This window comes from Lissotriton vulgaris, chromosome 2_1, assembly GCF_964263255.1.
Source record: "Lissotriton vulgaris chromosome 2_1, aLisVul1.2, whole genome shotgun sequence".
NCBI lineage: Eukaryota > Metazoa > Chordata > Amphibia > Caudata > Salamandridae > Lissotriton > Lissotriton vulgaris.
The window spans coordinates 1,528,493,596-1,528,781,953 of NC_141687.1; positions in this window are offsets into that span (position 1 = coordinate 1,528,493,596).

A 288,358-nucleotide genomic window follows, 5' to 3' on the forward strand; every position below is an offset into this window, starting at 1 on the left:
AAATCAAACGTGCTGAGGAACCGGGCAGCCCCTAGCCGATCAATGAGCTCATCAGCTCTGGGGATGGGGTGCGCGTCAGTCTTCGTGACTGAATTGAGTCCTCTGTAGTCCACACAGAACCGGAGTTCGGGTGTGGCTCCCGGCGCAGCAGCCTTTGGGACCAAGACCACGGGGCTGGACCAAGGACTGCTGGAAGACTCAACCACCCCCAGGGCAAGCATCTTGGAGACCTCCTCCTTAATGCAGGCCCGGACCCTGTCAGTCACTCTGTAAGCCTTATGCTTCACAGGTAAGCTGTCTCCAGTGTCCACATCATGGACGCACCAATCTGTGACACTCGGAACCAGGGAGAACAGATCTGGAAACTGCCCCAGCAACTGGCGGCAGTCTTCCTGTTGTTCGGGGGTCAGGGTGGGTGAGAGGTTAACTCCATCCACTGACCCATCTTTCTCACAGGCCACTAAGAGGTCAGGGAGAGGCTCCGACTCCTCCTCCATTCCATCATCAGTTGCCAACAACATGCCCACTTCGGACCTTCTCAAGTGGGGCTTGAGGCGGTTGACATGTAGGACCCTCAAAGGGTTCCTGGGCGTCTTCATGTCCACCAAGTATGTCACTGGGCTCTTGCGCTCCACAACCTCAAATGGACCTGTCCAATTATCCTGAAGGGCACAGGGCTCCACTGGGGCCAGGACATACACCTCTTGTCCAGGCTGAAGCTCGACCAGAGTGGCATTCTGGTCGTACCACCGCTTCATCTCCTCCTGGCTTGCTTCCAGATTTGTCTCGGCAAGTTGTCTGAAGCGCTTGGTTTGGTTTCTGAAGGCCAGCATGTAGCTATATACATTCTGGGGAGGTTTCCTGGGAGATTGCTCCCAGCCTTCCTTTACCAAACTCAGTGGTCCTCTCACGGGGTGACCGTACAGCAGTTCAAAGGGGCTGAACCCTAGGGACTTCTGTGGTACCTCGCGATACGCAAAGAGCAGGCATGGTAAGAGGACGTCCCACTTATGCCTCATCGGACCTTCTAGGCCCATGATCATGCCTTTCAGGGTTCGGTTGAATCTCTCAACCAACCCGTTACCTTGGGGATGGTAAGGCGTGGTGAACTTGTAAGTTACACCACACTCTTGCCAAAGGGACTTCCTATACTTGGATATGAAGTTGGTCCCCCTGTCGCTCACCACCTCTAGAGGGAATCCTACTCGTGAGAAAATTCCCATCAGTGCACGTCCCACCACGGGGGCCGTCACTGTCCTCAGAGGGATGGCTTCAGGGTACCGGGTGGCATGGTCCACCAAGACCAGGATGAACCTGTTGCCCATGGCTGTCTTGGGGTCCAGAGGCCCAACAATATCAATACCCACTCGCTGGAATGGCGTACCGACCACAGGGAAGGTTTGGAGGGGAGCCTTGTTCCTTCCTCCGCTCTTCCCACTTGCCTGGCAAGTCGGACAGGTTCTACAATGAGCGTCTGAGCTCTTGTGCATTTGGGGCCAGTAAAAGTGGGTGACAAGCCTGTCATAGGTCTTGTCCATCCCCAAATGTCCTGCTAAAGGCACATCGTGAGCCAGACCCAGTAGGAAATCTCTGAACTTCTGGGGTACCACCAGCACACGGGCTGACCCAGGTTCAGCAGCCTTAGGCTCTGAATACAGGAGGTCGTTCTCCCAGTACACATAATGTGTTTTGGCCTGAACACCATTGGCCTGGTCTGCAGCCTGCTGCCGCATACCCACGAGAGAAGGGCATTCTTTCTGCTCCTTGCAGAATTCCTCCCTGGAGGGTCCTCCTTCTTGCTGCCAATGGGTCAGCTCAGGCAGGTCCCCCAGTTCGGCAATCTGTTCCCCGGTAGGCTCCAGGGCATCCCCCTCAAGGTCTGCTTCCTCCTGGACCGTGGGAACTTCAGGGGACGGTTTCCCGCGCCCCCTGCGCCTTCTCCCTAAAGCCGGTTCCTGGGCCTCTCCTTCAGGCCCCAGGACCTCTTGATCACCCCTACTGGCTGCCATTGACCGGGTGGTCACGCACGCCCAGTCAGGCAGACCCACCATCCGCAGGTGAGTCGTCTTCTCCACCTTTTCCCAAGGGGAGTGCTCCAAGTCATTCCCTAGCAAACAGTCAACAGGCATGGTTTTCCTCACACAGACCTGCAGAGTACCAGAGACCCCCCCCACTCGAAGGAAACTTGAGCCATCGGACACTGACTCTCTGAATTATCAGCATTGATAACCCTACAGTAGGCATGGGGTACAACCTGCTCTTGAGACACCAGGTGCTGCCTCACTGCAGTCACACTGGCTCCTGTGTCTCGAAGAGCCTCAGCTTCCTTACCATTGATGACCACCACCTGCCCATATTTCTTAGTGTTAGAGGGCAGGTAGTTTGTAGGGATCATCTCACTGTCTCCTAGTGAGACTAGGGTCATGTGAACGGGATCTCCACCCCCCGGGACCATCACTTCTTCTCCTAAGTGAACACTAGTCACTTGACGGGGCGGAGCACCAGTGGGTGCGGGTTTTCCAAACAGGCTACACTTGGGGTCACTGGATATGTGCCCAGGCTCGCCGCATTTGAAACAATTGAAGGGCCCCTTTGGAACAGGTTTACCTGTCGGGGCCCCATTCTGCTTTGGGGGTGGGGGAGGCTGAGAACCTTTCTGCTGGTCCCCTGGGGGATTACTTTGGGGGCCTTTTTGGAACCCTTTCTGTTTTCCCTTGTCCCCCCCACTCTTCTGCTGGGGACCCTGCCCACTCTTGGCGGAGTCTCCCACTGGACCCTTGTGGACCCTGGTGCTGAGCCAGCGGTCCGCCAACTCAGCAAGCTTCCTCGGGTTGGACAGCTTGCTATCGATCAGGTGTTGGCGTAACTCAGGAAAACAGTGATCAGACAAGTGCTCCCATGCAATTAAATCAAAGAGACCTTGAAAATCATTCACTTTGCTACCCTTCACCCAACCATCCAGTGCTCTGCAAAAGTAAGTCACATACTCCACATACGTATTCCCAAGCCGCTTAGTACATCCCCTAAACCTCTGTCTATACATTTCAGGGGTAAGCCCGTACCTGTTCATTAAAGCTTCTTTTATGTGGGAATAGGATCTCTGATTTTCTACGGGCAAATATAGCAAGGTATCTCGCCCTTCGCTAAGGAACCTTCCCCACAACCCCGCTCCCCAATCCTTGTCAGGGACCCGGTGGGAGGACATGGCTACCTCGTATGCCCTAAACCACTGTCCTATGTCATCCCCCTTAAAGAACTCTTTAACCACGTCTTTAGGAATGTGCACTCTTGACTCTACCTGCACTGGCGATGTGCTGCCACCAGAGGGAGGATGATCCAAGTTTCTCTCCTTTAGACTCATCTCCCTCATTTTCATTTCGTAATCCATTTGGTGCTTTCGCTCTTCCAGCGCCATTCTTTTGGCTTCAAGCTCCAGTTGGATTTTTAATTCCGCCAGTTTTCTTTCATGATCCCTCGTTTCCTTCCTGTCTGCCAGCTCCTCTGGCGACAGGCCTTTACCAAAGCTGTGCACGCTGTCTTGCCTTTCGAGATCCACCAGATCCATAGGTGCATTCTGCTCCTCAGTTGCATCTTGCTCCGCGAGGGCATCTTGATCCTCCGGGGCCTTTCTGGACTCTATCCAGGCTTTCAGGGCCTTGTAGAGCTCTGGCTTGTTCTTGCAACCGGCGTGCGGAACCTTGAGTTTCTTACAGAAAAACTTCAGTTCGCTCTTTGAGTATTTGTCCAGCTTTGCGGCGTCCCACTCCACCTCCAACATCTCGGAGGTCGTGGACTCTGCTCCATCCAGGCTCTTCGTGCCCGGCATGGTTTCTTTGCTAGGGATCTTCTCTCGGCAAAATTACAACAAAACCTGTGGCCAAGTAACTGGACTGAAATCACTGTGCAATGGTCAGAATTTAAGGAGCTGTGCGAGCCTCGGGTTCAGAGGCGGCTCGCGTTGGGAGCAGATAGCGCGGTGCGAGCTCGAGTTGCAGGACGCTCGCACCGTGAGGATACAACACAGTACCTTTCAAATTCTTGTGGAGCGGGCGGCTTCCAGGGGAGCTGTCCCACGTCGCGTTGCTTCTCCGGGGTCGCTGTTCGCTGCGGCTCTCAGCCGGGCAGGTCACGGGTCATCCGGGGGGCGGCGGTGCTCTGTGGCGGCAGGGTCCTTTCCTCGTCGTTCGCTCCGACCCTGGAGGCGGCGGCTGTGTGGTGACGGCCAGTGGCAGTACGGTCCCCAAGTGCAGGACGTACCCAGCCAAAGTACCGGTTGCAGCTGTGCGCTCACAGCTGGGCTGTCGGGCAGGCTACCGACCAGAGGGGGTTATCACAGGGCAGCTGTCCGTCTTCGCAGGTGGATTGACGGCTCGAAGCGCAGTCAATTCGGGAGCTTGGACCGGACGGGTCCTCCTTCACTTTGCTCTCGGGCTCCCGGTGCAGTTGCGGTCGCGGTGCTCGGGCCAGCGGCGGCTGGACCTCACGTTGGTCTCGCTGTTGCTTTGGGCCCCGGTCACGGTGTTCAGGGGGTATGTCGATGCCTTGGTTACGGGGAGCGTGGCAGGCTTGCCCAGCGCTCCCAGACCCCTCTGTCAGTACTGCAGCGATAAGCAGCACACACAGTCGCTTTCTTCAGGATGTAGCGCCCACTGGTCCTGGGGCGCTGGTCAGGGGGCAAGTTCAACAGCAAGCCCTTGGAGATCTCTCAGCAGAGTTTGGCACAAAATTTCTCAAAGCAAAAGTCTTCTTGTAGTCTTTCCTTTTCCTCTCCTTCTGCAGCAAGGCACCAGACACAGGCAAGAGCCAGCACTCTTCCTTGTCCTTCCCGGTCCTTCTCGTCGGGTAGAGTTCCTTCTGTAGCCCAAACAGGATCTAATTTACAAGGAGCAAGGCTCCTTCTTTTATACTGTATTTCTTTTGTTCTCGCAGGCCAGGGGGGCCTTTGCATAGCCACTTTCAGTCCTTGAGTACTCTGGTGGGTGTACTCCGGCTTCTGCTTTCCGTGTGAGGGGCAGGCGCATCAGACGCCCCACAGGAGGTGGAGCCAGCATTGTGCGGACAGGGGCAGCCAGAGTACCTTGTTGATGGGGCTTCGCCCTTCCTGGGCCGGGTGTCGGCTGAGTCATCAGTCGCTCCCCAGGAGGGTGGAGCCAGCATTGTGGTGGCAGAGCACAGCAAGATTCTGAGTCAAGAGCCACTCCTACCTCCCACTAAGGTGTTATCTGCGCATTCACCACCTGTCATTCCCCCAGCCCTGTCACTCACACGTCCAGACAGTCAGATACACATACCAGCAGAGGCGGGCTGAAATGGTTAGGCAAGCAAATGCTAACTTTCTAAAAGTAGCATTTGCAAACACAGGATATTAAAATAAACTTTACTAAAAGAAATATTTTATCATCCTGAGTTCAGGCATACTAAACATGACTCTCTACCATGCTCCTTGGGCCTGCTGGGATTATAGGGTGTAACAATTCCAGCAGCCCATCCTGGCCTAAAGGAAGCAGGTAGCCTTCAATAGTGAAATACGAATTTAGTTGTAAGTCACTACTAGGGCAGGCCACACACATCAGGGCTTGTCCTACCTTACACCTACAATGCACCCTGCCCGCAGGCCTACCATAGGGGTGACTAATATGCAGTCAAGGGAAGGTTCAGGGGCTGGCGAGTGGGTACACTCGCCCAGCCGGCATGACAGTACGAGACTGCACGCGGGTTCTGCGGTGGCAGTCCCCAGACACATCTTGCAGCTGCTTCTGTGGGTGGCGCAACCAGCGCTGCAGGCCCACTAGCAGTATTGGCATCTACAAGCCCTGGCACTCCTAGTGCACGTTACTAGGGACTAACAGTAAATCCAATGAACCAATCATGGATACCAATCACATGTACAATTTACAGTAGGGAGCACTTGCACTGCGGCACGGGTCGGCCGTGGCGCAGTGCCCTGAGTATCGGAAAACCAGCGAAACATCGGAGGCACACCAGCAAAAAGTGGAAGGGAAACTCACGCCAAGGTGCCAGGTCTAACATTCTTTCTGCAGCCCACCCTCACACCCAAGTCCAAGTGTTTCAAAAAGACAAAAGATAGGGGCCCCAAAAAACATGAATGAGCTCCTATTATTTGTCAAGGCCCCCACCCCGGTTAACTGGCAAGCAATGAGGTCATGGCTGGACATTAACAGCCACACAATGCCGGCAAAGAATTATATGAGGGATTTAAGAACAGCTTCAGGATCCCGGCTCAGAGTTGTGTATGTGTGACCTATTGCAGGAACCAGCAGTCATTAAGGGCTAATCCTAACATTGCCAGAAATAAGATTATGAAAGAGAAGAATTTTGGGAGGGTGGCAGGTCCTTTTGATTACATACCTTTGAAGAATTTTGTGTGTTCCCGGGGGAGTACAGTGATACACATCCTGTCAGCATCTAGGGGTCAGTTGGTCAATTAAGCAATCAATAGGACACTGTGCTCAGTTAAGTATCCTTCACTAGATCAGGCAATTGCAATGCTCCAGGAGTTGGGACCTTGGACTTTGCTAGCAGAGGCAGATATGGAATCTGCTTTTCGGCTGCACCCCAATTTCTTTCCTTTATTGGGTTTCCAAATTAAGGGTGTCTTCTGCTTTAATGAATGTATACTCTTGGGCTGTTCAGTTTCCTGTGCTTACTTTGAGAGTTTTAGTACTTTCTTAGAATGGGTATTTAGACAGAGATGAGGACACCATTGGGCTCTGCATTATTTGCATGGCTTCTTACTCCTGGGCATGCCTGGAATGAAGGAGTGTGGGAGGGCTTTAAAATGCTTCAAGGAATTGATGGATATATTTGGGGTACCACTCCCGCAAGCAAAGACCTGTGGACCAGCAACCACAATTGAATTCCTGGGCATATAATTGGATTCCTAGGCAGGTGTATCCAGGCTCCCCCAGCAGAAGGTCAAGGCTTTCACAAAGGTGTTGGAAGAATGCTTTAAAGTTCCCAAAGTGATAATACATCAGTTACAGGTGGTAGTGGGACAGTTGAATATTCCACTCCTTATCACACCCATGGGCTGCCTGTTTTCCAGGTCTACAGCGCAGGCCATATCTGGTTTGAAGTTGAGGCACCATCATACTAGGTTGACAAGAGACGTCCGCAAGGACATGAAAATATGTGAAGGATTTTTGAAGGATTTTAATGGGACAGTGGAATGGCCAAGCCATGCCAAGACCAGTAAGGAGTTGGGTCTCTTTACAGATGCTGCGGGCAGCACAGGCTTTGGAACCATTTTGGGGACATCTTGGTGTGCACAGCAATGGCCAGGAGACTGGGCAGAATATTGTCAGGTGGTGAACATTGGGTTCCTAGAGCTCTTTTCCATTTTGGTAGCCCTCACGATATGGCCAAAATAGTTCTGCAGTCAATCAGTGGTATTCTGGTCAAATAGCATTACAGTGGTGGAATGCATTAATCAACAAGCAGCCAAGTGTAAAATGATCTTGCGATTACTGAAAAGTCATACTGCTGTGCTTGAGACTAGATGTTGACTTTAAATCAGAACATGTGCCTGGTGTATTGAACAATGCAGCAGATGATTTATCTTGTTTTAAGATGCAGGCTTTAAGGTATCGCCACCCAGAATCGTTGGAGTTCCTGTCACCGTTCCCGAAGCAACTATGGTGCCTTGGAGCCCCATTCTACTAGGCCTACTGTTGGCCAGTTTAGCGCCACGGAAGAGGTGTGTCTATGAAGGGGCATATTGCACATATTACAGGTTTCAGGAAGTAAAAGGGGTGGGAGGTTAGTTTTTACCTGAATCAATAATCGCATCCCAGTGTACCTTAGAAGGGGGGGCGACTTATTTACTGTGGCAAGCGACATATGGTGGCAATTTCCTTTTTGCAAATATGTTGGGCTACACAGATAGGACTAAAGCATTCAGGGTGCAAAGGGCACTGAAGGGTTGGCAGCCCTTAGAGGGGTGTAGGCAAGACTTCATGCGCCCCATAGACACATTGAAACTGGCAAATAACATGGCCAGTCGCCTGGGTATGCAGATCACTCGATGAGTTTCAGCTTTTTAGTATAGGGTTCTTCCTGGTATTTTACAAGAATCTTGAATCTTGGAGTAGTGTAGCTCAATGATTAGAGCGGCAGACCCTGATGCAGAGGTCTAGCCCGGGACCAGGGTTCAATTACCCGCCTCGGCGGGTTTAGGGCTCAAAATTCCACGGACCTGATAATTCTCGCCTCGTGCCTATTCCAATCATGGAGCCCCACTCTGCAACTCTGGGCAATAGCTTGCTTAATCTCCACAACGGCCCCCACAACACTAAGGATGCCTGGCCTCCACCTTGGGGGTGCCCAGGAGTGGACGCCTCACAGGGAAAGCCAGGATGGGTTCCACAGCGGTATTCGTACAAGCGCCTTGAGACCCTTGCGGGTGAGTAGTGCGCTATACAAGTATCAATTTACAATTTATCAAGTATCAATTTACAATTTATCAATTTACAATTTACAAGCCTTATGGCCCACTGGGTATGAGGGACTGTAGGCTCCTTTTGGTATGTGAGGATGGGATGCCACTCACAAGGCTTCAATTTGCCTGGGTGCTCACAGGGCTCTGGTGTCGGCAGGTTTAGATCAGGCAGACTATAGTTCTCATTTATTTCAGATTAGTGCAATGACAGCTGCGGCAAGCATGGTATTCGCAGGACAGGCTGTAAAAAGGATAGGCAGATGGAAGTCTGACTGGTACAAGTGCCATGTGAGATTGAACAAGTTGTGAAGGTCACAATCTTCTTGTATGACTTTCCCATTACTTACCATATTCTCCTGTCAACACAGGTGGAGGAGATGCTAAGGTGATGCAGCCTCTGGATACTTCATTGCCTCCGGTCTACGCTGAAGCAAGAGGAATTACAGATGTGCTAATGTTGGGCCCATCCTATGTGAGGCGTGCATATCATTTTTATTCTGCAGGTGGACTGCGCATCACAAGCAAAGAAAGCTGCATATCAGCGGACATTCTACAGACGAGGGGGGTACGCCTACCCCATTGGAGAACTGCATTGAAAAAAATATTGCCCCGGATGCTTACGCTCCCAGGGGTGATAATTGTGCATCTAGAAGGCAATGATTTGACAGAGAAAGAGGGGTCACAGTAAACACACAGAAAGTTATTTACAAAACATCAAGAAAAATTATAAAGATAAACAAGTCAATCTGCTAACACTGTTTTTAATTACAATGAAGCTATGCCTATTAATAGGGCAAACATATTAGACAACACTTACAAATTAGGTGTAGTGCCCTGGAGAGGGGGAGAGGAGGTGTGTAGTGAGTGTAGGAAGGGGTAAGTGACATAAAAAGCCAAAAGGCTACACATTAATGAAAGATACATAAACAATTTGAATAATCAATGACCACAGGTTCAGGTATGATAATACAAATTCACATGCTTCATAGATGTTCTTAATAACCTAATTAATGGGATGAAGCTGAAAACACAAAGAGCAGTCGACGTTTTGACCCCTGTTATGAAGGCAGGCTAGAATTGATCCCTTGCAATGGGGTCTTCATCAGGACGGGAGACAGGGACATAAACCTGTTTATTACAAAAAAGGGGGTTGTTGCCATTAGAAACAAATCCACACTGTTGAAATATTAAAAAGGCTAAGCACATCAAAGTTAGAGAAAACAAGACATACCAGGGATGCTTGTTTTCAAGGGCGAAGGAAGAGCTGTTACTCCTACAAGGCAGGCTTAGTAGAGCCTCTGCTGAGGGGCCAACCTCTGGTAATAAACACAAGTATGGAATGGGTGATTACATTTGAAGAAGAGGCGACTTTCTGAATTGGGAAGAATTAAGGAAATTAAAAACTGGTGCAAGGAGGTATAAGTAGTAACGAGCCGTAGTGAGATAAATGCACTTACAACGAGCACCGCTTGTAATTCCCAAACAGATTTCGACAAGTGGGGAACACCAACCTCCGTGTAATTCAAATTGGACCCACCGGGTTACATCAATATATGAATCGGCAAAAGGAGGTCTCTGAAAAAAGGAAAAAGAGGGGACCATCACTAAACGTGCCACAAACCGGGCGGGCCTTGTTATAAAACACATTGAATGGGGCATACCGGTTAAGGGTTGAAGAAATCACCAAGCTTGTATTGTGCACTCTGCAGGATTCTCGCTGGGGGACGCGTAACAAATTGTTCAAAACGGTACCTGTCGAAGACAGAAACCGGAGGGCACCATTAACATTCATCCAAAGATAGTGGGGCCAGCATGTACGTAACCAAAAATACGATGGAAGGTATACCTGATGCCGACGGAGTCAATCCGAATATCAACAGCGGCCGCTTACCGAAGTTCGCGTAGCGGAGGACGCCAGGGGAATGCAAGCTTAAGTTGTGATCACATGGTGTGGGTCGACATGAAAATAGAAGAGGGCAGAAATATGGTGCCTTGATGAGGAACTGCAAGCGGCCATCATGGAGTGGCTCGTAATATAAATAAAGTGGGCTAAAATCGTTCCGGAACAAAAATGTTGATAATAGTCAGAGTATCAACAACAGCCGCATAGCGGAGTTCGCGTAGCGGATTCCTCCAAAGGATTACAAGCTTGGGTTGAGATCACACGGACAAATGTGTAATGCCTGAGAATGCATCTAGAAGCGTCAGTCATGGAGTGACTAGTAGTATAAACATGCAAAACGGACGGAAAAAATTCAAAAACGAAATTGTGACCCCACAATATTGATAATAAGGAGCAAATGAAAATAGTTGAAAGTGAACATTGTCCATTGGGAACCAAAACGGGGAGGAAACTCGCTACTGGATGGTAGCATGCCCTAATTTAAGCAATAAACATGACAAGTCAATATAGAACACATTAGGTGTACAGTGGGTTATTCCCGGAAACATGTCAATTATCACAATTATAATTACAGATATCAGAAAATTTGGAAGAACCAACAACACATTATGGCGTACCTGTCACACGACGGTATAGGCCAACACAGCATGCTTCTAAGGTCTTAGAATGAAGGAGCATAATCAATTGACATAGAATGTTGTCATACATTAGATATAGAATCGCATCCATCAACCATTGTGAGTATTTCAAAAAAGACGTACCTGTCCCAGGACGGTAAAAGCCAATATAACAATAGTTACTTTATGCTGTTTGTAACAAGCAATTGAATTAAATCAATCAAAAATCAGAAAAATCTTCATTCGGAAGAAATTGCATGCATACAGTCGTACGAAGTCAGAGACATACCTCTCTATTTAAGCAGCGCTAACTGAGAAAAAGAACTATCATGTTCATTGAGGCCATTACTGATAGAATTAAAACAAAACATCCATTTGAGCTCCCTTACATTAAGGATCTCCGCAATGTTCCCGCCTCGGGGGCCCAATGTCACCTGTTCTAAGATGACCCACTTGAGACTCTCTGGAGAATGACTGGCAGATTTAAAATGTTGCACAAGCGGTGCGCCCTGAACTTCACAGCGAATCTTGCTCATATGCTGAAGAATGCGGACCTTGGCTTTTTGTTGGGTCTGTCCAATGTATATCAAGTCACATGGACACAAGATGGCATAAATGATGTTAGTTGAATTATAGTTAGTATGAGATCTCATAGATGTTTTAATGTGCAGATACTCAAACTCCTTTGTCTGTATGGTGCTCTCACAAGCCTTACACTGCCCACACCGGTAGTGACCAACAATTGGTGGTAGATTCCACATGGACAACAGGGAAGGATCTTCCGGACTACGTAAGAAGGAACAAACAACAGAATCACGCACGCTCTTACCCTTTTTGAATGCATGAAGGGGGAGTTCCTTCTGATGTATATCATCGGCCACTAGTGCCCAATGTTGATTGATAGTGTGTTTTATGTCATTGCTCTTTGTGGAAAAAGTGGTTACGCATACAATGAGATCATTGGGGCTCTCAGGTTTGGTCTTGGGGACAAGCAGGTCTTCCCTAGGGTTAAACCAAGTGCGTTTCCTGGCTTGACGAACAAGTCTTTTGGGATAACCTCGTTCTAGAAGACGGTTTGATAAATCCTCAGATTGGGCCATGTAATGATCTTTAAAGGAACAATTTCTTCGGATCCGAAGAAACTGCCCAAAGGGCAGATTATCCCAGAGTGCTCGAGGATGATGGCTTGTATACTGTAACAATGAATTACGTTCAGCGGGTTTACGAAATAAAGTAGTTTTCAATGTTCTCTCATCACCAAAGATGGTAATGTCCAGAAAGTCTATTTTCTGTCGGTCTGAATGGGTGGTAAATTGAAGGTGAGGAGACTGTTCATTCAGCCAGGTATGGAAGGATGTTAATAGGTCAGATGGGCCATTCCACACAAAGTGAATATCGTTGATATATCTCATCCAGAGACCCAAATGGTCTCTGAATGGATTAAGATGATGTAGGACAACATTTTCTTCAAAGGTCGCCATGTAGATAATGGCCACATCAGGGGCAAATGGAGCCCCCATAGCGACCCCCTTAGTCTGAAGGAAGAATTGATTCTTGAAGACAAAGAAATTTCTGGTCATGGCAATCCTGAGTAGGGCTATAATAAACTCTGTGGGAACTGCCGTAGGGGCAGGGCGCTGATTCAAAGATCTGGTCATTACAGCCAATGCTTCATCCTTTGGGATGCAAGTATAGAGCGAAACAACATCGCATGTTACCAATATTTGATTGTTGGCATCAAAGGGGAGATTCTCTACAATGCCGATGGTGTGCATTGTGTCCCTTAGATAGGTACTGGTGGTTTCGGCAATCGGTTTAAGGAAATAATCAATGTATCTACCCAAAGGCTCCAGCATGGACCCACACCCTGAGACGATGGGTCTACCGGGGGGGTCAGACATGCTTTTGTGAATTTTGGGTAGCGTATATAAGGTGGGAAGTCTGGGATTCTTTTGATTAAGATAATTAAATTCATGTTCAGAAAGAAAACCAAGTTCTAATCCTTCCTTCGTTATCTCCACTATTTCGAGTGCCAAAGATGCAGATGGATCGGAACGGAGTCGTTGGTAACTGACTCCGTCATCTAGCTGTCGAAAAATTTCATTTTCATATTTTGCCACGTCTTGAATGACAATGGCCCCGCCTTTGTCGGCGGGCTTAATGACCACTCTATTGTTTGAAGCAAGAGATTGTAGAGCCAATTTTTCGGACCTACTGGTATTGAATTTGACATATGTCCTTTTGTCTAATGTCTGACAGACATCCCTCCATATGACTTCCTCGTAAGCCAAAATTTTGTGGGACATAGCATATGCCGGTGGCACAAAGGAGGAAGGCAACCTGAGCCCAGTTTGAGAGGGTTTTTGTGATGGAGGAGTGTTCCTGAAAAAATATTTGAGTCAAATCAGTTTTGACAGAGAAATTATCAGGTATGTTCGTAGGAACATTAGATATTCCTTTGTTGAGTACTTTTTGCTCATCATCAGTTAGGACGTAAGAGGATATATTGACAACAGGATTAGTTAAGGAGGTTGATTTTACCACTGATAGGTCTTGCGACGTGTTGTCCGTTCCCTGTGTTGTTCGGGTTGAAATTGTACCTGCTTGGTTGGTTGGCCTTGGCCCGCACCCCATGATTGTGCGTTCTGAGATTGACCACGTGTTTGGCCTCTGGGCCAGTTGTTGCCTCTGCCCCGAGGTGGTCACCAAGACCCAGGGCCTTGAGCTAAAAAAGGACTAAATTGATGAGGATAATATCCGAAGTCCTGGAATGAATAAGTGTTATTGGACCCAGGGTATGTGTGGCTAGGGCCTGCTTGGTCCTGCTCTCCCTCTGAACTATACGAAGAGTGGCAGTTTCTTCGGATCCGAAGAAATTGTACCTTTAAAGATCATTACATGGCCCAATCTGAGGATTTATCAAACCGTGTTCTAGAACGAGGTTATCCCAAAAGACTTGTTCGTCAGGCCCAGAAACGCGCTTGGTTTAACCCTAGGGAAGACCTGCTTGTCCCCAAGACCAAACCTGAGAGCCCCAATGATCGCATTGTATGCGTAACCACTTTTTCCACAAAAAGCAATGACATAAAACACACTATCAATCAACATTGGGCACTAGTGGCCGATGATATACATCAGAAGGAACTCCCCCTTCATGCATTCAAAAAGGGTAAGAGCGTGCGTGATTCTGTTGACCGTTCCTTCTTTTTTTTTTTTTTTTTTTTAAAACCTTTATTTATAATAGCACAATACACAGCGTCTGCCTACAACCCCACCGGGCCGGCCGCTATGACATAATCAGGATGATTAAAAAGTACATTGGCAGGCAGAACGGTGTTAAAGCAATCACTTGAGTCCACATTATCGGTCCGAACTTAGCATCATATAGACAGGATGAGAAAGGTTTAATGTTATGTTTTTGTCGAAAAGAACAACAACACACAAACACATGGTATCATTATGGCAAGGGTTGCTGGGGGTGGGGGGGGAGGGTGAACCAGTAAGGAAGGACATATGGCGAGGGGGGGGCGAGCATGAGAGTAGAACAAAGCGTGTGGCGTGGGTTGGAGAAGGAACGTAAATCATGGAGAGGAGGGGAGAGGAACCTCATAGTCCAATGGAGGGGAGCAGATATCCCTACGGTACGAATTCCACTGAGCCCAGACCCTGGACCATTTCCTTGGACGCCCCCGCGCCTCATACACAGTTTTTTCCCTGAACATGCACCAGTCCATGTTCCCTTTCCAGGCACTGAGCAAAGGTAATCGAGGGGAGCCCCAGAGCTGAGCTATATCTCTCTTCGCGACCATGTTGCCCAGGGTAACCCAAAGCGTCTGGGCAGCATTACAATCAGACGGTTCCCACACATTTAACAGACAGCGTCGTGCTTCCGGAAGGAGTGGGATCCCGGTGACACGGCCCATAACATCATGCACTCTAGACCAAAAAGCTGCAATCATCGGGCATTCCCACAGAACATGAAGGAAGGTACCGTCCATTCCACACCCACGCCTACATCGTCCATCCAAAATCAACCCCATTCGCACCAGACGCATCCCAGTCAAATACACACGGTGAAGGATTTTCAGTTGGACAAAGCGAAGTCGAGCCGGAATAGCCACCTCCTTAGGGGAGGAAATAGCCGATTGCCAGTCCTCATCGTCTAGCTCGAGACCGTCGGCCGTCCAGGAAGCGCGAAGTTTCTCAAGCTGGTCAGCCCTGTTGTTGATAAGCTTTTTGTATATCAGGGAGATAGTGCTATCGGGGACGTGGCCGTCTAGAACCCGATCCTCCAAAGGGGAGGACTGCGGTATGTCGGTACCTGATGGAAAGACGGAGGACAAGGCATGCTTCACCTGCATATACCGAAAGTGCTCTCTGTCATCAAGCCGGTATTCCAGTTTCAATAATTCGAAGGATTTGACCGTGCCCCGTGCCCATAGATCCTCCACCGTACTGATCCCAATCATGTCCCATTTATCAAACCCTTTCGTCTTCCACAGATTTCCCAACCGATCCGAATCATACAATGGCGTCATACGCGTGAGCCTACCACCCCAGCCCGTGGCCACAGTGGCGTCCCTCCACGCCCTCACCGCACATTTGGTTGGGCCCGTGAGGAGTCGGAAGGGCGCCTTAGAGTACAGAGCCCTAGTGAAGTTGCCTCCGGGTAGTAGTAGTTTATCCAAGGCAAAGGCAGGAGCGGGTTCCGGGGCGTACGTCGCATGGTTGATGGCGCTCAGGTGGGAGGCCCAGTAGTATCGTCTAATATCAGGCAACGCGATACCACCATCATACCATGGGAGGGTGAGTTTGGACAAAGCGATGCGGGCACGGCCATCCCAGATCAGTTGCCGTTGCAAACTCTCAACCTCACGGAAATAGCGCGCAGGGACAGGGTCAAAGAAATTTTGCAGGGCGTAAAGAAATCGGGGAAGCGACATCATTTTGAAGAGTGCCGCGCGGCCCAGTGGGGATAAGGGCAATTCACGCCATCGTCGGACATCTTGCTTGAGTCTACGGAGTGGAGCATACAGGTTCCGCTCATAGCGGACAGAAGAGGTCATGGAGACATAAACCCCCAAATACTTAAAGCCATCGGTCGCTACCAGTATGGGAAACCTGCGAGGTAGAGGCGGCAGAGTCCCGGCTATGACGTATACACAGGACTTCGTCCAATTAATGACTAGCCCCGAATTCTTTCCGAAGGAAGTGAGGACGTCAAAGAGAACGTTAAGCGACTTTTGGGGGGATGTAAGATAAAGAAGGATATCATCCGCGTATAGGGAGACACGGTCTTCGAGGTCTGGAGACCATCTGATCCCCTTGATGGATGGTTCCCAGCGAAGCCACGCGGCAAGGGGCTCGAGCGCCAACGCGAATAGAAGAGGGGAGAGCGGACAGCCCTGGCGCGTACCACGGCCTAAAGGGAAGGGATCAGAGCATCTGCCATTTACCGCGACCTGAGCCAAAGGCTGTTTATAAAGGAGCTTAACCCATGCGATAAAGTTAGGGCCAAAGCCAAATTTGGCGAGAGCCGCCCAAAGATAAGGCCATTCGATAGTGTCGAAAGCCATCGTGGCGTCCAAGGAGGCGACCACAGCCGGTTCTGCGAGAATTGGAGCTCTCGCGAGAACACTGTGGAGCCTACGCAGGTTAAGGGCAGTGTTCCTGTGTGGGATGAAACCGGATTGATCCGGGTGAATCAAGTCGCATATCACCTTAAGCAGCCGGTTGGCCAGAACCTTAGCGAGGATTTTGGGTTCCGCGTTAAGGAGAGAAATGGGGCGGTATGAGGCGCAGCGGTCGCGAGGCTTGCCATCCTTATGGATGACCACTATGGTAGCAAGGCGTTGCTCGAGGGGGAGACTGCCAGCCTCGACCGCCTCGAGAAACATCTGGCGCAAATGGGCGGCCATTTTATCCGGACGAAGTTTGTAGAGCTCAATAGGCAGTCCATTTGGGCCCATCGCCTTCCCCGAGCGCAGTGATCGGATAGCAAGGGCATTCTCGTCAACGGTGAAAGGGGCCTCCAAGACGAGGCCATCCTCATCGGACACAGTAGGCAGGGCAATGTCTCGCAATAGTAACCTGGAATCGGCCTCATCTCGATCGCTAACGGGCGTGTATATCTTCCGGAAGTGGTCCACAAAACAATCCACAATTTCACCAGGGTCAGAGACACTCTCACCAGACTCGCGAACAATGACAGGCACCACACGACTCGCTTGCTCAGCCTTATCCAGCCACGCCAGGAGCTTGCTGGCCTTGTCGCCCACGTCATACAGTCGGCCCACTTGATTCGATCGCATCAATTTAGCAGCATCCGTAACACATGCTTTATAGTCAGCTTGTTTTAATTCCAAAGTGTGCAACAATGCAGGCGTGTCATTCCCACCCTGCTCACTTTCCAGCGCCGTAATCTCTGTTTCAAGAGCCAACACAGCCTCCCTCTTTACCCTACGCTCCGTGGCAATGAGTGATAGGGCGGAGCCCCTGATAACCGTCTTGAAGGCCTCCCAAAGGACAGTAGGGGAGGTGACCGAGCCCACATTCTCATCGAAGTAGCAATCAATTGCCTTGACCAAATCTGAACGGAGCCGGGGGCTTCGGAAATGCCAGGAGGGAATCGGGGGGACCCTGTCACCACGGAAACCACCAACAGTGATCCTAAGCAGCAAGGGGGAATGGTCCGAGATACCCCGGGGAAGGTGTCGTACCTCACGAACAGTGGACAGAGTGGAGGCTAACATAAAGAAATAATCAATACGGGAGAGGCTACCATGTACACCAGAGTGAAAAGTGTAGTGCTGGAGATCGGGGTGTAGTGAGCGCCAAACATCAACTAAGCCAAAAGTGTCAGCCATCTCACTTAGCCACATCTGGGACGGTAGTAGGACCCTAGGGGGAAGCCAATCACATTCACCAGACATAACAGAATTGAAGTCCCCGCCCAGGACTAACAATCCATCCGGAAGATCAAGGAGAGTCTTGCCGAGATCGGCATAGGTGGTGGCCTGTAGTCCTGGGGGGATATAGACAGCAACCAGCACAATCTGTTTACCCTCCCACCTCCCAGAAACAGCAGCGTATCGCCCACGGTCGTCAAGGACAATCTCATCAATAGCGAAAGCAAGGGAAGACTTCACCATGATACCCACCCCCCGGGACCCAGAAGTGAAACCAGCATGCGCAACCAGGCGGTAGCCCGACGGTCGAGGGCCTTACAAGCATTTCCAATCAAGTGGGTCTCCTGCAAGAACACAACATCAGGGGCGTGGCGCCTCAAGAACTGTAGTACAATGCCCCGCTTGATTCTATCGCCCAACCCGTTAACGTTCCAAGAAAGAACCCGCAGTTCACCCCCCCCCATCACGATAACTATATTCCACCCCTCTCCCCCTCCACAACCCCAAGGTCAGAATGATTGCAAACCGTGATATACCATGGAAACAAATGCAGAACAGACGAAACAAAACACAACCAAATCCCCAAGAACCAACCCCCCAACAGAAACCCGTTACAACACCCCCCTCCCTGCACCCCTGCTGACTAAAAAGCCACCCCCAACTGCAGTGTGCCTGTCGCCCCATCTTATCTACACAAAGAACCCCCCGAGGAGGAAGGGAGAAATCACCCGTTCCCGCACCGCCACGGGCAAAACCATAAAGCACACAGATAATTTACTCAGTACAGTACGTAGTCTCAGTCCGGACCTCCGGGGTCCCACATTATTCCTGGGCCGTTGCACTACCTTCCGCACCACCAGGGCCTCCGCTTCCAAAGTCTTCTGTCGGCAACGAGTCCAACCAGTCGGCCACACGCTCCGGTTGATCAAAAAAGTATGCACGTTCTCTAAATTCAATCCGTAGTCGGGCTGGAAACAACATGGCGTACTTGAGTCCTCTCTCTCTCAGGCGACGCTTCACCCCAAGGAACCCTGATCGTTGTCGCTGCACTTGGGGAGTGAAATCAGGATAGATAGAGACAGAGTTGTTGTCATACTTCAGCGGGCCGTGCTTGCGGGCGGCCTGGAGGATAGCGTCTCTGTCCCGATAGTGAAATAGACGTGCAATGATAGGCCTCGGCGGGCCTCCTGGTTTCACTTGTCCTCCTGGAAAACGATATGCGCGCTCCACGGCAAAGAACTTACTGTGTCCCACCGGAGCAAGTTTGGCAACGATAAGTTCCTCGACCAATAAATCGATCGAGGCAGCACCATCACATTCCGGCACTCCGACTAGGCGTATATTGTTTCGCCTGGCCCTGTTGTCATAGTCCTCCATACGCTTGAGCAGCAGATCGTGCGAGGCACGCAGGTTTCCAATCTCAGACTGTGCCTCCGCCATGTCCGTCACCAGACTCGACGTCTTAAGATCCAATGCCTTCACCCGTTCATTTGTTTTGGCTAAATCGGCCCGAATAAGAGTAACGTCCACAGCCACCGTGTCTATTTTGGACACGATGGCCTCGTATTGCTGACTCATATCGGCCTTGAGTCCAGAAATGGCAGCCAAAAGATCTTGAAGCGATACTTCCGAAGAAGACGGCATATCCGTTTGAGATCCTTCAGCTCCTGCACTTGGAACACCGGGGGAGCCTCGCGGCTGGGTGTAGCGTTCGATCATGTTAGACTGGATCGACCCCCCCCGGGTTGCAGCCTTCCTGCGCTTCTCGGCCTCGGCCTTCGTCGCCATGTCGCCTCTGATGTCGGCCGAGTGGCCAGGTGAAGCTGTGGAACGGAGGAGAAATCCAGCAACTCCGACATGCAGTTCAAGAGGAGGTATCGCGGCCTCCTTGCCAGTCCAATGATGTAAAGTGCGGATCGTGAAGCAGCAGGCGAGGGCAGAGTAGGAGGAGACAAAGACGAGGCAGGAAACCGAAAGCGAAAGCAGTACACCTCCGGTGGACCAGATGCCAGGCAGCCGTTGTTGTTGAGTTACGGGCCGGCCACTGTGGGCAGCCGAGTCCCCGGTCGTGCCCGTGGGCAGGCCAGAAAGTTAAAGACGACACAAAAATGGTCCCCAAGGTCCGATTTCGACCAAAAAAGGATCTCCAGCATCAGGAAGGATAGGACTTCAACAGCCCGTCAATATGATCAGGATAGGTGCAGGATAGACGAGGAAGGGCGGCGCGGGTCTCGGGAGCTCTCTGCTCACGCGACCATCTTGGATGCCGGCGTAGCTCCTCCCGACCGTTCCTTCTTACGTAGTCCGGAAGATCCTTCCCTGTTGTCCATGTGGAATTGTTGGTCACTACCGGTGTGGGCAGTGTAAGGCTTGTGAGAGCACCATACAGACAAAGGAGTTTGAGTATCTGCACATTAAAACATCTATGAGATCTCATACTAACTGTAATTCAACTAACATCATTTATGCCATCTTGTGTCCAATTGACTTGATATACATTGGACAGACCCAACAAAAAGCCAAGGTCCGCATTCTTCAGCATATGAGCAAGATTCGCTGTGAAGTTCAGGGTGCACCGCTTGTGCAACATTTTAAATCTGCCACTCATTCTCCAGAGAGTCTCAAGTGGGTCATCTTAGAACAGGTGACATTAGGCCCCCGAGGCGGGAACATTGCGGAGATCCTTAATGTAAGGGAGCTCAAATGGATGTTTCGTTTTAATTCTGTCAGTAATGGCCTCAATGAACATGATAGTTCTTTTTCTCAGTTAGCGCTGCTTAAATAGGGAGGTATGTCTCCGACTTCTTACGACTGTATGCATGCAATTTCTTCCGAATGATGATTTTTCTAATTTTTGATTGATTTAATTCAATTGCTTGTTACAAACAGCATAAAGTAACTATTGTTATATTGGCTTTTACCGTCCTGGGACAGGTACGCCTTTTTTGAAATACTTACAATGGTTGATGGATGCGATTCTATATCTAATATATGACAACATTCTATGTCAATTGATTATGCTCCTTCATTCTAAGACCTTAGAAGCATGCTGTGTTGGCCTATACCGTCGTGTGACAGGTACGCCACAATGTGTTGTTGGTTCTTCCAAATTTTCTGATATCTGTAATTATAATTGTGATAATTGACATGTTTCCGGGAATAACCCACTGTACACCTAATGTGTTCTATATTGACTTGTCATGTTTATTGCTTAAATTAGGGCATGCTACCATCCAGTAGCGAGTTTCCTCCCCGTTTTGGTTCCCAATGGACAATGTTCACTTTCAACTATTTTCATTTGCTCCTTATTATCAATAATGTGGGATCACAATTTCGTTTTTGAATTTTTTCAGTCCGTTTTGCATGTTTATACTACTAGTCACTCCATGACTGACGCTTCTAGATGCATTCTCAGGCATTACACATTTGTCCGTGTGATCTTAACCCAAGCTTGTAATCCTTTGGAGGAATCCGCTATGCGAACTCCGCTATGCGGCTGTTGTTGATACTCTGACTATTATCAACATTTTTGTTCCGGAACGATTTTAGCCCACTTTATTTATATTACGAGCCACTCCATGATGGCCGCTTGAAGTTCCTCATCAAGGCACCATACTTCTGCCCTCTTCTATTTTCATGTCGACCCACACCATGTGATCACAACTTAAGCTTGCATTCCCCTGGCGTCCTCCGCTACGCGAACTTCGCTACGCGGCCGCTGTTGATATTCGGATTGACTCCGTCGGCATCAGGTATACCTTCCATCGTATTTTTGGTTACGTACATGCTGGCCCCACTATCTTTGAATGAATATTAATGTTGCCCTCTGGTTTCTGTCTTCGACAGGTGCCGTTTTGAACAATTAGTTACGCGTCCCCCAGCGAGAATCCTGCAGAGTGCACAATACAAGCTTGGTGATTTCTTCAACCCTTAACCGGTATGCCCCATTCAATGTGTTTTATAACAAGGCCCGCCCGGTTTGTGGCACGTTTAGTGATGGTCCCCTCCTTTTCCTTTTTTCAGAGACTTCCTTTTGCCGATTCATATATTGATGTAACCCGGTGGGTCCAATTTGAATTACACGGAGGTTGGTGTTCCCCACTTGTCGAAATCTGTTTGGGAATTACAAGCGGTGCTCGTTGTAAGTGCATTTATCTCACTACGGCTGGTTACTACTTATACCTCCTGGCACCAGTTTTTAATTTCCTTCATTCTTCCCAATTCAGAAAGACGCCTCTTCTTCAAATGTAATCACCCATTCCATACTCGTGTTTATTACCAGAGGTTGGCCCCTCAGCAGAGGCTCTACTAAGCCTGCCTTGTATGAGTAACAGCTCTTCCTTCGCCCTTGAAAACAAGCATCCCTGGTATGTCTTGTTTTCTCTAACCTTGATGTGCTTACCCTTTTTAATATTCCAACAGTGTGGATTTGTTCCTAATAGCAACAACCCTCTTTTTTGTACTAAACAGGTTTGTGTCCCTGTCTCCCGTCCTGATGAAGACCCCATTGCAAGGGATCAATTCTAGCCTGCCTTCATAATAGGGGTCGAAACGCCAACTGTTCTTTGTGTTTTCAGCTTCATCCCATTAATTAGGTTATTAAGTACATCTATGAAGCATGTGAATTTGTATTATCATACCTGAACCTGTGGTCATTGATTATTCAAATTGTTTATGTATCTTTCATTAATGTGTAGCCTTTTGGCTTTTTATGTCACTTACCCCTTCCTACACTCACTACACACCTCCTCTCCCCCTCTCCAGGGCACTACACCTAATTTGTAAGTGTTATCTAATATGTTTGCCCTATTAATAGACATAGCTTCATGGTAATTAAAAACAGTGTTAGCAGATTGACTTGTTTGTCTTTATAATTTTTCTTGATGTTTTGTAAATAACTTTCTGTGTGTTTACTGATACCCCTCTTTCTCAGCAATATATCTACCCAGGTCCCAGTGACGACATTGGGTCAACCCCCCTTTTGTAACTTACAATGATTTGACAGAGCTAGGTTAGAAAGACTTGTTTGAATTGATTGTCTCTGGAATGTGTTGGCTCTCAAAGAAGTTCCCGAAGGTCATAATAGATCGGTCCAACATTGTTGCAAGGTTGAGTTGAAGAGGTGGTAAGTCGGTCAGGGCTATCAATGAGTCAGTGAAACTGTTGTTCAAATGGTGGGTAAGTTGTTTAGGACAGCTCGTTTGTCAGCCATACCTCATGGGTGCATCAAGGGGAAGCAATTATTTTTACAGGATGGAGTGCATCTGTCAAAAGAAGGTAATGCAATGTTTCTGGAAGATTTGCAGGCCTGGCCAGGCCAACGTACCTTGTGCGTGGGTGGGAAGGTAGTCAGTGAATTATGCTCGCCAGTGGCAGGTGAGGTCAAGATTTGGGGTGGGGGACAATTCAGGTCCCTCTACGGCATCCTTTTTATACCAATTTAACATCAGCGTCCCTCGACCCTCCAAGGGGTGCTGCCACCAAGTTAAAAGGAGGTGGCAGTGGTGCGGGGAAATCGGGCGGTCGCTGTCACATGTTTTTTCCCTATCAACCACTTGTGGAGGCGCGTTTGGGCACAAGCTAGCATTGGCCCTTGGATAGCGAGGAACCAGGGTTTAGGGGGTGCCTGCAGTAGGCATACTAAGGGTAGCCGATGTAGGAGAGTAGGATCTAATTCTTATGTTTACCACCACTTTTTGCTGATGTCTCACTGTTTTCGACTTAGACTGGCTGGGATCCTGCTATCCAGGACCCCAGCTTAGCTGCTTTCTCCTCTAAATTGATTGCATGTACTTTAGGTACACTGCAGATTGGATACTGGGGTACCCTTATCAGAACCTACTATATGGTACACAATGTACCCAGGGCATAGCTACACCAGAGGCCTCTCAGGGGCTGCAGGATGTATTATGCCACCCCTGAGAGACCATTCAAACTGACACCACAGGTCTGCTACTACAGCCTGTGTAAGGTGGTGTATGCACCCCTTACTTAGATATAGGTTCCCTATATCTATTCTAATCACTGCTCATATAAACCTATCAGTCACCCCTATGGCAGGCCTTATCACTCCTGAAGGCAGGGTACTGGGTTTTGTGTGAGAGGGTGCTCATGCATGAGCAGAGCCCCTCTGCAGCCTTCGGAATCTATTCTCCGGGGTTGTTTGTGATGTCGCCAAACCATGTATACTTAAGTGCATTATAACCTTGCGGTAAATGCAAACTTTAAAACAGCTGCTTAGAAACATGTTTGGTGTCAAACACCATGGTATCATACCTCCACACCAGTAACTGGTGTGGGAGGTATGATTCCTCCCTTGTGGAACCACTAATGTGGGGCACCGGTCTACCCGGTACCAGCTTTCTCGACCTGGGCAGCAAAAAATGGATGCTGCCAGCCACAGACCCGAGTCTGCCCTCCTGCTGCTGAGCTCTGCTCAAGCAGGTGAAGGTTGGACAATAGGTTTCCTATCACAGGGAGGTGTGACCACCTCCCAGATGGGCTTTAGTGTATTGGGGCTGGGTGGGTGCACTTTGAAAGTGCCTGAAGGTCTGCACTGGGGGCACATTTGGTGTCCCCGTGCATAGTCCAGCTCAAACCGGTTGCAGGAGCCGTTTGCTCCTGTTCTGGCATGAAACTGGACAAAGGACATGGGTGTAACCACCCCTCTGCCCTGTCCCTCCCCTAGGAGCGTCCCCAGAGTTTGTCCAACCCCTTCCTTGGGTATAAAGTAGGAACCCTGACTACAGGACTTTACATTTTACCTGGACTAAACTCTGCAAGCAGAAACCAAGTACTTTGATGATCTATACTACGCTAGACGACTGAAGAATCTCCCTTTGAGTAAAGGAGTTACTCCCCTGCACTGCAGACACCTTCAACGCATCTGACCAGTTTTCATCTCCCAAGCTTCTGAGGACTCTGAACATTTCTGCAACAAAGCGTCCATGAAGTTGATCTGACCTCTCAGAAATTCTGAGACCAGTATCCCTATTGGGGACCGTGTAACCTAAACCCCTGTGCACTGTGTACTTTTGCAGCAGTATATACTTTTTGGCAATCCCTTAGGCTGTGCTTTAGGCAACGTGTAGTCCTGACCCCAAGCAGTAATTGCACTGAAGACTTTCGGTCTACACTCCACGAGTGTACCTTGGTCTGGTATTTCGTGATTCAGCTCGAGGTCCATTTGTGATCCATGGTCCGTTGGCCTCTGGGTCCCTGTGAAGGTAACTTTGATTTCTAGTGGGCTTTCCTGGTTGCTCCAGATGTGCCCTAACTCCCCAAAGCTTGGAGAATCTCCAGGATCTTGCTGGTCCACACCGGGCCTGCATTCCTCTGCCCGCATGGGTTGCATTTGCCAAGGCTTGTTGGTGTTCAATCCGGACACTGACCCCTCAGCACTCGACATCCTTTGTGGGACAGCTCACTGCCGGGCGTTGGTCATCGTTGACATCTCCTGGTCCCCGTGGCTGCAGTGTCAAGCACCCCGTCATCTCACATGAAGCACCCAACATCGGTGGGCATTCGTCTACCGAGCCCCTGGTCACCCTGAAGTGACCCAGACTCTGTCCCCTCTGCTTTCAGGTTATTCTTACCTCAAATCGAAGCTTGGATTCCACCAGACATTTTTCATCTTCCCAGCAGCATCACTTCTTTGAGTCATGCCATTGCAAACGACGAAGGTTTCAGATACCACTTGACCCTTATGCACCCGGCTCCTCTGGGAGAGGTAACACAGGTATCTCAGTACTAACAAGGGTGCTGGCCTTAGAACCTTCTATGTTCCAAAGGGTTGGCTTGAAGTCCTCTCCAAAGTGTCCTTAAACTCTAAAATTTCAACCGCTACTTTCCCATAGAGTTGTACAGAGCTCGTGTCTGTGTTCACAGGGGCACCCGTCCTCCGTGGGTCCCCTGTGCCACTACTTTGGGTGGTTTCTTGGGGTCCCAGTGATTCTATTTGCTCTAGGCACTGTGTCTAGTTGTACTATTTATTTAGCATATGGTTCGGTCTCCCCCTGGAGCCCGCTGTGTATTGTGTTGTTAGAAATGGGGGTCTCTAGTTGGCAGTGGCTGGCCACAATCCAAGTAGGGACCCTTCGTCCTAAGTCAGAGTAAGGGGGCTACACCCTTTGTTAACCCCTGCTCAACCCTGCGGTAACGTAGCACGAGCAGTTAGGCTTATCTCAGAGGCAGTGTGTAAAGCATTTATGATCATACACAGTAACACAGTGAAGGACACTACAAAGGGACACCACACAAGTAGTTATAAAAAATAAGTATCTTTATATATAGACTTAACACAAGGCCAATAACGGTAAAAAGCCACAATACTGAAAAAGGGGGTTACTCTTGAAAGGATGGAAAAAGAGTTCAAAGTGTTCAAATAGGGGTTCTGTTCAAAGCAGGGGTCTCTGCGACCCTTTTACTCACAAAGTACCTGAATTTCGTAGCAAAACAAACAAAAGGTCGCAAAGGAGCTGTAGCGATGATTTTCCCCACGCTAGGCCGGTGATGCGTTGAATTCTGGCTGCAAGGGAGGATGATGCGCCGGGCTGCGGGTGCGTGCGGGACAAAGCAACAGGTTTCCTCACGCTAGGCCAGCGATGCGTTGAATCCTTGCTGTGAGGGAGGATGATGCGCTGATCCTGTTGCGTGTGTGATCTCGTTGCGATGAAAGAAAATGGCGCTCCGGGAGGAAGCGACGATCCGGGTGCAATGCAAACAAAATGGCGGACGCACGGCGTCCGCGCTGCGATGATCCGGGGTCAGCGAGCCTTCGAAAAGCCCGCAAACATGCGATGCAATGATTTCTGAGGTTAGCGAGCACTTTGGGGCCCGCAATCGTGCGATGCGATGATCTTTGGTTTGCGAGAGCTCGGTGGCAGCGGCGCGTGTATTTTTCTTACGCTCTTCAGCTGCAGCGGTTCACAAATGGTGTTAGTGACGATTTTCAGCTCTCTTTTCTCTGCAGTAGAACTAGAGGCCCTGGAACTCACAGGGGCCTCACCTGCAGATAGAAATCCTAGCTGGGAGGAATCAGGAGGCTGGTGTGGGAGTCAGATGTGCTTGTGACTCCAGCAGGAGGCTAGCTCTCTTCTAGCCCTTGGGTGATTGCTTTGGCAAAAATAAAAGTCTCTCAAAAGTCCTTTTCCCAAGTCCAAGGGGAATTACTGCAGGCCAATCCAAGAAACAGCACACAAGCACAGGGACAGTCCTCTCCTGCAGATTCCTTCAGTAACACGGACAGAGGTTTCTCTTGACATTCAGGAGCAATACAAATTGTAGGGGTTTGGGCACAGATATTTATACCTCCAAAGTCTTTGTTTTCAGAAGTCTCTAGTCACTGAACCCAGACAGAACCAGTTCTGCTCAGGCCTGGAACACTTTGTTTACCAGGCTGCAGTCTTCCTTTCAGAAAGAGGGGGTCTGCCATCAGACGCACAGTAGGAGGTGGAGCCAGCATTCACCTTGCCAGGCACAGCCCTATTCAGGACAAAGAGCTACCCCTCCCCAGTACTCAATGCAGATCTCTCTATTCAACCCAGGTCTGACTCAGCCTGCCTTGCCCCTCTAAACCCAGACAGCCAATACACATAACAGTAGAGCACACTGGAGGCTTAGGCAAGAAAATACCTCCTTCCTAAAAGTGGTATTTTCAAACACAGAATATTAAAACCAACTGCACTAAAAGATGCATTTTATTATTCTGAGCTCAGGCATACTAAATTCGATTTTCTACCATGTTCCCTGAGTCAGATAGGACTATAGGATGTAATAGCCAGTCTGCCCATTCTAGCCTATGGAGAACAGGAAGCCTTGCAGCAGTGAAAAACAAAATGTAGGGGGATTCACTACCAGGACATGCTACACACATCAATCCATGACCTACCTTATGCACACAATGCACCTACCATAGGGGTGACTGACATGAGGCTAAGGGAAGGGTCAGGGGCTGGGAAGTATGGTCACTTCACAGCCAAGATGGCAGTTCTGGACTGCACGCAGACACTGCAGTGGCAGGCCTGAGGTACACTTTACAAGCTACTTCTGTGGGTGGCGCAAACCAGCGCTGCAGGCCCACCAGCAGCATTTGGGTTACCAGCCCTGGGCACACAGGCCACGCTACTAGGGACTAACAGGTAAACTAAATAAGTCAATCAGGGATATACCAATTCACAAGCATATTTACACAGGGAGCATTTGCGCTGTGGCACTGAATGGCAGTGGCACAGCGCCCAGAGCATCTAATACCAGCAAAAACAGAGGAGACAAATGAAAAAATGGAAGGGAGACTCACGTCAATGGTGCCTGGTCTAACATGTATTATTTACTGTTGTTCTATTGATTAATTGTGTGCCTTGTGCTCTAATCTCTTATAGAGGTTAGTAGAGAGTGTTTAGTAATGAATACATATATTTTATATATCTCTTGTGTGGTTCTCCTTTCATTTGATTATTCAGGATGTTATAGACTGGTAAAATAAGCTGCTTTACAGTCCCTCAAGTCTTAGCCTGAAGGCTGCTCTCCATAGCTGCTACTAGGATAGCTTTCATAAAGGTTATCTTTGACCTAATGATCAATAAGGGTTGTTTGGACTGGTACAGGGTGCCCACTTTAATTAGTGGACAGCATATACCAGGCCAACTTCTCACAGCCGGCCTCCTGCACAAGACCTCCCTGAGGTGGGAGATCTCCCAGTACGGGAGAGGGAATGTGGGGTCCTCCCATAAGGAGGGCCTTCCATCCTTAAAAATGGATGAGGTGTAAGTGGAACGACAACAGAGCCAGTCTTGATCTCATTCGGAACAGTTATGGATTTTTTGTATTGGTTGCAATGGAACAAACTAGTTATGGTTAGGTGCTCCAAAGAAAAAAGGGTTTTTAAGTCTCAGAGTAACAACTGGGCGCTCCTGCCAACAGTGGACGCAACAAGTGTTAGTGCAACAATTAAAAGTGGTGCAACTGGGTGAGTGGAAAAGACCCTCTAACCACTCAAAAGTATGTCAGAGAAGTACTGACATACCTACAAGTAATTATAGGAATACCCTATGCACACACCAGAGAAATCTCATAAAGTGGTGCCCATGTAGACACACAAATACAAATGAACAAAGCCAACAGAAACAAACTGGATTTTCCTGCACAGTATCGTTACAGTTCAGATCTTTAATTCTTTCAGAACCATCCAGCCGACATGTGTTTCATCGCTTTTGGAAAAGTGTTTCCGCGAAGCCTCAGGGCTGGGAAAATACAAAGAATAACACTAGAACATCTAACATGATGTCATAGGCATATTTATAACAATGCATCCACTCATGTCAGGTTCCCCTAAAATAAAAAATAAAACAATGGGGGGGAATCTCCGAGTGAAACGTATGCAGTGTGCGTCGTCTAAAGGTATGTACAGTTGGTGAGAAAAGTTGTGAGGACTCAGTTCAATCAGTGAAATGACACTGGTGTAGATATAAAAGACGTGTGAGAAGACACAGTAAGAAATCCATGTTGTGTCCATGAGTGCTGGTATTGTGCGTTTACGTGTTCGAGAAGTGACGGATGGATCATACATACCGAACGTGTCCTAATCAAACTTGTGTTATGTCCAGTGTGAATATACAGGAAGTGATACCCAAAAAGATCGTACCATAAATTCAAAATGCGTAAAGGAAAGGAGGTCTGAAAAAAAAGGGAAAATGGAAACCAAAAAGGCAACAAAGTTAGGAGCGGGCTCTGTGAGCAAGAGAAAGAGCATATGAGGAAGTAAAATATTAAAAAAAAAATGTTTATATATATTGTTCTAAGGGCTGTGAGCCCGGGAGCGAGGTACTCCTCATTCACTTATAGCGGATAACTCCTTGTAAGTCTTATTATGAAAAGGAAGGAAACGGGCGTGCTAGTCCCATTATCCTTTAAACGAAAGATATATTTTTCTCGTTCCAAGACGAGGAATTGTTGGCGTGATAAACTCCGGGATCTGAACTTACTTCTTAGCAGCGAAAAATATATAGTTATGGTTAGGTGATTCCCATGTACTAGAGTCTCTGTTAAGGCTACGTCTAACTTGTAAACAAAGATGTAAATAAGGTGGTTACTGTGCAAAATGTTATGATAAACATTGTTTTGTGTGAAAAAATAATAAATACGGGCAGGGGTCTTTTGACCCTTAACCCAAAGAAATAAGAAATGTGCTTAGGACATTATCTTTGACATTGATGTTTGTTAGTTAATAGTAAGTACCCATGGGAAATTGGCGACTCCATAGCCATATCCAATCATCTGGGATGGTCACTGAGGAGATGGAGGTTTTCAGGATGGGTGTGAGTATGGCCCTGATGGGTAGAAGTCCCCTGGAGTGGGTGTGATGGGGGCACAGGTCTGATGGGGTCTCTTAGTGGATAGACTTCATAGTGCAGGCAGTTTTGTCAGGGGTGACGATTGGCTATGGGGTTAGAGTTGGCTCTATGCACGAGGTCAGGAATCGATTGGCAACGTCTGTCAGGTCCGGATAAGAATTGAATTTGCTGTAGATGGTTGTGATTTTGTTGCTGAGAAAGAAAGATGGGTGGTTGAGTTGGATGTGGCCAGTGGCAAGATTTCATTGTTTCTGTTGAAGCTGGCATTGATTTGGTCTGCAGGGTGGTGAGCTTTATGGTCCGTATCATTTGGTTGTATCTCTCAGAGCTGATTTGAAAGAGTCCCTATCCTTGCTCAATCTCCACTTGCCTTTCAGTTGTATGCAGGGGCGCTTCATCAGCCTGAGTTCCTGCGTATACAACCTACCTTGGGGTTTGAATCTTGTCATGCCATTATGCTTGAGGCCACCAGGGCGTTGGTGCAGGAGGTGATCTAATTGTTGAATTTCGTGTTGGCTTCATTAAGGCTGCTGCTGTGTTTGGATTGATGGGTGTTGAGAGTGGTGGTGCACTTTCTCTCGAGTATGTTATTCCAGATGCAGCGGGCTATTCTGGCTGTAGTTGATGTGAGTTGGAGCAGGATGGAAATGCTGCATTTGACAAGGATGTGGTCCTTCTAGGTGACAGGTGCTGGTTTCTCACCATGGTGTTAGATTTGAAATGTTATTTCCATAATGCGCAAAGTCGAAATGCTCCCTTTCTTATGTTCAAACTTATTTGGCGCGTTAAGTTAGCATTCATGGCGCCATCTTTATTGACGCCATCTTGTTCTGTAACTAAGATCGAGCTTCTGTCTCATAATGCTTGCCTCAGCAGAAAGGCTGCCCCTGTGCTTCCAGCATGTACTTTTCAAGTTTGAAGCTTCGCTGCACTAAAGAATTTACTATCTAGTGTTGCATACCTTTTCTGTTAGATAGACCCGTTCCCACATCTTAGAATGGTAGACACCGGCCGAATGGCCTTGGAGTCAAGATAGCATGTACAATCTCTCATCCATGTTTGCCTTCTTTGTTCATCATGGCCTGAGCTGGAAAATTCCAGTTTGGGAGGGACTTTAGAGGTGTTGGAAATGCTTATTTTGAGTTACTGTGTAGATGGGGGGCAGTCCCTCAGCAGCTATCCTATGAGGCTGGTCGGACCGGACACCGCTGCAGCACATTTCTAATAAATCTGTTTGATTTGTATTCTCCACTGTCTTCTCGACTCTTCATTTATTGGGAAGGTAAAGAGGTGGTCGAAGTGACCCGGGTGACCCTAATCAGGTCACTTCCTTTATTTGGCACCCGATCAGGGATTCCATTGGGTGTCCCATCCTCGCCCATAACTGGGTGTAGGGGACACGGCCATGTCGGATCGGATGGGCAGATTCGGGATCCCACACAACAAGCTTAGTTCTCGCAGCTGCCCCGCCTGTCTGATCGGGTGGCGCCTCATCTAGTGGTCATCCCGGCTGGGGTCCTGAAAGGCGAAACCCTTGGAATTGGCAGTTTGATCCGAAGAGTCGGCATTGGGAATAACTTTGCTCAACCTGTGTACACCAGGTGAGTTTGTCTTGATTCCTGGTAAATATGGTGCTGATTTGAATAATTTTGGATATGGTCTAGATACCATTTCTTGGTTTGTTTGTGAAATCGATAGGTCTGCAGACTGCTTTGGAGATACAGGGTGTCTGTGGACCCTCTGCCAGGCGACTTGGTAATTTGGCATTCTTTTGACAATTCCTGGGGTTTGACTAGTGTTTAAGACTTGTGATGGGGAGTCTGATTTGAAGATTTGGTACGGTCTGCGGACCGGTTATTGGTCTTAGAGCATTTAGTGCGGTCCGAGGCAGACCTCTGGGGAGAAACTGGTAAGTCACTTGTCGAGTATAAGTAGTGAATTTGCCTTTCTGTATTTCTCAAAGATGCCCTGTTTTAGCAAATTCTGTTGTTTGGGGTGAGAGAAGGCACCCCAAACATCGACATATACGTGAAATATGGCTTTGGTCCTATTATGTTTAGTACATTATGGCACAAATATACGAGGGACAACGCCAAATTGTAGTGTCCTTTGACAGGTACTTTTGATGAACAGAAATTGAGCTTCCTACAGGATAAATTGTTTGCAAAAAGAAGCAGGCATTTCATGTTTGACAATCTCCAAATATGGCAAAAGGAAGCTAAGCAAAGATGGATAAGGGCAGAGAAGGAGGCTCGGAGGGGGAAGATGCAAACAGTAACGCAAAAGGCTATAGCGTACGAGAGAGAGAAGATAGAGAAGGGTATAGAGCGTGCTGACTGGAGGTTTCTGTTGCAATGTGACAAGTCCTATGTTACACGTGAAGACGGTGATCCTTTTGTGGAGGATCTGTTAGATGTGCAGCCACTACCTCCTTATGGCCTGCAAAGGGTTTGTACAGCAACCCCACCTGCCCCCCCATGCATCCGCCTCAGATTCCCCTGCCCCTGACTCAGCCGTTTCAGATGGGGCACCCCTCATTCCCTCCTCTGCTCCATCGGCAGAGCCTGCAGCAATTATAGGCCGATCTGCTGTGCCTATTGCCCCTGGTTCTTCCCTACCTCTCTCACTTACACCTACCACACAGATAATAGTGTCCCCAGTTCCCGTAACATCTACGAGTGTGTCCTCCACTCACCCACTCTCTCGCCCTTGCTGCATGCTGGGACACGGGTGCGGGGATTGGATGATGGGGATCAGGAGGCTGCTAGGGTGAGAATGAGGTGAATGTTGATTCGGTCAGATGTGGGTGATGCAGAGAAGGAGATTATGGCTGACCAGGCCTCTAGGTGGGCTCGAATCTGGTTTACAGCGTGGAGGATGTGTGGAGCGTACTGAAAGATTATGAGCCGTTTGTGCAACAGCATGCTCTCAAGCATATGTCGTCTACTCTGATGGGGCTATGGGAGCAGTGTTTTAATGATATTGCACCCCCCCCCCAAATTATTTATGATATTTGAGACAGTGTGTATGCGGCTGGCATGGTTCCTAATGACATTTTTAGTAATGTTGCCACGTTGATTGGATACAGAGGTAGGTTGATCCAAAGAAGCCCGATTGCGGTGTCTCAGTTCCCGATGCGGGAAGTACATCCCATCTATCACCGCGACTACCAGAGCTTCAAAATGCGCAGGACCAAGTCATCAGGCAGCGAGTAGAGGCCCATTTCCAGGAACAGTGGGTTCATACTCCTTGGAAAAGGAGTGAGGTTTTGTCTCTTAAGACTCAGTTGCCTGACCCTAGACTGCGTATTACAAAGAGTTGACAGAGGCTGCGTCCTCAACAGTGATGACACTGGCCGACATTGAGGTGTTTTTCGGTTTGCTAGTGCCGGTTGATACTTGGCGGCAGGTGCATACACAGGACCATGTACTGGAGTTGAGTGGCACTTGGGATGAGATTAGGGCAAGGAGAGGAAGCCTGGCGAGAAGCTTAAAGCTGAGATACTAGCTTTGCCAGGTCGAATTATCACAAACATGCATTCCTTGATCCCACCTAGAAGAGTAGATTGGGATACGTTAACAGTATGTGATCAGAAGAAAGAAGAAAGTGTATCCGACTTCTTCACTAGGTTTGAAGGGGTGTTTTGGGATTTTAGTGGACAGGATTTGTCAATGGAGGGAGGTATCCGGCTCTTCATTAACAGATCTTTTACAAACCTGATTCCTGAGATTGTGACTCGGTTGCAGGCTTCGGAGAGCACTTGGACCACCTCCTCCCCATTGTTAATATTACGTACAGAGCAGTATTACGAGCACAGAGATAAAGAAGAGAAGGAGAAGGTAGAGAAGAAAAATAAGGAGTTGAAGATGAAGGTGTTGATGCATCGGGTGTCCCAGAGCAACGGTAGAGGATGGAGAATTCGTCTGTCCCGGCAGTTACACCGCACTAGCAGGAACACTACGCCTGTGGGGCCGAACCAGCGCGCATATTGTAAGGATGAGGGACATTGGCGTAGTGAGTGCCCGACGCTGTTGCAAAGGGTTGAGACTCAGCGAGGACGGGGATCATAAGGAAGAGGAGCAGGTGTCTATGGCGGAGGCCGGGGAGGTGAGGAACAGCCAGGACAGTCTGAGCAGAAATATTTTGATGACCGGAGGGATTGACAGTATTACCATGATGATTATGATTTGGACAAAGTGACAGGATTTACCCACGGCTAGGACAGCCAAGGACAGAGTGGGGGATCAGTCCAGATCCCTATGGACCAGCGAGGACCCTATGTCACTGCTGATCTGCAGGGCTCAGTGAAAAATACTTGGTGGACACATTCAATGAATAGCTCTGTTTCTCGTTCACTGGTCCCCGGGGAAGCCCTGTCTGGCCAAAATAATGTTTCAGGAGGCTTCTCAGGTATACTAGTTGTTCGCCCCATCTCTGAGCCACTGGCCCTGACTATCAGTCCTTTAACAGTAAATTTGCTGTTCTTATTGACATCTAACTGTGGAGAGAATTTACTGTGTTTAGACTTGTTGAAGGAGTTGCATGCAACTATTTTGTGCTCACCGGATGGTGTCTATATGACCATAGGACCCAATGTAGTGAATTCCAAGCAATGTTTGTCAAAAGATGAGTCCCTTCCCGCTGAGTTTGAAGAGGTACCGACGACATTATGGGCTACAGGTGATGCGGACGTAGGGCTGTTGCAAATATTTCAGTTTTTCATCAGAGTTGAGGATAATGATGTCCTGCCCGTCTTTCCCAGTACAAGATACCAAAGGCAGGAGAACGGGCGCTGCTGCAGATTATACAGGATTTGATTGTGTCTGGGTTGTTGAGGAAACAAATGCGATTGTGTGCAATAGCCCTATTCTTTCTATCTTGAAAAGGGCATCCTCGGGTTCCACAAATGAGCACCCCGATGTCTACCGTTTTGTGATTGATCTGTGTGAAGTGAATAAAGTTGTAAAAAAATTAAGTTGTTCCCTGTCGCTCCCAACATCACTGCTCTCCTGACCATGATTCCTCCCTCTGCCATATATTTTTCTGTCTTTTATTTGAAGAACACGTTCTTTAGCATTCCCATACACCTAGATAGTAGGTATTTGTTTGTGTTCTCCTTGGCCGGCAGAAGTTTTAGATTCTGTCAAGCTCCTCAGGGCTACACTGAGAGTCCCAGTATCTATAGCCAAGCTTTAAAATGGCAATTTGATTCCCTTGTCCTTCCCTCAGGTAACATCCTATTGCAGTACGTGGACGACCTTTGATAGCCTCGGGTACTGAAAAGGGTGCAACAGTTAAATTATTACCACACTTGGCTGACCATGGACACAAAGTGTCCATCTCTAAATTTGAATACTGTCAACATGAGGTCACCTACTTAGGTCACCTACTGTTGAAGAAGGGAAGGAGACTAATACCTGAGTGGGTTGCTGCTAAAACTAAGACGCAACAAGATGTTCAAACCTTTATAGGCATCACCTCGTATTGCGGCCACTGGATCCCCAACTTTGCTTTACTAACAAAGCCTTTACTGGGCCTAACCACTAAATATGTGTATGAACCCCTGCCCTGGACGCATGATTGTCAGCATACCTTTGAGCAACTAAAAATAGCGCTCTGCTCCACACCTGTGCTTGGCACCCCAGACTAGCAGAAGCCGTTTGTGTTGTATGTACACAAAACGTCTGACTGCACTCTTTCTGTCTTAACACAGGTCTTTGGAGGTAAGCAAAGGCCATGTGCCTACTTCTCTGCTCTGCTTGACAACGTCGCCAGAGCGCTCCTGAGCTGTCTGAGAGCAGTTGCATCAGTGGCCACTTCTATCCGGCAATCAGCGGGACTCGTCCTTGATACCCTTGATACTGATCTCACAGTCATTGTTCTGCAAGCTGTAGATACACTTTTGAACAGAACAAAGACACAGCACCCTACCAGTGCACATCTGACTGGCTACGAGCTGACCATGTTTGCACCACATGTCACCATCACAAGTTGTGCCACTCTAAACTCAGCCACGTTACTACCCCTCACTTCTGAGATTGAGACGACGGACATGCAAGATTGCATCTACCGTACCGAGTAAGAGACGAAGGGACAGGTAGACCTGACCGATGTTCCCCAATCTGAACTCCAAGGGGAGCTATATGTTGATGGCTCCTGTTTCAAATTACCAGCTGGCACAACAACAGCAGCCTATGCTATCACCACCTTATGCACTGTAGTTGAGACATTACAAGTTCTCTACCAATCAGTGCAAGCTGTAGAGTTAGTGGCCCTTCTTGGTGCCTGTGAGTTGAGTGAGGAACTGGCTGTAAATGTATAAATACTATATGTAATGAAAAATGGACTGGTCTATTGAGAATTAATATATGACTTAGAAATGTATGTATCGGGGAACAGAGGCTCGGATATTAAACACAGCCCCGTGGGCACTGGGACCACTGTTAGGTTTTAACCTGTTCACGTATCACTCCACCATCACTGCACTGTCAGCAATATACCAGCTCCACTGTAACACAGGCGTTGAAGCACACCCGGGACACACTCGGTGTCACTGGGTGGGCCCGATGATGAAGCATCGATTTACAAAAGGGGGTGGTGATGAACAGAGTGTCTGAATTGAGCAAACCACTCTTACCCAGTCCAAAGATCAGGGCTTGATCCATCACCGTTATTTATCTCACTGCCCCATCCCAGCTCAGAACCTGGCTATATGCAAATCAGTCTGTCCCTGGCCCAGTGCATCATGGGAACAGGGCAGATTAAACTACCAAGCCAATTCTTTACCAGAAAGGAGACAAGCTACCGGGGACCGGTTTCTGGCATTTCAGCCGTCTTCGGCCCGGCTTGCTTGAATCCTGATGGAGCAGTGAGAAAGGGACTCATGTCTGAGTATACCCTGCCACACCTATAGTGGCCAAAATTGATTTACAAAAGGGGGTGGTGATGAACAGAGTGTCTGAATTGAGCAAACCACTCTTACCCAGTCCAAAGATCAGGGCTTGATCCATCACCGTTATTTATCTCACTGCCCCATCCCAGCTCAGAACCTGGCTATATGCAAATCAGTCTGTCCCTGGCCCAGTGCATCATGGGAACAGGGCAGACTAAACTACCAAGCCAATTCTTTACCAGAAAGGAGACAAGCTACCGGGGACCGGTTTCTGGCATTTCAGCCGTCTTCGGCCCGGCTTGCTTGAATCCTGATGGAGCAGTGAGAAAGGGACTCATGTCTGAGTATACCCTGCCACACCTATAGTGGCCAAAATCGATTTACAAAAGGGGGTTTGGTTTGCCCTGTTCCCATCATGCACTGGGACAGGAACAGACTAATTTGCATACAGCCAGGTTCTGAAACTGGGATGGTGCAGTGAGCTAAAAAACGGTGTTGGATCTAGCCCTGATCTCTTGACTGGGTGAGAGTATTCTGTTTAATTCAGAGACTCTGTCCCTCACCACCCCTTGTTGTAAATATTTTTGTCCACCCTAAGCGTGGAAGGGTATGCTCAGATGTGAGTCCCTTGCTCATTGCACCATCAGGATTCAAGCAAGCCGGGCCGAAGAGGCTGAAATGCCAGAAACCGGTCCCCGGTAGCTTGTTTCCTTCCCAGTGTAAGAATTGGCTTTTGTAGTTTGGTTTGCCCTGTTCCCATCATGCACTGGGACAGGAACAGACTAATTTGCATACAGCCAGGTTCTGAAACTGGGATGGTGCAGTGAGCTAAAAAACGGTGTTGGATCTAGCCCTGATCTCTTGACTGGGTGAGAGTATTCTGTTTAATTCAGAGACTCTGTCCCTCACCACCCCTTGTTGTAAATATTTTTGTCCACCCTAAGCGTGGAAGGGTATGCTCAGATGTGAGTCCCTTGCTCATTGCACCATCAGGATTCAAGCAAGCCGGGCCGAAGAGGCTGAAATGCCAGAAACCGGTCCCCGGTAGCTTGTTTCCTTCCCAGTGTAAGAATTGGCTTTTGTAGTTTGGTTTGCCCTGTTCCCATCATGCACTGGGACAGGAACAGACTAATTTGCATACAGCCAGGTTCTGAAACTGGGATGGTGCAGTGAGCTAAAAAACGGTGTTGGATCTAGCCCTGATCTCTTGACTGGGTGAGAGTATTCTGTTTAATTCAGAGACTCTGTCCCTCACCACCCCTTGTTGTAAATACCGATGATGAAGCATGCCACCAACTAGTTTGGTGGATGAGGGCTTCATGAAAGAACACACTCTGTTCCCCGATACATACATTTCTGAGTCATATATTAATTATCAATAGACCAGTCCATTTTTTATTACATATAATCTCCTTGGGGATATGGACTGACTACCCAGTCCTCTCTCTCTCCTTGATTATCGATTAATGTATATATACTGACAGCCAGTACGCGTTTAGCATGGCTCATAATTTTGGGCAGAGAGGGGGTTCCTTATGTCCCATGGTATGAGAATACAGAATGGCACTCTAATACACAGACTTTTGTCAACCTTGACACTCCCTAAGAGACTAGCAATAGTGAAGTGCAGTGCTCATATGGCAGTAACTGATGATGTTGGGAGAGGTAGTGCACTTGCAGATCAGACAGCAAAGGCGACAGCACGGATTAAGATGAAGAGGATGTTTGTGGCAGCTCTAGCTAGATGGGTGCCTGAAAATGGGATGTTTGATTATGCCCTGGAAAACGTAAAAGAGATCTAGAGTGAGGCAACAATTGAGGAGTTAGCAATATGGCAGGAGAGCATGGCTAATTTGGATGAGGGTGGGTGTTGGACAGACAAATCCGTATGCTACTGAATGTGTATGTCCTCCCTTTGGTTACCATGGCGCTCGGGCCATCACACATTAGTGCGAAGGGGATTTGCAAGCTGTTAGACCCCGTATGGTGAAATGACAACTTTCCCAAAGTCGCAGCTCACCTGGTAAAATACTGCATGGCCTGCTTAATGCACAATCCTAGGAAAGTTACTCCCACTCCTGTTGGCAGTTTTGCACCGCCTTCCTTCCCTTTCGAGGTTCTCCAGATGGATTACATCAAAAGGGAACAAGTAAATAACTTAAAATATGTCATGGTAGTTGTCTGTGCTTTTACCCCACTAAATAGAATATAGCTATGGCGATGGTGAAGATACTCTTGAAAGAGTTCTTCCCGTTTTTTTGTTTGCCCTGTTTGATTTGGAGTGACAACGGCAGCCACTTCAATGCCAAGGTCATCCAGTTGGTGTGCGACGGATTGCATATTAGACAAAAGTTCCATGTGGCAAACTCCCCAATCAGCAGGCCTGGTTGAGAAGTACAATGGTACTCTCAAGCTGAAAATGGACAAGATCAAAGAGAGCACAGGATTGCATTGGCCAGATGCTTTACCCCTAGCATTGATGTCTACACGAGTCACTCTAGGACAGGATTGTCCCCGTATGAGGTTGTTTGGATGCTCAGCAAAGGTCTGGGGCATCCCGCGACCACATAGATTTTCTGAAATAGAATACCCCTTGCGTATAGATTATCTTTATGAGTTAACTAAAAATCTGCGTTCTATTCACCAACAGATCGCTGAGACGTTACAGCAACATCCAGAGGGTCCCGGCCATGAAATCCGGCCCAGAGACTGGTACTGATCCAAAATTTCCAAAGGAGGAGCTGCTTGGAGCCACGCTGGAAGGAACCCCTCCAGGTCCTTTTGGCCAACAAGAACAGCGGTGAAGGTCGACAGTCGTAAGAACTGGATACACAGCATCCATTGCAAGAGGGTGCCCCTTCCACTGCCTTATGATCAATGGGTTGTGGACGGGATTGGGAACTGTGAGACGGAGCAAGTGCCACTGTTCATTCCCTTCTCGGATGCACGGCTCACGTGGGCACCAACGGAGGAGGAGAGGCATGCAGTGCTGACCAAAGCAGTGCCACCTGAAATTAAGGCTCTCCGGGAGCCCCAGCCTGTTGGCCCACCTGTGATTGGGTTACACCCACTTGAGCCCCAATCCACCGATTAGCCTGAGTCTGACCCTTTGCCCCTTTGTTCCGTTGAGCCTGACCCCTTGTTCTCTGACACCGCTGTGCCTGAAGTGTTGAGATACAATTTGCACCCCGTAAGAGGAACAGTGCACCAAAGACAAAGTCAGGTTAGTAAGGATGGACTGCATTGTTGAAGAATAGGGTGCATGTACCCTGCCTGTGGTACTAACGATAGTACAGGGACAGGGGGATTGGTGCGTTATTCGGACAGTCACCGAACAGGCCAAGTGAACTGTGTTTCCGAGGCGAAGGTGCTTTGCCCTGCAACGTGAGATCTGGATCCGAGCTAGAGGAACAGCTCCACCGCTGGTGCTCAAAAGCGCCTACTTCTAATAAACAATATTTTGTCTAAATTTCTAGCTTTATTCCAGCTTGACTCCAAGTGTATGTCTTTTCCACTGTCTTGCAAAAATGTATCCCTTTGGTCAACCTACTCAGGAGGAAGAGCAGCCTTTTGCAGCTCTGCTTCCTGAGCGAAATGAGCTTGTTTGGTCCTCCTGGTCTGTGAAAAGTAAAGTTGTGTTCATAGCAATTATCCTAATTTTTTTAATACTGGTGCTTGGGGTAACGTGCTTTCTCGAGGAAACATATCCTGTGCATACTTTGATTGATACTACGCCTGCCTCCCCAAACACATCTTTGTTACTCTGGCACCTCACAAGGAGGAGCACAAGAAGTGCTAATGTGTTTATACAGATCTTACATCAGACACACATAGCTTATAATATGACAGTATGTTGTGTATGTGGATTGTTGCACTTAGTGACAAATAGAAGTGAGAATTTGTTATCCATGCCTTTGTCCTATGTCAGTAGTTGTGAGGGGTGGTTTGCATTTTTTCGAATGGTCCGTCCCCTTTAACCAGATTGATCCATTGGAACAAAAACGTACTAGTCCCTGTACCCTGACCCAGAATGTACGTTTTCAGCATAGAGTAACCCCTGGTGCTCCCACTGGCCAAGAGAAGTTTGGCAGGTTGTTCCTGAGCTCCTGCATGCATGCGTCCAAGAAGGTGAGAAAAGGGAATTGGTCTCAGGTGGAGAGGGACAATTTTCTACAGTTCAACACGTCTGAATACTACCAGTCCTTAAAGGCCGGGAATGTTACTGAGGATAAGCCAATAACCTTGTCAGTGGTGGATGTCATGGCCCCTTTTTGCGTCCGGGGGTTGGAGAAGTAGAGATGGGGGAGAGCAAATGCAACAAACACTACACATAATCTGAGAGTAACTAAGAGTCCACCCCTGATCCCGCCACCTAATGTTTATTTTGTTTGTGGACCTCACGGTTATGTTTGGCTTCCTGAAGGATGGTCGGGAATGTGTTACCTTTCTTACCTCCTGCCACCTGTGTACATAGCCCATCCTAATTAACATAAGGACCATCATTTACATCATAGAGATGACCATGTACCCTGATTGAAAAGAATGATTAGCACTGATGACAGAGATCAGACAGACACCCCCTTACAGCAGTTCACAGACGCAATGAAAGGCATTATACCCTCTTGGGGCCCCATGGCTATAATATTAGACCCCTCACGAGGGTGTGGAAGGAGTCATTAATACGACTGCAGGAATATTGACAAATATCACAGTAGAGGTCCAGGCTACGAGATTTGTTGCTCTGCAAAATCATATGGTTTTAGACGTTATCCTAGATGACCAGGGTGGGGCCTGTTGCATCATTGGTAGTAGTTGTTGTGTGTGCATCCCTGACCATGCCTCCACTGTGCACGCTGCCATACAGAAATTGCACAAAATAGACTCTGGGATACATCAGGAGAATGGTTCATGGTTGTTCACGGGATGGTTATGGATCCTGTCCACAACATGGGTTGGAAGATTCTCATTTTCCTGGTTTGCCATAGCAGGTATCATTCTGACCTGTTGCCGGTGTATACACTACCTCCCTGCCTGTTGTGCCTGCTGTGCGTCGATGTTCAAGATATGCCCCAGGTCCCGAGGCATAATTCTGATGCTAAAGCTATGATGATTCAGGGTATTCCGGATTTGCTAAATATTGACGAAGGAATATTCTGATTATATGTGTTTACACTCTACAGTAATAGCTCTAATGGACAGTTCACATGTTAGTAATGATAGTCCATGTGTGAATATTTCCTCCCACTCTGTTTTAGAATTGTAAAGACCCTTACCTGATGGCACCAATAAAGCTTAGCTTGAATGCTAAAAGGAGGGTCTGTTAGATTTGAAATGTTATTTCCGTAATGCGCAGAGCCGAAATGCTCCCTTTCTTATGTTCGAACTTACTTTCGTGTTAAGTTAGCATTCATGGTGCCATCTTTATTGACGCCATCTTGTTCTGTAACTAAGATCGAGCTTCTGTCTCGTAATGCTTGCCTCAGCAGAAAGGCTGCCCCTGCGCTTCCAGCATGTACTTTTCAAGTTTGAAGCTTCACTGCACTAAAGAATGTACTATCTAGTGTTGCATACCTTTTCTGTTAGATAGACTCGCTCCCACATCTTAGAATGGTAGACATCGGCCGAATGGCCTTGGAGTCGAGATAGCATGTACCATCTCTCATCCATGTTTGCCTACTTTGTTTATCATGGCCTGAGCTGGAAAATTCCAGTTTGGACAGGACTTTAGAGGTGTTGAAAATGCATATTTTGTGTTACTGTGTAGACCGGGGACAGTCTCTCAGCAGCTATGAGGCTGCTCGGACCGGACTCCACTGCAGCACATTTCTAATTAATCTGTTTGGCTTGTATTCTCTACTGTCTTCTTGACTCTTCATTTATTGGGAAGGTAAAGAGGTGGTCGAAGAGACACGGCTGACCCTAATCAGGTCATTTCCTTTATTTGGCACCCGAACAGGGAATCCACTGGGTGTCCCATCCTTGCCCATAACCAGGTGTAGGGGATGGGGTCGTGTCGGATGGGCAGATTCGGGATCCCCACACAATAAGCTTAGTTCTCGCAGCTGCCCCGCCTGTCTGATCGGGCGGCGCCTCGTCTAGTGGTCATTCCGGCTGTGGTCCTGAAAGGCAAAACCCTTGGAATTGGCCATTTGGTCCAAAGAGTCGGCAGTGGAGAATAACTTTGCTTGACCTGTGTGCACCAGGTGAGTTTGTCTTGATCCCTGGTAAATATGGCGCCGATTTGAATAATTTTGGATATGGTCTAGAGACCATTTCTTGGTTTGTTTGTGAAATCGATAGGTCTGCAGACCGCTTTGGAGATACAGGGTGTCTCCGGACTCTCTGCCAGGCGACTTCGTAATTTGGTGTTCTTTTGACAATGCCTGGGGTTTGACTAGTGTTTGAGACTCGTGATGCAGAATCTGATTTGAAGATTTAGTTAGCATTCATGGTGCCATCTTTATTGACGCTATCTTGTTCGGTAACTAAGATCGAGCTTCTGTCTCATAATGCTTACCTCAGCAGAAAGGCTGCTCCTATGCCTCCAGCACGTACTTTTCAAGGCTGTAGCTTTGCTGCACTAATGAATGTACTATCTATTGTTGCATACCTTTTCTGTTAGATAGACTTGTTCCCACATATTAGAATGGTAGACACCCGCTAAGTGGCCTTGATGTCGAGATAGCCCTGTGCCATCTCTCATCCATGGTTGCTGTCTTTGTTCAGCATGGCCTGAGCTGGAAAATTCCAGTTTGGGTGGGACTTTAGAGGTGTTGGAAATGTATATTTTGTGTTACTGTGTAGACGGGGCAGTCCCTCAGCAGCTAGTCAGATCAGACTCCGCTGCTGCGCATTTCTAATAAATCTGTTTGGTTTGTATTCTCTACTGTCTTCTCAACTCTTAATTTATTGGGAAGCTAAAGAGGTGGTCAAAGTGACCCAGGTGACCCTAATCAGGTCACTTTCTTCAATGGATGTTGTGGAATGAGGTGAAGATGGGGTCCAGGAGCTGTTCAGCGACATGGGTGGGTTCTTTGACACATAGGGTGAGGGCCAGGTTTCCAAGGTGTTCGAGGAGTGCTATAGAGTTGGGGGTCAGCATCGTCTTTCCGGCTAAAGATCAGGTCACCAGGAGGATGTAGCTGCTTGAGTCGAGATGAGTGGCGCAATGAAGTCTGCAATGGTGTTTGATCTAGTCCTGTATATATGCATATATAAAGTGGTGGTGTGGCACACCAAAGGGTTTAGTTTGTAATCCGGTGGTACTACGTAATCAGCTTTTACTTCGCTTTTTTGGGCGCCTCAAGAATGTTTCTCTCCCGGCCGGTGAGAGAAAAGATTGGAAACAATATCAAAGGGGGCGTAGGAACATCCCACGCTGAATCTTGGGGAGCGCCAATGGGCCTTGGCCTCTGAATTTTCAGACGTTACTCCAAGTTTAAAGTTGAATATGTTTTTATTCACATTATATCAACATTGCAGTATATTCAAATATCATATATTCAATTGTAGATTGGTTATTGGAATCGTTATAATCCTTTAGAAATCCCGTAGTTAATCCCAATGCATTTCGGGACAAGAAGTCCCTTCATCAGGGGATCTGGTGAGGAGATAAACATCGTATTAGGGCGGACACTAGGGTAAAGCTCATATATCACCCGTGAAATTAAAGAAACAAAAAAGTGAAATGCGTCGCGTAAACCCAATCTGGTTACTAGTTATAGGATCCATTCTGTGTCGAGGTGATCTTAGCATGCAGGTGATTTTAAAAAAATATGGGCGTCCAAAAATCTAGCGTCAAGAGAAACGGCATAAAAATAATAATAAAAGTCTGGCAGGAATCTTTGCGAAAGTGCTCCAGTGATCGAGAACGTAAACACACTGTTACACGCGAGAGTAAAGATCGAGTGTATGAATCGACCCGCAGTCAGGATAGTTATAGTGAATAAACAAGAGTGCTCAAGTTATAGTGAATAAATAAGAGTGCTCGAGGCGCAACCAGTTCTAACGGACTCAAAGGTCCGGTGTAAAGTGCCTGTTGGAACTCACCAAAAGGTCGGGCGTGCAGTTAGTAATCCGGCGTTTCCGCGTTCTGTGAAGCTGGATGGCGTGTTATGGCAGTTAATAAAGTAAAAGACGGACTGCGTGATTAGGGAAGTACGTGAAACGAAAAGTGGACTAAAAAACGGACTACGTGATTAGGGGAGTACGTGAAACAAAAAGTGGACTAAAGTGGAAGAATTATGGGTGAAACAGTAACAAGTAAGAAAACGGACCATAGGAGAAGGCTGAGATACTTGACACAAACAAGGGACTATGTAAACATCTAACGAGGGAGTTTACTGCTAAACATGACAAAATCTAAATCATAGACATTAAATGATGCGGTTAAAACGAGAAAAAATGATATATATAAAAGATGATATATATAGAAAACACAAATGGTAGAACTGAAAATATGAGAGATAGAAACTGAGAGTAAGAAAGTTATAAAGGTGGGTAAGGAAGATAGGAGAAACTGAGTGAGTGAAGATGAGCTGGAAGGTTTGGAGAAAGGACAGTTTTATAAGAAACAACTAAATTCTGTACGGTCATTAAGACCAAAAGGTTGACACGAGTCCAAGATTTTCATCCATATTAGTTCTCGTTGTAAAAGTCTTTTATGATTGTCAACTCCCGGTCTCATGGGGACAACCTCCAGTGCCAGGAACCTCAACTGACTGATGTTATGTGAGGCAGATATGAAATGAGCGGCTAGTGGAGATTTAGTGTTTTGAGTTCTGATGGTACTTTTATGTTCCGTGAGACGGGTCTTTAATTTCCTCTCGGTCTTTCCAACGTAAGGTAACCCACATGGGCATTTAAGTAGATACACTAAGTTCATCGAGTCACATGTAGCGTTGGTTTTAAGGTGTATGACTTTGCCCGTACGTGGATGGTTGATGGAATTGCCACTGATTATATTGTGACAGTGACCACAGTTGTGGCATGGTTTCGTTCCAGAAAAAATTTCAGCTCTGTGTGGTTGACTGTATTCTAACATGTTTTTTAAGTTCTTTGCTCTTTGGTAAGCAAACAGGGGGGTACTGTCGAAAATTCCTTGAAAGTCAGGTTCTAGTTGTACCATGGACCAATTGTGTAAAAGAATTTTCTTGATGTTAGGACTGTTGGATGAGTATTTTGACACAAAAACCGGTCTCTCAAGTTTTTTTTGACGTGTGCTCTGGGACAATAATTCATCTCTGGTTTTTGTCTTTATGCGTTCTTGTGCAGCTGACAGAATTGTGTCAGGGTATTTCCTGTCTTTGTATTTGTGTAAGATGTTAGTTTCAGATTTTTGGTAATCCAGAGTTTCAGAACATATTCTTTTAGCCCGTAACAATTGGGAATAAGGTAAGTGTCTTTTCAAAGAAGATGGATGACAGCTGGTGTATAATAAGGCATTGTTGCGGTCCGTATCCTTAATGTATAGACTGGTTTTCAGTCTGTCGTTGTTAATAGAGACCTGGATGTCTAAAAAGGGCAAGCTGTTAGAGTCCGTGTTGTAAGTGAATCGTATATGATCATCAACCTGGTTTAGATAGGTAAAAAACTCACTTATTTCTTCTGGAGTTCCAGACCAGATTAGGAAAATGTCATCTATGTATCTCCAATAAGTTTGGATTTTGTTGCGCCATTGAGGAATTTCAAGGATGTTATCGATTTCAAGTCGGTGCATAAACAGATTCGCGTAGCTCGGCGCTGCGCAATTTCCCATGGCTGTTCCAACTCTTTGGAGAAAGAAATCGTTGTTCCAAGCAAAGTAGCTGTGATACAGCATAAAGTGCATTAGTTCCAAGATCAGTACCTTTAGGTCATCATCAATTGGGTGATTTAGTAGAAAAGATTCCAGGGCATCTATACCTCTTTTGTGGGGTATGCTTGTATATAATGCACATACATCGATTGTGACTAAAGTGTATTTGATGTTAGGAAGCAGTGTCACCTGGTTCAATTTATTTAAGAAATCCGTGGAATCACGTATATAAGTGGACATGTCTTTTACAAGTGGTTGCAGGTACATATCCACAAATTTCCCAATGGGTTCATGGATCGAAGTTTTGGTTGAGACAATTGGTCTGAAAGGTGGTTGTTGTAAACACTTATGTATTTTGGGCAGCATGTGTATGCTGGGACATTTAGGATGCTGTTGAATCAAATATTTTAGATCTTTTTGGGAAAGCGTTCCCATTTGTAGAGCTTTGTCGAGGATGGTTTTCAGAATTTTAGAGAATGCTTGTGTAGGATCTGACAATAGTTTCATGTAGAGTTGTTCGTCATTGACATGGATGGTAACACTTTGATGATAATAATCATGGTCCAAAATTACCAATGCTCCCCCTTTGTCGGCTCTACAACAGGTGATGTTCCGATTGTTGGTGATTTCACGTAGGGCCCTGTAGTCTTTGGTACCAAAATTCTTTACTTTGGGTGGAGTTTTTTTGTGATGGTCTCGTAGTGCCTTGAGGGTTATTGTCTCATATGAATCCAGTATTTTGTGGCTGACTGGGGCCATAAACTGGCTGTTTCACCCATAATTCTTCCACTTTAGTCCACTTTTTGTTTCACGTACTCCCCTAATCACGTAGTCCGTTTTTTAGTCCACTTTTCGTTTCACGTACTTCCCTAATCACGCAGTCCGTCTTTTACTTTATTAACTGCCATAACACGCCATCCAGCTTCACAGAACGCGGAAACGCCGGATTACTAACTGCACGCCCGACCTTTTGGTGAGTTCCAACAGGCACTTTACACCGGACCTTTGAGTCCGTTAGAACTGGTTGCGCCTCGAGCACTCTTATTTATTCACTATAACTTGAGCACTCTTGTTTATTCACTATAACTATCCTGACTGCGGGTCGATTCATACACTCGATCTTTACTCTCGCGTGTAACAGTGTGTTTACGTTCTCGATCACTGGAGCACTTTCGCAAAGATTCCTGCCAGACTTTTATTATTATTTTTATGCCGTTTCTCTTGACGCTAGATTTTTGGACGCCCATATTTTTTTAAAATCACCTGCATGCTAAGATCACCTCGACACAGAATGGATCCTATAACTAGTAACCAGATTGGGTTTACGCGACGCATTTCACTTTTTTGTTTCTTTAATTTCACGGGTGATATATGAGCTTTACCCTAGTGTCCGCCCTAATACGATGTTTATCTCCTCACCAGATCCCCTGATGAAGGGACTTCTTGTCCCGAAATGCATTGGGATTAACTACGGGATTTCTAAAGGATTATAACGATTCCAATAACCAATCTACAATTGAATATATGATATTTGAATATACTGCAATGTTGATATAATGTGAATAAAAACATATTCAACTTTAAACTTGGAGTAACGTCTGAAAATTCAGAGGCCAAGGCCCATTGGCGCTCCCCAAGATTCAGCGTGGGATGTTCCTACGCCCCCTTTGATATTGTTTCCAATCTTTTCTCTCACCGGCCGGGAGAGAAACATTCTTGAGGCGCCCAAAAAAGCGAAGTAAAAGCTGATTACGTAGTACCACCGGATTACAAACTAAACCCTTTGGTGTGCCACACCACCACTTTGTTTTGAACACAATTTCTGGCCACCCTGTGTGAGCACCCGTCTATTTGAAAATGTCGTATGAAGAAATTTCTAACCTCACCGCAAATCGTGCTGATACCTTTGGATTTGATATTGATGAAACCAAAAGGATATATTCACTCGTAAAGGAGGTGGACCCCACATCATCCAGTACTTTCTCTAACCCAAGCATGCTGAGACAACTACTGTACATGTCAAAAAGAATCATCAACCAGCGCCTACACGCTGGAACATTAGTGAGATACCACAAAGACCAGCGTATCCCGAGAGGGCTACGTATTGCCCTTAAACCGACTCTCTGCAGGAACAACCCGAAGTTCTCGGAAAGATGGTACGCTATTCTAAATCGTTGTTCCCTCGACCTAATTCTTCTGATTGTAGAAGAACTTTCCAAAGTCATCATCGACCTAGAGAAAGAAATAAACCAAATCCATAACAACCTAGATAAAAACATGAATAAAGATGAACTGGACAAAGCCCTACAAGACATCAATTCCCAACTAGACAAATACACTAAAGAAATCAACGACAGGAAAATAAGAAAATATAAAAGAGACACTATGGACTATAAATTGGGGGAAGTGTATAGTTGGGCAGAAGTCTATGCCCAACGCAGACAACAAAGATCTTCCGCTAATCAATCTTCCGATGAAACTTCTTCTGAGGGGTCCTCCTACCAAAGACGAGGTCCACCACAACATAAACCTTCCAGAACAACCCCACAAACAGACATTACCAGATCAGACACTGTGGTTTACACTGAAACAAGCAGTTCCAAATCCATTCCAACTACTTCTGGTGTGCATTTTTTGGAGAAAGGCCCAGTTACCCACGAAGACTCAGGCGGAGCAGAACTCGCCCAAGAGCCAACAACTACGTCGATAGCTCAGGCAACCAGGAGCAAAACCAACTTGTCATAAACATATCTCGAACCCAACTATCACCTAATCAGATGAAAGTTTTACAAAAAGGGACTTCTTTTGTCCCAATATACCATTCCAACGAACTGGAGACGGAAATCAGTTTTTACAAATTCATGCGGATCCTACGACTACGCCATTACTTCACCAATGTGAACCCTCCCACGGGTCCCCACATTCAACACGCATGTAAAGAACTGAAAGTTAAGAGCCAGTTTATGGCCCCAGTCAGCCACAAAATACTGGATTCATATGAGACAATAACCCTCAAGGCACTACGAGACCATCACAAAAAAACTCCACCCAAAGTAAAGAATTTTGGTACCAAAGACTACAGGGCCCTACGTGAAATCACCAACAATCGGAACATCACCTGTTGTAGAGCCGACAAAGGGGGAGCATTGGTAATTTTGGACCATGATTATTATCATCAAAGTGTTACCATCCATGTCAATGACGAACAACTCTACATGAAACTATTGTCAGATCCTACACAAGCATTCTCTAAAATTCTGAAAACCATCCTCGACAAAGCTCTACAAATGGGAACGCTTTCCCAAAAAGATCTAAAATATTTGATTCAACAGCATCCTAAATGTCCCAGCATACACATGCTGCCCAAAATACATAAGTGTTTACAACAACCACCTTTCAGACCAATTGTCTCAACCAAAACTTCGATCCATGAACCCATTGGGAAATTTGTGGATATGTACCTGCAACCACTTGTAAAAGACATGTCCACTTATATACGTGATTCCACGGATTTCTTAAATAAATTGAACCAGGTGACACTGCTTCCTAACATCAAATACACTTTAGTCACAATCGATGTATGTGCATTATATACAAGCATACCCCACAAAAGAGGTATAGATGCCCTGGAATCTTTTCTACTAAATCACCCAATTGATGATGACCTAAAGGTACTGATCTTGGAACTAATGCACTTTATGCTGTATCACAGCTACTTTGCTTGGAACAACGATTTCTTTCTCCAAAGAGTTGGAACAGCCATGGGAAATTGCGCAGCGCCGAGCTACGCGAATCTGTTTATGCACCGACTTGAAATCGATAACATCCTTGAAATTCCTCAATGGCGCAACAAAATCCAAACTTATTGGAGATACATAGATGACATTTTCCTAATCTGGTCTGGAACTCCAGAAGAAATAAGTGAGTTTTTTACCTATCTAAACCAGGTTGATGATCATATACGATTCACTTACAACACGGACTCTAACAGCTTGCCCTTTTTAGACATCCAGGTCTCTATTAACAACGACAGACTGAAAACCAGTCTATACATTAAGGATACGGACCGCAACAATGCCTTATTATACACCAGCTGTCATCCATCTTCTTTGAAAAGACACTTACCTTATTCCCAATTGTTACGGGCTAAAAGAATATGTTCTGAAACTCTGGATTACCAAAAATCTGAAACTAACATCTTACACAAATACAAAGACAGGAAATACCCTGACACAATTCTGTCAGCTGCACAAGAACGCATAAAGACAAAAACCAGAGATGAATTATTGTCCCAGAGCACACGTCAAAAAAAACTTGAGAGACCGGTTTTTGTGTCAAAATACTCATCCAACAGTCCTAACATCAAGAAAATTCTTTTACACAATTGGTCCATGGTACAACTAGAACCTGACTTTCAAGGAATTTTCGACAGTACCCCCCTGTTTGCTTACCAAAGAGCAAAGAACTTAAAAAACATGTTAGAATACAGTCAACCACACAGAGCTGAAATTTTTTCTGGAACGAAACCATGCCACAACTGTGGTCACTGTCACAATATAATCAGTGGCAATTCCATCAACCATCCACGTACGGGCAAAGTCATACACCTTAAAACCAACGCTACATGTGACTCGATGAACTTAGTGTATCTACTTAAATGCCCATGTGGGTTACCTTACGTTGGAAAGACCGAGAGGAAATTAAAGACCCGTCTCACGGAACATAAAAGTACCATCAGAACTCAAAACACTAAATCTCCACTAGCCGCTCATTTCATATCTGCCTCACATAACATCAGTCAGTTGAGGTTCCTGGCACTGGAGGTTGTCCCCATGAGACCGGGAGTTGACAATCATAAAAGACTTTTACAACGAGAACTAATATGGATGAAAATCTTGGACTCGTGTCAACCTTTTGGTCTTAATGACCGTACAGAATTTAGTTGTTTCTTATAAAACTGTCCTTTCTCCAAACCTTCCAGCTCATCTTCACTCACTCAGTTTCTCCTATCTTCCTTACCCACCTTTATAACTTTCTTACTCTCAGTTTCTATCTCTCATATTTTCAGTTCTACCATTTGTGTTTTCTATATATATCATCTTTTATATATATCATTTTTTCTCGTTTTAACCGCATCATTTAATGTCTATGATTTAGATTTTGTCATGTTTAGCAGTAAACTCCCTCGTTAGATGTTTACATAGTCCCTTGTTTGTGTCAAGTATCTCAGCCTTCTCCTATGGTCCGTTTTCTTACTTGTTACTGTTTCACCCATAATTCTTCCACTTTAGTCCACTTTTTGTTTCACGTACTCCCCTAATCACGTAGTCCGTTTTTTAGTCCACTTTTCGTTTCACGTACTTCCCTAATCACGCAGTCCGTCTTTTACTTTATTAACTGCCATAACACGCCATCCAGCTTCACAGAACGCGGAAACGCCGGATTACTAACTGCACGCCCGACCTTTTGGTGAGTTCCAACAGGCACTTTACACCGGACCTTTGAGTCCGTTAGAACTGGTTGCGCCTCGAGCACTCTTATTTATTCACTATAACTTGAGCACTCTTGTTTATTCACTATAACTATCCTGACTGCGGGTCGATTCATACACTCGATCTTTACTCTCGCGTGTAACAGTGTGTTTACGTTCTCGATCACTGGAGCACTTTCGCAAAGATTCCTGCCAGACTTTTATTATTATTTTTATGCCGTTTCTCTTGACGCTAGATTTTTGGACGCCCATATTTTTTTAAAATCACCTGCATGCTAAGATCACCTCGACACAGAATGGATCCTATAACTAGTAACCAGATTGGGTTTACGCGACGCATTTCACTTTTTTGTTTCTTTAATTTCACGGGTGATATATGAGCTTTACCCTAGTGTCCGCCCTAATACGATGTTTATCTCCTCACCAGATCCCCTGATGAAGGGACTTCTTGTCCCGAAATGCATTGGGATTAACTACGGGATTTCTAAAGGATTATAACGATTCCAATAACCAATCTACAATTGAATATATGATATTTGAATATACTGCAATGTTGATATAATGTGAATAAAAACATATTCAACTTTAAACTTGGAGTAACGTCTGAAAATTCAGAGGCCAAGGCCCATTGGCGCTCCCCAAGATTCAGCGTGGGATGTTCCTACGCCCCCTTTGATATATGCATATATAAACATACATACTATACACCGCCACTCATGTGCTCCACAATCTTTGCACCACCACTCTTGTGCTCCTTGGCGTCTTATCTTGTCACAAAATAGCTGCCTAAGTCCTGAATGCTTGCATATTCAGGCAAGTCCCTAAAATGGTGCATCCTTACTCCTTCCCTCATGGGTCTGTGCATTCCTAGTCCAGCTCCCTAAGGCGTTGCATCAACAGCCCTACCTTCTAGCACTGTGTATTCTCAGCCCCACATACTCTTGAATGAATCTCTCTGTGAAATATTTAGTCCTGCAACTTGGGCAGTGGGCACCCTCTGCCGCCAAACTGGATCTCGTCACTGCAGCCATACACTGCTAGGTGCCCCTGACAACCAGCCATATACATACATACACTACCACTTTCGAGTATAGCTTTTCCTGCACTTATGAGTTTTTGTAGTCACAGTTCGGCATCTGCAAGACTGTCTACCCCAGGCAAGTAACCTTTCGCGAATGTTCAGTCTTCCTCCGTTGTTCTGTACATAAGGGGTTCACTCAGAGCTTAATTTATAATACAATTAGTGCCTGGGCCCAAAGTTTTACTCAGAAGCCACAGCCGATGCTTTCAAAATGTCAGGAATGCCGAGTAGCAAGGCTGTATAGTCTTGATTCGACCTCATACCTCTTTAATCCACAACCAGGCCCTACCTGTGTCTAGCTCAGTCTCTCAAGTCTTTTTCATCTTTGCATTCTTTTTTTCTCACTGTTTTTTTATCTTTCTCTCCCTCTTAAATTCTCCTTCTACGTTTTTCTCTTTCTTGCTCTGGGTTAAAGTCTGATGATGAAAATTTAGTGGCGGTCCCCAGCAATGAGTGTGGTGAGCTCCACCTGCCACCACCACCTCCGGGTAAATACTGGGATATCTTATGGATTGCTGCACCAGCACCCCTTTATAACTGGGTCTGTTCTAGTAAGATTTCACATTCTGTGTATCCTGCATCTCTGATCCTAATTATCCAGGCACTCCTAGGTTCGTGCATATTCAGCTCTCCAATCCCGAGTTTGTGCATAATCAGCCAAGCAGTATTGGGTCGATCTTCCCTACTGGGTTTTCCCCTATCTACGCATGCAATCCAGGGTCTCTCTTCATAACCATCTCCACAATCTCTAGACATACCCATCTCTTCAGCTGTGCACATCTGTGCAAACCAGCCCTGCACTCCTATGTTTGTGCATAACCCGCCTTCCAATTCTGAGTTAGTGTATTGATTAACATAGCAGTGTTGAGTAGTTGTCCCTATTGCTTAACCAGCCCCATAATACTCGTTTACACATAAGCAAGAATGCAGCCACGGGTCTCTGTGCACAACCATTTCTGCAGTACTGAGTCTTTGAAAAGAACCTTTCATGCAGTCCTGCATCCCTCTACAAACCAGCCAGTCACTTCAGTGTTTGTGCATAACCAGCCATGCAATCCTTGTTCTCTGTGCATAAACTGAATTGTAGTCCTGCTTCTATGCACATAAACAGCACTGCAATCCTGGGTTTGTGCATAACCAACCCTTAGCCCTGTGATTATGCAAAACCAATCCGCAATCCTGTGCCAGTGGTTAAGTGTGGCCCTCACCCCCAGGCCGAATCTGGCCCTTGGGTCTCCATCCCCTGGGGCCTGGCTTTTTTCTTCTATTATAAATAAGAGGAGGGGGCGCACCCCTCCTCCTGCACCTATTTTGGCACCTGGGACCCCATCCCCTGGGGCCCAGCCTCTAGTCTGGGTGCCCTGGTCCCATCTAGAGACTTTGTCTGGTACAGCGCTGGGATCCTTAAGGCTCCTGCGGTCCCTTCTTGCTCTCCGTGTCCTGCGGGAGTCCGCATTGCTTTTGGAAAGAGGGAGCTGCTGAACATGCAGCTCCCTCTGTCCAAAAGCAATTCTGCTCCACTTTTAATGCTCTCGTGGCTGAAAGCAGGGCGGTGTTTGCTCTGGCTTTGTAGGAGCAGTGAAGTTCCAACCAAGCCATAGCAAACTGTAATGTCCCCGGGGTGGGCACCCCAGGACATTGCAGGAGCCAGCGCTAGGTAGTGGTGGTCATTATTGGTTCCAGGAGGGTTTTTCTGCCCTGCCCCGTTTTCTTTTTTCTTTTTTTAATTTTTTTGTGGCACTTGACTTCAAGCTGCGTGCAGACATAGTACAATTGCAGATCCGGAGCTGAAAAGCCACCCATATCATATGGTAGGGTTAAAACTTCCCATTTCACTTTAGGCTTTTTCCCTCCCCAGGCAAGTGTAATCAGCAATGATCGGAGTGTATGAAAGAAATGTTGCTTGAGATGAACTGGAATGTTAATAAATAAGTATAAAAATCTAGGAAGGACGATCATTTTTATCAATGCTATTCTGTCAGCCAGCGATAACGGCAATTTGATCCACCTATTTACTTGCTCTTTGAGCCCCATGACATGCTCTAGCATTCTTCGTTTGAACGATCACCTGTGGATCTCTATGTATCCATACCCCCTGATACTTTACTGGGTCTACACTCCATTCTAAGGGATAATCAAGCTCTATTTGCTTTGTGCTGCTTGTCAAGGGCATGACTATGGATTTGGCCCAGTTTATTCCCAGCCCTGCGTGACACTCGAACCTTATGTATTCCCTGATAAGTGGCGCTTGATATGTTTCCGGGTCACGGACGTACAGCACCATGTCATCAGCATAGATGGATACTGCCAGCGGGCGTTGATAAAATCGCAATGCAGCATGTGCATAACGTTGCCGCAGGATACACAATAAGGGCTCCAGCACTACCGCAAATAGTGGAGGCGACAGTGGGCATCCCTTTCCTGTGCCACACTGTATTGGGAATGTGTTGGACGTGTGCCCGTTCAGTCGCATTAGTGCTTTTGGATCCGTGTAAAATAACCGAATCCAGTTTGTAAAAATGAAGGGAACACCCATTGGATGCAAAACTGTAAACAAGTCGGTCAAGGAGTTCAAATTATAAGCCTTGGCGGCATCTAAGAGAACTGCCACCATAGGCAACGTTGACTCTAGCACATGTAGAACCGCAAACAGCGTGCGCAGATTGTGCGATGTCGAACGCACAGGCATAAACCCAGTCTGATCTGGGAGAACCATATTAGGGAGGAGTAATCACAGACGGGTAGCTAACACGTTCGTCAGGATCTTAACATCGGTATTCATAAGTGATAAAGGCCAATATGATTCACAACTATCCTGCGCCTTACCAGGCTTCAGCAGCATTATGATCAGCGCTTCTCGTATTGTGGCTGACAGACATTTTCCTTCATAGGTTCGAGATACAACTCATGCAGATATGGCGCCAATAAGTCTATATATTCTTTATAAAACTCAGGTGGCAAACCATCTGTGCCTGTAGCCTTCACATTCGGTAATGCCATTGTAGCATCCCGTATTTCATCGATCGTGATTTGGTGGATTAAAAAATCTTTCTGTCACTGCAAAAGCCAGACCAGCGCAATATCTTCCAAGTATTGCGCAATATGTGCCTCCCCCGCCGACTTACGACTTGCATACATGGGCTAATAGTAACGCACAAACGTGTCACATATTCCTGCCATGTCATAGTGTAGAGTGTCCATGTCTGCTACAACCTTAACTATATGAGTCCTGCCCCATTGTTCCGCAATTTTATTGGCTAACACCCTGCCTGGATGACCCCCCCTCGCCATAATATCTTGCTGTCCATCTACGCGACATGTGACGCACTTCTTGATCTGCCGTATCGTTATACTCTGTGACCTTACTCCTTAAATTTGTTAGCATCACTACCAAAAGTTTTTCTATACTGAAGCAGGATGCACTGACTACCTCCATCTGATCTTTCTTGGTAGAGATACGCTGTTCTGCCTTAGAGATGCGTGAACCATGTTTATCTATATTGGCCAACATGTTATCCATCCGCAGATTAAGATTATCAATCTTGCTGTCTATCGCCTGTAAGCTATGTTGCTTAGTGAGCATCATTTGTTCCAGTCGACTGCTAGCACCCGCACCCAACTCCAATTCAGCGTCCGAGGTGGCTAGTGCCTGTGATTTCGTGAGGTGTCACGTCTCAAAGCTAAGCTTTGCCTGTTGCTTGTCCACTTTGCCCATGTTGTCAGCAGAATTTATGCACGATGCAGTATCACCACCATGGCTGTATCTCAGTCTGAGCAATGCACGTCTTCCAGGAAGTCCAGCAGGTCACCCGCATCAACTTAAACACAGGCGGTACGACACTGCCGATAGATGACCACCCTGAACATGTCAAGGCACCGATATCAGTGCTGTAACCCTCCACAGCTGGAAGATTAGGGCATTTGGGGGCAAGGCAGTACAGTCCAATATTGTGCACTGGTTTAAACGCTGTCCTGCAGTGCCAAAATGTGTGCAAGTGGCTACCTAGACTTAACAACGGAGCATAAGTAGGTCGTTGGGTGCAATTCCAACCACTGTTCCAGGGCCTGTCTATTGAGGTATCTCCCAGTTGTCATCCAATCATTTACGAGGCACACTGATTATCAGAGAGGAACAATCATCACCGGGTTAGAGCCAAGCAGGAAAATGGCACTCACATACACATGTAGAGCACCCTCAATCAGGCAATGTGCAGCCAGAGAAGCAGCAATAGCGACTCATCCCTTACCAACAGGAGCAGCTGAGGCAGCATGGTGACCAGTGAAAGTAGGTGATATAGTGGTGACAGGCAATAAAGCAGACATGCGATCAAACAGCTCCAGTCATATGCCAATAGTATGAGTGCTCCCAGCAGCTCCCCACACTATGTTGCACCAGTCGTTCACACTGAGCAAGGCGGAAGGCGCCGTGCAAGTAGCGGCCTCTTTGGTTCACACAGCAGCGGTCTACGATCTTCATCCCACCCACCAAACCATCACGCCTATGGGAACTTCAGTTGAGCCGCTACAGTGCTGCTGCCGTATCCCAATGCAGTATGGCTATCGGCGGCAGCCGCGCTCCAGACACTCCAGTTCGCAACACAGGAGGACTTCACACCAGGACCTGCAGCTCCACACAGCAGAGGCTCACGGCTTGCCCAGTGAGAGCCTGTTCATCACCCCACCACTCCGTACTCGCAGCTGTCTTTGGCGCAGTCGCTTGGCCTTCCCCACTGGATGCGCCCAGTGAAGGGCAACTCGCGCTACACGGTACCCCCTGTAAGGAGCATGGGTCAGTTTCAGCAGCAGTCTCTTACTGCATTGTTGCAAGGAGTTAATAGAGGCGCTGACGGGTCACTCTCAGCAGATAGTTGATGACAGGGGAATGCTCCATTAAGCCCACAAGCAAGCTCTCAGCCGCATAGCACCTCCCATCCACATCTGACTCGCAGGGGTCGCCATCTTGAGGAAGAAATGTCTCTGTCACTAACTCCTCACAGCAGATTCGGAGAGCGACACACAATCCAGCAAAGTGATCCACTGTTAAAGTACAGCCCAGTTAATGTTCCACTGGATGGTGGCAGGTACAGCAGAATATTAGCCAGACTGTTACCTCGACCGGCAGAGCAGCACCAAGGTGCGGCCATTTTGCGAAGGGCTCTCTAGTGCCCCCCAAAAGAAGATGTCATGATTGGTGTAATATGTGCGGAATTAGCAGTGTATGGCTAAGGCGCAAGGTATAGTCACCTTAGGGAACAAGTTATAGTTACTTGAGATTAGTATAACTATAGCAGCAGAATTTGTATGGTTCTGTGCATGTAGAATGTGAATTAAAGAATCAGTGGAGTTCATCTGCTTTTGGAGTGTGTCTTCAACTGGGGATGTTTTGTTGAAAGATTTATGACCACCAGTCTAGCCGGAAAGACTGCACCAACCCTCAAGGTCAAGGGGCCACGAGGACATGGAAGCACTCTGAGTCTTCCTTAGTGGAATGCAGAAAAGAAATATAAACTGAACATTTTTATTTTGGTGGCCCAATGGAGGGCTTTTAAATCAAATGGACATTATGCTACAGTGCAGAAACCTACTAAAGGTAAAGGAATAATGAAAGTGCACTACTGATCCCAGCATCCAACACTAAGCTGAACTCACCTGTAAGGTCCACGGTGGGCTAATTAAATAAACATGCAGAGGAGAGAGTCCTTTCCACCTAGCAGTCAGCTCTGAAACGTGTTGGGCGTTTATTGCTGTCAAATAAAATCACCAAGCTCAAGAAATTGAACTGTGGCTCATCTCTTTTTATCAAAAGGACGTATCAAAAGTACGTAAGGAGAGAGGAAGTTTGGCACTATATGTATGTATATATGTATATAAATGCAATAAAGAAGCCTTAAATCAACTCCAAGACAGAGAATGTTACAGCCGTATCAACCCGAACTGTATCATTGGAATCAAAGAGAAGTTCCATAAAGCATTGTACGAATGGAGAGGAGTGGGATTGCTGTCCAAACAAGAACTCGAATTCTTGAAGACAGACTACCCTGTAACACCTCAGTTGTATTTAATTCCCAAAATACACAAAATCCTCTGGAACCCCCGGGGAGACCGATCATTGCAGCCATAGCGGGACTCTTTGAGAACACATCCAGATTCATAGACAACTTTCTGCAACCAGCTGCATGTGAACTGCCTGCCTATATAAAAGACATTGGAGACTTTTTAACAAAAAATTATGATGTTTCTTGGGAAAATGACTATATACTGATGACATTGGATGTGAATACACTATATACCAGTATTTGACACAGTGATGGACTCAATGCCCTTAGTCACTACCAAGGCAAAAGGCTTATCCATTTGCTTCAACACACTAGGATGCTATTACAAATGGCAAAAATGTGTCTGAACAATAACATCTTTATGTTTGATAAACTTACTTACAAATAGCTATAGGGCACAGCCATGGGTACTTGCTTTGCCCCCAGGTATGTTAAGTTGCATATGGGCTCGTGGGAGGAGCAAGAACTCATGAAAACTAAGGTAGAACCAATGGCTGAAAATGTTGTCCTGTATGTCAGATACATTGACAAGATATTTATCCTGTGGCGAGGAACCTTAAAAAGTGCCAACACCTCCTCAAAAGAAATAAATAACAATTCTTTGAATCTCATTTTCAAATGCAACACTAGAACTAAGTGCATACATTTCTTAGACCTTGAAATATTTGTAAAGAATAATAAAATACAATCAAGAACTTACAGAAAACCCACAGCAGGCAATTCTATACTCCATGCTAATAGTTTCCACCCTATCTCTCTGAAAAAAAGCATACTGTATGCAGAATGTTTGTGCGTGAAACAGAATTGTAACACAATTGAAGGTTTAGAGCAACCCACCAGCGATCTTTGCAATAGATTAGAATGCAGAGGGTACAGCTCAGACACCCTAGTGAAAGCTAAAACCAAAACCGCCAACATAATGAGGGGGGGATCTGCTCTTCAGGAGAGATAAGAAAACTGAGGCCAGTAACAATTCCAACAAAACTGACACCCCTAGACTCCTCACAGGGTTCAATGCCTACCACGCTAGCGTCCGTAGAATACTACACAGACATTGGAACACAGTGCGCAATGATCCAGTTATGGGCCTGTGTGTACTAGAACACCGCAAATTACATTCAGGATAGCCAAATCCATGCGCCAGGAGCTAGTTAGCAATGCCCCTGCAATCACTAAGGGCTGCACCTGGCTTAAAGCTCAAAAGGGTTTCCACAAATGCGCGAAGTGCAAGGTGTTTAAACATGGTGTCAATACTAAAACGGTTCTGTTAGAACCTGGGGTAGCCTGGCCTAGGGCAAGACATACATTTCAGAGGCACAGTGTGAAGGTTGCAGACCACCCAACAGTAAAACCACGCAAGAGCACACAAAAAGAAAACGCTACACCAAAATGTGGAAAAATAAGTACTGCATTATAAAAATAATATTCTCTTTGTTTTCAAAATATACAGCTTAGGACTTTTCAGGTTATTTTAGTACCAGCAATTATATCGCTTAAACTGCTAAGCAAATTATCAATTAACTTCTTCAGTACTCTTAAACTTATTACTTTAGGATTCACAGTTCAGTACTTTATAATCAATCAGGTGAAATATTAATCCGCTAGAACCTTGGGAGAGAAAACTACAACTCAATATAAGTAAATGCAGATTTCATGGAATTAATTGAGATCTTTTTAGCAGTGTTAACTGGCCTTAAAAATCCACATCAATAGTATCTTTCATTACATTTAGATGACATATAAATAGTAGCTCTACTTTCAGGGATGTTAACTTATCTCAAATTTTATCATTAATAATACATTTAATCAATTCACAACATTGGCCCAATCTGGCTTCAGTGAGGAATTCCAGTTTACCCTGAAGTTTAGTTAATAGCCAGCAAACTTTGTAAGGAACTATGCCTTCACTTAGCCAACAGGCTTCTTTATGCTACTCCCCAACCTGTGTTGAGCAGGGATTGAATGACCAGTATCTAGCTCGCTCCACTGTAGGCACTAGCGCCACTTCCCCCTGCAATTCACCTCCTTACTTGTATCCACCACGTTGCTGGGTCCTTTTCTGTGTCAGAAGCAGGGGGCTGAATACACCACCGAGGTGGCCAATCAATTGAATGGGGCGAAGGCTCTACTGTAGGCTCCCCTGCTCTCTCCTCACTCTGGCCAGCTCCTCTGCTGGGCGCTCGAGCGGAGGGCAGGGCCGATTACTCAATGCCCCCAAAAAGCCACCGAGTCCCTCAGTTCCCTCTCCCTGCTCGGCCAGCTCCTCTGCGTGGCGCGCGAGCAGAGGGAACAGGGCGGGACACTCACTCGAGCTGCAGCCGGCGCTCCTCTTCTGTGTGGATCGGCGGGCCGCTAATCTCTCAGGCATGCGCGGAAGCGCTCGCGCCGGTACCTCAATCCCTCAGTCATGCGCGGAAGCGCTCGCGCCGATACCTCCTTCCACTGCGCCCGCTCTCAGGAAGGACGCGCTACTCACGGGCCTGCCCGATCCTAGGCCCCTCCTGAGGAAACGAATAAACCGCTTTGGGCATGCGCGAAGGCGCCTTTTTGTAGCGTCTCGCCCTGGCTTTCCCTGGCAACCGGGTCGCTTCACAACAATGCGACTACAGCGCGGAAGGCGCCCCCGGGGTCCCGATCACGGCAGAAGCCTTCAGGACTTCCCAGATTAGATGGGACCTTCCTCCACTCTTCACCACCTTAGCAATTAGAGGAGGATCGGCTCACTACCAGTCCTGCCACAGGTAAGGGGTGTCCAGCGCTACCCAGGCCAAAAGCTTTCTTCCTATCCTCAGAAGGGAGGGGGAATCAAAGGGGGCTTCCACAGATTACGGCCACAGTGCACTTTCTCCGCACTAGTCCACCAGCCCTCCTTACTGGGCAGATACAGGGGCACAGGAGTCTTCTAAATTCAGCTCTTAGATCCCAAAAGTTAACCCCTAACTAACTGTCCAGGGTCAGCAGGATGAACTAGCTTGGCTAGGACAACAGGAATGGGTGGTGGAAAAGCCTTGACAGAGGGCTACTCTTGTAGAGGAAACCACCCTTCAGGATCCCACCCCTACCAGACCTCAGCCTTCACTCTAGCTGCTCCTCACTGACAGACAAAATGGCTGCCCCGCATTCCGCCTTATATAGGCTGACCCTCAGTGGTCCAGAATGGACCAGAAGGTTCTAGAACGCCCTATGCTAGGCTATGGCCAAGTTCTGAGTGTGACAGTTAGGGCAGTTGGTAGCCACCATTTTGTGTGGTTCCAACTTTCCTGTCAGAACAGGCCTCTGGGCCTGAGGTGAAAAGTTATGAGGGGGGGAAAGAACACCTATCCCCCTGGCCAACACCTATAAAAAGTCAGTGGACAAAAATTATCAAGGGTATGAGGGGCAAAAAGGGGACAAAATAAATAAAAAATAGGAGGGACTTCGTCAAAAAGCCAGACAGGTCTAACACGCGTCCCCCCAGCTGAAAGTGGGGAGAACTACCCAACCCCTTGGGAGTCCTCATCACTAAGGCGGAAATACCTGGAGAGACCGTCTGCATTGGCGTGGTCCACTCCAGGCCGATGTTCCACCCGGAAGTCCATTCCCTGTAGGGAAATGGACCACCTCAACAGCTTGGGATTTTCCCCCTTCATTTGCATCAGCCAACGAAGGGGTCGGTGGTCAGTCTGAACCAGGAAGTGCGATCCAAAGAGGTATGGCTGCAGCTTCTTCAGAGCCCACACCACCGCAAAAGCTTCCCTCTCAATGGCACTCCACTTCTGTTCCCGGGGAAGCAGTCTCCTGGATAAGAAGACTACAGGCTGATCCAGGCCCTCTTCATTTAGTTGCGATAACACTGCCCCAATGCCATGTTCTGATGCATCTGTTTGGACACTGAACTCCTTGGAGAAGTCTGGGGCCTTCAGGACCGGTGCCGCACACATCGCCTGCTTCAATTTCTCGAAAGCTTGCTGACAAGCTCCCGTCCAGACTACCCGTCGAGGTTGTTTCTTGGAGGTGAGCTCTGTGAGGGGTGCTACAATAGTGCCATACCCCTTCACAAAGCGACGGTAGTAGCCTGTGAGGCCCAGGAAAGCTCGGACCTCAGTCTGTGTCTTGGGGGGTTCCCAGGCCATGATTGCCTCAATCTTTGCCTGCAGGGGCTCCACAGTCCCCCTACCCACCAAGTGTCCAAGGTACACAACCGACCCCTGCCCAATCTGGCATTTGCTGGCCTTGACTGTCAATCCAGCTTGTCTCAGGGCCTGGAGAACTGCTTGCAAATGCTGCAGATGGTCCTCCCAACTGCTACTGAAGACAGCAATGTCATCCAGATAAGCAGCAGAGAAACTCTCCATTCCAGAGAGGACCTGGTTCACCAGCCGCTGAAATGTGGCAGGGGCGTTCTTGAGCCCAAAGGGCATCACACAGAACTGGAAGTGTCCCTCAGGCATGGAGAAGGCTGACCTTTCCCTTGCTCCATCTGTCAAGGAGATCTGCCAGTACCCTGAAGTGAGGTCAAAGGTACTCAGATATTGGGCAGCTCCTAGCCGGTCAATCAATTCATCCGCCCTAGGGATCGGATGAGCATCAGTCTTTGTCACTGAGTTCAGTCCTCGGTAATCCACACAGAACCTCAGTTCAGGTGTGGTGCCTGGTGGTGCGGCTTTTGGCACGAGCACCACCGGACTGGACCAAGGGCTGTTGGAAGGTTCAATAACTCCCAGCTCTAGCATCTTGGCAACCTCTCCATGGATGCTAGCCTTCACCTTGTCGGACAGCCGGTAGGTCTTCGACTTCACTGGTGGGCTGTCCCCTGTGTCCACGTCATGGGTACACAGGTGAGTCCTTCCCGGGACAAGGGAGAACAACGAAGAGTACTGCTCCAGAATCTGGCGGCAGTCCTCCCGTTGCTCAGGAGTTAGAGTAGGAGAGAGAATCACTCCCTCCACTGACCCATCCTTCTCTTGAGACGAGAATAGATCTGGGAGAGGTTCGCTTTCCGCTTCCTCTTCCCCGTCAGTCACCATCATCAACATGACTTCGGGCCTCTCATGGTGGGGCTTGAGACGGTTGGCATGCAGCACCCGTAGGGGCTGTCGAGGGGTCTTAAGGTCCACCAGGTATGTGGCCTTACCATTCTTCTCCAACACCTCAAAGGGGCCTGTCCAGCGATCCTGGAGGGCACTAAGCTCTCCAGGCTCCATCACCCACACTTTCTGTCCAGGCTCCAATTCCACCTGGTGAGCATTGTGGTCATACCACTCCTTCATGACTGCCTGGCTGGCCTCCAAGTTGTCAGAAGCTTGCTTCCACAACTTCGCCATTTGGCTCCTGAAGGCCAGCATATAGCTCACCACATCCTGGGGGGGTTTCCTGGGAGACTTCTCCCAACCTTCCTTCACCAGGCTGAGAGGACCGCGTACAGGGTGCCCATACAGAAGCTCAAAAGGGCTGACGCCCACTCCCTTCTGGGGCACTTCCCTGTAGGAAAAGAGCAAACAGGGTAGGAGGACGTCCCATTTCCTCCGCAGGCTTTCGGGCAGACTTCTGATCATGCCCTTCAAGGTCTTATTAAACCTCTCAACCAGTCCATTCGACTGGGGGTGATAAGGAGTGGTGAACCGGTAGGTCACTCCACACTCCTTCCACATGGCCCGCATGTAAGCTGACATGAAGTTGGTCCCCCTGTCAGACAAAACTTCCTTGGGAAATCCCACTCGGGTAAAGATTCCCATTAGGGCTCTTGCCACTACAGGTGCAGTGACTGTCCTCAGAGGAATTGCCTCTGGGTACCGTGTGGCATGATCCACCAAAACCAGGATAAACCTGTGACCAGCTGTTGTTGGTGGATCTAAAGGCCCTACAATGTCGATGCCCACCCTCTCAAAGGGTGTGCTAACGACTGGAAGTGGTTCCAGGGGAGCCTTTAGCTTCACCCCTGTTTTCCCACTGGCCTGGCAGTTTACACATGTCCGACAGTAAGTGTTGGACGCCACTTTCATCTGAGGCCAGTAAAAGTGGAGGACAAGCCGTGCAAAGGTCTTGTCCTGGCCTAAGTGTCCTGCCAGGGGTATGGCATGAGCCAATTCCAAAAGAAAGGCTCGGTACTGTTGCGGGACTACCAAGGCCCTTGATGAACCAGGCAAGGTTACCTTGGGTTCACTGTAGAGGAGTCCATCCTCCCAGTAAATGTGGTAGTGTCCCTTAACATCACCTGCTGCTTGGGCTTCAGCCTGTCGCCTCAGTCCCTCAAGGGTGGGGCACTCCCTCTGCCCCTTACAGAATTCCTCTCTGGTAGGACCTCCCTCCACATGCCACTCAGCAGGGATGGGTAAATCCTCCAGAGAGTCTACTTCCCCCTCCACGGACTCCTGGTCCACCACCGCAGGTGGCCGATCTGTCACATGGGGTGTGGAAGCCGGAGCAGGCTCTCTCTGTTTCCGGGTCTGTCCCTTCTTAGCAGCGGGTTGGGCCATTGTTCCAGGCTCCAACCCAGGCGAACTCCCTCTCCGGGCAGTCGCAGACCGTGTGCTTGCACAGGCCCAGTCAGGTGTACCCAGCATCGCAGAATGCGTCCGGTATTCCACCTCTCTCTAAGTGTTGTGTTCCATGTCATTCCCCAACAGACAATCGACTGGCACGGCAGGGCTTACGGCAACTCGAAGTGAACCTGCAACCCCCTCCCACTCAAAGGGAACCTCAGCCACTGGATAGTGGCCCATTCTGCCGTCAGCCATCGCGGCGGGGTGGAGTACATTAGGAACAACCTGCTCTGGAGACACCATTTGACTTCTCACCATAGTCATACTGGCTCCTGTGTCTCTCAGAGCCTCCCCTCTCTGGCCATTGATGGTGACCCATTGCCCATACTTTGTAGTATTTGGGGGCACCTGGATCTTTGGAACCATCTCCCGCTCTCCCAGGGACACTAAGGTGACACCCGCCCACTCACCCCCCTTATCTAAGGGCAACTCCTCCCCGAGCGCTACACTAGCTACTCCCGGTGACTTTCCTCCGGTGGGAGGGGGTGGTCTCTTTGGGCATCTGACATCCCCCTTATAATGTCCAACACCACCACATTCAAAACAGTGGAGAACCCTTGGCTGCTGGCTTTGGCCAGGATTAGGGTTTCTGGGCGGGTTTGCCCTAGGGGTGAAACCTGCTCCCTTCCCTTGGAAGTTATTTTGGGGACCTTTAGAGAACTCTTTCTTTTTCTCTCCCCCCTCCTTCTTCTGGGGGGCGCCCTGTCTGGCTTTTTGAGAATCCCCTCCAGTCCCCTTGGAGGACACCCGGGTACTTGCCCAGATGTCCGCCTCCTCTGCAAGCTTCTGGGGATTGGTCAGCTTGCTGTCCACCAGGTGTTGGCGCAGCTCGGGAAAACATTTCTCGAGGAGGTGTTCTCTCAAAAATAGATCGTACAGCCCCTCATAATCTTTCACCTCACTGCCCTTGACCCAACCCTCTAAGGCCTTTCTGGCGTAGTCAAGGAAGTCCACCCAGTTCTGGGTGCTTAATTTGTGGCTCCCCCTGAACTTCTGATGGTACCTTTCTGGGGTAAGCCCGAACTTCCTTAACAACGCCAGCTTCATGGTGGGGTAGTTGGTTTGTTCCTCTGGTTCCAGGGCCAGCAGGGTGTCCCGACCAGCAGGAGGCATGTATTTATACAAACCACCCCCCCAGTGCTTTTCCTGCACCCCATGAGCTCTCAGGGAGACCTCGTAAGCAGCCAGCCACTTAGCTATGTCATATCCCTGACTGAAGCTAGCTGTAAGGTCTTTCGGCAAGTAGGGTCTAGTCTCCCTGGCTGTCTCCTTTGTCTCGCTGCCACCATTCATCTAAGCCTTGAAACAGAGAAGGGTTTGGCTTAAGCGCAGTAAGGCTACGCCTACAAGAGTATGAAAACAAAACAACTGCCAGTACTGCTCGTGTTATTTTATCGAAGACACAAGGAGCTGAGTGTACCTTTCACAACTCCGTGGACCAAACATTCAGTCTACACCTAATGTTTGTATAAAGAGATTTATTATCTACTTCCAAAATTATTAATTTCAAAAAGCTTCTTCAATTTTTTTGTATATATCAACAGAGAATTGGTTTTCAAGAATCAAACACAAAAATTGGGAAAGAAGTTTTCAATATTTACAATCACAAGTGAACCATGGGAAAGGAGTGTGGGTGATGCGGGGGTTAACAATACACCACAAAAAATGTCCAATACGATTCACTCAAATTCACAAGCTTGGCATTCATACTACAGTCATTCTACATGAAAAACTTGGACAAGTGAGGGAATGTGATTGGGTTATGTACAAGGGGAAAGGATTCTCATCTACTATGTACAATTTGAGTAAGCAAAAGTCAGGACTCAGTTCTATACAAAAAACACAAAATACATTCAATAGAAAAATGTAAGCTTGGTCAGCTCGATTCAAATGCACTATATGCACAAACTAGCTAAATCTCAATCGACCAGATGACACAAAGTCACCATGGGGAGAAGTTTGATAATTATTCAATCTAGAGGGGTCGACGCGTTTCGAATCCCAATTTTCCTTGGGATTCTCCTCAGGACCAGAAACAGACATAGATCTGTCAAGTTTTCTTGTTGAATTCTTCGAGGAAAGTGGAATATGTTTTGTAATCCCTTTTGTGAAATTCGAGTTTTTTCCAAATCCGGTCTCAATCACGAATTGGAAGCGGAAGCTGTCGTTAAGCGTCCATCATCCGCCGTCTATGTCCGTATCCTTAGTTTGGCAATGAAATTAGGCGCCGTGTTGAATGGTCATGACTGGGGCGATTTAAACAATCGTCATCCAGGTCTCTAAGGATTCTGGGATTTGTAGTTTATTGCATCTTTTTCTCCAATTCGTGAGAAGTACAATTCGAAGGCTCTACTGTAGGCTCCCCTGCTCTCTCCTCACTCGGGCCAGCTCCTCTGCTGGGCGCTCGAGCGGAAGGCAGGGCCGATTACTCTATGCCCCCAAAAAGCCACCGAGTCCCTCAGTTCCCTCTCCCTGCTCGGCCAGCTCCTCTGCGTGGCGCGCGAGCAGAGGGAACAGGGCGGGACACTCACTCGAGCTGCAGCCGGCGCTCCTCTTCTGTGTGGATCGGCGGGGCCGCTAATCTCTCAGGCATGCGCGGAAGCGCTCGCGCCGGTACCTCAATCCCTCAGTCATGCGCGGAAGCGCTCGCGCCGATACCTCCTTCCACTGCGCCCGCTCTCAGGAAGGACGTGCTACTCACGGGCCTGCCCGATCCTAGGCCCCTCTTGAGGAAACGAATAAACCGCTTTGGGCATGCGCGAAGGCGCCTTTTTGTAGCGTCTCGCCCTGGCTTTCCCTGGCAACCGGGTCGCTTCACAACAATGCGACTACAGCGCGGAAGGCGCCCCCGGGGTCCCGATCACGGCAGAAGCCTTCAGGACTTCCCAGATTAGATGGGACCTTCCTCCACTCTTCACCACCTTAGCAATTAGAGGAGGATCGGCTCACTACCAGTCCTGCCACAGGTAAGGGGTGTCCAGCGCTACCCAGGCCAAAAGCTTTCTTCCTATCCTCAGAAGGGAGGGGGAATCAAAGGGGGCTTCCACAGATTACGGCCACAGTGCACTTTCTCCGCACTAGTCCACCAGCCCTCCTTACTGGGCAGATACAGGAGCACAGGAGTCTTCTAAATTCAGCTCTTAGATCCCAAAAGTTAACCCCTAACTAACTGTCCAGGGTCAGCAGGATGAACTAGCTTGGCTAGGACAACAGGAATGGGTGGTGGAAAAGCCTTGATAGAGGGCTACTCTTGTAGAGGAAACCACCCTTCAGGATCCCACCCCTACCAGACCTCAGCCTTCACTCTAGCTGCTCCTCACTGACAGACAAAATGGCTGCCCCGCATTCCGCCTTATATAGGCTGACCCTCAGTGGTCCAGAATGGACCAGAAGGTTCTAGAACGCCCTATGCTAGGCTATGGCCAAGTTCTGAGTGTGACAGTTAGGGCAGTCGGTAGCCACCATTTTGTGTGGTTCCAACTTTCCTGTCAGAACAGGCCTCTGGGCCTGAGGTGAAAAGTTATGAGGGGGGGAAAGAACATCTATCCCCCTGGCCAACACCTATAAAAAGTCAGTGGACAAAAATTATCAAGGGTATGAGGGGCAAAAAGGGGACAAAATAAATAAAAAATAGGAGGGACTTCGTCAAAAAGCCAGACAGGTCTAACAGGTTCAGATGCCGTTCCGACAGTCACCCAATGTAATCAGAGGCAGCTTTACCTACAAATCGGATTTCACTGTCTATGTTCTGTACTGCAGATGCGGCGAGGTGTACGTGGGTAGTACCATTCACCCCGTGCATGTCCGCATTCTACAACACCTTAGGGCCATTTCCAATAATGACTCTACCTCCGCTGTAGCCAGACACATAAACACATTACACGGTGGTAAGGCACAGGATCTATTCTTCTATGTGATCAACACAGATCCCCAAAACCCTAGAGGAGGGAACAGACAGTTGGCCCATAGAAGATTTGAATCAAGATACATCATCCTCCTCAATTCAAAAATCACCAATGGGATGAATGCGAATGAGGCACTGAATGTGCATCTGTAATTTGTCTTAGCTACCTGTCCCGCCCCAGCCCTGTCTCCAGAATGTTAGGTCACATTCAATTTTAATTTGTTAAGTTTTATTTTCATGTTTTACACTCCCGATCGGGCCTACTACATGTGTCATGATTCAACACAGTTATAGTCTGCAGTGCCCCACTTTTTAGCTTATTAAACTAGTATAGGGGCAATCGAGCCTTAGGTACTCTGCCCAATGGGGCAAGACTGCTGCTGATTCTAGGTCACTTATCCCATAGTATCCCACACACATATAACTGTGAGATCATCATACTACGATGTGATGAGTTGTGACTGACTTGCGACCATAGCTGGAGAACTTCCCTTAGGTCAGAACCACTTACACTATGCTACTTAAATGTGTTGGCCCCAAAACCAACCCTAGAAATCCAATCCCCTTATTGAGAACACAGTGAACCTAATTGATTGGCTTTTGCGCTTGATCATTTTATAGCTCGAATCACGCATTACTATTTCTTCTATATCAATAAGTGTAAAAAGGAATAATTTTCAAAGGATTTATTACCACACATTGTGCATTTTAACCCTCTAATATTGTTTGTCGTATTGTTGTGCAGATGATGTAACGGCTCATTAACAATAAAACGGTATTTTTCCATAACACAAGCTTTGCGTTTCTTACAAGTAAAAGTGCACAGTCATGCATATGCAGACATAGGTGACTTCTATGTCTATTACCCGACCACTGGTTGCTGTGACAACCAGCAGTGAGTGGTAAGCATAAATTACAGATAAACAGAATGTACCTGATGCAGTGATCAAGGCAGTATGCCGCTGAAACGCGTCAAGGTCTTTGATGGATTAAACTTTTTCCTTGTCATCATTTCACGGAGTCAGTGCCTGTCTGTTTGTCGCCTCCAGGATTGGTGAAAAAATAAATATATATATATATATACATATATATATATATATATATATATATATATATATATGTGTGTGTGTCTGTGTGTATGTATATATATATATGGAAAGAAAAAGTTGCCGCTAGGTGGGGATGCACTTACAGGTAGGAATTGATGCCAGCGCAAGGGCGCGAGCTGCGAACAGAGTCCCTTTCCTGCCATACGCGTTTCGGGCCAACACCCTCTTCAGTGGCAGCACATGTGACATGACGGCAAGCTGCATGCACCAGTAAATACCCTCAGTAATTATGCACAGGTGTAAAACCTGAAGCAATGCTCTCTGGGACTGGTGGTTCGGTAAAACCCAAGTGGGTCGCCGCCGCCATTCGCATGCAAAAAAAGTGTTAAAGGGATTGCCAATGTCCCCGCAAGTACCCCGCAAGTAAAGGCACATCCTGGACCACAGAAAGCTGCCCAAGTAAGGCAGCTGTGGACCCGCAGTTGTAAGCGGTAGTGCAACCCCGCGACCAGGCAGGCCGCAAAAAATGGAAAGAAAAAGGCTGTGGCGAGGGATGTCGAGGATCAGGCTTGCAGAGGCGTTCTGCATGCGTTGCAGTTGTTTCTGTAGTTTGGATCGGGCTCCAGCATAGAGGCGTTTCCGTAGTCCAGTCTGCTGCTGACGAGGGCCTGGGGGACCGTTCTTTTGGTGTCAGTGGGGATCCACCTGTAGATCTTTTGGAGCATGGGGAGGGTGTTGAAACAAGAGGATGAGATGGCGTTGACTTGCTTGGTCATGGAGAGTGTTGAATTGAGGATAAATCCCAGGTTGAGTGCGTGGTTGGTGGGTGTCGGTGCTGCTCTCAGGGGTGTCAGCCACCAGGAGTAGTCCCAGGCATATGGGGTATAGCCGAGGATGAGGACCTCCATTTTGTCCCAGTTCAGTTTCAGACGGCGGTTTTTCATCCATTCGGCTACGGCTTTCATTCCTTCATGGAGGTTGGTTTTGGCGGTGAGAGGGTCCTTGGTGAGGGAGAAGATCAGTTGTGTGTTGTCGGCATAAGAGATGATGTTGAGGTCATGCAGTCTGGTGACGTGGGCGAGCAGGGCCATGTAGATGTTGAACAACGTTGGGCTGAGGGAAGATCCTTGGGGTACGCCGCAGATGATCTTGGAGGTTTGGATCGAAAGGGAGGGAGGCTGACGCTCTGTGTTCTGCCGGAGAGAAAGGAGGTGGTCCAGTCTAGTGCTTTACCTCGGATTCGTGCGTCGTGGGTCGAGTGTGTAGGGTGCTGTGGCAGACCGTGTCGAACGTGGCTCATAGGTCCAGGACGATGAGGGCCACAGTCTCACTGTTGTCCAGCAGGGCCTTGATGTCATTGGTGGCAGAGATGAGGGCCGTTTCGGTGCTTTAGTTGCTGTGGAACCCGGACTAGGACGGGTCCAGGATTTTGTTCTCCTCGAGGTAGTGGGTCAGTTGTTTGTTGACAGTTTTCTCGATGACCTTTGCTGGGAACGAGAGCAGGTAGATGGGCCAGAGGTTCTCAAGGTCCGTCAGGTCTGCCTTGGGTTTCTTGAGCAGGGCGTTGATCTCGACGTGCTTCCAGCTCACCGGGAAGGCCGCGTCTCGAAGGAGATGTTGATGGCCTTGCAGAGGTGGGGTGCGATGGTGGTAATGGCTTTGTTGATGTGGTGAGAGCACAGGTCTGATAGGGAGCCGGAGTGGATGGTGCTCATGACTTTTATGGTGTTGTTGTCGTTAATGTTGGTCCAGGTGATCCCAGTGGGTGGTGGCTGTGTGGTCTGAGGTGTTGTTGGCTGTCGTGGTGGGCTGGTTGTCAAAACTGTCGTGGATGTCTGCGATTTTGCTGTGGAAGAAGGAGGCCAAGGAGTTGCACAGGGCTTCGACGGCGGGATTGGTGTTGGAGCTGGGGTTGGAGAGTTCCTTCACGATGTTGAAGAGATCCTTGCTATTGTGTGCGTTGTTGTCGAGGCGGTCTTTGAAGGAGGTTATCTTGGCCCCCCTGATGAGGTGGCGGTGGCTGCGGAGGGCGTCCTTGTGTGCTGCGGGGCTGTGCGGAGTTTGTTGACTGTGTCATTTCTTCTCTAGTTTCCGACAGGCTTGCTTGGAGGCTTGGAGTTCTGGGGTGAACCAGCTGGCCCTCTTGCTGGTGTCTCTGTGGGGGGGTTTCTTCAGCAGGGCGACGGTGTTGGCACAGTCCTCTATCCAGCGTCTGAGGCTGTGGGCAGAGGCGTCGGTGTTGGAGAGTTCAGTGGGTGGGCTGAGAGTGAGGTTTGCGTGTAGTTTGTCTTCAGTGATTTTGCCCCAGCAGAGGCAGGGGATCTGTTGGGTGCGGTGGTGTGTGGTGGGCTTCTGGAAGGCGGAAGTGGATGCAGCGCTGGTTGGTCCAGAGGAGTTCGGTGGTGTGGCTGATGGAGATGTGCAGGCTTGAGGAGAAGACGGGGTCGAGCGTGTGCCTGGTGGAGTGGGTGGGCATTGTGACGAGTTGCTTCAGTCCGAGGTTGGCGACGTTATCGTTCAGGGTTGTGGAGTTGTTGTCGTTTTTGTGCTCAAGGTGAAAGTTCACGTTTCCGAAGAGGATGTAGTCGGTGGAGGTCAGGGCGTGCGTGCTGATCAAGTCGGCAATGGAGTTGCTGAACTGGGGGTGGGGTCTGGGGGGTCGGTAGACAAGGTTGCCTCTGAGGGTGGAGTTAGGGTCTGTGTGGATCTGGAAATGCATGTGTTCGGCGGTGCTGAGCGCGTCAGCGGTGCTAGTCGAGACCCTGATGCTGTTCTTGTGGACAATGACGATTCCTCCTCCTACTCCGTTGGTGCGGTCTCTGCGGGTGATCTTGTAGCCGTCTGGGATGGCTATAGCGATGTCGGGTGCGGAGGAGTCGTTAAACCATGTCTCTGTCAGAAAGGCAACGTCCAGGGATGTTGTCCAGGGATGTTGTGTCAAGCAAGTCCCAGAGCTCGACGGCATGCTTGCGTGCAGAGCGGTTGTTCAGTAGTATGCATCCGAGGTGGTTGGGGTCTTTCTTGGCTCCTGGTTTGTCGGTTCTGAGGCTGGTGTAGCTGCAGCTCCGGCAGACGAAGGGGCCGTGTGTGCGTTTTGGTGCGGCCTTGAAGCAAGTGTGGCTCCGTGCTAGCGACGTAGTGGCGGCGGTTGTTGTGGGGGGTGCGGGGGCCAGAGGTTCTGGTGCAGGGCGCGGTCCAGGCTCGGACGGGCACAGACGGGCTTGCCTTAGGTGCGCCAGCTGCACGGCCGCGCACCGGCCGGCATATTTGGGGAGGTGGGAGGGAGGAGCAACTGGGAGGCGGGGGCAGCGAATGGGCAGTGGGCTGTCAGGGGGTGGGGCGGTAGGGGACGCAGAAGTGAGGGCGGTTAGGGACAACAAAGGTAACAGAAGGAAAAAGGGGCACAAAATTGAGGGAAAAACGAGTGGCATAGAAGGCAAAAGGGCACAAAAAACGAGTGGAACAGAGGGCAGAAGGGCACAAAAATGAGTGGAACAGAAGGCAAAAGGGGCATAAAAACAAGGGAAACATGAGTGGCATAGAGGGCAGAAGGGCTAAAAAAACAAGTGGAACAGAGGGCAGAAGGGCACAAAAATAAGGGAAAAATTAGTGGCAAAGAAGGCAGAAGGGCAGAAAAAACGAGTGGAACAGGGGGGGTGGGAGGGAGGAGCAGCTGGGAGGCGGGAGGTGGGGGCAGCAAATGGGCAGTCAGGGGGGCGGGGCCACAGGGGACGCAGCGGCAGGCGCGGTGAGTGGCACAGAGGACAGAAGGGCACAAAAAAATGAGTGGAACAGAAGGCAAAAGGGGCACAAAAACGAGGGGAAAACTAATGGCACAGAGGGCACAAAATAATGAGTGGAACAGAGGGCAGAAGGGCACAAAAACGAGTGGAACAGCAGGCAAAAGGGGCACAAAAACAAACAGAAAACGAGTGGCACAGAAGGCAGAAGGGCACAAAAACGCGTGGAACAGAAGGCAAAAGGGGCACAGAAATGTGGGAAAAACAAGTGGCACAGAGGGCAAAAGGGCACAAAAAAACAAGTGGAACAGAGGGCAGAAGGGCACAAAAACGAGGGAAAAATGAGTGGCACAGAGGGCAGAAGGGCACAAAAAATGAGTGGAACAGAAGGCAGTAGGGCACAAATACGAGTGGAACAGAAGGCAAAAGGGGCACAAAAATGAGGGAAAAAATAAGTGGCACAATAGGCAGACGGGCGCAAAAAAACGAGTGGAACAGAAGGCAAAAGGGGCACAAAAACGAGGTGGAAATGAGTGGCACAGAGGGCACAAAAGAACGAGTGGAAAGAGGGCAGAAGGGCACAAAAACAAGTGGAACAGCAGGCAAAAGGGGTGCAAAAACAAGCAAAAAAACGAGTGGCACAGAAGGCAGAAGAGCACATAAACGCGTGGAACAGAAGGCAAAAGGGGCACAGAAATGTGGGAAAAACGAGTGGCACAGAGGGCAGAAGGGCACAAAAACAAGTGGACAGAGGGCAGAAGGGCACAAAAACGAGGGAAAAATGAGTGGCACAGAGGGCAGAAGGGCACAAAAAACGAGTAGAACAGAAGGCAAAAGGGGCACAAAAAGTAGAGAAAACGAGTGGCACAGAGGGCAGAAGGGCACCAAAAAACGAGTGGAACAGAAGGCAAAAGGGGCACAAAAATGAGGGAAAAACGAGTGGCACAGAAGGCAAAAGTGCACAGAAATACCGGAAAAACAAGTGGCACAGAGGCAAAATACAGGGGCAGCTAAGAACAGAAGGCAGAACGGGCAGAGAGGCACGGGGGCAGCGAGGGGAACAGAAGGGAAAACTGGGCAGAGACACGTGGCAGCGAGGGGAACAGAAGTGGAAACCGGGCAGAGAGAGCACGGGGACAGCGAGGGGAACAGAGGGAAGAAAAAGGGGCATGAACCACGTACAGCCAGAGGTGGAAGACAGACAACAGCAGTCACAAACACAACAATGAAAATACAGACAATGCAATAAAAGCAATAAAGCAGAGGATGAAGAAACCTACCTACGGCCTACCACTGGCCACCAGGAATGAGGCACAGGTGGTAGCCTGCGGGTGGTGGAGGGCCTCGAACTTCCTCAGCCGCAGCAGCTTGGGCAGGGAGACACAGGTGGTACTGTGCGGAGGGGGAGCGACCTACCTGGTGGGGGCAAGGAGCACTGGCCGATGCTGGGGGAGGAGGAATGACACCTATGCCCAGGATATGCATTGTTGCTGGTCCCAGAGAGCAGGGGCTCTCTACCCAGGGGTCTAGAAACATGTCTGCCAACAGATGGTCAGAGACCACACCAGCATTCATAGGGATTCAGGAGGCACCTCTAAGGTGACCTCTGGGTACATGGTACAATATTTCCCACACTGCCATTGGTGTGGATTTATTGAAAGGAGTAGTTTGGCACCAAACACTCATATATTCAGTACAGCGGGCATGGTGCTGTGGTACTTGAGTTGTCGAGTTCCCAGCCCATGTACTCTCTATGGCTTCACTGGCACTTACAATATTGGAAAATGGTGGTGAATATTGTAGGGGCACATCAGCTCATATAGATATGCCCTCACCTGCAGTATAGTGCACCCTGCCTTAGGGCTGTGAGGCCTTCTAGAGGGGTGACATACCTATACTGTCAGGCATTGCAGGCTGGCATGGCTCCCAGGCAGGGTGCCATTTCAACTTTGTAGTTTTCTTCCTCATAGGGGAATGTAGACTGCAATGACATTGTCCCAGAAAGGGTTGTCCCAATAGACCCTCTTCAGCTTCCAGGCCCTAGGTAATCAGGGTACCTTTTGCTAGGGACTTACATGAGGCAGAACCACCGATTGGGGGTTTGTTTTAGGGAAGGAGCACTGGCACAGGGGACCTGGATGGCAGGGAACTTGTGCACCACATTTGAAACTACATCAAAAGCAGGCAAAAGTGGGGTTGCTCACCATGCCAAAGAGGAACTTTCTCACTAAGCCCCACCAATTAAAATAATAAAACTAACCTTCCCCTGAAGAGGCTTCATCTTTTAAGTGGAAGAACCTGGGAAGGTTATCTGCATTGGCATGGGCGGTCGCAGGTCTGCGTTTGACTGTGAAGTCAATTCCCTGTAGGAATATGGACCATCTTATCAGTTTGGGGGTCTCTCTTTTCATGTGTTGTAACTACCAGAGAGGCCTGTGGTCTGTCTGAACTAGGAAGTGAATGCCAAACAGGTATGGCTGCAACTTCTTCAGGGCCCACACCACAGCAAAACGCTGTTCTCTAGAGACTAGTCTTCTCCTTATAAAAGCAACAGAATGGGGGAGGAGCTACGTCAGCAAGCAAGATGGCTGCTTAGGCTCCCGGCTCCACCGACCTCCGTAACCCGCCACGATATCCTGTACGCTATCCTGATTCTACGCCCAGTCTCTGTGTGTATGAGCTGATCCACACTCCGATGGTGAAATCCGGACATTTTTATCGGCTTGTTTGACAAAGTTCCATCGAGTTGAAGTTTGCGGCCTACACCAGCGGTGAAGCCGGGGCCTGGAGTACTTTCACAGCCGGGATGTAGTGCAACAACATCAGCCAGGAGGATTGGGCTGGGTCCGGTCACCCGGAGTGGAGGCCTTCATTCGGCCCGCAATTGACGGCAGCGTTTCCATCGCTCAGCATCGACCGAGGGGTGAGTCAGCTTGCTGCCGGCTGCGAGTGGGGGCCCCGTCCCGCGGCCCCGTCTTTTGGTCTTCGGGGCTCGGTGGTTCGGGGTCTCTGATTTGCGGCCTTCTCCGGGTTGACTGCAGTCGCGGACGAAGACTGGTCACCCCTCGCATACCGCACTTTCGTGGTCTTGCCTGTTCCCCCCGAAGATGCCAGATTCACCAGGGGCGGTAATTGCGTTAGATGTCGGGCATGGAACTATGAAGTGAGCGGTGCATGAACCATCAATGAGGTCGATACTAAATGAACTTTGGGCACTTCGCTCACATGTGGACACTCTGGTGAGCGATTTGGATACGCGCCTATCCGCGATGCTCCGGACGGAACCGGACCTGGCCCTATCGTTGGAACCGGACTCTACAGCCATTCAGACCGCGGCCATTTTGATTCTGTGTGAGAGCCCCGTGAGGAAACAGGTATTGGAACCATCGGATGGTCCCCTGGGAGATTGTGTTCCCGAGGATCTCAAGATCTTGCTTAACCCTCCACCACCAGCCCATGTACTCTCTATGGCTTCACTGGCAGTTACAATATTGGAAAATGGTGGTGAATATTGTAGGGGCACATCAGCTCATATAGATATGCCCTCACCTGCAGTATAGTGCACCCTGCCTTAGGGCTGTGAGGCCTTCTAGAGGGGTGACATACCTATACTGTCAGGCATTGCAGGCTGGCATGGCTCCCAGGCAGGGTGCCATTTCAACTTTGTAGTTTTCTTCCTCATAGGGGAATGTAGACTGCAATGACATTGTCCCAGAAAGGGTTGTCCCAATAGACCCTCTTCAGCTTCCAGACCCTAGGTAATCAGGGTACCTTTTGCTAGGGACTTACATGAGGCAGAACCACCGATTGGGGGTTTGTTTTAGGGAAGGAGCACTGGCACAGGGGACCTGGATGGCAGGGAACTTGTGCACCACATTTGAAACTACATCAAAAGCAGGCAAAAGTGGGGTTGCTCACCATGCCAAAGAGGAACTTTCTCACTAAGCCCCACCAATTAAAATAATAAAACTAACCTTCCCCTGAAGAGGCTTCATCTTTTAAGTGGAAGAACCTGGGAAGGTTATCTGCATTGGCATGGGCGGTCGCAGGTCTGCGTTTGACTGTGAAGTCAATTCCCTGTAGGAATATGGACCATCTTATCAGTTTGGGGGTCTCTCTTTTCATGTGTTGTAACTACCAGAGAGGCCTGTGGTCTGTCTGAACTAGGAAGTGAATGCCAAACAGGTATGGCTGCAACTTCTTCAGGGCCCACACCACAGCAAATCGCTGTTCTCTAGAGACTAGTCTTCTCCTTATAAAAGCAACAGAATGGGGGGAGGAGCTACGTCAGCAAGGAAGATGGCTGCTTAGGCTCCCGGCTCCACCGACCTCCGTAACCCGCCACGATATCCTGTACGCTATCCTGATTCTACGCCCAGTCTCTGTGTGTATGAGCTGATCCACACTCCGATGGTGAAATCCGGACATTTTTATCGGCTTGTTTGACAAAGTTCCATCGAGTTGAAGTTTGCGGCCTACACCAGCGGTGAAGCCGTGGCCTGGAGTACTTTCACAGCCGGGATGTAGTGCAACAACATCAGCCAGGAGGATTGGGCTGGGTCCGGTCACCCGGAGTGGAGGCCTTCATTCGGCCCGCAATTGACGGCAGCGTTTCCATCGCTTAGCATCGACCGAGGGGTGAGTCAGCTTGCTGCCGACTGCGAGTGGGGGCCCCGTCCCGCGGCCCCGTCTTTTGGTCTTCGGGGCTCGGTGGTTCGAGGTCTCTGATTTGCGGCCTTCTCCGGGTTGACCGCAGTCGGGGACGAAGACTGGTCACCCCTCGCATACCGCACTTTTGTGGTCTTGCCTGTTCCTCCCGAAGATGCCAGATTCACCAGGGGCGGTAATTGCGTTAGATGTCGGGCATGGAACTATGAAGTGAGCGGTGCATGAACCATCAATGAGGTCGATACTAAATGAACTTTGGGCACTTCGCTCACATGTGGACACTCTGGTGAGCGATTTGGATACGCGCCTATCCGCGATGCTCCGGACAGAGCCGGACCTGGCCCTATCGTTGGAACCGGACTCTACAGCCATTCAGACCACGGCCATTTTGATTCCGTGTGAGAGCCCCGTGAGGAAACAGGTATTGGAACCATCGGATGGTCCCCTGGGAGATTGTGTTCCCGAGGATCTCAAGATCTTGCTTAACCCTCCACCACCACCGGCATTGGAGATGACATCGGGCGCGCCCCCCCCCGGAGACTTTTGCTTGTGACTCTCTATCTTCTTTGTGGTCATCTTCCCCTTTCCTGGTGACGCTGCGACTCCTGCGCAAGATACAATGGATCTGTTCCACTAGGAGGGAGAGTTTGTCTACGTCTACAGCTACTGTGGACTCACACTGCCTACTGGTAGCCATGGACTGCTTTCTGATGACTCTCTGCCTCTTTATTGCTTCTTTTTGGGCTTTTGGGTCTTGCTGGGAGGGGCTTGCGTTCTGGTTTGGAGGGGCCAAGGTTGATACCGACTGGATCGGGAATGGTTGGCATGGTGTTTACACATGTTGGACTCGTAATTGTTTGCTCTGAGAGGCTGGGCAGTGTTACACGGTACCCTCTACTTTCATTTATATTGTCGTTTTAAACCTGTTTTTATAATGATAGGGGGTGGCGGTCTCGGGCGGGGGGGTCTAAAGGGGCCGGGAACCTACACGGAAATGCCCTCCTCCGTTTCTTCTCCTACCTTTGGGGTTTTAGTTTTTAGGGGTGACAGGCACGCTGCTAGTGGGGTTAGGCTATAGCCATTGCAGGGGTGCAGGGTGGGGGGTTGGGGGGGGGTTATTTTGCCCTTTTTATTTTCTATGGCCTTTCTTTCTTTCTTTTTTCCTTTCCCCCTTTTTTAAGGATCAGTATAGCTATGAATCATCTAGACTCTTACTGTGTGCTCGTATTTTGTGCTGACGTTTTATGATATCCTGACTTTTGGGTGGGTGGGCTCGGAGTGCCGGAGCAATATGGAATGTGACTCTTGTTGTTTTTCGTACAGGTCTTAATGCTCTGGTGCCACTTTTCTATCATAGTGGTTATTTCATGCAAATCCTGTTTTTACCCTGTCCCCCGCATTCTGTTTGATTGTATAGCACCTGGTCCTCCTGTATAAAATATAAAATGGAACCTTTGTCTCATCCTGTAACCCGTCTGTGCATTCCTAAATACAACTCTTATCCTGTATCGCCGCCGGACCCCGGGATTGTCGGACGATGAGCCGCTTTGTACATTGCTATTGGAGATTTTAAGTTTCTTCGCGGCCGGCCCCCGTAGTTGTAGGCCCGTACTTGTATTTTTTATTGAATGCTACAATAAAGGTTTAAAAAAAAAAAAAAGCAACAGGTTGGTCATGTCCTTCATCATTTGTTTGGGCTAGGACTGCACCTATACCATTCTCAGAGGCATCTGTGTGCACAATGAACTGCTTAGTATATTCTGGAGGTTCTGCAGAAAGAATATTGAGTAACATTTTTTGAGTTGCACAAATATTGAGTAATAAATATCGTGGTTTAGAAATATCTACAGCAAGAATATCGTGGTCGAGAATATCGACTTAAGGTAAGTAATATCGATTTTGAAAATATAGGTAAAAATATTATTTTTTAAATTTATGTTTTTTTTATTTTAGTGTATATTTTATATGTATGTGATGTATGTTTTTATGTATAAGAATTGTTTGTATTTTTAATATGCATTAACTTTTTAGCAGTTATTATTTTTTTGTATTTGAATTTATTGTTGTTTGGTCCATAGCGGGTTGTGGATTTATAGGGGAATAGGGTGGAAAGTAATTTGAATATATTACATTATTTGATTCTTTTTTTATTTATTAATATTTGTTTAATTGAGATTTAATATTTTTTAATGTGTAAAGTAATTTAGTATTAATTAATTAATTACTGGCTGTTAACTAATTTTAATCAATGAATTGGTAATTAATTATGGTAATTGTGTAACTAATTTCAGGTGTGTGTTGTGGTGTTTATAGATGTAAAGGGTAAGAAGCAATTTATTTTTAATTGATGAATCAATAATTGGTTGTTAATTAATTTTAATTAATTAATTGGTACCTAATTATGGTATTTGTGTAATTAATTTTAGGTGTATATTTTGGGGTTTATAGGGGTAAAGGGTTTTAATTAGTTTATTTATTTTTTATTATACATTTTTTGGTAATTGATATTAATTAAATTCATTAACATGTTATTATGGTAACGGTGTAATTAATTTTACTTGTGTGTTGTGGTGTTTATAGGAATAAAGGTTGGAAATTAATTTGTGTTTAATTAATTAATATATAGTTGTTAATGTTAATTATTTGATATTTATTTTGGTAATAGTTTATTTTTGTTTGTGTTGTTTTTACTTTTAAAGGGTTAAAGGTTGGGTATTAAATACATTTTAATTGCTTTATTATTAGTTGTTAATTGTAATAGTATTTAATTTAAAAATACGTTTTAATTGTGTTTTATTATTTTATAGTTTAATTTAGGTGTGTGTTGTGGATATTATAGTGTTAAAGTGTGTTATGTCAATTAATGTTTATTAGTTGTATTTATTAATCATATTTCTTTAATTGATTTTTAATTCTGTTAGTTATGGAAGTACATTTAATTGTTTTGTTTTTGGTGTGTTTTGTTATAAGGTAGGAAATGAAAGAAATACATTTATGTATTAATAGTTTTCTTTGTTTGTAAATATTGTCTAGTTTACATTTTTTTAATGTATTTATTATTTTATTTTTTTATAATATGTGTAGGTTTTTGTATAATATAATTAATAATATAATATGTTTTCTTTTTATATATTTAATATCTTTGATTTTTCATTTTTAAAATATTGTTTAGTTTTATGATTTCTTAAAATGTTGAATCCTTTTTTCATAACTGTTTGAGTGTGAATAGTAATTTGTGTCACTCCGCTATCCAACACTTTCCGTACTGTTGCACTCACTGGAGTGGGAAAAGTAATTTTTATCCTTCCGCTATCCGACACTTTTCCGACTGTTGCACTCATTGGAGTAAGAATAGTAATTTTAACCCCTTTGCTATCAAACACTTTTTCTACTGTTGCACTCACCGGAGTGGGAATACCATTTTTTACCCCTCCGCTATCCAACACTTATCCTACTATTGCATTCAGTGGAGTGGGGATAGTCATTTTTACCCCTCCGCTATCCAACACTTTCCCTACTGTTGCACTCACTGGAGTGGGCATAGTTATTTTTAGCCCTTCACTATCCAGCACTTTCCCTACTGTTGCACTAAGTGGAGTGGTAATATTACATTTTACCCCTCCGCTCGTCGAACACTTTCCTACTGTTGCACTCAGTGGAGTAGGCTTAGTAATTGTTACCCCTCCGTTACCCAACACTTTCCCTACTGTTGCACTTTTTTGGAGTGGGAATAGTAATTTTTGCCCCTCCGTTATCTAACACTTTTCCTACTGTTGCACTCACTGGAAATGAAATAATAAATGTAATTCCTCCGCTATCCAACACTGACCCTACTGTTGCACTCACTGGAGTGGGAATAGTTATTTTTTACCCCTTTACTATCCAAAACTTTCCCTACTTTTGCACTGATTGTATTGTGAAATGTAAGTTTACATTTTTTTAAATAGTTTAATGTTTTAATTTATTATAGATTTTCGTTTTTTTATATTTTAAATCATTAACATATATTTTTATTTTTCTATTATTTTAAACTTTTAACATAATGTGAAAATAATACTTTATTAATTGTTTTAAAGTAAATATATATGTATACATTCTTTTTTGTGTATTTATTTTTTTATTTTAAGTTTATTTGTTATATTTTTGTAAAATGTATATTATATTTATTTTATTTTGTTCAAATTATATATAATATTTAATATATATTATTTTATGTTTATATAAAAGTTGATAGATTATACATATATATTTTTTACATCAAAATCTTTTAGTCGATATTTTTGCACTTACCTGTTTAAGTATAGGAGTCAATATTTTTGTTATCTATATTATTTACTCAATATTTTTAACATCGATATTTTTTACTTTGATGTTGCATCAGTAGACCGTCTGGAGCTTTAAGGACTGGGGCAGAACACATTGCATCCTTCAAAGTGTAAAAAGTATTTTGACAGCCCACTGTCCAGTTTACTGTCTATAGCAACCTTTTGGGGGTTAGTTTTGTGAGGGGAGTCACTATGGACCCATAGGGCCCCATTAGGTTGGCGGGCGGGCTTTGCCCGCCCGCCATCCTATCGGAAATCGGGACCGCCCGCCCTAAGGGCGGGGGTCCCGCATGCACCATTAGGATCTGCCCGCCACTGTGGCGGGCACATCCTGTATTTTTAGTATTGTGGCGGGCGGAGCTCTGTGCTCCGCCCGCCACAATACTAAAAATGCTTTGCAGCATTTACATAATCAAAGCGGCAGGCACCGCGCGGTGCCTACCGCTTTGATTATGTAAATGCAGGGGGGTACCACAGGTACCCCCTCCGTGTTCCACCCCCCTTTGGCCTTCACTCTGGGGCCCACAGGGGACCCCCAGAGTGAACACCGCATGCCTTTCCGTGGCGTCATTTGCAAACAAAACAGGTGATGGACAGAATGTGGATCAATGTCACACATTCACCCCAGTCCAAAGATCTGGGCCCAAATCCATCGTTTTTTTGCACTCCACACCACCCTGGGTTAGACAATGGCGATATGCAAATCAGCTCTGACCCTTGAGACCCTCTGGGTATGTAGCGCGCTATATAAATTCTTTGACTTGACTTGACTTGACTGTGCCCCATGGGAACAGTCCAGTCCGAACTACAAAAGCCATGTCCTTCCCAGAACGGAATCAAGCATCCGAGGACCGGACCGGTTTTGAGGTAACACCTCTCATCAGCCCGGCTAGCTTGACTCCAGTAGTGTGGAGTGCCTGGGACCCACGTCTGAGCATCCCCAGCGCACTTATGGCGGCAATTGCAAACAAAACAGGTGATGGACAGAATGTGGATCAATGTCACACATTCACCCCAGTCCAAAGATCTGGGCCCAAATCCATCGTTTTTTTGCACTCCACACCACCCTGGGTTAGACAATGGCGATATACAAATCAGCTCTGACCCTGTGCCCCATGGGAACAGTCCAGTCCGAACTACAAAAGCCATGTCCTTCCCAGAACGGAATCAAGCATCCGAGGACCGGACCGGTTTCGAGGTAACACCTCCCATCAGCCCGGCTAGCTTGACTCCAGTGGTGTGGAGTGCCTGGGACCCACGTCTGAGCATCCCCAGCGCACTTATGGCGGCAATTGCAAACAAAACAGGTGATGGACAGAATGTGGATCAATGTCACACATTCACCCCAGTCCAAAGAGCTGGGCCCAAATCCATCATTTTTTTGCACTCCACACCACCCTGGGTTAGACAATGGTGATATGCAAATCAGCTCTGACCCTGTGCCCCATGAGAACAGTCCAGTCCGAACTACAAAAGCCATGTCCTTCCCAGAACGGAATCAAGCATCCGAGGACCGGACCGGTTTCGAGGTAACACCTCTCATCAGCCCGGCTAGCTTGACTCCAGTGGTGTGGAGTGCCTGGGACCCATGTCTGAGCATCCCCAGCGCACTTATGGCGGCAATTGCAAACAAAACAGGTGATGGACAGAATGTGGATCAATGTCACACATTCACCCCAGTCCAAAGATCTGGGCCCAAATCCATAGTTTTTTTGCACTCCACACCACCCTGGGTTAGACAATGGCGATATGCAAATCAGCTCTGACCCTCGGAAAGGCATTGTAAAATGCCCATTGTAATATTGCGGGCGGTGTCTGACAGACACCGCCTGCATGTTACTTGTTTTCCGTCCCGGCCGCAAGCGACCGGGGCGGAAAAGTGGCGGGCGGTGTTTTGCTCCGCCGTGGTCCCCCCGCCATTCTAATATGGCGGGGGGGGGAATACAGGGAAGGATGGCAGGCGGATTTCCCCCGCCAGGCTGGCGGTGGCTACCGCCAGCCTGGAGGGGGCAATCCGCCCGCCATCCTAATGGAGCCCATAGTCTTTAAAAACCTTCTGTAGTACTCGGTAAAGCCAAGGAATGACCTGACTCAGGTCTGGGTTGTTAGAGCTGCCCTGTCTAGAATAGTCTGGATCTGAACTTGACCTTCACCTAAAATGTGACTCAAGTTCACAGCCTTTACCTGCCCTTTCTGGCATTTGCTTGTCTTAATAGTGGGTGGTGCACTTTTCAATGTGGATCAGGTGATCCTGCCAGGTGGAGTTGTAGACATCATTATCATCAAGATAAGCTGCACCAAAGGATACCAATCCAGCAAGAAGTTTGTTCACCAACCGTTGGACGATAGCAGGGGCATTCTTTAATCAAAAGGGCATCATAGTAAACTGAAAGTGCCCATTTTGGAGTGGATAATACCGATTTAATTTTCTTTTGCTCTAGGGGTCAGACCTATCTGCCAGTACCCAGATATGACATCAAAGGTACTAAGATATTTGGCTTCAATGGCATGTCAATTAGTTCATCTGCGCTAGGTATTGGAGTGGATTCATTTTTGTCATAGCATTGAGGTCCCTATAGTCCCACAACCTCATTTCTTTCTTTTCATCCTTAGAGTCACGTTTGGGGACTAAGATAACTGTGCTGGCCCAGGGAGACTCTGAGAGTTCAATGACACCCAATTCCAGCATATTGGTGACTTCAGCTTGGGTGCTCCCTCTGGCATTATCAGACTGCCTGTAAATGTTGTTTTTGACAGGTAGGCTGTCAACAGTGTCCACATCATGGGTACACCAGCTAGTCAGAGACAAGAGCTCAGCATACTGACTTAGAACTTGCCTGCAGGCACCTTGCTGTTAGGCAGTGAAGGTGTCTGAAAATGCCACTCCATCCACAGATTCATCTTGGGGATTTCTGGAGAGGTGAACAGGGAGAGGTTCACTCTCATTTTCCTCATCTGTGACCCTGAGCCTGGTCATGTCAGCTCTGTCATAATAGGGCTTCAGGTGGTTGGCATGTATTACCCTTTTGGGGTGTTTTACAACTGCGAAGGTCCACCAAATAGGTGACCTTCCCTTTTCTTTCAAGGACAGGGTAGGGCTCTAACGGTCACAGGCTCCAATAACCATACCTATTGTTTTGGTTGCAATCCTACCCGAGCAGACCTCTGGTCATACCACTGCTTTCTCAGTTCTTGGCTGACCTGAAGGTTTGGGCTTGCTTTCTCCAGGTGCTTTGCCCTCTTGGAATGAAGGCCAGGCACATAGTCCAATATGTCTGTTTTTGGCTTTTTGAGAAGTTTTTACCAACCTTCTTTGACTAGACTTAGAATACCTCTAACAGGGTGCCCAAACAAAACTTCAAAGGGTGGAAACCCCACTCCATTCTGTAGGAAAAAGCAGAAATGGAAGTAGGACTTCCCATCTCCTTTTGAGTTTTACAGGAAACCCACCAATTATGCCTTTCAATATTTGTTGAATCTTTCCACAACACCATTGGTTTGTGGATGATAGGGTGTGGTGAATCTGTAGTTTACTCCACACTCATCCCACATGTGTTTAGGTATGCAAACATGAAGTTTGTCCCTTTGTCTGAAACCACCTCCTTTGGGAAACCAACACTGGTGGATACACCGAGGAGGGCTTTTGCCAGCACTGAAGCAGTGGTGGCCCTTAGGGGGATTGCTTCAGGGTACCTGGTGGCATGATCCACTACCACCGGAATATATTTGCTCTCTGGGGCTGTCAGAGGGTCCAGGGGGCCAACAATGTCAACTAATACCCTTTCAAATGGTTCAAAGGGTACCACAGGAAGTGAAATTAAGGGGGGCTTTGTGTGGCCTCATGCCTTGCCACTGGCTTGACAGGTGACACAGGACTGACAAAAGTCCTTCACTTTCTAAGACATCCCTGGCCAGTAGACGTGGTTAGCTGACCTACTCCAAGTTTTATCCAGGCCAGCTATGGGGATATAATGGGCCTAAAACTCTGAGACACTTCCACTCTTCTGGTTGCACCAGGTTTGGGGTTCCTGGCCTCAGTGTATGGGAGCCCATCCTCCCAATAGATGCTGTGGGTGCCACTGATATCACCCTTTTCCTTTTCAGCAGCTTGCTGCCTTAGGCTTTCAAGAGTGGGGCAGGTTTCTTGTCCCTGGCACAGATCTATCCTAGAGGCCCCCTCCTGGGCTCAATAGATCTGCATGGTAAGGCCCAATCTCTTCAGGTTCAGTTCCCTCTGAGAATACCAAGTCCTCTTCCCGAGAAGAGGGGTTCAGACTTGGCTTCTGTGTAGAAGCTGCTCCCCAAGTCTGCTTGCCCCTTCTCTTGGAGGGCTGGTCCATTCTTCCAAGATCCAACTTCTTTTTATCAGTCCAAGCTCCGCACTGTGCTCTGGTTGTAACACAAACCCATCCCGAGTGACCAACCATGCTGGCATGGGTCCTCAGTGTGACTTTAGTCCAAGGTGACATCTCCAAGTCATTTCCAAGCAGATAGTCTACAGAAACATCAGGGGACACACCCACCTATTTCTGTCCAACTAATCCCCCCTAAGTCCAAAGTTAACATAGCAATGGGATGGACTGTGTTGACATTGTTAACATTGGTGACTGGATAGGACCTTCCGATCAGGTACTGATATGGGTGAACTAGCTGCTGGGTTACCATGGCAACACTAGCAATAGTATCCCTCAAGGCCGCTATCCTGGACCCATCAATCTTGGGAAATTGCCTGTATTTTTTTATGTTATTTGGCCAGGCAGCACAGACTAAGTCTATCTCCACCTCAAAGACTAATGTTGCCTCAGTGGAGTTACTGACATGGCCAGGCCACACCTGGGATCCCATCTGGATGTTAGCAACTGCAGATATTGCAGGTGGACTAGAGGCATTTTAATTATTTTTACAGATAGGATCTCTATTTTGGTGTCCTAGTGCTTTACAGTCATGACACCCAGCCTTGTTGGGATCCCAGTTCTTACCCTGGTACCCACCCTTACACTTTGTAGAAATTCTGGACCTACCCTCCTGATCAGGTTTTTGGGGGCCTGTAGAAGACTCTTGATTATTGTTAGGGTTACCCTCTTACCCTTGTGGGATTTTTGGCCTCTTTCCCTTGGTCTCCCCCCACCAGTGTTAGATTTGGTGACCCATGTCTTAACCCAGTGGTATGCCTTCTTCCCCAATTTTTGAGGAGAAAGTGGACCTAGGTCTAACAGGAATTGATGTAGTTTCTCTGGGTGACAATTACTTAAAAGGTGCTTTTTCACAATCATGTTATACAGCCCTTCATACTCATGTACATTGTTACCACTCAACCAACCTCCCAGTGTTTCACTGAGTTATATTCAAAATCTACCCAGGAGTGGCCTTGGGTTTTCTTGGCCTCCCTGGACTTGATCCTATATTCCTCAGGGCTGAATCCAAAGCCCTCAATCAGGGTACCCTTCATGAGGTCATAGGATGTAGCATCTTTCTCACTGAGTGTCAGGAGTCTATCCCTGCACTTTCCTGAGAACATTTCCCACAGGATAGCAGCACTCCATAGCTTCCTCTGAACCTGTCCACTAAGACAGACTCTTTCAATAGCAATGAACCACTTACTGATATCATCACCCTCAAAATATTTAGGGACAATCCCTTTGGGGATTTTGGCGTCTGCAGAATCTGCCTCCCTGTTTATTATTTTGCTGCCGCCAGAGATTGGTCCTAGGCCCATCTCAGCTCTTTGTTTTTCTATGGCTAAGAGTTTAGCTTATAGAGTCATTCTCCTTGCCAGTTTTTGAAGATCTACATCTTCAGTTCCTGCTTCACCTGGGACACTACTGGGGTCACTACTACCAGATGTGTTGCTAGTTGAGGGGTTAGTGACAGTCAACATCCTCCCCGTTTACCTTTTCATCTTCTTCTACTTCCTCCCCAGAGAGTGACGTTTTGTTTGCCAGGGCCTTATCTTTCTCTGCCAGCAACTGCTGAAGATGGGCTTTATTGGTTTTAGGACCCAAGGCAATTTTTCATGCTTCGCACAAAACTTTAAGTTGAGAAAGTTTAAGATGTGCATAGGGACACAGGCTGAACTCCTGGTTGGTCCCTGCAGTATCAGTCATGGTGTTTAAAGTAAGTGGTGTCTTATTAGATGATTACAACAAAACTCTAAGTACTCCTAAGGCCTAACAATTTTTTGTTAAACAAAAAGTCTTTAAGTTTTTTAAAACAGTGGGGGACTTAACCAAGGCCCTAACAATATTTAGAAAAAATCTAAAATTAAAAAAAAATTATATTCTAAAGACAGTTTTTGGATTTCCTAAGTCAAATCAATTCAGGTTTTTCAAGTTTATTTATTTTTGCATAGTTTTTTAAAACCATTGCAACACAAAAATATTTCATTACAAACCCATAAAATCTCCATATTTATAAAAAGGTAAAACATTCTATTAAAAAGACTGTACATTAAAAGTTCGGATATAGGCAAACACTTGATCAGGCAGGTTATATCCTGAAATGCATATCTCAATTATTTACACCACGGTAATTCTTGGATATAATACTTTGTTTATAAATGCATAGATAAATATTAAAAGTTAGTTTTCAGTCAGTATTTTTAATTTCCGGCAATTTCTTAGTGCATGCTGTCAAAAATATTACCAGGGCACAGTTTAGTTTAGGATCACTTGGAGCAAGGCATGCCAGAACTGCTTGTCTCCTTGTTCAAATTCCCCGCTGTTGAATTTTGCTTTTAATATTTGTTGATGTTCTTGTGAGAGTTGGTTACAGGAGCATAATGGATGCAACAGGTCTTCCGATGCTAACCCGCATAGGCAGCATCTAGGGTCCGCCTTCTCCTTCAGCCAGGGTGGAGAATGTTGAGTACCGGGCAACAAGCCAAGTCTAAACTTCATAATCCTAATTTTTGTATGCTTGGCGTAACCTGTGTTAAAGTACTTCTGGACTGCTGGCTCACAGTACGTATTCAAAGTCATCCAGCCGTGAGACCTTTTTGCAAGTGAATCTTTATCCTCTAACCACGATAGATATTTGACCGATTTCCAGGTTAATTTCTTGAGTATACCGGGGCTAGTGGGAGTTTCCCACAGCTGGTTCAGTCCCAGTTTTTTTAGTCCTTCTTTGAGATATTCCGCTGCAGGTGAGGTAATATATCTGCTTATCTCTTTCCACAGCTGTGCATTTAATGTCCCTGGTGCGGCTCTACGTATTTTGTCCCACGTTAGGATATATGCCCCATATCTTGCCAGTGATTCCTTCTGGATACCAAACTCAAGCCTTATTTGCGAGGGGGCAGTACAAATATAATCCTAATCGTGTTTGTAACTGTGGAGTCCAGTAATTTGGCATATCTTCCTTTCTGGGCTTCACTTCCATAAGTTATTGCAGGCAATAACTTTGCACAAATCACCTCGACTATAGGCAGAATCGACGGGCCAGTTAATTTGGAGTTCAACGTTTTTAAAGAGATTGCCAAAGCGATACCTTTGCACCTGATACTGTTTCTTTGTGCAAGGAATTGACCTCCTTTGTCGATCTTTACACCCAGATATTTGTATTCCGTGGTACTGTCTATACGGGTATTACCTCAGTACCAAGTTAAGGACTTTTCCCTTTTTTTACTCGCAGTGATGGTTTTAGTATTATCGAGATTTATTGTTAGGTCATTTTCCTTTGAGTATTCATGAGTTGCATTTATAAGATGTTGAAGGCCTACTCTCGTTTTACTGATCAAGACTATATCGTCTGCATATAGGAGACACGGCACTAAGATATCTCCCAGTTTTGGGGCGTGCGCGTTGCCGGCGTTTAGTCTCGGTACAAGGTCAGCTACAAACAGGTTGAGAAGTGTGGGGGCCAGAACGCAACCTTGCTTAAGCCCTTTGTCCGTTGGAATGCGTCTCAACAAGTGTGTTCCATCGCCTAGCTTAATCTGGACCCAGGTGTTAGTATGCAGGCTTATCAGGAGGTTTAGAAGGGATTGGGGGAGCCCCCAGTTGTAAAGTTTGGACCACAATCTGTTGCGTTTTAAATGGTCGAAAGCTGCTTTATAGTCAATAAAGCACAAATGGAGGGAGCTCCCAGTCATGTCCCCTCTGTCGAAAAGCATTGCCATTGTTATTATATTTGTGGTCGTCCCCACATTCTTTGCAAAACCAGTCTGATTCAATGGGATGATAGATTTTGCTTCTGCCCAGGCCTGTAGTTCTTCCAGGAGTGTTCCCGCAAAATATTTTTCCTCATTATCCTGTAATGCCACTAACCGATAGTTCTGCGGCTCTGACCTATCCCCTGCCTTGTGGATTGGTGCAATGATGGATCCCCTCCATGACTCTGGCAGAATATTTGTCATCCTTATTTCCCAAAACAGTGGTTCTAATGCTTCTGCCCAAAAAGTTGGCTCTTGCTTATAGAGTACCGGCGGTATGCCATTTGGGCCAGGGGCCCCTTCCCTCCTTCTCTTGCCTATTTGCTTTTTTATGATCATAGTTCGACTAGTTGAAGTATTGGCAGTTAAGCTATCATTATTAGTTTTGTTTTGTATTATCAGGTTAATTCCTGCATATGCAGCGCTGAGAAAAGCATTGTGGGAAGTACCCGAGGAGTATTCCCCTTTTATTCCTGACTCCATAGCTTCATGGAAGTGAGACCCGAGATATTTTGACCAGACTGCCTCAGAAATGTTAGAGGTAGTTCCCTGGTTATTTGGATGGACAAAACTGTTTATGGTTCTCCAAAAAACTGCGCTGTTGTTTTGCTTTATATCAGCATGTAGTTTTTGCCCACATTGCATTCTCTTGGTCTCTTTTTGCATCCTTTTTTAGTTTTTTTAACTGAGCCTTTTGCCTTCACAATGAGTTTTGTAGTGTTAAATCTTGGGGGTTCCACCGTAGCTGTCTCAATATGTGGTAGATAACTCTCTTGATGTGCCTTATTTCTTTCAGCGCAAGTTGAGATATCGATTTCACTTCAACAGTTTTTGGCTTAATGATCGTAGTGTAAGCTGCCATGGTTTCGGTGAAGCTTTCCCACTTTTTGACTTCATTTGATCCGGCTCTCTGTTCAAAATGCTCCTTAGCTACTCCAACCATTCTGCAATGTGTCTCTGGCTCAAATTTTATTCTTTTAAGATTAATAGTATAGTCTGCACCTTCGGTGGTCCGGCAGTGCTCAAACACTTGGACTAAGTGAAATCAATTATTAATCAAGTGGTACAGCAAATGTCAAAGTCTTGTAAACCTCTGCCCCGCCAATGTAGGAAGCTGGCTCTGTACATGACATTATCACTAGGTGGTAATTCCATGCACAGAGTCCATGGGTTCCCCAAAAGTGTACATGGCTCAATGCAACACCCAAAATGCTTTATTACTGGTAGTGTGGGCGAGCAGTCTTAGTCCTAACACAGAGGAGAATAAGACATTTATTGCACACCCATGATCCATAAAGGACACACGACTCAAGAAGGAGATCCAGACCAATTTTGTAAAATTATACTTTGTTTGTACTTTGTTTTAAGATACAGGTCTTTGTAACAAGTATGCTATTAATAAAAAATACTTTTCACTGTAAAAAATTGACACTTTCAATTTTTATTTAACTGTCCAATGTTATCCTAAGAGGGAAAACAATATTGCGGTTAAACAGGTTAGTATCAAACTTACAATTTCAGTCTTCGGAGCCAAAAGTTAGCAAGGGCAAGGGGTCAGGTAAGTATGAAAACTGCACCACCAGTGGCACAGGGGCGGCCGGGTGCAGAGGTCTAAATTGGAGTTTGGCCCAATGCTTTACTATGGAGACAGGGGGTGCCTGGAGCCACACTGCTTGCAGGTAAGTAGATCGGTCGCAGGGGCCAAGCTTTTAGGGTTAGGTTAAGGACAGAGAGGCCGCAAAGCAGCACCAAACATACACCACCAGCGGCACAGGGGTGACCGGGTGCAGGGTGCAAATTTGACATTGGGCACCCAATGCTTTTCAATTAGGATCTTTTTGACGGTAAAGAGGCTGCAGGCGTGACAACAGACATTGCAGGAGGGAGACCAGTGACAGCAGATGTAAGTTGGGATGTAGGAGGTTGTAGGGGCACTGTCAGTTCAGCTCACCGAGGCCCAGGGACTTCGGGTGCAGGGGTGCCTTTAGACGTCGGAGTCTTCTTACCGGAGCTGGTAGGGGGGGCCTCTCGATTCACACTGCAGGCATCGTTTTGGAGGGCAACAGAGGTCAGCCAACACTGAACATAAGGTTAGAATCGCCAGGGAGACTTTACTGCATAGCTGAGCCACTCAGACTTGGGCTGTGGGATTCAGATGCAGAGTGGGCTGTGGATGTGTATTCACCTGGATCCGGAGTCTTTGGAGTCGGTTTCTTCTGCATGTCCGCTGTTCTCAGGAGATTGTAGTCTTATTGAAGGCAACAGTCATCCCAGGGGTTTTGGAGGTTGTTGTGGCAAGACAGGTCACAGAGTCGTTGAAGCCGGAGACAAGCTGGTAGGACTTGGGTCAAGGCAGTTGTCATCCGCTGGCTTCTGCTGCAAGGTGTCTTCTATTCTTTTCCTCTTAGATCTGAGGGTCAGGTCTGGGGGAGCCACCTAAATGCTAAATTTGGGAGCCGTTTTAGGGGAGTAGCAGGTAGGGAAAATGGGAACTTTATCTGTTGTGACTACACCCTCTATTATGCCACCCTCCTATGGGAGGTGGCATAGACCTAGCCCTGATTGGAGGGCCCCTCCATCTGAAAGTTGTGCCTCACCTTGCTTCCCCCTACCTGAGGGGTGAGGCTGGCAGAGGTAGGCAGCCCTCCTATCTTTTTTATTATTTTCTCACCAGTTTTCTGGCCCAAAGGGGGTGTAAACCGGGGGCTGTCATCTGCTCCTGCTGTAGGTCGCATTACAAAGGTCGCAGGTCTTTAAAGCTTTCTCTTTGAGCACTGGCCCATCCAGGGGGTGGAGGCATGACACCTCTGCCCAGAATGTGCATTGTTTCTCATCCCAGAAAGCACAGGCTCTCTACCCCGGGGTCGGGAAACATGTCTGGTGGTGGCTGGCTACCCACAGCCGGTCAGAGACCACACCAGGGTTGGTAGGGACACAGGGGGACCTCTAAGGTGCCCTGTAGGCACATGGTACAATAAATCCCACATCGGTATCAGTATGGATTTATTGAAAGTAGTAGTTTGGTCACAAACACTCCTATATTCAGTAAAGCCATCATGGTGCTGTGGAACTCGAGTTTTCGAGTTCCAAGCCCATGTACTCTCTATGGCTACAATGGCTCTTACAATATTGGGAAATGGCACCCAATATTACTGGGCACATCTGCTCGTGCAGATGTGCCCTCAACTGGAGTATAGTGCATCTTGCCTTAGGTTGTGAGGCCTGCTAGATGTGTGACTTATCTCTTACCTGGCGCTGGCTGGTCTCCTCGTCACTGCTGCTCTGCTGTTGTCGGAGCCAGTGTTGCTGCGATCCCCTGCCGACATGCAAGGGTTTCTGAGGGTGCTGCTCTCTCCGCTGGTGCTGTCTTCTCGACTGTCCGAGGGCCCTGGGATCGCTCCTGCCTCGTGTCCCCGGCCCTGGGAGGTGAGTGAGGTCCTGCCTGCTCTGGCGGGGGCTGCTGTGTGGCACGTCGTCTTGTGGCGGTGGTCTGGTTGGCAGTCCTGATCCTGGGTCTGAGGCTCGGCACCGCTGCCCTCGGTGGTGCCCCGTCCTCTGTCTCCGTGACGACGCTGACTCTGCCGAGCCTGGCTGTGCTGGCTGTGGCACTTTGACTGCCCCACGAAGGGCGGGGAATGCTCTTTTCTCTGTCCGTACAATGTCTGATCCCGTGAGATAGTCGATCCAGGCGACGGCGGCGATGGAGCTGGATACAGGCGCCCTGCCCCCATGAGTCTGTGGTCCCGGATGTCCTCCCCTGCTTCCTTTGTTTCCCGGGGAGCACCTAGAGGTGAGTCAACTGGCCTGGGCAATCGGGGTTTCGGACCCCCGCATCCTCTGGAGGGCTGAGCTGCTGGGCCCAGAAGGACCTGGTCGCTACTTGGAGCTGGCGTCCTTGATCGCCCCTTGGTGTTTTTGTCTGGCGTACTCATGGTGAAGAATCTTAGCCGAGTTGGAGCTGACTGGCTGATCTTCACTTTGCGCCCCACGCCGACTGTATGCTTAGGTCCAGCTGGGATAGACAGCTGATGCACTGATACACGCCGGTTCATTGAGACTTTGCGGTGGCTCATGGAGCAGCTGGTTCTTTGGATACCGATTGACTGCTTCTATCTGGTGGTTACCACTGAGATTGGTACCTGTCTTTCTCTCAGGGGCATGTACGCAGCTGACACTGTATTCTGGAGGCCTTGGTGGAAATGCCATTGAAAGGGGACCCCTGGGCCTGAATTTCTTCTGACTCTACATGAGACTTGCCTGTCTCCGACGGGACTGTTGTGTTCGGAGTCTTTGCCTGTAGCTGTTCCCTATATATTTCACTGCATTGTGTTCCTGCGCCTTTGCCTAGCCTTGTGAGGGAAGGAGATGGAGCAGTTTCCTGGGCTTACTTTTTCCATTTCTCCCTGGCCATCCATTTTATTACATTGAGCTGACTTTGATTGGTCTGAGTCTCCATTTTGTCTACATGTTGTCCCTTTTCTGTTGTTGTTGTAGCTCCATTAGTCATGAAAATAAAAATAGGACTCTCCACTCTGCCCCTCACTGGTGGCCATATTGAGAATGACATTCTCCCCTCCCCACCCGTAATAATCTCTCTGAATCTATTGACCAGCCGGGCCCACTTCTACTACTACTCTTTATTGTTAATTGCACTTCCTTCTATTTTACTCCTTATTTTACTGCTAATAACCTGTGATTATTGTTATCTATCCAATGTCTAGTGTTATTGCTTATATTTGTATGTTTACACAGTTTGACCCATTTTCCTTACACTTTGTTTTCACTTTATATGTGGTTTAATCGATTTGTCTCTATTCCCATTCACTATTCCTCTCTATTTGCACTTTTCTTCTATTCTACCTCTAATTTTACTGTCAATTACCTGTGAATTTATTTATTTTTTCATTGCCTAGTTCTACTGCTTATATATGCATGTTTACATGGTCTGACTCATGTTCTTAACACTTTGTTTTTACTGTATATGTGGTTTAATCGATTTTGCTTTTATTCCCATTCTGTATTTCTCTCGTCTTGCACTTCTCTTTTATTTTTACCTCTAACTTTTACTGTTAATTACCTGTGAATTTATTCATTGCCCAGTTCTACTGCTTATATATGTATGTTTACACGGGTTGACCCATGTTTTTTTACACTTTGTTTTCACTGTATATGTGGTTTAATCAACTTGTTTGTATTCCTATTCCCTATTCCTCTTTTCCTGCCTCCCCTCACACTTTTTATGACTCTTTTCATTTTATGTTTACGCCTTTGAATGTTCCACCTCTAATGTTAAAATTTTACTACCTTAGCCTACCCTAAATCTACTCCCCCCTTCTTTAGCCTGCACCTCATACCCCGGTTTCCTACTGTTTATGCAGGTTATACCTTTCTGTTTTCTATTCCCATTTACTCTTCCTCTCATCATGACCCCCTTCACACCTTCGTCCTTGATTGTTGAATCTCCTATCTCTAAAATTGGCCCTAAGTCCTGGTCATCCTTTACCCCCCCATCTCACCAAACATGGTAAAAAAAACTTCAAACATAAACTTCTTGCTCTTCATCAAGAAACCTTATTTGCCGACAGTCACAATAGCCTCACCTCCTCCACTATTACCAACTACATCTTCTTCACTAAACGCCCATCCAAATGGAAGAGCATATTTCTCCGACACCTTCCTATCACTAACTCCCGCAACATTCCGTATGGTGTGAACCTCTCCACCTCCCCCTCTTCCTCCTTTCTTGGTGAAATAGACATTTCAATATTCAAATCGGGAAACATACTTATTCAAGCATCAGAAAAACACCTATATATTTTGAACACCACTTTAGCACACTATCCCAGAACCTCACTCCTACCCTGAACCCTTACCTCCAGCACCCCCAACACCTAGATGTCTTGCTACCCCGCACTCCCAAGTCTCCCTCTCTCCTCTCACTGGTACACCCTCCTATTTCCCTAACCATCTTGTTTATACCCAACGTCAATCGACTATGCATGCTCTAAATACGATAACTAATACTGACACCCCCTACCGTGAATCCCAAACATTGACTACCTCACTTGCATCCGCAACCTCCTCAGACTCTCTCACTTCCCCCTTTGCCTTCCATACCCTCCCCCTGTCTTCCACTCTTTCTATGCAACCCCTCCCCCTCTTCTCCCTTGCCCCCTTACCCCCAGACCCATGCACTCCTTCCCCCGGACTCTTCTAGCCCTCTTGAAATTCATCTCCTCTGCCCCCATACTCTGGCATCCCCACTAACCCACCAGTCTTCAGACTCTAGTGTTTGCCCTTCACCTTGTGATCCACCCCTGAACGTTTCTCCTCCTTCTTCTACCTCTTATGACTCTTCCTTAACTCCACAAGCCTCCTAATCTTAACCTCCCTCATTATCACCTTCTATTGATCGACGAGCCACCCTACCCCTTTCCCCTCCTTGTTTCTGCCCTATAATGCCCCCAGCTGCACATAATCCACTACCTTCTCTTGTAACTTCCACACTCACCCCCCCACGGCTCACTCTACCTCCCCTTTGCCTCCCCAGCCAACTCCATCACACACTCCCCCTATCACGCCCATGATCCCCATTATACCATCCTACATGCTCCCTCTTCCTCATGCCCTAACCAACACTACCAAAAACCTGAGTATCCAAACTTCTCTCCCCCCTCTCCAACTACTCTCCCCCTATGTAACTCCCCTCTCATCCCCCTCCCAGGTTCCCCCCTCCCTTTCTCGTCAAACACCCTCTCCCAATAAAAGTTGACAACTCTCACCTCCTGAAACCAGCTGACCACCTACATTCCTCACTCCTTACTCAATCACTCCTTAATATTGAACTACACCTCTCGACCCTTGTCTTAGAACTCACCTCCCTCAGAAGTGATGTCTCTCTCCTCTCCAGGAACTACTCTTTGGATCTCACCCTGCCCACAGTCCGCCCACACAATTTCAATGCGCTAGATTTCATAGCGCCTATCATTTCCCCCTCATTCACCTCTCCTTCTGTTGTTCCTAGCACTAATATTCCGCACAGCCCACACCTCCATCTCATTTCCCCCTCAATCACCTCTCCTTCTGTTGTTCCTAACACTAATATTACGCCCAGCCCACCCCTCCATCAGACCAACCAGCCCTCACCAGACCCCCTAAAACTCACCAATGTTTTCCCCCCTTACACTACTACGTCGACCTCCCCCTCTCATCATACGTCCTGCCCAGTGTCCTTGGGAATTAACATGACCACGACCTCCCCTGTTTCTTGCTTGATTAACAATCTCAGCCCACTCTGCCCTCCATCCTCCCCTATCCATCTATCCCCACCCCACAAGACCCCCATGACCCCCCTGATTACCTCAATACCCCACCTCCCCCCACCTCTCTTGTGATCCCCACCCCCCTCACTCTGCCATCCCAGTTCTTCTGGGAACGAGCAGATACCCCCTATTCCCTTCGTTACCTAGGTCCCCCCAACAACTAACATCTATCCCCCTATGTCCCTCCACCTTATTCACCGACATCTTACCACTCAGCTGCATGCTGAATAACTGCAGATCTGCTTCATGCCACACTACGGAATTAGCGGAAACCATTCTCAGCGAAAGTATCAACATTGCTTTCTTAATGGAAACATGGCTAAACCCCCACTCCACCTCCATCCTTGATATGCTCACCCCTCCTGGTAATTCCATCCTTAAGAAAGATAGAATTGATCAAGTTGGAGGAGGCCTTGCCATAATCTTTAAAGACGAACTAAAACGTGCGCAGGTTCATCTCCAAGACCCAGCCTCCTTCGAATACCTCTGCGCTGATCTTACCACTCCTGGTTCCCCCACTTTCCACCTACATACCATCTACCACCCCCCGGTAATCCTATTCCGTTCGCCGAGGAGCTATCTGACCTCATCATTCAAGCGCCGCTCTACAACTCCAGGAATCTTTTCCCGGGGGACTATAATATTCACTGGAATAAAACCAAAGACCCTGTTGCTAACCTCCTTAAAGAGATCATGGACATTAGTGACTCATCTCAACTCTGCCAATCTCTTACTCACTCTAAGTGTGCCACCCTTGATGCCATTATCTCTAGTAAAGATCTGGCCTCTCTCTCCAAGATCATTCCCGTTGACTGGTCTGACCACCATCTTATCCTCTTTACCATGAATAGCTCTATTACTCCTCCAACCCAAGCTGCAATTTACAAATGAAACAAACCCGTAATCTTCACCCCATTCCTCCTGGCGAGCTGGATTCTATAATTAAATCTCGATTGTCACTCCCCCCTCTCTCCCCTAGCACCACTGACCTAACTGATCATTATAACAATGCCATCCTCGAAGCCCTTGACCAAATTGCCCCCACTAAACTTAAACCTATAAAAAACATCCCACCCAAATCCTGGTTCAACTCTGACATAAATAACGAAAGACGTGCCCTCAGGCAGTCTGAACGTGCCTGGAGGAATCAACCTTCCTCTTCCAACTTGATAATCCTCAGAAATGCCAGAGCCAGCTACAAAAACCATATCTTCAATGAAAAAGCCTCCTTCCTTCGTTCCCAACTTGACAAGGCTAGAAACCGTCCCAGAGAACTGTTTAACATTGTCAAAAAGCAAACCTCCTCTGGCCCTCCAAAACTATCAGCTACTGTCGAAAGATGTGAAGAGATTGCCAGCTTCTTCTCAAATAAAGTCAACAAGATCGAACTATCTTTCTCCACCCCCCACCACTTACCCAACACCTCCCTCACACCCCACCTCCCCACTGCCAACACCCCCCCCAGCACTCCAATGGTACGTCGGCCCACCTCCCTCCCCTCGCCTAACCCCCCTCAATCCTCCCTCTCTCTACCCCAGTCTTATACCAATCCCATTGTCCTCCTACCTAAAAACAATGCCTCTTGGAGTGAATTTTGCCCTATTTCTGAAAACGATGTTCTCAACATCATCTCCAAACTCAAACCCTCCTCACATACCAAAGGTCCTCTTCCCGCTCACTTGGTTCAGGAACTTAAGCACATCATTGCCCCTCTATGGACCAACATTATCAACTCCTCCCTAGTTTCTAGCAGTGTTCCTGCTTCCCTTCAACTTGGCCAAATTACCCCTATCCTCAAAAACTCAACAGCGGACCCTAATGACTTAAACAACTTACGCCCAATCTCTAACTTTCCTTTCCTTTCCAAAGCCCTTGAAAATGTGTCCTGTCACAATTGGATAATCACATCGACACATTCAATCTCCTTGACGCTTTCCAATCTGGTTTTAGAAAGGGATGCAGCACGGAAACTGCGATGCTCAACATTACCGATGACATTCACCGCTCTCTGGACAGAGGTGAATCCTCCCTCCTCATCCTCCTTGACCTCTCCGCGGCCTTTGATACTGTTAATCATTTCACCCTTCTCAAAACTCTCAAAGACCTCTTCGGTTTAAATGGCACTGTCCTCAAATGGTTCACCTCCTATCTCCACAATAGAACCCAACAAATTAAACTGAATGGTTGCCTCTCCAAACCACAACCTATCTCTCTGGGTGTCCCACAAGGTTCTATTGTCTCTCCTACTCTTTTTAACCTCTTCATGGAACCCCTCTCTACTATTCTCAAACAAGCTAAAATCAGCTGCCACCTCTATGCCGATGTTTCAGAAAAGGGGGTGGTGATGAACAGAGTGTCTGAATTAAGCAGACCACTCTTACCCAGTCCAAAGATCAGGGCTTGATCCATCACCCTTATTTATCTCACTGCACCATCCCAGTTCAGAACCTGGCTATATGCAAATCAGTCTGTCCCAGGCCCAGTGCATCATGGGAACAGGGCAGACTAAACTACCAAGCCAATTCTTCATCAGAAAGGAGACAAGCTACCAGGGACCGGTTTCTGGCATTTCAGCCGTCTTGGGCCCGGCTTGCTTGAATCCTGATGGTGCAGTGAGAAAGGGACTCATGTCTGAGTATACCCTGCCACACCTATAGTGGCCAAAAACGTTTCAGAAAAGGGGGTGGTGATGAACAGAGTGTCTGAATTAAGCAGACCACTCTTACCCAGTCCAAAGATCAGGGCTTGATCCATCACCGTTATTTATCTCACTGCACCATCCCAGTTCTGAATCATTTTTGTCCACCATAAGCGTGGAAGGGTATACTCAGATGTGAGTCCCTAGCTCATTGCACCATCAGGATTCAAGCAAGCCGGGCCGAAGACGGCTGAAATGCCAGAAACCGGTCCCCGGTAGCTTGTTTCCTTCCCAGTATAAGAATTGGCTTGGTAGTTTGGTCTGCCCTGTTCACATGATGTTCTGGGCCAGGGTCAGACTAATTTGCATATAGCCAAGTTCTAAGCTGGGATGGTGCAGTGAGCTAAAAAACGGTGATGGATCAAGCCCTGATCTTTGGACTGGGTAAGAGTGGTCTGCTTAATTCAGACACTCTGTTCATCACCACCCCCTTTTCTGAATCACCTCTATGCCGATGACACGCAATTATACTACAAGACCAAATCACACAACAACATCTTACATCTTAATGATGCCTTGACCAAAATTCAAACCTGGTTCCATTTTAACCACCTCAAACTAAATCCCCAAAAAACTGATATTATCCTTTTCGCTCCCAAAAACAACCCTCTGCCTATCCAACACTGGATTGCCGATATCAAAGCACTAAATTGCCCTCTCACCACTTCCAACTCTGTCAAATCCCTTGGCAACAGCGTCGACCAGAATCTCAATCTTATCCCACATATTAAAAACGCGGCCAAAGGTGTCCTCTTCACTCTACATCACCTTAAAAAAATCAAACCCTTTATTCAAATTGATGACTTTAAAACCATTGTTCAATCACTTGTCCTTTCCAGAATTGACTATGGCAACGCCACCCTTGCTGGCACCGCCAAAGTCCATATTACCCCGATTAAATCTGTCCTCAACCTGGCGGCCAGGCTTATCTCTGACAGTAAGCGTTATGAACACATCTCCCCAGTCCTCAAAAATCTCAAATGGCTCCCAATCGAAGGCAGATCCACCTACAAGATTGCATGTATCACTCACAAAGCCCTTCACCAAAACACAACGTTCATACCTTTCTGACAAACTCCAAAAAGCAGGGTGTACTAGATCTCTGAGGAGCACCCACGCCCTTGTCCTAATCCCCCCTCACACCAAAAAGAAAAAGACTCAATCATGTTCTTTCTCAGGGAATGCCCCATCTATTTGGAATTCTCTTCCCAAAGATCTTCGCTGCAACCCTTCCTAACCCCTTTTCAAGAAAAACCTCAAGCTACTGCTTCTCAACAAATATTGGGTCCTTAATTCCTATTGAACCATCAGTCCATCTACTCTTTGTTGTCCTCTACTCTCTCCCTTCCACTACCTTTCCTACTCTCGCTTTTCTAGAAAAACCCCAAGATGCTGCTTCTTAACTAATATTGGGGTCCCTAATTCCTATTGAACTATCTGCCCACTTACTCGTTGCAGTCCTCTACAATCTCTCGGGAAACATCCTTTACAACAAAACTTTTTCTACGCAGTACCTTCACAACGCAGGAATTACAACGCAAGTCGTTACAATGACTTGCGCTGGAGGGCGCTGTAGGATAGGGAATAGTTTAATTTACTATCCAAAACCTTCCCTACTATCCACGGGGACTGGAGTTGGAATAGTAAATTAAACTATTCACTATCCAGCGCCCCCCCAACGCAAGTCGTTGTAACGACTTGCGTTGTAAAACCTGCGTTGTAAAGGCAATCGTGGAAAAAGCATGCGTTGTAACGACATACATCCCAATCTCTCTTCCTACTACTCTTCCTACTCTCACTCTCCTTTCTCCCTCTAACTAACTACTTAACCCCCTATTTACTTTTTTCATCAGCCCTCTTCTCCTTTACTTGTTCTCTTAATTTACACTATCTTTTCCGTATCACTTGGAGGACTTTATCATCTAGTCTATGTTAAAAAGAATTCTGTTTACTGACTTTCTTTTTTCATGATGTGTTAGTACCCTGTAAAGCGCTCTGATACTCTTGGGTCCAGTAGCGCTATATAAAACCTTTTAAATAAAAAAATACAAATACAAATAAATAGCTAACAGGCCACCCAGGCAGGATGCCATGGTGACTTTGTTGTTTTCTACCTCACAGGAACATGCAGGCTGCATGGGCAGTGGCATGGTCCCAATGAGGGCGGTCCCAAGGGACCCGCTTCAGCTCCCAGGCCCTAGCCACACAGGGTACTATTTAATAGAGACTTGCAGGGGCAGAAGTACCACTTTGAGGTTTAATTTAGGGAAGAAGCACTGGCACAGGGGACCTGGGTATTAGGGACCCTGTGCACTACATTTGAAACCACATAAAAACCAGGCATAAAGTGGGTGCAAACCATGTCAAGGAGGCACTTTCTCACCAGTAGTTGAATCAATCAGCTTCATAGGAGCTGATATTGCTGTCCTCCCAATCACAGGAGAAATAAGCATAGGAGCATTAGGTTCCTCAGCTGCACTAGTAAGTGTCATGTCTCATTGTAAGGTGATGGACGGTTCATCAATAAATCATTCAAACATTTGTCAGCTATGTCCCTCTCTTCACCTTCTTTCCCTGAATCAGTTTTGTCTGTCTCTAAATGCTTCTTTTTGTCTCTTCTCTTGCCCTTAGCAGCTTCCTCAACTTCTAACACTGGCAGTTGCATAGATTCATTCAAACATTGTTCAATTACTTTTGTGCTGTTTAGGATATTTTTTGCTTGAAAATGTACTTTGTTCAATCTTTGACACTCCCCTTTCACGAATTTTCTGTGCACATTGACGAATGCACCCCTTCACCTTGTTAAACTCAATGGGGCCCATTAGGATGGCGGGTGGATCGCCCCCGCCAGGCTGGCGGTAGCCACCGCCAGCCAGGCGGGGGCGATCCGCCTGCCATCCTACCCGGAATAACCCCAGCCATATTAGTATGGCAAAGGGGAACGCGGCGGACGGAAAGACCGTCAGCCGCTTTTCGCCCCGGTCGCCTTGCGGCTGGGGCGGAATAAGTTTAATATGGTGGCGGTGTCTATCCGACACCGCCAGCCATATTAGCATGGGCATTTTCCAATGCCTTTCCGTGGCGGCATTGCATGCAGAGACACCCTGTGGGGGCCCGTTGCAGGCCCCCAGGGACTCCCGGGGGGTGGGGGGTGCACATGGGGGGTACCTATGGTACCCACCAGCATTGCAAAGTACAACGTGGCAGGCACCGCGCGGTGCCTGTCACGTTGTGCTTTGTAATGCACAACATGTATCTTTAGCAATTTTCCAGACTATTCAGTGAGTAAAAAAAGGTAAACTTCCCCCAGCATTACCTGTGACACCCCTCCCATGTCATGAATACTTCGAGTCTGGGGTGAGGTTCCAACATTCATTTTCCACCTTTATTGCTTCATCAGTGGGCCCACGGCGCAGCGTCCCTGCACTCACATTTAAATGCACTTGGCCTGACACCTCGCTGCTGCTGCTCTGCTTTGGTAGTACAATCAGGTATGTGCTCAAAGATGGATCAGGCGGCTGGGGACATTCATCAGTTTCCCTCCAATCCTTTCCGTCCCTTCCTCTGCTCCATCTCAGTGGCTCTACTTGGGTCAATTATCACGGAAAAGCAGCATTTCTTCCCCCCGAGGTCTCTAGTAGAGGTGTGTAAATACATCTGAATTAATCTAGCCAGCCTTGTGACTGGGGCATTTAATGTGAAGTACAGCAGCTACCCATAGGCATACTGTAACCTTGTTGGAAATACCAACACAATCGTCAGGGCAAGCATATGTCACTAATTTTGCACGCCATAGCCCCCCTCGATACCCCCACCATTAGTGTCATTCTCTAAAGTAATAGGTGGACAAACGGGGGCGTTTAGACACCGGTGTCCACAACCATCTCAAAACACCCTGATGCAAATAACACTTGCACTAGCTGCCCTGCGTGTTCTTTTGGGTAAAATTATGCTTATGTAGAAAAAATAAAAGGAGTAATCAGAACAGATTTTTTGCACATTTTATTTCATTTTTTCCTGAAATTGAACACCCTTGTTCTCCCTTTGGAGAATATTTACGTTCACGAGTAAAAAATAATTTACAAGCGTAAATGCAAGTTTTGGGAATAGCAAACATGACTGCATGCTCGCAAAAGGGCATTTATGCATGTATTTTGGTCTTATATATGCAAATATTTTAGTGAATCTAGATCCTACCTTGTCTCTATGGCGGAGAGTCAGTGTAATATATGTTCATTACGGTAAGAGAATCTGTGACCTTTTTAAAAATAAATTCTGTGCACATGAAAACAAGAGCCTTGTTAAAATATATTTACAAAACGTGTCAGTGGTTCACTGTCAACACGTGTCATAACAATATGCACACTTTGTAAATATCATTGTGGCTTTTTAGGTCGAACCTCGCAGACAGCACAGGATCTGTTTATAAAAGACATACTGTGGGTTTACCAAGAGCTTCTAGCCTACCCATTGCTTACCATTGGTTGTCTTTATTACCACTCTCATTGGCTTGCTTATTTAATGGCTTTCCTTGTCTTAGTGTGTCCCTAGCCTGAAGGATAGCCCATTTGCCATCTCTCTAATGGTCTGGCTTCTATACTTTCATTGTTCACTTTTAAGGAACTACGAGATATATTCACAAGAATGTGTGATAACTACCACAAGAGTAGCGTAACACAACTTTCAACATCGAAGCCCATTGCGGGAAAATAACCCTGTGTCAACATGGAATTCACAACACGGCAATAGAATGCAATAGTCTTCCGAAATCGCGGCCAATGTCTGTGATACAACCACCTCGATGGAGACAAAAACCACAAACCACAACACCAAAAAACCTCCAATGTGCTCAAGCTAAATAAGGAAAAAAACGATAAGCAACGCCAGGCCTGCAACACACACCTGGCAGGTGGGAAAAATCACCATAAAACTAGAAAAAACACCCAAACACAAACTGATCAACACCCATGAACCATGAAGGCAGCCGGAGCAGGCGCAGAGGATGAGTGCAACCCCACAAGCACCCCGGACGACCAGCCCGGGACCGCGGGGACAGGGAAGGGCAAGGACAAGAAGAAGAGGAAGACAAAGTTTATTCCGCAGGCGAACAGGATCATAGTCACAGAAGTGATGGAACACCATCAACAACTGTTTGTCACCTCCATCGTGTCATTGGGCACCAAAAAAGGAATATGGCAGGACACCGTGGGCAAGGTGAATGCTATCGGGGAGCACAAAAGGACACTGGATGAGGTCAAGAGGTGATGGAATGACATCTAGCGGCGGACCAAGGAGAAACTCTCTGCCAACCGGAAGGCAGCAATACCCAGTGCCACAGCTCGAGCTGGATGACATGGAGGAGCTGGTGTCGACAGTCATCGGTGTGGAGACTGTGGCCGGAGTCCTCGCCCAGATCTACAGACTGTCACAATGGACAATGCCATGCTGTCTGAATGTCAACATGTAGCATGCGGCTACATACATGTGGACACATCGTAATAAACCATCTTCCCTTTACATTGCAGGGGAGCCGTCAACACCTCCTGCAGAGCAGTCCAAGCCACTCTTCACTGATGACGGGGAGTACAACACTAGCATCGACACCCAAGCCATCCAAGACATCATGGACCTCATCCAAAACTCACCTCCAGGATCAGGGCAGGCCCGCTGCATCGAGGAGACCCCATCCACTTCCCAAAGCACCCAGCAGGAGGCACCTACAGCCCCAGCACCCCCCCCAAGACTCCCAGGAATAACACATGGCCTTCCAACTCCATGTGCTGCCGTGCCAGAGGGAGACCGCAGAGCAGGTGCGGTTGGGCTTCGGCAACATGGCAACCAAACTTGACGCCATCCTTGGGTGTGTATCTCCGCTACATGGTCTCCAACGAGCCCTGACTGACATCACTGGAGTCATGACGTGGAGAGAAGAACACCTGTCCTCTCAGAGTGGCTCCAGCGATACCAGCCGTGAGCTGCCACATATGCGGAGGCTCATTGAGGACATGGTGCAGATGGAGGCGTAAAGGATGACAGCCACCACTGAACATCAGCGAAATGTAGCTGGGATTTACCATGCCCTCAAGATCCTCACCATGGCATTGCTGCCACAAGGCGTGGCGATGTTGAATGCTGCTGCCCCCACACCATCCACATCCCCGCCCCCTGGTGTGCCTATGCCTCCCTGTGCGGCTGGCCTAACCACTCCGGCACCTGGTGTGCCTATGCCTCCTAGTGCGGCATACCTAACCAAGCCAGCACCTGAGGTGTCAGTGCCTCCCTGTGCAGCAGGTATAACTACTCCAGCAACTGAGGTGTCAGTGCCACACAGTGCGGCAGGCCTAACTACTCCGGCACCTAAGGTGCCAGTGTCACACAGTGCCACAGATACACTAACTCTGGCACCCGAGGTGTCAGTGCCACACAGTGCCACAGATAGACCACCTCCAGCACCTGAGGTGTCAGTGCCACACAGTGCCGCAGCCGGTACAGCAACCCCCAGGTGGCAGGGAACATATCCGGGGACAAGGACTTGGATGGGCTTGTGATCAGAATGGCTCAGTTGCATTCTTTTCCGCCCCCCTGGCCTGTTCCTGGTTGGTCCCGCACGTGGCCTCATGACCTTCCACTGACCCCCGATTCACTCAGATGCACTCACCTTTGACACCGACATGGCCCGTCACATCCTGTTTGATGACCACTTACACTGCGACCAGACTGCAGACTCCACCCCTACTCTTCTGCAGTACTTGTCTTCCACAGATGGACTCTGGCTGGCCCTCCACGGGCCCAGATAGTGAGGCGTATTTGGCAGTGCCCTGTACTGATGTGCAATAAACATCCAGTGATGCAATGCTGTGTCATGTCTTTCCTCATTCATGTATGTATGTGTAGATGAATGTAGGGACAGTGATTTCCCTTTCGTCAATGATGCACATCCTGTGGGATGACAGTCATAGGGTGCAATATGGCAATTTGTGTCACGGGTCCTGTGGACACCACAACAGGGACACACGCAGCAGCCACTTTCTTGTCCGGACATGGGCTAAACCACGCCCAGTGCCCACAAGTCATTTTTGCAAGTCCTGCCCTGCTTCGGTGTACGGCAGGCCAGACCACTCTGCTCATGCTCCCAGGGGGGGCCTCCTTGCTACCCGTTGCAGGCATACTTGCTGGTGGTGTGCAGGTCACTGGTCTAGTTGTCAGCATGTCACAGCCACTCCCTGAGAGCAGGTCTGCACACGGTGCACACCCACCTGGCACAGGCGTCACAGGTCAAGTGATCCTGCAAATATAAGGGGCCGACAACATCACATACCCCTCTGCCGGTGGTGACTGGATGGCAGACCCTAGGCCTTGAGGCTGGCATGGGCCTGCCACCACGTGGACTGACTGGGTTTGCACGGGGTTTTTGGCAGACGCTGCATTGTGGCCGGCACTTGCACCACGCCACGGGATGGTGACTTAGGGTGCACTGAGTCATTGCCCAGTGTTGGACCTGGCCCTTTTTGGCAGGTTCACCCCAAAACTTTTGCTTTTTCCTAGCATATTTCTGTAACCTGGTGTTGGTGACTTTAGGTCTCTGCGCACTTTTTCACTGTGGTTCAGTGTAAAGTGCGTGCGCTCTCTGTGTGTGTGGTGAGAGTGACCTGCCCTCCCATAGGAATGCATGGGGAATATGTGTGACCATGGTAGTTACTGATGTGTGGGGAGTGCAGGGTCGAGTTTGTATGTGCCAACTCGTGAGATTGAATGCTGTGCGATGATATATGCAGCATGATTGTGTCTAGTGCGGAAGTGCCACTTCTAGAAGTTGGCATGTTTGTGTAATTTGTGTCTGGCGTGTGATTGGCTGGAGCTGGCTGGTGAGCCTGGCTCCAAGAGTCTGGGTGGGTCTGCCCCGGTGGTGAATGGAGTGATTAGCATGCTGATGTGAGGGAGGGATACACCTGGGACCTGAATAGGGCTGGGCTTTCCCTCCACAATGCTGGCTCCACCCCCTGTGGTGCGTCTGATGTCCCTAGCCTGGCCAGTGAAAGGAGTTCCCCATAACCAGTTGTAGCTGGTTCTCACACTGCCTGCACCCTGCTAGACAAAGGATTTTGGGTATAAAAAGAGTGCTGTGACACTGAAAATGTTCTTGTTTCTGACTAGAATCCACCAGGGGCGTGCTGCTGCTTGGGCCCAGGGTAAGGCTTGCCTCCCTGGGCCCTGCCCAGCCCCTGGATACCTGATGGACCTGGATGTCTGGAGGATCTCTGTTTGCCTGGAGTCCCCTTTGCTTCACTATGCCCCCAGGACCTTTTGTTTTCTTTGAATGCAGAGCTGCCTGTGACCCTTCTTGATGTAGGGGTCAGCTCTGGGGACCTTTGGGGCTGTTCGTGCCCCCAGCGCGAGATGGGCGCTTTATTTTCCCATGTGTGGGCAGAGCGCTGTGGCTTTCCCTCGGGGGAAGCACTCCTACCCTTGTTATTGCCTTGCAGATGCCACCCTGCATTATATGCCCGCAGTGATATATTTTTATGGATGGTTGCCACCCCGTTTATTTAATTATCTAGCGGGTGCCCACCTCGCTTCTACTTTTATTTTTATTCTCAAGGGTGCCCACCCCTCATTGTGCCCCGAAGGAGTTCACCGCCGCAGCCCAGACAAAAGCAACGCGGGAAGGAGATGTCCGGCCCTCCGCCTGGTTGTGGGCAGGGCCGGGCGGAAGTTGTTTCCACTTCCCCCACCTGGGGAAGCCATTCTCAGCCCTTCCGGTCTCCCGTGTGGAGAGGGAGACCGGAGGTGCTGCCGCCGGAAGAAGAAGTGACGTCCTCCCGCGGCCCGGGGCTCCCGTGAAGTGGAGAGAGCCCCGGGGCCACCAGCAGACAGGAGCAGAGTTACTGCGGGGCTCCTGTGTCCTGGAGGGAGCCCCGGCCGAGAAGTCCCGCACCGCCGCCCAAGGAAGAGGAGCTTCCCCCAGCAGCCCGGTGAGTGTTTAAAGGTTGAAGGGGGGAGAAGCTCTTTGCGTGTGTCGGTGCCTGTGTAAGGCACAGCAGTGTCTTGGTGCATTTAGGGTGGCTCCGGATGGCAGTGGGCCGCCCCAGCGTTTTGTTCCGCCAAGCCTCAGAGGGCTCCAACGAAAGGGGCATATATCATTTTAAAACGCTAGTGCACTTCGTGAGTGCCTGGCAGTTTTAAGAGCCTGGAAGGCTCCAAGGCGCCTAATTGTTTCAGGGGCCAGTGTGCTCCTAGGGGGCACTTGTAATTATTTACAGAGCCTGTGTGGCTCTGACTGGGCCATATGTGTTTTAAGGGCCCAGGGGGGTCCTCAGGGGTCCGTGTTCCCCCATTTTAGCGCAAAATGGTTGTTCTTAGAGCCAGAGGGCTCCAACATTTTGGGCGCAATGTTCTAAAGGGCTACTTAGATCCCATTGCATACTTGTGACTTTCTCAGCTGCCCAACAATTAGTGGGCAGCTGCACCGTTTAGACGCCAAGGGAGAGAGAGTCTCTATGTGGGACAGAGATGTAACGGTGGTGCCAGGCCTGCCTCAGCTGTGCAGCACTTAGTGCCATCTGCAAAGTTTAGGCCCTGTTACTGTTCTCAGCTGCCCAGCAAGTAGTGGGCAGTTGCAACGTTTAGGTTTGCGCTGGTGGCGCAACCCTGACTGGCGCTGCGATGGCAGCGCGCCCTGACATTCTGGACACAGGGCAATTGAGCCATTCTTGAGATGGCCAGTGATTTCTGCGCAATGTGATTTTACTGTGATTGTGAGGTTACTTTACCTGTGTAGGTTTATGTTAGTGAGAGTTTACTTCACTGTGAGTCACGCCCCTAAATGTGAGTTGTGCTTAGGGGGAGAGTCTAATGTGTTTAGACTAGTGAGGAGATTGCCTACTGTATTTTTACCGGTTAGGCCCAAATGTGAGTTATGCGTAATTTGCTATGCCATTATGTCTGTGACACCGCTGAATGTGTTTTATGCTTTATGTGTCTTACCTACACCTCTGAATGTTTCTTTGCATCATGTGTAATGCTTCTGACCTATACCCCTAAATGTATTTTATTCTTAGGTGGCTGTGTTTTGCCTAGTATAATTTGTACTAGAGAGGTTATGTGTCCATGCGTGATCTAGGCCTATGGTTATTACTATTGCGTAGTGTGTACCTACCTGTTACCAGTGGTTACTGGTTGTGATCTATAATTGTTATTTTATGTTACACTTATTCAAAGTTCTAGAAGTGCTATTTCTACTAAGTATGATTCTGACAGTGGCCCATGTGACCCTGTCCTTTAAATAATCCTGTGTGAATATTGCCTGTGCCAGTTGGCACAATGTATATTGTGTGAATACTATCTGATGTGTTTTGACAATACAAAAGTTATTTTCATATAACCTTGTGTGGACTTCCTTTTGTGATGTGCCTAGGATGTTGTTGCTGTTGTGTGCGTGCGCAAATGCTTTACACATTGCCTCCGGGATAAGCCTGTCACCTCGTGCCAAGCTACCAAGGGGGTGAGCAGGGGTTATCTTGGCGTGTGACTCCCTTGCCCTGACTAGAATGGTGGTTTCTGCCTGGCTTTGGCGCAAGCCTTAGCTAACCAAAAATAGCCAGTTCTAACATTGTTGGACAGAGGTGAGGATTAGGACTTGTGTTTGCGCAGTGCCACAGCGACAGCTGGCTACATTACAAAACTCTGCTTTCTAGATAGTCACATGTTTGGGATTATTGTTTGTGATTTTGGTTTTCCTCAAGAGTGTCATTTTCAAATGGTGTTTCCTGCGCTTTTATGTTTAGTGGCAGAAGAGAGAAAATGACAGGGCGGGACCCCAGTAGAGGGGTAGGTTCCCATAGATAAGGAATCCCTTGCTGGGTCCAGTGCCCAATCCCTGTTCCTGTCCCTGTGTGGGTAGATGGAAGAGAGGGAGTGTGGAGGAGAAATGACTAGCTCAGGAGAGTGGTTATCGCCTGAGTGTAGTGTGTGTGTCTGGATTCCCCAGTATGGTAGGATCCAGTGGTGGCAGCTAAAATATGTCCAGTGCATGAAGTGCCATTCCCAGTTCCCAGAGAATGGTGCGTGGTGCTCAGTAAGAGGGGTACAGGTTGAGAGTCAGGGGCAGTGAGGTACTGTCTCACCAGTCTGGAGGGGGAGTGTGTGGATGAATGGTGTGTTGAACTGGAGGAGTTGGTGTGAGTTTATTTTTAATAATAGGAGCTTACACAGGAGGTGTACCTCTGGTGGTGTGCAGGAGGTCCTGCAGAGGTACTGGATAAGAAGGTGGATATCTGGCGGTGTGCTAGATGTCTTGCAGAGGCATTGGGGAGTGATTCTAAAAGTAGTGGCTTGTGTATCTGATGATCCTGTGTAGGGGAAGAGGTTCATGTGTAGCCCAGCTAGGTCCCAGTAGGATGGAAGGGGTGTAGGGGCTCACGTCCTGTCTCAGTGGAGGCGGAGTGAGTGTGGGACGGTGTGTCCCACGTTTGCTCGAAACCCAACCCAGGGCCTGGAGGGTTCCCAAAGGGAGTGCCAGGTCAGGGGCCTAGGCTGTACTTACAGGTCATTTGAGGAGGATCTTCCTGTGTCTAGAGGACGGGGAGTGTCTGTAAGCAGAACTGCGGTGGTCCTGGTGTTGGGCAGTACCACTCCTAGTGGAGGGTGCAGAAGTTCTGGTTCATTGGGCGTTTGACCGTCTATAGTGCTTGACCATTTGTGGGGCCTCTGGAGGTCGTTCCCCGAGGAGGGGGGAAGCCAGGTCCAGGTTCAGTCCGACCTGGAGGGATGGGCATCTGTAATCAGTGTTGAGTCCGGTTTTGGCTTCCAGGGGTACCGCCCCATTGTGGGAGGGTGCAGAACTCTGGTTTGGGGTGCAGCGGGACGGTGTCCTTACCTCTGACCCCGGTGCAGCCTGAGGGTTTAGATCCTAGGTTGGGAGATTAGGAACTTCCAGGTCAAGAAGGAATCTCTGCCAAAGTAGATCAGCTGAAGAGACTGAGGGGGCTGCACTTGCTGTGTGATCTGGGGCTCACTTGCAGTTTGTTGTTTCCACTAAGGTAGAGGAAAGAGACTTTGCTGTGTGCTTTGTCCCCCCACCTGCTTGAAGAGGGACTGTGCTGTGTGCTTTGTACCTCGGTAGTGAAATAGTTTCCAGATCCCAGGTGGTAGACCAGTTGATGGAGAGAGGTCCTGAACTGGTGGGAGAGTTGTGTTCTGGTGGGTGCTTCCCTGGGAACGTGCGGAACCCCAGAAGTAGAGGTAGGGAGTGGCATTCTTGCCCGTGACCTCTGGTCAGCCTGAGGGTGTGGACCCTAGGTTGAAGGATCAGTGGTAGTTTGTAGCTACACTGAGAGGGAGAGTGGAGAAAGGCTATTGTGTGCCAGGGGTTACTACCCCCCTCTCTGTGAAGTGGACAGGACCTGTGACATTTGGATGGCCTAGGGCCTGGTCCTGGCCGTGGACGACTAGAGAGTGCCAGTGGGGTATCCTAGTTGGGCCAGAGAGCTGTTGTTGAGAGGAAACCATGTGGGGTCAGAGTGGCGTAGAACTGGAGGGTGTCCCTGCCGTGCGGGCCCGTGTCTGTGTTTGGTCGCCCAAAGCAGGGAAGCCCATCAAGGGATTGATTGGTCTACCCTGCGTTTTGGCAGAAAGGGGGTTGTGTTGAACCTGGCCCTTATTGGAAGGTTCACCCCGAAACTTTTTGCTTTTTCCTAGCCTATTTCTGTAACCTGGTAGTGGTGACTTTAGGTCTCTGCGCACTTTTTCACTGTGGTTCAGTGTAAAGTGCGTGCTCTCTCTGTGTGTGTGGTGAGAGTGACTTGCCCTCCCATAGGAATGCATGAGGAATATGTATGACCATGGTAGTTCCTGATGTGTGGGGAGTGCAGGGTCGAGTTTGTATGTGCAAACTCGTGAGATTGACTGCTGCGCGATGATATATGCGGCATGATTGTGTCTAGTGCAGAAGTGCCACTTCTAGAAGTTGGCATGTTTGTGTAATTTGTGGCTGGCGTGTGATTGGCTGGAGCTGGCTGGTGAGCCTGGCTACAAGAGTCTGGGTGGGTCTGCCCCGGTGGTGAATGGAGTGATTAGCATGCTGATGTGAGGGAGGGGTACACATGGGACCTGAATAGGGCTGGGTTTTCCCTCCACAATGCTGGCTCCACCCCCTGTGGTGCGTCTAATGTCCCTAGCCTGGCCAGTGAAAGGAGTTCCCCATAACCAGTTGTAGCTGGTTCTCAGACTGCCTGCACCCTGCTAGACAAAGGATTTTGGGTATAAAAAGAGTGCTATGACTCTCTGAAAATGTTCTTGTTTCTGACTAGAATCCACCTGGGGCGTGCTGCTGCTTGGGCCGAGGGGAAGGCTTGCCTCCCTGGGCCCTGCCCAGCCCCTGGATACCTGATGGACCTGGATGTCTGGAGGATCTCTGTTTGCCTGGGGTCCCCTTTGCTTCACTATGCCCCCAGGACCTTTTGTTTTCTTTGAATGCAGTGCTGCCTGTGACCCTTCTTGATGTAGGGGTCAGCTCTGGGGACCTTTGGGGCTGTTCGTGCCCCCGGCGCGAGATGGGTGCTTTATTTTCCCATGTGTTGGCAGAGCGATGTCGTTTTCTCTCGGGGGAAGCGCTCTTACCCTTGTCATTGCCTTGCAGGTGCCACCCTGCATTATGCCCGCAGTGTTATATTTTTATGGACGGGTGCCACCCCGTTTATTTAATTATCTAGTGGGTGCCTACCTATCTTCTACTTTTATTCTTATTCTCGAGGGTGCCCACCCCTCATTGTGCCCCGAAGGAGTTCACCGCCGCAGCTCGGGGGAAAGCAACGCTGGAAGGAGATATCCGGCCCGCCGCCTGGTTGTGGGCGGGGCCGGGAGGAAGTTGTTTCCACTTCCCCCTGCCTGGGGAAGCCATTTTCGGCCCTTCCAGTCTCCCGTGTGGAGAGGGAGACCGGAGATGCTGCCGCCGGAAGAAGCAGTGACGTCCTCCCGCGCCCCGGGGCTCCCTTGAAGTGGAGAGAGCCCCAGGGCCGCCAGCAGAGAGGAGCAGAGGTACTGCGGGGCTCCGGTGACCTGGAGGGAGCCCCGGCCGAGAAGTCCCGCACCGCCGCCAAAGGAAGAGGAGCCTCCCCCAGCAGCCCGGTGAGTGTTTAAAGGCTGAAGGGGGGAGAAGCTCTTTGCGTGTGTCGGTGCCTGTGTAAGGCACAGCAGGTGTCTTGGTGCATTTAGGGCGGCCCCGGATGGCAGCGGGCCGCCCCAACATTTTGTTCCGCCGAGCCTCAGAGGACTCCAACGATAGGGGCATATGTCATTTTAAAGCGCTAGTGTGCTTCGTGAGTGCCTGACAGTTTTAAGAGCCTGGAGAGCTCCAGGGCGCCTAATTGTTTCAGGGGCCAGTGTGCTCCTAGGGAGCACTTGTAATTGTTTAAAGAGCCTGTGTGGCTCTGACCGGGCCATATGTGTTTTAAGGGCCCAGGGGGGTCCTCAGGGGTCCGCGTGTTCCCCCCATTTTAGCGCAAAATGGTTGTTCTTAGAGCCAGAGGGCTCCAACGTTTTGGGCGCAATGTTCTAAAGGGCTACTGAGAGCCCATTGCATACTTGTGACTTTCTCAGCTGCCCAGCAATTAGTGGGCAGCTGCACCGTTTAGGCGCCAAGGGAGAGAGAGTCCCTGTGTGGGACAGAGATGGCACAGTGGTGCCAGGCCTGCCACAGCTGCGCAGCACTTAGTGCCAGCTGCAACGTTTAGGCCCTGTTACTGTTCTCAGCTGCCCAGCAAGTAGTGGGCAGCTGCAACGTTTAGGTTTGCGCGGTGGCGCACCCCTGACTGGTGCTGCGATGGCAGCGCACCCTGACATTCTGGACACAGGGCAATTGAGCCCTTCTTGAGATGGCCAGTTGGCCATGGGGCTAATGTGATTTCTGCGCAATCTGATTTTACTGTGATTGTGAGGTTACTTTACCAGTGTAGGTTTATGTTAGGAAGAGTTTACTTCACTGTGAGTCACGCAACTAAATGTGAGTTGTGCTTAGGGGGAGAGTCTAATGTGTTTAGACTATTGAGGAGATTGCCTACTGTATTTTTACCGGTTAGGCCCAAATGTAAGTTATACGTAATGTGCTATGCCATTATGCCTATGACACCGCTGAATGCGTTCTATGCATTATGTGTCTTACCTACACCTCTGAATGTTTCTTTGCATCATGTGTAATGCTTCTGACCTATACCCCTAAATGTATTTTATTCTTAGGTGGTTGTGTTTTGCCTAGTATAATTTATACTAGAGAGGTTATGTGTCCATGCGTGATCTAGGCCTATGGTTATTAGTATTGCGTAGTGTGTACCTACCTGTTACCAGTGGTTACTGGTTGTGATCTATAATTGTTATTTTGTGTTACACTTATTCTAAGTTCTAGAAGTGCTCTTTCTACTAAGTGTGATTCTGACAGTGGCCCATGTGGCCCTGTCCTGTAAATAATCCTCTGTGAATATTGCCTGTGCCAGTTGGCACAATGTATATTGTGTGATTACTATCTGATGTGTTTTGACAATACAAAAGTAATTTTTATATAACCTTGTGTGGAGTTCCTTTTGTGGTGTGCCTAGGATGTTGTTGCTGTTGTGTGCATGCGCAAATGCTTTACACATTGCCTCCGGGATAAGCCTGTCTGCTCGTGCCAAGCTACCAAGGGGGTGAGCAGGGGTTATCTTGGCGTGTGACTCCCCTGCCCTGACTAGAATGGTGGTTTCTGCCTGGCTTTGGCGCAAGCCTTAGCCAACCAAAAATAGCCAGTTCTAACACCCAGGATTTGTGTGCCTTGCTAGACCACATTGTAGGCCGCACCAGCGTCCTGCGCGGGCCTACCACAACGTGGCCTCGCTTCTGGGGGCACAGAGTTAGTGGCACCCATTGGGCTGAGCGGCTGTGCAGGCTGCGATGTTGCTGGGTATTCTGGTTCATAACATGCCATGGTGTAATATAGTCCCAGCACCGAACGTGTTACCTGGTGGCCAGCGCATCGTGGATGCATGGTGCTGAGGGTGCCATGTCTGCGGGCCCCGGCATTGTGGCTTGCAGTGGCACATAGTTGGACCTGCAGTCTACATGTTAGTGGCGTAAGGTGAGCAGTGATGCCCATGTGTGCATGATCGAGCATGCTCCGATGGGCGGCGGGAGGGTCTGGGATGCCTCTGCCTGGGTGTGCATGGGCGGGCTGGCAATGTTGTCTTGTGCAAGTGTGTGTACTGTGCCAGTCATGTCTCTGGACTCTCTTTCAGATGTCGCCTTGTCTCAGATGTAGGACCTGGTGTGCTACTATATGTACCAGCAAGTGGTTGGAGACACACCGGTGGCAGCAGGTGAGCTGTGTGGCCTTGGTGTGCAGGATTGTTTCTCTCTCTCTCCCTCTCCCCTCTCTTCTTCTCTCTCTCTCTCTCTCTCTCTCTCCTATCTTCTTCTCTCTCTTTCTCTCTCTTTCCCCCCCTCTCTTCTTCTCTCTCTCCTCCTCTCCCCCTCTCTTCTTCTCTCTCTCCCCCTCTCTTCTTCGCTCTCTCCATCTCTCCCCCTCTCTTCTCTCCTCTCTCTCTCCTTTGCTCTCGCTCTGTCCTTTAATGTGCGCAGGACACTCCTCCTCATCATGTTTTTTGTCTTGTAGGCTGTGACCTACGGAATGTGTAGAGGGGAGCCGCCATGTGTCCTAATTTAATTTCTGTGTTGTTTCCAATAAAGTTTAATTGTTTGCTTCGATAGTGAATGTGTGATGGTCATTTCTGTGCCGACACATGCATGTCACCAGTTGCGATTGTGCGACATCAGGCTGATTATTTGGTACATGTTTAGGTGTAGCTGATGTGGCATGTCCTTCCCTGTGGGGCGTCCTGTGTCTGTTGGCGGTGGGTGTTGTGGCCCTCTTGGGTGTCTGGGGGGGCATAATCAGTTGCTCCATGGAATCTTTTCCCCTTCCGATGATGCCCTGGGCTGGGCTCCCTATTGTGGTGCAGGCTGCCGTCCGACTTTACACCAGGTCAGAGCAGGTGTAAAATTCCTACTGTTAATCGCGTGTTTTGTGTTCTTATCGCTGATCTGTCTGGTTGTTTGCACCGTTGAGGTGTGGTGTTGTTGTGGCTTTGTGCACAGGGACGCCTACTCTGCATCTCATTAGCGATAGTTATGGGGGTCCTCTGTGGCAATGTTTTTTGCGGCTGCTATCGTGGGAAAACTGGTGGTGTGGTCTGTTAGCACCTGCTTGTGAATGGTGGGGTAAATTCATCACGACTTTGGCTGCGCAAAACTGCCATAAATTCGCAAACAGCTCCTTGTGAATATGCCCCTAGGTTTTTTTTTGTGCTAGCGCTGCATAGGAGTGCATGTGTTTTCCTGCTCTTGCCCTCTTGTGCTTTGCCCCCAGCTGCCTTTCTGTGCTGCTGTCTTCTTTGTGTGCTACAGGCTCTGTCTCGTGTCCTCCTTCCCCTCGCCAAACTCCCCCACTCACCATGTTATTTTCTCTCTCATGTGGTTCTACTCCTGTCCTCTGTGTTGCGTCGCCCTCATGTGTTTGCTTTTCCTTTCATCCACACTGACTCTATGTTACCTCCCAACAACACCGCTCCCCAATTGCCCCCCGCCCACCCCTTAGCTTTTTTGTTTTTTGGTTTAAGAATTGTTTTTTGGTAGGGCCAGCCAGAAAATTGCAGCTGGTCTCTCCACCCTAAAAAAGGCACTTTCGCTCGAATTCAGTTTCCTTTTTTTTATTTACCAATCCATATCGTAAATAGATAATTTTGAAAAAATATGGTGCCCACATCATTTTGTTGCTCCACATGCCTGGTGACGCGTGCACTAACCTACAAAATGACGTGGTCGGCTCTGTAATTGTGCATTTGTTTATTTATTAACTTCTGGCAGGCTGAATGACATCTTGCTGATGCTGTACAGCGTCACAAAAAGGCATTGGCAAAGCCAAAGTGGTCGCAAAAGCAAGGCCTGTTGGCTTTCCCAATACTAGTTTCTAAGAGCTGTGCCTAGGGAAGCAAAAAACCCCTCATGTTAAAATTGGTGAAGACGGTCAAGACAGACATAAATATCAGTCAAGTCACAATCACAAATATACAGATGTGATCTTTGGAGCTGATGGAGGGCAGCAGGGGAGAGTGGTGTGTGTATCTTGAGCCTGTGACGCAGCACATTGCTGGACCTGATATAAAGAACACGACGTGATTACTAAATTACAGCTGGGCAGCTCTACAGCAATGGAGCTGTTGACAGGCCATTCATATCTTGCTTGGAGGTGTGCCATTTCTCCTAGCAGCTGTGAGCCTGCGTGGGTTTACTCCATGAGCTCTTATTGACGTCGCCATCGACACTGCTAATGCAGAACAACTATTTTGCTCTTTCACTAGCATATATCGTCATGAGACAGCGCTTACGCATGCTTAAAGCTGCAGAACATTCTCGAACACTTGTCATAGTGGCTTGCTGATTAAGGACTGGACAAGACCCAAAATATCGGCATTTGATCAGTTACATTGCTGAAGTCACTTATGCGCTGTACTCCATGACAACATTTCATCTAAAATATCAAATTAAGATGACACTGAGCCGAAACATGTGTTGGATTTAGCTGCAGTGAGGAAGGTGGGCTTGAAGGGCTAATAGGGAGGGTGAACGTTAGAGGTAGGACTAGCCTGCTTGATGATCTGTTTAAGGCTCTGGCGAAGTTGGAAGTCTTGAGGCTATCAAAGCACATTTTGGTCAAAAATATTGGAATTCTCTGAACCAGTTATTAGAATTGATAGTTTTTATAGATTAATTAAAAGAAACTTAGAGGAAATTGTGTATTTTGCCTTTGTCATTGAGAAGTAAAATGATGGGAATAGTTATTTTACGTTGTAGATAGTATTAGCAAGCTACGATCATTATAACTTATTATTTACAGTTCTTTAACTTGTTAAGAAACACTTTATTTATTAATTGGATGGTTTCTGGCTTCTTAATATTTGTAGTAGATAATGTAACCGGGATGTTTTCTAACTCGATATTCACACATAATTAATGCTAGCATACATACTGTGTCATTGCCCATATGTTTCTTATTGTGTGTTTCATTAATCCATTGCTATTTTGTTTTTGTGACTGTTTGCAGTGACGGCATGTATTTTTACCAGGGAGGTAGGCGGGACACACACACACACACCACACCACACCCTACCCCAACCCACCCCCAAATATTCGTGCAAGCACCAAACATTAAAAATAAAATCATACTTACCTGCACAGTTCTGCCTTGGAGAAGCAGAAGTCCCTCATTTGTCACAGAGTGAGATGGGGTCAGTAAGCCTGCTGACCCACCCTACTCTGTGACGAGGTTGCAGTGATTGACACTTTGTCCTGGGCACTTTAAGGCTTACAACTGAAGCGCCAGGTTCGAGGCAATCCGTGACGCTCCCCCTCGTCATAACAGGAAGGGCCTCTAGGTGCTTTGCCAAGTTGAATATGGCATGCCCACAGGAACTGTGACGACTGCAGTCCAGCAAAGTGCAGCTCAGGCAGCCAGTAGCCTGTGCATTTAGCAGCAAAGTTCAGCTCAGGCAACCAGTAGCCTGTGCATTTAGCAGCAAAGTTCAGCTCAGGCAGCCAGTAGCCTGCGCATTTAGCAGCAAAGTTCAGCTCAGGCAGCCGGTACCCTGCGCATTTAGCAGCAAAGTTCAGCTCAGGCAACCAGTAGCCTGTGCATTTAGCAGCAAAGTTCAGCTCAGGCAGCCAGTAGCCTGCGCATTTAGCAGCAAAGTTCAGCTCAGGCAGCCGGTAGCCTGCGTATTTAGCAGCAAAGTTCAGCTCAGACAGCCAGTAGCCTGCTCATTTAGCAGCAAAGTTCAGCTCAGGCAGCCAGTAGCCTGCGCATTTAGCAGCAAAGTTCAGCTCAGGCAGCCAGTAGCCTGCGCATTTAGCAGCAAAGTTCAGCTCAGGCAGCCAGTAGCCTGCGCATTTAGCACATGTCTAGCTCATTTGTATTTGTATTTGTATTTGTATGTCGATTTGTAGAGCGCGATTGCTGCCCGGGGGCGTCCAAGCGCTAAGAAACCAACAGAACAAGAGGGAGTAGCCAGGGCGTTATTGGGCAGCAATGAAGAGGAATGTCTTTAGCTGTTTCCTGAATGAGGTAAGATTAGGATTTTTCCTTAGGTGGAGGGGTAGGGTGTTCCATAGCTTGGAAGCATTGTAGGTGAAAGTCCTACCGCCAGTTCTGGGTTTTTTTATTTTGGGAATTGTGGCCGTGAAGGTCTGGTTGGATCGCAGATTCCTAGTGGGAAGGTAGTGTGACACTAGGTGGCGAGTGATGAGAGGGCCCGTTTTCCAGAACGCCTGGTGCGCAATGCATAAGGCTTTGAATTGTATTCTTTGGGGAATGGGTAGCCAATGCAATTTTTTCAGTCCATTTTTTACTGATTGACGTCGAGGAATCTGAAGCAAAGTGCGCGCGGCACAGTTCTGCACCGTCTGTAGTCTCCGTATCGTGTACTCTGGGGCGGCGAGGTAAAGGGCGTTGTTATAATCCAGTCGTGACAGGATAAGGCCCTGGATGGCTACTTGTTTTGCCTCCATCGGTAGAAGATGGAGTACCTTCCTTAGCACTCTGAGGAGGCCGAAGCAACTGGCTGCCAGTTTGGTGGATTGGGTCCCGAAGGACAGAGATCTGTCTAGCCACACCCCAAGGCTCTTGATGCTGTCCTTTGGGGGCGGAGGGGTACCCAGGCAGGGTGGCCATAGAGTGCTGAGGGAGTTAGGGTTGGCAGGGCCCAGGAGCATAAGCTCTGTCTTGTCTCCATTCATTTTTAATGAGGAGGAGGACATCCAGTCCTTAACTTCCTCTAGGCATTTCCTCAGCCCTCCTTTCGAGGTATGGTTAGCTTCCTGTCCCAGTGAGACCACTAGCTGAGTGTCGTCAGCATATGAAATGATCTTAATTCCATGCTGACGAACAACTTCAGCCAATGGCCTCATATATATGTTGAAGAGCGCCGGGCTCAGTGAGGAGCCCTGCGGGACTCCACATTTTGATGACCTGCTGGTAGAGGAAGATGTTCCATCAAATACCCGAAAGGATCTGTCCTGTAAAAAGGATTCAAACCAAGACAAAGCTTTGTCCTTTATGCCGATGTTTGCCATGCGGTCCAGCAGTATGTCATGGCTGACCGTGTCGAAAGCCGCGCTTAAGTCAAGGAGGATCACTGCCACTGATCCTCCCTGATCCAGGATGTTTCTGGATTCCTCGGTGACCATGAGGAGCGCGGTTTCGGTGCCATGTCTTGGTCTGAAGCCCGTTTGGGTAGGATCAAGAAGCTGGTGGTTTTCGAGATATTTGATCAGCTGGCTGTTAATGTGTCTCTCTAGGATTTTACTAAGCCAGGGAAGGAGAGAGATTGGCCGGTAGTTACTGAGGTTCGAGGGATCCAGATTGGGTCTCATGGCTTCCTGACCTGAAAATAAAGAGTGTCTGTCAGGCTGACCTTTGCTCAGTCTGACAGACATTCTTTATAGTGGCCAAAAGGTGAGGGGCAGTGGCCCTTCAGCTCATTAGGATGGGCCGCTGCCTGTTTGAAACCCACTAAAGCATTAGCCTTATTACACACTTGCACACATTTTAAGCAAAGACTTGTTTTGTTATTCCATGTTGTGCATTGCATATTTTAGCCAAACCATATTAGTTAGTGTAACCCAGTTCTGAAATTGGTACATTGAAGTGAGGATTTCGGAAGGTAGTAAAGTCCGCAGTTGCTGGCGATACATGCATCGGTTTCGCCAAGTTCTTCTCTCGCCTGTCCCATGAAAAGAGTCTGGCACCTACTCTAAAGTGTCTATCTGTTTTGCAGATTTTGGTCCAAGATCATGGGGATCAGAAAAAGCACGTAGTCTATTATTCCGCAGCTCTGGACCAGCCGCGACTGGCCTACTACCATGCCTACTCTCTGTAGCCACTTCGGCCCATCTTGTTGAAGACTCTGAAAACACTGTATGAGCACCACTCTGATTGTTGCTGTGCCCCATGCTGTTGTTGCCCTTCTCCTCTCATGGAAAACTCAGCACCTTTCTGCTGCCAGTTTATCTAGATATGAACTATTGCTACTGTCTGACTCTCATGCCATTCTTGTCTGGTGTCTCACTCAAATCTCACATCTCTGATGCCCACCTTCAAAGAGAGAACCTTATAATTGTCTTGTTGTAAACGCTTATGCAACCAAACCCTTGAGTTAGTTTTACTGACACTCCCATACCGAACTGCAAATTGATGTATTTTGTGAATCGTTCATGTCTAGGAAAGCAGAAGGCGTCCTAGTTACAGGTTATGCTGCGCTTAAGTTGAAAGCTGCTGCTTGCCCAATGTTTGTTCTGTTCAGGAGGCCAGCACTCCTAGTACTCACTCAAGTCTGTATTCTGGCAGAGAAAAAGATTGAAAGCATGTACACAAACTCAAAGTATGTGCATGGAGTGACACATGAATATGAGCTCCTCTGGATGCAGAGAGGATTTCTAACATCTCCTGGGCAAGCCCTTAAAAATGGTCAATTTGTACAGAATTTGTTGAATGCTTTGATGTCGCCCCAACAAGTTGCAGTTACTAAGTGTGCTTTCTCAACAATACCCAGATGATGAAGAGTCCCAGGGAAATGTCCATGCTGATTCAGCCACCAGAAAGGCTGCCTTTCATAGCAACTGATGCTATTATGTATGTTGTAGACTGGTTTGCGTCCCATACCTTCTCTAACAAATTTGTTTCTGGTAGAATCACGCCTGGGAGAGTGAGAAGCAATTCTAGATTAAGCAGGAGAGCACAAGTGACCCTGAGGAAGTTTGGAGAGACCACGAAGGGTGGGTCGTCGCACGGTAATATCTACTCTCCAACCCTGCAAAGTTGTATCATGGAGCTACCCATGTTTGTAGGGACAGCATTATCCATGCCGCAGCAACCTGCTGTTATGCACCCTTCTTCCCTTCTGTGGCTCAAAATAATTGTCACTCCTGTCTCACCTACCAGTCCATAATGCTGGGAAAGTGATCAAGATCACCTCCACCGTGCACCATCGCTCTTGGGGCTCATTTATCCACCTCCAAATAGATTTTATCCAAATGCCTAAAAGGGCTTCATATTCTTGTTTGTTGGTGATAGTGTACATGTTTTCTGGGTGGAAACTTAGCCCTGAAGAAGGGCAAATGCTATTACGTTTGCAAAGTGCTTATTTACGAACTTTATTCCACATTGCCTTTTAGGCGACCGATGAACACACTTCCTCATCTGTAGTTCAGGATGTTGCAAAGCGTTAGGAAAAAAAACAATTCCCCAGCGCCTACTGTCCAGAGCCACTGTTCAAGGTAGTGCCATCAATATAATGTAGCGAAGTTATGTTCTGAGACTAAATGAAAATAGCCTGATGCCCTACCTCTAGCTCTGTCCGTTATGGCTATGCCAACCCAGAAAACTAAATTGAGCCCATAAGCGGTAGTTATGGATCACCCAGTGATATCCTCAAACCCTACTATCTCAACTGCTAAGTTAGGCTTACAATTGAATAATGCTGCAGTTCTACAATAGTGTATGTAGCTTGCATTCTTGCTTTATAATTTCCATACTCCAGTTCAAGCTGGCCTACCTCAGTGCCCAACCAACGATTGCCATACTCTCCAGCCTGGTGGTCTTCAACTGGATGTATGCCTTATTGTAAAGGGGCATATGGCAGGGTGTAGCAGCACCAATGGCAGACACCACTAACCATATACTTAGCACCAAAGGAGAGATGGCATATCATCACATGCAGCTTCACTTGAAGCACTGGCCATTAGCAGCTTCTTTCTCACCTTCTTCACCAAGCTAAGTTACAGTGCTTGGGGAATAGCCTACTGAGCACAGTATTCCAGCAACAGAATTGTAAGTGTAGAAGCGACACACAAGGATGCTAAAATGCCCATAGCACCTTCATATTACGTATTAAAAATGTACAATAACAAGACCACTCTATCGCAATGTTTATAACCACTCGGTAAGCTTGGCAAAATAATGTTTCAGGCACGAGCCGCTTAAGCCAATGTAAACCTATGCTGGAGTGTCCGAGTGGAGAAGCCCATTCTTAAGGTGTTCTGCAAGATAATCTGCACTGTCCTTAAAAAGAATATAGTAATACTATCCACTATGTTTCAAAGATGAAGCTCCAATTGCGGTCATTCTCAACAGATCAATCCATTTGCATCATCCTAAAAAACACTAATAGCACTTTCTTACTCTCCAATTCTGAAAAACCTTTAGGAAAACTCAGGTTGATGGGTCGTCTTCAAAGACTCACCCTTTAAGCAAGCTATCGAAAAGAGTATTAAAGTGGAAGACTTGAACATCCACAAGGGCATTAAATGCTTCCTACCCTCCACAACAGTTGTGAATCACATTGGGTAACAACTTAAAAGTGAAAACGCTAACAAGGCTGGCCACACCATAGACCAAGTACTTGGTCCAGGCCTTGCCACATAGGACTGCCACGTCTTTCTTATGATCTAACTACATGATTTCCATGCAGTCATCTCAGAAGTAACCACAATTTAGCCCCCAGAGCACACTTCATTGACCAAAATAATGACAAACCTTACCCTGCTAAATCTTTCTCAACACATACTACTTCCTCTCAACACCCACCACTTCTTCACACCACCCATTTCCCCCTTGACCCATAGCAGGAGCTCATATCTGATTTACCACAATTAATTCAGTGAATCAACTCTTGACATTCTATTCCCTAAGAACAAGTGATCATGTGAGCCACTGCTAGGAAGTACAGGTTCAGACATTTCCTCTGAACCCTGGACCAAAATCATTGAAATGAGAGGAAGGAATGTATGCGCAAATTCATAACACAAAACAGACTCCTCTATGAGGCCCGTTAGTAAATTATCAGCCTCAATTCCAAGGAACACTGTGTCAATATTAGTAACCACTGGCATTCAATGAGGATATGGTTGTACCCAATTGCTGATATGTCTTTAGCTGACAAAGACCCATACAAAAATCTAAAACCTGAAGCAATCTTGGTCTCTCAGGCTGCTGTGCAGGACAACTCTATCCGTCTTACCTACAACTTATCTATCCTCCAGAAAGCCGGCCTTCGTAGCTCACCATAAAAAGCAGACCACTGCCCAGAGAGGAAGTTACAAGTCTTCCATATTAAAACGATCGTAAAGTTAGTTGCTGCTTTCCTGTCCACAATAAACATACACCTGCAAAACAAATGGTTCAGACACTAGTTCCCTCAAAAAAGTTGTGTTTTGTGTCATATTGTTAATGAGTTAGTCAATCTAGACTTTAATTTGCCTATACATTTCTGAAAAGTTGTATGCCTTCTTTTCTAGAGACTCCTGGAATGAACAATATATTACTATTTACTGTGGTTCCTATAACAGCATACAATATGCTCTTCTCCTTGAACTCTGTCTTCTATTTTTCCTGTGGACCAGAAGACCTTGTCTTCTTTGGACAGGAAAAGAATAAGAACATTTAAATTTTGATTCAGAGGGTACTACTTAATTTGATAAGTAAGTGTTCTCCAAATTGGAGATGGAAAGATCAGCTCTTAATTTGAGGACCAGATACACAGGCACCGTATTGCACAGAGATGAAAGAAGAACTCCCCCCCCCCGTGTTCACATAATAGGTCCTGCAGATGCAAAATATAGCTGGACTTGAGTAGTGCTATCACTCGAGGATTTATCCAACAACCATCAAGGAACATTTATAGGGAAGGTGCTTGGTCAAAATTGGGACTTTGTAATTATACTGAGCTTAAAGGGGATCAATGACTAAGGGCCATATGTATCAAGCCCTTTTCCTGTTTGCAAACTAGCAGATTCTCAGAATCAGCCCGTTTGCGAATTGGAAAAAGTCTTTTGGGATGTATCATCCTAAAAGGCCATCGCTAAATAGAGAATAGTAAAATTTGTGATTCTCTATTTTGCAAATGCAAGGGTGTCCTTTTGGCATCCTTGCAACCTTGAAATTGCATTCTCAATTTGCGATTCTCTAATTGGTAATCACATATTGAGAATGTCTTCCCATTCATTCCTATGGGCCTCCTAGCCCATAGGAATAAATGGGAAGGCATTCCTTAATTTCAAATCTCAATTTGTGATTAGCAAATAAAGAATATGTAGGATTCGCAAAATTTCTAGCAAATCCTACATACATTGCATTTTGCGATTCTCTAATTGAGATTCGCTAAAAATCTCAATTTGAGAATCGTAAAACTCTTTTTTGATACATATGGCCCTGAATTAGCTACAATGAAAAATACATTTGTTAATTACATTTAGTGATTTCATTCCTCCGGCCATTAAATACTGTAACAATCTACATAAGGTGGATGGAGATAATCAAAAAGCCTGATCAAGCACCTGTATCTATTGTATTAAATAAATATGGATTGTAGAAAATATTGCCATTTATACTGCATTGCATACTGCATGATGGAATATGTTGTTTGTCAGCCTGTGTTGAAAAATAATAAGTGTAACTGGAAATGTAATTTATATAGTCCCTACTAACCTAGAAGAGGCATTGAAGAGCTTTGCCTCGATTAGGACCTTACTCCGAAAATCAAGATTGGAGGTAAATAGTGAATAGAATAGTAATATATGCTTCCTTTTGTCCTGGGGATTAGTTGTGGTAAGGGTGTGAAGTTTGTGCTCTTGATTTCTCACATGTTTGATAGTGTTTTGAGTAGGCATAGAACAATGGTGATGGATTAGAATAACCACTGAACCCCGTCTAATAATAGGTAAAAAGAATTAACACCATATGTTAGACCCAGCATCTTTGGCGTGTTTTCCCCCCTAAATTATTGCTTTTTCTTATTTTTGCTACTTCAGTTTTAGTACTCTGCGCACTTTACCACTCTTAACAAGTTCTAAAGTGCTTGTGGTCTCAACTCCATACATAGTACAATTGGATTACACCCAATTGGCATATTTAATTTACTTATAAGCCCTTAGTAAAGTTCACTACATGGGCGCAGGACCTGTAAAGTAGATGCTACTAGTGGGCCTTCAGCACTGATTGTGCTACCCGCTTAAGTAGCCCTTTTAACATGTCTCAGGCCTGCCATTGCAGAGCCTGTGTGTGCCGTGTTAAACTCACATGGTGCCCTGACAAAATAAGCCATTTGCCAGGCCCAAACCTTCCCTTTTAATGCATATGTCACCCTTGGACATCTACTTTTTTAGTTTTACATGTCCTGGTAGTAAAAAACCTCAATTTGTTTTTCGCTACTGAAAGGCTTATCTGTCCCATAGGATAGAATTGGAGTTAACTTTTTACATCTTGTATATGTAATTTCAAAATGGAAAAAGATAACCCATTCAAGTTTGGTGTCTCGGGAATCACAATTTCCTAACTTATGGTGAAGTTGAATTTTAAATCGCAATTCTGAAAATATCACTTTTAGAAAGTTGCCATTTTCTTGCTTTAGCCATGTAGTGCATGCAGCCTGTCTCTGATCACATGACTGGGTGTAGTTGGCAGTTGGCATTTGCATATTCCACCAAGATAGTACCACACAATGGGGAGCTTAGGTGTGACTGAATGGCCCTTCACTGGATGCAGGATGGGAGGGAGGAGCTGGGCTCAGCCTCACTTATACATGAATAGGCTGTGTTCTGTCTCCTCACAAAGGGCCTAATAACCCTGCATAGTCTCTTGAGGCTGCTCGGAGCCAGGGGAGTTAGGGAAATCCATGCATTTGCAAAGACACTGTCTAGAACCTTCTCACACCTTTCAGAACCAAGGCATCAGTGCATAAAAGAAGGACCTCAGACTCCACCACTTTAGTACACTTCTGAACCTGTCGATACTCTGCCAGGAAAAAGGATTACTGTGCTGCAACAGGGACTGCCACTTTGCTGGACTGCTGCTCTACAGGGAACTGCTGACACGCTGTGCTGATCTGCTGCCTTGCTACCTGGGTAAGAACTGGACCTGCAACTCCTTCTTGAACCCAGGACTCCACAGTGACTCAAAGTTCATCTCTTTGCACAGAAAACATCAGTTGCCTGCGTGGACTGCCAATGCCCGGCTCCGGCCAGCCCCTCCACAACTCCTGGTCTGCTCCTTGCGCCTCTGTGACCACCTCCAGTGACACTCTCATTTCTCCTGGTGATTTGCTTCCATGTGAACAGGACTCTTGGCACAAAACTTGGGAAAGTAAATCTTCAGCTGGACTAGTCTGGGACTGCAAACCACCCACGCTTCATTGTGGTTGACTTGAACTTTTTAAATTTGTCCTTATCCAGTGCGAGCAGATATCCCCATTTGGTGCTTTATGCTTTAAGACACTATTTTACAGTTTATTCTTTAAAAATTAATTACTCCCCTTCTACTGATTTGCTACTACTTTACACTTTGCCTCTAAGTTAAGCCTACCTGCCCTGTGCCAGGCTACCTGGGGTTTGAACACAGGTTAATTTGGGGTCTGCTTGTTCCTTACCTTGACTAGGATTGTGGATGCTGCCTCAGTCAACCAGTAACCTAATTTCTAGCACAATAAAAAAAGATTCTTGACCAGTACATAATGCACCAAGTTATGTGAGCTGAAGAACTTAATTTTTTTCTGGATGCCTTAATAGGCAGACTTCATGCCATTCTTCAAAGATGTTTGAGGAACCAAATGGGCATTACAATAGGTCAGTTGGCTTTGATGTCTGGAGTAGAAAGCACCCTAAATTAGCCACCAACTTCTTTTCAGCCCCACATGTGTCCAACAGTACATTGGACTATATTTCTGGTGAGTGATATCATTTTCTGGGGGTGGGAGGAAAGGGTGATGGTTGAGCCTTGCTTTATCTGATTATTTGCCATTGTGACTGCAGTAAAATACAGCTGTACAGCCTTGCTTCCCACCTGGTGTCCACTTTTCATACTTTTTACTGGGCTCTATGTTTAGAATGGAACTAGTAACTCTAGTTGCTGCCTAAGTGGAACTGATCTAGAATACTCGGTGTGAGAGGCTATTAAGGCGGAGATTATAAGAATTAGCCTGTGAAAGGTGTATGGCATCCAGATGTGAGTTAGAACAGAAAATTGAATGACTTGGCGAGAGATTGGCATACTAGAAAAGAGAGCTGTCAGAAGGGATAAGAAAAGTGAGCTGAGAATGTCCAATAAGTGTATGGATGAATTTGTAATGAATATTTATTGCCACTGGCTTCACAGTCAGAGTGATGATGCAGATAAATTAATTTCTTGGTTTTTGAAGACAGAGTACCCTGGGCATTCAAAATTGCATGTTTGTGGGGCAACAACAGAGAGCAGGTACCCAATTATAAAAAAATGAGACATTTTCACTGTGTACATGCTGAATACGCTGTATAACTGAGGGCGTGCATCAAGAGGAGGAAGGTTTGGGGAATACATGTCTGTCGCTAATTTGACACTACTTACTGAAGAACGTCAAGTCATCCTGGAGGTCCCAATGACCTGTGATGAATTATTGAAATTACAATCACAAAAGAGGGGCGAGGGTTAAAGACAGTTTATACTCCGCCACCCCGAACCACCAGAGATCAATAGTGTACACACAAAAGGGGTGGGAAGAGTAAATAATAACACCATATGTACTAATATGGTGAAAGATAGAGCCAGCCCCAATAGGGCAAATCACTCTATTTGGAAAAACTGCCCTCACTCACATACCGAGGTATGTGACATGCTTCATCATTGGGCCTGCTTACAATACGCCCTGGTGTACCCCACACAGGACGGAGCATAAGGGAGGGGGAAAAATAATAAATTCCACTTAACACAACATATACCCTTTTGTGTGTACACTATGAATTATTGAAAGCCATTATAGAAATATAGTAAGGTAAAAATCCTGGCACAAACATGATACCTATTACATTCTAAAAGAGTAATTCTGGTGCATAAGTTACTGTATGTTTACAATGAGCCTTTTAATTTGGGTGAGCTTCCATCTATTTTGAGTGAAGCATTAATACTGGATATAACTCAAGCCAGACAGAGACCCTGCTGACAGCTGGTCATTTCCCTGTGTCTCTTCTCAATACGGAAATTAAAATTCTGGTAAGGCTCTAGCAACTAGGTTGTTTAAGGTGGTCCTCTATTTGTTCCCCTATGGATTCATCCAACAGAGGAATACAATGCTAAATTTGAGGTGCTTAGCACAGCCAACACATTGTAAGGTACTGCGCTTTACTATATTGTTGTCCACTTGATCAGGAAAAGGTATAATATTCAGTAGGGTGGGGTTTCACATTAGGCAAGGGGTGAACTCATAAATACAAGATGTCCCCAGCACAATTAAAAACCTGGAAGGTGATTTGGGTACAATGCAAACTTGAGAGGGGCACTTTGCATTGGTGCTTGCTGTCCTCCATCATATTTGCTTAGGCGACCTAACTGTTATTGGCCATGTTCAGCACGAGACAGAGGGCATATACATGTGCGTTTCCACTTATGTGGTGCATCTGTATGTGGATGATGCATTGATATACATGCGGGGTTCTATATGGGCTGTGTCTAGTGCACAGAGGTTTGCTAACCTCTCTGAGCTCTTCACAAATTGGAAAGGTCCAAATGTTTCCCACTAGGAACTTTTGGTGGGTGCAGACGTCACAGCATTCCCAGACCTGAGCTGGGAATGGCAGCAAGCAGTGCTTAAATATTTAGGAATATTGATTGGGCATTCCACACAGAAAACACTGGATCTCAATAACGGCACTGTGATGATGAGCTTTAAGAGTAAGGTACAATTTTTGGTTACGACACCTACCAATGGTGGGAGTTTTGCTCATTAAAATGGTAATGCTGTTGCACTGCCTGTATGCGTTCTATGGTATGAAGAGCAGGGTACGTATACATATTTTCTGTACCATAGACACATATTAAAAAAATTATGTCCTCCTTGACTTGGCCTGGGACACTGTCTGTCTGTTCGAACTGTCAGTCTTAGGGTGGCCATCCCTGAATCCCTTTTCCTACTCCCCTTCTATTTTTCTGAATTTGTTTCTGTGGGCCTTAGGACTCTGTGCAATTTACCAGTGCTAAAGTGCAAGTGCTCACTCCCTAAAACATGGTACAATTGACTTACACCTTATGGCATATTTAGTTTACTTAGAAGTCCCTAGTAAAGTGGTATACTATATACCAGAAGGTGATAAATTAAATGCTACTAGTGTACGTGCAGCACTTATTGTGCCACCCACTTGACCTATAGAATATGTCTCAGGCCTGCCATTGCAACCTGGGTGCAGTTTTAAACTGAAGATTGACTTGGCAAAATAAACCTTTTGCGAAGCCTAAAACTCTCATTTTAATAAACATATATGGCACTCATGGGGTAGGCACTTAGTGCCCACCTAAAGGCAGGGTACTCTGTATTTAAAAAGTTGGACATGTACTTTTAGGTTTGACATGCCCAGGTAGGAAAACATGAACACACTGTTTTTTCACTACTGTGAGGCCTACCGCTCTAGGATAACATAGGGTTACCTTATTACATTTAATAAGTGATAAACTTTTTTGGGAACAGACAGAATTATATTTTTTGGTCTCTAAAAATTGTAATTTAAAATTCTCTTTAATTGTAAAGCCGAATCTTAAGTCACAATTCTGAAAATGCTGCTTTTATAAAGTTCTTACAACATACAAAACACCAATATTGACTCTGAAACTATGAACATTTATTTTTTCATGGTCACTATATTTATTAACAGTGATCACCTTTAATTTCTTCTTTCTTTTACTTTACAAGGATTTTAAGAAAGTGATAGTTTATACAATACACTTTGAAATACATAAAATATACAATGTAAACATCTCAACGCTATTCAGTGCTTTGCATTGTCACCCTCCCCACACATAAAAATACAATTACAAAGACAAATCAGTGCAAACCAACATGGAACACAAATAAAACAGTTCTGAATTTTAATTCCCAGGAGGAAATGTTCTTTTTTCCACTGCCACACAGTGCCAAGTTGGTTAGTAACAAAGGAGTGGCCCAGTAATTGTTCATCCACCGACGTATTCATTCACCATTTCCAGTTCTGATTCCTGATGAGAACCCATAAAATGTGAAGGGTTTGAAATGCCTTGACGCATTCTCAGCTGAAAGTGCATGATACTGATGAGTATTGGAATGTTGGTGGATGATATTGAACAATTACAAAGCCGCTCCTTTGTTCCCAATGAGCTTGGTGTGGTGTGGTTGGGCAAGCCCATTTTGGAGTAATGTATTTGGGAGTAGAAATGGAATAAAAATACAATTTCCTGTTGGGCATTAAAATTCAGAACTGATTTGTGTTCCATGTTGGTTTGTAATGATTTGTCTTTGTAATTGTATTTTTTTATGTGTGGGGCGGGTGACAAAGCTTTGAGCTGTTTACATTACATTGTATGTTTTGTGTATTTCAATGTGTATTGTATACATGATCAAGTTGTTAAAATCATTGTAAAGTAAAAAGAAGAAGACATTAAAGGTGATTACTGTTATTAAATATAGTAACCATGAACACAAATGAAAGATCACTGTTTCAGTGTCAGTATTGGTGTTTTGAACGTTGGTTAGAATTTTCAGTGACCTAGCCTTGCTGACAAGTTAAGGGCCCATTCCCCAATAAAGGTTTTAGCTTTTATAAAGTTGGAATTTTCTTGTCCAAAATATTTGGTACCTGTATCTTGGGTAAAAAATAAAAGGTGCACCTGGCCTTTGTGTAATTTCATTCACTGGATTGCTTAAGGACTGCGTAATTGTCCCACCTATTTCTCTACATTTTGTGTCTTTTTAATATCGCCTGACACTCATCCTATATGAACTGACCAATGAACTGTGATTTCTGACCAAATAATGGGACTCCAGGAGGTGTAATCCTTAGACCTTTAAGAATATAATTTTGCTTAGTTGGAGGAAGGTCTAAGGCATCTAAGTCATCTGTGCCATCTATCCCGTCTATGCAGTCTACTTTGATTGCTGGCTACTGACCGCTGGCTTCTGTTACTTCTTGCAATCTTGCTGTCTTGCTGTGTTGGAGTTTTGCTCGTTGATGGTGACAAATGGGTTGATGGTTATCAATTATCCATTGAGCAGATTTTCGGAACACCTTCCCATCTTTGAACTTGTCAGGTACAGACTCACCTGGCCTCACCTTTGAACTGACGCATATGTCAAATACGTCCTAGTGATCTCATCTGGGAGACTGCTTGAACTGGCGAATTTCTTGTCCCTTCCTGAACACTTGATCTTTGGTATATCTATCTAGATTTTCACAAATTGCTTACAACCTGGTGAAATTTGGATGATGCATTCATTTCTGAATCTTTGATAAACTATACTAAAATTTCCATATCGCCTCAGCTATCTTGATTTATTACTTCCAATGTGAATGTGCATTCTTAATTCGAGTTTACTAATGATCAGGAGGGATCATATTAAGGAGGTCTCAGAGCATCAACTACTAATGCTATTATTTTGTGTTGCTTTATCTGAGCTTTTAGTATGTATGATTTTGGCTTGCCTACGTTTCTTCAGGAGATTTGCGTTTGCCTTGATAATCCTTTACCTTTATACCATTGTATTTATAGCAAATTACGTGAGCTTAATTTCTAGTTTGCAGTTCAGTTACCAATTTCTCGTCCTCATTAGATGACTGCTGGGTCCCTTATATAGAGATGGTATAAATGTTTGACAACAGGGAAAGGAAAACCATAGTAGTGAAAATGATTTGGCCCAGAAAACAGCAGTAATTCTGGTCATGTGTCTGTTGGCTTCTGGTACAATGAAGTTAGGATATAAGGGGGGATCCCTATTGAGACCCCTATTGAGACCTTGATTAAAATTTGACCAAATCCAAATCTCTATGTTCAGCAGAAGGTGACCGAGTGCCAGTATTGGAGGAGTACAACGAAGGTGACAAGACCGTGCTGTGAGTATTATTAGGGTTGCGCGTTGCTATGGCGTACACTTAAATTGTGGTAATATGGTTGTATGAAGTTATGCAAAGTACTTAGAGTTTATGTTTGAGTGGTGTGCTTTATGCAGCTAAATTGAAGTTACCAGGCCCAAAGTGGCCTAAGATCCCGGGATGTACACTAGCTAGACATCAAGGAAACCACATCTTGAAAAAGAATCTGGAGTCATTGGTGATGCCAAATCACTCTGTCCTCGTCCAGTATTTTGACGATCTGCTGATAGCGTCAAGTTCTCACGAGTCTTGTATTTACAACATAAAGTGTCGCAATCAAGTTGCAATTATGCAGAAGGGATGTTCTATATCTAGGACATCACATTGAGAAAGGAGCCAGAAAAGTGTAACGAGATAGAATTACTGCAATTCTAAACAAAAAATCCACCTAGTACACAAAAGGAAGTCCCCAAGTTTTTGGAAATGAATGGCTATTGTTGACAATGGATTCCCAATTTCTCTTTGACAGCAAAGCCTCTTCAAAAGATGTGCCTGGCCCAGTGCCTTGGGTTGATGAATGCATGTGCTCTTTTATTAAATTGCGAGAGTCTTTGTCAAGCTCCAGCTTTGGAAATGCCTGACTCCAATAAAAGTTTTACTATTATTTGTAGTGAAAGTGAAGGTTTGCATTGTCAGTGCTAGCTCAAATGCATGGTACTGCGCATAGGCTTGTGGCATATTTTTCATCTACTCTTGAACTTGTAACTGCTGCCTTACCTGGATGCCTTGAAGTTGTATAACAGGATGCAACTTGATTAATTGAGATGCCACTTGCATTGCTCTGAGATACATTCTTGTAAATGTATGCATTCTCTCACCATTGGTAGAGGTTTACCTCACACAAAGAAATGATAGTTTGACTGTGGCCAAGTTAAGTTTGAGAGAGCTCATACCGCGTTTTGGATTTCCAACTTCTTTTGAGTCAGACTGAGGGACACATTTCAATAATGAGGTCTTAAAGATGTTGTCTGCAGCATTACAGATTGATCAGAAGCTATATTGTGCTTATCATTCAGAAGCTCTGGTATAGTGGAGCCAGTTTATAGAAAATTAAAGTCCAGGTTGGCCAAGCTGTGTGCTTCAACATCTCTGAAATGGCCTGATGTGTTGCCTCTGGTATTGATGAGTTTCAGAAGTACTCCAGACAGAAGAACATGACTTTCTCCTCTTGAAATGATCTTGGGGAGGGCTATGAGACAACCTACAGTCCCCGTGAATCAGTTGGTCAACATAACGGAGGATCTGTAAGGGACTGGCTGACGTAGTACGGGCTGTGTCTCTGCAGGTTGGGAAAGCTGCAACATCGCCTCAACATGAGCACTGCCACGACCTTAGCCCTGGTGACTGCGTCCTGGTGAAGAAGCACGTGCACAAATCCTGCCTGGAACCTTGTTGGCATGAGCTTTTCCAAGTGATCCTGGTAACCACAACTGCTGCCAAATTTGGTGGTCTTCCAAATTTGATACATGCTACTCAAACTCACCAAGTCCCATTTCCCCTTGAAGAAACAGTGCCTGTTTTGGATGTGCTGGTGGTTACAGTGAGGCACCCATCCCAGATTAGCAAAACTGTAGAGGGGGCTACAGCTACTAGGACTCTTGGCACTAGTCCTGAGGAGGGTCCGAGAGAGTCAGCTCTTGTGGGTACAGCAGGGTCATGAGAAGAAGAGCCGACTAGGCAACATTTCAACCTAAACAAAGGGAACAGTGCCTCTGAAATGCGGTTAGTAAATGGAGGCCGCTGACCCAGAAGATAGTCAAATTGATGGAATGCTGAGCACCATGAGCAATTGCAGAAGTCTCTAGTCAGTCAGAACAAAGTGACAGGGATGGTGAGTGACTGTCAGTAGGAAGGCCCAAAAGAGGAAGGATACCAAGTCGCAAATTCACTGCCCCAGAGTGGACTTATTTGGCATCGAATGATTGGGAAAAGGCATACCACACATTTGTGTTTAACAATTCATGCTCCTAAGACCCGTCTTGAAAGATTGTCATAGTCAACTGCATTTTGCAACAAACAAGAATTACTGCAGATTCATTAAATTAATAAAAAAGGCTATAAGTGAATATGAACTCTGATGAAGAAATGAGTGACCCCCTCTCCAATACAGAGCACCTCCACTTCCAGATCCAGACCAGACTCAGAAATACGCTGCACAGGGCTCTTGTCTACAGACCCCCTGGGCCTTGAGTCTCTTCCGCCACCACCATTGCCGACCTCGTCGCACTCCAAGCCCTCGCCTCCACGGACTACATTCTCATCGGAGACCTGATCTTCCACCTCGACAACCGCAGCGACCCCAACTCCACCACCTTCGTGCACAACCTCGCCAACCTCGGACTAAAGCAGCTCATCACCAGCCCCACCCACAAAGCCGGATACATCCTTGACCCCATTTTCGCAGGAGCGACAAACATCCACTTCAGCCACACCTCGCAGCCCCTCTGGACAGACCACCACTGTGTACATTTTACCTTCAACACCACCACCGCAGTCAAGCTCGCCCCATGCCAGCCACAAAAGAACTGGAGCCAGGTCACAGAGGTACACCTCAATACCACCCTCCTCCATGACCCCCTCCACCATGACCGACGTCAACTCTGCAGCCAATGAACTACACTGCTGGATCACCAGCTGTGCAGACAAGCACGCACCCCTCCATCACCCCATCAGACAATGCCCCCAGAAGGCCACCTAGCTCACCACCGACCTCCAAGAAGACAGGTGCTCCTGCAGACGCCTTGAGAAACTGTGGAGAAACAGGACAGCCACTGAAGGCCAGAAACCCTTCAGGAATGCCATGACTAAATACCACCGGTGCATAAGAGCCACCAAGGGTACCTTTATCAGGAACAACATCCACACCAATGCCTGTAACGCAAAGGAACTCATCAACATCATACAGCAGTTCACTAAACCCCCCAGCGAAGCCACATACGTCACACCATCCGAGGACCTCTGCAACAAACTCAGCTCCTACTTCCACCTGAAAATCAAGGCCCTCTATGACAACTTCAGCGAACAGACTCGAGACACCACCCTCCTTTCTACCATCGACAACCAGCCCACAATCACCACCTGGAAATCGGCTACCACCGAAGATACCGCCACGACCATCAAAAACACCTACTCAGGAGACCCCACGGACCCTTGTCTGCCACACATCTTCCATAGAGCCATGGCCGCCATAGCACTTGAACTATGCCGGACCATTAATGCTTCCTTCGAATCCAGCATCTTTCCCAAAGACTGGAAGCCGGCAGAGGTCAAGGCCCTCCTCAAGAAACCCTTGGCTGACCTGACGGACTTGAAAACCTACTGGACCATCTCACTCCTTCCCTTTGCAGCCAAAGTCACCAAAAGATTAGTCAACGCCCAGCTGACCACCTTCATTGAAGAGAACACCATCCTCAACTCCTCCCAGTCTGAATTCTGCAGCCACCAGAGCACCGTGACCGCCCTCCTCGCCTCCACTGATGACATCTGAATGCTACTCGACAAGGGCCACACCACGGCCCTCATCCCACTAGACCACTCCGAGCCTTCGACACCATCTCCCACCGCACTCTCGCCGCCAGACTCCACATCGCTGGCATACAGGGAAACGCCCTTGACTGGATCCGCTCCTTTCTCACAGGCAGAACCCAAAAGATCAGACTACCACCCTTCCTCTCTGAACCCACAGAGATTAACTGCGGAGTATCCCAAGAATCCTCATTCAACCCCATGCTCTTCAACAACTACATGGCCCCCCTTGCAGTCATCGTTAGACAGCATGGGCTCAGCATAATATCCTACAGTGATGACACTCAGCTCATACTCTCCCTCACGAAGAACTCCGAAGACACCAGACTCAGCTTCCAGGAAGGAATAAAAGACATCGGGGCCTGGATGAGCAACAGCTGCTTAAATCTCAACTCAAAGAAGACAGAGGTCCTTGTCCTTGGACCCTCCTCCACCGCCTGGAACAACACCTGGTGGCCCTCCGCCCTCAAAAGCCAACCCACTCTGACAGACCACGCCCAAAACCTCAGCATCGTGTATACTCCTCCCTCACCATGACCCGCCAAATCAATGACAACGCCTCCACCTGCTTCAACTCCCTCCACATGCTCCACAAGATCTTCAAGTGGATCCCCCAAATGCAGAAAGACTGTCACCCACCCACTCATAACCAGCAGACTGGACTATGGTAACGCCCTCTACACCAGAGTTACAAATCCCTGCTACACAAGCTTCAAACCATCCAGAGCACCGCAGTCAGACTCGTCCTCGGAACCACACGACATAAACACATGACTCAGCACCCACGAGACCTCCACTAGCTCCTCTTGAAGAAGAGAGTAACCTTCAAGCTACTCACCCACGCCTACAAATCCCTCTACAACATCGGACCCAAATACCTCAATGAAAGTGTCTCCTTACTCGTACCCAAAAGGAAACTCCGATCTGCCGACATCGCCCTGGCACAGACACCACGCATCCTCAGAACCAGAGCAGGAGGAAAAGCCTTCTCCTATGTCGCAGTAAAGGCCTGGAACAAGCTCCCAGTCAACATCAGACACTCCCGCACTCTGCACACCTTAAGGAGGATCCTCAAGACCTGGATCTTCGACTGATATGGAGCTGCAACCCCCACCCACCCAGCGACTTGATACCCTCATGAGTGAGTAGCGTGCTTTAAAACCCCTAATTGATTGATTGATTGATTAATCTGAACAATTTTGACCTACATTTGTGCTGCATCATTGTTAACATCTAATCTAAAAAACTAACAGAGTAATGAGGTCTGATTATAGAGAAGCCATGGATCCAGCTCTGGTATTGTTGAAAAGCAAATGTGTATGTGCAAGCATACTTGCTAAATTTTCTATAATTCATGTCACATTTCTTATAATTCTAACCTTGTCCATCATGTGTATTTAGAAAATACTAAACCTACTTCTGTTCCTAAATCTACATTAGAAGATAATAAAAATGGATTAAGTATGTTGGCTAATTAGACATTACGGGCAAGATGTAGGTAAATATCATTTACCGATTCTAAAATACTGAATTTTACCGATTCGGTATTTTAGAATTTGTAAATAATATGTAGCTAATGATTCGGTAAATTTTACCGAATCGTATCATTCCTATCAATCAATCAATCAATCAAAACATTTATGTAGTGCACTACTCACCCAGAGGGTCTCAAGGCGCTAGGGGAGGGGGGTCCGCTACTGCACGAACAGCCAGGTCTTGAGTTGCTTCCTGAAGGCGAGGTGGTCCTGGGTCAGGCGGAGGTGGGTCGGGAGGGAGTTCCATGTCTTGGCGGCGAGGTAGGAGAAGGACCGTCCCCCTGTGGTGGCTCTTCGGATGCGGGGGACGGCGGCGAGGGCGTGACCGGTCCATCGAAGCTGGCGTTTGGGGGTGTAGAAGTTGAGGCGGCTGTTGAGGTATCCTGGGACTTGGTTGTGTAGGGCTTTGTGTGCGTGGGTGAGGAGACAGAAGGTGATTCTCTTGTTGACCGGGAGCCAGTGCAGGTCTCTCAGGTGTCCGGAGATGTGGCTGCGACAGGGGATGTCCAGGATGAGTCGTGCTGAGGCGTTCTGGATCCGCTGGAGTCTCTTCTGGAGTTTGGCGGTGGTTCCGGCGTAGATGGAGTTGCCGTAGTCCAGACGGCTGGTGACGAGGGCCTGGGTGACCGTCTTCCTGGTCTTGGTGGGGATCCACCGGAAGATCTTACGTAGCATGCGCAGGATGTTGAAGCACGACGAGGGGACGGCGTTGACTTGTCTGGTCATGGAGAGGGAGGAGTCTAGGATGAAGCCCAGGTTGTGTGCGTGGTCTGTTGGTTTGGGTGCGCTGCCTAGGGCGGGGGGCCACTAGGAGTCATCCCAGGCGGAGGGTGAGGATCCCAGGATGAGGACTTCCATCTTGTCCGAGTTCAGTTTCAGGCGGCTGTTCTTCATCCATTCGGCTACCTCTTTCATCCCTTCGTGAAGGTTGGCTCTGGCGGTGGCGGGGTCGTTGGTGAGGGAGAGGATCAGCTGGGTGTCGTCGGCGTAGGAGATGATGTTGAGGTTGGGCTGTCGTGCGATGTCTGCGAGGGGGCTCATGTTGAAGAGGGTTGGACTGAGCGAGGAGCCTTGAGGAACGCCGAAGATGACTTCGGTGGCTTCAGATCTGAACGGGGGGAGGTGGACTCTCTGTGTCCTTCCGGCGAGGAAGGAGATGATCCACTCCAGTGCCTTCTCCTGGATTCCGACGTTGCTGAGTCGCTGCACTAGTGTACGGTGGCAGACAGTGTCGAAGGCCGCGGAGAGGTCTAGGAGGATGAGGGCTGCTGTTTCTCTGTTGTCAAGCAGGGCTCGGATGTCATCGGTGGCTGCGATCAGGGCGGTCTCGGTGCTGTGGTTGGCCCGGAAGCTAGACTGCGAGAGGTCGAGGGATCCGTTCATCTCGAGGAAGGCGGCCAGCTGCTTGTTGACGGTCTTCTCGATGACTTTTGCAGGGAACGGGAGCAGCGAGATGGGGCGGTAGTTCTTGAGGTCGGTGGGATCGGCTGATGGCTTCTTTAGTAGAGCGCTGAGTTCGGCGTGCTTCCAGCTCTCCGGGAAGGTAGCGGTGTCGAAGGAGGTGTTGATGATGTCCCGCAGGCGGGGTGCGATGACAGCGTCAGCCTTGTTGAAGACGTGGTGAGGGCAGGGGTCGGTCGAAGATCCGGAGTGGATGGAGTTCATCGTGTGGACGGTGTCTTCGGTGCTGATCGGGGTCCAGGCGCGGAGGGTGGTGGTGGGGGGCTGTGGTTCGGTCGTGGCGTGCGTCGGTTGAGTGCTGAAGCTGTTGTGTATGTCCGCGATCTTGTTGTGGAAGTAGGAGGCGAGGGAGTTGCAGTGGTCTTGCGAAGAGGTGATGTCGTTGTTTCCGGCGTTGGGGTTGGAGAACTCTTTAACGATGTTGAAGAGTTCCTTGCTGTTGTGTGCGTTGTTGTCCAGTCGTTCCTTGAATGCAGCTTTCTTGGTGGTGTGGATAAGTTGGTGGTGTTTTCGGGTGGCGAGCTTGAGGGCAGTCATGTTGTCCGGTGTAGGGTCTCTGCGCCAGGTTCTCTCGAGGACTCGGCAGTTCTTCTTGGAGCTCTTGAGTTCGTCGGTGAACCATGGGGCTTTCTTGCTGCCGGGTCTGCTAGGCGGGGTCCTCAGGGGGGCGAGGTCGTCTGCGCAGTCGCTGATCCACTTTGTGAGGTTGGTGGCCGCTTGGCTGGGGTTCGTTGCGCTGGTGGGTGGGTTCTTGCTCAGGAAAGTTGCGAGCTGGTCGGCTATGATCTTGTTCCAGCTTCTGCATGCAACCTGTTGCTGGTGGTGGTGGATCGTGGTCCTTCTGAAGCTGAAGTGGACGCAGCTGTGGTCCGTCCAGTGGAGTCCGGTGGCATGGCTGAAGGTGATGTCCTTGCTGGATGAGAAGACGGGGTCGAGTGTGTGTCCAGCGTAGTGGGTGGGGGTGGTCACCAGCTGCTTGAGTCCGAGGTTTGCGAGGGTGTCCAGCAGGGTGGTGGTGTTGCGGTCGTTGCTGTTCTCCAGGTGGAAGTTGAGGTCCCTGAGGAGGATGTAGTCAGCGGAGGGGAAGGCGTGTGGGCTGATGAAGTTGGCGATGTCTTCGCTGAATTGTGTGCGTGGTCCCGGGGGTCTGTAGATGAGGGTGCCTATGAGGGTGGTCTTGGGGTTGATGTGGACCTGGAAGTGCAGGTGCTCGGCGGGTGCGAGGGTGTCATCGGTTTTGTTTGTGATGCGGATGGTGTTCTTGTGGACTTGTGGGCCTGAAGGCCCATAGGAATGAATGAGAATTACCGATTCGGTAAATACCAAATCTGTAATAGGGGGTAGACCTACAAGGGTGGCAGAGTGTCACATTGACACCCTGTTTCACCCCTGTATAGTGCATGGGTGCACAAGTGGCAGACATACATGCCCTAAGGGCATGTATGTCTGCCACATGGCACTGAATAAAAAGCACAAAATTGCTTTTTAAAAAGTATTCGGAATTTACCACCAACTAATAGTTGGTGGTAAATAACGAATGCTTAAATGTAAAAAAGCACTCACTTGAGTGCTCTCTACATTAAGGATTCGATAATTTACCGAATCGGTCTGTTAAGAATTCGATAATTTACCGATTCCTTAAGTTACCGATTCGGTAAATTACCGAATCCTACAATTTGGCCACTTACATCTGAAAAACCTAATTCCAGTCGGTAACAGCCGAAATTCGGTAATTTCGGCTGTTACCGACCGGAATTAGGCTTAATACATCTGGCCCTTTATGTTGATGAGTGTACTATCGATTCCTCACAGAATGTTTTTGCACATTTTTTATATTAGTATGTTGACTCCATGAATGCCTAAAATTGCTGTGTGTGCTTACAGTTATCTATTTCATTGACAGGAGTCACTTATCCTCGTCTTCATGCTACTTATGGAATTTGTTGCAGCGCACTAACTAGTTTATTTTATTGCAAAGAACAAGTTTAATATTAATATTCTCACTACAATCTAGTCTTTTCTCAAGTGCCCATTGGAATATACTTAAATTCTGTGCATGGTACACAGACAGCCAAATTGATGGGGGAAGTTTTCAAACCCACTCAAAGCTTAGACATTGCGTATGCACAACGACACAATTTAACATGCCTCTTGCATAGATTAGAAAGGCAATTTATATATTCAATCAAAGACAGGGTAGAGATATCATGGCTAAAGTTACAAATCACACAAAAATCCCATCATGGGCTCTCAGAGAACCTGAACTTAAATAGACAGGAACACCAGCTGCGTTTGCTTTTTTTTACTGGCAACATAAAGGAAAGCTATGCATCTTATGTCACAAAACTGAATACAGTATTAACTTTGTAGGTTCCAGCAAATGTGATCACACTTTCCAAATTGTAGGTGGTTTGGGATTATATCTGGGAGATGTAGATCCTGTATGTCCAGGGGCTTACTACATTTGTGGGGAAAATGCCTATTACAGGCTGCCGAAAAAGTGGTATGGATCTTGCTACATGGGAATAGTTTTTCCAAACATTTATCATGTGGATCAATCTGATTAAACCAATGAAGTGAAACATACCCGACTTCAAAGGGGTGCTAGTGCAGCTGAAATAATAGGAAACCTATTCTGTGTACTAATTCCATCAGTAGGAGTTATACTAAATGCTCACAAAATTAAAAACTCTCTATAGTAGTTGACAAGCTCTCAACTGATACTGCAGGTAGATTCTTAGCCATAGATACTGAAATTGTTGCTATGAGATCTAAAGTGCTCAAAACCCGTCTTGGATTAGATGTCCTTCTTGCAAAATAAATGCGGAGTCTGCCGGATGCTGAAGGTCCGTCAGTGTTGCACTTATATCCCTGATAAGAGTAAAGATCTGAAAGGGTACATCAATAACATTACACATCTGGAAAAAGATTTGAGCTGATTAAAAGCTAATGGTTCTTGGGAATCAATTGACAAAAGACTCTCTGCGATGGGAAAATGGTCTACTAACATGGGAAGTGGACCAGTAGGAAAGATTTTAGAGCCCACACTAACATTTGCTTCTTACATATTAATACTAATCAATTCCGTTAAAATTAACAGATGCCTAAAAACAAAGAAAGAGACAAGACGAGTAGAAAGAAAAAGACATGATATAGAATTAGAAGATAAACAATGTGGATATTGTAATAAAATAAAAGCCCTAGAGCAGTCAAGGTTTAAACTACTGAAAACATCAGAACTATAAAGTGACGTCAGATGGAATAAAAGAGAAGAATGTGATGGCTTGATTCGCCATCAAAAGGGGAATTGCTGCAGAGGAAATTCCATTAAACATCTAGACACGAGAAACTGAATTTCAATGTTTCTGAGAGAAAATGTATAAACATGAACCAACTATATGTTCAAGAAATCATGACAAGACTAGAGAATTTTAGTTATTGCAGCATAAAAGCATGCAGAAAAAGATGTAGTCTAGTTGAAATCTTTCCTTTTAAAAATATAGATTGTTTTAAAATAATTGACAAAGTGTTATGTTTCAATGATGTATGCTAGAAATTTGTACATGGTGATATCTCATGTTAAAGGAGCGTACTTCTAATCATTCTTTATTTTCATTTATATGCGTGTATAACTAATGCAAACTAGATAATTATCAAGATTTAACCAGAGTAATTACATTTTCAGTTTGAATCTATATTTACTGTGTGAACGTGTGCATCAAAATGACAAAAGAAAATAAGTGCTACACATGCCTAATTAATGCTATATTCGTGAGCCTTTCAGAAATGTATTTTACACATCTACTAATGCTATATGTCTAGTACAAGAGTTTGAAACATTGATTTAAAATATTTTTATACATTAGTTCTTTCAAGTTAGTAATATATTATACTGACATGTATTAATTGTAACCACACTAAATGATTTAAAATACATCAGAATTATTTTAGAATCATGAAATCCTTATACTTTCTGTGAACATATGTCAAATGATCATATATATTTTTTGTTAAATCAGCTTATTAATGTGGGACTGACTGAAAATGTGAAGTCTCTTGATTTGCGAATCCCCTGCTCCACTGAGTTATTCTGAACTCTACAAAACGATTTGCTACATTTTAGTTACACTGAGGACCATCTGCATGGGAAACTGTCCTCTTGAACCTGCTCGTGTGCTCTTTCTAAAGGAGCATTGTTTAGACATTTCATTTACTGGATTGCTTAAGGACTGCATAATTGTCACCACTATTTCTCTACATTTTGTGTCTTCTTTATTTTGCCTGACACTCATCCTATACAAACTGACCAATGAACTGTGTGGTCTGACCTAATGAGGTGACTCTAGGAGGTGTCATCCCTGGAACTTTAAGAATATAATATTGCTTGGTTGGGAGACTGCAAGAGCTAGTGCATTCCATGTATCTTCCTGAACTCACGAGCTTTGGTATATCTAGCTAGATTTTCCCAAATTGTTTACGACCTCATGAAATTGGATGATGCATTTATTTCTTCATCTTTGATTTACTATACCAAAAATTCCATATCGAATCTGCTATCATGATTTACTCCTTCCAATTTAAATGTGCATTCCTAATTTGAGTTTACTATTGACCAGAGGTATCATATTAGGGAGATCTCAGAGCATCAAATACTAATGTTATTATTTTGTATTGCTTTAACTCAGCTTTTAGTGTGTATGATTTTGGCTCGCCTACGTTTTTTCTGAAAATTTAGAGTTGCCGTGGTAATCCTTTACCTTTATAGCGCATCACTGACATAATATCGATAACTATAATATAGAATTACACAAATATGGAAGTTAAAATATCGAATACAAAAATATCGAATGCCTATCTACAAACAGGTAAGTACAAAAATATTGAATCAAAAATATAGTTTCCAAAAATATAGTTAGTCAAAATATCAAATTTTTAAAATATCTTTAAAATCATTTAAAATTAATAAAATATTAAAAATAATTAACTAAAATATACTTAAAAATACTTAACCTTAAAATGATTAAATAAATAATTTAAGTTATAAAAAAATACAATTTTATTTTTTAAAACACATATATATATATATATATATATATATATATATATATATATATATATATATATATATATATATATATATATATATATATATATATATATATATATATATATATATATATTAACATAATAATATGCAATATATTTACCGTAAGATAGCGTAGGGATAAAAATTACTATTCCCACTCCAGTGAGTGCAACAGTAGGCAAAGCACTGGATAGCGTAGGGGTAAAAATTATTATTCCCACTCCAGAGAGTGCAACAGTAGGAAAAGCGTTGGATAGTATAGGGGTAAAAATTACTATTCCCACTCCAGTGAGTGCAACAGTAGGGAAAGCGTTGGATAGCGTAGGGGCAAAAATTACTATTCCCACTCCAGTGAGTGCAACAGTAGGGAAAACGTTGGATAGCGTAGGGGCAAAAATTACTATTCCCACTCCAGAGAGTGCAACAGTAGGGAAAGGGTTGGATAGCGTAGAGGCAAAAATTACTATTCCCACTCCAGAGTGTGAAACAGTAGAGAAAGCATTGGATAGTGTAGGGGTAAAAATTACTATTCCCACTCCAGTGAGTGCAACAGTAGGGAAAGAGTTGGATAACATAGGGGCAAAAATTACTATTCCCACTCCAGTGAGTACAACAGTGGGGAAAGCGTTGGATAGCGTAGGGATAAAAATTACTATTCCCACTCCAGAGAGTGCAACAGTAGGGAAAGTAAATACTTCATATATAAATAAAAAAACATTAAATATTAGCAGGTGACCCTTTTCGCTGAGCAATGAGACGCCGTGGGAGTCTGCCTGTCCCCTTTGCCTTTGCCAACAGCTGCTCACCGCTCCCGCTGCGCGGGAGCCGCTTCGCTTCGTGGGAGGACCAATCAACCCACCAACGCTGTTTGCTCCTGTCTGGTTGCTGTGCCTGCTGAGTGAGCGGAAAACCTGTGGAGGCTGCAGGGGTAGCGCGGCAGGGACTCACTATCCCAGGAGTCCCTGCTTGACCACGTAACATCCGGTCAGCGCCCCCCTGCGTGCCCCGCCCCCACCGGCAAACCGGTAAAAGGGAAGTTGAAAAGCTTGCCTGTGTGACCCTTTTCGCTGAGCACTGAGACGCCGTGGGAGTCTGCCTGTCCCCTTTGCCTTTGCCAACAGCTGCTCGCCGCTCCCGCTGCGTGGGAGCCGCTTCGCTTTGTGGGAGGACCAATCAACCCACCAACGCTGTTTGCTCCTGTCTGGTTGCCGTGCCTGCTGTGGAGGCTGCAGGGGTAGCGCGGCAGGGACTCACTATCCCAGGAGTCCCTGCTTCACCACGTAACATCCGGTCAGAGCCCCCCTGCGTGCCCCGCCCACCACCGCCCATCCTATAACATCAGGAGAGAGCCCGTCTTGCGGGACGCAAGAGGGACGCCGGGCTAAGCCCGGGCAAAGGGCGGGCCGTCTGTGGCCGTCTGGGGCCAGCAGGGGCCGGGATGGGCCACCCCCCTAACAAGCCAGGTAAATTATTGTCTTGCTGTTGTGGATTTCAGAACATTTCTTCACATTCCACATGTCTGCATACTCCCCGATGTCTACTCGTTCAGGTAGAAGTTCTAGACGAGGGGGGAACTCAACGATATGCACTATGGATAACTTTATAACCCGCGCAGTATCTGTTGTAGAAAAGGAAATCATCTTAGCAGAACGTAGACTATCACGTGAATATCTGGCACATAAACGTTCCTCCTTAGGAACACTGGTACAGGCTAAATCCCCAGTGAATACTACTCCAGTTGAACCTTTAATTACTGTAACAACTGGTCATCTGCAACCCTGTGCTGTCGATATAAGGCAAGATAATGGCCCTTTTGAAATTGTTCCTGACCCTGTAACTACAAACAGAATTTTGGGTGATATTGACACAAATATTTGTTCTGACAACACAACAGTTGATCTGCCGGTACTACCTGCAATATTGGTACATGGAACACCTGCGGGGCTAGTCTTAACACCTCCGCTGCCAAAAGTAAATCGAGTCGCTGCAAAAAGGAAGAGAGTGGTTACCCCGAGAAAAACTTATAGATTAAAAACCCTCAAGAGAATTCGAAGGAACTATATGAATGGGGGTGCGTATTGCAAATCTCTAGAGCCAGGAACTATGAACATTGGGCCAGAAATTAGCGATCTACAAGAGGGGGATTACCGAAACGCTATACCCCGCCCAGTGTTGGATACTGAATTAACCAACTGTCCAAAAGATCCACTAGTAGTGAATCCATTGCTTGACCAGATCCAATTGCTCATGACATCCTTGCTCTTACCAGTAACTGAAAGATTAAAAGGGCTAACAGAGCGCTTAGATAAATTTGAGCAAACTTCACTGGATAATTTTTTTGCCCTAAAATCTTTGTTAAAACTACACTCTAAGATTGGAGGAGATATCACAAGGGTGGAACCTAGCCCTATAGCCCCAAATTCAACACACCAAACTCGACCACCTAGGAGAGACAAAGTGACAGATCAGAACAAAACCAACACTGCTCTGAGGGGATGTCAAGCAGAGACCTCTAAGGCACAGCTAACCGACGGAGGATTTCAGCTGGTTGCTCCCCCAAAACCTCCGCCACGTAAAGTAAATCAGGTGAATAATACTTCCACCTCCCAAGCCCCAGCACCATCAAAGCCTGCTGATGTGATAGAAACCACAACTTGTACTACCAATTGCGGCTTGGACATTAACGCTCACGTAGTTGACCACAACAGAGACAAACTAGTACCGAAAAAGATCCCAAAGGCACACCTTCCACCGGGGTGCCAACCATACGTGGTAGTGCTTACTGGTGTTCCTCCATTGAAACCCAACAAAAGAGAGTCCTACGATGAGCTGAAAAACAAAACCCTATATTGGCTTAGAGAAAATAGACCTTTGCCATATTCTGTCAATTGCCAGGTTATCCAAGTCCGAAGAATTAGTTGGTTGGGTACTAGGCCGAAAGACATAGCAGGGGATTGCATTTTGGTTAACTTTAAAAACCCCTCTGTCGCACACCTTGTATATGGCCAAAATCAACGAAGAGGTCATTTAGGAATTGGTACTTGTGACCTCAGTTATTTTTACCCTATGCAGCGGCCACAAGACGTTGGAGAACCATTCCGGCCAGGCTTGATGAATAATAGATACTCGTTCTTTGATCCTCCGACCCCAGCTGGTAGAATGTATCCAGAAAATATGGATGTGGATAAAAATTGGTCATGGTGGGGTAATTGACAAGAAGGAAAATGTGGACCATACGAATTTCCTCCCCCCATGTTCAACAATCATACAGTGAATCCATGTCTAAAATCAATTCTAAACAACTGTGTAATGCCTCCTATATCTGATAACCCCAAAACTACACAGGTTAGATCCTTCCCTATTTGCCCCCTCGAAGACCATCAAGGGGGGGATACAGTGAATGTAAGCGCTGCACAAGCTACAAATAGGACATCAATGGTACATAATGAGCAGCGAGACTTGATATCTACTCGTGAGTTTTTTGATGATCACATTGGGGGGGTAATGTCAAGTATACCTAGTACATGTAGTATTTGTCCCAGCATCCCAGTACAATGTAATCTAAATCGTGATATAAAAATCTTGTCATGGAATATTGCAGGGTTGCCAAGAAACTTGTGTGATAGAAATTGGAGTTCTTTCATGGAAGAGCATGATATCATGCTCCTACAAGAAACATGGGCAATTAATATGGTGCATAGACTTGGATATAAAACATTTCATTGTGGCGCTATTGCATCCGCAAGAGGTAGACCTTCAGGGGGCCTGTTAATTTGGCTAAAAATTTGTTTGGATGTTGTTGTATCACCTTGTAACATTGTTTCTAAAGACTTGCTCGGGGTAAAAATCACAACGAAGGATATGGGGGATATCTACTTGATAAACATTTATAATAGACCAAATCCCCCAAAAAAGGAGTCAGTGGTTGTGGAACAACTAAGTTCGTATTTAAGTAACTTAGAGCAAAATTCCAAAATAATTATAGGCGGGGACTTTAACTGTCAATTTGAGCCTGTGCTGGGGCTCGAAAAATTACTAGAAAATGAAGATAGGGCCCATACTGTACCTTCTCTAGACAGCGTTAAAACAGTCAAAAGCTCAGTGGCAGTCATGCAGATTTACGAGCTGATGGTATCTTATGATCTAAGGGCATGCAATGTAAGCATGAGCGGATTTTGCGGATTGGCAATCCGCGAATTTTGCGGATTTGCGGATTCGCAATCCGCAAAATCCGCGAATTCCCGCGAATTTGCGGATTTTTTTTTTTTTTGTGTTCGCCCGTGTTTCTGCCAGTTCGCGAGGGTTTTTACAATTTCGCAATTTGCGAACTTACCTGTCGGGTCGCAAGTTTTGCGAACTTGTTGTTTCTACGTGTCCAGCCTGTTTGGGACACTCTTCTTCATCACTGCCACTCTCTGTCACCACTGCCACTCTCTGACTACTCATGCCACCCTCTGGCCCACCCATGCCACCCTCTGTTTCATCACTACACCCTCTGGTTGTCCAGTGTACATTATTTTCGGCAAAGCAAAGCACACCTTCCCTGCCTCAAGTGACCTGAATTAATTTGGGGCTGATTAATGTGTCACAGAATATTTTTTTAGCTGGCACCTGCTTCCTTAGTGCGCCCTGATTAGTGATCTTTTGCACTTGCTAAGTGCTTTCATTGTTGCAAAATTAGTTACAACACCTGCCCTGCCCCAACTGACAATAATGAATTAGGGGCTGATTAATGGATTTTAACTTCCAGCCTGGCTCCTGCTTGTCTCCCTTAGCTGTAATTCAGGACCTTTGTGGCATATGTGTAACTATTCTGAGGTTCAGAGCAGGGTCACATAATAGTTTCAACTGGCAACTGAACTCTGGAGGGGCCCCTCAGGAAGCACTACAGGAAATGGCTACTAATGATGTGCCTGAACTTTTGAACCTGGTAAGTAGTTACTTTCAGTTTTGCCAAGATCGTATTTCTGCAATTTTGCACTTATTCGCGGGGCGCGAACTCACGCTAACAGTGCGAGCAGTGCGAGCAAAATCCGCTGCTCGCGGATTTGCGGATTTTGCGGGAAATTCGCAAATCTCGCGGATTGCGGATTTCCCGAAAATCCGCAAAATCCGCGAGCGGAACGGATTTTCCGCCCACGCCTAATGCAATGGTAGACTAGATCCGGATAAGCCAGCTAATCATACATATAGTAAAGGAAATTCCAAATCACTGATTGATTTCGTATTGATCACTACTAATTTGTGGCATCTGTTGTTGGCCTTCACTGTTGTGAATAGACCAGAAAGTGACCACTTCCCTCTACAATTAAGGTTACTCCCTAAACCGTTTCTAATACCGGATGGTGGAACGGAACTAAATAAGGAGGTGGGAGAGGTTGAGGTTTCTAACAACAGGAGAGCTATAAAATGGCCACATATCCTAGCAAAACAAGATATACTAACAGGCATTTACAATATTTTCTCAAATACTATTTCTTTATATGATAATCTGACCCTGGGATCCCACGAAGTCCTCAAAATGCATTATCATTTAGTAGAGGAATTCATTCCCCTTCTGAGTAAAACATGTAGTAACAGTAAAGGTAACACAAAACGGCAATTGGAATTGGAGACACCGTGGTACAATAAACAGTGTCGTCTAGCCAAAGGTAATCTAATTAATGCCGTAAAATCTAAAGATCAGATGAGGGTAAGAGAGTGTAGAATTGAATATAAAAACCTCCTCTCTAGGGCGAAAAAGGAGTGGGATGACTCGATCTGGGAAGACCTTCTAAATGCTGCTAGGAAACATGACCAATGCACCTTTTGGAGCTTGATAACAAAAAATAACAAATCGGGTAGCTCCAATAGAGATTTTTTCGTAGACGAAAAAATCTGGTATGATCACTTTTTAAAACTATATGACGTAAAAGGGATGCCTTCAGATGATACCTATACTGAATCTCTCCCCCCTTACCCTAACCCGGAAAAATTTACCATTGAAGAGACATTATGTGCAATAAAGGCAGTTAAGGCCGGTAAGGCTCCAGGCCCGGACAAATTACCAGGGGACTTGTTCACCCATAATATTGAAGTATGGTGCCCCTATATAAATTTTCTGTGCAATTCCATTCTGATAGGAACCCCGATCCCCGAATCATGGAAGGGGGTGGAAATAGTAACCATCTACAAAAAAGGGGACCGTTACAATCCAGGTAATTACAAACCGATAAGTTTAATTGATATTTTACAAAAAAAATTTGCCAGACATATTTTAAATCGACTTTTAGATTGGGTAGAGGAAACTACAATCCTCTCAAAATATCAAGCAGGTTTTAGAATTAGGACAAGTACTGTGCACCAGGTACATAGGTTTATGTGTATTTGCTGGAAATATGTCCAAATAAAGAAGTGTAGCATATATGTAGCATTCATGGATTTACGCTCAGCGTTCGATCTTGTCCCTCGTTCCCTGTTATGTAATACCTTAAGGAACATGGGTGTCCCGGAAGAACTGCTGTCCAACCTTATAAAGCTTCATACTGATAATTTTGTAAAAGTAAGATGGGGAAGAAATGGCGAACTCACTCAAGCCATTCCAGTCAAAAGGGGGGTACGACAAGGGTGCGTGCTGGCCCTGACCCTTTTTTCCTTATTTGTAAATGATATTCCCCCCTATCTGGCACAATGTAATCATGATTCCCCTAAACTATGCAATGAGGCAGTTACAGCGCTGCTATTTGCAGATGACACTATTTTAATATCTCAAACACCTAAAGGACTACAAAATTTAATAAACCAATTCAATAGTTACTGCGAAATGAAGGGGTTAGAAATTAACTCAAATAAAACTAAATACATGGCCATTAACCCCCCAAAATCCTTTAAGAAAAATCTGGCTCTAAACAACACCAAACTTGAGTACGTGGAATTCTTTGACTACCTGGGTATCAGGTTTGATAGCAAATTGATTTGGGTAAAACAACTAGAAAAAAGTAGGTTGACACTTAAACACAACTCCCTCCCTATTTTAAAAATCCATGGAGGAAGTACTTCAAAAGCTATAACTCCTGCGATTGAAGTGTTTAAAGCTAAAGCACAATCTGCCGCCTTATATGGCGCAGAGATTTGGGGGCCTTATTCAAATCATACATTTGATACTGATGAGAATATGTTCTGTAGGCGTTTGTTAAGGTTACCAACAAGAACACCTTTAGTCCCCGATTTTCTAGACATTAACCTAAAACGTACAGATTACTAGTGTTGGTTGAGGCCATTGCTATATTGGGTAAGAATATGGTCTACCCCGGAACTCGCAGACTATAGAGCGGGATTGATGGAAATTATGGAACTGGACACTTATAACTCAATTAAGTGGCTGAGACATATATCCATATGGCTCACAAAAATAGGTCTTTCACACTTCTGGAAAAATCCAACTTCCTTGCAATCCAACTGTAAAGATCAGGTAAAAACTGCTTTTTGGTACTATATGAACACTAATGTACATGAACGTGCCACTGGTTCATTAACAATCAAGTTTTTGCAATTTAAGGACATCCCCTTATTCGAACAATTCATGGACGAGGTATAACCACCCCTGGCCAAAACTATGTATCCCCAATATAGATATGGGGTTCTACAAATAAACGCAAATACTTGCCGGTGGGGAAACTCTAATCCCAATGGGAATGACCCACATTGCAAACTGTGCGACTTGAAACAAAATGAAGACGAGGCACATATCCTCTTTTTTTGCCCATTATATAAATCACAACGTACAAAATGGATTAAACCCCTTTGTAAAAACTTGGGCATACGCTCATATAAAGAGGCAGAAAGATTACTTAGGTCTTCGACTATTCAGCTGATAACCTTTGGCGTCAGTCGGTACCTCCTCAGTGTCTGCTTGATTAGGAAAAAATATGGATTAAAAACATAGATTATAACGTTTTTTTTAACTACTGGCATTTTAACTATTTATAGAATGTATATAGCTGTTTTTTATCATTAGGTCTGTAGATTAAATCAAATATAAAATTGAAGTAACCTATTTACCAAGAATGGTGAAAAAGTAATGTATCCCCATATGAATTGTAAATAACCTGTGATTTTGTCTGGGGATTGGATACATGTACATATTGCATCTTCAAAAGATGCTAATTTGTTTTTAAAAAATTATGTTTAAATGTATTTTTTATGTGTTGGCTTTATCTCAAAATGTCGAATAAAAGCTTTACAACAAATATTAATACCAATTACAAATTAATTAAAAGTAGTTACCAATTTAATATAATATAATATTTCATCAATTAAAAATACAAATAAAAAATAATTTTTAAAAATCATATCTATTAATACAAAAATAATTACCAATTAACAATTAATTAATTAGCAATTGAAAAATAATTACAATAAATTAAAAATAAATACCAGTAAATAAATTAAAAAATTGAATTAATGACAATTAAATTACTTCCCACCCTATTCCCCTATAAACCCACAACTCGCTACAGAAACTAAATTAATAAAGTTAACATAATTATCAATTAATCAATTGATAAAAATGAATTACCAATTATAATTTAATTAATTACCAATTAAAATTAATTAACAATTAATTCGAGATAAATACCAATAAATAAATTAAAACATTTAATTAATTATAATTAAATTACTTCCCACCCTATTCCCCTATAAACCCACAACCCCCTACAGAATTAAATTAAGCAAAAATTAAATACCATAAAATTCATTACTTAAAATAAATTATAAAATAAATATACACCTTTCACACATATACTAACATAAAAAACACTTTAAAAAATGTGTTATTATTAAAAAATCGATGTATTTAATACCTATATTATACTTCGATATTTTGACTTTCTATATTTATGTAAATCGATTTTAACTTACTTACCTCAAATTCGATATTTTTGTTGACTATATTCTGTCCATTCGATATTTTGTCCATTCTATATTTTGAATTTGATATTACTGCAATTTTATATTTTTGACTCGATATTTTGACTGTATACCCTTTATGGCATTGTATTGAGAGTAATTTATATGAACTTAAATTCTAGTTTGTAGTTCATTTACTCAATTCCTGGTCCTCATTGGATGACTGCTGGGTCCCTTATATCAAGCTCCTCTCGACACCACAAAACAAGGTCCATAGGAGGACCAAGAAAGTGATATAAAAGTTTGACAAAGGAAAAGGAAAGGAAAACCATACTAGTGAAAATGATTGCGCCCAGTAAATGCTACAGTACTGCCAAAGGGTTAAGCAAGGGTTAATTTTGTGACAATTTGTGATTGACACTGACGGGGATTGTGGCTGTTTCTTGGGTAGGGTTTCACCCCCCTCAACCAACAACCCAATTTCTCATTCAGTCAAGAATGGTAACTCTGAAAAGTCTTAGGCGGAGGTTGAATAAGCACTTCCAGACCTGGAACTATATTATTTGGTCTTGTGGTTATGTGTGGGAGCCAGGTTGGGTGAAAAACCTTGTGCTGAAAGATAATTGGTAGTGGCTAAGTGCAACTGTGAAAATATGGATCACATGGTCATAATGGACAGGGTGATCCTTGTGGACATTCCTTACCTAATTTGACTCATGTCTCATGTTTGGGAGAGAAACATGTGCAGAGCTGGGGAGGGGGTGCATACAAAAAGGGGGTACCACTGCGGGGGCTCCCCAAAAGGATGCAACAGCCACTAGATATATCCGAAGCAGACACTACATGAGTCTGCTACTTGTGAATTGTAAATTTGTGGAGTTCAGAAATGTGAGGATGCTATTATTGTGCAGGCAGGTCAGTTTTTGGTGTATGCACAATTGATGGGGACTGCAAGATTGATAAGACCTGAATTCCTGAGCAATGTAGAGCTGTGGGTATCTTTGTGCATTGCTGCATATATGGCTGAGTTGGAGAAAAATGTTGAATCTGTATTACACATTAAAAGGGGTTGTATGACGGAGCAACCATTTCCACAACCCTGCTTTCCTAAACCACACAGTCTGAATAACAACCATGTCTTAACTTATCTTATCTTATCTTAAGGGAATTTTATAAAGCGCTCTGTCACCATAAGTTTCCTGGCGCTGGGTGGTGCTGAAGAATGTAGAAGAGGGGAGCTAGCCAGACTGTGTAAAGAGATTGGTTTTCAGGAGTTTTCTGAATTCCAGCAGGGAATTGGAAGATTTGAGCGGTAACGGTAACTGTTTCCAGAGTTTGGGAGCCAGATGAGCAAATCTGCAGCCACCGTATTTTTTAAGTTTGATTGGAAATGCAGACAAAAGTGGACGATGAGAGGACCGTAAGTTACGTGCCGGACGGTAAGGAGCCACTAGGGATCTGAGAAAAGCGGGAGAAGTACCAGTCACAGCTTTGTAGGTCAGGCAGCCGATCTTAAATGCAGCTCTCTGTTCCACCGGCAACCAGTGGAGTTTGCAGAGCAGTGGTTTTGCGGACTGCCACTTCGGGGTTTTATAGGCCAGTCTGGCCGCCTGGTTCTGCACAACTTGCAGCCTATGAAGCAGATATTTCGGTAGGCCATGATACAAGGAGTTGGAAAAATCCAGGCGGGAGAGCACTAGGGCAATCAGGACTTGTATCAGGGCCTCAGGCGAGAGGAGGTGGGAAACTTTCCTAATTCTCCCAAGCTGAAACATGCAGGATGATACGACTGCACCAACCTGAGGCTTGAGGGAAAGCTCTGTGTCTATGATAATCCCCAGGCTCTTTGCCGACTTAGCCGGGGTGGGCGGGGAGCCCAACTCTGCCGGCCAGAACTGTGGGCCCCAGTAGGTGGAACTGTTGCCCGGAAGAATTAGCTCTGTCTTCCCTGGGTTCAGCTTGAGCTGATTGAGGTTCATCCATTGCTGGATATGTAGCATGACTGCCTGACAATCGAGAGCTGCGTTAGAAGTATTAAGAGGGAAGATGATTTGCAGGTCGTCTGCGTAATTGAAGACGGTAATGTCCCAACTCTTCAAAGAATGGATGAGCGGGCGAAGATAAAGATTAAAAAGCAGGGGAGACAGAGAGGAACCCTGAGGCACTCCACAGATGAATGGTTCCCTGGTAGCCGTGAAAGGACCCAGGTGAACAGCCTGGGTTCTGCCAGTCAAGAAAGATTTAAACCAGGCCAGGGCCAGGCCCCGGATGCTGGCTTGCTCGACACGGTGGAGAAGGATGTTATGGTCCACCGTGTCGAACGCTGCCGACAGATTTAGTAGGACCAGAGCCTGAGGAGACCCTTTGTCGGCATTGCTACTGAGAGAGTCCATGACTGCTAAGATCACAGCCTCGGTAGAGTGGGTAGGTCTGAAGCCGGCTTGGTTAGGCTCAAGGTAGCTGGAGCACTCGACGAACTGAAAGAGGCAGCTGGTGACGTGTGCCTCCAAGATTTTGGAAAGATAAGGCAGGAGAGAAATAGGCCGATAGTTGGCAAGGTCCTCCGGATCAGCTCTGGGTTTTTTCAGCAATGGTACCAAAGCAGCCTCCTTAAAGGAGTTAGGTACCGTGCCGGCCACAAGGGAGGTGTTTAATAGTGGCACGATGCAGTTCGGCAAAGCCAGGCAGATGTCCCTGAAGACGGAGGGAGGACAGCAATCATTAGGGGAGCCGGATTTGACTAGAGAGGCAAGTTTGGCGAGGGAGGGAGAATCAAGGAGGGGAAAGTGTGATAGTGAGCATGGGTTTCCAAGGGAGGGGGCAGATAGGGCGGCAGGAGGGGCAGGGGGGATAGTGTTCTTGATCTTAATGATCTTTTCAGGGAAAAAGCTGTTTAAAGCATCGCAGGATTGTTGGCTATGCGTTGCTTTACCACTCATGCATGGTAAAGGGGTATGTGTGGCTAAGTACTCCACCCCCCTCTACACCACTCTAGGGTACAAACTCCCCCTGGACCCTCCTGCCCTGAAGTGCAAATACTCCAAACCCCCACTGCCTCCTCCCCCTGCCCAAATGCCTAAAACCCTGTCACTTAACCCTGCGCTTTAACCTGATCCTACCCAGCCCTCACCCAGCCCTAAAAACTGCCTGCCCTCCCTTAAGCCCTAAAAACTACCCCGACTACCCATTCCCACACCCTAACCCCCGATTTAAAAAGCTAGTTCAGCACTTCCCCAGCCCTAAAAACTACTCTGACCCCAGCCCTGAAAACTACCCCTGACCCCAGCCCTGAAAACTTGCCTCAACCCCCCACCCTGAAACTAGCCCCACCCCCACCCCTGAAAACTATATGCCATCCCCCAGCCCTGAAAACTACCAAAACTACCTCCAGCCCTGAAGACTAGCCTCAATTTCCCCCAGACCAGAAAACTACCCCCGGCCCACCCACCAGCCCAAAAAACTACCTCGACCCTATAGGTCACAAAACTATCCCAACCAATCCCCAACCTACAAAAGTACTCCCGAACCCCCGACCAACAAAAGTACCATGACCCACCCTCAGCCTCACTCACCTCACTGCAGACCTCTTCCTGCTTCCTTCCGTCCATAGCTACACTACCCCCACTCCACCCCCAGCCTACAAAACATTCCAGACCCACCCCAGCCCACAAAACATTCCCAACCCACCTCCAAGCCCACAAAACATTCCCGACCTACCTCCCAGCGCACAAAACAACCACTGACTCCCCCTAGCCCACAAAAGTACCCCGACCCACCCCAAGCACCACTTAAAATAACCCTGACCCACCCCCAGCCCACAAAACAACTCGACCCCCCAGCCTACAAAAGTACACCAACCCACCCCCCAGCCTCCCTCAAAACAACCCTGACTCGACAACAGCCCACAAAACAACCCCAACCCCATTTAAAATAAACCACGACCTACCCCCAGCCCACAAAACAAACCCGCCCACCAAAATAACCTGACCCACCCCCATCCCCACTTACCTCACTGCAATCTCTTCCTGCTTCAGTCCGTGTGCAAGCACGTGGTGTTCCGACTGTTCCCCGTTAAAAGGTAATTGCTTGGCACTTTCAATAGTGATGGCATTCAATTGGAATCAAGACTGTGAGGAGTATAACATGTATATTTGGAATATAGGGATGAGGGAAAGCAATGTACTGGTATTCCAATTTAAACCAGTGTTATGTCTGCTGAATTTATTTATGTTTGATGCTTTAATGGAAAGATTCTTTCCTGAAAAGACTGTAAGGAGGCACTGAGTGATGTGGTGTGGCAGAGTGCTTGTCACATGCTTTGTTTTTTTCCTGCTACACGAATCATCATTGCATTAATCTATATATTTGTTTGTGTACCAATTGTTATGATGTATATATTTTAAATTGCATGGTTTTTAGAAAATGATAATGCTCTGATATAAGCTATAGCTCATTCATAATCCACATTCGGGGGTCGATTCCGAATCGGGAAAAAAAACGTCCGTACGATTTTCATCCGGAGCCATCGCCGTACGATTCCTACCCGTCCGTCCGATTTGCGTAGTACGAGCCATATTCCGTCAATCCGTCTGAATCGTCGCGTTCCGTACGTATTGCAAGGCTGAAACAGTGACCCGTACGACTCGTACACATGCCATACGACCCGACAAGTACGATCCGGACCGGGATATCAGGACGCGAGTCATACGGTCCACGTCAGGTAAGGGCGATTCGTACAGAAAAGTGCACAATCACATACACACCGTACGGCGCGTACGCCCCATGATCGGAGGGGTACGGCACGTACCCCTGTGATCATGGGGGGTACGCATCGTACACTCAGCAAACATGGGGTACGTGCCGTACACCCAGCATACATGGGGTACGGTGTGTACCCCATGTACGCTGGGTGTATGGTGCGTACCCCCATGATCGCAGGTGTACGCGCCGTACCCCTCTGATCATGGGGGGTACCTGTTTCTTCGCAAACTCTGCTTTTACAGCTGTTTTCAGCTCCCGTAGAAAATGGGTCGTATAAACCAGCCGCGAACCGTACAGATGTCGCGTACAGCGGGTTCCGAGTGAGACTCGTATGGAGATTAGAGTCGCACGGTCTCTGTACGATTCGTATGGAGTCCAGCTCCTGGTACGAATCGTACTTCGTCGTACGTACGGAGGACGTTGCAGGGAACAATTCGTATGGGAAAAACGCTCCAAACGGCTATTCGGAGCGCTTTTTACCAGATCGGAATCGGCCCCTCTATGTTGTCTTTCATTAGAAAAAAAGGAAATAAGTGTAGGCAAATGTGAAAGAGAATTCAGGCATTTCTTTTCACACCCTACATCACAATATACAAGGTCTGCCTTTCTCATTAGAATGTTGGGAAGCAGTATATAAGATTCATGCAGTGACATTTTTGGGGAGTTAAGTGTTAGCTTTTCAAGGGAACATCAAAATCACATATAGTATTGTTGAAGATCATACACGGGCACCGGCTGGTACTATCTGTATCCTTCTCAGGACAGTATGTCTTAACAAAAGCAGAGACTGGCCAGACTTTTTCAAGCAAGGCTGCAGACAGACAAAACATTGACTAACTGAATAAGGTATGCATGCTAAAGGCCATCTAGGAAATGTATCACAGCACTTTGGTACTAATGAAAACATTTTCTAAGGGCTAATAAGAGAAGGATTTCACCAAGGATTTATCCCATAATTGATTTAATGGTTGCCATGTAACATGTTGCCAATTTTCATGGCTTTTTCCTGTAATGCATTTATAATTTTATAATTTATTTATTTTATTGGAAAGATTTCTAAAGCGTACTTTAACCTTACAGCCACACTGGCGCTGAGATCCTACATATAAACAGACTGCTTGTTGCTGTCGGATGGGTAGCTGTGAAATCTGGGGCTATAAGGGGGAAGAGCTATGTTTTTAGGGTTTTCTGAAATGTAGTAGATCTGTCTTAGATCGTAGAGTGGCTGAGAGCTTATTCCAGAGCTGAGCCACTCTGATCATGAAGGCTCGACCATCCTGTCCTTTTTAACAGACTTTTGCAACACAGAGAAGGTTTGCTGTTGCTGAATCTAGGGATGTGTCTTTTAATCTTTTTTGTGGGAGCAGGGTGCCTTTCCCCTGAAATGCTTTGAAGACTATATATAAGGATTTGAAGTCTATGCTCCTCTTTATTGGACTCCAGTGGACTTCCATCATTGCCCTAGAAGCAGATGATCGTCTTAGTCAATTCAATGCCTGTTTTGCGTCTGCGACTTGGACTCGGTGTAGTCTTTTGAGTAGGTATTCTGATTCTCCGAGCAGCAGTGCTTTACTGTAGTTAAGCTTATTAAGAATCAAACTCCGCACAATCAAGGATTTTGCATGTGCCGGCAACAATGGCAAAAGTTTCCTTAATCTTTGGAGAAGGGCAACGCAAGTGCCAGCTACTTTGTTTGCATGGCTTTCCAGGGACCACATGCAGTCAAAGGTGATGCCTAAGTTGTGCCCTGTTTCTGTTTGTTTTAGTTCGGTATCTTTAGAGAGAGGCCAGAAATTCACAGGAAGTTTCATTGGGATTTTGATGAGTTACTGTGTACTCAGTTAACGATGTTGCTTATACAGCTATGAAAGGAAGCCAGAGTATCTGGTTTGTAACTTTCAATGGACAAGATCAGCTGTGTGTCATCAGCATAGTTTGCCAGCCTAATGTCATGAGATTTAATCAAAGTAATGAGCTGCCTCATATAAACGTTAAACAGGATTGGGATAAAAGCTGATCCCTGGGGTACTCCTTGTCCGATGGTTTTGAAGTCTAAGCAGTACTTTGTAATATCTGCTATAGTGCTTATTCACATAATCTGCACTAAAATTAGCTTTATTCTCTTTAAATAAAAATGTAAATGTTTGTTTGTTCAAAATCGAAAAACCCGGAAAGCACTTCACCGATTGCTTTGAAATTTTGACACAACGTTGGATTCGAATACGCGTGTGTTTTTATATAGACAATTTTGGATTCCAATGCTCGCGTGACCAATACTCGCGTGTTTTTAATCGAAAGGAAGAATAGACCCTATCGATTTGGTTGCTGTGCAACAACTACAAGGGACTCATAGAGACAATAGTCTACATATATTAGGATGGACAGTTGGTGTCAGGCTGGCAGACCGGGAAGTGGGTGGAGGGAGGGGGGAGGAGTTGGTTCACTTTGCAACATTAATAAAGGACGCATAGAGACAATAGTCTACATATATGAGGATGGCAGTTGGTGTCAGGATGGCAGACCGGGAAGTGGGTGGAGGGAGGGGGGGAGTTGGTTCACTTTGCAACATTAACGCGTGTTTATAGATACACAACTTTGGATTTGAATACACGCGTGTACAATACGCGTGCTTTTAATCGAAAGGCCGAACAGACCCTATAGATTTGCTTGCTGTACAACAACTACAAGGGACGCATAGAGACAATAGTCACAAAAACATATTGTATACCCACAAGCATTGTGAAATTAAACATATTAGAAACGTGCACTTACTCTTTTCTTTCGATTACATTTAACCATTCTGAGCCACAGCAACGCGTGGCCGGGTACAGCTAGTTTTAAATAAAGACTTTTAAAAATATTTAGTGTGGATTTCTTGTGTTTGTCCATCTTTTGAGGAATGGTGTCCAAGGAACTCATTACTTTTTACATTTATTCCAGGTTGTCTCTGACAGGTTTGACCATTACCCAACACAAATCATGTCCATAGCCAGTACTCTTAGCTTCCAGGTACCTCACGGGAGATGCGTGAGTCTCAGCCTGTCTTCCAGCTCAAGTTGGTAAAATGGTAGAAACCTGCACTTGCCTTTGGGCCTCAGGAAGGCTTATTGGGATTTCCAGGTGTACCTATAAACAAAATCACATGTCAAGCTGTTAAAAGTATGTCAGGTAATTCCTGATTTAAGTTTTTAAGTATTGTTTATTGACTCGGGCTCCCTGAACAAGGTATATCAGGATACAACAGACTTCTGACCCAGGTGTCAAGTTAGCTCAGAATACCTCCTTATAATCTGGACATGTTGGGTGAAAGTCACTTACCAGGAGACTGATGATCGGAAAATGGGTTTAGTGGTGCCTAATATAGTGCGTTTGAACATTAAGCTTGATATTCTTTGCTTCCCTTATCAACCTGGGGAAAGTAACATGACAGACAAGTTTTCAGTCTCGTGCATGTTGTTGGCTTGGAGGAGGATGGTCATTCTCTGGGTGCAGCCATTGGGTCCTCCCATGAAGAAGAGGCAGGATGATGTACAAGAAGGGCCAATGGGAAAGGAGCTCCACATGATAGAAACGTAAACAGATCCTAAAGATACAGATGGCATTTACTATTGGAGGGAGCTAGTGAGATTGTTTCTGTTTCACTAGACACACTTCCACAACAGCCTGTGTATGGCCTTGATTGGAACAATGTAGACCTTCCTGCGTGATTCTTGGAATAGGCTGCGGATTGATGCAGACATGTTCTCAGAGGCACGGTGTCATTCTAACTTAAATACATGGTCCTTTGTAAATTAGAGATTATTTCCGTGGTTTTGGTTTACAAACTCAGTAAAACAATTACATAAACACTACCACCACCACAACCCACAAAAAGAGCAACCAACCTCCAACATCAACAGCACCACTAACATCAACAAGACCAAGAACACCAACACCGCTACCAACTACCCCAGCAACAAGACTCACAAGGTCAACAATATCACAAGTCTCCAACACCGTCTGCTATAAGGCAAGCATCAACAACACAAATAACATGTCACCATCACAGCAGCAACAGTGATGTATGATTGCGACCACTCTATGAGTAGATTCACTTCCAGGAGACGGGTGCTTGTCAATGGTTGTTTTCACGCCGCAGCTGGTGCTTTGCCCTGGGCTGTGAGGTGAAATCCATAAACACACACAGTGCATGCACAGTGATCCCACAGTACCTTTTGTTCTGAAGTAATTGTGTAATATTTGTAGAGTTGACTGCCAAGAGATTTTCTCTTTCCAAATAAGGTTACAAGAAGTTGTATGCAATTTACATGGAGGTGGCAGTCAGACATTAGCAACAGGAAATCAGATTTGTTTTAAATGTTTGTACTCTCTTTACTGCCTCTTCCTCCCTTTTCTCTCGTTCTAACACGACAGATGTTCCTTACACTAATAAAACAAAGTATCCTCTGGTCATTCATCCAGGACACATCCAGCAGGACTGAAGCATTCATCAGGCGACCTCTTCCCAAACAATGTCTTCCCCTTGCAAACCCGTGGCCCGGTCACATTCAGAACGTCTAAAGGACAGACTTTTATCATAAAGCAAGTATCACAACAAAAGATAACCGTGTCAAAACAATTGCTGTCCTTTCTTTATTCGGTTTTATTACATTTTTATTGCACATCAACCATTTCGTACCGGCATCGGAGCGTTTGCTGAGAGTTCAGTACAATATATTTATGTAGACATAGGCATGCAGTCGGAATAAGCAGTTTTTATTCAAACACTGATAGGCAGATGTAACCCAGCATCTTGTAGAAAAAGTATAGGGGTGAAATAAGTTGAAGAGTCAAAGTTGGTGAATTCAGGAAAGTTCACCAGCCCGATCCATAACTCTCTGATGGTATAGACTGGTGGAGACCACCAGTTCAAAGGGTCTATCTACCTCGTTGTACTCCACAAGGTAAGAGGCAGGACCAGGACGGGAACCAAAAGCAGCCGTGGCAAACGTGTTTAAACCAGCCCCTCTTCCCTGAGCCCCTCTCTCTCTTTCCAACCGTCCATTCTCTATCTTCTTCGCCCCACCTTCTGTTTTCTCCCTGTCATTTTGTCCTGCCTGCATCTTCTTCTTTTTTCTCCCTTTCCATCATCCTTGTCTCTCTACCCCCTCTCCCTCTCTATCTCATCCCTTTCTCTCTCTCTCTTTCCCTCCTTCCTCTCTCTCTTCTCCTTCTCCTCTCTCTCTCTTTCCCTCCTCCTCTCTCTTCTCCCTCTCTCTTTCCATCATCCATGTCTGTCTTCCCCTTCTCCCCCCTCTCCCCTTTCTCCCTCTCTCTCTTTCCCTCCTTCCTCTCTCTCTTCTCCTACTCCTCTCTCTGTTTCCCTCCTCCCACTCTGTCTTCTTCCTCTCTCTCTTTCCATTATCCCTGTCTCTCTCCCCTTCTCCCTCTCTCTCTCTTTCACTTCTCCCTCTCTCTCTTTCCCTCCTCCCTCTCTCTCTTCTCCATCTCCTCTCTCTCTTTCTCTCCTCCCTCTCTCTCTTCTTCCTCTCTCTCTATCCATCCTCCCTATCTCTCTGCCCCTTCTCCCTCTCTCTCTCTTCCCCTTCTCCCTCTCTCTCTTTCCCTCCTCCCTCTCTCTCTTCTCCATCTCCTCTCTCTCTTTCCCTCCTCGCTCTCTCTCTTCTTCCTCTCTCTCTTTCCATTATCCTTGTCTGTCTTCCCCTTCTCCTTCTCTCTCTACCCTTTATCCCTCTCTCTTTCCCTCCTTCCTCTTTCTCTTCTCCTTCTCTCTCTATTTCCCTCCTCCCTCTCTCTCTTCTTCCTCTCTCTCTTTCCATCAACCCTGTTTCTCTGCCCCTTCTCCCCCTCTCTCTTCCCCTTCTCCCTATCTCTCTTTCCCTCCTCTCGCTCTCTCTTCTCATTCTTCTCTCTCTCTTTCCCTCCTCCCTCTCTCTCTTCTTCCTCTCTCTCTTTCCATCAACCCTGTTTCTCTGCCCCTTCTCCCCCTCTCTCTCTTCCCCTTCTCCCTATCTCTCTTTCCCTCCTCTCGCTCTCTCTTCTCATTCTTCTCTCTCTCTTTCCCTCCTCCCTCTCTCTCTTCTTCCTCTCTCTCTTTCCATCAACCCTGTTTCTCTGCCCCTTCTCCCCCTCTCTCTCTTCCCCTTTCTCCCTATCTCTCTTTCCCTCCTCTCGCTCTCTCTTCTCATTCTTCTCTCTCTCTTTCCCTCCTCCCTCTCTCTCTTCTTCCTCTCTCTCTTTCCATCATCCCTGCCTCTCTGCCCCTTCTCCCTCTCTTTCCCTTCTCCCTCTCCCTCTCTCTCTTTCCCTCCTCCCCCTCTCTCTTCTCCCTCCCTCCTTCTCTCTCTTTTTCCTCCTCCCTCTCTCTCTTCCCCTCCTCCCTCTCTCTCTTCCCCTCATCCCCAATCTCTGCCCCCCCCCCCCCGCCGTGCCTGCTAGACTCAAGCCAGTGCAGCTGGAGATCATGACCAAAGAACCAGCCGCGGCCTCGGTCCCTCAGAGACTGGTCATCCAGAGCTCCACTTCACCAGGGAAATGTCCGATGGGATACATGACCAATCTGGCACTGCAAAGGGGACCACTACATGAGATGGTCAGTAAGCTTTCCTTCTATACTTTCGCCAGAAAACTCCAATCTGACCCCTCAGCACAGAGCCACTTTCTCACATGCAGTATATTGTATGAACACATATATTGCAACCACTACTTTGATCCAACCACCACCACTACATCACATGATTAGTCTGGCCTAAGCGGCTGCTCAGACTGAGAAGTAGAACACGCAAAATTGTCGCTGTTTGATATTGTCAACCTCAATACAGTGACCAACAAAAGGCCCATTTTGCAAACATTTATTATCCCCAGCCTCTTATATCCTAGGAATACTAAGACGAGGAAGCCAAAATGGCCTTCAAGGCTAGTGTGAAGAGGCACAAGAAGGCAGATGGATACTGACTCCCTGACACTCTTCTGCCCTCTGTCCTTCCACAGCCTTCTCTCTCTCCACGGTTCAACTCTGTTTGTTTAGGAGTGGTATTAAGATGAAGGGAGCACATGAACCTACAGCCCTATGCTATGTAATTCAGTGAAGAAGAGGCTGTCCCCGTCTTCTTGCCCACTTACGCCCAACCTGTTCTGTACTTGTCTCTTACCTTGTGCGTACTCTTTCTCTACTCCACATCACCCATTTGCCTCACTTCACACCACACCAGAACATGTAATGTTGGTAAGTAAGGCCGGATAGGGCTTCAATTTAGCAGTAGGCAGCCCTATGCACTTGTCTGTCCCTTCATCTCTGATTCCCAATCTCTCATCCTGTCTGTCCACACACTGGCCCCTCTCCCCTCCACCCCAGAGGGTGGATGTGAAACTGGAGAGCCAAGAAATATCTGAATTAGGCACCGCAATATCTGGATGGCCTGGGTAACCCGTTTCCATCTTTACATAAAAAAAAAAACTAAAAAAAAAACTAGCAAAATAAGAAGCAGAGATGCAAAAGAGAATGTATTGTTCTAATTAAGTGAAGTTGGTAGAAAAAACACACTCGAGGATGCACAAGCAAGTAATACGCAAATAAAACTCCAAAATAGCATTAGTTGGGCTACAAAGAAAGCCAGCCTCTGGAAGCGCCCAATGACATTACTGGATTCATTGGTTTTAATGATCAGAGGGGCGGGGCGGGTGGAGGAAATGGCGGTCGTTAAAAAAAGTAATAATATAGTGTGGCTTTTTTTCTACGGACTACCGACCAGTGGGCCAACACTCATGTTGAAAGCTCACTCCCTGGAAGTCTCGCGAGCTGAACTGATACATTATCATCTCATAATCAGAGATGAGACGCTCTTCATTACAGAGGCCTGACTGCTGCTAAGTATCTGTGAGAACATGTTCCCAATTTACATTAAACCCCATTATAATTATCGGCGCACTCCCCTTAAACATTCTCTTTAGATTAACTTCGCACAACGCTTCCCCTCGGGGGATCTTTGTACTAATCCCATTCTAACTTGCTGGTTTTCCTAGCAATAATGTTTATGCATTATATGGCGCACACACGACAAGTAATGTGCTTTTAAATGGCGGCGGGCCTCGAGGCGAGATATACTGCGAATCCTTACATTTGTGGCTGTGTAGCCCAACTAAAGCGCTCAGAAGGCGTCTCCACCTGGCAGTAGGTGTCCTTCTAGAACAGCGCTATCCATTGTGTGTCCGTGAATGCGGGATTCCTAGCAGACTTTCAGAAAACCCAGGCAAGGTACATGCTCATAATTACAGTCTAAGTGAAAGTAATATAAAAAGTGGTTAACAAGAAAATCTGGCATGGACTTCTCCACTCAAACTTCCTTGGGCACTCCCGATATACACACAATGCATAGGTGTAGTGTGACAGTTTATCTCTTAGATATGGCAAGGAAGTACTGTTGTGGTGTCATACTGAAAAAAAATATGCTCAGTTTATTGTACTTTATGTGGTTATTGTATTATTGCCTAATGTCAGTGCTTGAAACGGAAAAAATAGAAGTGCAGGTACTCTGTACTAGAGTACCCGTTTGTTTCTGAGAAGTGCAGGTATTCTCCAATTAAAAGTATTACGTTTTTCTCGAGAAGTGCAGGCACTCTCCCTCTCAAAATAAAACAGTGCCGTTATTCAGCACCGGACTGTACCATTTAAATCATTGCCTAATGTTCTTTGACTCTTTCTTCTGGAATCGTAAAGTCCTTCACCTATTTTCTATGTTCTGTGGATTTTTAATTTTGATGCCTAATGTTAAATTTGTCATTTTTGCAGTTGATACAAACTGGGGATTATCAGGCGTCCACTGTAGTTACAATACACCCCTTCCTGCTCAAAGTGGAGTGTGACAATATTTACAGCGTTTTGGCGTTAATAGGGCTTGTCAGGTTGCCACGTGGAACAGTATCCTGGTAATGAACTTCACCTATCAGCTTTTGGGTGATAGGAGTGAGTGAGAATGGTGACACGGACCAGTGGCACAAACTTTCAGTGATCCAAACCAGGTTAAACACAACAGATGCTTATCTATTTTGGTACTTGTGAGAAAGTTGATTATTATTTGGAGAAGATGTGAGCCCTCAGTAAGTAATAATACCACAGTCCCATACCGGGTCCAGTTAGGTCTCAGTAGTTTAAACCTCAGCTCAACCCTTGACAGCTGTAGCACAGAGTAGATAGGCTTAATTTAGGAGAAATGTGTAAAGCATTTCTCAGTACCAAAACAGTTAAAAAGTAGAAAGCACAACACAATAAAAATCCCACTCCAAATTATAAGAATAAACTAACATTTCAAACCATAAAGATGTCAAAAATCATGTAGGAAACCAGAGATATGGTTTTTAGAAGTTTTAAGTCAGAATAGTGCATAAAAGTGCAAAGAGTCAATCGTGGTAATCTGTTTGGACTTGACTGGGTCCAAGTCAAAAGTAAAGGCTGACCATGAGGTACTGTCAGTCGGATAAAAGGTTCAGGTGTGTCCCAGTGGAAAGTTAACTTTCTGACTTAGAAGATTTTCGGGAAAAAAGTCCTAGTTGCCGGGTTGTCGGCTGGTTGGGCTGCAGGCTGGGTGTGAAGGAGGTTTAGACAGTGGCCTGGTAAAGCGCGGTTTCACAGTAGAAACCTTGACTTCGATGGGAAACTTTGTGCAGTTGATGTGGACAGTGGGAAGCTCAAAGCAGGGGAAGTCCGGATTCTGTACCCTGGAAAGTTTTGCCAGCAGTTGGATGCTGTTTGATGTCATCCTTAGAGGTGTTACTCTATGTGCCACCATAAAAAAGTCTGGAAGTCGAAATCTTTTCAGTGTGAACCTGATAAGCAGCAGCTGTGTTTTCGGCATCTGTCATGGTCTCTACTGATTTTCTGGAGGAAAAGTTTTGATAAAGCTTTGGGTACAGACTTTAGGGTCAGAGGAGTACACTTTAACACCATCAGAGGGTTCAGGATCCTGTGGACACCACTTCGGGGTAGGACTCACACAGCCGGAAGCCACAAGTAGAGTCCAGTTGGAACTTGTCAGCTGGGTCTTTGGAAATAGTTGTCTTCCTTCAACTTTTGTGGCCCTGTAGCTTAAAAGGAGGTCAGCCAACTGATCCTTGGTGTCTGGTACTCTTTGCTGGGTGCAAGTGAGAGCAAGTCCAGCACTTTGGGTTCCTTTCCACAGGTTCAAAAGCAGGTGCATTCCTTTTTCTGCCTTCCACAGGTTCAGATATACTCCGAAGAACGTTCCCAGGGGTGCCACATTTATGTCTGACACTAGCTTGTGGGTGGTGCAGACTTACTTACCAATAGGGAACAAGTTCCCAGAGGCAACCCTACCCACTTTTACATAATTTACCAGGGGGTTAGCCCTGAACTATCCCACAGTGCACTGTTCTGCCAAATCCAACATGGCAGAATCTTCCTTCCCCTGGTTGCCCTGGTCAGAACTTTGATAACACTACCAAGGTGTTTCCAGGGAAATGAGAAACTCTACTTGAAAAGCAGTTCTGAAACCATTTCCCCCCACTGTGATTGGTGCCATCCTGACTACCCGGACAAAGGAAAAGACAGGATCAGTTCTGAGTTACATCTGCCTGTGACAGGGGATGCCCCTTTGAAGCTTGTGCAGTTGGTCAGCACATTCCCCTGGCAGGATGGCCTGATCAAGAGGACATCTAACCTCCCAACCAAGAACATTTTGTTCATTTTCCAGGGAGCCATTCACACCTCCTTGCATGAGGCCAGCAGGCTAGCAGGCGACAGCTGGGGATTAACTCTGAAAAGGCAGGCCACTAAAGGCTTAAGACAGAAAAACACTGACTTTCTACGGTTGCTATTTTTGAAATAGACAAAATTCGACTTTAGCATTAAGTTGGATTTTGTCTAACTTCGAAAATGAGTGTTTGTAGTATTTGTTATAGCTAGTACCAATCTGAAATTAGCTTTATTACATGTAATAAGATAACCCAGAATTGTATATAGCTCAGCCAGCCTTGCAAAAGTGAAACATGGATTTGGGTCCTTCTCACTGTAAGGGCATGTAAAACATTCAATACACATGTCCTACTTTTAAAAACTGTCCACTCTGCCTTAGGGTTGTTAAGGCTTACATTAGGAGAGAAATATTACTATTTAAAAGGTGTAGGCCAGGCAAAAGAGGGATTTTGAGAGGTCAAACAGGCTGTTTTAAAATGGCTCAGCCAGGCTGCTGTCATGCTCTACATATTCACTTTAGTGGTGCCACAATAAGTGCTGCAGTCCACTTGTGCCATTTAACTTACAGGCCTGGGGCACATTGTGTTTCTTATACTAGAGATGTATAGGTAAGCTAAAAGTGCCAATCAGGGATTTTAACCATTTTGTCAAGTTTTTAGGGGTCAGAGCACATGCACTGGGGCCTGGTTATCAGGGTCCCAGTGTACAGAGTCCAAACAAACATTTGCAATGCAATAGGTCACACATTTATGAGAGTTTGAACTATTGGCATTGTAAATGACAATTACTTTTATTTATGTGTTGTTTTTAAAACAGATACATAAAAGGCATTGTCATTTACAATGCCAATAGCTTAAACTCTCTCAAATGCAAGACCTATTGCATTACAAATGGGTTCGGCGCCCGTGCTATAAAAATAAAAAAAAAGCGTTAGGAGAGAGCTTGTCCTGCCTGCAACAGCAGGTAGGACAAAGCCTTTTGAGAAAATAGTGCTCGGAGGCTGTAATTAAAGCCTACTGAGTAACAACATACGTATCATCGGTGCCTCCTTGGTAGGGTACAAAATGAGACAAGGCTGTACTAAGGCGGGACTACTAAGCCTTTTGATCAATGAACAACCACAGTTTACAGTGGAAAATGACGCAAGCCAATGTAAACTATGGGCGGAGAGTGGAATGAGGTTCAACTCCCTACCTTAATACAGCATGCCTCGCAGAGCAGCACATGCGCAGCCCAGGCGTGACCTAAAACCAACAACATGAGTCCAACGAAATGGGACGGCCATGCAAAAAGAGTTTTTTTCTTACCGTACTGAAATCATTATTGCGAGATAGTGGTTTTATATTTGGGGAGGATTGAGATCCACCACTCATATTCAAGGACGTATCTTGTTAGATTAAGTTAAAGGTTTTAGTAATTTAAACTGGAGCTCTACTTAAGGTAGCTTTGCACCAAGCAGACAGAATTAACTTAGTAAAAACGTGGAAAGCCCTTACAATTACCAAAACAGGTAAATATGTCAAAACAACAGCACAACAAAAATCTGACCCCAATCTCTAACAATAGAGTAAGATGTAATAAACCAAAAAGCCAAAAAGCACCACAATGACAAAAATTCAATAAGGGGAAACAAACATATGACAAAAATTCAGTGACTTTTGAAAAAACATGCCAATTGTATTCACTGTGTGCCGCAGACCAGTACCTAGACATGAATTGAAGCTGACCACGATGGAGTGCGAGTCAAATACAATTGGCAGGTTCAAACTGTTCAGAGGTTTTACCTTGGAACTTAGGGCCTTATTACAAGTTTGGCGGTCCTCAGGTCATCCCGCCACTGCTTGATTTGATATTTGTAATGCAGAGCAATTACCCTAAGACATCAAGGCGCTAGAGACCAGCCGCCCAAAAACAGGAAGAAAGGGGAAAGGAAAGTCCAGCTAAATGCTAGACCTAGAAAAGCCAAGTCTTAAGAGCCTTTCTGAATGGGAGCAGAAGGGGAATAGACATAAGTCTAAGGGGTAGCGAGTTCCAATGCTTGCTTGCTACCACAGAGAATGCTCTGTCCCCCCACTTCCTCTTCTTGGTTCTTGGTACAACCAGTTGCATTTGGAGCGAAGAACGCAAGGGTTTGCTGGGGGAATGCCAATTGAACATTGTCTTTAACCTAGATGGGTAGGAGCATGCATTGATTTATGAACCATACAAAGTGATTTAAAACGAATGCGTTTTTAGATAGGGAAGCCATTGCAGGAATTCTAGTCCCTTCCTGGCAGATTGTTTCCTAGGAATGTCCAGAGCGAGTCTTTCCAGTGCGTTCTACTGCACCTGGAGTTTATACTGCAATCTCTTATTGGCGACCAGGTATAATGCGTTGCAGTTGCTGAGTCTGGATATTACCAAGGCCAGTGCTACCTGTATACAAGCTGGTCGTTGAATAGGAGGGAAGATTTTTTTTAACATCCTTATGAGCCAGGAGCATGTCGAGATGGTGCGGTTCATTTGGATATTAAAACTGAGTTCAATATCCGTCAGAACTCTAAGGTTCTTAGCCTTCTAAACTGGCCTCCTAAGGATTGAGGCCAGCAGCTACTGTTCCACTTAGATGATCCTGATCCAAATATCATCACTTCAGTTTCCTCGCCATTGAGTTTAAAAAAGTTAGCAGACATCCATTCTGCCACTTTGGTCATGCATCCAAGAATATTTTCTGACGATGAGCATGACCTTTTAGGGATAGTAACCATAATCTGTGTGTCATCTGCATATGACACCACCTCCAGTCCAAATGAGTGGATAACAGTTGCTAAAGGTGCCATCGAGATTAAAAAGAGTAGGGCTTAGAGATGATCCCTGTAGATCTCCACAGGTAGAACATAGGATTATGAGTGAAAATATTTTAAACTCACCCTTTGGGATCTCCCTGTCAGGAATAGGGACAGGAGGGCTAGCGCTCGATGTGAGATACAAAGACTCCGGAGTCTGTCCTGCAGCAGAATACGTGAAATGGTATCAAATGTTGCTGACAGATACAAGAGAATCAGCACTGCCCCCTGTCCTTCATCCACAGTATGCCTGATATAATCAGTGGCTGTTATTAAAGCTGTTTCCATCCCATAATGCCTCCTAAATCCAAACTGAGAATCATTGAGCCATAATTGTTGTTCTGCAGTTTCCATGAGCTTCTTATTAAGATGCAGCTCCAGGGTTTTAGCTTGAAGCAAGGATATGGGACGGTAGTTCTTACAGTCCCCTGGATATAAATTGGTTTAATGATGGCCTGTTTCCAACTATGAGGATAAATTCCAGATAGAATGATATTATTCATTAGTTTACAGAGGGGTTCTGCTATGGTGTTTGCAGCCATATGGAGAATTGCTGGTGGACATGCCATCATGGGTGAACCTGCACACGTTCTCAAAAGATTATGTGCAACAAGAAGGGGCGTGAGATCCGAGAATTTTGAAATACCTCTATTCTCACAACAGGGCTCCAGATATGGCTCCCCTCAATGAGGCTGCTAGATGTCGGTGTTATAGTGGACACTCCAAAGTGTGGATCAAAGCTGGTATATATATCCATGATTTTGGTTTGAAAGAAAATGGGCAATAGGTCGCAGAATGCTTGTGAAGTGTCTGGTTCTGCTATGGGTTGGGAGGATGAAAGCTGTTGCACCAGCGTAAATAACTCTTTTGTGGATGATGAATTTTGAATTTTGTATGTGCAGTATTTGTATTTTTCTTCCACTAATGTGTATTTGGATTCCTTAATGCTAGCTTTGTATAAAGTTCCTCTATGGTTAATCTCCAGGCCTGCTCAGCGCGGCGACAGGCTTGTTTTAATAGTCTGAGTTTCTCATTATACCAGGGAGCTGAGGGACATCATTTTTTCCAAGTATATGATTTCAAAGGTGCCAATACATTAGCTGCAGATTCTAGCCATGTCGCAAAGGCCTCAGCCCCAAGTTTAGAATCCTCTTGAATTATTTTAAGAATATTTTTTAGGGTGTTGGTTAAGGTGTCGGCTGAGATACCTTTCCAGTTTCTACTTTTATTAGGCAGGTGAGGGGATCTCTGATCCACACCTGTAGCTGGGGGGAGGAGATCAAACAGTACTGTGCTGTGGTCAGACCAGCAAATAGGTCTAGTATATTGGAAAGTAATTTGTAAATCATTGGAGAAAATTCCATCCAATGTGTGTCCTGCTTTGTGAGTCGGAGCTGTTACTAGTTGACCCAGACCAATGCTAGAAAGCATCTCTATAAGAGTATTAGCTAACAACATCCAAAAAGCAGCCGCAAGACTGGTCCTCAACCTACCACAAAACTGCCACATCTCCCAACACCTGCGCATGCTCCACTGGCTCCCCGTCGAGGCTAGAATCACCTTCAAGATCCTCGCCCATGCACACAAAGCCCTCCACAACACCGGACCAGCATAGCTCAACAGCTGTATCAACTTCCACGCAAGAACCCTACAATCAGCCCAGCTCTCCTATGCCGTTGTACCCCACACCAGAAATACCAGATCAAGAGGCCGCTCCTTCTCCTTCCTCGCGGCCAGAGCATGGAACGCCCTACCGCTCCATCCCAAGCAGACAACATCACTCTCCATCTTCACGAGAAACCTAAAAACCTGGCTCTTCGACAGACCCCCTCCTTGATGGACTGGAACCTGCACCTCCCCTCCCCAGCGCTTTGAGACCCTTACGGGTGAGTCGTCGTGCTTAACACACCAGTGATTGATTGATTGATGGATTGAGTATTAGAATCTTCGTTGGCTCTCTCCTCTAGCTGAAAATTAAAATCCCCTATAATCGTTAGAGAGTTCTCTGCTATAACTGGCTCTAAAAGCTGCCTAAGTTCTTGAAGAAAAGGCGGTCTGGGTCCTGGGGGTCTGTAAATCAATAAGCCTCCAAAAGTGCAAGTGGCTTAGAGAATAGGTTTGAAGTTATTGGCCTCACACGTGTGAGTATTCAGGTCTGACTGAATAATGCATTTAAATTGAGATTTAAAAACAATAGCTAACCTCCCCCCATGAGACCTACCCTATCTATCCTTTGGATAGAATAATTATCTGCGATAGCATCAATTATGTTGGGTCCTTAGGCTGCATTAGCCCAGGTTTCAGTTATGACAACCCAATCAGGTTCCAAGTCCTCAAATAGTGTTGCAAACTCAACTGTTGCGACATCAGGAGGACCGCCAAGCCCGCCAGGTGCCCACCCGCACGTAATCCATGGCAGGCAGGGCTGCAGTGGTATCATGGCGGCAGCTGTATAAGGCTTATATGTGAGCTTTAACTGCAGACACTGCTGTGACAGCACCCGAAGCACGTTCCTGCATGGTTTGGCATGCATGCTACACTGTGCAGGAACTGGGGTGCAATTCTAGGGGGGCACATCGTGTTCCCCCCTCGCATGCACCAGTCCCAGAAGCGGCAAGAGGGCCTGTTAGGGCCCCCTTAGTTGCCTCTCTGACACCCTTTTCATGGAGTGCTCACTGCCATGAAAGAGGCGGGGGCAGGCAACTTTTAATATGCACATCGGTGCTGCAGCAGCACCACAAGCATATTGCTGCCCCCTCTGCTGTGCGACCGCTGTGGGATCCTGGATCCCTGACAAAAACGGCAGTCCTGTGGCAGTCCAACCACCATTCTCTGAATATTGGGGGCAGACCAGCAGTGGTGGCGGTGGTCAGATGGCCATTGCAAGTATAGTGGTCCTGTGGACTTTTGTACTCATAATAAGGCCCTTAGTTTTTTTTCTAGGAGTCAAAATCCTGCAGTTGGGCAAGGCAGCAGGCTGTGTCTGAAGTAGTCTTCATGAAGTTGAATAAGTGTTGGACAAGATGCCACTGAGATTTTGGGCTTTTTTCAGAGCAGAAGAAATTCAAATTTCAGACCCGGGGAAGTCCTCTCTTAGAAAGGATACTTTTGGCACTTTTGGGCAGTTAAGATTTTTAACATCAGACTTATATCCTGATTTAGATTTCAGTGGGAGGTTTCTCTGTCACAATCATGATGGATATTCCGTAGGCCATATTACAAGTGCATTATACCCAATGTGACTTGTAATATGATGGACAGGATATCTGTCACGTTTGTAATGGAGAAACCTATTCACCAAACTTTGAATCGGGCCCTTAGGGGCCAATTACGATGGCCGGCAGACTTGAGTCCAACTGCCATAGTAGCAGGATAGGGCCAACTCCCCTGTAATGCAGAGGTCCCGCACCCCTAATTACGATGCGACCGCAATCGCGGCAGTCGCATCTGGCAATTTAACATTGCGGCGGGTGCTGCTGGCTGCAGCACCTGTCGCAATGTTAAATGGCCATGTTGGGCATTTCCCTGCACAATGTGGCAGGCACCACACGGGGCCTGCCACCTTGTGCATGGAAATGTAGGGGGGTACCGGTACTAGCCCCGGTGCACAACTGGCCCCCCCACCACATAGGGGACACATAACGGGCTCCCCGAAGCCAGCCTCCGCCAGCCTTTCTAGGGCGGAAAGGCTGCCTGATGCCAGCATTGTGATTGGGCAGGCGATGCCTACTAGGCACCGCCACCAATATCCCCAGGCTGAAGCGCTCCACCAGGCAATCATGATGATTGCCTGTGACGGAAGCGTGGCGGGCGCTCTTTGCGCCTGTCAAGCTTACAAACGATTTCCCCCAATGTCCTGATGTGGCTGGGGAAATGGGCATTCAGATGGTGGAGGGACCGCCACTCCATGGCTGGCGGTGACGATTCCTCCGCCATCGTAATCAGCCCCCTTGTCTCTTATTTTGGAGATAGGAATCCTTCAGTGGGCAAGGCTGCCACTGTATCTGATGCTGAGTTCTTCAACAAATGATACTTCAGGCAGTGGTCTCCTGCAGCTTTTGGAAGACTTGTAGCAACACAGGAGGTTAGACAACTGACACATGAGGTCTATTTCTTTGTCCTGGGTACAGGAGGGAGACTATTCAGTCTCTTAGGGCTCCTTTAGGGTCACAGACAACAGGTCCCGTCCTCTTCTCTTTCATATACCAAATAGTAGTGAATAGGGTGCTGGAGGATGCCTCGTTTATGCCTGCACTAGCTAGTAGGTGGGGTGACTCTTGGACCTTCATTAAGTAATGAGTTATAAGTTCCCAGGTGTAGGTATATTCTCTTGTGCAGCAGTTTCTGTTTGCCCTGTTGCAAACAGTTGCACAATTGCACTCACTTCTAAAATCCAAGATGGATTCTCCCATTATGAAGAGCCTGTGTGCCCACCTGGAGGTGTGACCAGGGTATTTTATTTATTTATTTTTATTTAGAGAGTTTTATTTAGCGCGAACATGACCCTTGGGTATCAGAGCGCTTCACATACAGTAAACAATCACTAGAGTTGTTTCAACATAACATATCCTTACACAATAACATATGAATGAGGTAGATAAGAGTAGAATAATTAATGAATGATGTAGAAAAGTGTAGAGTGGCTTAATTCCATAACATAGCATTATCTATAATATATTGAGTGAGGTAGATAAGTGTCGTATAACACATTTTAAAAAAATATATATATATATTCAGTGAGATAGATAACATATGAATGAAATAGATAAGTGTGGAATAATTAATGAATGAGGTAGAAAAGTGAAGGGTGGCTTAATTCCATAAAATAGCATTATCTATAATATATTGAGTGAGGTAGATAAGTGTCGTATAACACATTTTCAAAATAATATATTCAGTGAGATAGATAAGTGTCGAGCTATATAATAGACATTTCCCGCTGCGATGAGGTCCGACCGTCATAAGTCAACAGGAAACTCCTGGCATCTGTGCCAAGGTAGTATGGTATAGTCAATATTCCCGTACATCTTGTTCAGCATTGTCCATTATTTAAGAATTCTTCATCCCGATTCGGGGAAGTCGATCTCCTCCAGTTTTCTTGGTGGCGAGATCATATCTTTCTTAAGTCAGGAACTTACTCATTAGGAAGATCTTAGTTTCCCTTTTAAATGTAATCGTGTTTGTAATTTTTCTGATAGTTGGAGGGAGCGAGTTCCATATTCTGGGGGCTGCCACTGTGAAAGCTCTGTCGTATGTTTTCTATTTCCTGAATATGGGTGGTTTTAGCATCAGCAGATTGGCATTCCTTACTGGTCTGCCTCCTCCTGACAGCACAATCTTCTGGGCCAGGTATCTCGAAGTTTTGTAATGAATAGCTTTGTGGGTGACACATGCCATTTTGAATTGGATTCTGGCTTCGTATGGTAGCCAATTTAATGCTTTTAGATGCGGGGAGATGTGGTCGAATTTCCTCGATCTAGTAATGAGTCTTGCTGCCGCATTGAGGCATGCTTTCAGCGGAGCCGTGGAGATCTTTGGTAGTCCTGCTAGGGTTGTACAGCCGGATTCAATATTTGAGATTACTAATGATTGTATTGCTAGTTTTAGGTCTGCCGGTGAGATGAATGGTTTCATTTTCCATAGGTAGTTCAAATGAAAGCGGGCATTCTTCGCCATTGAGTTGATGTGAGCTTTCATGTCTAGGTTCTTGTCTAAGGTGATTCCTAATGATTTCGCTGTGCCAACTAACGTAGGGGTGTAAACAAAAACAATTCCCAACAGGTATCATGTAAGGGCAATTTAAACAATGTATGCAGTTTGCATTACAAAAATAAGGAACAAGGAGTCACTAGAATTTTTTGAAAAAAGGCGGTATTATTCACCAATAGAAACAGGGAAAGGTCTTTCACATGGCAATACAGTTAAACAGCACTGTACAGAACAGATCATGTGACAACCCAGTGGCACTTGGTGCGTGGTGATATATACAGTTGGTGATTGTGAAGGTGCAAGTGCTAAAATGAACAGCGTGATCGGGGCATAAACACAAGTTGTACATCAGTAATGGCTCCACAAGATCAAGTTGTAATCACTTAAAAACAAGATTGCATAAATTTAAACAGGAGCACAAAACGTAATATGCGTCATATAGTTATGCTGTAAAGTCGACGGCGTTTCGATCCCCGTTAGTCGGGATCGTCATCAGGACAGGGTTGTCGATGGAGTCAGTGCTGTGGGGGAGAGAAGGGCAATTGAGAAAAGGACCGGGGACGGAAAGCCCGGGGAGGGGGGAGGGTGAAGGGGGTGTCCATGGATGATGAGCGATCAGTGTTAGTGAGGCATGAGTTATGACTAGTGCAGTGAGTAACTGGGTATGGATGTGACGTGATTGGAGGGAGCGCGGAATGGAGAATAGGGGTGACTAGGGTGTGTGCCAATAACAAGAAACTTCTAATGTGGCATAAATTACTGTTAGAGCATTGGGAGATAACCAATGGCAATTGAGACACTGTGATTGAATTAGCAGTGAGTGGCTGAGTGGCTGGTGCAAGACAGGCACTGAGTCATGAGGGGGTGAAGATATTAATTAAGGCAGGCGGCGGTGAAGGAGCGTGGGGAGAAATTTGGTAACTTACAGTGACACCCAGGCGGGGACGCGTGGGTGGCTGAGGTCCATGCGGTCGCTCAAGGATCGATGGCTGCAGGGAGGCAATAGGGAGAGATAAGAGCGGGGTTTATTAGTTTGAGGCGCCGGGCGGAAGAAAGGAAGCGTTTCAGGTTCAGTTGTATTACCTGATCGTAGGTTGAATCTGATCAGCAGGCGGGGCGTGCGGCGCCTATGAGGAAGGAAAAGTAGCGGGGGTAAGAGAAAGCCAGTAGCGTGAAAGACCATTAAATAGCATGATAAGGAGATCGCACGGGGTGTGCGTGTCCTGAGCGTACCTGTATGAATCAGGGTGGCGGAAGGCGATTAGGGCTCTTCTGGTTGTGGACTGCTAGCAGTTAATGCTGGAGCTAAGTGGGCAGGTTCCATGTCTCAATCTAAATCAAGAAGCCGAAGGCCGGAGGCGGGGTAGAATCGGCAGTGGAGGCGGGGTTGGGGGCGTGTCACGGTGTTACCGAGGTAACACTGGCAAACAGGAAGTGGCGCGGTAGAAGAAAAGGATTAGGGCGTGTCAATTTGTTGTCAAGGCAACACTGACAAACAGGAAGCAACGGGTATAGTACAGGGGAGGGCTTAACAGCAGGACGGAGCCTGTTTGCTGGGGCAGCCGATGGAGTCAGCGATTGGAATAGGGGTGACACTTGGTGTGGAATGCATAGCAAAAAGGTTACATAAATTGTAATTGTTGGTTAACCGAGGCAATATAAAGGCAATATATACTTCAAATTTCACATTATTTGCAATGTCAATAAATATACCTTTTGAGTACCCTGATTAGGCAAAGACGGGGTCGGTCAATTATAAGCACGAGGTAAGGTGTATTTACAAGAGGTTGGTGCCCAGTTGGGTACTAGGTCTGAAACCGGTGGGTTATTTAACATCAAAGTATATTGGTGGGAGGGGGTAATATTTGCACAGCAATGGAGGTTACATGTAAATGAAGTCCAGCTGGGCATATGGTCTGAAACCGGAGGGTTATGTACATAGAAATATACAAGTGGGCGGTCAAAGGGAGTAGACTTTAAACAGTAATGGTGCTAGTCCATTCATCAAGAGTGTTCAACCCATGGTTGACCAAGTCAACCTGTGAGATCCATTTGCATTCAGCCCTATTTAGTAGAGTGGCCATGTTACCCCCTCTGATAGGTAGTGTGGGTTTTTCAATGACCATCCATCTAAGATCTGTGTCAGCATGTGATTTTTCCAGAAAATGCGTGACCAAAGGAGCAGTCAGTACTTTGCAGTTAATTCTGCTCTTGTGTTGAATTATCCGTTGTTTGACCATTTGGGTGGTTTGGCCAATATAGATTAGGTCACACGGACAATGGATGGCATAGATGACATTTTGCGTTTTACAGTTCGAGTGGTGGGATAGTTGATGGATGTGTCCATTGTAGATGAATTCTTTGGTGTTTGTTGTCAGCTCACAGACACTGCAAGATTGGCATTTAAAATGTCCAATCACTGGGTTCAAGCCCCAAGCGGCTGTGATAGTGTGCTTTTCCGTTGTTGGGGTTGGCCAGGTAATCGCATGTACAAGATGGTTTGCGATGTTGTTACCTCTTTGATATGAAAATAGAGGTGGTGCGTGGAATTGTTCATCAAAGCGTAAAATAGGCCAATTTTTCTTGATTATTTTGGCAATTTTGTTGCTGTCAGGGCTGAAGACGGAGACAAAGGGGATTCTGGTCATTGGTTTTTTGTTGTTATTAGGCATCAGTAGATCCTCGCGGTGATTGTACCAAGCCCTTTTCTTTGCTTTCGTGACCAAGCGCCGTGGGTAGCCTCTGTTGATGAGTTTAGTGACCAAAATGTCTGCCTCCCTGAAATAGTCTTTACGCCATTTACAATTGCGGCAGATTCGCAAGAACTGGCCAAAGGGAAGTCCATTGCGTAGGCCTCTTGGGTGGTTGCTTGAATAATGTAACAGGGTGTTACGTTCCGTCGGTTTGCGGAAAAGGGATGTTCCAAGGGCACCTTCTTCTGCATGGATAGTGACATCAAGGAACGGTAAGTCATTGAATTTAGACTCACTAGTGAATTTAAGGTGTTCTTGTGCGGTATTGAGCCAATCAATAAAGGGTTGGAGGGTGTCAGCTGTTCTGTTCCAGATCAATAAAATGTAATCTATGTATCGGCGCCACAGATGGATTTGGGGCCGATATGGGTTGATGGGGTTTAGGATCAGCGATTTTTCCATGTCATGTACAAATAGGATCGCAAAGTTGGGGGCGAAACAAGCGCCCATGGATACTCCCTTGATTTGTAAGTAGTATATATTTTTGTACATGAAGTAGTTGTTTTGCAGGGCCACACGTAGAAGGTCCATGATAAAATCAGTGGGGATCTTGGTGGGTTGAGGTCTGGAGAGTAAGAGGTTTTTAATGACTTCGAGACCTTCGCGATGGGGGATATTGGTATAAAGGGACTCGATGTCCAAGCTCACCATTAGTTGGGTGTCCAGGTCAAAGGTCTGGTCTTCTATGGTATTAATCAGGTCCATCGTATCACGTATGTAGGTATTGGTGGCAGGTACAAATTCTTTGATGATAGAGTCCAGATATTTACCCAGGGGTTCCAGTATGGAGCCACATCCTGACACGATAGGGCGTCCAGGCGGGTTCCTTGCGTCCTTGTGTATTTTGGGGAGGATGTATAGGACAGGTGTTCTGGGATGCGGATTGTTCAAATACTCAAATTCCTTCTTGGTTATGATATTGTTGTCTCTAGCTGCTGTTGTGATTGAAAGAATCTTTAGTCTGATGTCCATCAGGGGGTCTTTTGAGAGAGTGCGATAATGTTCGGTATTGGTGAGTTGACGTTCAACCTCTTTATCGTATTGTGTGTTGTTTAAAACGACAATTCCCCCACCCTTGTCAGCGGGTTTGATGACAATTTCGGAGTTATTTCAAAGGGAGTTGAGAGCTTCCTTTTCAATTAAGGGAAGATTGTAAGGGATGAAACGTGGTGTGGCTTTAAGGTCCATTACTTCCTTCATGACTAGCCGTTCAAAAGCCAGTATTTCAGGTGTCATTTGATTTGAGGGGGGATTGAAAGTGGAAGGCAGCCGGAATGGAGAGATTTGATCCATTCTGGAATCTGGTTTATCAGCAAAAAAGTATTTCAACCGGATTCTTCTGAAGAATTTAAGAAGGTTGGATTGTAGCTCCAGGAAGTTAGTTCTGACGGTCGGTACGAATGAGAGACCTCAAGATAGAAGTCTAGTTTCCTCTGGAGTCAGAATGTGGTCAGACAAATTGAAAATGGGGATGGTCATACCAGTGGTGGTTACATCCCGATCGTCAGTTACTGTGGTGGGCCCCATTGGTAGTAGCGGTTGCGGGTTTGGCGGTTGCCTGGGACCTGAGGTTGATACTGTTTGGCCCTGGTTTGGCGATTCTGTGGTGGTGGTTGTTGGCCGCGTCCTCGGCCTCGTCCTAAAAAAACAGGTGGTAGAAGGGGCTGGGGTCCAGAAGATGGGGCGTCTGTGTCGTCCGCAGAACTGTTAGAAGAGACAGAGAACGTGACACGTTGGTTATTTCTGAATCGTCCCCAATTGCGTGTTCTGGGAGGGTTCTGTTGAGTGTTGTAGAATTCCTCGTTGAGATAGGGGTATGTGTTCTCCACTTTATAATTTTTGATGTCTTTTTCTATTTTATTGACCTTTTTATTGACTTCAAAGGAGTTAAAGGTGACGATGGTGCTGTTGATTTTCTCTAGGAGGCTTTTGGCATCAGTGAGGGTAGTATCTGCCTGGATGAGTTTTTCTAGTTCATCAATTTCTTGCAGTTCCAATCGGCTGTGTTCTATGGCTGTATCTATCCCTAGGACCATCCAGTGGCGGGAGCAGGTGGTCGCCAGATGGCTGAAGCTGGTTCTGAATTTGGGGTCCTGTGTAAAGATAGCCGGGGTGTTACAAATTTGAAGCCCTAAGGGGATGACGCCTGAGCGTAGGTAATCCGTTAGCATTCGAGCATGCAGATCAGTCCTGATCTGTTTCTTCTTCAACTTTTCCAGTTTGTCCAGGAGGACACAGGAGGTGTTAGGGGCAGTGGACGTAGTCGCGGACTGTGGTGTTCCCGAAAGTAATGAGGGACCGGCCAGTCGTGACTGGATATATTCCTCCGAGTAGGTAAGGGACTCCTTGGACATCGTGTGTAGGCCGAAAGGTAGTACACAGATGAATACCTTTGTGGCTGAGGTACATTAATTGAAGTACACTGTGGTACAACTCTCGCAGCTAAGCAGCTGCTCGTAATATGTATAAGAACAACAGGAGGGAACCCATAGACCACGTTGGGATGGGTGTGTCGTGTAAACAAAAACAATTCCCAACAGGTATCATGTAAAGGCAATTTAAACAATGTATGCAGTTTGCATTACAAAAATAAGGAACAAGGAGTCACTAGAATTTTTTGAAAAAAGGCGGTATTATTTACCAATAGAAACAGGGAAAGGTCTTTCACATGGCAATACAGTTAAACAGCACTGTACAGAACAGATCATGTGACAACCCAGTGGCACTTGGTGCGTGGTGATATATACAGTTGGTGATTGTGAAGGTGCAAGTGCTAAAGTGAACAGCGTGATCGGCGCATAAACACAAGTTGTACATCAGTAATGGCTCCACAAGATCAAGTTGTAATCACTTAAAAACAAGATTGCATAAATTTAAACAGGAGCACAAAACGTAATATGCATCATATAGATATGCTGTAGAGTCGACGGTGTTTCGATCCCCGTTAGTCGGGATCGTCATCAGGACAGGGTTGTCGATGGAGTCAGTGCTGTGGGGGAGAGAAGGGCAATTGAGAAAAGGACCGGGGACGGAAGCGCGGGGAGGGGGGAGGGTGAAGGGGGTGTCCATGGATGATGAGCGATCAGTGTTAGTGAGGCATGAGTTATGACTAGTGCAGTGAGTAACTGGGTATGGATGTGACGTGATTGGAGGGAGCGCGGAATGGAGAATAGGGGTGACTAGGGTGTGTGCCAATAACAAGAAACTTCTAATGTGGCATAAATTACTGTTAGAGCATTGGGAGATAACCAATGGCAATTGAGACACTGTGATTGAATTAGCAGTGAGTGGCTGAGTGGCTGGTGCAAGACAGGCACTGAGTCATGAGGGGGTGAAGATATTAATTAAGGCAGGCGGCGGTGAAGGAGCGTGGGGAGAAATTTGGTAACTTACAGTGACCCCCAGGCGGGGACGCGTGGGTGGCTGAGGTCCATGCGGTCGCTCAAGGATCGATGGCTGCAGGGAGGCAATAGGGAGAGATAAGAGCGGGGTTTATTAGTTTGAGGCTCCGGGCGGAAGAAAGGAAGCGTTTCAGGTTCAGTTGTATTACCTGATCGTAGATTGAATCTGATCAGCGGGCGGGGCGTGCGGCGCCTATGAGGAAGGAAAAGTAGCGGGGGTAAGAGAAAGCCAGTAGCGTGAAAGACCATTAAATAGCATGATAAGGAGATCGCACGGGGTGTGCGTGTCCTGAGCGTACCTGTATGAATCAGGGTGGCGGAAGGCGATTAGGGCTCTTCTGGTTGTGGACTGCTAGCAGTTAATGCTGGAGCTAAGTGGGCAGGTTCCATGTCTCAATCTAAATCAAGAAGCCGAAGGCCGGAGGCGGGGTAGAATCGGCAGTGGAGGCGGGGTTGGGGGCGTGTCACGGTGTTACCGAGGTAACACTGGCAAACAGGAAGTGGTGCGGTAGAAGAAAAGGATTAGGGCGTGTCAATTTGTTGTCAAGGCAACACTGACAAACAGGAAGCAACGGGTATAGTACAGGGGAGGGCTTAACAGCAGGACGGAGCCTGTTTGCTGGGGCAGCCGATGGAGTCAGCGATTGGAATAGGGGTGACACTTGGTGTGGAATGCATAGCAAAAAGGTTACATAAATTGTAATTGTTGGTTAACCGAGGCAATATAAAGGCAATATATACTTCAAATTTCACATTATTTGCAATGTCAATAAATATACCTTTTGAGTACCCTGATTAGGCAAAGACGGGGTCGGTCAATTATAAGCACGAGGTAAGGTGTATTTACAAGAGGTTGGTGCCCAGTTGGGTACTAGGTCTGAAACCGGTGGGTTATTTAACATCAAAGTATATTGGTGGGAGGGGGTAATATTTGCACAGCAATGGAGGTTACATGTAAATGAAGTCCAGCTGGGCATATGGTCTGAAACCGGAGGGTTATGTACATAGAAATATACAAGTGGGCGGTCAAAGGGAGTAGACTTTAAACAGTAATGGTGCTAGTCCATTCATCAAGAGTGTTCAACCCATGGTTGACCAAGTCAACCTGTGAGATCCATTTGCATTCAGCCCTATTTAGTAGAGTGGCCATGTTCCCCCCTCTGATAGGTAGTGTGGGTTTTTCAATGACCATCCATCTAAGATCTGTGTCAGCATGTGATTTTTCCAGAAAATGCGTGACCAAAGGAGCAGTCAGTACTTTGCAGTTAATTCTGCTCTTGTGTTGAATTATCCGTTGTTTGACCATTTGGGTGGTTTGGCCAATATAGATTAGGTCACACGGACAATGGATGGCATAGATGACATTTTGCGTTTTACAGTTCGAGTGGTGGGATAGTTGATGGATGTGTCCATTGTAGATGAATTCTTTGGTGTTTGTTGTCAGCTCACAGACACTGCAAGATTGGCATTTAAAATGTCCAATCACTGGGTTCAAGCCCCAAGCGGCTGTGATAGTGTGCTTTTCCGTTGTTGGGGTTGGCCAGGTAATCGCATGTACAAGATGGTTGGCGATGTTGTTACCTCTTTGATATGAAAATAGAGGTGGTGCGTGGAATTGTTCATCAAAGCGTAAAATAGGCCAATTTTTCTTGATTATTTTGGTAATTTTGTTGCTGTCAGGGCTGAAGACGGAGACAAAGGGGATTCTGGTCATTGGTTTTTTGTTGTTATTAGGCATCAGTAGATTCTCGCGGTGATTGTACCAAGCCCGTTTCTTTGCTTTCGTGACCAAGCGCCGTGGGTAGCCTCTGTTGATGAGTTTAGTGACCAAAATGTCTGCCTCCCTGAAATAGTCTTTACGCCATTTACAATTGCGGCAGATTCGCAAGAACTGGCCAAAGGGAAGTCCATTGCGTAGGCCTCTTGGGTGGTTGCTTGAATAATGTAACAGGGTGTTACGTTCCGTCGGTTTGCGGAAAAGGGATGTTCCAAGGGCACCTTCTTCTGCATGGATAGTGACATCAAGGAACGGTAAGTCATTGGATTTAGACTCACTAGTGAATTTAAGGTGTTCTTGTGCGGTATTGAGCCAATCAATAAAGGGTTGGAGGGTGTCAGCTGTTCTGTTCCAGATCAATAAAATGTAATCTATGTATCGGCGCCACAGATGGATTTGGGGCCGATATGGGTTGATGGGGTTTAGGATCAGCGATTTTTCCATGTCATGTACAAATAGGATCGCAAAGTTGGGGGCGAAACAAGCGCCCATGGATACTCCCTTGATTTGTAAGTAGTATATATTTTTGTACATGAAGTAGTTGTTTTGCAGGGCCACACGTAGAAGGTCCATGATAAAATCAGTGGGGATCTTGGTGGGTTGAGGTCTGGAGAGTAAGAGGTTTTTAATGACTTCGAGACCTTCGCGATGGGGGATATTGGTAGAAAGGGACTCGATGTCCAAGCTCACCATTAGTTGGGTGTCCAGGTCAAAGGTCTGGTCTTCTATGGTATTAATCAGGTCCATCGTATCACGTATGTAGGTATTGGTGGCAGGTACAAATTCTTTGATGATAGAGTCCAGATATTTACCCAGGGGTTCCAGTATGGAGCCACATCCTGACACGATAGGGCGTCCAGGCGGGTTCCTTCCGTCCTTGTGTATTTTGGGGAGGACGTATAGGACAGGTGTTCTGGGATGCGGATTGTTCAAATACTCAAATTCCTTCTTGGTTATGATATTGTTGTCTCTAGCTGCTGTTGTGATTGAAAGAATCTTTAGTCTGATGTCCATCAGGGGGTCTTTTGAGAGAGTGCGATAATGTTCGGTATTGGTGAGTTGACGTTCAACCTCTTTATCGTATTGTGTGTTGTTTAAAACGACAATTCCCCCACCCTTGTCAGCGGGTTTGATGACAATTTCGGAGTTATTTTGAAGGGAGTTGAGAGCTTCCTTTTCAATTAAGGGAAGATTGTAAGGGATGAAACGTGGTGTGGCTTTAAGGTCCATTACTTCCTTCATGACTAGCCGTTCAAAAGCCAGTATTTCAGGTGTCATTTGATTTGAGGGGGGATTGAAAGTGGAAGGCAGCCGGAATGGAGAGATTTGATCCATTCTGGAATCTGGTTTATCAGCAAAAAAGTATTTCAACCGGATTCTTCTGAAGAATTTAAGAAGGTTGGATTGTAGCTCCAGGAAGTTAGTTCTGACGGTCGGTACGAATGAGAGACCTCGAGATAGAAGTCTAGTTTCCTCTGGAGTCAGAATGTGGTCAGACAAATTGAAAATGGGGATGGTCTTACCAGTGGTGGTTACATCCCGATCGTCAGTTACTGTGGTGGGCCCCATTGGTAGTAGCGGTTGCGGGTTTGGCGGTTGCCTGGGACCTGAGGTTGATACTGTTTGGCCCTGGTTTGGCGATTCTGTGGTGGTGGTTGTTGGCCGCGTCCTCGGCCTCGTCCTAAAAAAACAGGTGGTAGAAGGGGCTGGGGTCCAGAAGATGGGGCGTCTGTGTCGTCCGCAGAACTGTTAGAAGAGACAGAGAACGTGACACGTTGGTTATTTCTGAATCGTCCCCAATTGCGTGTTCTGGGAGGGTTCTGTTGAGTGTTGTAGAATTCCTCGTTGAGATAGGGGTATGTGTTCTCCACTTTATAATTTTTGATGTCTTTTTCTATTTTATTGACCTTTTTATTGACTTCAAAGGAGTTAAAGGTGACGATGGTGCTGTTGATTTTCTCCAGGAGGCTTTTGGCATCAGTGAGGGTAGTATCTGCCTGGATGAGTTTTTCTAGTTCATCAATTTCTTGCAGTTCCAATCGGCTGTGTTCTATGGCTGTATCTATCCCTAGGACCATCCAGTGGCGGGAGCAGGTGGTCGCCAGATGGCTGAAGCTGGTTCTGAATTTGGGGTCCTGTGTAAAGATAGCCGGGGTGTTACAAATTTGAAGCCCTAAGGGGATGACGCCTGAGCGTAGGTAATCCGTTAGCATTCGAGCATGCAGATCAGTCCTGATCTGTTTCTTCTTCAACTTTTCCAGTTTGTCCAGGAGGACACGGGAGGTGTTAGGGGCAGTGGACGTAGTCGCGGACTGTGGTGTTCCCGAAAGTAATGAGGGACCGGCCAGTCGTGACTGGATATATTCCTCCGAGTAGGTAAGGGACTCCTTGGACATCGTGTGTAGGCCGAAAGGTAGTACACAGATGAATACCTTTGTGGCTGAGGTACATTAATTGAAGTACACTGTGGTACAACTCTCGCAGCTAAGCAGCTGCTCGTAATATGTATAAGAACAACAGGAGGGAACCCATAGACCACGTTGGGATGGGTGTGTCGTGTAAACAAAAACAATTCCCAACAGGTATCATGTAAAGGCAATTTAAACAATGTATGCAGTTTGCATTACAAAAATAAGGAACAAGGAGTCACTAGAATTTTTTGAAAAAAGGCGGTATTATTTACCAATAGAAACAGGGAAAGGTCTTTCACATGGCAATACAGTTAAACAGCACTGTACAGAACAGATCATGTGACAACCCAGTGGCACTTGGTGCGTGGTGATATATACAGTTGGTGATTGTGAAGGTGCAAGTGCTAAAGTGAACAGCGTGATCGGCGCATAAACACAAGTTGTACATCAGTAATGGCTCCACAAGATCAAGTTGTAATCACTTAAAAACAAGATTGCATAAATTTAAACAGGAGCACAAAACGTAATATGCATCATATAGATATGCTGTAGAGTCGACGGTATTTCGATCCCCGTTAGTCGGGATCGTCATCAGGACAGGGTTGTCGATGGAGTCAGTGCTGTGGGGGAGAGAAGGGCAATTGAGAAAAGGACCGGGGATGGAAGCGCGGGGAGGGGGGAGGGTGAAGGGGGTGTCCATGGATGATGAGCGATCAGTGTTAGTGAGGCATGAGTTATGACTAGTGCAGTGAGTAACTGGGTATGGATGTGACGTGATTGGAGGGAGCGCGGAATGGAGAATAGGGGTGACTAGGGTGTGTGCCAATAACAAGAAACTTCTAATGTGGCATAAATTACTGTTAGAGCATTGGGAGATAACCAATGGCAATTGAGACACTGTGATTGAATTAGCAGTGAGTGGCTGAGTGGCTGGTGCAAGACAGGCACTGAGTCATGAAGGGGTGAAGATATTAATTAAGGCAGGCGGCGGTGAAGGAGCGTGGGGAGAAATTTGGTAACTTACAGTGACACAAGTCAGAAAAAGTCAATTCCCTTTGGGCAGATAAACATAAATACCACAGTACTTACAATAAATGACCTCACTAGAACATAAACATAACAAAGAAGCAATGAAAAATGAAAATTCAAACACGTGAAAACACTGTAATAGGATCAAAACATTAATACAGTTTATTGACATAAATCATGTTAATTAAAAATTGGGAAACACATACAGGACGTAACAATAAAAAATTAAAAACATTCCAATTAAAAAAGGAGCTAAGGGGAAAGGACTAAATTCAAACACTATTATGAATTTTCCTTAAATATTTAATCCACATTCACTCCTTGGGCATCAACGCGTTTCGGCGGTATGAACAAGGTATGACCGCCTTCATCAGGGTATGAGTATATCTGTTTCCCAATAATTCTGTAAATTTAAATGAGATTGATCCAAATTAGAAATAATCAACCGAATCAAATACAAATTTAAAGAATACATTTTTCTAAAAAACACAATGGAATGTCCTACTCTATCTTTGAACATACATTTATAGCATTGCTTCCAATATTAAACAACACATCAATACAAAAATACAAAAAACATTACATACACCAATTCCATAAACCTTAGCAGCATATTGACAGAATAATACGATAGGTCTCTAAATAGATCAGTACCTAAAAGTTCATTGTAAATAAGTTTTAAGCATACATCAAGCCTCAGCCTTTCGGCTCAAGAACATTACATATACCAATTTCATAGATTTTAGCAGCATATTGACAGGATAATATAGTGGGTCTCTAAATAAAACAGTCCCTAATAGTTCATTGTGTATACATTTTAAACATACATCAAGCCTCTCGGTTCAACATATAGACATATTTATATAGGTAAATGACCCTCCATAAAAAAGGGGTGGCAATAGAATGGAGCATGATGCATCACCTACCTCGAGGGAAAAGTGCTTAAATCAGTACATCATAAGGGGTATGTATCCTCCTTATTCATTCATAGGGATATTCGACCCGCGAATTATCCAAAGGTTTACCTAAACATAGAGATGAATAGATTTCTTAGTCAATTTAGCCTGATATAAGTGCTATATTCAATACTGAAATGAACCAAACTATTACAGGCCATGGCATGGAAGCGTGTCATGGCTTCTTCCCAAGGTCTCTGATAGGGCCTCGCTTTTTCTCTTTTAGCCTTGGTTTAGTCCATACTGTCAGCCTCAGTATCGGCCATACTGGCAACAAAAATAATCCAATAAACCACGTTATAGATCTTTCTTCACATCATATATACAAAAGTGTGCTATAGAGCACTAATAGGATCAATCTGTAGCCGGCCACATGAATAGGATGGGATAAGACCTTACTCATCAATTGCTAAATGTATTTGATTCAGGCCCATATATATAGAGAGAATAATGGGCCACATCCCTTTTTAAAAACAAAGTGACAGTTTGTGCAGTTTAATACAACTTACTGAAGCTAACAAGCGTTCGAAATTCCAAATACGTCCAGCGCTATAACTGGAGGCTGAAAATAAACACACAAAACGGGAGTACCGTTAGTATCTATAGCATATCCAGAAATGTCAAGCAAAGACAACTTCTTAAGGGGCTATCATCAGCAAACCACTTACTAGTTTAAAAACAAGATTGTTGCCGTAAAATCCTTTTTGTAGTCCGTTTTTTACTTTCATCATTTCCATTACGTTACGACTAGCTCGTTTACCAGTCCATTATTGATGTCTATTATGGTGACGCGCATCACTTTACTTCCGTGTTTTAAGGTCCACGCCTATCACTTTGTGTGGCATATAAACGCTAGGCTGGAAAGCGGCTTTTGGCTATTCTTGATTATACGTGCTTTAGGACGGACGCGGGACGCCGGTTGAGCACACGCTAGAGGTAAGAGGGACGGGCTAGGCTTGCATTGCACTAACTCTTTTACCCTATCCGGGTTTGGACGTCTTTATAATTCGGGGATGCTCTGTGTTTGTTGTAACTTTCAGGACAGAGACCCATATCGAGTTACCTATATTAAAGGGAACCAGGAGTTATACTGTGTCCCTACCAAGTCTCACAATTATTCTGACGGTACCGCGACTGCTGCCTACATTGCTGCTACCTCGTGTAAGTTCATTTCTGTATTATTTTTAAATATTCGCGTCAGTGATATGTATATTTGAAACACACGCTCATAGCTCTTCCGCTTTTTCTGATTGCTTCACAGCTTTTAAATTCACATTGCCTGAAGTATTTCAGACGCTATTTTGAAGTCGGATTTTACGGCAACAATCTTGTTTTTAAACTAGTAAGTGGTTTGCTGATGATAGCCCCTTAAGAAGTTGTCTTTGCTTGACATTTCTGGATATGCTATAGATACTAACGGTACTCCCGTTTTGTGTGTTTATTTTCAGCCTCCAGTTATAGCGCTGGACGTATTTGGAATTTCGAACGCTTGTTAGCTTCAGTAAGTTGTATTAAACTGCACAAACTGTCACTTTGTTTTTAAAAAGGGATGTGGCCCATTATTCTCTCTATATATATGGGCCTGAATCAAATACATTTAGCAATTGATGAGTAAGGTCTTATCCCATCCTATTCATGTGGCCGGCTACAGATTGATCCTATTAGTGCTCTATAGCACACTTTTGTATATATGATGTGAAGAAAGATCTATAACGTGGTTTATTGGATTATTTTTGTTGCCAGTATGGCCGATACTGAGGCTGACAGTATGGACTAAACCAAGGCTAAAAGAGAAAAAGCGAGGCCCTATCAGAGACCTTGGGAAGAAGCCATGACACGCTTCCATGCCATGGCCTGTAATAGTTTGGTTCATTTCAGTATTGAATATAGCACTTATATCAGGCTAAATTGACTAAGAAATCTATTCATCTCTATGTTTAGGTAAACCTTTGGATAATTCGCGGGTCGAATATCCCTATGAATGAATAAGGAGGATACATACCCCTTATGATGTACTGATTTAAGCACTTTTCCCTCGAGGTAGGTGATGCATCATGCTCCATTCTATTGCAACCCCTTTTTTATGGAGGGTCATTTACCTATATAAATATGTCTATATGTTGAACCGAGAGGCTTGATGTATGTTTAAAATGTATACACAATGAACTATTAGGGACTGTTTTATTTAGAGACCCACTATATTATCCTGTCAATATGCTGCTAAAATCTATGAAATTGGTATATGTAATGTTCTTGAGCCGAAAGGCTGAGGCTTGATGTATGCTTAAAACTTATTTACAATGAACTTTTAGGTACTGATCTATTTAGAGACCTATCGTATTATTCTGTCAATATGCTGCTAAGGTTTATGGAATTGGTGTATGTAATGTTTTTTGTATTTTTGTATTGATGTGTTGTTTAATATTGGAAGCAATGCTATAAATGTATGTTCAAAGATAGAGTAGGACATTCCATTGTGTTTTTTAGAAAAATGTATTCTTTAAATTTGTATTTGATTCGGTTGATTATTTCTAATTTGGATCAATCTCATTTAAATTTACAGAATTATTGGGAAACAGATATACTCATACCCTGATGAAGGCGGTCATACCTTGTTCATACCGCCGAAATGCGTTGATGCCCAAGGAGTGAATGTGGATTAAATATTTAAGGAAAATTCATAATAGTGTTTGAATTTAGTCCTTTCCCCTTAGCTCCTTTTTTAATTGGAATGTTTTTAATTTTTTATTGTTACGTCCTGTATGTGTTTCCCAATTTTTAATTAACATGATTTATGTCAATAAACTGTATTAATGTTTTGATCCTATTACAGTGTTTTCACGTGTTTGAATTTTCATTTTTCATTGCTTCTTTGTTATGTTTATGTTCTAGTGAGGTCATTTATTGTAAGTACTGTGGTATTTATGTTTATCTGCCCAAAGGGAATTGACTTTTTCTGACTTGTGTCGATTGTGGTACCCTATCCCTTTGGCTTAGGGGTCCCTCTCTCTTTTATTAGAAACTTACAGTGACACCCAGGCGGGGACGCGTGGGTGGCTGAGGTCCATGCGGTCGCTCAAGGATCGATGGCTGCAGGGAGGCAATAGGGAGAGATAAGAGCGGGGTTTATTAGTTTGAGGCTCCGGGCGGAAGAAAGGAAGCGTTTCAGGTTCAGTTGTATTACATGATCGTAGATTGAATCTGATCAGCGGGCGGGGCGTGCGGCGCCTATGAGGAAGGAAAAGTAGCGAGGGTAAGAGAAAGCCAGTAGCGTGAAAGACCATTAAATAGCATGATAAGGAGATCGCACGGGGTGTGCGTGTCCTGAGCGTACCTGTATGAATCAGGGTGGCGGAAGGCGATTAGGGCTCTTCTGGTTGTGGACTGCTAGCAGTTAATGCTGGAGCTAAATGGGCAGGTTCCATGTCTCAATCTAAATCAAGAAGCCGAAGGCCGGAGGCGGGGTAGAATCGGCAGTGGAGGCGGGGTTGGGGGCGTGTCACGGTGTTACCGAGGTAACACTGGCAAACAGGAAGTGGTGCGGTAGAAGAAAAGGATTAGGGCGTGTCAATTTGTTGTCAAGGCAACACTGACAAACAGGAAGCAACGGGTATAGTACAGGGGAGGGCTTAACAGCAGGACGGAGCCTGTTTGCTGGGGCAGCCGATGGAGTCAGCGATTGGAATAGGGGTGACACTTGGTGTGGAATGCATAGCAAAAAGGTTACATAAATTGTAATTGTTGGTTAACCGAGGCAATATAAAGGCAATATATACTTCAAATTTCACATTATTTGCAATGTCAATAAATATACCTTTTGAGTACCCTGATTAGGCAAAGACGGGGTCGGTCAATTATAAGCACGAGGTAAGGTGTATTTACAAGAGGTTGGTGCCCAGTTGGGTACTAGGTCTGAAACCGGTGGGTTATTTAACATCAAAGTATATTGGTGGGAGGGGGTAATATTTGCACAGCAATGGAGGTTACATGTAAATGAAGTCCAGCTGGGCATATGGTCTGAAACCGGAGGGTTATGTACATAGAAATATACAAGTGGGCGGTCAAAGGGAGTAGACTTTAAACAGTAATGGTGCTAGTCCATTCATCAAGAGTGTTCAACCCATGGTTGACCAAGTCAACCTGTGAGATCCATTTGCATTCAGCCCTATTTAGTAGAGTGGCCATGTTCCCCCCTCTGATAGGTAGTGTGGGTTTTTCAATGACCATCCATCTAAGATCTGTGTCAGCATGTGATTTTTCCAGAAAATGCGTGACCAAAGGAGCAGTCAGTACTTTGCAGTTAATTCTGCTCTTGTGTTGAATTATCCGTTGTTTGACCATTTGGGTGGTTTGGCCAATATAGATTAGGTCACACGGACAATGGATGGCATAGATGACATTTTGCGTTTTACAGTTCGAGTGGTGGGATAGTTGATGGATGTGTCCATTGTAGATGAATTCTTTGGTGTTTGTTGTCAGCTCACAGACACTGCAAGATTGGCATTTAAAATGTCCAATCACTGGGTTCAAGCCCCAAGCGGCTGTGATAGTGTGCTTTTCCGTTGTTGGGGTTGGCCAGGTAATCGCATGTACAAGATGGTTGGCGATGTTGTTACCTCTTTGATATGAAAATAGAGGTAGTGCGTGGAATTGTTCATCAAAGCATAAAATAGGCCAATTTTTCTTGATTATTTTGGCAATTTTGTTGCTGTCAGGGCTGAAGACGGAGACAAAGGGGATTCTGGTCATTGGTTTTTTGTTGTTATTAGGCATCAGTAGATTCTCGCGGTGATTGTACCAAGCCCGTTTCTTTGCTTTCGTGACCAAGCGCCGTGGGTAGCCTCTGTTGATGAGTTTAGTGACCAAAATGTCTGCCTCCCTGAAATAGTCTTTACGCCATTTACAATTGCGGCAGATTCGCAAGAACTGGCCAAAGGGAAGTCCATTGCGTAGGCCTCTTGGGTGGTTGCTTGAATAATGTAACAGGGTGTTACGTTCCGTCGGTTTGCGGAAAAGGGATGTTCCAAGGGCACCTTCTTCTGCATGGATAGTGACATCAAGGAACGGTAAGTCATTGGATTTAGACTCACTAGTGAATTTAAGGTGTTCTTGTGCGGTATTGAGCCAATCAATAAAGGGTTGGAGGGTGTCAGCTGTTCTGTTCCAGATCAATAAAATGTAATCTATGTATCGGCGCCACAGATGGATTTGGGGCCGATATGGGTTGATGGGGTTTAGGATCAGCGATTTTTCCATGTCATGTACAAATAGGATCGCAAAGTTGGGGGCGAAACAAGCGCCCATGGATACTCCCTTGATTTGTAAGTAGTATATATTTTTGTACATGAAGTAGTTGTTTTGCAGGGCCACACGTAGAAGGTCCATGATAAAATCAGTGGGGATCTTGGTGGGTTGAGGTCTGGAGAGTAAGAGGTTTTTAATGACTTCGAGACCTTCGCGATGGGGGATATTGGTATAAAGGGACTCGATGTCCAAGCTCACCATTAGTTGGGTGTCCAGGTCAAAGGTCTGGTCTTCTATGGTATTAATCAGGTCCATCGTATCACGTATGTAGGTATTGGTGGCAGGTACAAATTCTTTGATGATAGAGTCCAGATATTTACCCAGGGGTTCCAGTATGGAGCCACATCCTGACACGATAGGGCGTCCAGGCGGGTTCCTTGCGTCCTTGTGTATTTTGGGGAGGACGTATAGGACAGGTGTTCTGGGATGCGGATTGTTCAAATACTCAAATTCCTTCTTGGTTATGATATTGTTGTCTCTAGCTGCTGTTGTGATTGAAAGAATCTTTAGTCTGATGTCCATCAGGGGGTCTTTTGAGAGAGTGCGATAATGTTCGGTATTGGTGAGTTGACGTTCAACCTCTTTATCGTATTGTGTGTTGTTTAAAACGACAATTCCCCCACCCTTGTCAGCGGGTTTGATGACAATTTCGGAGTTATTTTGAAGGGAGTTGAGAGCTTCCTTTTCAATTAAGGGAAGATTGTAAGGGATGAAACGTGGTGTGGCTTTAAGGTCCATTACTTCCTTCATGACTAGCCGTTCAAAAGCCAGTATTTCAGGTGTCATTTGATTTGAGGGGGGATTGAAAGTGGAAGGCAGCCGGAATGGAGAGATTTGATCCATTCTGGAATCTGGTTTATCAGCAAAAAAGTATTTCAACCGGATTCTTCTGAAGAATTTAAGAAGGTTGGATTGTAGCTCCAGGAAGTTAGTTCTGACGGTCGGTACGAATGAGAGACCTCGAGATAGAAGTCTAGTTTCCTCTGGAGTCAGAATGTGGTCAGACAAATTGAAAATGGGGATGGTCTTACCAGTGGTGGTTACATCCCGATCGTCAGTTACTGTGGTGGGCCCCATTGGTAGTAGCGGTTGCGGGTTTGGCGGTTGCCTGGGACCTGAGGTTGATACTGTTTGGCCCTGGTTTGGCGATTCTGTGGTGGTGGTTGTTGGCCGCGTCCTCGGCCTCGTCCTAAAAAAACAGGTGGTAGAAGGGGCTGGGGTCCAGAAGATGGGGCGTCTGTGTCGTCCGCAGAACTGTTGGAAGAGACAGAGAACGTGACACGTTGGTTATTTCTGAATCGTCCCCAATTGCGTGTTCTGGGAGGGTTCTGTTGAGTGTTGTAGAATTCCTCGTTGAGATAGGGGTATGTGTTCTCCACTTTATAATTTTTGATGTCTTTTTCTATTTTATTGACCTTTTTATTGACTTCAAAGGAGTTAAAGGTGACGATGGTGCTGTTGATTTTCTCCAGGAGGCTTTTGGCATCAGTGAGGGTAGTATCTGCCTGGATGAGTTTTTCTAGTTCATCAATTTCTTGCAGTTCCAATCGGCTGTGTTCTATGGCTGTATCTATCCCTAGGACCATCCAGTGGCGGGAGCAGGTGGTCGCCAGATGGCTGAAGCTGGTTCTGAATTTGGGGTCCTGTGTAAAGATAGCCGGGGTGTTACAAATTTGAAGCCCTAAGGGGATGACGCCTGAGCGTAGGTAATCCGTTAGCATTCGAGCATGCAGATCAGTCCTGATCTGTTTCTTCTTCAACTTTTCCAGTTTGTCCAGGAGGAAACGGGAGGTGTTAGGGGCAGTGGACGTAGTCGCGGACTGTGGCGTTCCCGAAAGTAATGAGGGACCGGCCAGTCGTGACTGGATATATTCCTCCGAGTAGGTAAGGGACTCCTTGGACATCGTGTGTAGGCCGAAAGGTAGTACACAGATAAATACCTTTGTGGCTGAGGTACATTAAGTGAAGTACACTGTGGTACAACTCTCGCAGCTAAGCAGCTGCTCGTAATATGTATAAGAACAACAGGAGGGAACCCATAGACCACGTTGGGATGGGTGTGTCGTGTAAACAAAAACAATTCCCAACAGGTATCATGTAAAGGCAATTTAAACAATGTATGCAGTTTGCATTACAAAAATAAGGAACAAGGAGTCACTAGAATTTTTTGAAAAAAGGCGGTATTATTTACCAATAGAAACAGGGAAAGGTCTTTCACATGGCAATACAGTTAAACAGCACTGTACAGAACAGATCATGTGACAACCCAGTGGCACTTGGTGCGTGGTGATATATACAGTTGGTGATTGTGAAGGTGCAAGTGCTAAAGTGAACAGCGTGATCGGCGCATAAACACAAGTTGTACATCAGTAATGGCTCCACAAGATCAAGTTGTAATCACTTAAAAACAAGATTGCATAAATTTAAACAGGAGCACAAAACGTAATATGCATCATATAGATATGCTGTAGAGTCGACGGTGTTTCGATCCCCGTTAGTCGGGATCGTCATCAGGACAGGGTTGTCGATGGAGTCAGTGCTGTGGGGGAGAGAAGGGCAATTGAGAAAAGGACCGGGGACGGAAGCGCGGGGAGGGGGGAGGGTGAAGGGGGTGTCCATGGATGATGAGCGATCAGTGTTAGTGAGGCATGAGTTAGGACTAGTGCAGTGAGTAACTGGGTATGGATGTGACGTGATTGGAGGGAGCGCGGAATGGAGAATAGGGGGTGACTAGGGTGTGTGCCAATAACAAGAAACTTCTAATGTGGCATAAATTACTGTTAGAGCATTGGGAGATAACCAATGGCAATTGAGACACTGTGATTGAATGAGCCGTGAGTGGCTGAGAGGCTGGTGCAAGACAGGCAGTGAGTCGTGAGGGGGTGAAGATATTAATAAAGGCAGGCGGCGGTGAAGGAGCGTGGGGAGAAATTTGGTAACTTACAGTGACACCCAAGCGGGGACGCATGGGTGGCTGAGGTCCATGCGGTCGTTCAAGGATCGATGGCTGCAGGGAGGCAATAGGGAGAGATAAGAGTGGGGTTTATTAGTTTGGGGCGCCGGGCGGAAGAAAGGAAGCGTATCAGGTTCAGTTGTATTACCTGATCGTAGATTGAATCTGATCAGCGGGCGGGGCGTGCGGCGCCTATGAGGAAGGAAAAGTAGCGGGGGTAAGAGAAAGCCAGTAGCGTGAGAGACCATTAAATAGCATGGTAAGGAGATCGCACGGGGTGTGCGTGTCCTGGGCGTACCTGTATGAATCAGGGCGGCGGAAGGCGATTAGGGCTCTTCTGGTTGTGGACAGCTAGCGTAGGGGTGCAGTTTAACGCTGTGATCATTCTGATACATTCTTCTGCCTCTGAATACTTCTTTGGAGATGAAATTAAAAGGAATTCAATTTTTTGTGCATTGAGCTTCAGGTGATTACTTGTCAGCCAATAATGTCATTTTTAATGACCCATTCATGAACTTGATGTCTCCCAGGGATTCTATCTTGATGTACACTTGCGTGTCATCCGCGTACATGTGATAGGATGTGTTGGCATTTCGGAGGATTTCTGTCAGAGGTTCGACGTACAAGTTAAAAAGTGAGGGTGATAGTGTCGATCCTTGGGGGACTCCGATTTAATTCGGACATGCTGTGGAGAGTTTCTGGTTGACCCAAAATCTTTGTGATCTGTTATGCAGGAAGGATTCAAACCAGTTCAACACCGTTCCTGACATTCCCATCCTTTTGTGAAGCCTATCAAGCAGTTTTTCATGGTTGACAGTGTCGAATGCCGCTGACAGGTCAAGAAGGACTAGTAGACACGTCCTATTGCGGTCAAGGGCCTGTACTGCGTCGTCGACAATATGTAGGATTGCTGTTCCGTGCTGTGACCAGTTCTGAATCCCGATTGACAGTCGTCCAGCAGCCTAAAATTTGTGATGTTCTTGCTCAGTTGGTTTTGAACGCATTTCTCTATTAGTTTGGCCATTAGTAGAATATTGGTAACAGGGCGGAAGTTGTTAGGATCAGCTGCGTCTGCTGTTGGCTTCTTGATAATTGGGATCACTTGTCCCGTTTTTAGGCAGTCTGGAAGGATTCCTTGTGTTAGGGAGGCGTTTATTATTTTTGTCCATATTGGGATGATGATGTGATTTATTTTATGTAGACATTTAGCGGGGAGTGGATCATTATAGTGGTTATTTGGTTTGATATCCGCTAGTATTTTGGCGATGATGGTCTGGTCGTATAGCTCGAAGGTATCCCACTGTGCAGTTTTTCGCTCCATTGTGGTTGACTGTCGGAGTGGCAATCTTCGGTCCGTGTGGTTGTCTGTGCAGTTGGTCTGCTGCCGCCTTGAGCTCCATTTCCAGCTTGTTAGCCTTCTCGGTGAAGAATTTTGAGAATTCTTCACAGCTTAGCTGGGCTTTGGTGGTTTCTTGGACCGATTTTGCTAATTTGTTAGATTGTTGCTTTAAAATTTCAAATAGTTTCCGAGGTCTGTTTTTGGCGTTGTCCAGTTCCGATCTGATATATTCTTTTTTGGTCCTAAGGATCTTTTTGTTATGTTCATTTCTGATTTTTCTTAGTGATTTCAGTTCTGGTGTTGCCGGGTGTTCTCTCCATTTTCTTTCGGCCATTCTTAGTTTCCTTCTGTCATCATTCAGTGACTCGTTAAACCATGGGTTCTTGTCCTTTTCCAAGACTCTTTTCAGTTTTAGTGGCATGGTGGTGTTAACTATGTTTGCTACTGTTGTAGAATAGTGCTCCGTAAGTTCATTCACATTCTTCAAGCTGTTAGGTGGCTCCAGATCTTTTTCACAGTTTTCCATTAATCGCTCCATGTTCAGGTCTTTCGTATCCCGTGTCCACTTTTTGAGTTTGACGGGCTGTGATTTCTTTTTCCTTTCCCGTGTTGGAATTAGGAAGATTATGGCATGGTGATCCGACCAATCGCATGGCATCACCGACTGGACCATTATGTTCTTGTTTCTCGATAATATCCAGTCAAGTGTTGCTCCTTTTGAGTGCGTCGGTTGTGTGCAATCTTGGGAAACATTTAGCTCATTCAGGAAGTCTTTTAGAGCGATAATCTGTTTATCTTTCTTGTCTTCCCAGTGCAAGTTGAAATCACCCAGGGATATGTCGTTAGAGTACGTGTTATTGTTCTCCGTTATAATCTCCATTAAATGGTCTATGAAGGCCTCATTATTTCCTGGCGGGTGGTACATGGCATGTAAGGTGAATCTTTCAATGTCTATTGATTTTATATTAAGGCCTAAATATTCATAAGATTGTTGAGGTTCTGATTGTATTTGTTTGACTTCTATGTCTGATCGGTGGATGCAGGCTATTCCACCACCTTTCTTCTTTGGTCTATCTAGTCTCACTATGTTGTAGTGTGGAGGCACTAGCAGATCCATGCAAGTAGAAGATGATTCCGAGAGCCATGTTTCTGTTAGGATTGTTAGGTCAATTTCCATGTTAATGATGAGTGCAGCGATGTCTGACGAGTGTTTCACTGCGGATCGACAGTTGAGCAGAAGGCATTTCAGATGATTTTTTGTAACGCTCTGCTCACTATCACTTACGTTGGTGGATAGCTGAACCTGTTGTAGGTTGTTAAGGTTTGGTTTCCTTATCTTCAGTTTCGATGTTCTGTTCTCGTCGATCAGAACTGTTTTGATTTTCTCTCCCCTCATGTATTCTGTCGGCTCATATGACTTTAGTAATGATAGTGTTTCTTCTTCTGTTATTTACCTAAGGTTTCTGTCTGGCCTGTTTTGTCGATCTGTTGATGGCTTGGTTCTCTCCTTCCTTTTTCCTGACGTTTTCATCATTATTTCTTGGATGTGTTCAATTTTTGATTGCGTGCCTGCCGTGATTTCTAGGATCTTTACCATTGTTTTCATAGTGATATGGATGTCCCGTGCCATGTTGTCAATTTGTGTCTGTATTCCGTCAGTTTCTCTCCTGTTCTGGTATGTTGTATTAACAGTGTTCAATCTCTTAGTTTCGTCTTGGTAGTTAGCGTAGTCATAGTGCACGTTCGGCGTGTTCCTAGCTAATCTTTGTGTATTACAGGCTGAGTGTGCAGGCGTGGTGGTCTCTTCCATATCAATTGACGTTGTGATTCTCTTTATTATTGCCCCGTTCCTAAACGGGTAATAAGCAGTACCCTCTTCCTTGGTTACTTCTCACCAGTTCTGGGGACTGCTCTGCTCCTATTGTGCTTGGTGTCTGCCTGACTAGGAGGGGAAACATTGAGTCCTTCCCAGGTGTCACCTAACATTTGCTTGTGATAGTAAAGGCCCCCTTGAAGTAAATTAAGTTTGTGGGTATACCAAAACTAGTCTTCCTGCCAGGGGAAGAGAACATACCTCCCAAGCCATTGTCTTTCCACTGAGAGGAGTTTTGAGATGTCATCAGGGCTAAGCTTTCACTGGGCAACTGCTGGAGAGCTAATTCAAATTCGACCCAAGAGGCTTCAGGCAAGAAAAGGGAATTTGCTACTTGTTACTTTTCCTTAATTTTTGTTAAAAATCACTTTTTTTGTGCTAGTCACTATAAGATATGTTAACTCTATATTTCTTCATGTCCTACCTTTAGAAACCAAGCCCCCAGCTGTGTAGACTACAACTCCCACATAAGGGTGACTTATTTAGATTTAAAAGAAAGGTTTTCCCCAGTAACAAGGGGTTATTTTGACAGCTCAAGCTGCAGGTTTTAAACTGCAGCTGCCAGGCTACACTGGTAGGCTGGAGTCCTGTTTGCTGGGTCACACTTTTGGATGGCACAGTGGTTCTGTAATCCATAGGTGACATTTAACTTTGCCTGCTATGGGTGTATTTTGGACACTATATACTTTGGCGTTATAAGAAAGTTATATATGCCAATTAGGAGTTAGCCAATTTTGCCATGCTTTAGGGGCCAGCGCACATGCCCTGGGCCTGGTTAGAAATACACCAGTGCCAGAGTCAAAAAATTAGCTGCATCAGTCAGCAACCAAATAGCAGTGAACACGCAAAAAGTAGCACTTTCTCACAATTACTTACTAGTCCTCCTTGTTAAAATCCTTACCTTACGAGGAGTCCCTACGTCCCAGACAGGAAGATGTATACCTCTTAGAAACATAAAAATATATCTGATGTGTTTCTTTAGCATTTATCACTGACATCAGTATGAAGGCTCCCCGATTGCAACCTCCTGTATGTAACAAGTTAAAAAAGGTGTAGAGATGCAATAATGGGAGGTAGAGAGGTATGGGAACTGGAACTAGGAGGACTATAATTCAGGTAAATAAAGATTATCAGTAAGTACTGATTTAATTACCTCCTCATTCGTCGTCATTTTTCACAGTCCTTACCTTATTTGGAACAAGTCAACGAATTTGCACCAACAAAGTATGATGCTGAAGATTATTTATTAACAATTACTTAATTGCGGATTTAATAATACCAGAACCAACATTATCTGCTAGAGGTTCACTATGATCTAATCTATAAGTTTTGCAATTGTTTTATTAGGTGACCTCACAGGCACTCCACATATCCCTTGCAAAGATACATTGCTAGACTTAACATGAGATGCTGAAACTGCTAGTGTGACCCTGAATGTCACGTTGAAGGATCTCTCCCACTGCAGTATATAACTGGGATATCACTTAGTGCACCTGGCTGCTCAAAGTGGAAGTAGAAATATTTCACCTTTTGTTAGCTGATCCATAAGACACAAATAGAGCATTAGAAACTATAAACTCCCTAGTGCTGTCCAGGTGAATTATCAATGCTCTCCTAACATCAAGGGTAAAGGTAACTGCTACATCTGAGTTTGGCTGAAAATCTAGATGGCCAGTCTCCTGAGATAGATGGAAAGGTAAATGAACCTTTGGGACAAATTTAGGCCTGGTTCCAATACCAGTCTATCTGGGAAAATCCTCAGATAAAGGAATGAGACTACCAAAGCTCTAAATTGGCCCAACCTTCTTGTCTTTTCTAAAGGTTGAAAAGGCTTCCCTTTCAAAACAATAGATAGACCTCATATAGGAACTGGATTAAAGACCACTGTCTTTCTAAGTGTAAACCACTCTAGTAACTTAAGTGACAACAGTGATACGCCATCCCTTAAAAACTCTAGTATTTAAAAAGGATCAATATAAATGGAATGTTGGTTCCTTATTGAAAACCACTTTTAAAATGAGCTCCAGTGTTTCTTACAAAAGAAAAGAGTTGAGAGCCTTCTTGATGGTTGAATGTCTAAAGCTACTTTTTTTTTTAATATTCTAGGTTTTCTAAGCCTATCCTCTTAACTTCCAAGCTTTGCTCAGGTGTTAAAACTTGCCTAGTGACAAGCTTGGATACTGAAAATGAGGTGGGTCGAACACGAGTTGATAATGATGAGGCATTCAAAGATTCATCAGCAGTGGAAACTACAGCCGAAATGGCCAAATAGGTGCTGCCAGAATTACCTTCATGTGAGAAATTGGTTTACTGTTTAAGGGGGTGAAACCCTTCTCAAGCAGCAACCACAACTCTTGTCATGGTGAAGTCACAAGCAAATACTAAATTAACCTGTGCTCAACCCTTGGGTAGCTTGGAACCGAGCTGGCAGGCTTAACTTAGAGGCAATTTGTCAAGTATTTCTGCAACACTTCAAACAGTAACACAGTGAAAACGTACCACAAAAGTATCCCGCAACAGTTTAGAAAAGTAATTTTTAGTTAATAAAACAACACCAAATCAACAAAAATCTACTCAGTAGAACAGTAGGCATGCAATTTTAAAGATTTCAGTGAAAATACCGGAAAAAAGCCCAACGAAAAAATTGTGGATATCTGGTTGCACCGGATCGGGACAAAGTCACAAGTTTAGGTTGACTGTGATGGAGTGTGGAGTTTGGCCATTAGTGGAATATTGGTAACAGGGCGGAAGTTGTTAGGATCAGCTGCGTCTGCTGTTGGCTTCTTGATAATTGGGATCACTTGTCCCGTTTTTAGGCAGTCTGGAAGGATTCCTTGTGTTAGGGAGGCGTTTATTATTTTTGTCCATATTGGGATGATGATGTGATTTATTTTATGTAGACATTTAGCGGGGAGTGGATCATTATAGTGGTTATTTGGTTTGATATCCGCTAGTATTTTGGCGATGATGGTCTGGTCGTATAGCTCGAAGGTATCCCACTGTGCATTGTTTTTCGCTCCATTGTGGTTGACTGTCGGAGTGGCAATGTTCGGTCCGTGTGGTTGTCTGTGCAGTTGGTCTGCTGCCGCCTTGAGCTCCATTTCCAGCTTGTTAGCCTTCTCGTGAAGAATTTTGAGAATTCTTCACAGCTTAGCTGGGCTTTGGTGGTTTCTTGGACCGATTTTGCTAATTTGTTAGATTGTTGCTTTAAAATTTCAAATAGTTTCCCAGGTCTGTTTTTGGCGTTGTCCAGTTCCGATCTGATATATTCTTTTTTGGTCCTAAGGATCTTTTTGTTATGTTCATTTCTGATTTTTCTTAGTGATTTTAGTTCTGGTGTTGCCGGGTGTTCTCTCCATTTTCTTTCGGCCATTCTTAGTTTCCTTCTGTCATCATTCAGTGACTCGTTAAACCATGGGTTCTTGTCCTTTTCCAAGACTCTTTTCAGTTTTAGTGGCATGGTGGTGTTAACTATGTTTGCTACTGTTGTAGAATAGTGCTCCTTAAGTTCATTCACATTCTTCAAGCTGTTAGGTGGCTCCAGATCTTTTTCACAGTTTTCCATTAATCGCTCCATGTTCAGGTCTTTCGTATCCCGTGTCCACTTTTTGAGTTTGACGGGCTGTGATTTCTTTTTCCTTTCCCGTGTTGGAATTAGGAAGATTATGGCATGGTGATCCGACCAATCGCATGGCATCACCGACTGGACCATTATGTTCTTGTTTCTCGATAATATCCAGTCAAGTGTTGCTCCTTTTGAGTGCGTCGGTTGTGTGCAATCTTGGGAAACATTTAGCTCATTCAGGAAGTCTTTTAGAGCGATAATCTGTTTATCTTTCTTGTCTTCCCAGTGCAAGTTGAAATCACCCAGGGATATGTCGTTAGAGTACGTGTTATTGTTCTCCGTTATAATCTCCATTAAATGGTCTATGAAGGCCTCATTATTTCCTGGCGGGTGGTACATGGCATGTAAGGTGAATCTTTCAATGTCTATTGATTTTATATTAAGGCCTAAATATTCATAAGATTGTTGAGGTTCTGATTGTATTTGTTTGACTTCTATGTCTGATCGGTGGATGCAGGCTATTCCACCACCTTTCTTCTTTGGTCTATCTAGTCTCACTATGTTGTAGTGTGGAGGCACTAGCAGATCCATGCAAGTAGAAGATGATTCCGAGAGCCATGTTTCTGTTAGGATTGTTAGGTCAATTTCCATGTTAATGATGAGTGCAGCGATGTCTGACGAGTGTTTCACTGCGGATCGACAGTTGAGCAGAAGGCATTTCAGATGATTTTTTGTAACGCTCTGCTCACTATCACTTACGTTGGTGGATAGCTGAACCTGTTGTAGGTTGTTAAGGTTTGGTTTCCTTATCTTCAGTTTCGATGTTCTGTTCTCGTCGATCAGAACTGTTTTGATTTTCTCTCCCCTCATGTATTCTGTCGGCTCATATGACTTTAGTAATGATAGTGTTTCTTCTTCTGTTATTTACCTAAGGTTTCTGTCTGGCCTGTTTTGTCGATCTGTTGATGGCTTGGTTCTCTCCTTCCTTTTTCCTGACGTTTTCATCATTATTTCTTGGATGTGTTCAATTTTTGATTGCGTGCCTGCCGTGATTTCTAGGATCTTTACCATTGTTTTCATAGTGATATGGATGTCCCGTGCCATGTTGTCAATTTGTGTCTGTATTCCGTCAGTTTCTCTCCTGTTCTGGTATGTTGTATTAACAGTGTTCAATCTCTTAGTTTCGTCTTGGTAGTTAGCGTAGTCATAGTGCACGTTCGGCGTGTTCCTAGCTAATCTTTGTGTATTACAGGCTGAGTGTGCAGGCGTGGTGGTCTCTTCCATATCAATTGACGTTGTGATTCTCTTTATTATTGCCCCGTTCCTAAACGGGTAATAAGCAGTACCCTCTTCCTTGGTTACTTCTCACCAGTTCTGGGGACTGCTCTGCTCCTATTGTGCTTGGTGTCTGCCTGACTAGGAGAGGAAACATTGAGTCCTTCCCAGGTGTCACCTAACATTTGCTTGTGATAGTAAAGGCCCCCTTGAAGTAAATTAAGTTTGTGGGTATACCAAAACTAGTCTTCCTGCCAGGGGAAGAGAACATACCTCCCAAGCCATTGTCTTTCCACTGAGAGGAGTTTTGAGATGTCATCAGGGCTAAGCTTTCACTGGGCAACTGCTGGAGAGCTAATTCAAATTCGACCCAAGAGGCTTCAGGCAAGAAAAGGGAATTTGCTACCTGTTACTTTTCCTTAATTTTTGTTAAAAATCACTTTTTTTGTGCTAGTCACTATAAGATATGTTAACTCTATATTTCTTCATGTCCTACCTTTAGAAACCAAGCCCCCAGCTGTGTAGACTACAACTCCCACATAAGGGTGACTTATTTAGATTTAAAAGAAAGTTTTTCCCCAGTAACAAGGGGTTATTTTGACAGCTCAAGCTGCAGGTTTTAAACTGCAGCTGCCAGGCTACACTGGTAGGCTGGAGTCCTGTTTGCTGGGTCACACTTTTGGATGGCACAGTGGTTCTGTAATCCATAGGTGACATTTAACTTTGCCTGCTATGGGTGTATTTTGGACACTATATACTTTGGCGTTATAAGAAAGTTATATATGCCAATTAGGAGTTAGCCAATTTTGCCATGCTTTAGGGGCCAGCGCACATGCCCTGGGCCTGGTTAGAAATACACCAGTGCCAGAGTCAAAAAATTAGCTGCATCAGTCAGCAACCAAATAGCAGTGAACACGCAAAAAGTAGCACTTTCTCACAATTACTTACTAGTCCTCCTTGTTAAAATCCTTACCTTACGAGGAGTCCCTACGTCCCAGACAGGAAGATGTATACCTCTTAGAAACATAAAAATATATCTGATGTGTTTCTTTAGCATTTATCACTGACATCAGTATGAAGGCTCCCCGATTGCAACCTCCTGTATGTAACAAGTTAAAAAAGGTGTAGAGATGCAATAATGGGAGGTAGAGAGGTATGGGAACTGGAACTAGGAGGACTATAATTCAGGTAAATAAAGATTATCAGTAAGTACTGATTTAATTACCTCCTCATTCGTCGTCATTTTTCACAGTCCTTACCTTATTTGGAACAAGTCAACGAATTTGCACCAACAAAATATGATGCTGAAGATTATTTATTAACAATTACTTAATTGCGGATTTAATAATACCAGAACCAACATTATCTGCTAGAGGTTCACTATGATCTAATCTATAAGTTTTGCAATTGTTTTATTAGGTGACCTCACAGGCACTCCACATATCCCTTGCAAAGATACATTGCTAGACTTAACATGAGATGCTGAAACTGCTAGTGTGACCCTGAATGTCACGTTGAAGGATCTCTCCCACTGCAGTATATAACTGGGATATCACTTAGTGCACCTGGCTGCTCAAAGTGGAAGTAGAAATATTTCACCTTTTGTTAGCTGATCCATAAGACACAAATAGAGCATTAGAAACTATAAACTCCCTAGTGCTGTCCAGGTGAATTATCAATGCTCTCCTAACATCAAGGGTAAAGGTAACTGCTACATCTGAGTTTGGCTGAAAATCTAGATGGCCAGTCTCCTGAGATAGATGGAAAGGTAAATGAACCTTTGGGACAAATTTAGGCCTGGTTCCAATACCAGTCTATCTGGGAAAATCCTCAGATAAAGGAATGAGACTAACAAAGCTCTAAATTGGCCCAACCTTCTTGTCTTTTCTAAAGGTTGAAAAGGCTTCCCTTTCAAAACAATAGATAGACCTCATATAGGAACGGGATTAAAGACCACTGTCTTTCTAAGTGTAAACCACTCTAGTAACTTAAGTGACAACAGTGATACGCCATCCCTTAAAAACTCTAGTATTTAAAAAGGATCAATATAAATGGAATGTTGGTTCCTTATTGAAAACCACTTTTAAAATGAGCTAGAGTTTTTTTACAAAAGAAAAGAGTTGAGAGCCTTCTTGATGGTTGAATGTCTAAAGCTACTTTTTTTTTAATATTCTAGGTTTTCTAAGCCTATCCTCTTAACTTCCAAGCTGTTGCTCAGGTGTTAAAACTTGCCTAGTGACAAGCTTGGATACTGAAAATGAGGTGGGTCGAACACGAGTTGATAATGATGAGGCATTCAAAGATTCATCAGCAGTGGAAACTACAGCCGAAATGGCCAAATAGGTGCTGCCAGAATTACCTTCATGTGAGAAATTGGTTTACTGTTTAAGGGGGTGAAACCCTTCTCAAGCAGCAACCACAACTCTTGTCATGGTGAAGTCACAAGCAAATACTAAATTAACCTGTGCTCAACCCTTGGGTAGCTTGGAACCGAGCTGGCAGGCTTAACTTAGAGGCAATTTGTCAAGTATTTCTGCAACACTTCAAACAGTAACACAGTGAAAACGTACCACAAAAGTATCCCGCAACAGTTTAGAAAAGTAATTTTTAGTTAATAAAACAACACCAAATCAACAAAAATCTACTCAGTAGAACAGTAGGCATGCAATTTTAAAGATTTCAGTGAAAATACCGGAAAAAAGCCCAACGAAAAAATTGTGGATATCTGGTTGCACCGGATCGGGACAAAGTCACAAGTTTAGGTTGACTGTGATGGAGTGTGGGCTGTCTACAGGGACCCAGTCAGGCCTGCTCAACAAGAGTACTAAATCCTGGTTGCAGAGCGTTGCAAGGTCCCTCCCCAAGGATGGGTCGTGCAGCTGAGGCAATATGTTGGTTTCAAGGAGTTTTGAAGCTGAGATGAGAGGTTCAGCATCATCATGGCATATCCCATCAATGAGGACTGGTGATGGGAATTCTGGCATCAAGGATGCGTCATGCAGTTGAGATGATGCATTGGTTCAGAAGAGCTGTCAGGCTGCACTGCGAGAACCTGCATTGCTGTCAATGAGGGATTTGCAATGTAAGGGCCTGCGTCTGTGATTTTTTGCACAGCAGCGGTTGTGATGAGGGCTGCAAGGTCAATGCAGAGGTTTGCACTGTGTGGACCCTAGCAGCAGCAGTGATGCATCAGCTCAAAAGACGATGCATCGTTTCTGCAAGAGATGTGCTGGGCTGCGGATGAGATGCTTCAGTTCTGCTGGATCCACAGATGGACTTGCAGAACACTTCCAGTCCCACTTCCAAACGTCCAGGACTGGTGTGACCCCACTTGGCAGGGTAGGACTCACAGATGGGAAAGTTCATATGTTGGGTTCAAGGTTGGAGCCTTCTGTCCCTGGAGGCAGGCCAACTAGCCTTTGGAGTCACTTTGAGGTCTGGGGTTCAACAGATGCAGCTGCAGTCCTTCTCACTCAGGCAAGAGGGCAGCAGGTCAGCACAGCAGGGCAGCAGTCCTTCAGTCCAGCAGAGTGGTAGTCTTTTCAGCAGCACTGCATCCCTTCTTCCTGTCAGAGTATCCACAGGTCCAAAAGTGTACCGAAGAGTTGTTGTCTGAGGTCCAATATTTATAGCCAATTCAGCCTTTGAAGTGGGACAAGCTTCTAGAGGTTTCCCTTTGAAGTCCCCAGGCATCCTGCTTTCCCTGCCCTGGCTCTGGACTAACTACGGGGGCTATGCAGACATTTGTGTGGAGGCAGAATACAGCCTATTCAAGTGTAAGAAGGGCTTTGCCTTGTTCCATGCTTCCATCCTGCCAGTGATGGCCCATCCAGGCACCCCCATTGTCTCTATTGTGTTTGGCTGTCTAGGAGGAATACACAAAGCCCAACTGTCAGCTACACCCAGTCATTTGACCCATAGACAGACTGAATGCATGACATGGTTATTACAGGAAATGCCAACTTTCTAAATGTGACATTTTCAAAATTGTAATTTGTAAAGAGAGTATTTCACATGTGCTTTAGCCCTGGTAAGCAGTTTTAATGGTCACAGAGCCCTAAAGCCGGCAAAAATGGAGGAGGAAGGCAAAACGTTTGGGGGAAGACCACCCTATCATGGACAGGTCTACCACTTCAGTTTAACTCCCCAAAGGAGCGAAATTGATGGGAAGGTGTATGGTACTCACAGAGGACATGGAATTGGCAACCATCCCCTACCCATACATGAGAACACATTGTCTCAGTGCTGAAGGTGAGAAGCATCACATTGTGTTGGGAATCAAATAGATCTATCCATGTCATCCTTGTGCTGGAACAAATCTGATCGAACTTAGAGCGGGAAAGATGGAACGCCACTGACTATCGTAAACTGTATCTCAAAGATCAGGACTCTTTATGACAACTTTGACAAACCGAACCAAGGCACAGACACAAAACCAGTCACCAGAAATGCCACCTGCCGCCCATCACCGCCTGGACCCCTGTCACCACAGAAGACACAGCTTATAACATGAGGAGCATACACTCAGGAGCCCCCACTGACCCCTGTCCCCCGCACATCTTCCACAGAGGTGTCTCCGCCATAGCATCTGAACTACAACATACAGTCAACCGCTCCCTCGAAACAGTCACCTTTCACGATGACTGGAAATGCACAGAGTCAAATCCATTCTCAAAAAGCCCTCCACAGACCCGATGGACCTCAAGAACTACAGACCCATCTTCCTCCTCCCCTTCGCTGTCAAAGTCACAGAGAAGATCGTCAACATCCAGCTCATGGACTTCATAGAATCCAACACGATCCTCGACACCTCTGAATCTGGATTCTGCAGCAACCACAGCACCAAGACCGCCCTCCTAGCTGCCACTGATGACATCTGCACCATCCTTGACCAAGGCCACACGGCAGCACTCATCCTACTGGACCTCTCAGCAGCAGTCAACACTATCTCCCACTGCACACTAACCTCCAGACTCCACAACGCCTGCATACAGAGAACTGCCCTATACTGGATCCGCTCCTTCCTCGCCAGCTGAACTCAAAGAATCAGACTGCCTCCCTTCCTCTCCGAACCCACAGAGATCAGATGTGGAGTGCCCCAAGGATCGTCACTCTGCCCCACCCTCTTCAACATCTACATGGCCCTGCTTGCAACCATTGTCAGACAACACAGACTCAGTATAGTTTCCTACGCAGATGACACCCAGCTCATCCTCTCCCTCTCCAAGGATCCAGACATCACCAGTCCCAGCTTCCAGGAAGGAATGAAGGACGTTGCATCCTGGATGAGCAGCAGCTGCCTGAAGCTCAACTTGGAGAAGACTGAAGTTCTCCTCCTCGGACCTACCCCTTCCGCGTGAGACAACACCTGGTGGTCATGTGCCCTCGGCAATCCTCCCACTCCCACGGACCACGCCTGCAACCTCGGCATCAAACTTGAATCCTCCCTCACCATGAACCGACAGATTAAACCATATCTGCCACATGCTTCAACACCCTCTGAATACTCCACAAGACCTTCAAGTGGAACTTCCAGAATCCAATAAGATCGTCACCCATGCACTCATAACCAGCAGATTGAACTATGGGAATGCCCTCTATGCCGGAATTAACAAATCTCTTCTCCACAAACTCCAGACCTTCCAGAACGCTGCAGCCAGACTTGTCCTCAGCATCCCATGACAGGACCACATCACCCAGCACCTACAAGACCTCCCCAGTCTCCCCGTCAAAAAGAGAGTGACCTTCAAGCTGCTCACTCACACCTACAAATCCCTCTACAATACCGGACCCGATTACCTCAACAAAAGACTATCCTTCCACACCCCCAAGAGAAACCTTTGCTCCGCCGACCTCACCCTGGCCAAAATCCCTTGTATCTGGAGAGCCAAAACAGGAGGAAGAGCCTTCTCCTACATCACGGCCAGGACCTGGAACAAACTCCCCCTCAGAATCAGACGAACCCTCACAGTGCTAGTATTCAGGAAGAGCCTCAAGACCTGGCTTTTCAGATGACGTGGGGCTGCCCGATATCCCCCTAGCACCTTGATACCCTCAGGGGTGAGTAGTGCGTTTCACAAATCCCTGATAGATTGATTGATTGAAACTGCCTAGCTGGAAGTTGAACTTCCCTTAAATGTACACTGCTTTCTTAGCCACTAGCTGTTTCTCCATCCAACATCTGCAATGTGGTCAAGATCTTTGGAGCATATTATCAACGGCCAGCGATAATGATCGCTGGCTGTGCTTAGCGATAATTTTATGATTGCAGGCTATCTCTGGAATTTATCGTCCTGGTAGTGCGTTATTAACCCCTCCCATGCTCATGACGAGCTCAGCTCGTCATGAGCACACGACCACTGTGCTGCATGACGAGCTGAGCTCGTCATGAGCACAGGGGCGCTGTGCGCACCGCCCCTGCCCCCAGCACAGCGGAGGAATTTGCCCAGCAGGGAAGGGGTTAACAACGCGTTACTCCAGGGCGATAAAAATTCCAGAGATAGCAAGGTTATCGCCGTTTTGCAGGGAACATTGCTGGTTTTTCAGCGATGTTCCCTGCAAAATGGTGATAACCTTGCTGACACGACCCACAGGGTCGTGTCAGTATAATCCACCCCAATGTTAGGGATAGGTTAGTCTGCATTTTAGCAGATGCTAGTTTTTGGAGAAAACAGCAGTTTTCTCCAAAAACTAACGTGTGCTAAAATGCTGGGGCAGCCTTGTAAATATCGCAATGTGAGCATCAGCGATATTTGCAAGGTTGTCCATCCGGGGTACGCCCAGTGACGCCCACTTTGCATCTCATTACAGATGCAAAGGGAGGCTTTGGGAAAAAGGGTGCTAACATGCAATTATGCATGTTAGCACCCTCTTGTAAATAGAGTGATAATTTTATCTCCCCCCTTTTTTGGCTTTTTAAGCCAAAAATAGAGGAGATAAAGCCCTTTTAAATATGCAACTTTGTTCCTTGACTGGAAACCCTTCAAGAGAACTTGAGTAGCCTATGCAGCATAGGTACAGGAATATTTGATGCAGCATTGAATCCTTAATTTGTATTTTCCACTTTTCTGTCCACCACGTCAGTCAACATGGACTCTTCTGATGCTAATGAAGAGGATGAGGCCATTAAAGACAGAATGTTATCAACTTTATGTACCTAAGGAAAATTATCTTTAACGTTCTCAATTTGTTATCTCTTCTTGTGTGGGATGCTAGATATCCATGTCCTTCCATTCTTCATAAATGATTCCCTTCATGACTTCATGTGGTCCCACCATCCTGCAGTAAAATCCCTCTTCCTCCTGAGGTTTGTGTTAAAAACCCAAGACTTCTCTAATGTATGACAAGAAGTCTTGCAGCTGGGAGGCTTGTACATACTCACCCTTTGGACCATTGTCCACATCACACTCTGCTTCCACCCTTTGCCTCTGTGCTTGGGGTTGATTGAAACCAGCCTCTGCTGCGTCCCTAATCATAGTTTCCAAGTCAATACTTGAAATATTGAGGACTTCCTCTTCCTCCTGCTGCTCCACATTGTGCTGCTTACCCGCCAAAACAGTGATGTGGTTGTTTCTGTAGAGGTTGCCTAGAGACCAAATCTCATTAGGTGAAAATTGGCCCCTAGACAACCCATGCAGCCTTGCCTTTACCCACTCACCCACTGGAATTATCAAAGGTACCAGAATGCAGAAAGACCTAACTGCAGCAGGTATTGCTCTTTTTTATTCCAGCCCAGCACCTGAGCGGGGAGCAGCCTGCAGTTGGTGCACTTAGGAAACCCTGGAAGGCCAGCTCAATGACCAAAAACACACACTGTTTGTGAAGGAAAAGTATGTGCTACGTACCTCTTACAGAGTGACAGGATGAGGGTCCAACAGCTTCCCCAACTATAAGGTTTTGCAAAAGCCATGATAAAAAAAAGCATTGACAAAACCAATAATAGTCTAAACAATACCCTTTCAGGCATAGAGTGCGGCATACACTGCGCAAAAAAGAAGCAGAGAAGTCTTTGGAGTTCCCAAGTTGAGGTGGAGAGCTGCTCCTGTACAGAGCACCCTACAGCAGGGACCAAACACCCCACACCAACTAGGTGCATGCTTACCTTAAACCCAGGTACAATACTATCCCAAGAACACTTCTATACCAGCTGTAAAGGAGCATTTCCAATGGTATACTTTCTTACCACTGTTTCCTTTCTTTTTTTGTCATTTCTTGGAGACTCTGGGTGGAACCATATTGTAGTAGGATAGAAGATCAATCACATTTCAGTATATACTACAGACTGACAATAGAGTTGTCCAGCGGCTGCCATCCTTATCTAAACCTTCATTTCTTTACACAAAATTATGAATGGGGCTCCCGGTTTTATGGTATTAAATTTTTTAACATTTCCGTCTGTATTTATCCATATTTATTTTTGGGAAATTTTATCTTCATTTATCCGCATTTATTTTTGTTGCAAGAAAAAGCTAGAATTTGTTTTACATATAATTAAACAGACACTGCACACTTGCCCTCAGGTGTTATAGGTTTAGATGTATTTATATAATACCTCAAATTAGGTAAACAAAATACATTCATCTGAACAATTTGCTAAAATAATTTTAAGTGAGCGTAGGCCTAAACAGACCTTGAGTAACTTGCATTAAGAAACCTTTACTGTGGGGCTGTGCACACTAGGGACCAGAGGGGAGTATAGTACTCCCTTTTTGTAAACAGGCTTTTAAATCCTTTTCTTTTCTAGCCACATTTGCTGTGCATTCAAAAACAGAGGTCAAATGTCAAGCTGTGTCTTTTAGGGAGCAACTCATTTGGTTTTTTCATTGCAGAACAACTTTGCTGGGATTTAGATCTACCTAAGAATAATTTTTGGTGGAATTTATCATCTATTTCTTTTTTTCAACAGAGGAGATAATTTTTTTCCAGCATACACTACGATAAATCTCTTTATAAATTGCTAAAACCTAAGGTGAGTATTCATAATTTTGAGGATAGGAGGAGGATGCAAAATGCATTGCTTCAACAAAGGAAACATTTTCATCCCCGGAGTGACCACACAGAACAATGGAACTCGACACAAAGGACTTGGGGTGCTTTACCTGAGTGCCAGCTGAATTCCAATTGGTCATATGCATTGTTTACAGGCATATGGAAATGAAGAATCACATGATGCTTTGGTGATGCAGCAATATAAATGTAAATGCGGGTGTGCTTTTCAGTGGCACCAGAAAACATTACTGAAACTGCCATCCACCCTCATCCTAGGTGGTCATCAAAGTTGAAACAGCACCACATCGTGCACACCAGTTAAAGTTAACGTGCAGCAGATGGTTCAGCATTGGTATCGCAGTCTTGTGAACAAATTCTGATGCTGCTGCAGTTAGTTTTAACAGAGACATTAACCCACCTTCCCCCTACATTACCTGAAGAATAATGGGGCTGTGAAAATGAACACCATATAAAGCTGGGAGAGCGCGCTGGATGAGGATGACTACACCAGTATCCCATGGGGGTCCACTCCTGATGAATGGCATACCGGGAGAGAGTGCCTAATGCAGCACTTAGAGTCTTCCCCCTTAGTAAGGTGCCTTTCATGCGCCGAGGGCAGCTGCATTCCTCTATGTACCAGATTAGGCAACACTGGGCAGGAGCACTGCTGCTCCGCAGGATTGTCTGAATGTGGATTGTCAGTATTTTTCCGTTTATATTTATAAATGCAGACAAAGGAAAAATGTTTTCCGTCTGCGTTTATATGTAAAAATCTATTTAAACGGAAAACCGGGAGCATTCATTATAAATACATGTAAACATTCAGAAGTATATCCAACCTCCAACTTAGTGTATCTGTACAGCACTCCAACAGGTGGTGTCCGAAGTGAGATATGACGATATAGAGGCTGTGGTCAACAGAATGGTGGAGAGCAAATAGAAATTTGAGAAGGTCATAGAAAAATTTATGAACATAGTGGCGGTAGACAGAGAGACCTTTCAAAAAAGCCCTGACAAGCCAAACCCAGTCACAGGATACTTCTACTGGGAAACTTGCTGATGTTCTGGGACAGCAAGAGGATAAAGGGACATGCAGCCTTTCCCTCTGAAGTATTACAGAAGTATGTTGGAGGAGAAGATCCAGATTTATTTTTCAACAATTTCAAATGCATGGCTCAGGCTGCAGCATGGCCCACAGATAGGTGGGTACAATATCTATGTCCTCTAGGCTGCCTACCAGGCCGCTAACCTACATGGAACCACTGGTTATGGAGACATTAAGAAGAGTATCCTTGTATGATCGGGGTGGACGAGAAGGCCTACTGGGTCAAACTGTGACAAATCAAAGAGAAACCATGGGAAACGCCTTGGGCCCTGTATTATCGCTTCAAAGATATGGCGGACCATTTGCTCAAACCTCTTACCACCTCAAAAGTGGAGAGTCTTGAGAAAATATATTTGGTACAGCATTTCTTCTCTTTTCATCCCCTATAAAGAAGTGTGTCCCTCAGCATGCTCAAATGGCCCTAGAAAGAGCAGTAGAGATAAAGAGTGCGTTTAGATGTGCTCAGGAGCTGCAAAGGGAAGGGAGGACATGAATTGAAGGCATCGAGGAGTTGATACTCTTAGACCCCATAGACCTACTGGCCAAGAAAATGAGACTGTGACTTTGATACCTAGGCCTATACCTATACGCACACCTCTGAGTCCACAATGTTTCCAGTGTGGCTGTTTTAGCCACATTGGCCATTTCTGTCCACAGAAGGAAGAACCCAGGGGTATAGGAATGGTGAGAACCCTGCACTGCACTCCATCAGAATCTAGACCTCACTCTCACTGTCGCTTGTCTGACTGGTGAACCTGTCACCGCCCTCGTGAATACGGGGTGTCTTCAGAATGTGATAGGCCCTTAGGTCCTCCTAGGTGGATTAACCCTTAGGTCCTCCCAGATGGATTAACCACAGAGACTGTGAACATTCAATGAGTCTGTGGGGGATATAAGAGGTATTCTATGACTGAGTTTCGAATCCAGCAGCAAACGTACTCTGCGGTTTCTTTAAGAGTGGGACTTATACCAACACTGCCAGTACCATTGATTGTGGGAAATAAGTATCCCCATTTAGAAACCCTAGTTCAGGAATCTTGGAAGGAGGGATATGAATGGTGGGGACCCTCACCATTTTCCCAAGCAGAACACCACGAGTGGCCTTCTTCAAAAACCCTAAAGAACAGAGGGCAAATACAGGAAGAAAAGAAAGCCCCTCTGGAATGTACAGCCAATAAATGCTTGTGATTTTATTTGGGACACAGATTGGAAAGTTCGGGCTGCCTGATGTAAAATATCACATTTCAGAAAGCCTGGAATATTGCTTCTGAGCAAGAAAATACCGACCACAGTTTTTCCCAAAGGATGGGTTTTGCATAGAAATGGAGGGAAATTCCAACCTCAGCATTTGTTAGAACCCACTCCTTTTTGTGAAAACGTCCTGCACCTAGCTCATAGCTAGCTACCGGTGGTGGGGGGGGGTACTTCAGTACAGATAAAACCAAGAAGGCCATTCTAGATAGGCTGTATTGGTCAGGGATCTTGCAACAAGTGGAAAGACGTTGTAGAGAGGGCCACTTTTGTCATAGAAACAGCCAATACCGTCCCAGTAGAGTCCTCCTCGTCCCCTTACCGGTAATAGACCTACCATACACAACAGTAGGAATGGACATTATAGGACCCCCTTGCCCCCTCTCATAGTGGTTGCCAATAAGAACTGGTTCTTGTTGCCTACCCCCCTCATTTTTCGGAGACCATGACATTACAACAACTCAACAGCGCACATATAGCCAAAGCCATGATCAACATCTTTTCAAGGATGGGGTTTCTGAAGGAGATCCGAATGGACCAAGAGACTCCATTTGCATCTAGGTTCATGCAGCAGGTATGCCATCAGCTGGGGATCAAGCAAATCCATAGCATGGCCTATCACCCCCAAACAGATAGGCTTGTTGAATGATATTATGCAACATCGCAGAGTACCTCATTTCTTTGAGATTCCAGGTGGTGCTATTCTGAAATAAGACCCCTGTAGGAAGGAGAGAAGACCAACCACATCTCAGTATATAATTCAGACTGATAATAGAGTTGTCCAGCAGCTGCAATCCTTATTAAAACCTTCATTTCGTTCTACAAAATTATAAATAAACATCAACATTCAGACGTATATCTAGCCTCCATGTTTGTATATCCTCCTAGCCCTCCCACAGAGGGCATCTAATTATTGATGATAGATGTCCTTGCATACTCATAATCCTGCATGAATTTCTAAGTCACACAGACGGGACAATTAAGGAGTCCACATTTTTTTGGCTGACTGTGGGCTTGCGGAAAGGGAAACTAACATTGTTCCTGACTGGCGGGAGTAGAGAAGCAAACTGGCTCATGCTACACCCAGGATGGGCATGCAGGGCTGCCATGGGGCCCAGCGGTTCCCCCAAAACCTTGGTTACTGCTCGCGGGAAACATATCTGAAGTCCACTCCTAGCTGGTGGGAGCATTTTTAATGCTCTCGCCAGCTGAGAGTTGACTTCGTCTTGGCTTTTACTTGGTGGGAGCTTCGAAATTGCTGCCACCAAGTGAGAGAAAACACAGGTTTCCCTGACTGTGCCATTGTGGGCAGGGTAGCCGCTAAATCCCTGGGGGTGTACACCACGAGACATAGGAGGAGCCGACCCTGGGGAATGAGGTCCCCAGGGTCATTATTGGCTGCAGAAGGGGGGCCCAGGGGGCTTACTTTCCCTTTTTTATTCCGCCCGGCCCGGGGAGGGGGGCTGCATGTCTCCTCCCTTCTTTTTGAACTTCTGCCGTGCTCTAGGGATGGGGTCCATGGGTCCAAAATCAACCTGGGAAAGGGGCTACATAGGCCCACATAATATTCTTAATTATTAATGGGAACTGGGCAATCCGGGGAGCAAACAAAAAAACAAGCGTGGGAAACTCACATAATTTTTCTGATTTTTTTGCCATGGATCCTGTGCATTTCTGGCCGCCAATGGGGTGCTTTTGGGACACCACCAACAGGCCTATGGGATCAGGGATTCTTATCGTGCTCCCTTGCGTTTTTAGAATGTTTTTCTTGGGACTCGAGTCCCGAGTTCCAAGATGGCTTGAAACACTTCTGGTGGAAGTGGTTGCTGTCAATCAAATCTCAGCTTGAGATCTGTCAAATACACGGACCCTCCACATCCCTAGATATACATACATATTTTTTATTTAACAATTCCAAAACAAGATTTTTCTGGACCAAGATCTAGCCTTCTGCTATCTCTGGTGTCATTTTCGTTGGTTCGGACGGTATTTCTGTCTGAAATCCCTGTGGGAAACTGTGTGGGGAAAAAGCGTTTTGAAAACCCCCCTCACTCTTGTCCCCCGCTTGACAAATCACACCAAAACATTCCAGATAGCAGCTGAAATGAGTGGCAAACTAGGGGGCCGATTAGAATGGCGGACGGAAAGCCCACGAGACCGCCAGTCTCGTGGGAAATGACCGTCCGACCGCACAGTGGGGAAACCTGCAGTGCTATTAGGATTCCCCTCCAGCAAAACCCGACCGTGGCGGACGGATGTCTCCAAAGACCGCGGACGGAACAATAGAAAACCCGACCGCGGCGGACGGATGTCTCCAAAGACCACCGATCGCGGACAGAACCATAGATAAACCGACCGCCGCGGATGGAGTGGCCACGGTAACAGGCCCAACCGCAGACAGTGCAGCGGAGTGACCGGCCACACGATTAGGATAACACCGCCAGGGCAACGTAAAGAATCACCCTCCACGACCATAGCGGAAAATAACATCGACAAATGTAAGTATCAGCGGAAGGACCAACGCTAATCCACCGCGGCGGTCAGCCCACAAAAAAAATGGGGGCAGCAAGGTACCATGCAATCCAGCAAATCAGGCCCCAAACCTACCATGACCAAACCCCTCCCCCAATAACCCATATCAAAAACACACCCCCATGGTGGAAAACCTGACAGGCAAGGGTCCACACCCACAACATACCTGACTGCAAGATACCAATGGGACACAGCCACAAAGAAGAAAATAAAAGGAGCCCCTCCCATCCCCACAATCCTTTGCATCACAGCAGAACTGAGAGGAAGAGGCACACAGCAGAGCACAGCACCACATACACCAATAGCCACACAACAACCTGCACATCAAAACACACACCTCATCATCCACCACAACACCATCCCAATAAACCACACACCTGCACCCCCAACACCCTGCACTGCACAAACCATGGCCCTCAAGAAACAGCCTAAATTCACACAGAGTGAGCTGAAAGCCATGCTCAGCAGGCTTTGGATGCGCTTCACTGGTTGCCAGTGAAGAAACGCGTGCTGTTCAAATGCCTCCTCTTCTGTCACAGAATCGTCTGGGGCAGGTCGCCTGCCTATCATAGGGACTTAGTCAGCCGCTATGAACCACCTAGGACCCTCCGGTCGGAGGGTTCCGGGCTGCTGACAGTCCCAAGGGTAAGGAAGGCCAGAATGGGCGGACGTTCTTTTTCGTTCCAAGCAGCTCAACACTGGAACAAACTTCCTCTTGCCCTGAGATTGGAGAGTAGGGAAGCGTTGTTCAGGGCTAGGCTCAAAACGTTACTCTATACTATGTAGGTCCAGAGGCTTTGTAATGGTGGTCGTTAGTAGCTCTTAGCGCGGGGACACGCCGGGATGGCGTTACTGTGCGCTCTATAAGCTCTTTATTATTATTATTATTATTATGAGATTATACGTGTAGAACCCAACCTGTTTGGAACCCTTGTACAACAGACCACACTGGCCAACAAAACCAGAATGTGGGAAAGGATAGTCACCAGAGTGAACGCATCAGGGACTGTGCCACGCACCAAAAGAGACATCCAGAGGAGGTGGCATGACCTCAAGGCCAAGGTGAAGTCAATCAGAGCCAAGAATCGCGAGCGGGCCGAGCGTACTGGCGCTGGCACTCCCATTCAGCTAATACCCTACAGTGAATGGGAGGAGAAGGTGCTTGCAATGCTGCACCCGGAGAGCCTGGAAGGAATAGCTGAGGGATTGGAGGCTAGTAAGTACAACCTAATGACCACAATCACAATGCCAAGTACTGCCTTGCACAACTTCTAAGATACTCCACCTAGGCCCCACACCATGCATGTGGAGCACACAGTCATCCAAATGTGTGAATGTCAGGGCTAAAATGCATCCACCATGATCACCTACTAACGGAGCAACCACCATTTCCAGGGTCACATGTGGCTAAGGGTATGGAGACAAAATATTGTTATTTAAATATCGATATACAATAATATTGAAGTTTAAATATCGATGGGACATAATATAGAAGGTAAGTCATATCAATAGATTTAATATCGATATTAGTAATATCGAAGTGTTAAATATCAATGTTAGTAATATCGATGTTAATAATTTTGATGTTACTAATATCGATTTGTAAATTATTTTTGTGTATATTATTATGTATTTATTATGTTTTTAATTTATTTTTATGTAATTTTGTATTTTAGTACTGTAGCGGGTAGTAGGTTTATAGGGGAATAGGGTGGGAAGTAATTTAATTATGTTAAATTAATTATTAATTATTAGGAATTATAAATTAATTTTAATTAATTGGTAATTTAGTTTTTTTTATCAAATTTGTTTTTATTAGGTTCAGCCAAGCAATACAATACATTTGGTAACACAATATGCTCCTGCGCTCCTTTCCCCTCCTGTCGCAGCTCACACACCCTGGAATTCTGAACTTTGGGGATAAGTGTTTTGTGTCCATGTAAGCTTGAATGATGGGAGCCTGAGGAAACATTGCAAGCTGGAACCCTTATATCCACGCCCCGTCCTCGCCCCTCCCTAACCTCAACTGCACCAGATCTCCCTATGACATCCACCCCCCGCCCCCCACCCCTCGGTGTGTCCATCCATCGCCAGCGCCTGAGGGGACTCTGTCTAGGCCTTGTGCGTCTTCCCCTCTGTTCCATTTCGGAATTCATCTGAGAGTCTGAGGACCCGCAGGTACTTAGGGCATGTGAGCTCTGTGAATTCTTGGGTGAGTAAGGTGAGTATCGGCTGCCATGTTTCCTTAAATGCGTCAGATGATTGTGTGAGCGAAGCTTGGATCCTCTCCATCCCCATGATGTACCACAGTCGATGCAGCCACCCTTGTGGGTGGGTTTCCTGGCTGTTCCCCAGAGGGAGAGGATATGCTGTGTTGCGGCCCCTAGTGCCAGTCCCATTTGCTTCCCTCTGATGGATTTGAGTGGGAACATGAGTCTGTTTGGGAGGCCGAGGATTGTGTATGCAGGGAAACGGGGAAGTTCCATCTCGAAATATATATCTATGTCTTTGAGCACCCCCTCCCAATATTCCTGCACTTCCACACATTCCCACAGTATGTGTATCATGGTCCCCGTATGTCCGCACCCTCTCCAACATGCGGGATCTCTCCGTGGGTTACTGTGATGTAGGCGTTCCGGTGTCACGTGCCAGTAGTAGGCCACTTTCACCGCCGATTCTTTGCTAGCTGTGTTCCTAGCCGTGTGGTGTGCTCTGTAGTATATATCCTGCCACTCTTTGTCAGTGAGTGTACATCCCAATTCTCTCTCCCACCTCTGTTGACCTGCAGATCTCGTCGCGGGTGGAGGGGGGGCTAAAAGTTTGTACAGTTCTGTGATGGCTTTCGAATCCGTAGATTTAGTGAGGAGCCATTTCTCATACGGAGTGAGGGGTCGGCCTACTAGGGGTTCCACGTCTTTATGTGTGAGCCAGTGCCTTAGCTGAAAGTATTGAAACCTGTGTGGTCGGTCAATGCCATACTTTTCTTTCATTGTTTCCAGTGTCATAAAGCACAGTAGGTCAAATAAGTGTCCTGCTGAGCAGCATTCGATTTGCCGCCATTGGGGGAATGAGCCAGGGACCACCCCGGGAGGAAACGCTGGGTTGTCCAGCAGGGGCGTCATTGGTGATGGAAATGACGTCAGGCCTCTGGGGACCACTACTGCGTCCCACACCTGGAGAAGAGTTCTGGTGATGGGTGATTTTTTAAGATAAGCCGGTCTGTGCGCCTGTGTCAGATAGGGGACCCTCCACAGCGGCATTCCCGCCATCACCCTATCTTGGAAAAGCCAACGCTTCACGGAGAGTGTGCGGGACTATTCCAGAAGGTATCTCATCTGTGCCGCCTGAAAGTAGCGCTTCAAGTCAGGTACCCCCAGTCCACCCTCCTCTGTCGTTCTTGTGACCAAATTGCGGCGTAGCCTGGGACGTTTGTTTGCCCAGATAAACCTTTGTATGGTGTCTTGTAATTTTTTAAGCATGCCCAAGGGTGGAGTGACCGGAATGGTTTGGAACAAGTAGAGCACCTTTGGTAATAAGGTCATCTTGACAGCGGCCACTCGGCCCAACCACGAGAGCGGCTGTTGCCGCCATCTAGAAATGTCTCTTTGTATGCGGGCCAGGAGTTTGGAGTAGTTAAGCTCAACCGTTTGGGCTGTGGAGGGAGTCAATGCAATTCCTAGGTATGGCAATACTGTTTGCACCGCTAGCCCCCCTATGTGGAGCGTACTTCTGTGGGCCTGCCGGGTGTTGCTACCCAGGGGGAGACTAACAGATTTCCCCACGTTCATCTTAAATCCAGAGATCGCCCCAAAGCGTTCCATCTCCGTCAGGAATGGCGGTATAGACAGTCTAGGGCTTTCTACCGCGACTAGAATGTCGTCAGCATAAAGGCTAATGGTCTGCTCCTCCCCTCCAAATTTGATGCCTGAAATATTTTTGTTATTCCGAATGTGTTGAGCGAATGGCTCTATATACAAGGCAAATAGCAGTGGCGATAGCGGGCAACCCTGCCGAGTGCCTCGCTGAATTTCGAACGGCTTGGAGCATGCCCCATTGACTTTAATCGTCGCCTGGGGAGAGGCGTAACAGCTGGCCACCCAAGCTCGAAACCTATCACCTAGTCCGAACCTCGCCAGGGTGTTGTCCATGTATTTCCAGTCCACTCTGTCAAACGCTTTTTCAGCGTCAACTGAGAGCAGGGCCGCATCCGAAGTGTTTAAGTGTGCCTTATCTATTGTGTGCAGTAGGCGTTTGGTATTGTCCGCGCATTGCCTGGTGGGTACGAAGCCCGCTTGGTCTGGTTCTATCACCCCTGGTAAGCAAGGGCCGAGGCATGCCGCCAGGATCCCGGTGAACAACTTCAGATCTATGTTAAGGAGTGATATTGGTCTGTAGGCCGCACACCTGGTTGGATCTTTACCTGGCTTCGGCAAGACTATAACGTCTGCCTCCAACATCTCTCGCGGGATCGAGCCCGGGCCCTGAAAGTAGTTGAATAAGTTTGTCAATATCGGCGCCAGCAAGGGGCAGAACATTTTGTAGAAGCCAGCGGAAAAGCTGTCCGGTCCCGGTGCCTTCAGCGATTTGAGCCTTGCTATTGCCGATATTTCCTCCTCTTGGCGGATCGGAGCCTCCAGTGCCAGTACGCTAGCTTCGTTTATGGCTGTCACGTTTGCGGTCTCTAGATATGCGGTGCCTGCTTCATGCTCCAAGTCTGGGTCTGCCGCGTACAGTTTGGCATAAAAGGCCGAAAGGCCTCCGCGATGTGATCGTCTTCCCTAGGCTCCACCCCATCTTCTACATTAATAAGGGGAATCTTTGAGCGGACCGTTTTTGCCTTCAGTTTGCTGGCCAACAGGCGACCGGTCTTGTCTCCCCCCACATATGGCGGAGGCGAAGTACAGCATATCTAGGCTCGCGAGCTGCGCCCTGGCCGCCTTTAGCTTACGCCAGATTCTTGGGGCCCCCATCCTGCAGTGAACCCTCTCTAGTTCCAATACCTGTTCCGCTAACTCCTTACGTCTTTCTTTTCGCTCTTTGTTGTCCGCTGCAGTGATCGCCATTATCTCCCCACGAAGGACCACATTTAGCGCCCCCCAGACGGTTGCTTGAGTTACCTCCCCCGTGTCATTTCGGCTCAGGTAGTCAGTAATACTTTGGGACAATTGCTTCGTGAACTCTTTGCGTGTAAGTATGTTTTCCCTAAGGCGCCATCTGCCTCTGTGACAACGTGTACATGGGACTTTCAGTTGAAGGATCACTGCATTGTGGTCCGATGATGCTGCTGGGGTGACTTCTACCTCTTTCACTATGGGGAACAAATCAGCGGACCCAATGAAATGGTCTATTCTAGCGTATGTGCGATGCACGTGCAAATAGAAAGTGTACCCTGGGGCTGTATTGTGTTTTTCTCGCCATTCGTCCACCAACCCCCTGTTGGCCAGCCATTGTTTTACAGCTGTAGAAAGGGCCCCTGAGCCGCCAGCTCTCCTTCCCGATCTATCTAGTACATTATCCATGACCAGGTTGAGGTCCCCCCCAATCAGTATGTGTCTGGCGTCCCCGGTAAGTGTGTCAGATAATGCTCCCTTTAGAAAGGCTTCCTGTTTGGTATTTGGTGCATAGAGTGACCCCACTGTGAATGACAAAGCCCCAAGCTGTACCGAGTGGGCCAGTAGTCTGCCCTTGATTTCGCCCACTTTGTCTCCTATTCGCCACTTAAAGTGCCGCGCTACCAGGATGGCCACCCCGCCTTTTTCTCAGTCGTTGAGGAGTATATCCGCCCCAGATTGTTCCAGGAAGGAAATGATCACCCTCCTTTTGATCGGGTTGTTTAGCCCTTTGACGTTAAGGGTGAGAATTTGGATGGGTTTCTCAGCCATCGGGAGGTGTATGCTCTAACTGCGGAAGTCCTGGCCTAGCTTTTCCCCATACTGTCCTGCGTATCTTCTGAACTCATCGAATACACCGAGTTCCCCCTCCCCTGTCCACCCGCCCCTCCCTCCTCGCCCCAACCCCAACTTTGAAACCCCAACTGGTGAACATTGTCCCAGGCCTCTTCAACATCAGTCCAGGCCTGTGGTAAAGTATCTGGCAGTGGGAAAGCGTGTCCATGGCGAGCCCGAGGCCCCCCGCCCCGCCCCCCGGCAATGCTACAGAAAAGCAAGTGTGCACCTCCGTTCCTGTGCGCTTATGAATCTGCATTGGTGTCTTTGGAGACCTCCAGTATCGCTGCTTCATGTTCTTGAGCGACGGTCTCGGGGTCCGGCTTGAACCCTTTTTTGGGTGAGCGTCTGCGTCTCACTTGTTGCCATTCATCTCTCATTCGTTGTGAGGAGTTTGGGCGGGAGAATCGTTGATTTAAATCAACGTCCGATATTTCATCTTCGTGGGGGATGCCCAAAACTTTGCATGTGTCCTTTAATGACCTGAGCTGGTGGAGGGCCCCCTTCCACTTGAAAATCAGTCTGAAGGGGTGGCCCCAGGAGTAGGGAACTCCATTGTCTCTTAGGAAGGTAGTTGCCACCTTGAATGTTCGTCTTTTCTGCAGTGTAATCATGGACAGGTCCTGGAAGAGCTCAGGCATGTGATCACGGAAGTTAATGGGCCGCATTTGTCTCGCTGCCTTCAAGATGCGTTCCTTCAGGGGGTAGTCCGGCAAGAAAGCCAAAATGTCCGGTGGAGGGGCGGGCGATCGGCGTGCAAGGCCCACCCTGTGGGCTCTGTCAATGCGAATGTCTACGTCTTCGCCTTCACCCAGAACCTCGCGGAACAGATCCTGCAGGTATGCCGTGATGTCCCCCCCTTCCGCCTTAGAAGGCACATTGCAAACCCTTATGTTATTCCGCCTGGAGCGGTTTTACAGGTCCTCTGTGTGTGCCTGTAGGTCTGTTCGTTGTTCATGAAGCCTGATGATTTCTTGTTGCAGGAGTTCCACCTCCCCACTCCTGGATTGCTCTAAATTCTCGACCGCCGCTACCCTTTCTCCAATGTCATCTATATACCACCGTAGTTCTTTGTAGCCGCCTGCCATATCCTGTCTTAGGATCTGGATGTCCTCTCTCAGCGACGTGAACAGGTTCTCCATGAACGATTTCGTTGCCGGAGCTTCTCCTTCGTCCCTGTCTTTGTCTTTGTCTTGTGGTTGAGACTGTGGCGCCGGTTTGTCTGGGCTTTTCTCTATCTTGTGTGATCCCTTGGATAGCATTTCGGGGATCGTGCGCCGCCCTCTTCGGTTCGTGGAGGACATTGTTGGCGCTCCCTTGTATGACCCTCTGCAAATGGCGGCTGTTAGGTGGGGACCCCTTTCGAGGTGGGATGCTGTCATGGTCGTGGTCAATGGCGCGGCCGCTCTCACGTTCGGCGTCCCCGGCATACTGGTCCCAGGTACGCCACCCTATGTCCTCAGCAGGCGGTCTGTTGGGATGTACTCAGTTTCCCTCGGGCCGCATCGCCTCGGAGTCTACCACCGGGGGCTCGATGTATGCCCCCGGAGCTGATCACTTTGTGTCCCGGCCACCTTGCGTCGTCGCCGCTGTCTCTGTCTCTGTGTGCCTGATAGCCGCTCAGGCCCTCGCCTTCACCTTCGGCACCCCATGTGGCCTAGGCCGCTCCCTCGCCGTGCGACCACCGTTCTATTCCGTAGGGGCCGGCCGCCTCGCCGCCGACCGCCGAAACCTCACTGTGTGTGTCTGATATCTATCTGTCGGGGCCTCCAAAGTGTTCTCACCCTCGCCTTGCAGTCGTAGCCGTTGGCCGCCGCCCCCCTCCACCGTTTGCCTCCACTGTGCCGTACGGTCGACCTTCACCAGGCCTCGCGATGCGCCCCCATCGCTGGGTGGGCCCTGCCTACTCCGGGGGCTCGATGGCTGCCCCCCGATGTGCCTCCCACTTGCGCCTTGGCAGCCCGTCTCTCACCTCGTTGTCCCCGGGCTGCGGTGGGCCTCTCGTTCCGGGCCGGCAGCGGGCTGCAGTGGGCGTCCAATCCGGACCTCCGGTGGGTGTCCCGCAACCAGGCGCTGTCCTCTGCTCTGTGGGTCACCAGGCTGGCCATTTCAGATCTCGGGCCCTGGTCCCCGCTCAGTTCCTATGATTAGCACTGGCCGTTGTTCCATGGCCCGACCTCCGGCCTGCCGTAGTGCGGGGTCTCGGCTGCTCACGTGGGAGGGCCTCGCCTTCTCCGTTCTGCCAATGGCGGCGGCCGAAGCTCGCGGGACTGTTTTGCAGCCCCTTGCTGGTCTGGGTCGGCGCCGGGTCTCCCCCTGCTGCTTTTGATCGCCTGCAGGGCCGGGAAAGTGCTTCCAAAATACTACCTCGGGGGTTTGGGACAAGGAGCCTCCACGGGTTGCGACTGCTCAGGCCGCCATCTTGGCCACACCCCCGGTGATTATTTTTAAATAATTGGTAATTCATTTTAAATAATTGATTAATTGATAATTATGTTCTGTAGCGGGTTGTTGGTTCATAGGGGAATAGGGTGGGAAGTAATTTAATTATGTTAAATTAATTATTAATTAGTAGGAACTATAAATTAATTTAAAATAATTGGTAATTATTTTTAATTAATTGGTAATTAATTTTAAATAATTGATTAATTGATAATTATGTTCTGTAGCGGGTTGTGGGTTTATAGGGGAATAGGGTGGGAAGTAATTTAATTATGTTAAATTAATTATTAATTGAGTAATTTATTTTAATTAATTGATTAATTGATAATTATGTTCTGTAGCGGGTTGTGTTTATAGGGGAATAGGGTGGGAAGCAATTTAAATGTAATTAAGTAAAAATGTTTTTTAATTAAATGGTTTGTTAATTATATAATTGTTAATTAATTATTAATTGGTAATTAAATATTACTAAATGGCATTTTTTATTAATTTTTTTAGTTAAATATATTTTGCTAATCATGTTTAATAATTATGTATTGGTATTTGTAAATGGTTTATCTTTATTTAATAGTTAAGATTTTTATTGTTTAAAAAAATACATTTATTTGTAAGTATGTTATTTTTACCCCTACGCTAATCAACACTTTCCCTACTGTTGCACTCTCTGGAGTTGGAATAGTAATTGTTACCCCTACCCTATCCAACACTTTTCCTACTGTTGCACTCTCTGGAGTTGGAATAGTAATTTTTACCCCTACGCTATCCAACACTTTCCCTACTGCTGCACTCTCTGGAGTGAGAATAGTAATTGTTACCCCTACGCTATCCAACACTTTCCCTACTGTTGCACTCTCTGGAGTTGGAATAGTAATTTTTACCCCTACGCTATCCAACACTTTCCCTACTGTTGCACCCTCTGGAGTGGGAATAGTAATTGTTACCCCTAAGCTATCAAACACATTCCCTACTGTTGCACTCTCTGGAGTGGGAATAGTAATTGTTACCCTTACGCTATCCAACACTTTTCCCTACTATTACACTCTCTGGAGTGGGAATAGTAATTGTTACCCCTACGCTATCCAACACTTTCCCTACTGTTGCACTCTCTGGAGTGGGAATAATAATTGTTACCGCTACGTTATCCAACACTTTCCCTACTGTTGCACTCTCTGGAGTTGGAATAGTAATTTTTACCCCTACGCTATACAACACTTTCCCTACTGTTGCACTCTCTGGAGTTGGAATAGTAATTGTTACCCCTACGCTATCCAACACTTTCTCTATTGTTGCACTCTCTGGAGTGGGAATAGTAATTGTTACCCCTATGCTATCCAACACTTTCCCTACTGTTGCACTCTCTGGAGTTGGAATAGTAATTTTTACCCCAACGCTATCCAACACTTTCCCTACTGTTGCACTCGCCGGAGCGGGAATAGTAATTGTTAACCCTACGCTATACAACACTTTCCCTACTGTTGCACTCTCTGGAGTGGAAATAGTAATGTTTACCCCTACGCTACCCAACACTTTCCCTACTGTTGCACTCTCTGGAGTTGGAATAGTAATTGTTACCCCTACGCTATCCAACACTTTCCCTACTGTTGCACTCTCTGGAGTGGGAATAGTAATTTTTACCTGTACGCTATCCAAAATGTATTTCATTTTTTTTATTTGTTTTACATTTTTATTAATTGGTATTTATATTATTATTTGATGTATATAAATTTATTTGTAATTTATTATATTTTCATTTATTTATAAGTTATTAAAATAATTTATTAGAGGTATTATTATTGAAGTATATACTTTGTATTATATCTTTATTACTATTAGTTTTTATTACATTATTTATTAATTTTAAATATTATAATATATGTTTAACTATGTTTATTATATTTATAAGTATTATTTTGTTAATATTCAATTTTTTTAATAAAAAAAAACAATATTTTTTTTTAAACAATATTTTTGACATCGACATTTTTTCCGATATTTTTGTACTTACCTTGTTAGAGATAGGATCTCAATATTAATGTAATCAATATTTTTGTTGCGATATTTTGGTAGGTAGATATTTTTGTAGTCGATATTTTGGCATAGATCCGTGGCTAAGCATCCAACACTCGACTTCCAACAGGCCCCCTTGACCCACAGCTGGGCAAGATGGAGTCCCTCCACAATGTGCTAGCAATGCAACAACCTTCACCAAACTTACAGGTAGGTAGTCATCTTCACAGTGAGGGGTGTAAATGGTTGAGGGGCCAGCACTACAACTCCCAACAGGCCCCCTTGACCCACAGCTGAGAAAGATGGGGCCCCTCCACCATGTGCTAACAATGCAACCCCCCTCACCAAACTCACAGGTAGGTAGACATACTCACAGGGAGGGGTGTACCTGGTTGAGGGGCCAGCACTACAACTCTCAACAGGCCCCCTTGACCCACGTCTGAGCAAGATGGAGTCCCTCCACCATGTGCTAGCAATGTAACCCCCCTCACCAAACTTACAGGTAGGTAGCCATCTTCACAGGGAGGGATGTACCTGTTTGAGGCGCCAGCACTACAACTCCCAACAGGCCCCCTTGACCCACAGCTGAGCAAGATGGAGTCCCTCCACCATGTGCTAGCAATGCAACCCCCCTCACCAAACTCACAGGTAGGCAGCCAGCCGTCTTCACAGGGAGGGATGCACCTGGTTGAGGGGCCAGCACTACAACTCCCAACAGTCCCCCTTGACCCACATCTGAGCAAGATGGAGTCCCTCCACCATGTGCTAGCAATGCAACCCCCCTCACCAATCTCACAGGTAGGTAGCCATCTTCACATGGAGGGGTGTACCTGGTTGAGGTACCAGCACTACAACTCCCAACAGGCCCCCTTGACCCACAGCTGAGCAAGATGGAATCCCTCTACCATGTGCTAGCAATGCAGCACCCCTCACCGAACTCACAGGTAGGTAGCAATCTTCACAGGGAGGGGTGTACCTGGTTGAGGGGCCAGCACTACAACTCCCAACAGGCCCCCTTGACCCACAGCTGTGCAAGATGGAGTCCCTCCACCATGTGCTAACAATGCAACCCCCCTCACCAAACCTACAGGTAGGTAGTCATCTTCACAGGGAGGGGTGTACCTGGTTGAGGGGCCAGCACTACAACTCCCAACAGGCCCCCTTGACCCACAGCTGAGCAAGATGGAGTCCCTCAACCATGTGCTAGCAATGCAACCATCTCACAGGTAGGTAGCCATCTTCAAAGGGAGTGGTTTACCTGGTTGAGGGGCCAGCACTACAACTCCCAACAGGCCCCCTGACCTGCAACACTCTAGCAAGAAGTACCACACACCATCCTAGAAGTGTCAGGATCAAAACCAGAAAACAACCATTAAACAGGTAAGAACACAGTCCCTGCAGACCGCAAATTTCTGTGTACAACCAAGAACCATTGGACCACATAAGGAACCACCACTATGTGAATGTGGGACACATCTACTAGCCATGTTACCTCTGCATACATCCGAGTACATGGAAATGCCATCTGGGAAATAGTGGCAGCACACAGAACACATGTATTAGAAGGTCAGTGCACCATGTCTAACAGGACATACAGCCACCATCAATGGCCATGTGTGCACGGATACCAGGCCCCAGTATGCGCCGTTGAAGCATGGCATCTAACTCCATTGGAGGCCTACAACATGAAATAAGCCAGACATGACGACTCCCCCATGTACAATAGTAATCCTGGGTATTCAGAACCGTTTGTACACATGGCCATGTTCACGTTGTGTTGCCACATCAACAATGAGGACATGACCACGTCATCAAACAATACCTAGGTGTCCCATAGTAAAGCACCACAATATGACACCTAGCCAAGTGGTGTATGCCACCTTACCCCCTCATGATGCCCAGTACTGTGTAACACAACAATGTGATGAGTTCGTCAATCTTGGGCTGCATGACATGACATCCCAATCGTCACAAGAACCAACCTGTTCAGTTCAAATCAATGACTCTCTATCCTTTGTACAAGAGGTGAACGTGAACTGGCAGAAAATGACATCAACCTGTAACACCAGGCACCCCCTACAGACCATGGACTCTCCGGTGGAGATGACCTTAACACCTCAGATGCTGTGGACGAAGCTGGTACACCAGGGTCGCCAGTACCTTCACGGTCCCAGGACATGCTGTCACCACCACCTTGACCACAACACCAACAGTGGCCCCTGCCGTCGGGACCTATACTGCCACTACCACCACCACTACCACTGTAACGAGTCTACCCTGAGCCACTCTCCCAGACCCATTGGACAATGAAAACCCCTCCACATCCCAGGAGAGCAGTGAGAGTGTCCGGGCTAGGACCCAGGTGAGGCAACAGGTCCCGGACAGGAGGGCAGGTGCAAGGGTAGGTGGGCAGCAAAACCCACCCAATCGTGATGCCGAGGCCCTGGATGCCATCAACAGGGTTGTGGAGGCATATGAGCGTGCACAGGCACAGGCATGCCAAGACGCACTGGAGCACCGGCAGCTGTTGAGGTCCATCGACAACAGGATGGCACAACTGGTGGATCTCATGGGGCAGCAAGCAGCGGCTCGGAGGGCCCAGCCTGCATGCGCTTTACCACCTCACCCTCCTCCCAGTGGCCTGCAGGATGTCATTCCACAAACATCCCCAGAGGCCACAAGAGGGATGTGTCCCCCTAGCAAGCTGCCCCGACAGCAGCCCCCCCTCCGGCCAAATTACAGAGGGGACGTCAGAGGAAACAGCCAGGTGAAACCAGTGGAAAAGCACCAGCCAGACACCAGACGAGGAGCCAGCGCTGACTTCACCATACCCTGAGCCTGTGATTCACTCTGCTGACTTTCCTCCCCCACACCGCCAGAACATGCATATATCTGTTGTACTGAGTTCCCACAACAATGTGGGTTCTACACGATGTTCTCATCCGTCATGACTTTCAACTTGCTGATCCCCACCCCCCATCTTGTAAATATGCACTCCCCCAACACTGCCACCATTGTAAATAAACACCCTTGAAACACTCATGTCCGTGTGTACTCTATGTTTTAATCACAGGGTGTACAATGATGTAAACGTTACCATGTCCAAGGGGCAATGCCTGTCTGTACTCATGGTGAATATGAAGCGACCTAGGGAGAACAAGAGAACAACATACACATGTCAGGAGACTGCATCACAGCCATCACACCACACCACACTTCACAGCTGTGCTATCTACCCACTCTACAATTTGCACCAGTCACAACATACCCATTCTTGAGCCGTGCATGACTACCATGTCCCACACACATTGGCATCCAGCACAGAGCCAACTACAGGCAGCACTCACATCCCACATCCAGAAATCATCACCAACCACCCCTCCCGCATACCATGTCAACACCATACGTTGACACCCACCTTCAAGGGAAGTAGCGCTCAATGAGCTGACATCTCTGGTCCACACCTTCCTCCTCTCCACTATCATCATCACTGGACACGGGTGGAATAGCATGCGGAGCCACTTGTTGGTCTGCAGGGTCCAGGATCAGGGGGATCCCCTTGGGCAGGGCCAGGTTGTGGAGCATGCAGCAGGTGACCACGATTTTGCAGACCTTTGCGGGTGAGTAAGGCAGGGCTCCTACGGTCTTGTCCAGGCAGAGGAACCTTGACTTCAGCAGCCCGAATGTGCGCTCCACACATTCTTACCCGACGTGTCTTGCCATGTGCCACATTATATCGCTGTTTGCCTGGGGTAGTGGGATTCCGTATTGGGCTCAAAAACCATGGGCGGTTCGGATACGCAGAGTCATCTATAGGAGAGGTGGACAGGCACATCTAACATTACCACTGTGGTAGGGGTCAGCAGGGCACACATACAACACAGTCGTTGACACTTCCAACTCACCAACAAGCCAGGCATGTTCCGGATGCAGATTCGCAATCAGTTGGGGCACAATGCTGCTCCGCAGGATGTGAGAGTCATGTGCAGAGCCTGGAAATCTGGCACACACATGCAAGATGATCTGGTCGGCCTGGCACACCACTTGCATATTGATGGAGTGATAATGCTTCCGATTTCGATACATGTGTTCATGTGCCTATGGTGGAACCAGACCAATATGTGTGCCATCAATGGCACTGACCACATGTGGAATCCGACCCAGAGCGTCAAAATCACCCTTCACAGCTTGCAATTCCGCTGCCCGTGAAAAATGGATATATTCATCCTTAAACAGCATCATGGCTGCCAGGACATCACGCAGTACCACACTAAACATGGGTTGGGACATCCCCCCTGCTGTACCAACCGTGTACTGGAATGTGCCAGTAGCGAAGAAGTGAAGTGCCGCCATCACCTTGGATGTTGGTGGTATTGCACCGGGATATGCCCTTCGTGGCTACAGGTGGGGCTCCAGTTGGGCAACCAGGATCTGCAATGTGGGACGGTCCAAGCGGAATCTGTGTATCACCTCGTCGGGCACCATGCCCTCCAGCACAGTGTATGGATGGTGCACATTCGGAGCCCTCCTAGGATGGGAGCACATGTCAATTGTAAACACAGCATAGCTGTACCACATTTGAGATCATGACAGACACAGCAACAACAATTACTGACATCACCAGTGAGGGTACCACAGACTACATGTGGGTTGGCCCTGGCACACAACAATGGCACACCTGTAAACTTTTCAAACAATATTATGTGATATGCACTCCTTATTTTTAACAGTTTTGTATAACTTTCAACAATTATACCTGGTGCTGGCCCATATCTTGACTAGCCCCTAGTCAAGTTAGTACAAATGAAAGAAATTCACAGAAGCCTGTGTTATGGGGAGCACTATTCACTTATTCACAATTACGTGATTCGTTTTTTCTTATTTTGCATGCATTTTCAATCCAATTTAAACATAGTAAATTTGTCAACCTTATGCTTCATCAAAAGTTCAAACAAGATGTCTCCACAGTCTTATTGATCAGACTGCAAACATAAACCAGCAAAAAAAGCAAAACAATAAATTCTCATCAAACGATGATTGTATTTCCTTTCTTCAAGGTTGTTTTTATTCTTCTTTTTTCATCAGTAAATACGACAATTTGAGTTCTTCAAACAACTCTCCATCATTTAACAAATGAAGACATATCCCAATGCATTTCGGTATGCACCTTCGTCAGGGGAATGCACTATAAGTAACAAAAAATCTGTCATATATATACCAAAGAGGATACACTATTTACAATCACAAACCAACAGTTTCATTATTTTGTGAACTAAACAAAAACCAGAAGATCTCCTAGTGTCATAAACACATCATATGTGTGATTAAAAATCATGCTCACAAAAGTTCACCTGTCACCTTATAAACCAAACCGAAAATCAAGTGAGCAACCCAATGTTGACCTCACCTCCTGCTAACTGCATGCAAGAAAGTAACCTTGTTTCAACATAAAGCCATGCCAATCACCAAACATTCCGGAATTTCAGAAGTGCTGTGTCTATGCACTCTTACCTTCAATTAAAACAATAAAGCCGGCAAAAGTCAAAGTCTGTAATTTCCTTATTCTGAAACAACATAGTCGCAAGACACTTAATACGCTGACTTCATAGTAACGTAACTAGCTTGTACATTGCTGCTGGAGCCGGTACTTACTCGGTCTTCCTGATCCCACTTTTGAATCCTTAAACCGCTACTCTAGTAGAGTCATACCATAGATCTGTAACACATCGGAAGAAAAACTCCTTAGTATTTACGTAGTTTGTGTTACACTGTATAGTTGTCCCTAATCTTTGCTGCGTAGCCTTACCTTTCTCTTTCTATTCAATTGCGCTCCGTGGAACTCTGAAGTGCTCTCGCTATGTCGCTCTATCGCTAGAACGAACCGCGTTAGAAACGCCAGTATATGGCGTCTGACGTCAAGTTGTTAGAAACATAGAAAACGGACTACTAGCTTATTCGTACTCATCCAAAATGGCGTACGTGTGTTTACTAATCGGGAAAATACGAATGGAAAGTCGCCTAATCCCATTCCATATTGCTAAAAATGAAAATAGAACTATACTCAAATTACAATAGAAAAATTGAAAAATTGAAATATAATAAATGAATATCCCAGTAAAATTCGTGTTATTAAGTTGTGTGAGATTTTATGAGCATGAATATCAATGACACCTGAATATAGTAGAAAAAACCATGAAAATACAATTACCAAGCATATATATTACAACACAATTTTCATAGGAAACAAATCATTTCGATCTTGTCATTGAGACCATTGGGGGTCAGCGTCCTAAGGGACTTTATCCAATAAGTTTGGTGATTGGCATGCTTTATGTTGAAACAAGGTTACTTTCTTGCATGCAGTTAGTAGGAGGTGAGGTCAACATTGGGTTGCTCACTTGATTTTCGGTTTGGTTTATAAGGTGACAGGTGAACTTTTGTGAGCATGATTTTTAATCACACATATGATGTGTTTATGACACTAGGAGATCTTCTGGTTTTTGTTTAGTTCACAAAATAATGAAACTGTTGGTTTGTGATTGTAAATAGTGTATCCTCTTTGGTATATATATGACAGATTTTTTGTTACTTATAGTGCATTCCCCTGACGAAGGTGCATACCGAAATGCATTGGGATATGTCTTCATTTGTTAAATGATGGAGAGTTGTTTGAAGAACTCAAATTGTCATATTTACTGATGAAAAAAGAAGAATAAAAACAACCTTGAAGAAAGGAAATACAATCATCGTTTGATGAGAATTTATTGTTTTGCTTTTTTTGCTGGTTTATGTTTGCAGTCTGATCAATAAGACTGTGGAGACATCTTGTTTGAACTTTTGATGAAGCATAAGGTTGACAAATTTACTATGTTTAAATTGGATTGAAAATGCATGCAAAATAAGAAAAAACGAATCACGTAATTGTGAATAAGTGAATAGTGCTCCCCATAACACAGGCTTCTGTGAATTTCTTACACCTGTAAACTTGCCACACATTGACATCACGGCCATGTGTATGCACAAAGGCACGTTTCCTCAATTAGCACAGACAGCCCTGATTGTGCAACATACACCTCATGTGTGGAACTACATCCCCACAGGCCCCAATCTAGTTGCTGCACCATGACAATATAGAAATATACAGTCCATGAGGTCAGGCACCTCTGACTAGACTTGCATAGGCTGGGCATGGACACATGAGTGGGCAATCCATCAAGCATACATCACAAAGCAACAAAATCAAAGTGCATCCATCACATCATCACATGTCGTTGCACAGACCAAGCACAGACTTACATGGAGCACAATCTGCACGTCCATGGGAACACTGAACTGTGTAAATGTTAACCAAAAACCCAGATCTTTTGACTGGGTGTGAGTGTCTGATTGATTCAGATGCTCCGTCCATCACCACCCCCTTTTGTACCGCTTTTGGCCACCATAAGTGTGGCAGGGTATGCTCAGACGTGAGTCCCTTGCTCACTTTGCCACTGGATTCAAGCAAGCCGGGCTGAAGATGGCTGGAATGCCAGAAACCGGTCCTCGGAAGCTTGTTTCCGGTCCAGGGAAGCTTGTTTCCGGTCCAGGGAAGACATGGCTTGGCAGTTCGGGCTGGACTGGTCCCATGAGGCACAGGGCCAGACTGATTTGCATATAGCCATGTCTGAACTGGGGTGGCAGAGTGGGCTAAAGAACGCTGATGGATTATACCCAGATCTTTTGACTGGGTGTGAGTGTTTGATTGATTCAGATGCTCCGTCCATCACCACCCCCTTTTGTACCGCTTTTGGCCGCCATAAGTGTGGCAGGGTATGCTCAGACGTGAGTCCTTTGCTCCCTTTGCCACTGGATTCAAGCAAGTTGGGCTGAAGACGGCTGGAATGCCAGAAACCGGTCCTCGGAAGCTTGTTTCCGGTCCAGGGAAGACATGGCTTGGCAGTTCGGGCTGGACTGTTCCCATGAGGCACAGGGTCAGACTGATTTGCATATAGCCATGTCTGAACTGGGGTGGCAGAGTTGGCTAAAGAACGGTGATGGATTAAATCCAGATCTTTTGACTGGGTGTGAGTGTTTGATTGATTCAGATGCTCCGTCCATCACCACCCCCTTTTGTAACCAAAAACCCATGTCACATGTGAGCCACCACATCACAACATTGTCACTGATGTGCACTGGCCTGGCATGGCCCAGCACTGGCCTAGGTGGGCAACTTGCAATGTTTGCACTGCACTGTTGCATGATCATGGTGACCAATAAACACCTTTGAACAGTGCCTTTTGCCACAGCATGATGTGTTGGCAGGTACCATGTACCTGCTCTGCCACCCATATCCCCTTGCCAATACTGAATGTGTGCCTGACCTATGCAGTTATTGCATAGGTCAAAACGCTAATTCAAAACGTACATTTAGCCTCCACAATGGCGTTTCACATTGGCTGTTAAATAGGGTGCCATGGCGGGGACACACCGGCGCGGTCATGCGTGTGCTGCTGCTAGGGTGCATCTTTCAAATGCATCCAGTGTCCGGCACCGCGGTAGAGGTTCACGCATACCACGGGGGCGGGGCACCCTTTCCACAACATTTGAATCTACATTGTGAAATAGCAGTTGGTATGTCCCTCCATGCAGATAGTGGTACCCACCGCCTTTCCCCGGCAGTGAGTCACTCACCAACTGGGGAACTGCGGTGGGTACCGCTATGTGCCTGGTGGGCCCCTAGACTGAATGGGCATGGGCGGTCACTCACCAACCGGGGAACGGCGGTGGGTACCGCTATGTGCCTGGGGGGCCCCTAGACTGAATGGGTATGGGCGGTCACTCACCTCCAGGGAACGGCGGTGGGTACCGCTATGTGCCTGGCGGGCCCCTAGACTGAATGCGCATGGGGGGTCACTCCCCACCGGGGAACGGCGGTGGGTACTGCTATGTGCCTGGTGGGCCCCTCGACTGAATGGGCATGGGCGGTCACTCCCCACCGGGGAACGGCGGTGGGTACCGCTAAGTGCCTAGCGGGCCCCTAAACTGAATGGGCATGGGCGGTCACTCACCGCCAGGGAACGGCAATGGGTACCGCTATGTGCCTGGCGGGCCCCTAGACTGAAGGGGCATGGGCGGTCACTCCCTACCGGGCAACGGCGGTGGGTACTGCAATGTGCCTGGCGGGTACCTAGACTGAATTGGGCATGGACGTTCACTCACCACCGGGGAACAGCGGTGGGTACCACTATGTGCCTGACGGGCCCCTAGACTGAATGGGCATGGGCGGTCACTCCCCGCTGGGGAACGGCAGTGGGTACCGCTATGTGCCTGGCGGGCCCCTAGACTGAATGGGCATGGGCGGTCACTCCCCGCTGGGGAACGGTGGTGGGTACCGCTATGTGCCTGGTGGGCCCCTAGACTGAATGGGCATGGGTGGTCACTCCCCACCGGGGATGGCGGTGGGTACCGCTATGTGCCTGGCAGACCCCTAGACTGAATGGGCATGGGCGGTCACTCACCGCAGGGGAACAGCGGTGGGTACCGCTATGTGCCTGGCGGGCCCCTAGACTGAATGGGCATGGGCGGTCACTCACCGCTGGGGAGAGGGATGTGTCCCCCGTTTCCTGGACACCGTGATGGTGAGGGTTGTGAAGATCCGGTCCCATCCCTTCACCACTGAGGGGCTGGATGTCCTTGTGGACGGGGTGCTCAACCAGTATGAGAGGCTATACGGTGCCCCTGGAGTGGTCGTAAGTGTAATGTGATGTAAATGAGGGGTCATGGGGTGCACCACTTACTCTGTGTTGCTGTTGTCTGGGCATGGTGGAGGTCTTTGAGGGACACAGTTGGGCATGCTGTGTGCATGGTGATGTGATGTGTACCCAGTTCCTCTTGATTCGCAGTCCGCACTTTGAGATGGGTGTGGCACGCAGTGTTGCAGAGCACATGCCATATGAAGGCTAGTAATTAGTGGGCTGAGTCAGGTCTGTTGTGTGCATATGACAATCCGTGGGGGTTGTGTGGGAATTGCATGTCCATGTCCCTCCATGTTGGGGCCATGGCACAGATCCCTTTTCACCAGGCCCATGTTGTTCGGTGGTGTGCATTTGAGGGCAATGTGGGTCTGCTCCAGCCCTGCCTGGGCATTGTGGGGTTTTCTTGTTCACTCACAGGCTGATTTGCTACAATGATATGACATCTGATTCACCCATGGGCACCAAGAAGACATGTGTATGCTGGTACATGTGCTGTTCCACTCCCCATCCCTGCTATCTAGTTTGTGTGTGCCTCCCATGCCTTTTCTCTATGTCTCATGGCATATGTACCTTCCAGCCATATCTGCTGTTCCCCTGCTATGTGTATGTGATGCAAATGTACAGTGTGCCTTTTTTTTTACTGACTAATGTACACTGACATGTCTTCCTCTTACCTCCCAAATCCGTAGCTCAAGCTTCACCAGCATAAGGGCATATGGAGGGCCATAGCACGCGAGGTGCGTCCCGTGGGGGTGTGCAACAGGTGACATACACACTGCCACAAGCGGTGGGACGACATCTCCAGGCTCAGCAGGAACGTGGCGGAGATGACACTGGGGGTGATTCCACGTGCTGGCAGGTTGGCACACCGTACCATGACCCCACTGATGGCACGCATCCTAGCAGTGACACATCCTGATCTGGCTGCACGTTTGAGGGAGGAACAGCAGGAATCTGGGGGTGAGCCTACAGTATGGGCTCATTTTCTTAATGAGTGACTATATAGGTTGCAGGTCAGAGCCAGTACTTGCCTCTGTGATGTTGGCAGTGTGCTTCGATTGCTTGTGAGTTGACTCTGTGTTGTGTGCAGTTGTCATGCTTTTCCACCAGCAAGATATACATGGTGCATTCCTGTGTCTGGCCCTGTACTTGGCAATCATATCTGTCGCCTCATTGCATCACCTGCATAGGGGTCCGCATTGATGTGCCATGGATGTTTGATGCACATGTTCCAAATTTACAGACAATTTGTGCTAATGAGGATAGGTGAGGGAGGTTGTGGATTCACAGGCTGGGTACAACATGTTGTTTGGACTTCCAGGTCTGTCCGCAACTTGCCTATGAAGTTTGGGACTTTGGCACTTACGTGTACCCACATCGCTCTCTCTTTCAGCATTGGACTAGGGCAGTGTCGGACAGACAACAGAGGCAGTTGATGACAATGCATCGTGCTCTGATGTAAGACACGATACGACCAAGACAGATGTGAGCAGCATCGTTGAGCATGCCAGTAGTGTCCATGAGGACTCACGTGTTGAGACACCAACATCCTCGTCATCCGACAGCGGCGGTGAGTCTACATTGTTAGGTGACACAGGGAGTGGGAAATCGACCCCCTCAACCGGCACACAGAGTACAGGGCCCACCCTCCCACAAACTGCAACAAGTACTGCCCATGCTTGCCAGAGTCGGAGACGCAGAGTGTCCTTTGGTCCAGGCACCGCAGCACCTGACCCTGTGTGCCAAACTGCCCTCAGTGCTGAGGCAGTTGACCTGCTGCGCCAGCTGTGTGTGGGTCAGACTAACATGCTAAATGCATTCCTGGACCACGAAAGGAAGTTGGGCCAGGTGGTAGCTTTCATGGAGGGGATGCATGGGGATGTGGCTAGTATATACAGGACTGTCCAGTCCTTGTCCTCGAAAGTGACGTCCGCCATTAAGCTGTCACATGCCCAAAGTTCAGCTTCTGTCCCTGCGTCCACATCACAGGCTGTAACAGAGGAGACTGACTTCTCCGATCCTGCCTCACACTCTGGATATGGCACACAGAGCCAACACAAGCAGCAGGCAAAGCAACACAGGCCACTGACACCATTCTCTGGGAAAGCTAGAGGCAGCGCAGGGCGCGACGTAAGCTACCCCTCAGATGAGACACAGGGCACTCAGGTGTCCCCATCCATGACCACTCCCAGGGACAAGGCATCTCCCAAGGACAAGGCACATACCAAGGACAAGGCATTTCCCAAGGAAAAGGCATCTCCCAAGGAAAAGTAATCTCCAAGGGACAAGGCACCTCCCAAGTACAACACACCTCCCAAGTACAAGGCACCTCCCAAGGACAACGCACCTCCCAAGGACAAGGCATCCCCAAGGACAAGGCACCTCCCAAGGACAAGGCACCTCCCAAGGACAAGGCATCTCCCAAGGACAAGGCACCTCCCAGGGACAAGACATCCACCGAGGGCATACAGCCATCAGCCATGCCTCCCCTGAAGCTGGTGTTGGCGAGGGATCGTAAAATACATGTCTCAGAGGTAGATTCACCCCATAGCTCGATTCCCACCACCACCCCTGTGAAGCAGAGGAAGGAGTACAGTATTGTGGGGTCCCCTGTTACACAGGTGTTTGAGGGCAGGAGGCAGGGCCAGAGCAAGCGTTCAGCAAGGTTCAGCATGTCCCCAGATAGAAGACCACCACCAGCTCATGATCCACCTTTGATGGGAAGTGTGTCTGTGGAGCCAGCACCACTTCCCAATCCTGTCAATTCCAGACCGAGCTTACATATCTCCAAAAAGCGTAGACACACACCGCAAACAACTGAGCCTCATACTGTCTCACCTGTACAGCTGTCTCCTGCTCCCAGGGACACCCAGGCCACTGGACCATACAGCCCAGTGGGTCATCAGTACAGTGATGTCACTACCTCAGCTGCAGTTCGCTCTCATGTGTTAGATACTGGCACTGTGTCTGTTGTCCATTCTCAGGTGTCAGATACTAGCACTGTGTCTGTTGTTCGCTCTCCTGTATCAGGTACTGCCACTGTGTCTGTTGGTCACTCACATGTATTAGATACTAGCACTGTGTCTGTTGTTCACTTTCCTGTCTCCGATACTAGGACTGTATCTGTGATTCACGCTCATGTAGAAGATACTTGCATGGTGTCTGTTCACTCTCCTGTATCAGGTACTGCCACTGTGTATGGAGCTATCTCTCATGTATCAGATGCTAGCTCTGTGTCTGTTGTTCAGTCTCCTACGTCAGGTGCTGCCAGTGTGTCTGCACCTCCAATAGTACACAGTCCACCTGATTCTCTGGTATGAGTTTAAGTCCCCCTCACACACATCTCTTTCACATTGCTGGCTGGACAGTCCATTGTTGGCACCTTGGCTGTGTTGTTGTCCATGGCAGTGTATAACCACCCCATTTCCCTGTGCTGCCTCCGATGTACCTGCTTCTGTTCTGGTCACTGGCCCTGTTTGAGTTATGATGCAATGTGCCCCTCACTTGTGCTGCCTCAGATGTACTGGCTCTGTTCTGCCACTGGCCCTGTTTGAGTTCTGAGTCAATGTGCCCATCACTTGTGCTGCCTCAGATGTACCTCCTCTGTTCTGGCCACTGGCCCTGTTTGAGTTATGATGCAATGTCCCACTGACTTGTGCGCCTCAGATGTACCTGCTCTGTTCTGGCCACTTGCCCTGTTTGAGTTATGATGCAATGTGCCCATCACTTGTGCTGCCTCAGATGTACCTGCTCTATTCTGGCCACTGGCCCTGTTTGAGTTATGATGCAATGTGCCACTGACTTGTGCTGCCTCAGATGTACCTGCTCTGTTCTGGCCACTGGCCCTGTTTGAGGTATGATGCAATGTGCCACGGACTTGTGCTGCCTCAGATGCACCTGCTCTGATCTGCCCACTGGCTCTGTGGGAACTGTGCTGCATCTTACCCCTTGGTTGTGCAGCTTCTCATGGACATGCTCTGCACTCTCTCATTCCCCTGGTTGGAACTGTGCTGCATTGTGCCCCTTGGTTGTGCAGCTTCTCATGAACATGCTCTGCACTCTCTCATTGCCCTGGTTGGAACTGTGCTGCATCTTGCCCCTTGGTTGTGCAGCTTCTCATGGACATGCTCTGCACTCTTTCATTCCCCTAGTTGGAACTGTGCTGCATCTTGCCCCTTGGTTGTGCAGCTTCTCATATACATGCTCTGCACTCTCTCATTCCTCTGGTTGGAACTGTGCTGCTTCTTGCCCCTTGGTTGTGCAGATTCTCATGGACATGCTCTGCACTCTCTCATTTCCCTGGTTGGAACTGTGCTGCTTCTTGCCCCTTGGTGGTGCAGCTTCTCATGGACATACTCTGCAATGTGTACTGTCCACTGGGCTGGCTCCTGGGTACATCAGAGTGCTATCTTTGTGATGTTTAATAAAGGCAGTTACTCATGTTGTGTACTTTGTCAGTGTCTGTGCTTGTTGTGTTCTTGCATTGTGGATTTCTTGTGATCTACAACATGCCCTGTCTACCACTTTCACATGACCAATGGTCTGTATTTGTTTTCAGCTGTAACAGGCAATAGAATTTGTCTTGTCTCTGTGACAGAGACAGGTGGACTCAGAGGGATGTTTTAGTCCAACTACAGTTTGCATACTCTCCCTATTTGTACAAGTGTCAATAGCTGATGTTGTTGCTATCAAGGTGGGGATTCTATCCCCATCATAGACAGGCAGCCGGTCCAGGGTCCATCATGTATGTGTGATGGTTGTTGATGTGTGTACAGCAATGTGGATGTATGCTAATCTCGTGATGGCCTGCCTTCCTAGTCACATGTGCTAAGTTGTATGTGTGCAATTGTGATTTAATGGGATGTGAGGGGATTACTTTGTGGTCGTGGTGTGTATGCTCCTACATTTGGTAGCTACGCAGTGTATGAGCCAAGTGCTGTGTGCCAGTCTGTTTGCATTGTGTGTCTTGTGCTTTGGTGCACATGTGGGTGTTCTGATAGTGCAGTGTGTTCTGGTTTCATTGCAGTACTGTGGTCTACCTACTTGTTGCTAGCAACTGTGAGTATGCAGGGTGTGTGACAGGCAAGTCAGTGTTGTTGATGGGATATGTGTGTTCAGTGTGCAGCCCTATTGTATTCCATTAACATGTTGGTGGTGGGGGGAGGGGGTGTTGTCTCTCGCTGATTTCCCCTGTGTGTGTTTGGTCTCCAGTATGGTATGTGTGATATGTGTTCATTCTATCCTGTTTCTTGCTATGTGCATCATCCCCTTTGTGTGTTACTGCTCCTTGTATGTGTGTGTGGTGCACTGTTGGATCACTGAAATAATATCGACGGACACAATATCGACTTGCCAGAATATCGTGGACAAAATATCGACAGTCAAAATATCGAGTTTGTATCTACAAACAGGTAAGTACAAAAATATCGAGTACAAAATATCGTTAACAATAATATAGATGTAAAAAATATCGACTTTATTAAAAACAGTGTTAAATTAAATTAATATTAAATTTAAATTACTAAAATATACTTAAAACTACTTAAATTAAATTATAATAATTAAATAATAAATGAAAATAATAAAAATAATTTTTTACAATCTTATTAGTTGACCCTGAACCCTAAAAATACCCCTTTACCCAAAAACCCCAAACTGACCCTGAACCCTAAAAATACCCCTTTACCCTAAAACCCAAAACTGACCCTGAACCCTAAAAATGCCCCTTTACCCAAAAACTGAAAACTGACCCTGAACCCTAAAAATACCCCTTTACCCAAGAACTGAAAACTGACCCTGAACCCTAAAAATACCCCTTTACCCATGAACTGAAAACTGACCCTGAACCCTAAAAATACCCCTTTACCCATGAACTGAAAACTGACCCTGAACCCTAAAAATACCCCTTTACCCATGAACTGAAAACTGACCCTGAACCCTAAAAATGCCCCTTTACCCAAAAACTGAAAACTGACCCTGAACCCCAAAAATACCCCTTTACCCTAAAACTGAAAACTGACCCTGAACCCCAAAAATACCCCTTTACCCTAAAACTGAAAACTGACACTGAACCCTAAAAATGCTCCTTTACCCAAAATGTATCAATATTATTTAATTACCAATTAATTATTAATTAACAATAACAATAAAGTAAATATATTAGAACATTAGCTGTAATTATTTTAATAATTAATATTATTTTTTCCAAATTAATTACTTAAAAATAACACAAAATTAAATATATTAAAAATTTACTCTAATTAATGTAATTAACTAATTACAAATAATTAATTAACAATTAATTACTAATACAAAATATTTTCAAAATTATATTAATTAATTAACTAATTAATATTAATTAATTATCAATTAATTATTAATTAAAAATATTAACAAACATATATTAATTAATTAATTATTATTACATTACTTCCCACCCTATTCCCCTATAAACCCACAACCCGCTACAGAATTACATTACGCAATTATTATAAAAACAAAATTCATTTAATAAAATATTTTATAACATTAATACACACTATTCACACATATTATTACATAAAAATACACTATAAAATATTATATATTATTAAAAATTCGATATTTTTGCTATCTATATTTTATACAGTCGATATTACTTCACTTACCTGAAAAACGATATTTTTGTAGTCGATATTATGTCCAGTCGATATTTTGTCCAGTCTATATTTAAAACTCGATATTATGTCCAGTCGATATTTTGGAGTCGATATTTTGTCTGTACACCGCACTGTTGACCTGTTCGGTTCTGAGTTAAAGTTCACTTGTGTGTTGTGTGTCCTATCCCCTTAGCTTGCCAGTGTGTGCGCATCACCATCAGTTAATCTATTCCATTGTGTTTGTGTTGCAGGACTCTGCACAGGGCCAATGTGCCAGTGGGTCCTTTGTCACTTTGCTCTTATGTCAGGTTCTTGTCCTGGTTTGCAATGCTTGTAGGTTGTATGCAGTCCAACTGTTGTTGCTGCACTGTGCTCTGTTGATGTTGTTGGCACCTGTGTGTTCCTGAGTTTTGCTTGTGTAAGTGTATTGCTAGTCATCTGCGTGTCTACAGTGTCACTACTACCCTTCCAGGATGTGATGTTGTCTGTGTGCTGCTTAGTGTTGTGGAGGTACTTTTTGTGTCCCTGTGATGTGTGGTTGTGCATCTGTTATTTTCTCCCACTACTTTTCATGCATGCAGTGCTGTGAGTGTATTTTGGCTTGCATTGGCCTAATGTGCATCCTTCTGATCTTCTGCATTTGACTTTGTGCACTTCCTATGCTTCTTGTGCCTCCACAAGACTTGCCTTCTTATCACCCAGAGTTGTTGTTGCACACAGTTCACTGTGGTTTGTATTGCTTGACTGTGCCATCCAGGTGTTGTTTGCTAGACTGGGGTGTTGTGCTGTGTTGCTTCTCTTGTATGGGCTGTAGACATGCTTTGTGTTAGCCCTATGTCTTTTCTTGAGTGTCCCCTTAGCTTTTTAGTATCTGTGTGCATGCTCTCCATTGTAGCTGGCTTCTGATATGTGTGTCTGGCTGTGGGTATTGGTGGCTTGTGTATGGTCTGGTGGTGTGTTTGTAGTGGTTGATGTTCATGTGTGGTGTGTGTGTTGTATTTGTGATTGTACATAGTGTACTTGGCATCAATGTGGGGTGGCTTTTGGTGATTGTGTTTCCATTGACCTGTGGATGGGTGTCTTGTGTTCATGTTCACCCCAACATTCTGTGCATGTCCAGCTGGTTGGGGGCGGGGGGGGGGGTGGCCTATGTGCAGCTGCCTGGGAGGGGGGGGCTGGGGGACTTGTTGATGCTCCTGCATGTCTCCTTGTGTGTGTGGTGTGCCTTCTGTGTGTGTGGTGGGGTGGAGGCCCTGTGGGCTGAGTGGACGGGCCACGCCTGCCTGTCTGCCTGACTGGTATCTTGGACACTTGGGTTCTGGCATGTGCACCACTACGGTGCGATGCCCGTGGGCTGGCTGTGGTGTTGCGTGGGCGGTGTGTGCCTGATGCGGGGGGTGATTGTGCTGAGGTAGGACTGGTGTAGGTGCACTTGTGTGTGTTCCTGTCCCCACCAGGGTGTCTGGTGTGGACAGGTACCAGTGTTCATGCATGCTGTGGCGTGGTATGTGTGTATTGCATGTTTGCGTACCTGCGGCGGCGCCCACGACGGTGCATGACTTGCTGGTAGTGAAGTAGGAACAGGGCCGGGATGGCGTGTAGGGCTGGGTCCATGGCAGTCGGGTCCGTGCGGTGGGTCTCGTGGCAATGCTTTCCCTCTCCGCTGTGGTGCTTCCGCCGTCTATGAGATGGAGGTGTTTCAGCTGCGGTGTTTTGGTTTGTTTACGACATCGTAATATTGTGGACGTTCGGGACGTCATTCCGCACGGCGGTGAGCCTGGATTGGCTCCGTCTGAAGTGGTGTCTGGTGTGTTCCCACGGCGGTTTACGTTTTTACGCGGCGGACCGTAAATGTGCCCAGTTCCCCTTCCTAATATGGCGGACGGAAGGCCCGCTGCTGGCGGACGATGAGGTGCATTTTCCACCTCCTCCAGCCCAGCGGTCATGCATCCGTCCGCCATCCAAATTGGACCCTAGATTTGAACATTTTGTGAAGATTTATCAAACAAGGCCAAAGTTATTAGCAAAGCAAAAAACATTTTTTGCAATGGAAACTAGGTCCTAATTATTGGTGAATTCAAGTAGGAGCCCCTTCACACTTCATAATTTTAATTTAAGCCCCGGGGAGGTGGCGGTCCCCAGGGCTTGGGGGACCCATGAGGTCCCGCCCATAATTATAAATGTCCCACACATTTTTTTTACAAGCCCCGGGAGATGGCGGTCCCCAGGGCTGTGGGGGCCCCCGTTCGCTCCCTCTAATTTATTACACATTGGGGGCTTATAGAAAAGGAAGCGCAGGAGCACGTGCTTTGGGTTTTTTTCATTTTCTCAGCTTGATTTGCGCATTCAGCACGAAACTGGAAAATTTTATTTTTAAATAAAATCTTTTTTTTGTATCTGGGGTTCCTTGTGGGACCTCCTGAGCAGACCTAGGGGGTCAGGATGTTTCTACCCTGCACCCTTTTCTTGTTTTTTATCATTTTTCAAACTGTTTTCTTGTGACTCGGTTACAAGATGGCTGCCAACACTTCCTGGTTTAGAGTGTTGGCAGCCAATCAAAATGTAGCTCATGTTCGGGAGGATTCGCGAATCCTCCTCGGTGCTCAGATATCAATGTTTTTATTTTTTTTAATTTCTCAGCAACTAATGAACTTATTTCCACCATTTAAAAAAAGCGTGCTTTCTGAACCAAGAGCTACCTTTTTGCAAATTGTGGTGTAATTCTGTGAAGCAGTTCGGGCTGTAGCCTGTTCTAAAATTCCTATGGAAATTAACATGGGGAAAACACGTATTGGGACCCCCCTTTTTTCTCATCCCCCGCTTGACGAATCACCCCCAAACTTTCAAGCCAGGAGCTGACCTGAGCTGATCATTAGTTTGGAAAATGTTGCGAAGATTCGTCGAACGACACAAAAGATGTTGGCAAAAGAAAAAAACGCTTTTTGAATAGAAACAATGTCCAAACTATCCCTTCCTACTGGCAATATATATATATATATATATATATATATATATATATATATATATATATATATATATATATATATATATATATATATATATATATATATATATATGTTAGAGCAAATGTCCCTTGCTGGAGGAGGAGCGACCATTCAGCTGGTGCCGGTGCCGAGTCAAGGACAAGACTCGTGAAACTTTCCAAAGCAATTGAAATAATACACCGCACTCTTCTAGGTTTTGATTAAGCTTCTTTAATCCATCAAGGAAAAAAGTTTTTTCCTTGATGGATTAAAGAAGCTTAATCAAAACCTAGAAGAGTGCGGTGTATTATTTCAATTGCTTTGGAAAGAATATATATATATATATATATATATATATATATATATATCTTTGTATGTAACTTTATTTCGATACAGTGCGTATCATAAAAAGCAGTACAACATCAATAAAAACAGTACAGAATATACAATATAGTACTTTAAGATTCGAAGAATAAAAGCAATAAAACAAGTGTGCAAATAAACTTTTTCCATATATACACCAGCTTGAAATTCAGTTTTACCAAGGGACACTTTACTGGAGCAGCAACAACCTTGAGGTTCTTAAAAGCCAAGCCCAACCTAAGAATTTCGCCATGCAACATGCAAAAAACGGGCGTGCATCTGAGCTCAATATACGTAGGGCTTCAACATGTGACCTTGTTCCCAAAGTCTTACACAGGGGCTTTAGCCATTTCGATCTTGGCGCTGCATAAATTTTACACTCAAACAGAAAGTGGGCGACAGATTCAACCTTTGTGACACAGAACGGGCAATAAGGGAGCGTTTGGAGCGGGGGGTTCCAAGAGGAAGTGAACAATCCTGAAGGGAGCACACCCACCCTAAACTTAAAATACAGCGATCTGTCTCCAGACTTATGAATTTGGTCCAGATAGGGTTCCCTATAAGGTAACTCCTTAACTAGCAAGAACTGGACGACAGATTTACAGTGGTTGGGGTTGGACATTCGCTTATTATCTACCCAGAGCCAATACACCTTCTTAAGTAGCTGTTTGGGAGGTGCAGTTTTGTTGACCCAGGCATCTCCCAGACCCAGCTCATAGAGCAGGAGTTTGACTTCCCTCAACCAGGGTACCTTATTACAACCTGGAAGCGACAGAAGATCTCTTAGGGCATCAGCATAGCTACAGAGTTCAGGGACATTCCATATCCGAGACCAGAGTAGCAAGGGACGCAATTTTGCTTGCTCACAGATTGGACGTGTGCCTGTATCTAACAAGAGAGGGATTGTAGGGGTACTGTGGGGTAGCCTCATCAGATCTTTATGAAAGTTGTTTTCGAGATGGGCCAGGGTATCAACTCTCTGCAAACCCCACAGTTCAGCCCCGTACAGGGCTGCGCTCACAACCCTAGCTCTATAGATGTCAATCAGTGCCCCAATTGGTTTTAGAGATGAGGCTCGCTGTTCTTTAAGCAAGGCTCCAGTAGCCCTTTTGTGAGTCAGGAATACCTTCTGGTGGTGTGCTTTCCAGGTCATGGTATCGCTGAGACGTATTCCTAAGTAGTCGAATTCTTTGACTCTTTCCAGAGGGATAGAGTCTAAGACAGGAGGAGTAACGGATTTCTTGGGGGAGTTGAGGACACGGAATTTTGTCTTGCCTATGTTTATTGCAAGTCCCTTGGAGTCACAGAAGGATTTGAAGGAAGTGAGCAGTTTCTGGATACCCGCTGGTGATTTGGATATCAGAAGGGTGTCGTCCGCAAACAGGAGCGTGGGAACTTTTATGCCCGCCAGGGTAGGTGCATCTGCAGGATGTTGTAGCAGGTGCTCCACCACTCCGTTGACATAAAGAGAGAACAGAGTGGGGGCAAGCACGCATCCCTGGCGGACGCCCCTGTCTACTGGGATTCGAGATGTTTTTTCTCCCTGGACACCCCATCTGATCTGGGCGAAATTATCCTCATGGAATTTCCTGAGCAGGGACAGCAAGTAGGGGGGTAAGCCTAAACCATCGAGGACATTCCAAAGTAGTGCCCGTGGGACCAGGTCGAAGGCAGTATGCAAGTCAATAAAGACTAAATACAAACTGCCCCCTCCCAGCACCACTACTTTCCAGTATAGCATTAGGAGACGGAATGTCTGCTCGATGGTGCCTGTCCCTGATCTAAATCCTGCCTGAAAATCAGACAGAATCTTTTCCTCATCGATCCACTGCAAAATCCTGCCCAGTACCACTTTTCCTGCCACCTTTTGGGTTGAATCCAGCAAACTGATGGGACGATAGTTGGCTGGATCATCCCTGCTGCCTTTCTTAAAGATTGGCACTACTTCAGCGCCTCTCCAAGAGTCAGGAAAGGAGCCTCCCAGTAGAACCTCGTTTAAGAGTGTGGCAATTAATCTACCCCATACTGCTGGGTGGGACTTCAGCAGGTCACCAGGGATCCCGTCCGGGCCTGGAGCCTTGTTGGAAACAATACCTCCAATTGCCCTTTCGACCTCCTGGGTGGTAAAAGGGTCGACGTTGACTAGAGGAATAGTTGTTGGGCAGATCATGGAGCCTTGAGGAGGAGTTTCCCCCGGTGTAGCAGAGTATAATTTGGAAAAATGGGCAAACCAGACATCGCCGGGAATGTTGCAGGTTAACTGCTGATCAATGGGCTTGTTTCTTGCTCTCAAGAGATCCCAGAACCCCTTTGAGTCCTTCCTATTACTTGCCTCAGTTAGCTCCCGCCAAAAGTGATTTTCATGAATCTCCTTCGCCTCAGTCACCGCTTTTTTATAAGATTTCCTTGCGGAACTGATAGTCGCTGGGTCCCTATTTTTTACTGCAGAGATGAGCTCCCTCTTCGCAGCTCTACATTTGGCAGAGTACCATTTATCTTTAGCCTTAGGGACACTATTAGCAGCAGTCCTGACCTTAGGTTGAGGGATAACAAACAGCTCGCTCAGCACTGCTATGGTCTCTGTAAATAAAGGTAGCACATTTAGGCTGGATGAGCATAAAACATCAAGTTGGGACTCCACCCCAGACAGAATGGCCCCAGCTTGCATCAGTCTACCCTCGTCTGCTCTGACTTTAGCCCACTTCAAGCGCCTGCTACAGTTTGTCGGTGCAACATTATAAGATGATTTCCAGATATGACGGGGCTTATCTTGGTTCTTTGTCTGCCACGGGGAAGTAAGGGTTAAAGAGAGGGGGGTTATGGTCGCTGTCAGTAGACACAATAACCTCCATGTCTTTATGGAGAGGCCAAAGATTGTAATTCAGCATAATGAAGTCAATTCTGGAGGTGTGGCCCGTCCTGTTGTAAGTATGGGCGCCTCCAGGATCCGATTTGGAACGACCATTCGTCGAGCGCAAATTGTGCTCCATGCAAAGTGCATTTATGTCTATCGCACTTTGCGTCCATTTTGGGATTGGATCGAGAGTCAATATCGGAATTCCTCTTTTTGTGTCCTCATCGAAAGAATCCAAAATGTCCTCCTTTGCCAATGGTTCGAAACAGCAGTTGAAATCGCCTGCAAGGAGAACATAGGAGTCAATTTTGCAAGCAGCCAGATCGTTACTTAGGCCTGTCGATGGTAGGTTTGATGACCCATTCCTAGCGCCTCTCAGGTAAAGGTTAAAAACCTCTAGTGTCCTCCCCCCTTCGCAGTGGATTGATATTCTCTGTAGGTCAGAAGATTTAGTGGGCCTAGAACTTACTTTTAGGCCCAAAGCAATGCTGACCCATATTAAAAGGCCTCCCGACGGTCGGCCCCTGGATCCACTTTGCTGAAGAGCTGGAACAAAGTAGGTTGCAAAGCCTACCCTATGTTTTGGTTCCTGAGTCCATGTTTCTTGCAGGATACAGATGTTATAAGGCTCAAGAAACGCATTCCATTCTGGATTATCAAGGTTGCGGACAAGCCCTGCCACATTCCAGCTTACAATCTTTAACAGTGGCGCCTCTATAGGAGAGTGAACAGCGGAGTGGGCAGGTTCGAATGTGGAAAACACAGCCTCTGAAGGAAGATTATCTAGGGGCTCGTTTTGAAGGATGTTGGAGGTCGTAGTATCCTCCAACACATAGTTTAGCGCTGGCATGGCTTGGGTTGGAGGCATAGGTGGAGTATGTGAGGGAACCAACTGGACCTCCCTACCACCTGGGCAAAAGTCACCTGAAGTCAGATCGACTGGAACTACCTTGCTCGTAGTCATCGGCCCACCCTCCCGAAATGGGCTGCTTGATGTTCTGGCCAGGTCAGAAGGGAGGTCGATGACTACGGGATCCCTACCACCACAAGGAAAGTCAGGGGGGCCTTCAGCTTCCAGTGGTTGTTCATTCCTCAGTGTATGGAGACCCAGGTCCCTGGGGAGTCAGTCTACTTCCTCAAGGCCTCCAAATCTGTTTGAAGTAGGGAAACCATTCCAGTTTGAGTAGGGATCCACTCGATTGTTAGGGCGGCTTCTCCTAGCTTGGTGGTTAACAAGTGACCAGTTGTTTAATTGGTTATATGTAGGGCGTGGAGGATAGAAAAAGGACAATGGCCTGGGGATGACAGAAGATCCTTCACTACAGGGCCACGAGCATATATGCTGCGCTGCGTGAGGATCGTCAAATGTTACAACTATACAATCCCCAGGGTTGCTCTTTCTCGTTGGACCCACCCATGGAGTTCTACGTACCATCAAGACTCTACTTCTATGGCCATTGGGAATTGGTCTATTGACATTAAGCCAATGCATTATTTTATTTTTCAAGGACCAATGATTCTCATATTGGTCGTTACTAATCTGGGGAACACCCGTCAGGACAACCACAAAATCATTAGCCTCCGGTGGGAGGTCAATGTAGCCCCCTCTAAAGTTGCTCTTGACTGGGGGATCCTGAGTAGGCTGGTAGCCCTTGTCACCGGGATGAATTTTGGGGGTGACTCCAGGTTTGGGATTTGCAGGGTGGTGTGAAGGGGCGCGTTTAGAGGCCTTGGGGTTTGTAACAGTTGAAATTTGATCCACAGGCACTGTCCTTTGTTTGGGGACCGGGCGAGTGGTAGGGATTATAGGGAGAGGTTGAGGGGCTTGTGGTGTTGGTACTAAAGGTGCTATGTTAGTGCCAGGAACATCCTTATTCTCAAGACTTCTCAGGCCGAGAGTGGCAAGAGCAATAATGCTCTTTTCCATTTCGAGTAAATTATTTTCGATCCGTGAGAGTCTGAGGTCTAGAGGGGAGAGAAGTTTTTTTAAAGTTTCTGTTGTATTCTTATTTCAGGTTGTATTTCTTTAAGAAGCTTGGTCATTGTCGCATGCCACTGCATGCGACATGTTTCCTTTCAACAGAGCTCTACATTCCACATGCTAGTGGAACTTACATGTTGCTGTTATAGAAATCAGTTGTAGCTGTACTCTGTAACCTGTGGATGGATGGCCATGCTGCTAATAAATACATCTCAACCTTACAACTCTTTCCATGATTATTCAACAAAATATGGCGACGAGGGAAATCACCACTAAGCAGCATGGATTTCAGTGGTGTTGAACCCACTATTTTCTTTACTTTTGCTGAAATTCTGGTATGTACTCTGTTTAATATTTTTTCATTACATGTACTTTGATTGTACCTGCGGCTGATATTGAATATCTATGTGCTATGATCGCACCTGCGGCTGAATTCTACTTTTACAGCCTTTAATTTCAAGATTATCACTTCCACAAACAATTCTTTACAAGCCTTCATTCCATCGTTATTTTCTTGTTTTATTTTTTTTCAACCGATAACACTGTGGCTTTACCCGAGTTCATAGCGACACTCGCTCAACTATTTCGCTCATTTTATTATTATTTTACCTGTTTTCAAGCCGGAATTTGACTGTAAACAATTCCCGATGCCTGTTGCTCGAGCGCACTTGAATTCCTCAGCGCTTGCGCAATGAGCTCTATGACGTATGACGTCCACTACGCGTCCACGTCATTTCCAGCTTTAGCATCGTTGCCTTCATTGTGTTTCCTTGACAACGCTAGGAAACTCGGTAAATCTTTTATGAAGGATTTAGTATACTTAGAGGCTTCGTTTTTCAATGCGCTTTCACACAACGCGCCAAAGTAAGTTCCTACTTCAATTTATGTACTTTTCTTTGAAATTTTAAAAATATTATTTTGAGACTTTTACTCAGTGAAATACAGCGTGTGTTTGATACTACTGTTATTTTATACATCGTTTCTTCAACTGAAAGATTGGAAAACACAACAAACAAAAAAAAAAAAACATTTTTTACAGAATTTCAGCATTGTACTTTATTTTCCATCTACAATTTATAAGTTAATTTTACAAACTACTTATCTACAACATGCAATTTGATCCTCCTGCTAAGTTTTTGCAGCTAAAAAAGGAGATCCACCCATGCCGTGGACTAAGTGGAAAGAAGAGTTCATAACTTATATGAAGGCCATTGAAGGTGAAAGAATGGGCTCTGAGAGGAAAAAGAGTATCCTATTACATTGCCTTGGTTCAGAAGGACAAGTTATTTTTAGATCTTTACCACAAATTATTTCTCAAAGTGATGGTGGTGGAGATTCATTGAATGTATACACTGAAGCTTTAGCGAGACTGGAGAAAAGGTTTAAACCCACTGTCAGCATTGCTCTTAATCGTTTTAAATTTTATACTAGGAAACAGAAAGAAGATGAAACATTTGATGACTTTTTAACCTCTTTAAGATCGTTAAGTTTACATTGCAATTTTGGTATGATGACAGATGAAATGATTCGAGACCAGATCATTGTACATGTTAAATGCAAAAAGATACAGGACAAACTTTGGGTTATGGGTGATCCCAATCTTACAGAGACAATTGCAATTGCGAAAGCACAAGAGCAATCTGACTTATGGATGAAAACTATTAGAAATGATTCAGAAAAGAAAATTCCTGAGGAAGAAGTCTGTGTTCTCAGAAACAGACAAGATAACACATTTGTGGCTAATCAATCTTCATCTAAATATGTGCCTTCCAGATATAAGACTAATTTTACACAAAAACCCAATGAATATAATAGTATGCAAGGAATGTGTTTTAGATGTGGAAACAAATCTCATTATGCTTCCTTTCCAGGTTGTCCAGCACTTAAAAAAGAATGTAATTTTTGTAAAAGAATTGGTCATTTTGGAAACATGTGTAGGGACAGACGATTTCAATCTCATAATAAGGGTTCTGTTTCTTCCGTAGCAGAAGGTAATGCTGATGAAATTTGTAACCTTGAATCACATTCTTCTGGTTTTGTAGTATCCATCATTGATGAACAGGCTTTGTTACACCTTAAAGCACCTGATTGCATATTCAACATTGGTAATGTTGAATTGTCTCTCATGGTGGATTCAGGTTCGCCTTGGACTATCATCACCCTAGACTTTTTCAACCAGATTTTAGCTAATTATTTAATGTTGAATGAAATTAATGAACCTGATATCTTTGCAAAAAATTTCTCTGGTACAAGAATTGACATTATTGGTTTTTTTCACGTAACGATTCAATTTAGAAATAGGAAAGCTGACATAAAATTAAATATTTCTCTCAAGGGTGTTAACGTTTTAGGATGGTGGGATCAGTGGCAATTAGGAATTTTGATTAACCCACGTGCCAAAGATCCCATTTCTCTATGTGATGACAGTCTCATGGGTACTGTTTCATTGATTAAACCATCCAATATTGCTATTGAACCATCCAATATTGCTACTACTTATACTGAAAAAGCTGATAATCTAGTAAAGCCTTTTGGTTCAGTTTTTTGCGAAAAATTAGGAATGCTCAAACATTTTTCACATAATATTGTCCTCAAGAGGAACCATACACCAATTGTACAAAAGCTTAGAGGTGTACCTATCAACATCAGGGAGGAACTTAAAAGTATGTTGAAAGAGTTGCTAGATGAGGGCATCATTGAACCAATCGAATCCTCCGAATGGGTTTCGCCCATAGTTCTAGTAAGAAAACCGGACCAAAAATTAAGGCTATGTGTAGATTTAAGAGCACTAAATGCTAATATCGTTATTGACTGTCATCCCTTACCCAATATAAACGAGCTAGTGTCTATGTTAGAAGGTGCAAAAATATTTTCTACATTAGATTTGAGATCGGCTTATCACCAGATCCCTTTAACAGAAACATCTAGGAAACTTACAGCTTTCATTACACCTCAAGGTTTATTCCAATATGTACGTATGCCGTTTGGGTTAGCATCGGCTGCATCCGTGTTCCAAAGAACAATGTTCCATATTTTCAGAGATTTGGATGGGTACGTCAAATGCTTTCAGGACGACATCCTAGTATTTTCAAAAAATGTGAATGAACACGAATCTCATTTGCAAGAGGTTTGCAGAAGATTAGAGTCAAATGGGCTAACACTTAAAGCACATAAGTGTAAATTATTTCAAGAATCTGTGGAGTACTTAGGACACACGTTGTCGGGTGAGGGTGTTGTTCCTAAAAAATCAAATGTAGATGCTATTATTAAGGCTCCTGCTCCAATAAATAAGGATCAGTTGCTATCATTTGCTGGAATGTGTGAATATTACAGTAAATTTGTAGTAAACTTTGCAACTAAGATGGAACCCCTGAGGAAATTATTAAGACAAGGTGAGGAATTCAAGTGGTCTACTACACAACAACAAGCTTTTGATACCATCAAAAATGATATTATAAGTTCCCCTACCCTTAAGCCTTTCCGCATAAACAAGGAATGTATAATTACGGTTGATGCGAGTTTGTATGGATTGGGCAGTGTTTTATCACAGAAAGAGGGTGATAATGAGTGGGTTGTAGCGTTTGCATCCAGAACTCTCAATGAGTGTGAGAGAAAATATGCAGTGATAGAAAGGGAACTCCTTGCTTGTGTCTGGGCGATTGAGCACTTCAGATGTATGTCTGGGGTTCTAAGTTTGTCCTTAGGACAGATCACAAACCACTGGTCAACATTTTATCAGTTGGTGGTGGGTGGAACTCAACAGCCAGGATAGCCAGACTTTCCTCTAGATTACAAGAATACAATTTTGTCACTTGCTATGTACCTGGGAAGAAGAATGTTATGGCTGACTGTTTATCACGTTTACCGTGTCAACAAGATGTAGTGGGCACTTTACATGAAGGGGATTTTGTGCTTACGGTTCAGGATGTTTTACAAGATTCTTTTCAGGATATTTCTGAGTCGTTGTGGTTGGAGTGTGTACAGAAGGATGATAAATGGGAGGAACTCAAAAATTATATCAATGGGGGTTGGCCTAGCAAGGACAAAATTAGAGCGGAACTTTTGCCTTTCTATAATGTGGAAGAAGAATTGGAACTAGAGTCTGGTTTTATTTTTAAGTCAGGCAAGTGTGTCCCTCCAGAAGGTATGCAGGATGTTATACTCAAGGTGGCACACAGGACCCATCCGGGAATCTCATCTATGAAAAGATTAGTTAGGTCGTATTTTTGGTGGCCTGGAATTGACCGATTCATTGATAGGATTGTCAGAGAATGTCAGGATTGTGCATCCAGTGATAGGATGATGAAAACCATTACTCCACCCCTCAAGATGGTTAAGTGGCCATTGGAACCCTGGGAAAAAGTTGCATTTGATATTTCTGGGCCTTTTCACATGTTGCCAGAATCTTCAAAGTATGCGTTGGTCATGATAGACTACCATTCTAAGTGGCCGGAGGTTAAATTTGTACCCAAAGCTTCCACAGAAGCTGTGATTGGTTTTTTCAAGGACATTTTTACTAGAGAAGGTTGTCCATCAGTAATGGTGTCTGATAATGGGGTGCAATTGACCTCTGTAGATATGTCCACTTTTCTTAAAGAATGTAATGTTGTCCACAGATTGACATCTTTGTACGAACCACATGAAAATGGGCAAGTGGAGAGGTTTAATCGAGTGTTAAAAAATGTCATTGTGGAGTCTGTCAAATTTGGAAGAAATTGGGTAAGTGCTTTGCGAGAAAGGTTGTGGACGTATCGTATCACGCCCCACTCTACTACAGAGGTGAGTCCTTTTAAACTGTTTAAAGGTCGTAATCCAGCTTCCACTGTTCTACCTTGGTGGTTAAAAGAAAAGTATAGCAAGGGTGTTTTGGATGATAAGGAGAATATTGTTGAGGTGGCTAAACGTGTGGAATGTAAACAGTTGAGAACCAAATCATGGTATGACAAGAAATGGAATACCAAACGTTTATTTTTTCAAGAGGGTGAATGGGTCAGAATTCTTAAACCTGGTCTTTTGCCCAAAGGATCCAGCAAATTTACCGATCCAATTAAAATTAAAAAGGTGTTTACCAACAGTGTCATGACCCAAGACGGTAGGATTTGGAATATGTGTAGGTTAGCCAAGTGCACTAAGCCTTATAATGTTTCCAATAGTTTGGCTGATAAACATGTTGATGCTGACACAGAGGACTCTATAGCTCATAGAGTCAAGGGTGGAAAACGTGTTGTCAACTTACCTAAAAGATTTTCTGACTGAATGTAATTTTGTATTTTTTATTTTACTTTCTTTGTTATTCAATATTGTACATATTTGTTCTTCTCTTTTTCTTTTTGTTTTGAAAAGGGAAGATGTTGTATTCTTATTTCAGGTTGTATTTCTTTAAGAAGCTTGGTCATTGTCGCATGCCACTGCATGCGACATGTTTCCTTTCAACAGAGCTCTACATTCCACATGCTAGTGGAACTTACATGTTGCTGTTATAGAAATCAGTTGTAGCTGTACTCTGTAACCTGTGGATGGATGGCCATGCTGCTAATAAATACATCTCAACCTTACAACTCTTTCCATGATTATTCAACAGTTTCCCACACTAGATCAATGAATTCTCTATCGTTATTGGCCAACCCATCCACCCGCGGGCCCTCATCTTCAGAAATCAAGTTGGCCTGCTCAGTGGCTGGCTTGGTAATCAACCCAACCCCCCCCCCCCCTCCATTACGGGCTGTACCACAGGGACCTGTGCACCTTGAGTGGTGCTGGCTACGCCATCTAGTCTTACCAAATCATGTGAGACCGCAATCTTCGCCTTCTTCCGCGAATAAGCGGAACGAGAACGATGTTTCCGTTTAGGTAAGATTGCGCCAGGGGCATTAAATGACACCGGAGATGGAAATTTAGCGCTAGCATTCTGAGTGCAAGAAGTGGCGGGTACACTCACTTCGTTTGGTTTGGGTAATTGGGCGGGGAGTGGAATGGGAGTCGGAGGGGGCGGGGTCGGATGGACCTCGACCTGTGTGACTACGCATCTGGGAATGGTAGTTCGCTCTGGGGTAATAGCTGCAGCTATGGAGCCTAGGGAAGATTTTTTGGAAGTAGCAATAATTTCCGACAATCTTCTAGCAGCGCCCAACTCTAGGGATACCCGGGCTTGAAGCTTCGAAATTTCCTGATCTATAGCGAAGTTGGTGCAGGTAATGAAGTCATCCATGGGGCCACTAATCGGATGGCCACTTTTGGAGGCTTTGCTCCTAGTCATCCTGGAACTCATACCTTAAGGGAAAGGAGAAAACTAGTAACGGTAGGAGTGGGAGGGAGAAGGGGTCGGAGTGGTTTGTAGTCCTGGATTGGGGCTTAAGATGCTATGCGGGGCGAAAGAGAATGGGCCAGTCCAGTCCGCTCAGTCCTCGAACGGCCTCAAACGGCCCGCTCTTTGCCCGGTCTTCGCCCCGGTGACCGCCCCGCGCGCGTCCCGCGATGCGCGTGAGCGGGTTCTCCTAAGTATGACAATGGGGCATGGCACTGGGAGGGGGCGCGGCGCGGCGGGAAGAGGAACCAGCTGGTGATGACAGATGGGATGCTGGTCCTCGCAGTCCCGCTCGCCTGCGCCTCTCACCTCCGCTGCGGCCGGACTTTGCAGATGACTTTCCCCCAATGGACGTTGGCTCCTAGCCACTCCTGTGGCGAGCAATACAGCAAAACAAACTCCTCAGCTCCTCAACTCGAGCGGCACCCGCGAAGCGGGGGCCGCAAGGAGTAAAGAACTCTTCCAGGCAGGGGGGCGTGGCACTGGGAGGGGGCGCGGCGCGGCGGGAAGAGGAACCAGCTGGTGATGACAGATGGGATGCTGGTCCTCGCAGTCCCGCTCACCTGCGCCTCTCACCTCCGCTGCGGCCGGACTTTGCAGATGACTTTCCCCCAATGGACGTTGGCTCCCAGCCACTCCTGTGGCGAGCAATACAGCAAAACAAACTCCTCAGCTCCTCAACTCGAGCGGCACCCGCGAAGCGGGGGCCGCGAGGAGTAAAGAACTCTTTCAGGCAGGGGGGCGTGGCACTGGGAGGGGGCGCGGCGCGGCGGGAAGAGGAACCAGCTGGTGATGGCAGATGGGATGCTGGTCCTCGCAGTCCCGCTCGCCTGCGCCTCTCACCTCCGCTGCGGCCGGACTTTGCAGATGACTTTCCCCCAATGGACGTTGGCTCCCAGCCACTCCTGTGGCGAGCAATGCAGCAAAACAAACTCCTCAGCTCCTCAACTCGAGCGGCACCCGCGAAGCGGGGGCCGCGAGGAGTAAAGAACTCTTCCAGGCAGGGGGGCGTGGCACTGGGAGGGGGCGCGGCGCGGCGGGAAGAGGAACCAGCTGGTGATGGCAGATGGGATGCTGGTCCTCACAGTCCCGCTCGCCTGCGCCTCTCACCTCCGCTGCGGCCGGACTTTGCAGATGACTTTCCCCCAATGGACGTTGGCTCCCAGCCACTCCTGTGGCGAGCAATGCAGCAAAACAAACTCCTCAGCTCCTCAACTCGAGCGGCCCCCGCGAAGCGGGGGCCGCGAGGAGTAAAGAACTCTTCCAGGCAGGGGGGCGTGGCACTGGGAGGGGGCGCGGCGCGGCGGGAAGAGGAACCAGCTGGTGATGACAGATGGGATGCTGGTCCTCGCAGTCCCACTCGCCTGCGCCTCTCACCTCCGCTGCGGCTGGACTTTGCAGATGACTTTCCCCCAATGGACGTTGGCTCCCAGCCACTCCTGTGGCGAGCAATGCAGCAAAACAAACTCCTCAGCTCCTCAACTCGAGCGGCTCCCGCGAAGCGGGGGCCGCGAGGAGTAAAGAACTCTTCCAGGCAGGGGGGCGTGGCACTGGGAGGGGGCGCGGCGCGGCGGGAAGAGGAACCAGCTGGTGATGACAGATGGGATGCTGGTCCTCGCAGTCCCGCTCGCCTGCGCCTCTCACCTCCGCTGCGGCCGGACTTTGCAGATGACTTTCCCCCAATGGACGTTGGCTCCCAGCCACTCCTGTGGCGAGCAATACAGCAAAACAAACTCCTCAGCTCCTCAACTCGAGCGGCACCCCCACTGAAAAAACCACTAGTTATAGACCATATATAGTTAGGGATTAGCATTTACAAAACCTTAATTTACTCGCACAAAACCATAGAAATTCGCATATATAGTTAGTTGCAATAACTATATATCGCGCACCCGCAATCCACTGCTGATGATGTCACATATTACATCATTCATGACATGGTCAGTGACATCACTGATGACATCACTGATGACATCTCAAATGACATCACTGATGACATCACTGATGACATCTCAAATGACATCACTGATGAAATCACTGATAACATCTCATTTGACATTACTGATCACATCACTGATGACATCATTCATGTGATAATACGATGAACCTCTTCAGACCTTAGATACAATCAGTGTAAACAGACACTCACAGACTGTCACTCATCCATGGAGTTACTCACACACCTAGTCAGTCATGCAAAGAATCAATCACACCTCCATTTCCTCAACTATACAGTTATACACACCTTACTTAATCAAACATATACTAACACATATTTACTCTCTTATGCAATCACTGATACAAGTTCATAATGATCCATACAGCCACTCACACATTCACTGGCTCTTATGCACAGTTATTTATATATGTCAACTCTTACGTGAACTGTGTTTTACATATGTACTTACTTTGACATGTAGCACTGAGAAATCCAATCACTCACCAATACACTCATGCAGACAGTCAACCGCCCATACAGCTGTTTCCACATGCACTTTTGAACCCATACATCTAGTGAATCAACTGCTCACACATCTATGCACAGATTCAAACACCTCCCAGCCACCCCCACACACACACTCACTCTCCCATACAAATACTTGGGCAACCAATCAATAATCCATATAGTTACTCATATATCTACTGATCAACACATGCAGCAGTTTACAGAACTACAGAAATAATGATGCACAAATTAAGACAGTTTAGTCACGAACCCATGCACTCAGTGAGACACATTTAATCATTCCCTCATACAGTCAGTCATGCACCTACTAAATCCTTCATCCAAACACTTATACATCCACTCATTCTTCAATATGTAAGACATATTTTAACTTTACAGAAACATACAGTCACTGGATGTTGTCATCAGTGATGTCATTTGAGATGTCATCAGTGAAGTCATTTGAGATGTCATCAGTGATGTCATCAGTGATGTCACTGACCATGTCATGAATGATGTAATATGTGACATCATCAGCAGTGGATTGCGTGTGCGCGATATATAGTTATTGCAACTAACTATATATGCGAATTTCTATGGTTTTGTGCGAGTAAATTAAGGTTTTGTAAATGCTAATCCCTAACTATATATGGTCTATAACCAATGGTTTTTTCAGTGAATTTTCAAGGTTTTGTAAATGCAAATTCCTAACTATATATGGTCTATAACCTATGGTTTTTTCAGTGAATATATATATATATTCACAGAAAAAACCATAGGTTATAGTGGATATATAGTTAGGAATTTGCATTTACAAAACCTTGAAAATTCAATGAAAAAACCATTGGTTTTAGGCCATATATAGTTAGGGATTTGCATTTACAAAACCTTATTTTACTCGCATAAAACCATTGAAATTCCATATATAGTTATAAGCGCTAACTATGTATCGCGCACCCGCAATCCACTGCTGATGATGTCACATATTACATCATTCATGACATGGTTAGTGACATCACTGATGACATCACTGATGACATCTCAAATGACATCACTGATGACATCACTGATGACAACATCCAGTGACTGTATGTTTCTGTAAAGTTAAAATATCTCTTACATATTGAAGAATGAGTGGATATATAAGTGTCTGGATGAAGGATTTAGTAGGTGCATGACTGACTGTATGAGTGAGTGATTAAATGTGTCTCACTGAGTGCATGGGTTAGTGACTAAACTGTCTTAATTTGTGCATCATTATGTCTGTTGTTCTGTAAACTGTTGCATGTGTTGATAAGTAGCTATATGAGTAACTATATGGGTTATTGATTGGTTGCCCAAGTATTTGTATGGGATACTGAGTGTGTGTGTGGGTGGCTGGGAGGTGTATGACTCTGTGCATAGATGTGTGAGCAGTTGATTCACTAGATGTATGGTTTCAAAAGTGCATGTGGAAACAGCTGTATGGGCGGTTGACTGTGTGCATGAGTGCATTGGTGAGTGAATTGATATCTCAGTGCTACATGTCAAAGTAAGTACATATGTAAAACACAGTACATGTGAGAGTTCACATATATAAATAACTGTGCATAAGAGCCAGTGAATGTGTGAGTGGCTGTATGGATCATTGTGAACTTGTATCAGGGATTGTATAATAGAGTAAATATGTGTTAGTATATGTTTGAATAAGTAAAGTTTGTATAACTGTATAGTTGAGGAAATGGAGGTGTGATTGATTCTTTGCATGACTGACTAGGTGTGTGAGTAACTCCATGGATGAGTGACAGTCTGTGAGTGTCTGTTTACACTGATTGTATCTAAGGTTATATTAGAGTCTGAAGAGGTTCATCGTATTATCACATGAATGATATCATCAGTGATGTTATCAGTCATGTCAAATGAGATGTTTTCAGTGATGTCATCAGTGATGTCATTTGAGATGTCATCAGTGATGTCATCAGTGATGTCACTAACCATGTCATGAATGATGTAATATGTGACATCATCAGCAGTGGATTGCGGGTGCGCGATATATAGTTAGCGCTTATAACTATATATGGAATTTCAATGGTTTTATGCGAGTAAAATAAGGTTTTGTAAATGCAAATCCCTAACTATATATGGCCTAAAACCAATGGTTTTTTCATTGAATTTTCAAGGTTTTGTAAATGCAAATTCCTAACTATATATCCACTATAACCTATGGTTTTTTCTGTGAATTTCATTGGTTTTTTAATAGCAAATATGAAAAGCTTTAAAATGTCAAGTACGTGATAGATAAAAACATTTTCGTATTTATGCACGCTGATGTGCTTTGAACGCTGCACCCCCCCCCTCCCCTCTTTTGTCTTAGTAGTACTCTCTCTTTGCAGATAGTGAACGGTAGTTAACGCAAGCCTTTGCCCCCGTTGTAATCCGTCATGCCTGCTTGTCTCTCCATTTGATTGATTGTTGTCCAAGCATTTACTGTTTTAGAATTGGTTCTCTTTGGATCATTCTCTATTTACAAACAAGCACAAAGTCGCAATACTCTGTTTAGTCTTTGCAGATAGTGAAAAATCGTGTAAAAAAATAAAAGTAATCGAGCAAAATCAGTAGGCCACTAATTGGATCTCTTTTTGACCTCGCTAAAATAGAAATATTAGGAACAACCCTTCATGAGAAATACGAAAATAGTGAGATGAACTGAGCTCCACACCATGAGGGCTGCAAGACAGCTCGGCTCCATCACCCATCCCGCACAAAATAATGACAAACCCTATGCAAATATTAAAAATATAGACAACACACCAGCAAAGAAACAGGGTAAAACATTTTATTAAAAAACTATTTACATAACGTTGGTTTATAAGATGATGTCAGTAGTGGACCGATGTGTGAATAGATCGAAAGCAGCACAAGGCTCCAAGATCCGGATGGCAAGCTCCTGGATGTTGGGTGCCATAGTTCAGAGTTCTGAGTTTGAGCCTTTTTCAATGCCTGTGCTTTGTTGAATCAAAATGGCGGCTTGACACAAAGCTGACTCAAGCGTTGCTACTGATGCTAAGCAGACCAAAACTGGTTTTCAGTTTGTACATTTTTCTAGATTTTTCAATCCAAGTTTGGTTGACTTTGTAGAACGATGGCTTCAAATTTTCAACATACGGTGTGGTGGCGCTGACTGGGAGGGGGCGCTTCGCTCCTGCCCCCTCCCCAAGTAAGATTTTCATACGTGAAAGTACGTTAATGGTTTTGGTCCCTGAGTTGCTTCGATGTCACTGCCATTCTCAAATAGCATAAGTTCTGGATGTTGGGTGCCATAGTTAAGAGTTCTGAGCAGTGCTTGTAACACTGTCTGAAGCTTATTTCCACCTACTGCAGCTTCACTATTCTCAAAGTAAGTGAGTGTCGTTTGTGGACCTGACTGCATTAGAAAACAATGTGATATGTTACCTTCCTAAACAGCTTGACGGAGGCCCCTGAGGGGCGGTGTGATGGCCATGGACTCGGATAAGACGCTTGGCTCCGACACCCTCCCCAAGTCTTATAGCACTGGTGTAGCCTGAGATCGCCCCCGACATAGGCGGCCGGCTCCCGGGGTCCGGCGGAACTTTTTGCCTTTTGATGACTCTTCAATTCTGGACCTTGTCCCACAATCCGTTTCACCTGAAGACAAGCTGTAGTGGGGCGCCCCTTTACCGTTTTAGTTGCCAGTCCGCCCGCTTTTGCTACACTGTACCTCTTCCGCCATTCAGCTGTTTACCGCCCGCTCTTGCGACTACAGCATCTCGCTCACCATGTAGTTGAGTTGCTCCCGCTCTTGCGGTGCAGCGATAGGCGGCTGCCACATGGCTCTCAAAATGGCGGCCGGCTCTTCGGTTTTGGGCCTGGTCCACTAAAATGGCCCTGGGACACATTGGAACTCGGACGCTTCCCTGATAGGGCTTGGGTCCCATTCTCGAAAAGCGTCCCCTCAGCCGTGAAGATTCTACAAAAGTCTTGGGGGCCTCTGACTCCCGCAGGCTTCTGGTGGGGAGCGGCTGCCATGATTGCTCGTGGAATGGCCACGACGGAGCTACGAGATGGTAGTGGTCTCATGCTGACGCCAGCTTTAGTCTGAAACATCCAGAAACACTGTAGACTACCAATTTGATCAGTTCCGGTAGCGCCCCAACATGACCCGGAAGAGAAGAACTTGCCCTCCCCTCTTTGACTGATGGTTCTTGTTGCCTGTCCCCTCTGTTGTCATTTAACAGAACTTTTTGGACTGCTGAAAGGGGTTGTGTTCTGAACGCTGGTTGGTGGAGAGATTTTGACTATATTCTTGACCTACGTTGTCGCGTAATGCGTTATATGACACGCCGCGTTAGCGCACCCGGAAGTGATCCGAGGCGCAGCGCGCAGTGCGTAACGTAAGCATAACAGGTCATGTGACTTGTTAATAAAACTTTTCATTAGTTCATTTTACTTTTGTTAATTTAATGATGAAAAGCTTGGTCATATGACCTAAAAATTACGCTTTTTATTGTTTTCGAATATTTTTTTTTCAAACATATGTTATAATATTCCAGGCTAATGTACTTTCCCGGAAAATTTACAACTGTCTTGCAAGTAAAATATATTCCTTTTTCGAGAAAAAGGGCGTTTCTTCCTTCCATGACGGAACCGTTGAGTAAAAGAGATTCGGCCTGCTGTCTTAGTCGCTGATACGCCTGATTATCAGATTCTTATCGATCACTTTATGTTGCAGACATGAAAAACACAACTGCCCTTGACCATTTATCTTTACTGCGTTCCTACATATTATACCTTTTATCCGTCATGTAATTGGACTGCTTTATTTCACTTGCCTTTTACTGATTCGAAAACAGTGACTAAAAGTAAAAACTTTACCAATGTAAATACTACTACCGTGTTTTGTTTTAAAAACCTTTATTGTGAAAATGTCAGTATACAAATACGGGCCTATAACCACGTGGGCCGGCCACGGAGCAAACTGAAATCGTATATGATGAGGAGACATTTACACTGTAGAGGAACGTAATGAGCGGGCCATTAGGTTGCAAGAACTAAGGTGTCTAACAGTTGCGGAATCGGTGGACATACATTTTGTAATTAAAATAGGACAGGGCCACTTACAATAAAATTTTCTAGATATACATTTGCGGGCAAGGAGTTACGAGTCCCATTTATACCGGCGCCATTTTGGGCGAGGCCGGGCAGGTCCAAGATATAGTCAAAATGTCTCCACCAACCATCGGCCAGACCAGAACCCCTTTCGGCCCTTTATGCTACAAGATGGTGTCTTCCATTCAGAAAATATTGTTGGCAGCATTTTGAAAGGAAACAGAAACAGCCGTTCTCCTAGTGAGTTTCACATTGTTACATTTAGGAAGAATGTTGAAGAGTAGTATGTGGAAAATCTGAAGCCATTTTTCTACAAACTCTTAATCAGACTTGGATGGAAAAAAAAAACATGAAGAATGTACAAACTGAAAACCAATTTTTGTCTGTATAGCATCAACAGTAACGCTTGAGTCAGCTTTGTGTCAAGCCGCCATTTTCATTCAATCAATAGCGTCCCCCTGCACACATTCAGGGACCTGGTCGTGTCTTCAGATGAAACGGATTGTAGGAAAAGAAGCAGAAAGGAAAAGGCAAAAAGTTCCGCCGGACCTCGGGAGCCGGCCGCCTATGTCATGTGCGACCTTTGGCCACACAAGGGCAATAGTGAAGCTGCAGCAGATGCAAATAAGCTTCAGACAATCTTACAAGCACTGCTCAGAAATCTCAACTGAGGCACTCAACATCCAGGACTTGCCATTCGAATCTTGGCGCCTTGTGCTGGTTCCGACCTATTCACACATCGGTCCTGGATCTCGGCGCGTTCGACTCACTGTACCGCAACAGTGACCGCAATTCAGCTGGACAAGCCGCCATTTTCATTCACTCAATAGCGTCCCCCTACACACATTCAGGGACCTGGTCGTGTCTTCAGATGAAACGGATTGTAGGAAAAGAAGCAGAAAGGAAAAGGAAAAAAGTTCCGCTGAACACCACCTTGGGCAATAGTGAAGCTGCAAAAGGTGCAAATAAGCTTCAGACAGTCTTCAACTTACTCTGATTCTTATAATAAACTTCAGATAGTCTTACAAGCACTGCTCAGAACTCTCAACTGAGGCACTCAACATCCAGGACTTGCCGTTCGGATCTTGGCGCCTTGTGCTGGTTCCGACCTATTCACACATCGGTCCACTACTGACATCACCTCATAAGCCAACGGGGCACCCCACGCCGACTTTCGGCGCAGCATTGTAGGATGGCCACACCAGTGCGGTAACTTGCTGGACACAACATCGGGGCCATCCAGATCTCGGCGCGTTCGACTCACTGTACCGCAACAGTGACCGCAACTCAGCTGGACACGCCGTCTTTCGGCGCAGCATTGTAGGATGGCCACACCAGTGCGGCAATTTGCTGGACACCACCTCGGTGCCATCCGGATCTCGGCACGTTCGAGTCACTGTACCGCAACAGTGACCGCAATTCAGCTGGACACGCCGTCTTTCGGCGCAGCATTGTAGGATGGCCACACCAGTGCGGCAATTTGCTGGACACCACCTCGGTGCCATCCGGATCTCGGCGCGTTCGAGTCACTGTACCGCAACAGTGACCGCAACTCAGCTGGACACGCCGTCTTTCGGCGCAGCATTGTAGGATGGCCACACCAGTGCGGCAATTTGCTGGACACCACCTCGGTGCCATCCGGATCTCGGCCCGTTGTGCTGCCTTTGGCCTATTCGCACATCGGTCCGCTACTGACGCCGCCTCACGTGCCAACGGATTTTCTACGCTTTTTGTAGCCCTATGCCGCATAACAGGTCATGTGACTTGTTTATAAAACTTTTCATTGGTTCATTTTACTTTTGGTTTCCTAAAGATGGAAGGCTTGGTCATATGACCTAAAAATAACACTTTTCATTGGTTTAGAACATTTTTTTTTCCCAAACGATGAAAGCCCCACCTTGTTTCTGGATCATTCAGACTGAAACTGGCGTCAGCATGAGAGCACCACCATCTCGTGGCTCCGTCGTGGTCATTCCGCGAGCAATCATGGCAGCCGCTCCCCACCGGAAGCCTGCGGGAGTCCCCAAAACTTTTGTAGAATCTTCACGGCTGAGGGGATGCTTTTCGAGAATGGAGCCCAAGCCCTAGCAGGCAAGCGTCCGAGTTCCAAGGTGTCCCAGGGCCATTTCAGTGGACCAGGCCCAAAACCGAGGAGCCGTCCGCCATTTTAAGAGCCATGTGGCAGCCGCCTATCGCTGCACTGCAAGAGTGGAAGCAACTCAACAACATGGTGAGCGAGACGCTGTAGCCGCAAAAGCGAGCGCAACTCAGCTAGATGGCCGCCACCTGGGGAGGCCCGTTCACGCCGCCTCCCCCACCCCTGGGCCGCCGCACGCCAATTTTCGGAGCAGCATTGTAGGATACCAAAACCAGTGCGGCAGTTTACTGGACATCACCTGGGTGCCTGTCGTACATGTTGTGTCAGCCATGTGACACTGGACACAGTCCCATCAACATCTCAACGCGTTCTGCTGCCTTGGGACTATTCGCACAACAGACCGCTACTGACGAGGCCTCCCCCCGCACCACCCGGGACGCCCCACGCTGTTTTTCTGTGCTGCATTGTAGGATCCCAAAACCAGTGCAGCACCCAGGCGACATCACCTGGGTGCCGTCCAGAACTCTGCACGTTGTGCTGCCTTGGGACTATTCGCACAAAAGACAGCTTCTAACCATTGTTGCTTTTTGTGTTGAAAAATGTTTAAATGTTTTTAGTTTTTGTTCCGTTCGTTATAGTTAATAGTTAATAAAGTTTTATAATCTTACTTTGTTGGAGTGTTATCTATTTTTTTAAAAACGGGTGAATGGGGCCTTGAATCGGGTTATTGTCATGTGTGGGATTTGGAAGTGTGCTGCTGCAGGATCGGACATTTCAAACTCAAATGCACGTTCTTTTTCTTACCTTTCCGAAGCATGGAGCGCAATAGCAGGCAGAGAAAGGGTGATGCACGTGTTGAACACTACCTGACCTGGCAAGTTGCTGGCAGTGCCCCCCCGCCCGCTCCTGAAAGAGGGCACACACACACCGCCGCCCCGAGTACTTCACAAATCTTTAAAAGACCATGCGCTTGTTCATGAGGCTTAAATGGTTTGTCACCTCTTCTAGAACCCCTGCATCGACCCTCTGACGTTTCCTGGAAAAATTACCATGTAACACAATACCAAGCCCTGTCAGCTGAAACCCCCAAGGAATCGTGGGGCATATTATCAAGGGGGTTTATCTCCGCTTTTTTGGCTTTAAAAGCCAAGAAACCGGAGATAAAAATATCTCCCTATTACCAAGCTGGCGCTAACACCAGTTAGTGACAGCTAAAAGGAGATAGCGACCATCTTGGGCCCCGCTTTGCATGTCAGTGATACTTATCACTAATGACATGCAAAGCGGGCGTGCCAAGATGTTAGCGACTGGAAACAGTCCCTAACATCGCTATCTCCTATTACCAACTTTTGGAGATATTCGCGCTAAGCGCGAATATCTCCAAAATCTAACACCTGCCCTGAGCAGTTCTTAGCCATGTTATCCAATGGGAGGTGGATAACATGGCTAAGAGCATTTGCTCGATAATACATGAATATCGCTGACTTTTCTGCGATAATAGCAAGGTTTATCTGCGATAAAAATCGCCGATGTGCGGCGATAATTTTTGTCTCTAAACAAATAAGAGACAAAAATGATCGCTAGTTGTTGGTAATATGCCCCCGAGTTTTTGCTTGCAGAAATCGGGAGGCGGGAGACTAGCACTGAAATCAGTAGTCACAAGCCTGAATCGGGAGGGTTGGCATGTCTGAATTCTCTACAGCTGGGACCATAAACTACATCCGCAGGGGTAGGTGATAGCCTAGGTCCGGCCTGGACAATCGGACACAGAGGAAGAGGAGTGTCAGAGGGTGCGGTAGTGAATAGGGTGAAAGAGAGGTGTCGGGAGGGCACAGGGTGTGATTCTCAGAGAAGAGCAGCGCAGATGGGGGGAAGTATATGGCCCATGCATGAGAGACAGAGCGGGGATGACCAGTTCGTGGGGGAGATGCTTGCGAGGGTGGGAAGCCATGCTGAGGATCGGCGGCGTGCAGAGAGTGGGCCTGGTCAAGGCATCTAAAATGGCTGCCGTGCACGACAAAATTGTGGCATTGGACAAAAAGGCAAGATGGCGCAGACAATGTTTTTCAATAAGGATTCATTTATAACAAAATATTTACTCGCAGTGACAAAATGGTGGTCAACACTTCCTGATTTCCATCGAATCGAACGTTAACAAACGTCACGCAGCAAAAAAAAAAAAAAAAAAAAAAAAAGCTCACGCACAGAGCAGTTTTTAACCATGTTATCCAATGGAAGGTGGATAACACGGCTAAGAGCATTTGCTGGATAATACATGAATATCGCTGACTTTTCAATGATACTCATGCATTGTGGCCGATGTGCGGCGATAATTTTTATCTCTAAACAATTAAAACGAAGCACAAAATGGCGAATTCCCGTTTCGCTACCAGTTTGCGGCCCAGTTCGCGGCCCGTGAAGCGCTTCTACCGTGAAAAATCATTTTTTTTTCTTTTCCCCACGGGACCCTTTAATAACCCCAACAACATTCCTAGGGGGATACCTTGCCCCCTTTCATTAAATTCCCCTTTCGTTTTTCACCTCTTCTTCTCTCTCGATCCTACCGAGAGACAAGATGGCGGCCGCTCCGGACTGTTTAGAATGTTGACAGACACCGGAGAGCCAATCAGCTTTCTGCACGCAAAGTTCCGAAACGCGAAAAGTAAGCGGACCGGATCGCTGCCCGGAGCGCTGTTACAGATATATATCTTGATTTAAACGTTAATTTCTCAAAATCCACTGAAGCACATATATTGAGACCTAGCAAAGGCACATCGGGCTAACAGTCCCTACAATTTTCCCAAGTTTCGTGCAAATCCATTCAGCCGTTCGAGCTAAAAGTGAGTCCAACCGCCCTATGGAAAACTCAATGCAAAAAACGCGTTTTGGGACCCCCCTTTTTTCTCAGCCCCCCCTTGACGAAACCCCACCAAATTTTCAGGGGCTGCTCAGAAACAAAATGTGCCATTTTCCTGAAAATTTCAGCCGCAAACGCCAAAGTTATTAGACATAGAATTTTCAGAAATCCCATAGGGAATTAATCCTAACTATATATACCTACTGGCGATAGCCAGTAGGTAATATATATATGTATGGCAACTGTGTTTGAAAATATATATATATATATATATATATATATATATATATATATATATATATATATATATATATTTTCAAACACAGTTGCCTGTCATGGAAAGAGGCCAAAGACCAGGTAGGCATTTGCCATATTCTTTATTCGAAGCAGCAGCAAGAGAGACTGCAAAGCGGCAGCAAATTGTCCAAACTGCGTCCCGATGGTAGCTGTAGTGCTGGTATTGCTTCAGTGAGCTGCCTAGTTCATGCAAGGTGTCATCAGTGATGTCATCAGTGATGTCATTTGAGATGTCATCAGTGATGTCATTTGAGATGTCATCAGTGATGTCATCAGTGATGTCACTGAGTATGTCATGAATGATGTAATATGTGACATCATCAGCAGTGGATTGCGGGTGCGCGATATATAGTTATTGCAACTAACTATATATGCGAATTTCTATGGTTTTGTGCGAGTAAATTAAGGTTTTGTAAATGCTAATCCCTAACTATATATGGTCTATAATCATTGGTTTTTTCAAGGTTTTGTAAATGCAAATTCCTAACTATATATGGTCTATAACCTATGGTTTTTTTCAGTGAATATATATATATATATATATATATATATATATATATATATATATATATATATATATATATATATATATATATTCACTGAAAAAACCATAGGTTTCACACCAGTTATAGTTAGGAATTAGCATTTAAAAAACCTATTAAATTCACTGACAAAACCAGTTATAGTTAGCTGGAAATTTTACTGACATAAAACCATTGAAATTCCCACGTTATAGTTAGTTGGACTCACTATAACTTGCGCGCCTGCAATGCACTGCTGATGACGTCACATATTACATCACTCATGAAATGGTCAGTGACATCACTCATGACATCACTGATGACACCATCCAGTGAATGTGTGTCTTTCTGAAAAATAAATTTGTTTTATAAATGTATTTGTAAAGGTCAATGGAAGAATAAATGTTTAAAAAAGTGTGTAAATGGATGTTTTTTAAAAAAAAAATTGGTTGGTTAACTGGCTTATTAATTGTATCTTAGTGAATACATATATTAGCGAGTATTGTTTAAATATTTAAATGTTTGTATCAGTGTTTCTCTTTGTGTATAAGTGGCTGCAGGGGTTGGTGACTGACTCACTGTTTGTATGTGTTTTGAAGACAGCATATGTGCAGGACTGTATGGGTGGACGAGTGTGTATATGTGTGTGTTAGTGAGTGAATGACTGTCTCACTAGTGTCTTCATTAGTAACGACATATGTTTTAATCTAGTATATGTGAGTATTGATGTATATAAGTGAGTATAGTATATATAGTGAGAGATTGTAGGAGTTCCTGTTTAAATAAGTATGTGTATCTATAAGTGATTGTTTAAGAGAGTAAGTATGTGTAAGTTTCCTTAGAAGTAAGGTGGTAGTGTGTGTATAAATGTATATGCAAATAAATGGATGTTCAATAGTTTATGTGCATGTGTGAGTATGTGTGTGAGTAACTTTTGGATGACTTCTGATGTGTAACAGGATGTATAGGTGTATCACTACATATGATGAGTGAGTATATATATGAGTGACTATATAGAACGGTTGGTGAATGAGTGGATGAGTATATAGATGGTGGAATTACTGAATTGGTTGTTGTTACTGGTTTGGGTATCTCCATTTTTTTGAAAATGTTTGTTTCTATTTTTGAATATGTGTTTCAAGCGTTACATTACACTGAAATTAGGTCTGTCACTCTGTCACAAGGATGGTGTCATCAGTGATGTCATGAGTGATGTCACTGACCATGTCATGAGTGATGTAATATGTGACGTCATCAGCAGTGCATTGCAGCCGCGCAAGTTATAGTGAGTCCAACTAACTATAACGTGGGAATTTCAATGGTTTTATGTCAGTAAAATTTCCAGCTAACTATAACTGGTTTTGTCAGTGAATTTAATAGGTTTTTTAAATGCTAATTCCTAACTATAACTGGTGTGAAACCTATGGTTTTTTCAGTGAATTTCAAAGGTTTTTTAAATGCTAATTCCTAACTATAACTGGTGTGAAACTTATGGTTTTTTCAGTGAATTTCAAAGGTTTTTTTAATGCTAATTCCTAACTATATAAGACCTGAAAGCCCACCAGGAATCTCCAGTATGCGCCAGGGGACTGCATTGCAGAGAGGTGTAATGAAGCCACAACCCTTTTTACACCTCTCTGCAACGCAGCCCCCGTGCATGTTTGAAGAGGGGAAACTAATTCCCCTTGCATACTGGGGGCCCCTGGGGGCCAATTAGCCCACCTGGAACCTCCAGTATGCGCCTGGGGCTGCATTGCAGAGGTGTAATGAGACTATGCCCCTTGTTACACCTCTCTGCAACGCAGCCCACTGTCGCGTTTGCAGAGGAGGAACTAATTCCCCTTGCATACTGGGGGTCCCTGGGGTCAACTAGTCCACCAGGAGCCTCCAGTATGCGCGAGGGAGCTGCAGTGCAGAGAAGTGTAATGAGGCCACACCCTTGTTACACCTCTCTGCAATGCAGGCCACTGGCGCGTTTGCAGAGGGGGGACTAATTCCCCTTGCATACTGGGGGTCCCTGGATCATATCTGCCCAAACACCGATATTCCGAACGATTGTAAATGACTTTTCTTGAGAAACATTTGGATTTGGATTATCATGTCCTATACTTTGGAATTTTTGAAAGACTGACTTTGAGGATGCTATAAATTACTCAAGTCTGCCCGAATTGTGTGGGTAAAATTGATACCTAGTCACTTTTAATAAGAATATACTTATGTCTCGTCTAACATTTGGAAGAAATATCTAGTTATATGACAACGGGATACCGACATAACTTGAAGGAAATAAGAACGCCCTGAAGAAGTTCTGTTGTACAGAACGAAACGTTTCGGCTGGCTGTGGTACATAAACTTAAGGAAAATAAAAGCATTTGAATATACACCAAGATTCAGCGCTTCAATAAGTACTCTAAGTGATATGATTTGATTGGACTCATTGTGAAAGTGGTGCTGTGCCAAACTTTGGAATATTCTCCACTACTCTCTACTACTTACTCTCTCCTACTCTCTACTACTCACTCTCTACTGCTCTCTACTACTCACTCTACTACTTACTCTCTACTACTCTCTACTACTCACTCTCTACTACTCACTCTCTACTACTCTCTACTACTCACTCTACTATTCACTCTACTACTCTCTACTACTCACTCTGCTACTCTCTCTACTGCTCTCTACTACTCTCTACTACTCACTCTCTACTCTCTATTACTCACTCTCTACTCTCTACCTCTCTCTTCTTCTCTCTCTACTAATCTCTACCTCTCTACCCCTACCTCTCTACCTCTCTACCTCTACACCTCTACCTCTCTACCTCTCTCTACACGCACACATATAGACATATATGCATATATATATGTGCATATGCATTTATATATATGTATGTGTATGTATAAAAAAAACAACTAAACATTTTTTTTTCTAAACAGCTACTTTTAAAACTGTCATTCTTTTTCCCCATGGTACGCTCCCCGGTACGCTCCCCGGTGCGCGTACCGGGCACTCCCCCCGCGAAAATCAAAAAAAAAAAATTTTTTTTTTTGCCCCGCGGGGCCCTTTTATGGCCCCCACATCAAACCTAGGGGGTCAAGGGGGGGTCTACTCTGCCCCCTTATGGTCATTTCCCTCTTTGGTTTGGCCACCTCTCGTGTCTCGATCCTACCGAGACACAAGATGGCGGCCGCTCCGGACTGTTTAGAATGTTTACAGACACCCCAGAGCCAATCAGCTTTCTGCGCGCAAGTCGCGTGGCGCGCCCGGTGCGCGTACCGGTGCGCGTACCGGAGCGCTGCTATAGATATATATATTTTTTTTAACCTTAATTACTCAAAATCCACTGGAGCACATATCTTGAGACATAGCAAAGGCACATCGGGCTACCAGTCCCTACAATTTTGCCAAGTTTGGTGGAAATCCATTCAGCCGTTCGGGCTAAAAGTGAAATCGACCGCCCTATGGAAATTAACATGGGGAAAACGCGTTTTGGGACCCCCCTTTTATCTCGGCCCCCGCTTGACGAATCCCCCCCAAACTTTCAGGGAAGGACCAGAACGCCGCGAGGCCATTTTGAGGACATTTTCAGGCAGATTCGTCAACCGGCGCCAAAGTTATTCCAAATAGAATTTTGAGATTTAACATTGAAAAAAATCCTAACTATAACTACCTACTGGCGACCGCCAGTAGGTAATACATATATATATATATATATATATATATATATATATATATATATATATATATATATATATATATATATATATATATATATATATATATATATCCAAACACAGTTGCCTGTCATGGAAAGAGGCCACAGACCAGGTAGGCATTTGCCATATTCTTTATTCGAAGCAGCAGCAAGAGAGATTGCAAAGCGGCAGCAAATTGTCCAAACTGCGTCCCGATGGTAGCTGTAGTGCTGGTATTGCTTCAGTGAGCTGCCTAGTTCATGCAAGGTGAATGACAACAGCGAAAGAAGTGCTGGGCGGCGAAAACCCACTGGGGTACAATTTGTACTGTTGCATGAACTAGGCAGCTCACTGAAGCAATACCAGCACTACAGCTACCATCGGGCCGCAGTGCGGCCACGCCCACGAGGGCGGGACTTTATCAATATTTAAGTGGTGTTAGAAAATTCCTACTCATCGCCACAGAAGCCCAGAGCCTTTGAAGAAGTGGGCCAAGCACGAAACGCGTCGTCTGGACAATTTGCTGCCACTTTGCAGTCTCTCTTGCTGCTGCTTCGAATAAAGAATATGGCAAATGCCTACCTGGTCTGTGGGCTCTTTCCATGACAGGCAATTGTGTTTGAATGGATGTTAGCGGCCGGCCTGAGCCGCGGAAGGAGCCCTGGGGTTGTGAGCAGCCCACCACCGGAGGAGTCAAATGACACCCCGGATATGGAGAACAGTGCCGTTTGTTTGAAGGTGAATGACAACAGCGACAGAAGTGCTGGGCGGCGCAAACCCACTGGGGTACAATTTGTACTGTTGCATGAACTAGGCAGCTCACTGAAGCAATACCAGCACTACAGCTACCATCGGGCCGCAGTGCGGCCATGCCCACAAGGGCGGGACTTTATCAATATTTAAGTGGTGTTAGAAAATGCCTACTCATCGCCACAGAAGCCCAGAGCCTTTGAAGAAGTGCACCAAGCACGAAACGCGTCGGCTGGACAATTTGCTGCCGCTTTGCAGTCTCTCTTGCTGCTGCTGCTTATATAGAATATGGCAAATGCCTACCTGGTCTGTGGGCTCTTTCCATGACAGGCAACTGTGTTTGAATGGATGTTAGCGGCCTGCCTTAGCCGGGGAAGGAGCCCTGGGGCTGCGAGCAGCCCACCACCAGAGGAGTCAAATGGCACCCCGGATATGGAGAACAGTGCCGTTTGTTTGAAGGTGAATGACAACAGCGAAAGAAGTGCTGGGCGGCGCAAACCCACTGGGGTAAAATTTGTACTGTTGCATGAACTAGGCAGCTCACTGAAGCAATACCAGCACTACAGCTACAAACGGGCCGCAGTGCGGCCAAGCCCACAAGGGTGGGACTTTATCAATATTTAAGTGGTGTTAGAAAATGCCTACTCATCGCCACAGAAGCCCAGAGCCTTTGAAGACGTGCGCCAAGCACGAAACGCGTCGGCTGGACAATTTGCTGCCGCTTTGCAGTCTCTCTTTCTGCTGCTTCGAATAAAGAATATGGCAAATGCCTACCTGGTCTGTGGGCTCTTTCCATGACATATATATATATATATATATATTCACTGAAAAAACCATAGGTTTCACACCAGTTATAGTTAGCTGGAAATTTTACTGATATAAAACCATTGAAATTCTCACGTTATAGTTAGTTGGACTCACTATAACTTGCGCGTGCAATGCACTGCTGATGACATCACATATTACATCACTCATGACATGGTCAGTGACATCACTCATGACATCACTGATGACATCTCAAATGACATCACTGATGACATCGTCCAGTGAATGTGTGTCTTTCTGAAAAATAAATATATTTTATATATGTATATGTTAAGATCGATGGAAGAATAAATGTTTAAATAAGTGTCTAAATGGATGTTTTTAAAAAAAAATTGATTGGTTAACTGGCTTATTAAGTGTATCTTAGTGAATACATATATTAGCGAGTAATGTTTAAATATTTAAATATATGTATCAGTGTTTTACTTTGTGTATAAGTGGCTGCATGGGTTGGTGAGTAGCTACATGTGTGTGTATATGGGTTATTAGATGTTTTTTTAGTATCAGTATGAGTGTCTGTATGGTTTGGTGGGGCTGTTACTTAGCACATAGATGCATCAATGACTGACTCACTGTTTGTATGTGTTTTGAAGACAGCATTTGTGTAGGATTGTATGGGTGGATGAGTGTGTATATGTGTGTGTTGGAGAGTGAATGCCTCTCTCACTAGTGTCTTTATGAGTAACTACATATGTTTTAATCTTGTATATATGAGAATTGATGTATATAAGTAAGTATATGTGAGAGTGAGAGATTGAAAGAGTTCCTGTTTAAATAAGTATGTGTTTCTATAAGTGATTGTTTAAGAGAGTAAGTATGTGTAAGTTTCCTTAGAAGTAATGTGCTAATGTGTGTATAGTTGTATATGCAAATAAATGGATGTTCATTAGTTTATTTGCATGTGTGAGTATATGTATGAGTAAGTTTTTGATGACTGTCAGTGTGTAACAGAATGAATAGGGGTATCACTACATATGATGAGTGAGTATATGTATGAGTGAATACATAAAACTGTTGGTGAATGTGTGAATTTGTATATAGATGGTGAAATTACTGAATTGGTTGTTGTAACTGGTATGGGTATATCCACTTTTTTGTTAATGTTAGTTTCTATTTTTGAATATGTGTTTCAAAGGTTACTTTACAGTGAAAGGAGGTCTGTCACTGTGTTACAAGGATGGTGTCATCAGTGTTGTCATGAGTGATGTCACTGACCATGTCATGAGTGATGTAATATGTGATGTCATCAGCAGTGCATTGCACGCGCAAGTTATAGTGAGTCCAACTAACTATAACGTGGGAATTTCAATGGTTTTATATCAGTAAAATTTCCAGCTAACTATAACTGGTGTGAAACCTATGGTTTTTTCAGTGAATTTAATAGGTTTTTTAAATGCTAATTCCTAACTATAACCGGTGTGAAACCTATGGTTTTTTCAGTGAATTTCATAGGTTTTTTAAATGCTAATTCCTAACTATAACTGGTGTGAAACCTATGGTATTTTCAGTGAATTTCATAGGTTTTTTTAATGCTAATTCCTAACTATAAGTCTCACTTTATAAATAAGACTGTTAGCACTCTAGTTGTTCTTTAGAACACTCTGGTACATTCTGTCATTGGGCTACAGTTGGGCTACATCTAGTTGAAATTTGGGCTACATTTACATTTTTTGGTCTCTGGTGGCCATCTTTGGGCTACATTGGGCTACATTGGACTACATTTGGGTTACATTTTGGCATTTTGGCATATATATATAGCCCAATGTAGCACAATATATATTTTATCAAAGTTAATTTTCGTAAAAACCACTTAAGAATAGGGCTACCAGTCCCTACAATTTTTCCCATTTTTTTATTTTTTATTTTTTGCTTTGGAGCGCTCCCGGTGCGCTTCTCGGGGAGCGCCCCGAAAAGCGTACTTTTATAAAGCGCCCCCGGGCGCGCTCCGAGGAGCGTCCCGTAAGCGCCAATATCGCGAATGAAAACATGATCATGACGTATCGCGTAGCCGCGTCCGCGTGATACGCACGGCGTAAGTGCACCCGGAGGTACTCGAGCGAATACGATCGCGCAACGTAAACATCCGACGCGCTTACGCTACGCGACCCGAAGCGCCCCCGGGCGCACCCCGGGGCGCGTAGCGTAAGCGCGTCGGGTCATGTGACCTGAAAATAACACTTTTCATTGGTTCATAACAGTTTTAGTTTCATAATGATGAAGCCCCTGGTCTTGTGACCTGAAAATAACACTTCTCATTGGTTCAGGACAGTTTTTTTTCTAAATGATGAAAGACCCCACCTTTTTTCCTTATTCTGACTTTGTCCTTTGACTGAGGAAGACCTGTTTGTACATCTCTGTACCTTTTTGATATTAATAATGGCTTCAGTAGCAGCAGCAGCTGGTGCATCTGCCCCACCACCACCACCACAACCACCAAGAGGACCACCTCAAGATTATATTGGTGGTCAAGAACAGGAGGAGGAGAAAGAGGAAGAGGAGGAGGGGAGGAGAAGATGGCTGCCTGAAGAAAATACCCCATACAAACCCAAGCCACACATTGTATGGGAGTTTTTTTCAATCCCAGAGGGCAAGAAAAAAGTGAATGCGCCCAAGGTAACTTGCCTAATCTGCAATGATGAACTTTCATGGGGCAACCCAAACAAAAAATATTCATTTGGTAACTATACCATGATTCGTCATATGACCAGAAAGCACCCAAACAACTACTCTCGTGCTGAGTTCAGGGAACTGGCCAGTAACCTCCCCCAGTCGTCAAGGACCACCTCCCAAACAAACCAACCCACTTCATCGGGACCAGAAACATCCGAGATGATGCCTTGCATTCAGCCAAGATTTGCTGATTTTAAAATCACTTGTTCTGCATGTGGCAAGCTTATCGCCTATGGTGAAAAAAGCGTTAAGCTCATCGTCCTTGCAGGTGATAATCACAAGTGCCCCAAAAAGAAGTAATTTTTTGGGTTTTTTATTTTTTTGCTCCAGTTGAGCCAGTTTCAATTCCCTTTTTTTGTTTCTCCCCCTAAAAAAATACAAAAAAATATAAAACTGTTTTGAAAAGCCAAAAAAAGTTCAAAAAGTTCAAAAAACAAAAAAAAATATAAAACAACAAAAAGAAGAAAAAAAAAGTTCTTTTTAGAACTACCTCCAATTTCTAAATAAAGGCTTCATTTTTTAAAAACTCTTTCATCTTTTTCCCTCATAGTACGCTCCCCGGGCCGCTCCCCGGTGCGCGTACCGGGCGCTTCCCCCGCGCAAAAAAAAAAAATATTTTAAATGCCCCGCGGGGCCCTTTTATAGCCCCCACATCAAACCTAGGGGGTCAAGGGGGGGTCTACCCTGCCCCCTTATGGTCATTTCCATCTTTGTTTTGCCCACCTCTCGTGTCTCGATCCTACCGAGACACAAGATGGCGGCCGCTCCGGACTGTTTAGAATGTTTACAGACAACTGAGAGCCAATCAGCTTTCTGCGCGCAAGTCGCGTGGCGCGCCTGGAGCGCTCTCCGGTGCGCGCACCGGAGAGCGCCTATTGATATATATATTTTTTTGAACCTAAATTACTCAAAATCCACTGGAGCACATATCTTGAGACATAGCAAAGGCACATCGGGCTACCAGTCCCTACAATTTTGCCAAGTTTGATGGAAATCCATTTAGCCGTTCGGGCTAAAAGTGAAATCGACCGCCCTATGGAAATTAACATGGGAAAACGCGTTTTGCGACCCCCCTTTTATCTCGGCCCCCGCTTGACGTATCCCCCCCAAACTTTCAAGGAAGAACCGGAGCTCGACGAGGCCATTTTCAGGCAGATTCGTCAACCGGTGCCAAAGTTATTCCAAATAGAATTTTGAGATTTAACATTGAAAAAAATCCTAACTATAACTACCTACTGGCGACCGCCAGTAGGTAATATATATACATATATATATATATATATATATATATATATATATATATATATATATATATATATATATATATATTCTCCTTCACCACAAGCTGAAAAACGTGTAAATGCACTCGACCTCCAAGCAATATTCACCATTAAATTAGGCCATCCAGCAAAGTTCGTAAGTATATTCTTTTATTCCAGCATGGAACACAGTTCATAGAACTAAACCCCCAACGCGTTTCAGCGACAACTCGCCTTGGTCACGGGTGAGTAGTATACAGAAAGGTGAACATTAAATAAAGTTTTCCAAAACTTCAAGTGTAAACATAAACAACGGACTCAGTGCTCAAAGTAAAAACACAGCGGCCATCTTGGCATGGTCATTTGTTCATGATAATGTGCCCAATCGTCAGACAAACATATCAATACGCCTGATTGGTACTTGCAATCATCTGACCTGTCGCCTCTAACAAATCTCGCCATATTATCAGTGTGTCACTAAACACACCCCAGTAACTTAAGCATGATCCCAAGTGGGAAAATTTTAATTTAAACAAGATCCCAAGTGGGTAAGATAAATGAAAACCTCCATGCTGTCATAGTTAATCATAGAACGACAACAAACATACATATATGAGGAAGGCGCATGATATTCAGGAGCTCATAGGTGACACTCTAAACCGGCTTACACAGTCCCAAGTGGGAAATGAGTTTGCTCGCAATAACCCATGGGGAACATAGATGCGAATTATGTCACATATCTACAAAAACAGTCATGTACAAATTAAATTTCCTTTTCAAATTACAAATTAATTATGTCAACATATATATCTTTTTTGTGAGACCCAGCCTTTAAATCCCAAGTGGGAAAAATTGAGCATGACCCATGGGGTAATCAGTTCTTCTGACCGGTCTACTCTCCACAGCTATGTGTCACCTATAAAAAACAAGAACGGCACATCAGAGCTACTCATGCCATTTTCAAGCGGCCATAAAATACTTGTGTCAATTTGGAAACAATTATACTGTGAAGTGATTAAAACCATTAGAATCTTTGCTAGGAGTTCGACATAACAAACAATGCATTATACATAGCTGAACTTCAATGCAGGCAGCATACTCTACACTTTACTCTCCCAAATACCATTTAAGTTCTTCTTCAGAATTCAAACCTCCTGGGATCCTCGTATCGAGGTCAAGAATATATTTACTCTCCAACTGACGCAACCTACGGATTCTGTCACCACCCCTCCTCATGCCTGGAATCTTGTCAATCACAAAAAACTTTAAAAGATTGCGATTGCTTTTATGTTTTTCTTCAAAGTGCCGGGCGACTGGCGAACTCTGGTCCTTATTATCAATCGCCCTCATGTGTTCAAGAATCCGTTTTTTTGCAGGGAACATAGTGCTCCCTACATACTTTTTGGCACATGGGCACACCAATACGTATATGACATGATCAGAGAGGCAGTTAAGATATTGTGTAATTGGTTTCTCTCTGTCTTCTATGGGATAGTAGACTGATTTGACGTTATTGCTAAACTTGCAAGCTTTACACTTTAGACAAGTGAAAAAGCCCTTTATTTCCTGGGTCTTCCTAGGTATGGTCTTAATCTCATTCTTGCTCAGCTTGCCCTTGAGAGAATCAGCCTTCCGATAGGTGATACTAGGGTTGCTACCTAG